The sequence below is a fragment of the Crinia signifera genome, chromosome 8 (genome assembly GCF_055691185.1).
Source record: "Crinia signifera chromosome 8, ASM5569118v1, whole genome shotgun sequence".
Taxonomy (NCBI): domain Eukaryota; kingdom Metazoa; phylum Chordata; class Amphibia; order Anura; family Myobatrachidae; genus Crinia; species Crinia signifera.
Genome location: NC_139224.1, coordinates 179914396 through 180197656, shown reverse-complemented (window position 1 = coordinate 180197656; position 283261 = coordinate 179914396). Strand labels below are relative to the sequence as shown.

The following is a 283261-nucleotide window of genomic DNA, read 5'->3' as shown; positions in this document are numbered from 1 at the left end:
TCTCAACAGCTCCCACCCACCCTTCCCTATTTTTTATAGTTTAGGTAGAATATTTGATAGGATGTCTTTTTGTCACAGTGGCCTGTGCGGAGGGGGGTCCTCGAGGTTGGTGGCATTGAGGCTTAATTATGCGGCGGGGAGGGCCCCATGAGGGGGCTGGACTCCCCTGGGTGAGGTTAATTAATGAGCACTGGGTGTGTACAATTGGTGCCCTCGAGCCAATCGCTATCGGCTGGGGGTAAGAGCTCCTGGAAGTGCTTAGAGGTGTGGATATATATTTATTGAGGGCCTCGGGGACCACCTTCCGTGGGAATGTTTTGGATTATTGTTTAAAAATTGTATTGTTTCAATAAAGATGGCTGCTGTGGCCAATTTTATCCAACAAGAGAGTTATGTCATTTGTGGGGGGTAATTGGGCACAGCGATTAGACAATACCCTGTCATGTGCTTAATGTAATTGTTAATATGAATAGGTCTAGGCCAGAGTGTTATTTACTATAAGTTAAATTTCTTTACATATTTCATAAATCTGAAAATTCCACGGACAACTTTTTTTAAACTCTTTTGTACACACACACACACAGACATTCTAGGGTTAATTTGTTGGGAGCCAATTTAACCTCCCAGTATATTTTTGGATTGTGGGAGGAAACAGGAGTACCCGGAGGAAACCCACGCAAGCACAAGGAGAATATACTGTACAAACTCTGCACAGTTATTGGTGATGTATGGATGAGGTACTGGTGATGTACGGCTGATGTACTGGTGATGTAATGGTGATGCACGGCTGATGTACTGATGAGGTATTGGTGATGTACTGGTGATGTACGGCTGATGAACTGGTGATGTACGGAAGAGGTACTGGTGAGGTAGTGGCGATGTAATGGTAATGTATGGCTGATGTGTTGGTGATGTACTGGTGATGTACGGATGAGGTACTGGTGATGTACGGCTGATGTACTGGTGATGTACGGCTGATGCACGGTTGATGTACTGGTGAGGTATTGGTAATGTAATGGTGATGTACGGATGAGGTACTGGTGAGGTAATGGAGATGTACGGCTGATGTACTGGTGATGTACGGCAGATGAACTGGTGATGCACAGCTGATGTACTGGTGAGGTATTGGTGATGTACGGCTGATGAACTGGTGATGTACGGATGAGGTACTGGTGAGGTAGTGGCGATGTAATGGTAATGTATGGCTGATGTACTGGTGAGGTGTTGGTGATGTACTGGTGATGTACGGATGAGGTACTGGTGATGTACGGCTGATGTACTGGTGATGTACGGCTGATGCACGGTTGATGTACTGGTGAGGTATTGGTAATGTAATGGTGATGTACGGCTGATGTACTGGTGAGCTATTGATGATGTACTGGTGATGTACGGATGAGGTACTGGTGAGGTATTGGTGAGGTAATGGAGATGTACGGCTGATGTACTGGTGATGTACGGCAGATGAACTGCTGATGTACTGGTGAGGTATTGGTGATGTAATGGTCATGTACGGATGAGGTACTGGTGATGTATGGCTGATGTACTGGTGATGTACGGCTGATGTACTGGTGAGGTATTGGTGATGTAATGGTGATGTATGGATGAGGTACTGGTGATGTACGGCTGAGGTACGGCTTGTGTACTGGTGATGTACGGATGAGGTACTGGTGAGGTATTGGGGATGTAATGGTGATGCGCGGCTGATGTACTGGTGAGGTATTGGTGATGTACTGGTGATACATGGCTGAGGTATTGGTGATGTAATGGTGATGCACTGCTGGTGTACTGGTGAGGTATTGGTGATGTACTGGTGATGTACGGATGATGTACTGGTGAGGTATTGGTGATGTAATGCTGATGTATTGGTGATGTACTGGTGATGTACGGCTGATGTACTGGTGATGTACGGCTGATGTACTGGAGATGCACTGCTGATGTACTGGTGAGGCATTGGTGATGTACGGCTGATGTACTGGTGAGGTTTTTTTGATGTACTGGTGATGCACGGCTGATGTACTGGTGAGGTATTTGTGATGTACTGGTGATACATGGCTGAGGTATTGGTGATGTAATGGTGATGCACTGCTGGTGTACTGGTGTGGTATTGGTGATGTACTGGTGATGTACGGATGATGTACTGGTGAGGTATTGGTGATGTAATGCTGGTGTATTGGTGATGTAATGGTGATGTACGGCTGATGTACTGGTGATGTACGGCTGATGTACTGGAGATGCACTGCTGATGTACTGGTGAGGCATTGGTGATGTACGGCTGATGTACTGGTGAGGTTTTTTTGATGTACTGGTGATGCACGGCTGATGTACTGGTGAGGTATTGTTGATGTACTGGTGATGCACGGCTGATGTACTGCTGAAGTATTGGTGATGTAATGGTGATGAACGGCTGATGTACTGCTGAGGTATTGGTGATGTACTGGTGAGGTATTGGGGATGTACTGGTGATGTACTGGGGAGGTATTGGTGATGTACGGCTGATGTACTGGTGAGGTATTGGTGAGTTATTGGTGATGTACGGCTGATGTACTGGTGAGTTATTGGTTATGTAATGGTGATGTATGAATGAGGTACTGGTGATGTAATTCTGATGTACTGGTGAGGTATTGGTGATGTACTGGTGAGGTATTGGTGAGTTATTGGTGATGTACGGCTGATGTACTGGTGAGGTATTGGTTATGTACTGGTGAGGTATTGTTGATGTAATGGTGATGCACGGCTGATGTACTGGTGAGGTATTGGTGATGTAATGGTGATGCATGGCTGAGGTATTGGTGATGTAAAGGTGATGTACGGCTGATGTACTGGTGAGGTATTCGTGATGCACAGCTGATGTACTGGTGAGGTATTGGTGATGTATGGATGAGGTACTTGTGATGTAGGCCTATGTACTGGTGAGGTAATGGTGATGTACGGCCGATGTACTGGTGATTTACGGATGAGGTAACGGTAATGTACAGCTGATGTACTGGTGAGGTATAAGTGATGAAATGGTGAGGTATCGGTGATGTACTGGTGATGTACGGATGAGGTACTGGTGATGTACGGCTGATGTACTGGTGATGTACGGCTGATGAACTGGTGAGGAATTGGTGATGTACGGCTTATGTACTGGTGAGGTATTGGTGATGTACGGATGAGGTACTGGTGAAGTATTGGTGATGTAATGATGATGTTCGGATGAGGTACTGGTGATGTACGGCTGATGAAATGGTGAGGTATTGGTTATGTAATGGTTATGTACAGCTGATGTACTGGCGAGGTATTTGTGATGTACTGTTGATGTATGGATGAGGTACTGGTGTTGTAATGGTGATGTCCGGCTGAGGTACTGGTGATGTACGGCTGATGTACTGGTGAGGTATTGGTAATGTAATGGTGATGTACGGATGAGGTACTGGTGAGGTAATGGAGATGTACGGCTGATGTACTGGTGATGTACGGCAGATGAACTGGTGATGCACAGCTGATGTACTGGTGAGGTATTGGTGATGTACGGCTGATGAACTGGTGATGTACGGATGAGGTACTGGTGAGGTAGTGGCGATGTAATGGTAATGTATGGCTGATGTACTGGTGAGGTGTTGGTGATGTACTGGTGATGTACGGATGAGGTACTGGTGATGTACGGCTGATGTACTGGTGATGTACGGCTGATGCACGGTTGATGTACTGGTGAGGTATTGGTAATGTAATGGTGATGTACGGCTGATGTACTGGTGAGCTATTGATGATGTACTGGTGATGTACGGATGAGGTACTGGTGAGGTATTGGTGAGGTAATGGAGATGTACGGCTGATGTACTGGTGATGTACGGCAGATGAACTGCTGATGTACTGGTGAGGTATTGGTGATGTAATGGTCATGTACGGATGAGGTACTGGTGATGTATGGCTGATGTACTGGTTATGTACGGCTGATGAACTGGTGAGGTATTCGTGATGTAATGTTGATGTACTATTGATAAAATGGTGATGTACGGCTGATGTACTGGTGAGGTATTGGTGATGTACTGGTGATGTACTGGTGATGTACGGCTGATGTACGGCTGATGTACTGGTGAGGTATTGGTGATGTAATGGTGATGTATGGATGAGGTACTGGTGATGTACGGCTGAGGTACGGCTTGTGTACTGGTGATGTACGGATGAGGTACTGGTGAGGTATTGGGGATGTAATGGTGATGCGCGGCTGATGTACTGGTGAGGTATTGGTGATGTACTGGTGATACATGGCTGAGGTATTGGTGATGTAATGGTGATGCACTGCTGGTGTACTGGTGAGGTATTGGTGATGTACGGATGATGTACTGGTGAGGTATTGGTGATGTAATGCTGATGTATTGGTGATGTACTGATGATGTACGGCTGATGTACTGGTGATGTACGGCTGATGTACTGGAGATGCACTGCTGATGTACTGGTGAGGCATTGGTGATGTACGGCTGATGTACTGGTGAGGTTTTTTTGATGTACTGGTGATGCACGGCTGATGTACTGGTGAGGTATTTGTGATGTACTGGTGATACATGGCTGAGGTATTGGTGATGTAATGGTGATGCACTGCTGGTGTACTGGTGTGGTATTGGTGATGTACTGGTGATGTACGGATGATGTACTGGTGAGGTATTGGTGATGTAATGCTGATGTATTGGTGATGTAATGGTGATGTACGGCTGATGTACTGGTGATGTACGGCTGATGTACTGGAGATGCACTGCTGATGTACTGGTGAGGCATTGGTGATGTACGGCTGATGTACTGGTGAGGTTTTTTTGATGTACTGGTGATGCACGGCTGATGTACTGGTGAGGTATTGTTGATGTACTGGTGATGCACGGCTGATGTACTGCTGAAGTATTGGTGATGTAATGGTGATGAACGGCTGATGTACTGCTGAGGTATTGGTGATGTACTGGTGAGGTATTGGGGATGTACTGGTGATGTACTGGGGAGGTATTGGTGATGTACGGCTGATGTACTGGTGAGGTATTGGTGAGTTATTGGTGATGTACGGCTGATGTACTGGTGAGGTATTGGTTTTGTACTGGTGAGGTATTGTTGATGTAATGGTGATGCACGGCTGATGTACTGGTGAGGTATTGGTGATGTAATGGTGATGCATGGCTGAGGTATTGGTGATGTAAAGGTGATGTACGGCTGATGTACTGGTGAGGTATTCGTGATGCACAGCTGATGTACTGGTGAGGTATTGGTGATGTATGGATGAGGTACTTGTGATGTAGGCCTATGTACTGGTGAGGTAATGGTGATGTACGGCCGATGTACTGGTGATTTACGGATGAGGTAACGGTAATGTACAGCTGATGTACTGGTGAGGTATAAGTGATGAAATGGTGAGGTATTGGTGATGTACTGGTGATGTACGGATGAGGTACTGGTGATGTACGGCTGATGTACTGGTGATGTACGGCTGATGAACTGGTGAGGAATTGGTGATGTACGGCTTATGTACTGGTGAGGTATTGGTGATGTACGGATGAGGTACTGGTGAAGTATTGGTGATGTAATGATGATGTTCGGATGAGGTACTGGTGATGTACGGCTGATGAAATGGTGAGGTATTGGTTATGTAATGGTTATGTACAGCTGATGTACTGGCGAGGTATTTGTGATGTACTGTTGATGTATGGATGAGGTACTGGTGTTGTAATGGTGATGTCCGGCTGAGGTACTGGTGATGTACGGCTGATGTACTGGTGATGTACGGCTGATGCACGGTTGATGTACTGGTGAGGTATTGGTAATGTAATGGTGATGTACGGATGAGGTACTGGTGAGGTAATGGAGATGTACGGCTGATGTACTGGTGATGTACGGCAGATGAACTGGTGATGCACAGCTGATGTACTGGTGAGGTATTGGTGATGTACGGCTGATGAACTGGTGATGTACGGATGAGGTACTGGTGAGGTAGTGGCGATGTAATGGTAATGTATGGCTGATGTACTGGTGAGGTGTTGGTGATGTACTGGTGATGTACGGATGAGGTACTGGTGATGTACGGCTGATGTACTGGTGATGTACGGCTGATGCACGGTTGATGTACTGGTGAGGTATTGGTAATGTAATGGTGATGTACGGCTGATGTACTGGTGAGCTATTGATGATGTACTGGTGATGTACGGATGAGGTACTGGTGAGGTATTGGTGAGGTAATGGAGATGTACGGCTGATGTACTGGTGATGTACGGCAGATGAACTGCTGATGTACTGGTGAGGTATTGGTGATGTAATGGTCATGTACGGATGAGGTACTGGTGATGTATGGCTGATGTACTGGTTATGTACGGCTGATGAACTGGTGAGGTATTCGTGATGTAATGTTGATGTACTATTGATAAAATGGTGATGTACGGCTGATGTACTGGTGAGGTATTGGTGATGTACTGGTGATGTACTGGTGATGTACGGCTGATGTACTGGTGAGGTATTGGTGATGTAATGGTGATGTATGGATGAGGTACTGGTGATGTACGGCTGAGGTACGGCTTGTGTACTGGTGATGTACGGATGAGGTACTGGTGAGGTATTGGGGATGTAATGGTGATGCGCGGCTGATGTACTGGTGAGGTATTGGTGATGTACTGGTGATACATGGCTGAGGTATTGGTGATGTAATGGTGATGCACTGCTGGTGTACTGGTGAGGTATTGGTGATGTACTGGTGATGTACGGATGATGTACTGGTGAGGTATTGGTGATGTAATGCTGATGTATTGGTGATGTACTGGTGATGTACGGCTGATGTACTGGTGATGTACGGCTGATGTACTGGAGATGCACTGCTGATGTACTGGTGAGGCATTGGTGATGTACGGCTGATGTACTGGTGAGGTTTTTTTGATGTACTGGTGATGCACGGCTGATGTACTGGTGATACATGGCTGAGGTATTGGTGATGTAATGGTGATGCACTGCTGGTGTACTGGTGTGGTATTGGTGATGTACTGGTGATGTACGGATGATGTACTGGTGAGGTATTGGTGATGTAATGCTGATGTATTGGTGATGTAATGGTGATGTACGGCTGATGTACTGGTGATGTACGGCTGATGTACTGGAGATGCACTGCTGATGTACTGGTGAGGCATTGGTGATGTACGGCTGATGTACTGGTGAGGTTTTTTTGATGTACTGGTGATGCACGGCTGATGTACTGGTGAGGTATTGTTGATGTACTGGTGATGCACGGCTGATGTACTGCTGAAGTATTGGTGATGTAATGGTGATGAACGGCTGATGTACTGCTGAGGTATTGGTGATGTACTGGTGAGGTATTGGGGATGTACTGGTGATGTACTGGGGAGGTATTGGTGATGTACGGCTGATGTACTGGTGAGGTATTGGTGAGGTATTGGTGAGTTATTGGTGATGTACGGCTGATGTACTGGTGAGTTATTGGTTATGTAATGGTGATGTATGAATGAGGTACTGGTGATGTAATTCTGATGTACTGGTGAGGTATTGGTGATGTACGGCTGATGTACTGGTGAGGTATTGGTGAGTTATTGGTGATGTACGGCTGATGTACTGGTGAGGTATTGGTTATGTACTGGTGAGGTATTGTTGATGTAATGGTGATGCACGGCTGATGTACTGGTGAGGTATTGGTGATGTAATGGTGATGCATGGCTGAGGTATTGGTGATGTAAAGGTGATGTACGGCTGATGTACTGGTGAGGTATTCGTGATGCACAGCTGATGTACTGGTGAGGTATTGGTGATGTATGGATGAGGTACTTGTGATGTAGGCCTATGTACTGGTGAGGTAATGGTGATGTACGGCCGATGTACTGGTGATTTACGGATGAGGTAACGGTAATGTACAGCTGATGTACTGGTGAGGTATAAGTGATGAAATGGTGAGGTATTGGTGATGTACTGGTGATGTACGGATGAGGTACTGGTGATGTACGGCTGATGTACTGGTGATGTACGGCTGATGAACTGGTGAGGAATTGGTGATGTACGGCTTATGTACTGGTGAGGTATTGGTGATGTACGGATGAGGTACTGGTGAAGTATTGGTGATGTTCGGATGAGGTACTGGTGATGTACGGCTGATGAAATGGTGAGGTATTGGTTATGTAATGGTTATGTACAGCTGATGTACTGGCGAGGTATTTGTGATGTACTGTTGATGTATGGATGAGGTACTGGTGTTGTAATGGTGATGTCCGGCTGAGGTAATGGTGAGGTATTGGTGATGTACGACTGATGTACTGGTGAGGTAATGGTGATGTACTGGTGAGGTGATGGTGAGATATTGGTGATGTACTGGTGATGTACGACTGATGTAATGGTGAGGTATTGGTGATGCACGGCTTGATGTACTGGTGATGTAAAGGAGATGCAGTGTGCGGGTCCTCCAAATGCTGCCCAGCGCCCGCACGAATGCCTCCCCCCATTGCACGCCAGTTTCCCCACATTCTTAGCATAAACATCAATTCGCAGCTTGCATGCAGGGCCGCAATCATTCGATGGTTGCGACCATCTAATGATTTCTACAGATAGAGCCACTCTCAGCCAGCTCGCCATTTCGCAGTTTCTGGATGAGCTGGCAGATGGCGGGGACGCCTCTCACTCGCATGTGCGTCCCGTTGCTATGTGACAGGGTGGATCTCAGGGCAGGCTTCGGGGGTCAGGTGCAGGTGTGCAGCATAGCTGTGCTGGTAATCGTACCGCAGGAATTCCTACTGAATGGTTGCGGATGGGGCGCGCGGACGGGGTACATGAGGCACGATGATAGTCACGTCAGGTCCCCATCTAAAGAGATTGGCTCCATCTGTTAGACACCTCTCTGGTGTCTTAGATCTGCAGGTCTCTGTAAAGGAAGCGGGCAGCTGATGGTGAATTACCATGGGAACACCCATGACAGGCTGGGCGTTCCCATGGGTGTGCCCACTGCCTGCCGACCGTCCCCACCCCCTTAGGGCTGTGTGTGAATGGCTGGTGAGTAATCAATTGCTGGCGAATAATCAATCAAATGTTTATGTGCATGCGTAGTCGCTAAACATCGCTCACCTGTGCGAACACGCAGGGGAGCGATCAAACTACAATCTGGGCCAATGTACGGGGGATGTACTGGTAATGTACTGCTGATGTACTGGTAATGTACTGGTGAGTGCATGTGCAGCAGTGAGTGTATGTGCAGCAGTGACTGTATGTGCAGCAGTGAGTGTATGTGCAGCAGTGAGTGCATGTGCAACAGTGACTGTATGTCCCGTAGTGACTGTATGTGCAGCAGTGACTGTATGTGCAGCAGTGAGTGTATGTGCAACAGTGAGTGTATGTGCAGCAGTGAGTGTATGTGCAGCAGTGAGTGCATGTGCAGCAGTGAGTGCATGTGCAACAGTGACTGTATGTCCCGTAGTGACTGTATGTGCAGCAGTGACTGTATGTGCAGCAGTGAGTGTATGTGCAACAGTGAGTGTATGTGCAACAGTGAGTGTATGTGCAGCAGTGAGTGCATGTGCAGCAGTGAGTGTAAGTGCGGCAGTGAGTGTATGTGCGGCAGTGAGTGTAAGTGCGGCAGTGAGTGTATGTGCGGCAGTGAGTGTATGTGCGGCAGTGAGTGTAAGTGCAGCAGTGAGTGTAAGTGCAGCAGTGAGTGTATGTGCAGCAGTGAGTGTATGTGCAGCAGTGAGTGCATGTGCAGCAGTGAGTGCATGTGCAGCAGTGAGTGCATGTGCAGCAGTGAGTGTATGTGCAGCAGTGACTGTATGTGCAGCAGTGAGTGTATGTGCAGCAGTGAGTGCATGTGCAACAGTGACTGTATGTCCCGTAGTGACTGTATGTGCAGCAGTGACTGTATGTGCAGCAGTGAGTGTATGTGCAACAGTGAGTGTATGTGCAACAGTGAGTGTATGTGCAGCAGTGAGTGTATGTGCAGCAGTGAGTGCATGTGCAGCAGTGAGTGCATGTGCAGCAGTGAGTGTATGTGCGGCAGTGAGTGTAAGTGCAGCAGTGAGTGTAAGTGCAGCAGTGAGTGTATGTGCGGCAGTGAGTGTATGTGCAGCAGTGAGTGTAAGTGCAGCAGTGAGTGTATGTGCAGCAGTGAGTGTATGTGCAGCAGTGAGTGTATGTGCAGCAGTGAGTGTATGTGCAGCAGTGACTGTATGTCCCGTAGTGAGTGTAAGTGCAGCAGTGAGTGTATGTGCAGCAGTGAGTGTATGTGCAGCAGTGAGTGTATGTGCAGCAGTGAGTGTATGTGCAGCAGTGACTGTATGTCCCGTAGTGAGTGTAAGTGCAGCAGTGAGTGTATGTGCAGCAGTGAGTGCATGTGCAACAGTGAGTGTATGTGCAGCAGTGGGTGCATGTGCAGCAGTGAGTGCATGTGCAGCAGTGAGTGCATGTGCAGCAGTGAGTGTATGTGCAGCAGTGAGTGTATGTGCAGCAGTGAGTGCATGTGCAGCAGTGAGTGTATGTGCAGCAGTGAGTGCATGTGCAGCAGTGAGTGGATGTGCAGCAGTGAGTGTATGTGCAGCAGTGAGTGTATGTGCAGCAGTGAGTGTATGTGCGGCAGTGAGTGTAAGTGCAGCAGTGAGTGTATGTGCAGCAGTGAGTGTATGTGCAGCAGTGACTGTATGTCCCGTAGTGATTGTAAGTGCAGCAGTGAGTGTATGTGCAGCAGTGATTGTATGTGCAGCAGTGAGTGTATGTGCAGCAGTGAGTGTATGTGCAGCAGTGAGTGTATGTGCAGCAGTGAGTGTATGTGCAGCAGAGAAGAGATTTAGAGGCCTGTTTATCAACCAATAATTGTGGAATTTTCCAATTTCTTTCCCCATAACTTAACTGTTTTTGGGTGTTAGCCACAATATCACATAGGTCTCTATGGGGGGCGCAATGCTTCCTGAAAATGCCTCCATGATAAATGGTGCTCATAATGTACAGACATAAATCTCCCTGCCCAGTTATCTCCACATCCGCAGTCAGCGAACACCGGATTACCCGGCTGCGGCCGCATATGGTGACCATTGTGCTTCTAGGCTTGGTGCACACTGTGTGTCCAAGGATGACCTGCGCACAGGCGATGTGACAAAGACCTCATATGCTGCAGACAGGAACATTGGGCCTTATTCTAGTTCACTCTTAGAGGCAAATTCCTTCTTAGCTGGACAAAACCATGTGCACTGCAGGGGGGCAGATGTAACGTGCAGAGAGAATTAGATTTGGGTGGGTTTTTCTTCAAAGTGAGATCTATATTGCAGTGTAAAAATAAAGTAGCCAGTATTTACCCTGCACAGAAAAAATATAACTCACCCAAATCTAATTGTCTCTGCACATGTTACATCTGTCCCCCTGCAGTGCACACGGTTTTGCCCAGCTAAGAAGGATTTTGCCTCTAAGAGTGAACTAGAATAAGGCCCATTGTGCCGAGGGCAGTTTATGGTGGAAAAATGTGTAAAAATAGTTTTGTGTGAATGTGGTGGATGACGGGACCCCACGTCCCCTCTTCCAGCCTCCTCTATTCACTGAAGACCTGCTCGTCCTTATGTCAGTGTTACTTGTGTAATAGTATAACCAGCCCATCACAGGCTAGTGCCCTGAGACTTACTCTGCCTCCAGTCTATATAAAGTCTCTTGTCTATAGAAGTTACACTGACATTGGCACCTGTTCCATGGGGGAGGGTACGGTACCCGCTACTATGGACTGCTTGGTAGACAGTGCCAGGATTGGGGCAGCTGGGTGTATTCTGGGCACATTCTCTGACATTGGAATCCCAACTGTCAAGATCCTGAAGGGAGAGTGCGACATCAAGCCCCTGGCAACCTCGCTGTGCTAGCCACCTCTTCTATTCTCCCTCTATTGGGTCGTGGATCCCCACAAGGGAAAATAGCCCATCCTGAACTTGGCCCTGACTGGCTGAAAGCATCTCCATGAAACTATTGTTCTCTACTTTATTATGATATCAAATATTTTTTTATGGCATAGCCAGACCAGTTTCTCACCCATGATGCGACCGGTACATTAGTCCATGTTAGACAGCAGTGTCTCCTTACTGGGCAAACAGAGTGGGCACTAAGACCAAGGGAGATCTGCCCTCTGATCTGATGCAATGCATGGTGGAGACATGATCCTCCTGCTTGGCATGTGGGAGACCCCAGTGATCACATATTCCACCACTACCTGCAGGCAGCATACCTCCACCGGCTGGTGAAATGTACAGGACTTCACTCAAGCTCTGCCATCACCAGTGTGTATACAACAGTGAGTACAGCTGTTATACTTTAACAAACCAACACAACTAGATAAGTAACTGGCTGCTCATAGCTGGAGTTACCTGCTGTGTGTGTGCGTCTGGTGCATACATCATTCAGCAGTCCAGTCTCTCATCATTTCCCACCTACTGCAAGGTCTGAGCTGCTTTTCCCGCCACCTGCCTCTCCCTGCATTATTCTGCAGCAGCTGTATTCCCCAATCCACATCTGCATCCCCCTCACAGCTCTTATACTAGTCCCCCATAGCCTGAGAAAACTCTGTCCTCACTGCAAAGCCCCCAATAACCCCTATTTCTGCCCAGCACCTGTCCTCTTCTCTGACTGCCACCTTCCATCTCTTGTCTTCCCCGGATGGTGCCTCCCCTCATCCATGCTACCCACCTCCAGCTCCTCTGACATTCACCTCCCACCTCTTCTCCTCTCCAGCAGCTGCCTCCCCTCCTCCCTGGCACCCACCTCCCTCCCCTTCTCCTTCCTTCCAGCAGCCACCTCCCTCCCCTTCCTGAATCCCACCTCTTCTCCTCCCTGACACTCACCTCCCACCCCTTTGCCTCCTCTCCAGCACCCATCTCCCTCGACTTCTCATTCCCTACAGCAGACACCTTGCCTCCTCCCTGACACCCACCTCTTCCCTCTCTGATGTTCACCCCCAAGCCATTCTCCTCCACTCCAGCATCAGCCTCCCTGACACCCTCCTCTTCTCTTCCCCTCCAGCAGCCACCTCCCCTCCTCCCTGACACCCACCTCCATCCCCTTCTCCCCAGCAGCTGCCTCCCTTCCTGACATGCACCTCTTCTCCTCTCTGACACTCACCTCCCACCCCTTTTCCTCCCCTTCAGCACCCATCTCCATACATTCCCTACAGCAGATACCTCCCTGACACTCACCTCTTCCCTCTCTGATACTCACCTTCAATCCCTTCTCCACTCCAGCAGCAGCCTCCCCTCCTCCCTGACACCGACCTCCCATCCCTTCTCCTCCCTGATACCCACCTCCCTCCCCTTTTCTCCAGCAACCACCTCCCTCCCCTTCCTGAAACCTATCTCTTCTATCTGACACTCACCTCCCACCCCTTTTCCTCCCCTGCAGCACCCATCTCCCTCGCCTTCTTATTCCCTACAGCAGCCACCTCCCCTCCTCCCTGACACCAACCACATCCCCTCCTGAACACTCACCTCCCACATCTTCTCCTCCCCTCCAGCAGCCACCACCTCTTCTCCCTGACCCCACCTCCCTTTCTTCTTCCCTCCAGCAGCCGCCTCCCTCCCCTTCTTGACACCCACCCGTCACTATTTCCTCCAACATTTCCTCTAATGCCAATACCCCTCAATGGGACTCCCTAACTATCCGGAGCCCTCTCTCCCTTAGGGCAAGGGTCCATTTATCATTAAATGTTTGCAGCTTATTTTCCCAAAAAAACTATTTTCAGGAGGAAGGGCCCTAACCCTAAAAGTTTTGTATTACCCAAATGCATCACATTGGGAAGTCCATACCCAACTGAGGTTGCAACCAACCACTATAGACTTACTCAGTGCAATAGTCTACTAATACAACTGCTCCTGGCCACTGCACTGCTCCCGCACTCCATACCACTCCACCCAACCGTACTGCTGCTGGTCACCGCACCACTCCAACCACCATACTGCTCGCAGCAAACTGCACTGTTCTTACCCTCCACAGCTCCCACCCTACTGCTCCCGGCCACTGCACAGTTCTTACCCTCCACAGCTCCCACCCACCATACTGCTCCCTGCCACTGCACTGCTCCCACCCTCCATACCGCTCCCACCAACCGTACTGCTCCCGGACACTGCACTGCTTCCACCCACCATACTGCTCCCGGCCACTGCACTGTTCTTACCCTCCACAGCTCCCACCCTACTGCTCCCGGCCACTGCACAGTTCTTACCCTCCACAGCTCCCACCCACCATACTGCTTCCAGACACTGCACCACACCCGCCCTCCATACCGCTCCCACCAACCGTACTGCTTCCAGCCACTGCACTGCCTCCACCCACCATACTGCTCCCGGCCACTGCACTGTTCTTACCCTCCACAGCTCCCACCCTGCTGCTCCCGGCCAGTGCACAGTTCTTACCCTCCATAGCTCCCACTCACCATACTGTTTCCGGCTACTGCACCGCTCCCACCCTCCATACCGCTCCCACTCACCATACTGCTCACGGCCACAGCACCACTCCCGCCCTCCATACCGCTCCCACCAACCCTACTGCTCCCGGCCACTGCAACGGTCCCACCCACCATACTACTCCCGGCCATTGCACCGGTCCCGGCCACTGCACCGCTCCCACCCTCCATACCGCTCCCACTCACCATACTGCTTCGGGCCACTGCACCACTCCCGCCCTCCATACCGCTCCCACCAACCCTACTGCTCCCGGCCACTGCAACGCTCCCACCCACCATACTATTCCCGGCCATTGCATCATTCCCATCCTCCATACCACTCTCACCCACCATACTGCTCCCGGTCATGGCACGGCTCCCACCCAACATACTGCTCATGGCCACTGCACTGCTCCCTCTATACCACTCCCACAAACCGTACTGCTCCTGGCCACTGCAATGCTCCCACCCACCATACTGCTCCTGTCCACTGCATTGTTCCTGCCCTTCATACCGCTCCCACCAACCATACTGCTCACAGACACTGCACCACTCCCTCCATACCACTCCCATCAAACATACTGCTCCCGGCCACTGCACCGCTCCCACCCACCATACTGCTCCCGGCCACTGCACAGTTCCCGCCCTCTGTACCGCTCCCACCCACCACACTGCTCCTGGCCACTGCACTTTTCCTGCCGTCTATATCGCTCCCACCCTTTGCATCGCTACCACCAACCATACTTCTCCCAGCCAATGCACAGCTCCCACCCACCAACTGCTCCCAGCCACTGCACCATTCTTGCACTCCGTACCACTCCCACCCAACGCTCCCATCCACCGTACTGCTCCTGGCCACTGCATCGTTCCCACCCTCCGTACCGCTCCCACTAACCATATTGCTCCCAGCCATGGCACCGCTCCCACCCATTGCACTGCTAAACCCTCTGTACTGCTCATGGCCAGCGCACTGTTCCCACCCTTTGTACTGCTACCACCCACCGTACTGCTACTGGCCACTGCACCGCTCTCTCCATGTTACGCTCACCGTAAGGGAGAGTGGAACCAGGTGTCACAGACGGAAACTGGAGGACTGGTGATAGCAAGAGGACATGAGGAAGGCCTTCCCAAGGCCCGTGGGAACTCGCGGATGAGAGCTTGCGATCTTCCTAGAGTCTTCTGGGTAGTCACCCCAGGCCACCTCTAGCTCAGCCCACAGAGCACACTAGCGAGCCTTCCTGCCAATAACAGCCCTGTTCCCTTAAGACTGACCACAGTTACCGGGTACTAGTATGCCGCCAGGACGTACGTTGACGGGTGGCAGTGTAGGCTGAACCGGGGGAATCGAAGTGACGTACCGGTGGTTGGTATAGAGGGAACTACCCTAACTACAGGACTAGAGAAGTGACAAGGGACAGAGGAATAGGCTAAAGGATAAGTGCAGGCTGAACCACACAAACACACAGGACATACAAGTGAAATAGGAGAGCACACAAATGACAGGCTAAAGCCTGATACGAGGGTGATGGCTAGGGTTGCCACCTCACCCTTCACCAATTCCTGGATATTTCCCTCCCCCAACTGTAATGCGCGCGCCGAAGGCACGAGCACTCCTGGGGGAAAGGGGTGTGGCCTGTTCAGAAAAGAGGGTGTGGCCCCTGTAATAGACATATTCAAGTGCCTAATGTTATATTATAAAGTATATATACACACACATATATATATATATATATATATATATATATATATATATATATATATATATATATATATATATATATATATATATATATATATATATATATATATATATATATATATATATATATATATATATATATATATATGTATAGCTGCGGTTTCCAAGTAAATGAAAACAGGAGCCGGCACTCAAAAAAAAATGGTGAATAACTGTATTAAATCATAACAGTGCAAAAAACGTCAGTATTCATTGTCCACAGTTTCGGAGCTGACGCCCCTTCCTCAGGACAACTCAGTGCCAGATTAAGCCTTCGGGGGGCCCGGGGTACTTTAGACAGGGGGGCCCCCTTGCACTTGTCATTATTGGCTGCAAACTGCATGGGAGAATATTACACTGTCAAAACACAGAGTAAAGGCAGAATAAACTTGGTCAATGGGTAACTGCAGGGGGAGACCTCACCGTCCTAGTGCTGCCTCTGATTAAAAACCCTCCCATGACTAAGCTGCTGCTGCTGTTCTCCATGGGCCTGAGAAGCATGTAATGAGCTCTACAAATCAGAGCTCAGCACAAACCTCTCAGCCTCTACCCTCTGGTGCAAAGTGTCATGGGACTTAGTCAACTCCCAGTAATGCACAGCACACTTCAGTCAGTGTGCATTGGCTCCCGATGCTCAGCAACATTAATCATTGTCTTATTGGCAGATAGGTGAAGCTGCAGCACTACCCCACTCCCATGAACAAAACCATTAGCTGAAATTTTTTTTTTTTTTTTAAATACATGCCAACCACAGGGGGCCCCTAGCTAGAGGGGGGCCCAGGGGTACTGACCCCTTGTGCCTCCATTATAATCTGGCCCTGGGACAACTGACAATTTAACATAACCATACAAAGGTGAAGTGCAGAAAAGGCCCTTTTCTGCACTTCACCTTTGTTTGGTTATGTTGAGTTGTCAGTTGTCCTGAGGAAGGGGCGTCAGCTCCGAAACTGTAGACAATGAATACTGACGTTTTTTGCACTGTTATGATTTAATACAGTTATTCACCGTTTTTTTGAGTGCCGCCTCCTGTTTTCATTTACTTGGAAATCGCAGCTATATACCTTTTTGTGGAAGGCACCTTATCATTTATTTTTACTGGATGTTCTAAGTGCCGGTCCTCAAGACCCATATATATATATACATATACACACACACACACGTGTATATATACGTATGTATACATACGTATGTATACATATACATACATATATACAGGGGCTGGCTGGCAACTTTCAGCCTGGGGGGCAACACAAGCAAGTGGCCCACCACCATCACCATCGTTTCACCACCCTACCCTCTCCCCTCTATGTAGTATGCAGCAATTATTAAACAATCATTCCCCTACACACACACACACACATCTCCGAACCAGGGACAGCGCGCGCCAGAGGCGCGCTGCAAAATTTTACACTGTAATGCCTATTACACCTAATGCCACACACCGTAATGCCCATTCCACATAAAGCCAACACCGCAATGCCCATTAAACATAATGCCAATTAAACAATGCCCATTACACATAATGCCAACACTGATATGCCCATTACACATATTGCTGCACACCGTAATGCCAATTAAACAATGCCCATTACACATAATGCCAACACCACAATGCCCATTACACTTAATGCCAACAACGGAATGCCCATTACACATAATGCCACACACCGTAATGCCCATTCCACATAAAGACAACACCGCAATGCCCATTAAGCATAATGCCAATTAAACAATGCCCATTACACATAATGCCAACACCGATATGCCCATTACACATATTGCCCACATATTGCACACCGTAATGACAATTAAACAATGCCCATTACACATAATGCCAACACCACAATGCCTATTACACATATTGCCACACACCGTAATGCCCATTACACATAATGCCAACAACGTAATGCCCATTACACATAATGACACACAACGTAATGCCCATTCCACATAAAGACAACACCGCAATGCCAATTAAGCATAATGCCAATTAATCAATGCCCATTACACATAATGCCAACACCGCAATGCCCGTTACACAAATTGCCACACACTGTAATGCCCATTACACATAATGCAACACACCATAATGCCCATTACACATAATGCCACACACCGAAATGCCCAATAAACATATTTGCCTGCTTTAACCCATGGAGTGGCACTGTTTGTTCATTACCGATAGATAGACAGACAGACAGACAGACATATATATACACACACATATATACACATACACACCATGTAAAAGTCTAGGCAGAACAATGTACTTACAGTGCAGGCAGTGTTTCCAAGCAGGGTCAGCTTGAGCTCAGCCTCCATGAGCTCCTCCAGGGCCTCCTCACTACATGCAGCATCCATGATCCGGTCCCAGGCAGGAACAGTTCCTGGTACTTCATTCAGTCCTGGTGCAGGGCCACCCGTGCTCCTGCCGGCGGCCTCCGCAGGTAAACTGTACCTGCTCCCCCTCTCAGCAGCCCTGGATGCTCCTCGTCATGGGGTTCCTTTTAAACAGCGCGCCAGTGCTACCAGAAGCCGCACTTCCGGGTAGCGCTGGCCGCGCTGTCAGACAGACACTCTCTGACGGACACTAGAGGTATAGCAGTACCTCTAGTGTCTGTCTCCTCCAAGGCGGCGGCCATTGTTGGAGGGGCCGTCGCCATACAGGGAGGACAGTGTGTGGCAGCAGGACCCGGAGACGGCTGCGGCAGCAGGGCTGTGCAACTTCAAGATGCACACAGCCGGCCCAGGCCCAGCCACTACATACCGGCCCGGGGGGCATGTGGCACCCTGCCCCCCGTACCAACCCGCCTCGGCATATATACATAATTCCATCAGTTTACCTCAAATCACATTGGTGGCCAGGGCCAGGCTGGCTGTGCAGGGTCAGAGGCAGCGGCAGCAGGAGGACTGCGAGGCAGTGAGTTAGTGACTCGCCGGTCACTCCAGGTCTCCAGACACCCCGCCCTGACGCACACACATAAGCGCGCAGTGGATGGGCGGGCGGCACGCACCAAGGATGAGTCGTGGACGGGAGGGAGGGCAGCACACACTCAGGGGTGGGGGAGAGAGGTGGCGGCTGGAGGCTTTTTTAGACACCCGAATTCCGGGAGAATACCGGAATCCGGGGGACTGGAAAAGCCTCCGGTAGGGTTGCCACCCAAAATGGGAGAATCCCGGAATCCGGGAGAGGTGGCAACCCTAGATGGCCCTTTAGCTAAGGCCTCTGCAATAACTTCATAATAGGAGAAAGCTGTAACAGCAAGGTACACAAGCTATGCTACAGCAGGCTTGCCTACCCTCCCGCTGCCCCGCAATACCCCTCAGCCCTCCCGGTTTTGTGACCCCTCCATTGTAATCCAGACTGTGCGTGAAATGGCAGGGGTTGGCGTGTACACGTGAGGTCACAGCCGGCTGTGCTGCTGTGTGTGTGTGTGTGTGGTGTGCACCGCGGCGCGCATTTACAGGAAGTAACTGGCTGCATCACATCAGGACAGAGGAGCTGGGGAGCCGGCAGCCGGGGCTCGGTTTCACTACAGCTGGCCCCGCCTACCACACACACAGAGCAGGCTCTGGGCTGGCCAGCCCTGCTCCTCTCCCTGCTGACATGACTCCCTACCCTCACCATGCTGCCGGGTCCCTGCACCTCCTGAGAGCAAGGTATAGACTGGGGGAGGGAGGGTTATGTTTAATGTGAGGGGGCTGTGTGTAATATACCTTAGTGGTGGGTAAAGGAGTAATATGGGGGGGATTGCTTTATGTACTGTATAATATGGGGAGGGCTGTTATCAAATAGTATATAGTGTTTTTTTTACTGAGTAATATGGGGGGCTATGTTTATTGTAATATTGGGGGTGCTATGTAATATAGTTTTGTGTGTGTAAGAGTAATATGAAAGGCTGTGTGTATTGTAATAGGGGGGTGCTGTGTATAGTACAATATAGTGGTGTGTGCACTGGGTGTAATATTGGGGGCTGTATATAGTGTAATATAGTGGTGTATGTAATGGGTGTAATATTAGGGGGCTGTGTATTGTAATATAATGGTGTGTGTACTGGGTGTAATCTGGGGGTGGGGGGGCGGGCTGTGTCTGATTGTGTGTCAGGGTTGCCTACTCTTCCACATTCAGTGGGGAGGCTAGTGTGAACCCTAAGGCTGGTTTCACACACTCCGGCTCCTGCCGGACGGCTAAAACCCGTACGGCCAGGGAGCCGTGCAGCACACACTAGTTTATCATGGAAGGGATGGCCACAGCCCGGCAGCCGTCCCTTCCAGTGGTGGGATCCGGCTGCACCCGTGCGGCCGGGCCGTGGCCGTCCCGTGTGAATGGACACAATAGTGTCCATTCACAACTACTGTGTGCGGCACGGCTCCCTGGCCGTGCGGGATTTCACCGTCCGGCAGGAGCCGGAGTGTGTGAAACCGCCCTAAAGCCCTGTGCACATGGATCTGCGGCGCCCTGTACGGGAAGCGGACAGGCAGCTGTCATCTGCCGACGTCACCAGGGTTGCCAGATCATCCCTTTAATAAGCCCAACATATAAATGACACATTACTCTTGAACTCTGTCACCGCCCAACCATTACAACTGTCATTACATTTGAAAATTTTGAAAAGTAGTCAAGAACCTGTATAATTTATATATTGGGCTTATTAAAGGGATGATCTGGCAACTGTGCCTGCCACCTGCATCGCCAGCGAATTACCATGGGAAAACCCATGAAACGCTGGGCGCGACCACGGGCCACCACCCCATGTCCCCCACCTGCTGCGGAAAATTCTACCCGCACAAATCGCCCTGAAAAAGTAGGCAAGTATGTGCTACAGAGAAACGCTGGACACTATTTAGCAAGATATAAATGGACTGCATAAATAGGTACTGTTACATGGCTGGTAATCAGGCAGGGAAGAACTCTGGGCAGAGCAAACCAGGAGTAAACTGCAACAGGGACCAGATACACATGCAGGACAGACAGAGAGTTCTCCCCACCAAACTCATAACCGGCATTGGACTGCCCCCATACAATGCTTCCCTGACCAATAACAGAAAGTGCCCTGTTGGAGGTAATTAATGAGAAGGCCGCCTAATCTGTGGACGCAGCGGCTGACTGGTGTGCCAGTTGCCTAGGCAAGCGCTGTGGAAGCGAATCTTCAGCCGAAGGGAGGCGTCCAGGTTGCCTGGCAACGCCGTCCCCCGCTGTAAGTGCACTATGACATCCCAGCCGCCTAGCAACAACCGGGACCACGGCTCCTGACAGTACTCCTGGCAGTACTCCCCCCTTGAGGAGGGGACAATGAACCCCTTGCACCAGGTTTCCAAGGAAATTGCTGAAAAAATGCTGCTTTCAACCTAGGAGCATGCAGGTGTTAGGCGCCGTGGGCGGCGGCCATCTTCTCCCAGCTTCAGCGGGGCATCCAGGACAGAAGCGTCAGGCGTTGCCAGGCAACGGCCCGAACTTCCGCACTGCACGGACAGGGGCAGCGGCTGTCATCACTAGCCGCTGGGCGGCAATCTTGTGTATTTATAAATACTACTACTACTACTATTTAAAGCTCGCTGGGAAAAGATGCCGGTTATAGTTCTGCTTGTGCCCCTCATATCAGAGTGTTCCCGGCTCCCAGCCTTGTCCAGCGCCAGTGTCTTTGTGCCTGTCAGCTGCTCCCAGCCTTCCAGTCAGCTCCTGGCTCCTGCTACAGACTGTATCTGCCAGCCTCTGGACTTCCTGGGTATCTCCATCTCTCAGATAAGTCTGGGGTTGCTGCAGTTGTTTATTCTCTGGTATGACCCTCTGCTATTGTTATTCTCCTTTGGGCATTTCCTTCCTGTGTATTGTTACACCAGTATATTTTATTTAGTGTGTCATCTTTTCAGCATTGTTGCTTTTCCAGAGACTTTGGGGGTACCCCATCCTGTGTGGGTCCTTAGTTAGTCATCCTCTTGCGCTCTACCTGCCTCGGCGGACATGTTGTCTCACATAAGGCAAGGTTGGCACCGCATGTGTCTGTCGACTGCAGGTAGAGGCAATAGAGTTAGGGGTCAGGTTTGACTGTACTTCCCAGAATCCTAACATTAGGAATTTTTCCGGAACCCAAGACCTTTCTTCATCACCAATATTTCTCCAATGCACCAGGAACTTGAGTTGCCCTCGGACCTGTTTAAAATCCAAAATCTTCTCGACCAGAAATTCTTTGTGACCCTGAACTACGATTGGTTTAGTTTCCCTGTTGGCTTGTGCAACCCCAAAATTGGCAGAGAAAATTACAGGTTTAAGAAGTGACCAATGGAAGACATTATTGATTTTTAAGGACTTGGGTAATGCTAACCTAAAAGCTACTCTTTCATGGTTGACTTGTTTGAGGATACTAAAAGGACCAAAAAATCTTGGCCCCAGCTTTGGGGTTGCCTAATGGAGTTTGACATGTTTGGTGGACAGCCAAAACTTCTATACTACTCTTGGATTGGAGACAAGCCTGTTTTAGCGCCTGATGAACCTTCCTCCACGAGCTTCTCAGGCGCGAAACAAGGGTAGAGGTTGAAGCATGGCTCAATGGTACACAGGAACGGTGACTTTTTAGAAGAATTATTATAGGAGAACTCCGCCAGTGGTAACAAATCTATTATTCTGACATTTGGATATCAAGCACCATAAATACTATTCTAGACTCTGGTTAATTCTTTCGGTTTGGCCATTTGACTGTGGGTGATATCCAGACGACAGGCTGATATGAACCCCTAAGCTTGAACAGACGGATCTCCAAAACCTAGCCACGAATTGTGATCCTCTTTCCGACACAATGTCCGATGGGAGACCATGAAGCCTGAAGATATGTAACATACACAGACAAGCTTATTCCGCTGCACTAGGTAGCTTGCGTAAGGGCACAAAATAAGCCATTTTACTGAAACGATCTACTGTTACCCAGATGGTGTTATACTGAGAAGACCTTGGCAACTCCACAATGAAATCCATAGCTATATGGGACCAGGGCCTATCAGTGGAAGAAGTTGTCCAACCGGTGGCTGTCTAAGGGTTATATTCTGAGCACAAGTCACACAGGAAGTTACAAACTGTTGCACATCTTGTCTCATGGTGGGTCACCAGACCGCCTGAGACAACAGATCAAACGTCTGTTTTACCTCTGGATGTCCAGATGCTTTATTAGAATGAAAATCCTCCAGAACTAACCTGCTTAAGCCCTCAGGAACAAAAAGGCATTCCAAAGGAGTACCCTTGGGAGTGGAAGACTGAAAGGCCAGCACAAGGGATGTCAAATCCTGAGTTATTCCTGCCACAATGATGGATGCAGGAACAATGGGCACCTCCACATTTTAGGCTCTTGCATCGGCTGGAAGCAACAAGAAAGGGCATCCGCCTTGATGTTCTTGGGACCATGCCGAAAAGTAATGATGAAGTTGAACCTGGTGAAGAACAATGCCAAGCGAGCTTGTCTTGGATTAAGATGCTTTGCAGATTCAATATAAGCCAAATTCTTGTGATCAGTGATCACTGTAGCCAGTGACGCCATTCTTGGAAGGCCCATTTAATAGCCAACAATTCCCGATTCCCAACGTCATAGTTCCTCTCAGCCAAAGAGAATTTACGAGAAAGGTAAACACAGGGGTGGACTTTGCCACTGATTGGATCCTTTTGGGAGAGAATTGCTCCAGCCCCAATGTCGGAAGCATCAACCACCACAAGGAAGGGAATCTTGGGATAAGGATGCTGTAACACAGGTGCCAAACAGAAGGCTTTCTTCAATTTGTCAAAGGTCGAGAGGGCCTGAGGAGACTAACGCTGGCCACACACCAGATCAACTTTCCTCCAACCATCCAACTAGTTGCATGGATGGAATAAAAATATGGCACTGGATAGGCGCAAAGGACAATCAGAAATGTGCTCACAAACCCAGGAAAATGGACAAAAACATTCAGTCAAATTGTTTAAATCAAACAGGTCAACTACACTACCGTGTCTGAGGGACAGTTTCTGTTGTTTTTCAGATTTTGGGAGCAAATTTCTGAAGTAAATATTACATTTGCTCCCATCCAGTACCATATTTTTATTTCATCCAACCAACTAGTTGGATAGTTGGAGGAAAGTTGGTCTGATGTGTGGCCAGCATTAGACTAAGGATCAGACACCATCTTGGTTAATTCCACTATGGGAGCAACAATGTCAGAGAAAGAGCGAATTAACCTCTGATAGTAGTTTGAGAATCTGAGGAATCTCCGAATGGCCTTTAGACTGGTTGGGCAAGCCCAGGACAGGATTACCTGTACTTTGCTTGGGTCCATAGAGAATCCCCTAGGAGAGATAATGTATCGGAGGAATGCAACCTGATTTACTTAAATTTCACACTTCTCCAATATCACGAACAGGCCATTTTCATGAAGCTTCAGTAGGACTAACCTGACATGTTACTGGTGTTCAAGAAGGGTCTTGGGGGGGGGGGGGGGGAACAATATATCGTCCAGATATACCACAATAAAAAGACCAAGGTAATCCCGAAGGACTTTGTTTATTAAATCCTGAAAAACTTCTGGGGCATTGGATATGCCAAATGCTATTACCAGGTATTCATAATGTCACGTGTGTGCGTATTGAATGCAGTTTTCCACTCGTCTCCTTCGTGAATCCATATCAAAATACAGATGGGTCAGGTCCCATCCTGGCTGGCGGGTCGCCAGAACGTCCGCTCTGGCGACCCGCCAGCAGCCGCGCCAGCGAATACACTGAGACGCGCGTGCGTCTCACACGCACGCGCGTCTCAGTCTCCGTCGCCAGCGCGATGGAAACCCTGTCCGTCTCCGCCTCAGGGAGACGGACAGGGTTAGGGGGGGTTAGGGGGGGATGCGGGCAGGTGGCGGGGACCCCGGGTTACCGCCGGCAAGCCGGCGGGGACCCGGGGGAACGGATGGAAGCGCCGTCGGAAGGGGACGCGCGCGCCTCTCGTGCGCGCGCGTCCCCTTCTCACCATCGCCATGGCGCTGGCGGGGGATGGCGGCTGGCGACGCCAGCGCCATCCCCTGCCAAGATGGGACCTGCCCCATCTGTATAGGCCACCTGAGATCAATCTTGGAAAAAATCACTGCCTCTCAGAGCTGGTCAAATAACACAGAAATTAAGGGAAGCCGGTAAGAGTTTTTAATGGTGACCTTATTCAAGGTCCTGTAGTCGATACATGGCTGCAATGAGCCGTCCTCTGTTCCAGAAAAAAGAACCCGGCTCCCACAGGGGACTTGGAAGGGCGAATGAACCCTTTGGCCAGGTTTTCTTGAATGTACTGATCCATAGCCTGAGTCTCAGGAACTGAAAGGGCGTACAACCTACCCTTAGGAAGCTTGGCGTTTGGAACCAGATCAATGGCACAGTCGAAGGGGCGATGCGGAGGTAAAATATCCAACTCTCTTTGAAAATACATCCAGATAATCCTGGTGTTGAGGAGGTACTGTAAAGAAGACTGACTGGGTTGGGTTACACGAAGGGGAATAGAAAGACAACTCTCTCGACACTTGTTACCCCAATGGACGATTTCTCCTGTCTCATAGTTAATGCCAGGATTGTGTTTTTTCTTTTCATCCAGGGTAAGCACAGGACTATAGGACAATGAAATAAGAAAAAAGAGAGTTCTTCCGAATGAAGAATTCTGACAGCCAGTCGAACAGAAGGGGTTTGAAAAGAAACGGAACTCATAGATAACGGGTTACCATCTAATCCCCAGACTGAAACGGGAGGATCCAAGGTCAACAAAGGAACCCCCAGAGAAGCCGTGAATTCTGTATCCTTGAAGTTACCGGTGGCTCCACTATCCAAAAAGGCATCAGTACAGGCACTACCACCATCAAAGGAGATGCGGACAGATGTCAAGACCGAATTTAGGGGAGAAAAGCTAGAAAGGTCTAAGTGAACTCCCCTGATGTCACTTAAGCCCTGTGTTTTACTGGCTTAAGGGGACATCAAAAGAAGCACCTGACTCCTCTCTCCAACGTTCTCTGAAGCATCGGTGTACTGATAGCGAATTTCATGAGCTCGTCCAGGGACTATGGGGCAGGATACTGTACAAAGCAATCTTTGATTTGTTCGGACAAGCCGATGTGGAACTGGCTACGGAGTGCAGGGTCATTCCAGCCAGAATCTAGAACCGTGCAGTATACTTCAGCCGGCCCTCGTCCTTGCTTAAGAGTGCAAATATTTGCCTCGGCGGAAGCTGCCCCGTCGGTGTCGTCGTATAGGAGACTCATGGAAGAAAAAAAGGCATCCACCGACGCGAGAGCCAACGAGCCGACTGTAAGGCCGAATGCCCAGATTTAGGAGTCCCCTTGAAGAAGGGAGAAGATAAGAATTGAGAACGTTTCCGGATAAATGATCCGGAAGATTAATCTTGGGCTCAGGACAGATCCCGGGATCCGTTCTTCCTGAGAATTCATTCTAAGAGTGAAGATTTTGGGTAAGATGATCGACCTGACCAGCCAAGGCTTCGGCAGCCGACTGCTGACTAGGATCCATGTTGGAATGGAAGGTGACTAATCCAAGCAAAAATAATCCCTAGAAGGCTCCAAAATCCTTTCTTTTTTGTGGCCAGTTATAATGTTACACTCACCATAAGAGAGACTGTAACCAGTTGTCACTGACGGGAACTGGAGGATTGGTGAGAGCCAGAGGACATGAGGAAGGCCTTCCCAAGGCCCGTGGGAACTCGCAGATGAGAGTTTGCAATATTCCTGGAGTCTTCTGGGTAGTCACCCAGCACCCCCTCCAGCTCAGCCCACAGAGCACACCAGCGAGCCTTCTTGCCTATAAAAGCCTTGTTCCTTTAAGACTGACCACATCTACCGGTACTAGTATGCTGCCAGGACTTACGTCGACAGGTAGCAGCAGTGACAGGCAGAGTGACCTACCGGGGGTTTGTATAGAGGGAACTACCCGAACTACAGGACTACCCTAACTACACTCCCACCCTTTGTAACGTTCCCACCCAACATACTGCTCCTGGCCACTGCATCATTCCCACACTCCATACTGCTCCCACTAACCGTACTGCTCCGGGCAACCACACCGCTCCCACCCACCATACTGTTCCCAGCCACTGCACCGTTCCCACTCTCTAAACTGCTCCCACCCTTTGCACCGCTGAAACCAGCCGCACTGCTCCTGGCCACTATACCGCTCCCACCCACCATACTGCTCCTGGCCACTGCACCACTCCCAACCTTCCTACTACTCCCACCAACAGTACTGCTCCTGGAGACCATACTGCTCCCAGACACTGCACCTTTCCCGCCCACCATACTGCTCCCAGCCAGTGCACCATTACCGACCTCCTTACCACTACAACCCACCGCACTGCTCCTGGCCACTGCGCCACTCCCACCCACTATACTGCTCCCAGGCACTGCACTGTTCCCACCCTTTGTACCGCCCCCACCCACCGCACTGCTCCTGGCCACTGCGCCACTCCCACCCACTATACTGCTCCCAGGCACTGCACTGTTCCCACCCTTTGTACCGCCCCCACCCACTGTACTGCTCCTGGCCACTGCACCGCTCCCAACCACCATACTGCTCCTGCCCTCCATACCACTACCACCCATTGCACTGCTCCACCCTCCATACTGCTCTTGGCCATTGCACTGTCCCCACCCTCTGTACTGCTCCCACCCAATGTACTGCTCCTGGCCGCTGCACTGCTCCCTCCCTCCATACCGATCCCACCAACCACCATACTGCTCCAAGCCACTGCACTGTTCCCACCCTCTATACCACTCCCACCCTTTGCACCACTCCCACCAACTGTACTTCTCCTGGCCACTGCACAGCTCCCACCCACCATACTGCTTCTAGTCACTGCACCGTTCCTGCCCACCATACTGCTCTTGGCCATGCATCGTTCCCGCCCTCCATACCACTCACACTAACCATACTGCTCCTGGCCACTGCACCTCTCCCACATACCATACTGCTGCCAGCCACTGCACCGTTCCTGCCGTCAGTACTTCTTCAACCCTTTGCCCTGCTCCCACCAACCGTACTGCTCCCACCCACCATACTGCTCCTGGCCACTGCACTGTTCCTGCCCTCTGTACCACTCCCACCCACAATACTACTACCGGCCACTGCACCGCTCCCACCCACCGTACTACTCGTGGCCACTGCACCACTCCCTCCCTCCATACTGATCCCACTAAGAGTACTACTCCTGGCCACTGCACCGTTCCCACCCTCCATACCACTCCCACCCACCAGACTGCTCCTGGCCACTGCACCGCTCCCACCCACTGTACTGCTCCATGCCACTGCATCATCCTGCCCTCCATACTGCTTCCACCAACTGTATTTCTCCTGGCCACTGTACCGCCCTGCCCTCAATACCGCTCCCACCCACTGTACCGCTTCTGCCATTCACAGGCCCGCCGACAGGGGGGGGGGGGGGGGGTCTGTGGGGTCTGGAGACCTGGGCTCTGACAGAGAAGGGGGCCTGGACCTGGTCCTACAACCATAAATATTAAATAGCTACTTACCCGCTATCTGCCCCGGTGGTGTGTCCATTGGCTCTGCTGCAGCCAGACTATGCTCTGGTCTCGGAGAGCACGGAGAGCTGCTTGGACATGTACAGGTTTTATTTAGGTGTCTGGCAGCCAGGCACTTAAAACCAAACTACATGTCCCAGCAGCTCCTGCTGTCCGGGACCAGAGCAGACCAGACTAATGGATGCCTGAAGCAATTCTCGGTGAGAGCTGCTGCTCAGGAGGTGTCAGAGTGGTGCTTGGAGATGGTGCACTGCCTGTGCGGATGAGGAGGACCCAGCAAGTCACAGGGATCCAAAGCAAACACTGCAGCGAGGATCTCCCTGTCAGCCCCCACCACAGGGAGTACGGGTATTATATATTACTGTCAGGCTGACCTCTCTATTGCTACCCTCTCTCTCTCCCATTTTCCCCTTTCCCTCTCGCTCTCTTCTGTTTCTCACTCTTTGTTACACACTCACCAATTCATTCTCTCTCACCCTCCCTCTTCCATTTCCACCTATTCCCTTCTCTCTCACACACACACACATACATACATACATACATATTGTTTAAACAATGTGGTCACAAGCCATAGGGCACCCCAAAACTAGGAAAGGTGAGTGCCGATGTTTAGTGTATATATTACATACATAAATATATATATATATATATATATATATATATATATATACACAGGGGGGCCCTGCCTTTTTTTTGACAGTCCGGGTCCCATCATTTCTGATGGCAGCCCTGGCCATTCAAACCACTCCCGCACATTGCACTGCTCCACCCACCATACTGCTCATGGCCATTGCACTGTTCCCATCCTTTGTACTGCTCCCACCCACTTGATCGCTCCTGGCAGCACCCCTCCCTCCAATACCGCTCCCACCCACCATACTGCTCCCAGCCACTGTACTGCTCCCAGCTAGTGCATTGTTCCCACCCTCCATACCACTCCCACCTGCCATACTGTTACCGGCTACTGCACAGCTCCCACCCAACCGTCTGCTCCCTTCCTCCATACTGCTCCCACCAATTGTACTGCTCCTGGCCACTGCACTGCTCCCACCCATCGTACTGCTCCTGGGCTAGTGCATCGTTCCCACCCTCCATACCACTCCCACCTGCCATACTGCTCCCAGCTACTGCACAGCTCCCACCCAACAGTCTGCTCCCTTCCTCCATACTGCTCCCACCAATTGTACTGCTCCTGGCCACTGCACCGCTCCCAGCCACTGTACTGCTCCCAGCTAGTGCATTGTTCCCACCCTCCATATCACTTCCACCTGCCATACTGCTCCCGGCTACTGCACAGCTCCCACCCAACAGTCTGCTCCCTTCCTCCATACTGCTCCCACCAATTGTACTGCTCCTGGCCACTGCACCGCTCCCACCCATCGTACTGCTCCTGGGCCAGTGCATCGTTCTCACCCTCAATGCGACTCCCACCCAACATACTGCTCCTAGCCACAAAGTGATGGGAGGAGTCTGATATACCATAACCCATCACATCACACGTGTAGTCAGCAGACAGCACAAACATGGCAGCATTGTGGAGGCACAGAGTGATGGGAGGAGTCTAATATACCATAACCCATTAATTCACATGTGTAGTCAGCAGACAGCACAAACATGGCAGCATTGTAGAGGCACAGAGTGATGGGAGGAGCCTGATATACCATAACCCATCACATCACATGTGTAGTCAGCAGACAGCACATACATGGCTGCATTGTGGGGGCACAGAGGGATGGGAGGAGTCTGATCTACCATAACCCATCACATCACACGTGTAGTCAGCAGACGGCACATACTTGGCAGCATTGTGGAGGCACATAGTGATGGGAGGAGTCTGATATACCACATCACATCACACGTGTAGTCAGCAGGCAGCACATACATGGCAGCATTGTGGAGGCACAGAGTGATGGGAGGAGTCTGATATACCGTAACCCATCACATCACATGTGTAGTCAGCAGACGGCACATACATGGCAGCATTGTGGAGGCACAGACTGATGGGAGGAGTCTAATATACCGTAACCCATCACATCACATGTGTAGTCAGCAGACAGCACATACATGGCAGCATTGTGGAGGCACAGAGTGATGGGAGGAGTCTGATATACCATAACCCATCACATCACATGTGTAGTCAGCAGACGGCACATACATGGCAGCATTGTGGAGGCACAGACTGATGGGAGGAGTCTAATATACCGTAACCCATCACATCACACGTGTAGTCAGCACATACATGGCAGCATTGTGGAGGCACAGAGTGATGGGAGGAGTCTAACATACCATAACCCATCACATCACATGTGTAGTCAGCAGACAGTACATACACGGCAGCATTGTGGAGGCACCGAGTGCTGGGAGGAGTCTGATATACCATAACCCATCACATCACACGTGTAGTCAGCAGACAGCACATACATGGCAGCATTGTGGAGGCATCGAGTGCTGGGAGGAGTCTAATATACCGTAACCCATCACATCACATGTTTAGTCAGCAGACAGCACATACATGGCAGCATTGTGGAGGCACAGAGTGATGGGAGGAGTCTGATATACCATAACCCATCACACGTGTAGTCAGCAGACAGCACATACACAGCAGCATTGTGGGGGCACAGAGTGATGGGAGGAGTCTAATATACCATAACCCATCACATCACATGTGTAGTCAGCAGACAGCACATACATGGCAGTATTGTGAAGGCACCGAGTGATGGGAGGAGTCTAATATACCATAACCCATCACATCACACGTGTAGTCAGCACGTACATGGCAGCATTGTGGAGGCACAGAGTGATGGGAGGAGTCTAACATACCATAACCCATCACATCACATGTGTAGTCAGCAGACAGCACATACATGGCAGCATTGTGGAGGCACCGAGTGCTGGGAGGAGTCTGATATACCATAACCCATTACATCACACGTGTAGTCAGCAGACAGCACATACATGGCAGCATTGTGGAGGCATCGAGTGCTGGGAGGAGTCTAATATACCGTAACCCATCACATCACATGTTTAGTCAGCAGACAGCACATACATGGCAGCATTGTGGAGGCACAGAGTGATGGGAGGAGTCTGATATCCCATAACCCATCACATGTGTAGTCAGCAGACAGCACATACACAGCAGCATTGTGGGGGCACAGAGTGATGGGAGGAGTCTAATATACCATAACCCATCACATCACATGTGTAGTCAGCAGACAGCACATACATGGCAGTATTGTGAAGGCACCGAGTGATGGGAGGAGTCTAATATACCATAACCCATCACATCACACGTGTAGTCAGCACGTACATGGCAGCATTGTGGAGGCACAGAGTGATGGGAGGAGTCTAACATACCATAACCCATCACATCACATGTGTAGTCAGCAGACAGCACATACATGGCAGCATTGTGGAGGCACAGAGTGATTGGAAGAGTCTGATATACCATAACCCATCACATCACATGTGTAGTCAGCAGACAGCACGTACATGGCAGCATTGTGGAGGCACAGAGTGATGGGAGGAGTCTGATATACCATAACACATCACATGTGTAGTCTGCAGACAGCACATACATGGCAGTATTGTGGAGGCACAGAGTGATGGGAGGAGTCTAATATACCAAAACCCATCACATCACATGTGTAGTCAGCAGACAGCACATACATTGCAGCATTGTGGAGGCACAGAGTGATGGGAGGAGTCTAATATACCATAACCCATCACATCACATGTGTAGTCAGCAGACCGCACATACATGGCAGCATTGTGGAGGCACAGAGTGATGGGAGGAGTCTGAAATACCATAACCCATCACATCACACGTGTAGTCAGCAGACAGCACATACATGGCAGCAGTGTGGAGGCACAAAGTGATGGGAGGAGTCTGATATACCATAACCCATCACACCACACGTGTAGTCAGCAGACAGTACATACTGTACATGGCAGCATTGTGGAGGCACAGAGTGATGGGAGGAGTCTGATATACCATAACCCATCACATCACACGTGTAGTCAGCACGTACATGGCAGCATTGTGGAGGCACAGAGTGATGGGAGGAGTCTAACATACCATATCACATCACATGTGTAGTCAGCAGACAGCACATACATGGCAGCATTGTGGAGGCACAGAGTGATGGGAGGAGTCTGATATCCCATAACCCATCACATGTGTAGTCAGCAGACAGCACGTACATGGCAGCATTGTGGGGGCACAGACTGATGGGAGGAGTCTAATATACCATAACACATCACATGTGTAGTCAGCAGACAGCACATACATGGCAGTATTGTGGAGGCACAGAGTGATGGGAGGAGTCTAATATACCATAACCCATAACATCACACGTGTAGTCAGCAGACAGCACATACATTGCAGCATTGTGGAGGCACAGAGTGATGGGAGGAGTCTGATATACCATAACCCATCACATAACACGTGTAGTCAGCAGACAGCACATACATTGCAGCATTGTGGAGGCACAGAGTGATGGGAGGAGTCTAATATACCATAACCCCTCACATCACACGTGTAGTCAGCAGACAGCACATACATGGCAGCATTGTGGAGGCACAGAGCGATGGGAGGAGTCTAATATACCATAACCCATCACATCACACGTGTAGTCAGGAGACAGCACATACATGGCAGCATTGTGGAGGCACAGAGTGATGGGAGGAGTCTGATATCCCATAACCCATCACATGTGTAGTCAGCAGACAGCACGCACATGGCAGCATTGTGGGGGCACAGACTGATGGGAGGAGTCTAATATACCATAACACATCACATGTGTAGTCAGCAGACAGCACATACATGGCAGTATTGTGGAGGCACAGAGTGATGGGAGGAGTCTAATATACCATAACCCATAACATCACACGTGTAGTCAGCAGACAGCACATACATTGCAGCATTGTGGAGGCACAGAGTGATGGGAGGAGTCTGATATACCATAACCCATCACACCACACGTGTAGTCAGCAGACAGCACATACTTGGCAGCATTGTGGGGGCACAGAGTGATGGGAGGAGTCTAATATACCAAAACCCATCACATCACACGTGTAGTCAGCAGACAGCACATACATTGCAGCATTGTGGAGGCACAGAGTGATGGGAGGAGTCTGATATACCATAACCCATCACACCACACGTGTAGTCAGCAGACAGCACATACTTGGCAGCATTGTGGGGGCACAGAGTGATGGGAGGAGTCTAATATACCAAAACCCATCACATCACACGTGTAGTCAGCAGACAGCACATACATTGCAGCATTGTGGAGGCACAGAGCGATGGGAGGAGTCTAATATACCATAACCCATCACATGTGTAGTCAGCAGACAGCACATACATTGCAGCATTGTGGAGGCACAGAGCGATGGGAGGAGTCTAATATACCATAACCCATCACATCACACGTGTAGTCAGCAGACAGCACGTACATGGCAGCATTGTGGAGGCACAGAGTGATGGGAGGAGTCTGATATCCCATAACCCATCACATGTGTAGTCAGCAGACAGCACGCACATGGCAGCATTGTGGGGGCACAGACTGATGGGAGGAGTCTAATATACCATAACACATCACATGTGTAGTCAGCAGACAGCACATACATGGCAGTATTGTGGAGGCACAGAGTGATGGGAGGAGTCTAATATACCATAACCCATAACATCACACGTGTAGTCAGCAGACAGCACATACATTGCAGCATTGTGGAGGCACAGAGTGATGGGAGGAGTCTGATATACCATAACCCATCACACCACACGTGTAGTCAGCAGACAGCACATACTTGGCAGCATTGTGGGGGCACAGAGTGATGGGAGGAGTCTAATATACCAAAACCCATCACATCACACGTGTAGTCAGCAGACAGCACATACATTGCAGCATTGTGGAGGCACAGAGCGATGGGAGGAGTCTAATATACCATAACCCATCACATGTGTAGTCAGCAGACAGCACATACATTGCAGCATTGTGGAGGCACAGAGCGATGGGAGGAGTCTAATATACCATAACCCATCACATCACACGTGTAGTCAGCAGACAGCACATACATGGCAGTATTGTGGAGGCACAGAGTGATGGGAGGAGTCTGATATACCATAACCCATCACACCACATGTGTAGTCAGCAGACAGCACATACATGGCAGCATTGTGGAGGCACAGAGTGATGGGAGGAGTCTAATATAACAGACAGTTCAACAGGTTTTTCAGACTCCTTGAATCACTGACTGAGGTTAGAAAAGTCATCAGCCTGATTGTCAGCAACATGGAGTCGTGATCCAATACTGAGAAGGTCAGGACCCACAGTTTGAGAACCGCTGTATTAGACTACTGTAATTGATGATTATTTGCATATTTGGTCCAAAATGAAGACTCAGAGCAATCTTTGTCCCCAAATTATTTTATTACCTAAAAAAAAAAAATATACAAACAGAACGATAAGAAGCAGATATGTCCCCATTTCATTGTGTCATATTTCACATAGTCCAAGCTACACGGCTGCTGTCAGTATCGGGGGGGGGGGGGGCTGCGGCTTCCTCCAATTGTCCTGGAAATGTGTCCCCAATGTACTTCCGGAATTGTCCACTTTATTAAAATGCTTCTTCTGTAGCTACGGGAGTAATGCTTTGCAGTCTGTGCTGTATAATTATTATCACCTGTTTTACCTGTATAACGTGTTACCTGTATTATATGTGTTACGTGTATCACCTATATTACATCTTACCTGTATTATGTGTTACCTGTATTTCCTACATTTCATCTTACCTGTATCACCTGTATTATGTGTTACCTGTATCACCTTTATTACCTGTATTATGTGTTACCTGTATTACCTGTATTATGTGTTACCTGTATCACCTGTATTAGCTGTATCACCTACATTACATCTTACCTGTATCACCTGTATTACATCTTACCTGTATTATGTGTTACCTGTATTTCCTACATTTCATCTTACCTGTATCACCTGTATTATGTGTTACCTGTATCACCTTTATTACCTGTATTATGTGTTACCTGTATCACCTGTATTATGTGTTACCTGTATCACCTGTATTAGCTGTGTTACCTGTATCACCTACATTACATCTTACCTGTATTATGTGTTACCTGTATCACCTTTATTACCTGTATTATGTGTTACCTGTATTAGCTGTATCACCTATATTACATCTTACCTGTATCACCTGTATTATGTGTTACCTGTATCACCTATATTACATCTTACCTATATCACCTGTATTATGTGTTACCTTTATTACCTGTATTATGTGTTACCTGTATTAGCTGTATCACCTATATTACATCTTACCTGTATCACCTGTATTGTGTTACCTGTATCACCTATATTACATCTTACCTATATCACCTGTATTATGTGTTACCTGTATCACCTTTATTACCTGTATTATGTGTTACCTGTATCACCTATATTACCTTAATTACATGGTACCTTTATCACCTATAATACATGTGTTAACTGTGTCACCTGTATTAAATGTGTTACGTGTATCACCTATATTACCTGTATTACATCTTACCTGTATCACCTGTATCATGTGTTACCTGTATCACCTATAATACATGTGTTAACTGTGTCACCTATATTACATCTTACCTGTATCACCTATATTAGCTGTATCAACTATAATACATGTGTTAACTGTGTCCACCTGTATTAGCTGTATCACCTGTATTACATCTTACCTGTATCACCTGTATTATATGTTACCTGTGTCACCCGTATTAGCTGTATCACCTTAATTACATGGTACCTGTATCACCTATAATACATGTGTTAACTGTGTCACCTGTATTACATGTGTTACCTGTATCACCTATAATACATGTGTTAACTGTGTCACCTGTATTACCTATATTACATCTTACCTGTGTTACCTGTATTATGTGTTACCTGTATTAGCTGTATCACCTTAATTACATGGTACCTGTATCATCTGTATTATGTGTTACCTGTATCACCTGTATTATGAATCACCTGTATTACCTACATTACATCTTACCTGTATCACCTGTATTATGTGTTACCTGTATCACCTTTATTACCTGTATTATGTGTTACCTGTATTACCTGTATTATGTGTTACCTGTATCACCTGTATTAGCTGTGTTACCTGTATCACCTACATTACATCTTACCTGTATCACATGTGTTAATTGTGTCACCTGTATTACATGTGTTACGTGTATCACCTATATTACCTGTATCACATTAATTACATGGTACCTGTATCACCTATAATACATGTGTCACCTGTATTACCTATATTCCATGTTACCTGTATCACCTGTATTACATGGCACCTGTATGACCTGTATAACATCTTACCTGTATTACCTATATTATGTGTTACCTGTATCACCTGTGTTACCTGTATAACATGTTACCTGTATTTTCTGTATGACCTGTATAACATGTGTTACCTGTATTACCTATATTCCATGTTACCTGTATGACCTGTATAACATGTGTTACCTGTATTACTTATAGTCCATGTTACCTGTATTACATGGTACCTGTATGACCTGTATAACATGTGTTACATGGTACCTGTGTTACCTATATTATATGTTACCTGTATCACCTGTATTACATGGTACCTGTATGACCTGTATTACATGTGTTACATGGTACCTGTGTTACATGTTACCTGTATCACCTGTATTACATGGTACCTGTATTACATGTGTTACATGGTACCTGTGTTACCTATATTATATGTTACCTGTATCACCTGTATTACATGGTACCTGTATGACCTGTATTACATGTGTTACATGGTACCTGTGTTACCTATATTATATGTTACCTGTATCACCTGTATTACATGGTACCTGTATGACCTGTATTACATGTGTTACATGGTACCTGTGTTACCTATATTATATGTTACCTGTATCACCTGTATTACATGGTACCTGTATGACCTGTATTACATGTGTTACATGGTACCTGTGTTACCTATATTATATGTTACCTGTATCACCTGTAAAACATGGTACCTGTATTACATTTGTTACATGGTACCTGTGTTACCTATATTATATGTTACCTGTATGACCTGTATTACATGGTACCTGTATGACCTGTATTACATGTGTTACATGGTACCTGTGTTACCTATATTATATGTTACCTGTATCACCTGTATTACATGGTACCTGTATGACCTGTATTACATGTGTTACATGGTACCTGTGTTACCTATATTATATGTTACCTGTATGACCTGTATTACATGGTACCTGTATGACCTGTATTACATGTGTTACATGGTACCTGTGTTACCTATATTATATGTTACCTGTATCACCTGTATTACATGGTACCTGTATGACCTGTATTACATGTGTTACATGGTACCTGTGTTACCTATATTATATGTTACCTGTATCACCTGTATTACATGGTACCTGTATGACCTGTATTACATGTGTTACATGGTACCTGTGTTACCTATATTATATGTTACCTGTATTACATGGTACCTGTATGACCTGTATTACATGTGTTACATGGTACCTGTGTTACCTATATTATATGTTACCTGTATCACATGGTACCTGTATGACCTGTATTACATGTGTTACATGGTACCTGTGTTACCTATATTATATGTTACCTGTATCACCTGTATTACATGGTACCTGTATGACCTGTATTACATGTGTTACATGGTACCTGTGTTACCTATATTATATGTTACCTGTACCACCTGTATTACTAATGATACTTGTATGAAATGTGTTACCTGTATCACCCATATATTACCTGTATAACGTGTTACCTGTATTGGCTGTATTGCCTATATTAAATGTGTTACCTGTTTCACCTGTATTATGTGTGTTACCTGTATAACGTCTTACCTACATCACCTATATTACCTACATCACCTGTATTACCTGTATAACCTATATTACCTCTATTACAGGGGTGATTCAGGTTGGTTTGCAAAAGCAACTCCTTCTTTAATGTACAAAACCATGCTGCACTGCAGGATGGGGCAGATGTAACATGCAGTTAGTTTCGGGTGCCGTGAGGTCAGACTGATATAGTGTGGAAAATTTACTAAGAATACGAATTTGAAAATTCATATTCTAAACATGAACGCATCCAACTGGCATCACCATCATACGGCATTTACGAATTCGTATTTCGGTGGAAAATTTACTAATCAGTCATATTTGACTGATTCGTATTTTCTGATAGCGTACGGATTTGTATTTTATCCGATACGAATTCATATTTTAAATACAAATTTGTATCGGTGATGCAGCACGTGGTATGCACACTGGTTACAGGTGTTAGTGGTGCAGCACATGGCACGTCCATGGGATACAGGTATTAGTGGTGCAGCATGTGATACGTCCACTGATACAGGTATTAGTGGTGCAGCATGTGGTACGTCCACTGATACAGGTATTAATGGAGCAGCATGTGGTACGTCCACTGGATACAGGTATTAGTGGTGCAGCATGTGGTACGCAGACTGGATACAGGTATAAGTTGTACAGCATGTGGTACGTCCACTGGATACAGGTATTAGTGGAGCAGCATGTGGTATGTCCACTGGATACAGATATTAGTGGTTCAGCATGTGGTACATTCAATGGTTACAGGTATTAGTGGTGCAGCACATGGTACGTCCAAGGATGCAGGTATTAGTGGTGCAGCACATGGCACGTCCATGGGATACAGGTATTCGTGGTGCAGCACATGGCACGTCCATGGGATACAGGTATTAGTGGTGCAGCATGTGATACGTCCACTGATACAGGTATTAGTGGTGCAGCATGTGGTACGTCCACTGGTTACAGGTATTAGTGGTGCAGCATGTGATACGTCCACTGATACAGGTATTAGTGGGCAGCACGTGGTACGTCCACTGGTTACAGGTATTAGTGGTGCAGCATGTGGTACGTCCACTGGATACAGGTATTAGTGGTGCAGCATGTGGTATGTCCACCGGTTACACGTATTAGTGGTGCAGCACGTGGTACATCCAATGGTTACAGGTATTAGTGTGCAGCACGTGGTATATTCACTGGATACAGGTATTAGCGGTGCAGCATGTGGTACAGCCACTGGATACAGGTATTAGTGGAGCAGCATGTGGTATGTCCACTGGATACAGATATTAGTGGTTCAGCATGTGGTACATTCAATGGTTACAGGTATTAGTGGTGCAGCACATGGTACGTCCAAGGATGCAGGTATTAGTGGTGCAGCATGTGATACGTCCACTGATACAGGTATTAGTGGTGCAGCATGTGGTACGTCCACTGGTTACAGGTATTAGTGGTGCAGCATGTGATACGTCCACTGATACAGGTATTAGTGGTGCAGCATGTGGTACGTCCACTGGTTACAGGTATTAGTGGTGCAGCATGTGGTACGTCCACTGGATACAGGTATTAGTGGTGCAGCATGTGGTATGTCCACTGGTTACAGGTATTAGTGGTGCAGCATATGGTATGTCCACCGGTTACACGTATTAGTGGTGCAGCACGTGGTACATCCAATGGTTACAGGTATTAGTGTGCAGCACGTGGTATGTCCGATGGTTACAGGTATTAGTGGTACGTCCACTGGTTACAGGTATTAGTGGGCAGCACGTGGTACGTCCACTGGTTACAGGTATTAGTGGTGCAGCATATGGTATGTCCACCGGTTACACGTATTAGTGGTACAGCACGTGGTACATCCAATGGTTACAGGTATTAGTGTGCAGCACGTGGTATGTCCGATGGTTACAGGTATTAGTGGTACGTCCACTGGTTACAGGTATTAGTGGGCAGCACGTGGTACGTCCACTGGTTACAGGTATTAGTGGTGCAGCATATGGTATGTCCACCGGTTACACGTATTAGTGGTACAGCACGTGGTATGTCCAACGGATACAGGTATTAGTGGTGCAGCACCTTGGACATACACTGGATACAGGTATTAGTGGTGCAGCACCTGGTACATCCACTGGATACAGGTATTAGTGATGCAACATGTGGTACGTCCACTGGATACAGGTATTAGTGGTGTGGTACGTCCTCTGGTTATAGGTGTTAGTGGTGCAGCACGTGGTATATTCACTGGATACAGGTATTAGCGGTGCAGCATGTGGTACAGCCACTGGAGACAGGTATTAGTGGTGTGGTACATCCACTGGATACAGGTATTAATGGTGTGGTACGTCCACTGGTTATAGGTGTTAGTGGTGCAGCACGTGGTATATTCACTGGATACAGGTATTAGGGGTGCAGCACGTGATACATCCACTGAATACAGGTATTAGGGGTGCAGCACGTGGTACAGCCACTGGATACAGGTATTAGGGGTGCAGCACGTGATACATCCACTGGATACAGGTATTAATGGTGTGGTACGTCCACTGGTTATAGGTGTTAGTGGTGCAGCACGTGGTATATTCACTGGATACAGATATTAGGGGTGCAGCACGTGATACATCCACTGGATACAGGTATTAGGGGTGCAGCACGTGATACATCCACTGAATACAGGTATTAGGGGTGCAGCACGTGATACATCCACTGGAGACAGGTATTAGTGGTGCAGCATGTGGTACATCCACTGGAGACAGGTATTAGTGGTGTGGTACGTCCACTGGATACAGGTATTAGGGGTGCAGCACGTGATACATCCACTGGAGACAGGTATTAGTGGTGTGGTACGCCCACTGGATACAGGTATTAGTGATGCAACATGTGGTACGTCCACTGGATACAGGTATTAGTGGTGTGGTACGTCCACTGGTTATAGGTATTAGTGGTGCAGCACGTGGTATATCCACTAGATACAGGTATTAGGGGTGCAGCACGTGATACATCCAATGGAGACAGGTATTAGTGGTGTGGTTTGTCCACTGGATACAGGTATTAGTGGTGTGGTACTTCCACTGGTTATAGGTGTTAGTGGTGCAGCACGTGGTATATTCACTGGATACAGGTATTAGCGGTGCAGCATGTGGTACATCCACTGGATACAGGTATTAGGGGTGCAGCACGTGATACATCCACTGAAGATAGGTATTAGTGGTGTGGTACGTTCACTGGTTACAGGTATTAGTGGTACAACCACTGGATACAGGTATTAGTGGTGCAGCACGTGGTACATCCACTGGAGACAGGTATTAGTGGTGCAGCATGTGGTACATACACTGGAGACAGGTATTAGTGGTGTGGTACGTCCACTGGATACAGGTATTAGTGGTGCAGCATGTGGTACATCCACTGGAGACAGGTATTAGTGGTGTGGTACGTCCACTGGATACAGGTATTAGGGGTGCAGCACGTGGTACAACCACTGGATACAGGTATTAGTGGTGCAGCACGTGGTACATCCACTGGATACAGGTATTAGTGGTGCAGCACGTGGTACATCCACTGGAGACATGTATTAGTGGTGCAGCACATGGCACATCCACTGGAGACAGGTATTAGTGGTGCAGCACGTGGTACGTCCACTGGATACAGGTATTAGTGGTGCAGAACGTGGTACGTCCACAGGATACCAGTATTAGTGGTGCAGCACGTGGTATATCCACCGGATACAGGCAATAGTAGTGCAGCACGTGGTGCATCCACTGGAGACAGGTATTAGTGGTGCAGCACATGGCACATCCACTGGATACAGGTATTAGTGGTGCAGAACATGTTACGTCCACTGGATACAGGTATTAGTGGTGCAGCACGTGGAGTAATACCGGGCCCTGCCTCTTACTACTATTAATGACATTGCAGGTGGCTTGGATCCACCAGTTTCCATATTGGCTAATAACCATATGTTGGACAGTAACTCGCTACAGAAAGATTTCAATAAACTGTCAACGAGACTGTAACAATATAACACTCAGCTAGATAACATATATACATAGTGTACACCTGGGGAATACTGCAGGTGCCCGTCACACTCAGCTAGATAACATAGGCCATATAGTATATATACATAGTGTACACCTGGGGAATACTGCAGGTGCCCGTCACACTCAGCTAGATAACAGAGGCCATATAGTATATATACATAGTGTACACCTGGGGAATACTGCAGGTGCCCGTCACACTCAGCTAGATAACATAGGCCATATAGTGTATATACATAGTGTACACCTGGGGAATACTGCAGGTGCCCGTCACACTCAGCTAGATAACATAGGCCATATAGTGTATATACATAGTGTACACCTGGGGAATACTGCAGGTGCCCGTCACACTCAGCTAGATAACATAGGCCATATAGTATATATACATAGTGTACACCTGGGGAATACTGCAGGTGCCCGTCACACTCAGCTAGATAACATAGGCCATATAGTATATATACATAGTGTACACCTGGGGAATACTGCAGGTGCCCGTCACACTCAGCTAGATAACATAGGCCATATAGTGTATATACATAGTGTACACCTGGGGAATACTGCAGGTGCCCGTCACACTCAGCTAGATAACATAGGCCATACAGTGTATATACATAGTGTACACCTGGGGAATACTGCAGGTGCCCGTCACACTCAGCTAGATAACATAGGCCATATAGTGTATATACATAGTGTACACCTGGGGAATACTGCAGGTGCCCGTCACACTCAGCTAGATAACATAGGCCATATAGTATATATACATAGTGTACACCTGGGGAATACTGCAGGTGCCCGTCACACTCAGCTAGATAACATAGGCCATATAGTGTATATACATAGTGTACACCTGGGGAATACTGCAGGTGCCCGTCACACTCAGCTAGATAACATAGGCCATATAGTATATATACATAGTGTACACCTGGTGAATACTGCAGGTGCCCGTCACACTCAGCTAGATAACATAGGCCATATAGTGTATATACATAGTGTACACCTGGGGAATACTGCAGGTGCCCGTCACACTCAGCTAGATAACATAGGCCATATAGTATATATACATAGTGTACACCTGGGGAATACTTCAGGTGCCCATCACACTCAGCTAGATAACAGAGGCCATATAGTGTATATACATAGTGTACACCTGGGGAATACTGCAGGTGCCCGTCACACTCAGCTAGATAACATAGGCCATATAGTATATATACATAGTGTACACCTGGGGAATACTGCAGGTGCCCGTCACACTCAGCTAGATAACATAGGCCATATAGTATATATACATAGTGTACACCTGGGGAATACTGCAGGTGCCCGTCACACTCAGCTAGATAACATAGGCCATATAGTATATATACATAGTGTACACCTGGGGAATACTGCAGGTGCCCGTCACACTCAGCTAGATAACAGAGGCCATATAGTATATATACATAGTGTACACCTGGGGAATACTGCAGGTGCCCGTCACACTCAGCTAGATAACATAGGCCATATAGTGTATATACATAGTGTACACCTGGGGAATACTTCAGGTGCCCATCACACTCAGCTAGATAACAGAGGCCATATAGTGTATATACATAGTGTACACCTGGGGAATACTGCAGGTGCCCGTCACACTCAGCTAGATAACATAGGCCATATAGTGTATATACATAGTGTACACCTGGGGAATACTGCAGGTGCCCGTTACACTCAGCTAGATAACATAGGCCATTTAGTGTATATACATAGTGTACACCTGGGGAATACTGCAGGTGCCCGTCACACTCAGCTAGATAACATAGGCCATATAGTATATATACATAGTGTACACCTGGGGAATACTTCAGGTGCCCATCACACTCAGCTAGATAACAGAGGCCATATAGTGTATATACATAGTGTACACCTGGGGAATACTGCAGGTGCCCGTCACACTCAGCTAGATAACATAGGCCATATAGTGTATATACATAGTGTACACCTGGGGAATACTGCAGGTGCCCGTTACACTCAGCTAGATAACATAGGCCATTTAGTGTATATACATAGTGTACACCTGGGGAATACTGCAGGTGCCCGTCACACTCAGCTAGATAACAGAGGCCATATAGTATATATACATAGTGTACACCTGGGGAATACTGCAGGTGCCCGTCACACTCAGCTAGATAACATAGGCCATATAGTATATATACATAGTGTACACCTGGGGAATACTGCAGGTGCCCGTCACACTCAGCTAGATAACAGAGGCCATATAGTGTATATACATAGTGTACACCTGGGGAATACTGCAGGTGCCCGTCACACTCAGCTAGATAACATAGGCCATATAGTATATATACATAGTGTACACCTGGGGAATACTGCAGGTGCCCGTCACACTCAGCTAGATAACATAGGCCATATAGTATATATACATAGTGTACACCTGGGGAATACTGCAGGTGCCCGTCACACTCAGCTAGATAACATAGGCCATATAGTGTATATACATAGTGTACACCTGGGGAATACTGCAGGTGCCCGTCACACTCAGCTAGATAACATAGGCCATATAGTATATATACATAGTGTACACCTGGGGAATACTGCAGGTGCCCGTCACACTCAGCTAGATAACAGAGGCCATATAGTATATATACATAGTGTACACCTGGGGAATACTGCAGGTGCCCGTCACACTCAGCTAGATAACAGAGGCCATATAGTATATATACATAGTGTACACCTGGGGAATACTGCAGGTGCCCGTCACACTCAGCTAGATAACATAGGCCATATAGTGTATATACATAGTGTACACCTGGGGAATACTGCAGGTGCCCGTTACACTCAGCTAGATAACATAGGCCATATAGTGTATATACATAGTGTACACCTGGGGAATACTGCAGGTGCCCGTCACACTCAGCTAGATAACATAGGCCATATAGTATATATACATAGTGTACACCTGGGGAATACTGCAGGTGCCCGTCACACTCAGCTAGATAACATAGGCCATATAGTGTATATACATAGTGTACACCTGGGGAATACTGCAGGTGCCCGTCACACTCAGCTAGATAACATAGGCCATATAGTATATATACATAGTGTACACCTGGGGAATACTGCAGGTGCCCGTCACACTCAGCTAGATAACATAGGCCATATAGTATATATACATAGTGTACACCTGGGGAATACTGCAGGTGCCCGTCACACTCAGCTAGATAACATAGGCCATATAGTATATATACATAGTGTACACCTGGGGAATACTGCAGGTGCCCGTCACACTCAGCTAGATAACATAGGCCATATAGTGTATATACATAGTGTACACCTGGGGAATACTGCAGGTGCCCGTCACACTCAGCTAGATAACATAGGCCATATAGTGTATATACATAGTGTACACCTGGGGAATACTGCAGGTGCCCGTCACACTCAGCTAGATAACAGAGGCCATATAGTGTATATACATAGTGTACACCTGGGGAATACTGCAGGTGCCCGTCACACTCAGCTAGATAACATAGGCCATATAGTATATATACATAGTGTACACCTGGGGAATACTGCAGGTGCCCGTCACACTCAGCTAGATAACAGAGGCCATATAGTGTATATACATAGTGTACACCTGGGGAATACTGCAGGTGCCCGTCACACTCAGCTAGATAACAGAGGCCATATAGTGTATATACATAGTGTACACCTGGGGAATACTGCAGGTGCCCGTCACACTCAGCTAGATAACATAGGCCATATAGTATATATACATAGTGTACACCTGGGGAATACTGCAGGTGCCCGTCACACTCAGCTAGATAACATAGGCCATATAGTGTATATACATAGTGTACACCTGGGGAATACTGCAGGTGCCCGTCACACTCAGCTAGATAACATAGGTCATATAGTATATATACATAGTGTACACCTGGGGAATACTGCAGGTGCCCGTCACACTCAGCATCAGGCAGTAGCTGCAAAGGCAAATACAATCCACACCGTTCTACAGATCATCACTACGGGGCAGCATCAGGCACCAGACGTAAGACCCAGGGCAGAGTGATAGGGTCTATGGGGTAAAGAGGGGCAGGAACCAGGCGGAGGATGAAGGCCATAGGCTGGTAATAAAGGGATGATCATTTCATTAGGAATACAGGAAGGATTCTCTGCTGTAAGAGCAGCTAAGCTGTGGGATGCTCTGTCCCATGAGGTAGTGGTGACATTGGGCTAAATGCTGCACATGAGTGATCCCACAGCAGTGTCTCAGCGACTGTATGCAAATGGCCTAAATTCCTCCCTTGGTGTCAGAGCCGGCCTTAGGCATAGGCAAACTAGGCAATTGCCTAGGGCATTTGGAATGCCTAGGGGCATCAGCAGATTCTGCTGATTAAAATGATATGCAGCATGCCTATATTTTGTATGTGAGTGAGGCTGTATCTGCATATGAAATAGTGTATTCATGGAAATCACTGTAACATTGCATTCCGTATGCAGGTACAGCCACAGTCGCACACAGAATATATTTATGCCACATATTTTAATCATCGGAAGCTCCTTGTGTGTGCTGGTCATAACAATGCAAATAAGACGAATTTTCAGCAAAAAAGGCACCCAACGTTAGCAGAAGGGCCAGGAGCTGCATGGCGTATTGAGGCAAGATGTATGAGGAAACATCTGTATCCAAGCAGAGGCAGATGTCACAGTGTTAGCGGCTGTGCGAGTGCTGTCTGCGGGTGGGTTGGTTGTGCAATAGTGTTCGGCATATGTGTAATGGGCATTATGTGTGTCATGTGTATAAGGGCATTAATAATGTGCGACATATGTGTAAGCGGCATTATGTGTGTCATTATGTGTATGAAGGCATACCCTCCAACTGTACCGTTTTAGCCGGTACAGTACCGTTTTTTAACGGTCTGTACCGGCTAAAATAAACTGTACCGAATGTACCGGTTTTTATTAACATCAGCTTTAGCTGCCTGAGGGATTCTGGGAGATGTAGTTTATTACACTGCCGACTGCTCCCCAGAGAGCATGGAGAAGCAGCCGGCCAGGACTACATCTCCCAGGGTGCACAGCGGAGGGCTGTGACAGGCTTGCCTCCCCCTGCTGCTCAGGGAGAGACTGTGGTTGTAGGATGTCGGCTGTCCAGAGACCACAAGTCCCGGCCGCAATAGCACAAGCCGACACTTTCGGGGCTGCGTGACGTCACCACAGCATGGACGTGCCGCAGCATGGAGAACCTGACAGCGGGGACAGTCGGCGATTTTATGGCCAGACCCCGCTAAGCTGACGAGGTAGGGACAGCCAGCGCAGTATTTATATTGAAATGGAACTCATAAAGAAATTGGCACATGTAGTCCAAAGTAAAATGGTTAAGACCACGTCCCCTTTTACACATGGCCACGCCCCTCGGTCTATGGCCACAACCCTGTACCGATTTTTTAGATGGAAATGTTGGAGGGTATGTGAAGGGCATTAATAAAGGTTGGCATAATGTGTAAAGGGCATTATGGTTATAAGGACATTAATAATGTGTGTCATGTGTAAGGGGCATTACTGTGTGATATTATCAGGGGTGCCGAGAGAAAGGGGTAAAGTGGTACTACTGTGTGATGTAACGTGAATAAGGGACACCATTGCATGATATAATGTGAATAAAGTTGCACTACTGTGTGGCATAATTTGAATTGGGGGTACTATTGTGTGGCCATGCCCCTTTCCAGCAAGAACACACCCCTGTTTGGGCTGCGCACCGAATGTGTGCACTGTTTCTATTTAAAATATTGCGGATAGGAGCACCAAAATGATGACTGCTATGATGAGGGTTGATGGTGCTGGGAAAGGGGAGCAGGGTCAGAGGCGGAACTAGTGGCGGTGCTAGGGGGCACCAGCCAAAATCTTGCCTAGGGCGTCATTTAGGCTAGGGCCGGCTCTGCTTGGTGTATACCCGTGGGGTACAAGGACTGAAACGCCATAGTCAGTAATACAGATCGGTCCTTAATCGCCATCATCAGTGGCACAGCAGCCCTACCTGGGTGATTCATGCGTCTGTGTACATCATTGCTTGGAGTGACACGCCCCTCGCACTCCAATAACACGCCCAATGTTCGCCACCACCCAATTACTGTGCAGGAATGCCCGCCACACCTCTGATACCATCTGCGCCGCTGTGCATAAATACTGTTTAACATACCACTGAGCAGAGAACATGTGGATACAGGTATGACACGACTCTCCGGTGTTCTATCCTTCCCTTGGATCTGTGGGCGATATCCACGGACTTGTGTCGGACGATAGAATCATGGAAACATTTTAAATCATTATAATTTGTTATGATCCGCTTGATATTTTTTTGGAGTAGAATGTAATCTCTAAGTCTCCATCTTGTGTCCTATATCTGCCCCGTGGAGGATGGGAGCCCACATCGCCTGTGGTAATACAGTCCCCACACATCTACAGGTACAGATATAACAGAGAGAGGAGACCAGACATTGTCAGCATCGTTCTGCATCCGTATAATGTGCAGGATCACTGGGATCTGATGTAACCAGCAGGGACAGGACCGGTCAGTGACATCCACCAGCAGGGACAGGACCGGTCAGTGACAGCAGGGACAGGACCGGTCAGTGACAGCAGGGACAGGGCCGGTCAGAGACAGCAGGGACAGGGCCGGTCAGTGACAGTAGGGACAGGGCCGGTCAGCGACAGCAGGGACAGAACCGGTCAGCGACAACAGGGACAGGACCTGTCAGCGACAGCAGGGACAGGGCCGGTCAGAGACAGCAGGGACAGGGCCGGTCAGAGACAGCAGGGACAGGGCCGGTCAGTGACAGCAGGGACAGGGCCGGTCAGAGACAGCAGGGACAGGACAGGTCAGCGACAGCAGGGACAGGGCCGGTCAGTGACAGCAGGGACAGGGCTGGTCAGCCGGACAGGACCGGTCAGTGACAGCAGGGACAGGGCCAGTCAGTGACAGCAGGGACAGGGCCGGTCAGTGACAGCAAGGACAGGACCGGTCAGCGACAGCAAGGACAGGACCGGTCAGCGATAGCAGGGACAGGGCCGGTCAGCGACAGCAGGGACAGGGCTGGTCAGCCGGACAGGACCGGTCAGTGACAGCAGGGACAGGGCCGGTCAGTGACAGCAGGGACAGGGCCGGTCAGTGACAGCAGGGACAGGGCCGGTCAGTGACAGCAAGGACAGGGACGGTCAGTGACAGCAAGGACAGGGCTGGTCAGTGACAGCAAGGACAGGACCGGTCAGTTACAGGAGGGACAGGACCGGTCAGTGACAGCAGGGACAGGGCCGATCAGTGACAGCAGGGACAGGGCCGGTCAGAGACAGCAGGGACAGGGCCGGTCAGTGACAGCAAGGACAGGGCCGGTCAGTGACAGCAAGGACAGGGCCGGTCAGTGACAGCAAGGACAGGACCGGTCAGTTACAGGAGGGACAGGACCGGTCAGTGACAGCAGGGACAGGGCCGGTCAGTGACAGCAGGGACAGGGCCGATCAGTGACAGCAGGGACAGGGCCGGTCAGATACAGGAGGGAGAGGTCCGGTCAGTGACAGCAGGGACAGGACAGTCATCCGCTAGCTGGGACAGGGCCGGTCAGTGACAGCAGGGACAGGACAGTGACATCAACCAGCAGCGATAGGGCTGGTAAGTGACAGCGCAGGACAGGGCTGGTCAGTTACAGGAGGGACTGGGCCAGTTAGTGACAGCAGGGTTAGGATCGGTCAGTGACAGCAGGGACAGGGCCGGTCAGTTACAGGAGGGACAGGGACAGTCAGTGACATCCACCAGCAGGGACAGGACCGGTCAGTGACAGCAGGGACAGGACCGGTCAGTGACAGCAGGGACAGGGCCGGTCAGTGACAGCAGGGACAGGGCCGGTCAGCGACAGCAAGGACAGGACCGGTCAGCGACAGCAAGGACAGGACCGGTCAGCGACAGCAGGGACAGGGCCGGTCAGTGACAGCAGGGACAGGGCTGGTCAGCCGGACAGGACCGGTCAGTGACAGCAGGGACAGGGCCGGTCAGTGACAGCAGGGACAGGGCCGGTCAGTGAAAGCAGGGACAGGGCCGGTCAGTGACAGCAAGGACAGGGCCGGTCAGTGACAGCAAGGACAGGGCCGGTCAGTGACAGCAAGGACAGGACCGGTCAGTTACAGGAGGGACAGGACCGGTCAGTGACAGCAGGGACAGGGCCGGTCAGTGACAGCAGGGACAGGGCCGATCAGTGACAGCAGGGACAGGGCCGGTCAGATACAGGAGGGAGAGGTCCGGTCAGTGACAGCAGGGACAGGACAGTCATCCGCTAGCTGGGACAGGGCCGGTCAGTGACAGCAGGGACAGGACAGTGACATCAACCAGCAGCGATAGGGCTGGTAAGTGACAGCGCAGGACAGGGCTGGTCAGTTACAGGAGGGACTGGGCCAGTTAGTGACAGCAGGGTTAGGATCGGTCAGTGACAGCAGGGACAGGGCCGGTCAGTTACAGGAGGGACAGGGACAGTCAGTGACATCCACCAGCAGGGACAGGACCGGTCAGTGACAGCAGGGACAGGGCCGGTCAGTGACAGCAGGGACAGGACCGGTCAGTTACAGGAGGGACAGGGACAGTCAGTGACAGCAGGGACAGGACCGGTCAGTGACAGCAGGGACAGGGCCGGTCAGATACAGGAGTGACAGGGCCGGTCAGATACAGGAGGGACAGGTCCGGTCAGTGACAGCAGGGATAGGACAGTCATCCGCTAGCAGCGACAGGGCTGGTAAGTGACAGCGCAGAGCAGTGACATCAGGGACAGGGTCGGTCAGTGACAGCAGGAGCAGGACATGTCAGTGACAACAGGACAGTGACATCCACCAGCAGGGACAGGGCTGGTCAGTGACAGCAGGAACAGAACAGTGACATCTGCCAGCAGGGACAGGGCCGGCCTGTGACAGCAGACAGGACAATGACATCCACCAGCAGGGACAGGACAATGACACCTGTCAGCAGGGACAGGGACAGTCAGTGACAGCAGGGAAAGTCAGGGGCAGAACCTGTCAGTGACATCCGCCAGCAGGAACAGGACCGGTCAGTGACAGCAGGGACAGGGGCGGTCAGTCACAGCAGGGTCAGGGCCGGTCAGTGACAGCAGGGACAGGGCCGGTCAGTCACAGCAGGGACAGGGCCGGTAGGTCACAACAGGGTCAGGGCCGGTAGGTCACAGCAGGGTCAGGGCCGGTCAGTGACAAGGCCAGTCATTACTGCCAGCTGTGTGATGCTACACATGAGTCTCTAGCAGGACTGGTCATCTGCAAGCAGGGACAGGACAGTGACATCCACCAGCAGGACAGGATAATGACCTCTGTCAGCAGGGACAGGGCCAGTCAATGACAGCAGGGGCAGTCAGGGACAGAACCTGTCAGTGACATCCGCCAGCAGGAACAGGGACCGGAAGTGACAGCAGTGACAGGACCAGTCAATGACAGGTGGGACAGGGCCGGCCAGTGACAGCAGGGAAAGGGCCGGTCAGTGACATCCACCAGCAGGACAGGGCCAGTCAGTGACAGCAGAGACAGGGCCGGTCAATGACAGCAGTGACAGGGCTGGTCAGTCACAGGAGGGACAGGGACGGTCAGTGACATCCACCAGCAGGAACAGGGCCAGTCAGTGACATCCACCAGCATGGACAGAGCCGGTCAGTGACAGAAGGGACAGGACCAGTCAATGACAGGTGGGCCAGGGCCAGCCAGTGACAGCAGGGACAGGGCCAGTCAGTGACAGCAGGGACAGGATCAGTCAATGACAGGAGGGACAGGGCCGGTCAGTAACAGCAGTGACAGGGCCGGTCAGTAACAGCAGGGACAGGGCCAGTCAGTGACATCCACCAGCAGGGACAGGGCCGGTCAGTAACAGCAGAGACAGAGGCGGTCAGTGACAGCAGGGACAGGACAGTGACATCCACCAGCAGGGACAGGTCCGGTCAGTGACATCCGCCAGTAGGGACAGGGCCGGTCAGTGACAACCTCCAGCAGGGACAGGGACGGTCAGTGACAACCTCCAGCAGGGACAGGGCCGGTCAGTGACAACCTCCAGCAGGGACAGGGCCGGTCAGTGACAACCTCCAGCAGGGACAGGACAGTGACATCTGCCAGAAGGGACACGGCCGGTCAGTGACAGCAGGGACAAGATAGTGACATCCACCAGCAGGGACAGGGCCAGTCAGTGACAACCTCCAGCAGGGACAGGACAGTGACATCTGCCAGAAGGGACAGGGCCGGTCAGTGACATCCACCAGCAGGGACAGGGCCGGTCAGTAACAGCAGAGACAGAGGCGGTCAGTGACAGCAGGGACAGGACAGTGACATCCACCAGCAGGGACAGGTCCGGTCAGTGACATCCGCCAGCAGGGACAGGGCCGGTCAGTCACAGCAGGGTCAGGGCGGTCAATGACACCAGGGACAGGACAGTGGCACCCACCAGCAGGGACAGGGCCGGTCAGTGACAACCTCTAGCAGGGACAGGACAGTGACATCTGCCAGAAGGGACAGGGCCGGTCAGTGACAGCAGGGACAAGATAGTAACATCCTCCAGCAGGGACAGGGCCGGTCAGTGACAACCTCCAGCAGGGACAGGGCCGGTCAGTGACAACCTCCAGCAGGGACAGGGCCGGTCAGTGACAACCTCCAGCAGGGACAGGGCCGGTCAGTGACAACCTCCAGCAGGGACAGGGCCGGTCAGTGACAACCTCCAGCAGGGACAGGACAGTGACATCTGCCAGAAGGGACACGGCCGGTCAGTGACAGCAGGGACAAGATAGTGACATCCACCAGCAGGGACAGGGCCGGTCATTGACAACCTCCAGCAGGGACAGGGCCGGTCAGTACTGCCAGCTGTGTGATGTTACACATTAGTCTCCAGCTCGCTGATCTCTATCGTACAGTGATCTTTCTCTGAGCATTTATCTGATGGTTCCGAGACTTCGGGCTCGGGGTCCACCTGAACATGATGAAACTCCTGTACTGTATGAGAGAGGTGTGGGGCGCTCCGGGACTTCACGCAGCCATTCCGCTGGTACGCCATGATTTGGTGGATGCTTATTGGCTTGGTCTCGCAGATCAGAGGAACCTGGATCATACAGAGAAGATGCTGTCAGTCACTGCAGTGTCATTGGTACCAATGTTTGGGACCACAGATGACCTAAGCTCACTGGGTCACCTATCACCGCACCGGTGAAAGGGGGGTATGGTGATAGATGACCCGGTGAGCTCACAATTCGTATATGTCCCCTCAGTCACTACGCACACACAGGGAGGGGGAGGAGCAGTACATTTGATAGTGATTGTGAATGGATTTCGCTGCCCACTGTATGCCTCTCACTACCCACTGCATGCTGCCCACTGCACTCCACTCGCTACACACTGCATGCCACCCACTGTACGCCTCCCGCTACACACTGCATGCTGCGCAACCCAAGCTACATGTTGAATACCGCCCACTGCAGCCTCCCGCTACACACTGTATACTGCTTGCCTCCCACTACCCACTGCATGCCGCCCACTGCACACTTCCCATTACACACTGCATGCCACCTACTGCACACTGTCCACTACTCACTGCATGCAGCGCACTTCCTGCATCACGCTGCATGCCACACGCTACACACTGCATGCCGATTTACGGCAGCTTCCCGCTACACACTGCATGCTGCGCAACCCAAGCTACATGTTGAATACCACCCACTGCAGCCTCCCACTACACACTGTATACTGCTTGCCTCCCACTGCACACTTCCCGGTACACACTGCATGCCACCTACTGCACACTGTCCACTACTCACTGCATGCAGCGCACTTCCGGCATCACACTGCACGCCAAGCACTGCAACGTCCCACTAAACACTGCATGCCGATTTACGGCAGCCTCCCGCTATACACTGCATGCTGCACAACCCAAGCTACATGTTGAATACCGCCCACTGCAGCCTCCCACTACACACTGTATACTGCTTGCCTCCCACTACCCACTGCATGCCACCCACTGCACACTTCCCGGTACACACTGCATGCCACCTACTGCACACTGTCCACTTCTCACTGCATGCAGCGCACTTCCGGCATCACGCTGCACGCCACGCACTGCAACGTCCCGCTACACACTGCATGCCGATTACGGCAGCCTCCCGCTACACACTGCATGCCTCCCGCTACACAATGCATGCTGCCCACTGCACGCCTCAGCCTACACACTGCATGCTGCCCATAGCACACCAACCACATGCCTCCCACTACCCACTGTATGCTGCTAACTGCACACCGCCCACTGCACGCCAACCACTGTACATCTCCCTCTACCCGCTGCATGCCACCCACTGCCCACCTCCCACTTGCAGGTCACCCGCTATCCCACCACCACCTTCCCTGTGCTAGTCACCTGCTACCCTCCCCCCACCACCAATACATCCCCTGTGTAGGTCACCTGCTACCCTCCCCCACCACCAATATGTCCCCTGTGTAGGCCACCTGCTACCCTCCCCCCCATCTACAGCACCCCCAACACCACCACCCCACATGTGCAAGTCACCTGCTATCCCACCACCACCTTCCCTGTGCAGGTCTCCCACTACCCCCCCCCCCTCCCAGCACCACCACCTCCCCTGTGCAGGTCTCCCACTACCCCTCCCCCCCCCCCCCCCCCCCCCAGCACCACCACCTCCCCTGTGCAGGTCTCCCACTACCTCAGTGGTATTGCATTTTACCGCATTACCTCTTCACTTTGGCGTGCAAAAATTTCCTGCAGATGTGCGCCATTATCCCGGCAGCCAGAGCGTCTCCCAGCACATTGATCATTGTACGGAATCTGTCTCTGGTAGAAAAGAAGAAACAGAATTGTCAGAAATTGTGCAGCAGTGTGTGCTGGTGATTCATGTTTTGCATTGTGCTTCCTATTCTGACACTCCGGGGGAAATTTACTAAGAATACGAATGCAAAAAGTTGCACTCGTATTCTTAATACGAATGGCTACAACTGCATACGTTGTATGCCAAGTCGTGTCCCGGAGGGGGATTTACAAAGCAGTCATATACAACTGATGTGTAACCCTCCGATGGCGTAGTAATTCGTATTAGCGGCACATATATACGGCTGCTGATACGAATTAGTGGAGGCAGTCTGCACGGATCAGTCAGATCCATCATATCAGTCAGATCCATCATATCAGTCAGATCCATCATATCAGTCAGATCCGTGCAGGCTGCAAGGTGTAAAAAACGGCGTCTGTGTCGGCGGTGTCTGTCGGCGTCCATCCGGGTCCGAAGAAATCCATGGGGGACCTGTGGAAGGAAATCCTACTCACCCAGGTCCTCCATGGAAGCTCTGAAGTCTTGATCTGCCGTAGTCCTGGACTTCTGTCACCTTCTGTGACACGCCGGCAACTCCATCGGCTCCCCGCATCGGACTGTCAGAGGCGCAGAGATGTTTCATCCTCCGCGCCTCTCCATAGAATGATTCTATTGGCCGCTAGGCGGCCAATCAGGAGCTGAGAAAGTCGGCTCCTGATTGGCCGCCTTGCGGCCAATAAAATCGTTCTATAGAGAGGCGCGAAAGATGAAGGATCTCTGCGCCTCTGACAGTCCGATGCGGGGAGCTGATGGAGTCACTGGCATGTCACAGAAGGTGACAGAAGTCCAGGACTACGGCAGATCAAGACTTCAGAGCTTCCATGGAGGACATTGGGTGAGTAGGATTTCCTTCCACAGGTCCCCCATGGATTTCTTCGGACCCGGATGGACGCCGACTGACATCGCCGACACAGACGCCGTTGGCATGGAGCCCACCGCCGACATGGAGCAGGACAAGGCACCGATGGACAGGGTTCCCGTCGCCCCGCCGACGGAGATTGAGACGCGCGTCTCAGTCAGATGGTGAGGCAGGCCGCTGGCGAAACGCCAGCGGTGACGTTCTGGCGATTCGCCAGCAAAGAAGAGGCCTGCCCCATCTGTACACTACACTGTAAAACTACACCGCCACACTACAATACACTGAAACACTACACAACCACACTACACCCTAACCTACCTACACCACTACACTACACTGACACAATACACTATGCTGCAAAACTACACCACCACACTACAATAAAGAATACAATAAAGCTAAACAACCACTATACACTATACTGCAAAACTACACAACCACACTACACTACACTGCCACACTGCACCGCCACACTACAATACACTATAACGCTACACAACCACTATAAACTACACTGCCACACTGCACCGCCACACTACAATACACTATGGGCCTTATTCTAGTTCACTCTTTCTGACAAAATCCTTCTTAGACAAAAGTGCACAAAAACATGTGCACTGCAGGGGTGAAGATGTAATTTGTGCTGAGAGAATTAGATTTGGGTTTCAAAGTGAGATCTATATTGCAGTGTAAAAATAAAGCTGTCAGTATTTTCCCTGCACAGAAACAAAATAACTCATTAGAATCTAATTCTCTCTGCACATTTTACATTTGCACCCCTGCAGTGCACATGGTATTGTCCATCTAAGAAGGAATTTTTTAGAAAGAGTGAACTAGAATAAGGCCCTATAACCCTACAACCACTATACACTACACTGCCACTCTACATTACACTGCCACACTACACCGCCACACTACAATACACTATAATGCTACACAACCACTATACACTACACCGCCACACTACAATACACTATAACACTACTCAACCACTATACACTGCACTGCAAAACTACACTACCATACTACTCTACCGCAACACACTACACCACCACACTACTACACCCTGCTCTACACTACACCGCCACACTACTACACCCTGCTCTGCACTACCCCGCAACACTACTACACCCTGCTCTACACTACACCGCCACACTACTACACCCTGCTCTACACTACACCAACACACTACTACACCCTGCTTTACACTACACCGCCACACTACTACACCCTGCTCTACACTACACCAACACACTACTACACCGCCACACTACTACACCCTGCTCTGCACTACACCGCCACACTACTACACCCTGCTCTGCACTACACCGCCACACTACTACACCCTGCTTTGCACTACACCACCACACTACTACACTCTGCTCTACACTACACCACCACACTACTACACTCTGCTCTACACTACACCACCACACTACTACACTCTGCTCTACACTACACCGCCACATTGCCATTTGCTACTCTGTAACATTTCTTAATACATTTCCCAACAAAACATTTTCCTCTTTAGTCTCTTTGTAGGTTTCCAGGAAAACCACGTACTATGTAAGTGGTCACTCCCAGCGCAGATTACGGCTGTGTGTCTCTGGGCATCACAGTGGCTCTGTATGCCCACCACTGATAGGCACCATAGATGGTGATGGTGGCATAAAGCATCGATGGTAGATAGCTATTCTGTGTATCCCATCATCGGGTCCATGGCTACCATCTAAGATGTATTTGGCATAGACCATCAATGGTTTAGAATCATCAAATGGCCACCCCTACTCTGCAGGATTATATTCCTGGCATCCTGATAAAATAGGCCGTTGGCGTGTTACTGTGTTGTGTCTCCGTGTGTGTGTGTCTCCGTGTGTGTGTCTCCGTGTGTGTGTGTCTCCATGTGTGTGTATGTCTCCGTGTGTGTGTATGTCTCCGTGTGTGTGTATGTCTCCGTGTGTGTGTGTCTCCATGTGTGTGTGTGTCTCCATGTGTGTGTGTGTCTCCATGTGTGTGTGTGTCTCTGTGTGTGTATGTGTCTCCGTGGGCCTTATTCTGGTCGGTGCGGACGGAGCCGAATATACGGGCAGGACCGTGCGTCCTAAACCCCGCCTTTCGTACGGATCTCTCACTCCGTCCGAATGCGTTAAGCCGCTGACCGCACGGAGCACGAGTGAATTTCTCACGGATGCACCTCCTCCATCTCTTGGAACCTCCCCCATCATCCGCAACCTCAGACCACAAGGGCATTTCTCCGTGCAAAAGCAGTGATCTGGGCGGGCAGCTGACATCCGGCGATGTCATATGTCCGCCCCCTACACGTGCGTCACGACTGCATTACCATACGTACGCCCAGCGTTTTCATGGGAACGCCCATGAAACGCGGGGTGTAAACATATGGTAATGAGCCCAGACAGCCCTTCACGCCCCTCTCCACCCCCTGTTCGTTGTGTACACATTTCATGCGGAATTGGGACGTGCGTTCCGTTCGCACATGCGCAGAGTTGCCTCTGCACATGCACAGACACAAAACATCGGCGGCACGAACGCACGCGGATATATCCGCACCAACCAGAATAAGGGCCTGTGTGTGTGTGTCTCCGTGTGTGTGTGTCTCCGTGTGTGTTGTGTCTCCCTGCACGCTCCGGGGACTCATGTGAATGATTACACAGCACTGAGTCATTGTACTGGCAGTACAGCTATGTAAATCACTATTATCTGAGCAGTAAAGTCCAGCTTGTACCTCATACAAGCACAGCCTGTTATAGACTAGAATACAGTGCTGAGGCCAGGGAACGTGGGCTGCAATCTAATGCACAGACCCCCGGGAGCCTCAAATCACACAACAGACAGCCACAGAAAACAAGGCAGATTTATTACAGGATCATTTGCTGTAATGCCAGTCTATCACTCTCAGGAGGTACCGTCACCGTCAGTTATCAGTCTTAGGCGGTACCGTCACCGTCAGTGTATCACTCTCAGGAGGTACCGTCACCATCAGTTATCAGTCTTGGGGGCAGATTTATTAAGCTTGGAGAAGAGATAAACAGGAGATAAAGCGGAGAAAAGGTAAAAGGAGATAAAGCACCAGCCAATCAGCTGTGTTTGAAAAAGACAGTTGGGAGCTGATTGGCTGCTGCTTTGTCTCCTTTTACCTTTTCTCCGCTTTATCTCCTGTTTATCTCTTCTCCAAGCTTAATAAATCTGCCCCCAAGACTGATAACTGATGGTGACGGTACCTCCTGAGAGTGATACACTGACGGTGACGGTACCGCCTAAGACTGATAACTGACGGTGACGGTACCTCCTGAGAGTGATACACTGACGGTGACAGTACAGCCTAAAGGTGGCCATACACACGCAGATTTATCTGCAGATCTGGCTGGTTGGAACAAAAACATGGTTATGGATGAGTGACAGTTTGTCAGTTTTCCAGCATTTCCAAGCAAATGGTCAACAAACATTTGCCTTCATTCATAACCATGTTTTTGTTCCAACCAGCCAGATCTGCAGATAAATCTGCGTGTGTATGGCCACCTTTAGGCTGTACTGTCACCGTCAGTGTATCACTCTCAGGATCACCATCAGTTTATCACTTTCAGAAGGTACCGGCAGCTATCAGTCTCACTTGGTAACATCACTGTCAGTGTATCACTCTCAGGAGGTACCGTCACCACCAGTTATCAGTCTCAGGAGGTACCGTCACCATCAGTTATCAGTCTCAGGAGGTACCGTCACTGTCAGTTATCAGTCTCAGGAGGCACCGTCACCGTCAGTTATCAGTCTCAGGAGGTACCGTCACTGTCAGTTATCAGTCTCAGGAGGTACCGTCACTGTCAGTTATCAGTCTCAGGCGGTACCGTCACCATCAGTTATCACTCTCAGGAGGTACCGTCACCGTCAGTTATCAGTCTCAGGTGGTACCGTCACCATCAGTTATCACTCTCAGGAGGTACCGTCACCATCAGTTATCAGTCTTAGGCGGTACCATCACCGTCAGTGTATCAGTCTAAAGATGCCCATACACTAGTAAGATTTATCTTCAGATCTGGCTGGTTATATCAAAAACATGGTTATGGATGAGTGACAGTTTGTCAGTAATGTCACTATCATTGTATCAGTCTCAGGTGGTAACGTCACAGTCAGTGTATCAGTCTCAGGTGGTCCCATCTGCATATTAGTATCAGGCAGTATTATCAGTGTATCATTCTCAGGCGGCAATGTCATTGTCAGTGTATCAGTCTCAAGCGCTACCCTCTGCGTATGAGTCTCAGGCGGTACCGCCACCACCTGTGTATCAGTCTCAGGCATCACCATCAGTGTATCAGTCTCAGGCGTCACCGTCAGTGTATCAGTTTCAGGCGGTACCATCACCATCAGTGCATCAGTCTCAGCTGTCACCGTCAGTGTCTCAGGTGTCACTCTTAGGCGGTAACGGCACCGTCTGCATATCAGTCTTATGCAGTAACATCACCGTCTGCGTATCAGTCTCAGGCGGTACCGTCTGCGTATCAGTCTCAGGCGGTACCGTCTGCGTATCAGTCTCAGGCGGTACCGTCTGCGTATCAGTCTCAGGCGGTACCGTCTGCGTATCAGTCTCAGGCGGTACCGTCTGCGTATCAGTCTCAGGCGGTACCGTCTGCGTATCAGTCTCAGGCGGTACCGTCTGCGTATCAGTCTCAGGCGGTACCATCTGCGTATCAGTCTCAGGCGGTACCGTCTGCGTATCAGTCTCAGGCGGTACCATCTGCGTATCAGTCTCAGGCAGTACCGTCTGCGTATCAGTCTCAGGCGGTACCGTCTGCGTATCAGTCTCAGGCGGTACCATCTGCGTATCAGTCTCAGGCGGTACCGTCTGCGTATCAGTCTCAGGCGGTACCATCTGCATATCAGTCTCAGGCGGTACCGTCAGTTTATCCATCCCAGGCAGTAATGTCACCGTCAGTATAGTAATATCTCCGAGTCCCATATGATGAGATCCTACAGATTGGAGCCGGTTTGGGCAGGGAGCTGACAGCTGCAAGTACATTTACAGAGAATATCTGGTGATCAGCTCCTTGCCCAGAAGAGCTTACACTCTATGGTACACACTACCATTAGTTTTAGACAGAAATATTTTTGTCAAATCAAACAGTAGACAGACAGACGGACAGTAGACAGACAGACGGACAGTAGACAGACACAGATAACACTCACAGTGCCCAGTCCACTGCGATGATGAGAGTGATGTCATCAGTGGGCAAGCCAACAGAGGTCAATACAATCACCATGGTTACCAATCCAGCTTGGGGTATCCCAGCTGCCCCAATACTGGCTGCTGTAGCTGTAATGCTGCGGAGTAGAAGCAGAAGACAAGCATGTCACATGAGATCACACACAATATACACTGGGGTGTGGGGGATCTGGACGCAGGCACACGTGTGTATTATTCCCCATGTGGGAGCTGATCTATAATCAGAGAAGTGGGCAGGAAAGTTTCCCATATAAGTAGCCATAACACCAGTGACCGACGAGGTGAAGAACTCTTGTTATCTTGTTACAATGATACAAGAGCTAGGGCAGGGGTGGCCAAACCTGTCCTCAAGATCTACCAACGGTGCATGTTTTCCAGGGAACCTGTGGATCTATAGTAGGAATGGAAGCAGCAGCTTTGAAAATGTGACCGTTAGTATTGACTACAGCTGTGCAGCAGATCGGTGATCTGGAAAACATGGAAAGTTGGTAGATCTCGAGGACCGGTGTGGCCAAACCTGAGCTAGGGTAAACGACTGTCTGGGTTTTATACCACACCCATATACACGGCAGGAAAGGAGCAGGATCTCAGCAAGAAATCCACATTCTGATGGGTCAGAACTTCTCCAGAATGGCAGGACTTGGTGTGCTCCTGCTGTACAGAGGCTAATATCAACCAAAAGTGGCTCAAGGAAGGACAACCAGTGTCCACCACCAAAAGTACCACAATGGAGATGTGAGAGTCAGAACCAGACCATTGAGCTCAATAGTGGACAGAGGCCTCGTCTTTTACATCATACTGACGGCCAGGCATGTGTGCGTCATTACCTGGGGATAAGATGTCACCATGGGAAGAAGGCAAGCCAGCGGATGCATTGTTCTGCTGAGAACCTTCAGGTCATGCGAATAACAAGTCTGAGCCATGAAAGCTCCACCTCGTAGCTTTCAGGATGTACAGGATCTGTGGCTAACATCCTGTGCCAGATACCACAAGGCACCCACTGAGGTCTTCTCTAGCCCAGGGTTTGTCACCCGCTGAGGTATTCTGTAGCCCAGGGTTTGTCACCCGCTGAGGTATTCAGTAGCCAAGGGTTTCTCACCCGCTGAGGTATTCTGTAGCCCAGGGTTTGTCACCCTCTGAGGTATTCTGTAGCCCAGGGTTTGTCACCCGCTGAGGTATTCTGTAGCCCAGGGTTTGTCACCCGCTGAGGTATTCAGTAGCCAAGGGTTTCTCACCCGCTGAGGTATTCTGTAGCCCAGGGTTTGTCACCCTCTGAGGTATTCTGTAGCCCAGGGTTTGTCACCCGCTGAGGTCTTCTGTAGCCCATGGTGGGTAAAAACTGAGGTCTTCTGTAGCCCATGGTGGGTCAACCACTGAGGCCTTCTGAAGCCCATGGTGGGTCTGAGCCATCTTGGTGGCACAAGGGGGACTTACCCAGGCAGGTGGTTGTAATGGTATGGATGATCGGTGTACAGTACATACGTCCCATAATATATTCCCTACAATATTATAGTACTGTCCACGCCAGTCCTGGAGAACATTTATATTTATCACATCTCCATGTATAATGGATGTGTCAGCCCATCCTTATTCCCTATGTATATTGTAGAAAAGATATGCAGGTGTTGGGTGAGATGCGGGTGACAGGTGATATACAGGTGCGATGCAGGTTAGATGCAAGTGACAGGTGAGATGCAAGTGACAGATGAGAAGCAGGCGGCAGGTGAGATGCAGGTGACAGGTGAGATATAGGTGACAGTTTAGATGCAGATGACAGGTGAGATATAGGTGACAGTTTAGATGCAGGTGACAGGTGAGATGCAGGTGACAGGTTAGATACAAGTGACAGGTTAGATACAAGTGACAGGTTAGATTCAAGTGACAGGTGAGATACAAGTGACAGGTGAGATACAAGTGACAGGTTAGATACAGGTGACAGGTGAGATACAAGTGACATGTTAGATGCAGGTGACAGGTGAGATGCAGGTGACAGGTGAGATACAAGTGACAGGTGAGATGCAGGTGACAGGTTAGATACAGGTGACAGGTGAGATACAAGTGACATGTTAGATGCAGGTGACAGGTGAGATGCAGGTGACAGGTGAGATACAAGTGACAGGTGAGATGCAGGTGACAGGTTAGATACAGGTGACAGGTGAGATACAAGTGACATGTTAGATGCAGGTGACAGGTGAGATGCAGGTGACAGGTGAGATACAAGTGACAGGTGAGATGCAGGTGACAGGTTAGATACAGGTGACAGGTGAGATGCAGGTGACAGGTGAGATGCAGGTGACAGGTGAGATACAAGTGACATGTTAGATGCAGGTGACAGGTGAGATGCAGGTGACAGGTGAGATACAAGTGACAGGTGAGATGCAGGTGACAGGTTAGATACAAGTGACATGTTAGATGCAGGTGACAGGTGAGATGCAGGTGACAGGTTAGATACAAGTGACAGGTGAGATGCAGGTGACAGGTGAGATGCAGGTGACAGGTTAGATACAAGTGACAGATGAGGTACAGGTTAGATACAAGTGACAGGTGAGATGCAGGTTACAGGTGAGATGCAAGGGACAGGTGAGATACAGGTGACAGGTTAGATGCAGGTGACAGCTGAGATGCAGGTGACAGGTGAGATGCAAGTGACAGGTGAGATACAAGTGACAGGTGAGATGCAGGTGACAGGTTAGATGCAGGTGACAGGTTAGATACAAGTGACAGGTGAGATGCAGGTGACAGGTGAGATGCAGGTGACAGGTGAGATATAGGTGACAGGTGAGATATAGGTGACAGGTGAGATATAAATGACAGGTGATATGCAGGTGACAGGTGAGATGCAGGTGACAGGTTAGATACAAGTGACAGGTGAGATGCAGGTGACAAGTGAGATGCAGGTTAGATACAAGTGACAGGTGAGATGCGGGTGATAGATGAGATGCAGGTGACAGGTGAGATACATGTTAGATGCAGGTGACATGCGGGTGACAGGTGAGATGCAGGTGACAGGTTATATGCGGGTGATAGGTGATATGCGGGTGACAGGTGAGATGCAGGTGACATGCGGGTGACAGGTGAGATGCAGGTTACAGGTGAGATGCAGGTGACAGGTGAGATACAGGTTAGATGCAGGTGACGGGTGATATGCGGGTGACAGGTAATATGCGGGTGACGGGTGATATGCGGTGACAGGTGAGATGCAGGTGACAGGTGAGATGCAGGTGACGGGTGATATGCGGTGACAGGTGAGATGCGGGTGACAGGTGAGATGCGGGTGACAGGTGAGATGCAGGTGACAGGTGAGATGCAGGTGACGGGTGATATGCGGTGACAGGTGAGATGCGGGTGACAGGTGAGATGCGGGTGACAGGTGAGATGCGGGTGACAGGTGAGATGCAGGTTACAGGTGAGATGCAGGTGACAGGTGAGATGCAGGTGAGATGCAGGTACAGGTGATATGCGGGTGACAGGTGAGATGCAGGTTACAGGTGAGATGCAGGTGACAGGTGAGATGCAGGTGACAGGTCAGATACAGGTTAGATGCAGGTGACAGGTGATATGCGGGTGACGGGTGATATGCGGGTGACGGGTGATATGCGGGTGACAAGTGATATGCAGGTGACGGGTGAGATGCAGGTGACGGGTGATATGCGGGTGACGGGTGACAGGTGAGATGCAGGTGACAGGTGATATGCGGGTGACAGGTGAGATGCAGGTGACAGGTGATATGCGGGTGACAGGTGAGATGCAGGTGACGGGTGATATGCGGGTGACGGGTGATATGCGGGTGACAGGTGAGATGCAGGTGACAGGTGATATGCGGGTGACAGGTGAGATGCAGGTGACAGGTGAGATGCAGGTGACGGGTGATATGCGGGTGACAGGTGAGATGCAGGTGACAGGTGATATGCGGGTGACAGGTGATATGCGGGTGACAGGTGAGATGCAGGTGACAGGTGATATGCGGGTGACAGGTGAGATGCAGGTGACAGGTGAGATGCAGGTGACAGGTGAGATGCAGGTTAGATGCAGGTGACGGGTGATATGCGGGTGACAGGTGAGATGCAGGTGACAGGTGATATGCGGGTGACAGGTGAGATGCGGGTGACAGGTGATATGCGGGTGACAGGTGAGATGCAGGTGACAGGTGATATGCGGGTGACAGGTGAGATGCAGGTGACAGGTGAGATGCAGGTGACAGGTGAGATGCAGGTGACAGGTGAGATGCAGGTTAGATGCAGGTGACGGGTGATATGCGGGTGACAGGTGAGATGCAGGTGACAGTGAGATACAGGTTAGATGCAGGTGATGGGTGATATGCGGGTGACAGGTGATATGCAGGTGACAGTGAGATACTGGTTAGATGCAGGTGATGGGTGATATGCGGGTGACAGGTGATATGCAGGTGACAGGTGAGATGCAAGTGACAGGTGAGATGCAGGTGACAGGTGAGATGCGGGTGACAGGTGATATGCAGGTGACAGGTGAGATGCAAGTGACAGGTGAGATGCAGGTGACAGGTGATATGCAGGTTAGATGCAGGTGACGGGTGATATGCGGGTGACGGGTGATATGCGGGTGACAGGTGATATGCAGGTGACAGGTGAGATGCAAGTGACAGGTGATATGCGGGTGACAGGTGAGATGCAGGTGACATGTACATGCGTTTCCTGGTGTGTGGCAGCAGAGACGTGGTCTGTGTCACTGGGGACATGTGCAGTAGTAGTGGCCATACGATGGTGTAGCACAATGTCACAAGCAGGGCCCTCTGTCCTGGTGTTTCTCTATGTAATGTCATTATGTATAGATATTAATGTGTGAGTGTCGCCCTCTTGCTCTGGGCTATGGAATAGCAATATGGGGTATAACAGAGAAGCATTGGCCATATTCAGGGGCCGTCACCGTCTATTATACCTTATGGTAATGAGCTGCCCGAAGTCTAGCTCGTAGTTGTTCACTTGTGCGATAAAGATGGCGGCGACGGCTTCATACAGCGCAGTCCCATCCATGTTGATGGTGGCCCCGACAGGCAGCACAAACCTGGCGATGCGGCGGTCTATGTGATTGTTCTCTAGCAGACACTTGAATGTTATTGGCAGCGTGGCAGAACTAAAAGACACAAAGGAGTCGTGTTACGTGGCATGTGGTGGGGACACAAATGTTCCATGTCACTTAGATATGCGTGCCCCCTCGGAAGGAAGTGGGCGGGCAGCTGGTATACGTCATCACGGGTCGATTACCATGGAAACGCCCATCATTTACATGGGAACGCCCATAAAATGATGGGCGTTCCCATATGCGGGACTATCCTCCGCCGCCCCATGCCCCCCCCCGGCAGCCTTCGATGCGTGCACCCAGGGAACAGTCCGTTCGCAGTGGCTGCAAGCACCGGGCGTATGCACAGAAATGCTGCGGCGCATGCGCCAAAACATCTTTCCCCGTTTGAATGAACGCTGGCTGCAAATGGACCAGAATAAGGTCCATAAACTCAAATAACACAACATTTCTACATAGCTCCCACACACATACACTATGGCCCTTATTCTGGTTTACTCGCAAAGGCAAATTCCTTCTCAAATGGACAAAACCATGTGCACTGCAGGGGGGCAGATGTTACATGTGCACATGGGCCCTTATTCTAGTTGATTCGTATGGATGCGTATTTCGGACGGCCACCGAGTGTTCTTAGCCCGGCCTACCGTACGGATCGCTCACACTGTCGGAATGCGGTAAGACGCCGAATGTACGGACCGCGAGTGGATGTTTCATGTGATCACCTCCCCCATCTGTGGGAACCTCCCCCATCCTCTGATGGTCGCTGACCATCGGATGATGGACCGAGGGGGTCAGACAGCTCCGAGTGCTGCAGACCACTCGGACATGTTTCCGTATGAAAGCAGGGATATGGGCGGGCAGCTGGCATCCGGCTATGTCATATGTTCTCCCCCCACACGTGCGTCACGGCCGGATTACCATACATACGCCCAGTGTTTTCATGGGAACGCCCATGAAATGAGGGGAGTACGCATATGGTAATGAGCCCAACAAGCCCTTCACGCCCCTCTCCACCCCCTGCTCGGATGGGTCCGACCAATCATTTTCTGCACGGAATTCACACCGAGGTGTTCTCACATGCGCAAAACACAAAACATTGGCTGTCCGAACGCACACGCAGCGGTCCAACTCAATCAGAATAAGGGCCATGATTTTGTCCATTTGAGGAGGGACATCAGTGCACTGCCGGCCCCGGGCGGGATGTGGGAACGTCCCGAGGTATGGTTTATTACGGTATGATAATGTGGTGGGTGTGACTGGTCTTGGAGCGGGAACCCAGAGGTAAACAACTGTAACCACATCTCAGGACACCGTTTGAGCCAACCAATGATCACCAGTGTACTGGATATGTACCACCCTGGACCAATGGAAGAAGGGCATACATTCCCTATTGTACTATTGTATAACAGGGTATGGTCCTGGGCAGGTGACACACACCTTTCTCGGAGGTCATCTTGCTAGATGGCCTGGATCCAGGAGAACAAACACATGTATTGGTTGGAGCTGTCTGATGTTATTAATCAGGGCATAAAGTGGTCATGCAGAGGTGGGGAACTCATTTCTTTATGCCACCTAATTACACCCCATCCCCTTCCCCCATTAGCCAGTGGTAGGGTTTTTGTTACCCCCCTGCAAACTAGAATACTTTCCTGTGAGAATTACTGTGCAGAATGTTCCACCTGACCACAAAGCACGGCAGGCAGTGGCACAATTTAGGCTATATAGTGTTGCCTGTCCTCTCTATCTGGCTGCCGACTTGCACTCACACGGGAGCGCGCATCGGCAGCACATCGGGCTCGCAAGCCCTAAAAAAGCATGCGATCTGCATGCGATATGGCTTCCGATGTTCACTATATCGGCAACATCGGAAGCCATTGCGTCTATCTGTGCGATTAGTGTGTATATGCAGGATTGCTGCCTTTATGGCTATAAATATACTGCGCGTTCCTAGCGGACATCTTGGCTTAATACAATTGGGCCCTTATTCAGATCTGATCGCAGTACAAATGTGTTCTCAAAATGGGCAAAACCATGTGCACTGCAGGTGGGGCAGATGTAACATGCGCAGAGAGAGTTAGATTTGGGTGGGGTGTGTTGAAACCGAAATCTAAATTGCACAGGGTTGCCTACCCTCCCAGAATGGCCGGGAGTCTCCCAAAAATCGGGACCCCCTCCCGGTCCCCCGGAAGGGAGGACAACCCTCCCGGATTCAGGGGGGACCCCCGCTGCGCCCTTGATCGCGGCATTTAAATGCTGGCAATCCACGGGTCTCAGAGGAGGGGGCGGAGCAAAAATAGCAAAATCGCGTCATTTTAGCCCCGCCCCCTTTACAGAGATTTGTAAATTCCCTTGTTTACCATCATGGGGGTGGGGCTTAGCGACGTCACGCTCAAGCCCCGCCCCCGAGCAGCTTCTCCCGGAGAGGAGAATATTAAAGTCTGCAACCCTGAAATTGCAGTGTAAAAATAATGCAGCCAGTATTTACCCTGCACAGAAACACAATAACTTGCCCAAATCTAACTCTCTGCAAATTTTACATCTGCCCCACCTGCCGTGCACATGTTTTTTCCCATTTTGAGAACAAATTTGTACTGCGATCAGATCTGAATAAGGGCCTTAATGTGAACTTCACAGCTGGGGGCTCTTCCGGGTCACCTCACACCGTGGACTTGCAGGGCTATAGGTGTTCCCCTGTATTGTTGCCATAGGTTATAAATAGTCATTGTAGATTAGATCTGTCCAGAATCGGATAAGTTTCCTGTTTCCCAAGTGTTTAAAATTGATAAAGTGTTTAAAGTCTTATTGTTAGCGAAAATTCGCAAAATATTTGCATTTCATAAGTGAAGCTTCGTTCCTGCCTAAGAGCTTAGGTAGCACGTAGTGGCAGCATCCAATACTACAATACAATACAAGTACAGTGCTGGGTGCGGCCCGCCATGTGCAAAGGTACGCAGCGATTCACAGTTACACGTGTCATACGTAGTACAATAGTACATGGACGCGTATACAGCCACGCACAGGTGCACACATGGACGCACAAAAGGCGGTACACATGATTGCATATTACGCAGGCGGAAGTTAGCCGCATAATAGAAATTGATTGTTAAGGTGGGACAAAGCATATTGTAAAGGTAACTATCGGATTTGGAAGCAGATACTATAATACTTTGCTCTAGAGGTGACACAACCATTTTTCTGTACAGAAATGATATGTGTGAGTGGATTGATCCCGTCGGTGTAAGCAGAGACTAGCCACCTCACGGAGTTATTGCTATTGAGGCACGCAGTGCGGAATGTGATTTTTGGTGTTAAGTTCCGGCTGTGGAGCGCAGTTAGAGAAATCGACTCCCATTATCGTAGGGTGTATAGATAACATGTATGTATAAGCCGTGCGATTGGACCACACGTGTGTGTGTGACACGCAGTGCAATTTGCGTAATTGCGGCATCATCATGCGCTGTGTTTGCATACACAGACGTGATTTGTGTAAAGAGAAGGAATGTTCCCTAACACTCTCCTGGTGGAATTCCATAGGAAGGCTCAGTGACGTTTCCCAAGCGGAATTCCAGTGCTGAGGGGTCTGGTAGGGTCCTCGCTGGGTAAGCGGGACATCACAATAAGTGTGGGCAGTGGTAGTGTCCAGAGGAGGCGTCAGCCATTTAGTGCTTGTGTTTAAAAAGTCCACAATGGCAGCTAAGAGGCGTTCAGGAGCCAGGGTGCAGGCTGAGTAGTAGGGGCCAAAGGCTCCGCTGGTTTTGTGATGCATAGAAAATATGGTCCATTCGCAGAAGCTTTTTGTAGTTATTACGTATGACTGCTGATTGTAGCACAACATTCCCTGGGTTGGTAGCTGTGATCCTGAGGTGTTCCACACTGTTAGAAATAAGATATGTTTGATCAAATCAAAGAAACTACAATGACTGGTTGAATATGTGGCAAAAAGAGGGGGAACAACTCAGTAGCGCAGCGGTTACACAAAGTAAAAGCGAACTAAATGCGAGCGAACCACTTTTATGTTGTCTTAAATGTGAACTAACTACATTTTTCTTATATTAACTAAACATTTTTTTCTCTACAGAACTTCCTACAAGTCAATCTCCTGAAGAAAATTGGAAATGATAAGAAATACCATGTCACATCTGAGGGGTGACTCTGGACTGCAGCTGGAGTCTTTATACTAACAGTCTGTGGAGGAACCCCTCACTGGGAAGGTAGAGTCTCTGAATGACTGGATGAGCCAGGGAATAACTGGTAAGTATGGATATGCTCAGATAGAGTAGAACAATGACGAGAGCCGCTGTGTAAGGTCACTGCAGGTAAGTATGGATATGCTCAGATAGAGTAGAACAATGACGAGAGCCGCTGTGTAAGGTCAGTGCAGGTAAGTATGGATATGCTCAGATAGAGTAGAACAATGACGAGAGCCGCTGTGTAAGGTCAGTGTAGGTAAGTATGGATATGCTCAGATAGAGTAGAACAATGACGAGAGCTGCTGTGTAAGGTCAGTGCAGGTAAGTATGGATATGCTCAGATAGAGTAGAACAATGACGAGAGCTGCTGTGTAAGGTCCCTGCAGGTAAGTATGGATATGCTCAGATAGAGTAGAACAATGACGAGAGCTGCTGTGTAAGGTCAGTGCAGGTAAGTATGGATATGCTCAGATAGAGTAGAACAATGACGAGAGCCGCTGTGTAAGGTCAGTGCAGGTAAGTATGGATATGCTCAGATAGAGTAGAACAATGACGAGAGCTGCTATGTAAGGTCCCTGCAGGTAAGTATGGATATGCTCAGATAGAGTAGAACAATGACGAGAGCTGCTGTGTTAGGTCAGTGCAGGTAAGTATGGATATGCTCAGATAGAGTAGAACAATGACGAGAGCCGCTGTTTAAGGTCAGTGCAGGTAAGTATGGATATGGTCAGATAGAGTAGAACAATGACGAGAGCTGCTGTGTAAGGTCAGTGCAGGTAAGTATGGATATGCTCAGATAGAGTAGAACAATTACGAGAGCTGCTGTGTAAGGTCACTGCAGGTAAGTATGGATATGCTCAGATAGAGTAGAACAATGACGAGAGCCGCTGTGTAAGGTCAGTGCAGGTAAGTATGGATATGCTCAGATAGAGTAGAACAATGACGAGAGCTGCTGTGTAAGGTCAGTGCAGGTAAGTATGGATATGCTCAGATAGAGTAGAACAATGACGAGAGCTGCTGTGTAAGGTCAGTGCAGGTAAGTATGGATATGCTCAGATAGAGTAGAACAATGACGAGAGCCGCTGTGTAAGGTCAGTGCAGGTAAGTATGGATATGCTCAGATACAGTAGAACAATGACGAGAGCCGCTGTGTAAGGTCAGTGCAGGTAAGTATGGATATGCTCAGATACAGTAGAACAATGACGAGAGCCGCTGTGTAAGGTCAGTGCAGGTAAGTATGGATATGCTCAGATAGAGTAGAACAATGACGAGAGCCGCTGTGTAAGGTCAGTGCAGGTAAGTATGGATATGCTCAGATAGAGTAGAACAATGACGAGAGCTGCTGTGTAAGGTCACTGCCGGTAAGTATGGATATGCTCAGATAGAGTAGAACAATGACGAGAGCCGCTGTGTAAGGTCAGTGCAGGTAAGTATGGATATGCTCAGATAGAGTAGAACAATGACGACAGCCGCTGTGTAAGGTCAGTGCAGGTAAGTATGGATATGCTCAGATAGAGTAGAACAATGACGAGAGCTGCTGTGTAAGGTCAGTGCAGGTAAGTATGGATATGCTCAGATAGGGTAGAACAATGACGAGAGCTGCTGTGTAAGGTCACTGCAGGTAAGTATGGATATGCTCAGATAGAGTAGAACAATGACGAGAGCCGCTGTGTAAGGTCAGTGCAGGTAAGTATGGATATGCTCAGATAGAGTAGAACAATGACGAGAGCCGCTGTGTAAGGTCACTGCAGGTAAGTATGGATATGGTCAGATAGAGTAGAACAATGACGAGAGCTGCTGTGTAAGGTCAGTGCAGGTAAGTATGGATATGCTCAGATAGAGTAGAACAATGACGAGAGCCGCTGTGTAAGGTCAGTGCAGGTAAGTATGGATATGCTCAGATAGAGTAGAACAATGACGAGAGCCGCTGTGTAAGGTCAGTGCAGGTAAGTATGGATATGCTCAGATAGAGTAGAACAATGACGAGAGCCGCTGTGTAAGGTCACTGCAGGTAAGTATGGATATGCTCAGATAGAGTAGAACAATGACGAGATCCGCTGTGTAAGGTCACTGCAGGTAAGTATGGATATGCTCAGATAGAGTAGAACAATGACGAGAGCCGCTGTGTAAGGTCACTGCAGGTAAGTATGGATATGCTCAGATAGAGTAGAACAATGACGAGAGCCGCTGTGTAAGGTCACTGCAGGTAAGTATGGATATGCTCAGATAGAGTAGAACAATGACGAGAGCCGCTGTGTAAGGTCACTGCAGGTAAGTATGGATATGCTCAGATAGAGTAGAACAATGACGAGAGCTGCTGTGTAAGGTCACTGCCGGTAAGTATGGATATGCTCAGATAGAGTAGAACAATGACGAGAGCCGCTGTGTAAGGTCAGTGCAGGTAAGTATGGATATGCTCAGATAGAGTAGAACAATGACGACAGCCGCTGTGTAAGGTCAGTGCAGGTAAGTATGGATATGCTCAGATAGAGTAGAACAATGACGAGAGCTGCTGTGTAAGGTCAGTGCAGGTAAGTATGGATATGCTCAGATAGGGTAGAACAATGACGAGAGCTGCTGTGTAAGGTCACTGCAGGTAAGTATGGATATGCTCAGATAAAGTAGAACAATGACGAGAGCCGCTGTGTAAGGTCAGTGCAGGTAAGTATGGATATGCTCAGATACAGTAGAACAATGACGAGAGCCGCTGTGTAAGGTCACTGCAGGTAAGTATGGAGATGGTCAGATAGAGTAGAACAATGACGAGAGCTGCTGTGTAAGGTCAGTGCAGGTAAGTATGGATATGCTCAGATAGAGTAGAACAATGACGAGAGCTGCTGTGTAAGGTCAGTGCAGGTAAGTATGGATATGCTCAGATAGAGTAGAACAATGACGAGAGCCGCTGTGTAAGGTCAGTGCAGGTAAGTATGGATATGCTCAGATAGAGTAGAACAATGACGAGAGCCGCTGTGTAAGGTCAGTGCAGGTAAGTATGGATATGCTCAGATAGAGTAGAACAATGACGAGAGCCGCTGTGTAAGGTCAGTGCAGGTAAGTATGGATATGCTCAGATAGAGTAGAACAATGACGAGAGCCGCTGTGTAAGGTCAGTGCAGGTAAGTATGGATATGCTCAGATAGAGTAGAACAATAACGACAGCCGCTGTGTAAGGTCAGTGCAGGTAAGTATGGATATGCTCAGATAGAGTAGAACAATGACGACAGCCGCTGTGTAAGGTCACTGCAGGTAAGTATGGATATGCTCAGATAGAGTAGAACAATAACGACAGCCGCTGTGTAAGGTCAGTGCAGGTAAGTATGGATATGCTCAGATAGAGTAGAACAATGACGACAGCCGCTGTGTAAGGTCACTGCAGGTAAGTATGGATATGCTCAGATAGAGTAGAACAATGACGACAGCCGCTGTGTAAGGTCAGTGCAGGTAAGTATGGATATGCTCAGATAGAGTAGAACAATGACGACAGCCGCTGTGTAAGGTCACTGCAGGTAAGTATGGATATGCTCAGATAGAGTAGAACAATGACGAGAGCTGCTGTGTAAGGTCACTGCAGGTAAGTATGGATATGCTCAGATAGAGTAGAACAATGACGAGAGCCGCTGTGTAAGGTCAGTGCAGGTAAGTATGGATATGCTCAGATAGAGTAGAACAATGACGAGAGCCGCTGTGTAAGGTCACTGCAGGTAAGTATGCATATGCTCAGATAGAGTAGAACAATGACGAGAGCCGATGTGTAAGGTCAGTGCAGGTAAGTATGGATATGCTCAGATAGAGTAGAACAATGACGAGAGCCGCTGTGTAAGGTCAGTGCAGGTAAGTATGGATATGCTCAGATAGGGTAGAACAATGACGAGAGCTGCTGTGTAAGGTCACTGCAGGTAAGTATGGATATGCTCAGATAGAGTAGAACAATGACGAGAGCCGCTGTGTAAGGTCAGTGCAGGTAAGTATGGATATGCTCAGATAGAGTAGAACAATGACGAGAGCCGCTGTGTAAGGTCACTGCAGGTAAGTATGGATATGGTCAGATAGAGTAGAACAATGACGAGAGCTGCTGTGTAAGGTCAGTGCAGGTAAGTATGGATATGCTCAGATAGAGTAGAACAATGACGAGAGCCGCTGTGTAAGGTCAGTGCAGGTAAGTATGGATATGCTCAGATAGAGTAGAACAATGACGAGAGCCGCTGTGTAAGGTCAGTGCAGGTAAGTATGGATATGCTCAGATAGAGTAGAACAATGACGAGAGCCGCTGTGTAAGGTCACTGCAGGTAAGTATGGATATGCTCAGATAGAGTAGAACAATGACGAGATCCGCTGTGTAAGGTCACTGCAGGTAAGTATGGATATGCTCAGATAGAGTAGAACAATGACGAGAGCCGCTGTGTAAGGTCACTGCAGGTAAGTATGGATATGCTCAGATAGAGTAGAACAATGACGAGAGCCGCTGTGTAAGGTCACTGCAGGTAAGTATGGATATGCTCAGATAGAGTAGAACAATGACGAGAGCCGCTGTGTAAGGTCACTGCAGGTAAGTATGGATATGCTCAGATAGAGTAGAACAATGACGAGAGCTGCTGTGTAAGGTCACTGCCGGTAAGTATGGATATGCTCAGATAGAGTAGAACAATGACGAGAGCCGCTGTGTAAGGTCAGTGCAGGTAAGTATGGATATGCTCAGATAGAGTAGAACAATGACGACAGCCGCTGTGTAAGGTCAGTGCAGGTAAGTATGGATATGCTCAGATAGAGTAGAACAATGACGAGAGCTGCTGTGTAAGGTCAGTGCAGGTAAGTATGGATATGCTCAGATAGGGTAGAACAATGACGAGAGCTGCTGTGTAAGGTCACTGCAGGTAAGTATGGATATGCTCAGATAAAGTAGAACAATGACGAGAGCCGCTGTGTAAGGTCAGTGCAGGTAAGTATGGATATGCTCAGATACAGTAGAACAATGACGAGAGCCGCTGTGTAAGGTCACTGCAGGTAAGTATGGAGATGGTCAGATAGAGTAGAACAATGACGAGAGCTGCTGTGTAAGGTCAGTGCAGGTAAGTATGGATATGCTCAGATAGAGTAGAACAATGACGAGAGCTGCTGTGTAAGGTCAGTGCAGGTAAGTATGGATATGCTCAGATAGAGTAGAACAATGACGAGAGCCGCTGTGTAAGGTCAGTGCAGGTAAGTATGGATATGCTCAGATAGAGTAGAACAATGACGAGAGCCGCTGTGTAAGGTCAGTGCAGGTAAGTATGGATATGCTCAGATAGAGTAGAACAATGACGAGAGCCGCTGTGTAAGGTCAGTGCAGGTAAGTATGGATATGCTCAGATAGAGTAGAACAATGACGAGAGCCGCTGTGTAAGGTCAGTGCAGGTAAGTATGGATATGCTCAGATAGAGTAGAACAATAACGACAGCCGCTGTGTAAGGTCAGTGCAGGTAAGTATGGATATGCTCAGATAGAGTAGAACAATGACGACAGCCGCTGTGTAAGGTCACTGCAGGTAAGTATGGATATGCTCAGATAGAGTAGAACAATAACGACAGCCGCTGTGTAAGGTCAGTGCAGGTAAGTATGGATATGCTCAGATAGAGTAGAACAATGACGACAGCCGCTGTGTAAGGTCACTGCAGGTAAGTATGGATATGCTCAGATAGAGTAGAACAATGACGACAGCCGCTGTGTAAGGTCAGTGCAGGTAAGTATGGATATGCTCAGATAGAGTAGAACAATGACGACAGCCGCTGTGTAAGGTCACTGCAGGTAAGTATGGATATGCTCAGATAGAGTAGAACAATGACGAGAGCTGCTGTGTAAGGTCACTGCAGGTAAGTATGGATATGCTCAGATAGAGTAGAACAATGACGAGAGCCGCTGTGTAAGGTCAGTGCAGGTAAGTATGGATATGCTCAGATAGAGTAGAACAATGACGAGAGCCGCTGTGTAAGGTCACTGCAGGTAAGTATGCATATGCTCAGATAGAGTAGAACAATGACGAGAGCCGATGTGTAAGGTCAGTGCAGGTAAGTATGGATATGCTCAGATAGAGTAGAACAATGACGAGAGCCGCTGTGTAAGGTCAGTGCAGGTAAGTATGGATATGCTCAGATAGAGTAGAACAATGACGAGAGCTGCTGTGTAAGGTCACTGCAGGTAAGTATGGATATGCTCAGATAGAGTAGAACAATGACGAGAGCCGCTGTGTAAGGTCACTGCAGGTAAGTATGGATATGCTCAGATAGAGTAGAACAATGACGAGAGCCGCTGTGTAAGGTCAGTGCAGGTAAGTATGGATATGCTCAGATAGAGTAGAACAATGACGAGAGCCGCTGTGTAAGGTCAGTGCAGGTAAGTATGGATATGCTCAGATAGAGTAGAACAATGACGAGAGCCGCTGTGTAAGGTCACTGCAGGTAAGTATGCATATGCTCAGATAGAGTAGAACAATGACGAGAGCCGCTGTGTAAGGTCAGTGCAGGTAAGTATGGATATGCTCAGATAGAGTAGAACAATGACGAGAGCCGCTGTGTAAGGTCACTGCAGGTAAGTATGGATATGCTCAGATAGAGTAGAACAATGACGAGAGCCGCTGTGTAAGGTCAGTGCAGGTAAGTATGGATATGCTCAGATAGAGTAGAACAATGACGAGAGCCGCTGTGTAAGGTCAGTGCAGGTAAGTATGGATATGCTCAGATAGAGTAGAACAATGACGAGAGCTGCTGTGTAAGGTCAGTGCAGGTAAGTATGGATATGCTCAGATAGAGTAGAACAATGACGAGAGCTGCTGTGTAAGGTCAGTGCAGGTAAGTATGGATATGCTCAGATAGAGTAGAACAATGACGAGAGCTGCTGTGTAAGGTCACTGCAGGTAAGTATGGATATGCTCAGATAGAGTAGAACAATGACGAGAGCTGCTGTGTAAGGTCAGTGCAGGTAAGTATGGATATGCTCAGATAGAGTAGAACAATGACGAGAGCTGCTGTGTAAGGTCAGTGCAGGTAAGTATGGATATGCTCAGATAGAGTAGAACAATGACGAGAGCTGCTGTGTAAGGTCAGTGCAGGTAAGTATGGATATGCTCAGATAGAGTAGAACAATGACGAGAGCCGCTGTGTAAGGTCAGTGCAGGTAAGTATGGATATGCTCAGATAGAGTAGAACAATAACGACAGCCGCTGTGTAAGGTCAGTGCAGGTAAGTATGGATATGCTCAGATAGAGTAGAACAATGACGACAGCCGCTGTGTAAGGTCACTGCAGGTAAGTATGGATATGCTCAGATAGAGTAGAACAATGACGACAGCCGCTGTGTAAGGTCAGTGCAGGTAAGTATGGATATGCTCAGATAGAGTAGAACAATGACGACAGCCGCTGTGTAAGATCACTGCAGGTAAGTATGGATATGCTCAGATAGAGTAGAACAATGACGAGAGCTGCTGTGTAAGGTCACTGCAGGTAAGTATGGATATGCTCAGATAGAGTAGAACAATGACGAGAGCCGCTGTGTAAGGTCAGTGCAGGTAAGTATGGATATGCTCAGATAGAGTAGAACAATGACGAGAGCCGCTGTGTAAGGTCACTGCAGGTAAGTATGCATATGCTCAGATAGAGTAGAACAATGACGAGAGCCGCTGTGTAAGGTCAGTGCAGGTAAGTATGGATATGCTCAGATAGAGTAGAACAATGACGAGAGCCGCTGTGTAAGGTCAGTGCAGGTAAGTATGGATATGCTCAGATAGAGTAGAACAATGACGAGAGCTGCTGTGTAAGGTCACTGCAGGTAAGTATGGATATGCTCAGATAGAGTAGAACAATGACGAGAGCCGCTGTGTAAGGTCACTGCAGGTAAGTATGGATATGCTCAGATAGAGTAGAACAATGACGAGAGCCGCTGTGTAAGGTCAGTGCAGGTAAGTATGGATATGCTCAGATAGAGTAGAACAATGACGAGAGCCGCTGTGTAAGGTCAGTGCAGGTAAGTATGGATATGCTCAGATAGAGTAGAACAATGACGAGAGCCGCTGTGTAAGGTCACTGCAGGTAAGTATGCATATGCTCAGATAGAGTAGAACAATGACGAGAGCCGCTGTGTAAGGTCAGTGCAGGTAAGTATGGATATGCTCAGATAGAGTAGAACAATGACGAGAGCCGCTGTGTAAGGTCACTGCAGGTAAGTATGGATATGCTCAGATAGAGTAGAACAATGACGAGAGCCGCTGTGTAAGGTCAGTGCAGGTAAGTATGGATATGCTCAGATAGAGTAGAACAATGACGAGAGCCGCTGTGTAAGGTCAGTGCAGGTAAGTATGGATATGCTCAGATAGAGTAGAACAATGACGAGAGCTGCTGTGTAAGGTCAGTGCAGGTAAGTATGGATATGCTCAGATAGAGTAGAACAATGACGAGAGCTGCTGTGTAAGGTCAGTGCAGGTAAGTATGGATATGCTCAGATAGAGTAGAACAATGACGAGAGCTGCTGTGTAAGGTCACTGCAGGTAAGTATGGATATGCTCAGATAGAGTAGAACAATGACGAGAGCTGCTGTGTAAGGTCAGTGCAGGTAAGTATGGATATGCTCATATAGAGTAGAACAATGACGAGAGCTGCTGTGTAAGGTCAGTGCAGGTAAGTATGGATATGCTCAGATAGAGTAGAACAATGACGACAGCCGCTGTGTAAGGTCACTGCAGGTAAGTATGCATATGCTCAGATAGAGTAGAACAATGACGAGAGCCGCTGTGTAAGGTCAGTGCAGGTAAGTATGGATATGCTCAGATAGAATAGAACAATGACGAGAGCCGCTGTGTAAGGTCAGTGCAGGTAAGTATGGATATGCGCAGATACAGTAGAACAATGACGAGAGCCGCTGTGTAAGGTCACTGCAGGTAAGTATGGATATGCTCATATAGAGTAGAACAATGACGAGAGCCGCTGTGTAAGGTCACTGCAGGTAAGTATGGATATGCTCATATAGAGTAGAACAATGACGAGAGCCGCTGTGTAAGGTCACTGCAGGTAAGTATGGATATGCTCAGATAGAGTAGAACAATGACGAGAGCCGCTGTGTAAGGTCACTGCAGGTAAGTATGGATATGCTCATATAGAGTAGAACAATGACGAGAGCCGCTGTGTAAGGTCACTGCAGGTAAGTATGGATATGCTCAGATAGAGTAGAACAATGACGAGAGCCGCTGTGTAAGGTCACTGCAGGTAAGTATGGATATGCTCAGATAGAGTAGAACAATGACGAGAGCCGCTGTGTAAGGTCACTGCAGGTAAGTATGGATATGCTCAGATAGAGTAGAACAATGACGAGAGCCGCTGTGTAAGGTCACTGCAGGTAAGTATGGATATGCTCAGATAGAGTAGAACAATGACGAGAGCCGCTGTGTTAGGTCACTGCAGGTAAGTATGGATATGCTCATATAGAGTAGAACAATGACGAGAGCCGCTGTGTAAGGTCAGTGCAGGTAAGTATGGATATGCTCAGATAGAGTAGAACAATGACGAGAGCCGCTGTGTAAGGGCACTGCAGGTAAGTATGCATATGCTCAGATAGAGTAGAACAATGACGAGAGCCGTTGTGTAAGGTCACTGCAGGTAAGTATGGATATGCTCAGATAGAGTAGAACAATGACGAGAGCCGCTGTGTAAGGTCACTGCAGGTAAGTATGGATATGCTCATATAGAGTAGAACAATGACGAGAGCCGCTGTGTAAGGTCACTGCAGGTAAGTATGGATATGCTCATATAGAGTAGAACAATGACGAGAGCCGCTGTGTAAGGTCACTGCAGGTAAGTATGGATATGCGCAGATACAGTAGAACAATGACGAGAGCCGCTGTGTAAGGTCACTGCAGGTAAGTATGGATATGCTCATATAGAGTAGAACAATGACGAGAGCCGCTGTGTAAGGTCACTGCAGGTAAGTATGCATATGCTCAGATAGAGTAGAACAATGACGAGAGCCGTTGTGTAAGGTCACTGCAGGTAAGTATGGATATGCTCAGATAGAGTAGAACAATGACGAGAGCCGCTGTGTAAGGTCACTGCAGGTAAGTATGGATATGCTCAGATAGAGTAGAACAATGACGAGAGCCGCTGTGTAAGGTCACTGCAGGTAAGTATGGATATGCTCAGATAGAGTAGAACAATGACGAGAGCCGCTGTGTAAGGTCACTGCAGGTAAGTATGGATATGATCAGATAGAGTAGAACAATGACGAGAGCCGCTGTGTAAGGTCACTGCAGGTAAGTATGGATATGCTCAGATAGAGTAGAACAATGACGAGAGCCGCTGTGTAAGGTCACTGCAGGTAAGTATGGATATGCTCAGATAGAGTAGAACAATGACGAGAGCCGCAGTGTTAGGTCACTGCAGGTAAGTATGGATATGCTCATATAGAGTAGAACAATGACGAGAGCTGCTGTGTAAGGTCAGTGCAGGTAAGTATGCATATGCTCAGATAGAGTAGAACAATGACGAGAGCCGTTGTGTAAGGTCACTGCAGGTAAGTATGGATATGCTCAGATAGAGTAGAACAATGACGAGAGCCGCTGTGTAAGGTCACTGCAGGTAAGTATGGATATGCTCATATAGAATAGAACAATGACGAGAGCCGCTGTGTAAGGTCACTGCAGGTAAGTATGGATATGCTCAGATAGAGTAGAACAATGACGAGAGCCGCTGTGTAAGGTCACTGCAGGTAAGTATGGATATGATCAGATAGAGTAGAACAATGACGAGAGCCGCTGTGTAAGGTCACTGCAGGTAAGTATGGATATGCTCAGATAGAGTAGAACAATGACGACAGCTGCTGTGTAAGGTCACTGCAGGTAAGTATGGATATGCTCAGATAGAGTAGAACAATGACGAGAGCTGCTGTGTAAGGTCAGTGCAGGTAAGTATGGATATGCTCAGATAGAGTAGAACAATGACGAGAGCTGCTGTGTAAGGTCACTGCAGGTAAGTATGGATATGCTCAGATAGAGTAGAACAATGACGAGAGCTGCTGTGTAAGGTCACTGCAGGTAAGTATGGATATGCTCAGATAGAGTAGAACAATGACGAGAGCTGCTGTGTAAGGTCACTGCAGGTAAGTATGGATATGCTCAGATAGAGTAGAACAATGACGAGAGCCGCTGTGTAAGGTCACTGCAGGTAAGTATGGATATGCTCAGATAGAGTAGAACAATGACGAGAGCCGCTGTGTAAGGTCACTGCAGGTAAGTATGGATATGCTCAGATAGAGTAGAACAATGACGACAGCTGCTGTGTAAGGTCACTGCAGGTAAGTATGGATATGCTCAGATAGAGTAGAACAATGACGAGAGCCGCTGTGTAAGGTCAGTGCAGGTAAGTATGGATATGCTCAGATAGAGTAGAACAATGACGAGAGCCGCTGTGTAAGGTCACTGCAGGTAAGTATGGATATGCTCAGATAGAGTAGAACAATGACGAGAGCCGCTGTGTAAGGTCAGTGCAGGTAAGTATGGATATGCTCAGATAGAGTAGAACAATGACGAGAGCCGCTGTGTAAGGTCACTGCAGGTAAGTATGGATATGCTCAGATAGAGTAGAACAATGACAAGAGCCGCTGTGTAAGGTCACTGCAGGTAAGTATGGATATGCTCAGATAGAGTAGAACAATGACGAGAGCCGCTGTGTAAGGTCACTGCAGGTAAGTATGGATATGCTCAGATAGAGTAGAACAATGACGACAGCCGCTGTGTAAGGTAAGTGCAGGTAAGTATGGTTATGCTCAGATAGAGTAGAACAATGACGAGAGCCGCTGTGTAAGGTCACTGCAGGTAAGTATGGATATGCTCAGATAGAGTAGAACAATGACGAGAGCCGCTGTGTAAGGTCAGTGCAGGTAAGTATGGATATGCTCAGATAGAGTAGAACAATGACGAGAGCCGCTGTGTAAGGTCACTGCAGGTAAGTATGGATATGCTCAGATAGAGTAGAACAATGACGAGAGCCGCTGTGTAAGGTCAGTGCAGGTAAGTATGGATATGCTCAGATAGAGTAGAACAATGACGAGAGCCGCTGTGTAAGGTCAGTGCAGGTAAGTATGGATATGCTCAGATAGAGTAGAACAATGACGAGAGCCGCTGTGTAAGGTCACTGCAGGTAAGTATGGATATGATTAGATAGAGTAGAACAATGACGAGAGCCGCTGTGTAAGGTCAGTGCAGGTAAGTATGGATATGCTCAGATAGAGTAGAACAATGACGAGAGCCGCTGTGTAAGGTCACTGCAGGTAAGTATGGATATGCTCAGATAGAGTAGAACAATGACGAGAGCCGCTGTGTAAGGTCACTGCAGGTAAGTATGGATATGCTCAAATAGAGTAGAACAATGACGAGAGCTGCTGTGTAAGGTCACTGCAGGTAAGTATGGATATGCTCAGATAGAGTAGAACAATGACGAGAGCTGCTGTGTAAGGTCACTGCAGGTAAGTATGGATATGCTCAGATAGAGTAGAACAATGACGAGAGCTGCTGTGTAAGGTCACTGCAGGTAAGTATGGATATGCTCAGATAGAGTAGAACAATGACGAGAGCCGCTGTGTAAGGTCACTGCAGGTAAGTATGGATATGCTCAGATAGAGTAGAACAATGACGAGAGCCGCTGTGTAAGGTCAGTGCAGGTAAGTATGGATATGCTCAGATAGAGTAGAACAATGACGAGAGCCGCTGTGTAAGGTCACTGCAGGTAAGTATGGATATGCTCAGATAGAGTAGAACAATGACGAGAGCCGCTGTGTAAGGTCACTGCAGGTAAGTATGGATATGCTCAGATAGAGTAGAACAATGACGAGAGCCGCTGTGTAAGGTCACTGCAGGTAAGTATGGATATGCTCAGATAGAGTAGAACAATGACGAGAGCTGCTGTGTAAGGTCAGTGCAGGTAAGTATGGATATGCTCAGATAGAGTAGAACAATGACGAGAGCCGCTGTGTAAGGTCACTGCAGGTAAGTATGGATATGCTCAGATAGAGTAGAACAATGACGAGAGCTGCTGTGTAAGGTCACTGCAGGTAAGTATGGATATGCTCAGATAGAGTAGAACAATGACGAGAGCTGCTGTGTAAGGTCACTGCAGGTAAGTATGGATATGCTCAGATAGAGTAGAACAATGACGAGAGCTGCTGTGTAAGGTCAGTGCAGGTAAGTATGGATATGCTCAGATAGAGTAGAACAATGACGAGAGCCGCTGTGTAAGGTCAGTGCAGGTAAGTATGGATATGCTCAGATAGAGGAGAACAATGACGACAGCTGCTGTGTAAGGTCACTGCAGGTAAGTATGGATATGCTCAGATAGAGTAGAACAATGACGAGAGCTGCTGTGTAAGGTCAGTGCAGGTAAGTATGGATATGATCAGATAGAGTAGAACAATGACGAGAGCTGCTGTGTAAGGTCACTGCAGGTAAGTATGGATATGCTCAGATAGAGTAGAACAATGACGAGAGCCGCTGTGTAAGGTCACTGCAGGTAAGTATGCATATGCTCAGATAGAGTAGAACAATGACGAGAGCCGCTGTGTAAGGTCAGTGCAGGTAAGTATGGATATGCTCAGATAGAGTAGAATAATGACATCTGATCTGATCTGGATGTCGGACGGTCTGCAGATAAGATAAATCATGTGCAGCCGTCTGGGGGAGCAGCAGGAGCAGGCTGGGAGTGGGGACCGGTCCGGGGAACAGCAGGGGTAGGCTGGGAGTGGGGACCGGTCCGGGGGAGCAGCACGAGATGTAGCGGCAGGCAGGGAGTGGGGACCGGTCCGGGGAACAGCAGGAGCAGGCTGGGAGTGGGGACCGGTCTGGGGGAGCAGCACGAGATGTAGCGGCAGGCAGGGAGCGGGGATGCAGAGCAGAGCCCAGTCTTTTGAATAGGATGGTTTCTATGGTCCCGCTGCTCTGCAGTCCCCACGGCGAGCATGAGAATAGAAACCATCCTATTAAAAAGACTGGGCGACCGCTGATTAGCTGAGCTCTCAGCCAATCAGCGGCTGCCCAGTCTATTGAATAGGATTTCTTTCTATCCTCCCGCCACGCCCCCGGACTCTGCTCTGCATCTGATTTTGCGCACCCTGCTCCCTGCCTGCCGCTACATCTCGTGCCGCTACCCCGGACCGGTCCACACTCCCAGCCTGCTCCTGCTGTTCCCCGGACCGGTCCCCACTCCCTGCCTGCTCCTGCCGCTCCCCCGCCCCTCGGAGCGCTCCCCGCTCCCACGGACCGCCAGCTCTCCTGCAGCTCCCCGGGTTTTTACATGTGATAAATCGCATCCGATTTATCACATGTAATAATGGCACATCAAGTGCCAAATCTTATCAAGCTCCCCCGGGGAGCTGCCGGGAAGCTCAGGGGAAATCGGGGCTGACTTGTCCTTAGGACAAGTCTCCCTAGTGTATGGGGGCCTTTATTATTTGCATTCCTCTTATCTACAAGAGGTTCACATCAGGATGATACGGGCGAGAAGGAGGAATAGTGGGAGACAGAGGAAGGACAGAGGAAGAGTGAGGATGATTGGTAGACGGGGACACAGGGTGAGAGGGGAGTGGTGCAGGGTAAGTGAGGGCAGACGAAGGGTGAGAGGGGAGTGGTGCAAGGTGAGAGGATGCAAGGTTACAGATGGGTGGTGCAGGGTGGTCGAGGACGCAGGGTGAGATCTGTCTGCCCCACCTCCCCAACACAGTGTGTCTCACAGCCTTACCACCATCTCTGTGTGCTTCACAACTTGACCCACCATCAGCATGGGGCTCACAGGCTGAACTCTCCACCCATAACTGTGTGCCTCATTAGACTTCCCTACCTTCCCATCGTAGTGTGCCTCATATCCCACCCTACTCCCATCACTGTATGCCTCACTCCCAGTCCCTCCCACCACTTTCCAATGTTCCGCCTGTTGAGAGAAAGCTGCCTCTTTTCCCCAGTGTACTTACACTGATAATGAGAGTGTGCCTGTGGCAGGATGAGGGGAATCCAGAAGGGTGAATATGCGTGGAGGGGCACATTCGGCAGAGTGGCAAGGCACAGTACTGTGCAGTACAGACCAGCACACTACCTGCTATGTGGTTAGTGCTGGATTATGGGTCAGGTTTCTGCAAGTATTCCTGCTCCTTGGTATAGTAGATAAAACTTCAGGGAGGGATGGTAGAAGGCGCAGCCGGCGGGACTTCAGCGCTGGCACATATTTATTTTTATTACCTATAACATTAGGGCCTGACAACCCTGTGCAGGCTGCTGTTGATAGCGCACCACACACTTTCCTCTTTTTAAATCCGGTCAGGTGCTGACGTCACACACCCTCCCCTAATACAGGTATATTTAGCCTGGTGCTGACATCACACACCCTCCCCTAATACAGGTGTATCCGGCCAGGTGCTGACGTCACACACCCTCCCCTAATACAGGTATATCCGGCCTGGTGCTGATGTCACACACCCTCCCCTAATACAGGTGTATCCGGCCAGGTGCTGACGTCACACACCCTCCCCTAATACAGGTATATCCGGCCTGGTGCTGATGTCACACACCCTCCCCTAATACAGGTATATCCGGCCTGGTGCTGGCATCACACACCCTCCCCTAATACAGGTATATCCGGCCTGGTGCTGACGTCACACACCCTCCCCTAATATAGGTATATCCGACCTGGTGCACTATACAAGAACCAGAGATATGGGGGGGGGGGGGGGCTGCACTATACAAGAACCAGAGATATGGGGGGGCTGTGCTGTACAGGAACCAGATATGGGGGGGCTGCACTGTACAGGAAACAGAGATGGGGGGGGAGCACTGCGCTATACTGGAACCAGAGACGGGTGGGGGGCTGCGCTGTACAGGAACCAAAGATGGGGGTCTATGTTTTACAGGAACAGGAGATATGGGGGGGGGGGTGTCTGCACTGTACAGGAACCAGAGATATGGGGAGGAGCTGCACTATACAAAAACCAGAGATATGGGGGGGGGGAGGGCTGTACTGTACAGGAAACAGAGATAAGGAGGGACTGAGCTATACAGGAACCAGAGATGGGGGGGGAGGGGGGGGGGGGCACTGCGTTATACAGGAACCAGAGATGGGGGCTATTTTGTACAGGAACCAGAGATATGGGGGGGGGGGGATGTGGCTGTGCTGTACAGGAACCAGAGATGGGGGGCACTGCGCTATACAGGAACCAGAGATGGGGGGGGAGCGCTGCACTGAACCAATAATGGGGGGCTGTGTTGTGCAGGAACCGGAGATATGGGGTGGTGGCTGCGCTGTACAGGAACCAGAGATATGGGGGGGGGCTGCGCTGTACAGGAACCAGAGATATGGGGGAGGGCTGCGCTGTACAGGAACCAGAGATAAGGGGGGGGGCTGCGCTGTACAGGAACCAGAGATATGGGGGGGGCTGCGCTGTACAGGAACCAGAGATATGGGGTGGGGGCTGTGCTGTACAGGAACCAGAGATATGGGGGGCGGGGGGCTGCGCTGTACAGGAACCAGAGATATGGGGGGGGCTGCGCTGTACAGGAACCAGAGATATGGGGGGGCTGCGCTGTACAGGAAAAAGAGATATGGGGGGGGGCTGCGCTGTACAGGAACCAGAGATTGGGGGCTATGTTGTACAGGAACCAGAGATATGGGGTGGTGGCTGCGCTGTACAGGAACCAGAGATATGGGGGGGAGGGGCTGCGCTGTACAGGAACCAGAGATATGGGGTGGTGGCTGCACTGTACAGGAACCAGAGATATGGGGGGGGGGGGGCTGCGCTGTACAGGAACCAGAGATATGGGGTGGTGGCTGCGCTGTACAGGAACCAGAGATATGGGGGGGGGGGGGGGCTGCACTGTACAGGAACCAGAGATATGGGGGGGGCTGCGCTGTACAGGAACCAGAGATTGGGGGCTATGTTGTACAGGAACCAGAGATATGGGGTGGTGGCTGCGCTATACAGGAACCAGAGATATGGGGGGGGGGGGCTGCGCTGTACAGGAACCAGAGATTGGGGGCTATGTTGTACAGGAACCAGAGATATGGGGTGGTGGCTGCGCTGTACAGGAACCAGAGATATGGGGGGGGGGGCTGCGCTGTACAGGAACCAGAGATATGGGGGGGGCTGCGCTGTACAGGAACCAGAGATTGGGGGCTATGTTGTACAGGAACCAGAGATATGGGGTGGTGGCTGCGCTGTACAGGAACCAGAGATAAGGGGGGGGGGGGGGCTGCGCTGTACAGGAACCAGAGATATGGGGGGGGGGTCTGCGCTGTACAGGAACCAGAGATTGGGAGACTGTAAAATTATTATCCACCCAGTGTAAACGGTACTTATGTAGTATCTGGGCGTCCGATTTAGAAATCGGATCGGATCGCATCGTATCGCATCGCATGCGACCAAATCGTATGCGATGCGATGGTCAAGATTTTTCCATAGGATTTAATGTTAAAATGGTCTGAGTCCATTTTAACATAGAATTCAATGGGAAAAAGGGGTCCTTTCCTTTCCCCACTATCCAAGTGGGCATGGAGTTGGATATAAACCTGTGGCGAGCGTAGCGAGCCACCGAGCCCGAAGCGTGGCGAGCGTAGCGAGCCCCGCGAGGGGACACAGAATACTTTTTAAGAAATATGCGTCCCCTCGCGGGGCTCGCTTCGCTCGCCACGCTTCGGGCTCGGTGGCTCGCTGCGCTCGCCACGCTATATAAAATCAACTCTATGCCCACTTGGATAGTGGGGAAATGAACAGGACCTTCTTAACATTGAATCCTATGCAAAATCGCATCGCATCGCATCGCATCTGATTGTATGCCTTAAGGTAAGGCATACAATCACAAAATCGGCAGCCCAGATACTACATAAGTACCGTGTAAACATATACCATTACCACATTACCAGTATGAACATTAATCGCAGGGTAGAAGATCACCCCAATGTACATATACAGCGCTGAGCTCTGCAGAGCATCTCACCTGGAGGACGTGGCCAGTGCTATGAGCAGAGCCTGCAGCACTCCTCGGATGAAGACAATGGGGTTCTTTTTGGTGATAAATAGGTACATGAGGGGAAGGATGAAGAGTCCGTGCACCACCAGGCCACACACCACGGTGATGGCGTAGAATCCGAGCTTCTTCCCTATAGCCGTGGGGTCATCCATCTCCAGGATCTTGCCCGCGATCAGGAAGACAATCCCGAAAGGGAAGTACCTGCAGGACCACAAGCAGCGTCATTGCAGTGCCACATGCTGTCATTCCTTGCCATCTGTCACACGGAGCCCACGCGCGAGACTTACCACACAGCCACAGCCACAATCTTCATGACGGACTCATTCAGGCACTGGCAGACACTGACCAGAGGGACTCCGCTGGTCCCCATCCGGCCCAACATTATACCTGCAATAAGGACATATACACTGGGCTGTCATGTACTGCTGCACAGATCAAATAGTTAGATAACTAAGAGAAAAGCCACGTCACAGGACATATACAGTTATATTACCTGGAGAAAAGCCACATCATAGGACATATACAGTTATATCACCAGGAGAGAAGCCACGTCACAGGACATATATAGTTATATCACCCGGAGAGAAGCCACGTCACAGGACATATACAGTTATATTACCTGGAGAAAAGCCACATCATAGGACATATACAGTTATATCACCAGGAGAGAAGCCACGTCACAGGACATATATAGTTATATTACCCGGAGAGAAGCCACGTCACAGGACATATACAGTTATATCACCCGGAGAGAAGCCACGTCATAGGACATATACAGTTATATCACCCGGAGAGAAGCCACGTCACCGGACATATACAGTTATATAACCTGAAGAAAAGCCACGTCTCAGGACACATACAGTTATATCGACTTGATAAAAGCCACGTATTAGGACACTTACAGTTATATCACCTGGAGAAAAGCCATGTCACAGGACATATACAGTTATATCACCCGGAGAGAAGCCACGTCACAGGGCATATACAGTAATATAACCTGAAGAAAAGCCACGTCTTAGAACACATACAGTTATATAACCTGGAGAAAATCCATGTCACAGGACATATACAGTTATATCACCTGGAGAGAAGCCACGTCTCAGGACATATAAAGCCACGTCACAGGACATATACAGTTATATCACCAGGAGAAAAGCCACGTCTCAGAATATATACAGTTATATCACCAGGAGAAAAGCCACATCACAGGACATATACAGTTAAATCACCTGGAGAAAAGCCACGTCTCAGGACATATACAGTTATATCACCCGGAGAAAAGCCACGTCTCAATATATATACAGTTACAGTATATCACCAGGAGAAAAGCTACGTCTCAGGATATATACAGTTATATAACACGGAGAAAAGACACGTCACAGGACATACACAGTTACAGTATATCACCAGGAGAAAAGCCATGACTCAGGATATATACAGTTATATCACCCGGAAAAAAGCCACGACTCAGGAAATATAAAGCCATGTCATAGGACATACACAGTTATATCACCTGGAGAAAAGCCAAGTCACAGGACACATAGTTATATAACCTGGAGAAAAGCCACGTCACAGGACACATACACAGTTATATCACTTGGAGAAAAGCCACGTCATGGGACAAATACAGTTATATCACCTGGACAAAAGCCACGTCACAGGACATACACAGTTATATCACCCCTAAAAAAGCCATGTCACAAAACACACAGTTATAGCACCAGGAGAAAAGCCACGTCACAGGACATATACTTATATCACCCGGAAAAAAGCTACGTCACAGGACAAATACAGTTATTTCACTCGGAGAAAAGCCACTACACAGGACAAATACAGTTATATCACCTGGAGAAAAGCCACATCACAGGATATATACTGTTATATCACCAGGAGAGAAGCCACATCACAGGATATATACAGTTATATCACCTGGAGAAAAGCAACTTCACAGGACATATACAGTTATATCACCTGGAGAAAATCCACGTCACAGGACATATACAGTTATATCACCTGGAGAAAAGCCACAACTCAGTATATATAGTTAGATCACCTGGAAAAACGCCACGTCACAGGACATATACAGTTATATCACCAGGAGAGAAGCCACGTCATGGGATTTATACAGTTATATCACCGGGAGAAAAGCCACATCACAGGATATATACAGTTATATAACCTGAAGAAAAGCCACGTCTCAGGACACATACAGTTATATCACCTGGAGAAAATCCACGTCACAGGACATATACAGTTATATCACCTGGAGAAAATCCACGTCACAGGACATATACAGTAATATCACCTGGAGAAAAGCCACGTCACAGGACATATATAGTTATATCACCAGGAGAAAAGCCACGTCACAGGACATATACAGTTATATCACCTGGAGAAAATCCACGTCACAGGACATATACAGTTATATCACCTGGAGAAAATCCACGTCACAGGACATATACAGTTATATCACCTGGAGAAAATCCACGTCACAGGACATATACAGTTATATCACCCGGAGAAAAGCCACGTCACAGGACATATACAGTTATATCACCCGGAGAAAAGCCACGTCACAGGACATATACAGTTATATCACCCGGAGAAAAGCCACGTCACAGGACATATACAGTTATATCACCCGGAGAAAAGACACGACTCAGTATATATAGTTAGATCACCTGGAAAAACGCTACGTCACAGGACATATACAGTTATATCACCCGGAGAAAAGCCACCACTCAGGATATATACAGTTATATCACCAGGAGAAAAGTGACGTCTCAGGATATATACAGTTATATCACCTGGAGAAAATCCATGTTGCAGGACATATACAGTTATATCACCAGGAGAAAAGCCACATCACAGGATATATACAGTTATATAACCTGACGAAAAGCCACGTCACAGGACATATACAGTTATATAACCTGACGAAAAGCCACGTCACAGGACATATACAGTTATATAACCTGGAGAAAAGCCACGTCACAGGACATATACAGTTATATCACCTGGAGAAAAGCCACAACTCAGTATATATAGTTAGATCACCTGGAAAAACGCCACGTCACAGGACATATACAGTTATATCACCAGGAGAGAAGCCACGTCATGGGATTTATACAGTTATATCACCGGGAGAAAAGCCACATCACAGGATATATACAGTTATATAACCTGAAGAAAAGCCACGTCTCAGGACACATACAGTTATATCACCTGGAGAAAATCCACGTCACAGGACATATACAGTTATATCACCTGGAGAAAATCCACGTCACAGGACATATACAGTTATATCACCTGGAGAAAAGCCACGTCACAGGACATATATAGGTTTATCACCAGGAGAAAAGCCATGTCACAGGACATATACAGTTATATCACCCGCAGAAAAGCCACGTCACAGGACATATACAGTTATATCACCCGGAGAAAAGCCACGTCACAGGACATATACAGTTATATCACCCGGAGAAAAGCCACGTCACAGGACATATACAGTTATATCACCCGGAGAAAAGACACGACTCAGGACATATAAAGCCATGTCACAGGACATACACAGTTACAGTATATCACCCGGAGAAAAGCCACCACTCAGGGTATATACAGTGATATCACCCGGAGAAAAGCCACCACTCAGGATATATACAGTTATATCACCAGGAGAAAAGCGACATCTCAGGATATATACAGTTATATCACCTGGAGAAAATCCATGTTGCAGGACATATACAGTTAAATCACCTGAAGAGAAGCCACGTCACAGGACATATACCGTTATATCACCAGGAGAGAAGCCACGTCACAGGACATATATAGTTATATCACCCGGAGAAAAGTCACGACTCAGGATATATACAGTTACATCACTTCGAGAAAAGCCACGACTCAGGATATATACAGTTACATCACTTCGAGAAAAGCCACGACTCCGGATATATACAGTTATATCACCCGAAAAAAAGCCACGTCTCAGGACATATAAAGCCATGTCATAGGACATACACAGTTATATCACCCGGAGAAAAGCCACGTCAAAGGACATACACAGTTATATCACCCCTAGAAAAGCCACGTCACAGGACATACACAGTTATATCACCCCTAGAAAAGCCACATCACAGTACACACAGTTATAGCACCAGGAGAAAAGCCACGTCACAGGACACATAGTTATACCACCTGGAGAAAAGCCACGTCACAGGACACATACACAGTTATATCACCTGGAGAAAATCCACGTCACAGGACATAGACAGTTATATCACCCCTAGAAAAGCCACGTCACAGGACATATAGTTATATAACCTGGAGAAAAGCCACATCACAGGACACATACACAGTTATATCACTTGGAGAAAAGCCACGTCACAGGACATACACAGTTATATCATTTTGAGAAAAGCCACATCACAGGATATATACAGTTATATCACCTGGAGAAAAGCCACGTCACAGGACATATACAGTTATATCACCTGGAGAAAAGCCACGTCACAGGACATATACAGTTATATCACCTTGAGAAAAGCCACATCACAGGATATACACAGTTATATCACCTTGAGAAAAGCCACATCACAGGATATACACAGTTATATCACCTTGAGAAAAGCCACGTCACAGGACATATACAGTTATATCACCTGGAGAAAAGCCACGTCACAGGACATATACAGTTATATCACCTGGAGAAAAGCAACGTCACAGGACATATACAGTTATATCACCTGGAGAAAAGCCACGTCACAGGACATATACAGTTATATAACCTGGAGAAAAGCCACGTCACAGGACATATACAGTTATATAACCTGACGAAAAGCCACGTCACAGGACATATACAGTTATATCACCTGGAGAAAATCCACGTCACAGGACAAATACAGTTATATAACCTGGAGAAAAGCCACGTCACAGGACATATACAGTTATGTAACCTGAAGAAAGCCACGTCTCAGGACACATACATTTATATCAACTGGAGAAAAGCCACGTCTCAGGACACATACAGTTATATCACCCGGAAAAAAGCCACATCTCAGGACATATACAGTTATATCACCAGGAGAAAAGCCTCGTCTCAGGATATATATAGTTATATCACCAGGAGAAAAGCCACGACTCAGGACATATACAGTTATATCACCAGGAGAAAAGCCACGACTCAGGAAATATATACAGTTACAGTATATTACCCGGAGAAAAGCCACCACTCAGGATATATACAGTGATATCACCCGGAGAAAAGCTACGTCTCAGGATATATACAGTTATATTACCAGGAGAAAAGCGACGTCTCAGGATATATAGTTATATCACCCAGAAAAAAGCCACGTCAAAGGACATATACAGTTATATCACAGGAGAAAAGCCACAACTGTTAGGCATTTCTGTATCCCTGTATATCACCACTAGGGGCATCAGGCACCTGTGGACTTGTCTCTCTGTCTCCAGACTCTGGGGAATCAGGTGCCTGATGATTGGAGGCAATCTGCTCAATTGGACACCTGTGAGCGGCCTATTTAGTCCTCCTCAGACCAGCACTCAGGGCTAGTCATTGTTTCTATGTTCCTGTTGTGGAAAGGAGTGTTTCCAGCTCATGTCCTGTGCCTTAGCCTCCCTCAGCCATTGTCTTGTGTCCTGTGCCTCAGCCTAAGCCTCCTTCAGCCATTTCCTCGTGTCCTGTGCCTCGTGTCTTGTGCCTCAGCCTCAGTCTCCTACAGCCATTGCCTGGTGTCTTGTGCCTCGTGCCTCAGTCTCAGCCAACTGCCGGATCATCTGCATCTGTACTCGGTACCTCATCATTTATTCTGTTCCCCAGCCACTTTGTATTTTGTTTCAAGAGCATTCAAGTTTGTTCCTGTTGTCTTCCGCATTAGTTCCTGTGTTCTTTGTTATTTTTTCATTAAACACCCAGCATTCCCCTGCATCGGTTTGTTTGTTCTGTTTTTTCCTGGAGCACCAAGGGTTAACCGTAACATAATGACCAGCCAAAACAGACAAGAGAATACTAAAGGACATGTCAGTCTGGATTCTCTAATTGAAACCTTGTGTGCAGAGCTCCCTGGTGTTTGCAGGTTTGCTGATGACTCCTGTGAAAAAACTACAATTAACCCTTTGCATGCAGACATAATTTTATTGCGTGTTCAATTGGCTCAAGTCTGTGTCTTTTTGCCTGACTTTCTGAAGAAAATGTCTGCATTGCTACAAGTTCATTCTGCTTCTGGTATTCCTGGACATGTGACAGCAAAACAATCCTCCATACCGCAAGAGGGGCCTACCAGTTATTCCTGTCCTCAAGATACCCTTTTACCATCGGTCGCTGTGGCTCCAAATATAGTCCATACAGTAACTGGTGGTCCTCGTGCTCCGCTATCTGCAACAGAGCGTGACTTTCGCAGGAATAACTTTTTGTGCTTGTATTGTGCCAGCCCTGAGCACTTCTTGAACTCCTGTCCCAATCGCAGGCCTAAAATTGGGGAACTTCTGGCCAAGTCCCAGCCAGAGTCTCTACCCAGAGCTGCCCAGCCAGAGTCTCTACCCAGTGCTGCCCAGCCAGAGTCTCTACCCAGAGCTGCCCAGCCAGAGTCTCTACCCAGAGCTGCCCAGCCAGAGTCTCTACCCAGAGCTGCCCAGCCAGAGTCTCTACCCAGAGCTGCCCAGCCAGAGTCTCTACCCAGAGCTGCCCAGCCAGAGTCTCTACCCAGAGCTGCCCAGCCAGAGTCTCTACCCAGAGCTGCCCAGCCAGAGTCCCTACAGTCTGAGGAATTTCTTGGGGGGAGGCCAACGTCCGATGTCCCGGTCTCCGTGAGGGTCCACCCGATGTGCCAGAGGTCCGTGAGGGTCCACCCGATGTGCCAGAGGTCCGTGAGGGTCCACCCGATGTGCCAGAGGTCCGTGAGGGTCCACCCGATGTGCCAGAGGTCCGTGAGGGTCCACCCGATGTGCCAGAGGTCCGTGAGGGTCCACCCAATGCGCCAGTGGTCCGTGAGGGTCCAACCGATGTCTCTGAGGTTCCGCCTGCTGTGTCAGACTTCTGTGTTCCAGAGATGCCAGTCAGGACCCAGGTGCCTTTGGTGTCAGAAGAGGATTTCGAGGAAGTCCAGCCCATCTATTTTGATGGAGATATCACCATGCTTAATTCTTTCTTCTGCCAGCCTTGGGAAGGGACAACTATGGAGGAACTGATTGCCAACATGTTGATTAGGTTTAGAGGGGAGGCATTGACATGGGCTCATTTTCTGGTGAAGACTAAAGACCCAGCATTGTACAATTTGGCTGCTTTCACTGAGGCAATTGCCAAAAGGTTTGGTCCACCCGAGATTTGGGATCTTCTGAAGGACTCTCTCCAAGAGGCTGGTCTCGTTATGGCTCCTTCGTCTGCTTCTATGAAGAACAAGAAGAAGAAGAACAGGAGAAGATGACACTCTAGGCGTCTGGAATCCGCCTTCTTCAGGGGGGCATAATGTTAGGCATTTCTGTATCCCTGTATATCACCACTAGGGGCATCAGGCACCTGTGGACTTGTCTCTCTGTCTCCAGACTCTGGGGAATCAGGTGCCTGATGATTGGAGGCAATCTGCTCAATTGGACACCTGTGAGCGGCCTATTTAGTCCTCCTCAGACCAGCACTCAGGGCTGGTCATTGTTTCTATGTTCCTGTTGTGGAAAGGAGTGTTTCCAGCTCATGTCCTGTGCCTTAGCCTCCTTCAGCCATTGTCTCGTGTCCTGTGCCTCAGCCTAAGCCTCCTTCAGCCATTTCCTCGTGTCCTGTGCCTCGTGTCTTGTGCCTCAGTCTCCTACAGCCATTGCCTGGTGTCTTGTGCCTCGTGCCTCAGTCTCAGCCAACTGCCGGATCATCTGCATCTGTACTCGGTACCTCATCATTTATTCTGTTCCCCAGCCACTTTGTATTTTGTTTCAAGAGCATTCAAGTTTGTTCCTGTTGTCTTCCGCATTAGTTCCTGTGTTCTTTGTTATTTTTTCATTAAAAACCCAGCATTCCCCTGCATCGGTTTGTTTGTTCTGTTTTTCCTGGAGCACCAAGGGTTAACCGTAACAACAACTCAGTATATATAGTTAGATCACCTGGAAAAACGCCACGTCACAGGACATATACAGTTATATCACCAGGAGAGAAGCCACGTCATGGGATTTATACAGTTATATCACCGGGAGAAAAGCCACATCACAGGATATATACAGTTATATCACCCGGAGAATAGCCACGTCACAGGATATATACAGTTATATCACCTGGAGAATAGCCACGTCACAGGACATATACAGTTATATAACCTGAAGAAAAGCCACGTCTCAGGACACATACAGTTATATCACCCGGATAAAAGCCACATCTCAGGACATATAAAGCCACGTCACAGGACATATACAGTTATATCACCAGGAGAAAAGCCACATCTCAGGACATATACAGTTATATCACCAGGAGAAAAGCCACGTCTCAGGATATATAAAGTTATATCACCAGGAGAAAAGCCACGTCACAGGACATATACAGTTATATCACCCGGAGAAAAGACACGACTCAGGACATATAAAGCCACAGCACAGGACATATACAGTTATATCACCCGGAGAAAAGACACGACTCAGGACATATAAAGCCACGTCACAGGACATATACAGTTATATCTCCAGGAGAAAAGACACATCACAGGACATATACAGTTATATCACCAGGAGAAAAGCCACGTCTCAGGATATATACAGTTATATCACCCGGAGAAAAGACACAACTCAGGACATATAAAGCCATGTCACAGGACATATACAGTTATATCACCCGGAGAAAAGACACGACTCAGGACATATAAAGCCACGTCACAGGACATATACAGTTATATCACCCGGATAAAAGCCACATCTCAGGACATATAAAGCCACGTCACAGGACATATACAGTTATATAACCAGGAGAAAAGCCACGTCACAGGACATATACAGTTATATCACCAGGAGAAAAGCCACGTCTCAGGATATATAAAGTTATATCACCAGGAGAAAAGCCACGTCACAGGACATATACAGTTATATCATCCGGAGAAAAGACACGACTCAGGACATATAAAGCCACGTCACAGGACATATACAGTTATATCACCCGGATAAAAGCCACATCTCAGGACATATAAAGCCACGTCACAGGACATATACAGTTATATAACCAGGAGAAAAGCCACGTCACAGGACATATACAGTTATATCACCAGGAGAAAAGCCACGTCTCAGGATATATAAAGTTATATCACCAGGAGAAAAGCCACGTCACAGGACATATACAGTTATATCACCCGGAGAAAAGACACGACTCAGGACATATAAAGCCACGTCACATGACATATACAGTTATATCACCCGGAGAAAAGACACGACTCAGGACATATAAAGCCACGTCACAGAACATATACAGTTACAGTATATCACCCGGAGAAAAGCCACCACTCAGGGTATATACAGTGATATCGCCCGGAGAAAAGCTACGTCACAGGACATATACAGTTATATCACCAGGAGAAAAGCCACGTCACAGGACATATACAGTTATATCACCAGGAGAAAAGCCACGTCTCAGGATATATATAGTCATATCACCAAGAGAAAAGCCACGTCACAGGACATATACAGTTATATCACCCGGAGAAAAGACACGACTCAGGACATATAAAGCCACGTCACATGACATATACAGTTATATCACCCGGAGAAAAGACACGACTCAGGACATATAAAGCCACGTCACAGGACATATACAGTTATATCACCCGGATAAAAGCCACATCTCAGGACATATAAAGCCACGTCACAGGACATATACAGTTATATAACCAGGAGAAAAGCCACGTCACAGGACATATACAGTTATATCACCAGGAGAAAAGCCACGTCTCAGGATATATATAGTCATATCACCAGGAGAAAAGCCACGTCACAGGACATATACAGTTATATCACCCGGAGAAAAGACACGACTCAGGACATATAAAGCCACGTCACAGGACATATACAGTTATATCACCCGGAGAAAAGACACGACTCAGGACATATAAAGCCACGTCACAGGACATATACAGTTATATCACCAGGAGAAAAGCCACGTCTCAGGATATATATAGTTATATCACCAGGAGAAAAGCCACGTCACAGGACATATACAGTTATATCACCCGGAGAAAAGACACGACTCAGGACATATAAAGCCACGTCACAGGACATATACAGTTATATCTCCAGGAGAAAAGACACGTCTCAGGATATATATAGTTATATCACCAGGTGAAAAGCCACGTCACAGGACATATACAGTTATATCACCAGGAGAAAAGCCACGTCACAGGACATATACAGTTATATCACCAGGAGAAAAGCCACGTCTCAGGATATATATAGTTATATCACCAAGAGAAAAGCCACGTCACAGGACATATACAGTTATATCACCCGGAGAAAAGACACGACTCAGGACATATAAAGCCATGTCACAGGACATATACAGTTATATCACCCGGAGAAAAGACACGACTCAGGACATATACAGTTATATCACCCGGAGAAAAGCCACGTCACAGGACATATACAGTTATATCACCCGGAGAAAAGACACGACTCAGGACATATAAAGCCATGTCACAGGACATATACAGTTATATCACCCGGAGAAAAGACACGACTCAGGACATATAAAGCCATGTCACAGGACATATACAGTTATATCTCCAGGAGAAAAGCCACGTCACAGGACATATACAGTTATATCTCCAGGAGAAAAGCCACGTCACAGGACATATACAGTTATATCTCCAGGAGAAAAGACACGTCACAGGACATATACAGTTATATCACCAGGAGAAAAGCCACGTCACAGGACATATACAGTTATATCACCAGGAGAAAAGCCACGTCACAGGACATATACAGTTATATCACCTGGAGAAAAGACACGACTCAGGACATATAAAGCCACGTCACAGGACATATACAGTTATATCACCAGGAGAAAAGCCACGTCTCAGGATATATACAGTTATATCACCCGGAGAAAAGACACGACTCAGGACATATAAAGCCACGTCACAGGACATATACAGTTATATCACCAGGAGAAAAGCCACGTCACAGGACATATACAGTTATATCACCAGGAGAAAAGCCACGTCTCAGGATATATATAGTCATATCACCAAGAGAAAAGCCACGTCACAGGACATATACAGTTATATCACCCGGAGAAAAGACACGACTCAGGACATATAAAGCCACGTCACATGACATATACAGTTATATCACCCGGAGAAAAGACACGACTCAGGACATATAAAGCCACGTCACAGGACATATACAGTTATATCACCCGGATAAAAGCCACATCTCAGGACATATAAAGCCACGTCACAGGACATATACAGTTATATAACCAGGAGAAAAGCCACGTCACAGGACATATACAGTTATATCACCAGGAGAAAAGCCACGTCTCAGGATATATATAGTCATATCACCAAGAGAAAAGCCACGTCACAGGACATATACAGTTATATCACCCGGAGAAAAGACACGACTCAGGACATATAAAGCCACGTCACAGGACATATACAGTTATATCACCCGGAGAAAAGACACGACTCAGGACATATAAAGCCACGTCACAGGACATATACAGTTATATCACCCGGAGAAAAGACACGACTCAGGACATATAAAGCCACGTCACAGGACATATACAGTTATATCACCAGGAGAAAAGCCACGTCACAGGACATATACAGTTATATCACCAGGAGAAAAGCCACGTCTCAGGATATATATAGTTATATCACCAGGAGAAAAGCCACGTCACAGGACATATACAGTTATATCACCCGGAGAAAAGACACGACTCAGGACATATAAAGCCACGTCACAGGACATATACAGTTATATCACCCGGAGAAAAGACACGACTCAGGACATATAAAGCCACGTCACAGGACATATACAGTTATATCACCAGGAGAAAAGCCACGTCTCAGGATATATATAGTTATATCACCAGGAGAAAAGCCACGTCACAGGACATATACAGTTATATCACCCGGAGAAAAGACACGACTCAGGACATATAAAGCCACGTCACAGGACATATACAGTTATATCTCCAGGAGAAAAGACACGTCACAGGACATATACAGTTATATCACCAGGAGAAAAGCCACGTCTCAGGATATATATAGTTATATCACCAGGTGAAAAGCCACGTCACAGGACATATACAGTTATATCACCAGGAGAAAAGCCACGTCACAGGACATATACAGTTATATCACCAGGAGAAAAGCCACGTCTCAGGATATATATAGTTATATCACCAAGAGAAAAGCTACGTCACAGGACATATACAGTTATATCACCCGGAGAAAAGACACGACTCAGGACATATACAGTTATATCACCCGGAGAAAAGCCACGTCACAGGACATATACAGTTATATCACCCGGAGAAAAGACACGACTCAGGACATATAAAGCCATGTCACAGGACATATACAGTTATATCACCCGGAGAAAAGACACGACTCAGGACATATAAAGCCATGTCACAGGACATATACAGTTATATCTCCAGGAGAAAAGCCACGTCACAGGACATATACAGTTATATCTCCAGGAGAAAAGACACGTCACAGGACATATACAGTTATATCTCCAGGAGAAAAGACACGTCACAGGACATATACAGTTATATCACCAGGAGAAAAGCCACGTCACAGGACATATACAGTTATATCTCCAGGAGAAAAGACACGTCACAGGACATATACAGTTATATCACCAGGAGAAAAGCCACGTCACAGGACATATACAGTTATATCACCAGGAGAAAAGCCACGTCACAGGACATATACAGTTATATCACCTGGAGAAAAGACACGACTCAGGACATATAAAGCCACGTCACAGGACATATACAGTTATATCACCAGGAGAAAAGCCACGTCTCAGGATATATATAGTCATATCACCAAGAGAAAAGCCACGTCACAGGACATATACAGTTATATCACCCGGAGAAAAGACACGACTCAGGACATATAAAGCCACGTCACAGGACATATACAGTTATATCACCCGGAGAAAAGACACGACTCAGGACATATAAAGCCACGTCACAGGACATATACAGTTATATCACCCGGAGAAAAGACACGACTCAGGACATATAAAGCCACGTCACAGGACATATACAGTTATATCACCAGGAGAAAAGCCACGTCACAGGACATATACAGTTATATCACCAGGAGAAAAGCCACGTCTCAGGATATATATAGTTATATCACCAGGAGAAAAGCCACGTCACAGGACATATACAGTTATATCACCCGGAGAAAAGACACGACTCAGGACATATAAAGCCACGTCACAGGACATATACAGTTATATCACCCGGAGAAAAGACACGACTCAGGACATATAAAGCCACGTCACAGGACATATACAGTTATATCACCAGGAGAAAAGCCACGTCTCAGGATATATATAGTTATATCACCAGGAGAAAAGCCACGTCACAGGACATATACAGTTATATCACCCGGAGAAAAGACACGACTCAGGACATATAAAGCCACGTCACAGGACATATACAGTTATATCTCCAGGAGAAAAGACACGTCACAGGACATATACAGTTATATCACCAGGAGAAAAGCCACGTCTTAGGATATATATAGTTATATCACCAGGTGAAAAGCCACGTCACAGGACATATACAGTTATATCACCAGGAGAAAAGCCACGTCACAGGACATATACAGTTATATCACCAGGAGAAAAGCCACGTCTCAGGATATATATAGTTATATCACCAAGAGAAAAGCCACGACTCAGGACATATAAAGCCATGTCACAGGACATATACAGTTATATCACCCGGAGAAAAGACACGACTCAGGACATATACAGTTATATCACCCGGAGAAAAGCCACGTCACAGGACATATACAGTTATATCACCCGGAGAAAAGACACGACTCAGGACATATAAAGCCATGTCACAGGACATATACAGTTATATCACCCGGAGAAAAGACACGACTCAGGACATATAAAGCCACGTCACAGGACATATACAGTTATATCTCCAGGAGAAAAGACACGTCACAGGACATATACAGTTATATCACCAGGAGAAAAGCCACGTCACAGGACATATACAGTTATATCACCAGGAGAAAAGCCACGTCACAGGACATATACAGTTATATCACCTGGAGAAAAGACACGACTCAGGACATATAAAGCCACGTCACAGGACATATACAGTTATATCACCAGGAGAAAAGCCACGTCTCAGGATATATACAGTTATATCACCCGGAGAAAAGACACGACTCAGGACATATAAAGCCACGTCACAGGACATATACAGTTATATCACCAGGAGAAAAGCCACGTCACAGGACATATACAGTTATATCACCAGGAGAAAAGCCACGTCTCAGGATATATATAGTCATATCACCAAGAGAAAAGCCACGTCACAGGACATATACAGTTATATCACCCGGAGAAAAGACACGACTCAGGACATATAAAGCCACGTCACATGACATATACAGTTATATCACCCGGAGAAAAGACACGACTCAGGACATATAAAGCCACGTCACAGGACATATACAGTTATATCACCCGGATAAAAGCCACATCTCAGGACATATAAAGCCACGTCACAGGACATATACAGTTATATAACCAGGAGAAAAGCCACGTCACAGGACATATACAGTTATATCACCAGGAGAAAAGCCACGTCTCAGGATATATATAGTCATATCACCAAGAGAAAAGCCACGTCACAGGACATATACAGTTATATCACCCGGAGAAAAGACACGACTCAGGACATATAAAGCCACGTCACAGGACATATACAGTTATATCACCCGGAGAAAAGACACGACTCAGGACATATAAAGCCACGTCACAGGACATATACAGTTATATCACCCGGAGAAAAGACACGACTCAGGACATATAAAGCCACGTCACAGGACATATACAGTTATATCACCAGGAGAAAAGCCACGTCACAGGACATATACAGTTATATCACCAGGAGAAAAGCCACGTCTCAGGATATATATAGTTATATCACCAGGAGAAAAGCCACGTCACAGGACATATACAGTTATATCACCCGGAGAAAAGACACGACTCAGGACATATAAAGCCACGTCACAGGACATATACAGTTATATCACCCGGAGAAAAGACACGACTCAGGACATATAAAGCCACGTCACAGGACATATACAGTTATATCACCAGGAGAAAAGCCACGTCTCAGGATATATATAGTTATATCACCAGGAGAAAAGCCACGTCACAGGACATATACAGTTATATCACCCGGAGAAAAGACACGACTCAGGACATATAAAGCCACGTCACAGGACATATACAGTTATATCTCCAGGAGAAAAGACACGTCACAGGACATATACAGTTATATCACCAGGAGAAAAGCCACGTCTCAGGATATATATAGTTATATCACCAGGTGAAAAGCCACGTCACAGGACATATACAGTTATATCACCAGGAGAAAAGCCACGTCACAGGACATATACAGTTATATCACCAGGAGAAAAGCCACGTCTCAGGATATATATAGTTATATCACCAAGAGAAAAGCTACGTCACAGGACATATACAGTTATATCACCCGGAGAAAAGACACGACTCAGGACATATACAGTTATATCACCCGGAGAAAAGCCACGTCACAGGACATATACAGTTATATCACCCGGAGAAAAGACACGACTCAGGACATATAAAGCCATGTCACAGGACATATACAGTTATATCACCCGGAGAAAAGACACGACTCAGGACATATAAAGCCATGTCACAGGACATATACAGTTATATCTCCAGGAGAAAAGCCACGTCACAGGACATATACAGTTATATCTCCAGGAGAAAAGACACGTCACAGGACATATACAGTTATATCTCCAGGAGAAAAGACACGTCACAGGACATATACAGTTATATCACCAGGAGAAAAGCCACGTCACAGGACATATACAGTTATATCTCCAGGAGAAAAGACACGTCACAGGACATATACAGTTATATCACCAGGAGAAAAGCCACGTCACAGGACATATACAGTTATATCACCAGGAGAAAAGCCACGTCACAGGACATATACAGTTATATCACCTGGAGAAAAGACACGACTCAGGACATATAAAGCCACGTCACAGGACATATACAGTTATATCACCAGGAGAAAAGCCACGTCTCAGGATATATATAGTCATATCACCAAGAGAAAAGCCACGTCACAGGACATATACAGTTATATCACCCGGAGAAAAGACACGACTCAGGACATATAAAGCCACGTCACAGGACATATACAGTTATATCACCCGGAGAAAAGACACGACTCAGGACATATAAAGCCACGTCACAGGACATATACAGTTATATCACCCGGAGAAAAGACACGACTCAGGACATATAAAGCCACGTCACAGGACATATACAGTTATATCACCAGGAGAAAAGCCACGTCACAGGACATATACAGTTATATCACCAGGAGAAAAGCCACGTCTCAGGATATATATAGTTATATCACCAGGAGAAAAGCCACGTCACAGGACATATACAGTTATATCACCCGGAGAAAAGACACGACTCAGGACATATAAAGCCACGTCACAGGACATATACAGTTATATCACCCGGAGAAAAGACACGACTCAGGACATATAAAGCCACGTCACAGGACATATACAGTTATATCACCAGGAGAAAAGCCACGTCTCAGGATATATATAGTTATATCACCAGGAGAAAAGCCACGTCACAGGACATATACAGTTATATCACCCGGAGAAAAGACACGACTCAGGACATATAAAGCCACGTCACAGGACATATACAGTTATATCTCCAGGAGAAAAGACACGTCACAGGACATATACAGTTATATCACCAGGAGAAAAGCCACGTCTCAGGATATATATAGTTATATCACCAGGTGAAAAGCCACGTCACAGGACATATACAGTTATATCACCAGGAGAAAAGCCACGTCACAGGACATATACAGTTATATCACCAGGAGAAAAGCCACGTCTCAGGATATATATAGTTATATCACCAAGAGAAAAGCCACGACTCAGGACATATAAAGCCATGTCACAGGACATATACAGTTATATCACCCGGAGAAAAGACACGACTCAGGACATATACAGTTATATCACCCGGAGAAAAGCCACGTCACAGGACATATACAGTTATATCACCCGGAGAAAAGACACGACTCAGGACATATAAAGCCATGTCACAGGACATATACAGTTATATCACCCGGAGAAAAGACACGACTCAGGACATATAAAGCCACGTCACAGGACATATACAGTTATATCTCCAGGAGAAAAGACACGTCACAGGACATATACAGTTATATCACCAGGAGAAAAGCCACGTCACAGGACATATACAGTTATATCACCAGGAGAAAAGCCACGTCACAGGACATATACAGTTATATCACCTGGAGAAAAGACACGACTCAGGACATATAAAGCCACGTCACAGGACATATACAGTTATATCACCAGGAGAAAAGCCACGTCTCAGGATATATACAGTTATATCACCCGGAGAAAAGACACGACTCAGGACATATAAAGCCACGTCACAGGACATATACAGTTATATCACCAGGAGAAAAGCCACGTCACAGGACATATACAGTTATATCACCAGGAGAAAAGCCACGTCTCAGGATTATAGTAAGTAAGTAAGTTTTATTTATATAGCGCACTTTCTCCAACAGGACTCAAGGCGCTTTACAGACAATAAAAATAACAATGCACATACTGCAATACAAAGGGTTATCAGTACAAGGAACAGGCAACAATGGCAGTACAAATGTACATCACACATACAGATATGCACAAGACGCATTCTAATAAGGGACACGGACATGGGGAACATATTTACCGAGCTGTGCAGTACCCAGGCAGCCATTCAGCGGCGCCACATGGTGATTGCACAGCCAGTAACAGTACTGATATATATAAACTAGATGTACTCTAATGAGGAGCACAGACATGGGGACCATATAATTACTGAGCTGTGCAGCACCCAGTCAGCCAATCAGCGGCGCCACATGGTGATTGCACAGCCAGCTAGGTAGCCAGTAACAGTACTGATATATATACTAGATGTACTCTAATGAGGGTCACAGACATGGGGAACATATCATTACTGAGCTGTGCAGCACCCAGGCAGCCAATCAGCGGCGCCACATGGTGATTGCACCAGCCAGTACTGTACATATAGAACACAAAAGAACAGTACAGGGTACACAGAACTAGTCATAACACAATTAAAGCACAATTCTTAGTACACAATACAGCTGAGATATAAGGAAGTGAATGAGAATAGATGCAGGTATAGATTGTAGATGAGTAAGAGAGCTGTAGTTGAAATACAAGAAGAGTGCAGTGAGAACAGGAGGGAGGAGGGCCCTGCTCTAAGGAGCTTACAATCTAGAGGGAGGGGGAGACAGACAGGTGACATGAGGTGCAGGTAAGGAAACCTGAGGCAAGAAGTGAGCATGGCAGGACACGAGGCAGCAGGTAAAGAGAATGGACAAAGTAGTCCTCTCTCTCCTCCTATCCTCCTCTTCCCCCTCCACCTGCACCCTTGACCCCTAATAGCTTTGCACCGTGGGCCATGCCACAGCACACCCTGCTAGGGGCAGAAAGCATGCAGAGTGAATAGGGAATGCACAGGATTGAGGAACCATGGCTCTGGTACATAGAATGGTTCAGTATGAAGTTCATTGTCCTGGCTGTGCAGACTGTAGGTGATGCTGGGTCAGGTAACTCACTGCAGAATGCTGGATTTTCAGTGGATGATGTTGAATTTTATGTCCTTCTGTGTTCCTCCGGTATTTCTTTATGTAGTTGTTCAATGTTTGTTCAACTGTTTCTTTAACTGTTCAGATGCTACCCTTAGTTAAGAACACCCTTTGCTAAAACAGCCAGCTGCAAAACAGCAAGCTGTCTTGCTTCTAACCTGTCACGGACCCACCGGTCGCCTGCTCCGATACGTCAATCTGAGCAGCGCCGGCCGTGACTGGGGTTCACTCAGGACACTCGGGTCCTTTCCTTGAGGTACACTGCCACCAGCCAAAACCTGATTTTAGCGCCTGAAACCGCGCAAGGGGCGGCTTGGCTCGCCCCTGACCACACAATACAAGATAACAATGGTAACGTTTTTCAGCCGTTCTCTTCCGAGGCTAATGAGTCTTAGGAACACAGAACCAGAACTGGGAATATGTATTATTTATTCCTAGAAATACTACAGAGCTTTAGAAAATAGTTACAAGATTTTACAATGATTTTAAAAGTACACACAAGTTTTAAATGCAAATTTCAGAAATAAAATAAAAGGAAAAAAAGACAGAACCGTATCCTACAATCCTGAAGTGGGGGGGTCCTCCACAAGAAATCTCTCCTCGCCTACAGCCTGCTTGCTTGACCCCCAGGTAGTGACACTGACTATAGGGAGAAGAGTCTTAGTTATACCTTGCAGACTCCCTCATCCCTCCCACCCTTGGGATTCCACTCTTTCCATGCTGAAGGAGTGTGGAAGGTCCCTGGCAATGTATTTTCTACAGTCTGCTGTTTTCAAAGTGATTGATCCTCCTTCCTTGCATAGCAGACCCACTGATAAGAGATGTGAAGGAAGGGGACAAACTCTAACCTCTTCTCCTGGACCATGGTTTATGAGGGGCTCAGATCTTTTCTTACATCCTAACTCCGGAGGAGTCCACAGATGTCACACTGAGGAAATACAGGCCTCAAACTCAAACCAGGGTCACCTACAGTTTACATACAAGACATGTCCTGATTCCAATACTCACAGGAGACATAACTATTACACCAATATCAGACATACATTGACCGGACAGATAATCATAACAGGAGGCATACGTTAATTTGATCGATCACCTGATCTGATCGTTACACCTCCCCCTTTTAAAATGGTGCACAGAGGCGGTGACCCACGTCACCGTCTCATCAGTGCGCTATTAACTACATCACCTGGACAGGTAGCAGTGGTCTCTGTGCTGAGACAGACTGCCACTGATTCTGCGGGATCTGTACTAACACTTCACTATACTTGACGTCTGTCATGGCACCACCGGACGCCATAGCCGTGGCTAGGGTGGGCAATGGGCATAGTCCCTGTCCCTCTCGCAGGAGATGGCAAACTAAAAGCACACAGGTGTCCTCGAACCCATAGTCTGTGAGCACACTGATATAGTGGGAGCTGTGTCCATCCCGGCTGATATTGACACAGCCCACCACAGCTGTGCGTCGTACTCCTGGGCACGGATTCTCCCCTGCAGCTGGCAGTTTGGCCTTACTCACTGAGATCAGTACCAGACCATTCCTCCACACCCCAAACGGCCATCCCCCTGGGACTCGTAACTCGGCACGTTTAACTATACCACAGGTGTGGGGCATTCTCCCAGCACTATATACAGACTTAAAAATGTCTTCCCAGCACCTCTCCTGAGCTGACTGACCCCCCCTCCCCTTCACTGGGGGGAAGGTCCACTCACTCAACACCTCACACCTCATCCTTTTGTGAGGAGATTCTCCCTCTTTGTCTGTGTGTGTGAATTGCGAAGGGGGGCACGTTTCTGCAAGGGGGAATACCAGCAGGTCATTGTCCCCTGTCTTGGGAACATCCCAGCTCAGCTTTTCTGAGGTTAATGGAGCTGAGTTTACCTGTTCTTCACGGGCCCTCCCACCCTTCTGGTTACACACAGCAGCTTCCCTACTAGCCACTGGCTCTATTCCTGAAACAACCCTCTCACTGCACCCAGGTGTATCTTTCCCACTTCCCAGGTATGGGGCAGCCTGTGCAGGGTTGATTCTCAGTTCTGCGTGGAAAGCCAAGCTTTCCATGGCAGTCCAGGACACCTTCCTGAGCCTGACCTTCCCTCCCAGACCCGCAGGTTCTGTGGCTGGGGTGGTGCCACTGAGGTTCTCAGGAGAGGCATCCGTTATCCAGTGATGCTGGAAAAATGCACTCTCTGGAGGGTTCTCAGTGTCTGGAGGGAACCCCTGCTGTGTTCCTGTATCTGTTCTTGTGTGGCTACAGTAAGGAGGGGGGTTTGGGGGGAAAGCTGCAGTAAGGGACACTCTCTCCCTATCTGACAGGTCTACAGTGCACACAGGGCCCACCAGGTCACTTATTATACCTGGTACCACAGTTCCCACAGTAGCGCAAGACATCACATTATCAACAGCAACATCACTATCATAACCTGGGGAGACATCCTGCAATACCTGCAAATTAGCCTGTGCATCTTCCACAACACATGGGGCCCATCCTGCTGGCTTACAATTGCACCATGGCAAAAACGCTATATCTGGGTCCCATTGTCTCTGAGCAGGAATGGGGTTATCTGAGCATGTTGTCACCAGTAACTTATTGGCAGGTACATGCGCTGCCTGCAACCAACTCAGATCGGTCCCATTTGTGCAGTTAGCGTCCCCGGGCACCATGTCACAACCAGACATCACTGGAGGAACAGGGTTAACGTCTGGCACAGCAACCTTAATGACATCACCAGCAGCACTCCTACCACTGGTGAGTGAGGGTGTCTCATTCCCAACTAGATTAGGGCATTCATTTAACCCCACAAACTGGCAAGGATTACCCACTATACCTGTCTCTAACTCACCCTCCACCTCTACCGAAGGTACGGCACTATCACAGATCATCCTAGGGGCTTCACACAAAATAACAACATTGCAATGTTCAGCATGGTTACATACTACCTGAGATGCATCATATGGTTCAGAAGGGTTAGTGACAGATATGTGTGGAGTTAATAAAAGTCCCACATCAGTAGTCCCACACATACTTGTGTGCATACAGTTAGAAAGTCCCATTCCTATTTCCGACATAGTCTCTCCCCTGCATACTTTCACTATGCAGCCAGCCGCTTCCGGCAACAAATCTGGAGCAACGGGAGGGAACATGCTGCTCACATCTTCCAGCAGTTTAAACTGGACCTTGTGATGTGAGGTCTCTGGAACAGGTTCCACACCGATTGTAGCAGGCCCGGGTACCATGTCCATGAGGGAAACCCTGGTAGGCTGTGTCGTTGGTTCCATAGCTGGTGATAGAAGCTGTTCCAGGCGATTCCTTTCAGCATCTGCCCAGCGGCACTGCTCTTTCCACCATGGAGTATCGAGCTTTTTACAATCATACGCATATTGCTGCGCTATTTCAAAACAGTCCGTCAGGTCTCTCAGCAGTAACCAAGGAGTCGCATCGGGACCCCAGGTTAGAAACTCACCGCGATACATGCCGAAAACATTGCGCTCATCATTTCGTGCACGGGTGAGCCGCTTGATCATCTCCCAGCGGGAATTGTTGGGGCAGGAGATACCTTGCAGCTGACATTCTGTAGTGAGTTCTTCTGGGCTCATAAGCCTAAACGGATAATCATCACCATATGGGTCAGAATACTCACTGGGCTCTTCTGGTGCTGTAGGGGATTGGTACTCTGCAGTCTCCCTGACTGCCACACATCCTACAGTCTCCTTGGTGCTAGCAGAGATGTCAGCTCTCTGAGCATCGGTGGTAGTGTCCAGGGCCAGCTCTTTACTCACAACCAAGCTGACACTCCCTTGGCTTCCTCTGTCTGCTTCCAAGACAGGGAACTGTGCATGACGCGGTCCGGTGAAATTCGCGTCAGCGGTGATTTGGGACCTCTGTCCCTTGTTAGGCTCCCCATGATTGATAACAGAGTCCACATCATGATCCAACACATTATTTACTTCCGCAGACAGTAAAAGTTCAGTACGAAGCCCATCTCCTGCTAACTCAGTAGCCACGGCAGATAAAGTCTCACGTAAAGGTTCGCCATCATGATGCCCTGTATCATCCTCCACTGGTTTACCAACAGCGATCAGCCCCCTGAGCCTCACCAGTTCCAACTGGTACTCACGCTGGGCCTGACGCTCTGCAGCCTCACGTACAGCTTTGCGCTCCTCAGCCTCTCGTACGGCTTTGCGCTTCTCAGCCTCTCGTACGGCTTTGCGCTCCTCAGCCTCTCGTCTGGCTTTGCACTCCGCAGCCCCTCTGTCCACAGTGGCTTTGCGCTCCGCAGCCTCTCTGTCGACAATGGCTTGGCAGAACTGCACCAGCTGCAAAGCGAATACGGGGTTCACATTCTCCAATTGCCTGCTAGCAGCTAGAAGGTCGCTCTGCAGTGTAGACTTGCTGGGTCCAGCAGAAGTGTTTGACCCTGGCGCGGAATCGTTTGTACTGTCCAGTGCTGACTGAGCCCCTGGGGTAGGATTGTCCATGGACTGGTTTCCTCCAGCAGCTAGAGTCCGATCGGCATCCACGAGTGCCTGAATCATACGTTTTCTACTCTGGCCAGACCAAGGGATATTCCTCTGCACACACACGACCGCCAGGTCATCTCTCCTCATCTGCTGGTAATCAGCCATCCGGAGTCTCACACTTGTCAAATAAAATGATAGGAAAGAAAAACAAGAGAAGGAAGGGGAACAGAAATTGCACTCACTGTGTGACTTTTAAAACTATAGTAAAGCTCTGAGTTCTGATTCTGGTGATGTGGGTATTTCTCACAAAATTCTACCCACACTCACTTAAGTTCTTAAAGAGAAAAATGAATTCTCCACCCCACCGCTTGCCACCAAATGTCACGGACCCACCGGTCGCCTGCTCCGATACGTCAATCTGAGCAGCGCCGGCCGTGACTGGGGTTCACTCAGGACACTCGGGTCCTTTCCTTGAGGTACACTGCCACCAGCCAAAACCTGATTTTAGCGCCTGAAACCGCGCAAGGGGCGGCTTGGCTCGCCCCTGACCACACAATACAAGATAACAATGGTAACGTTTTTCAGCCGTTCTCTTCCGAGGCTAATGAGTCTTAGGAACACAGAACCAGAACTGGGAATATGTATTATTTATTCCTAGAAATACTACAGAGCTTTAGAAAATAGTTACAAGATTTTACAATGATTTTAAAAGTACACACAAGTTTTAAATGCAAATTTCAGAAATAAAATAAAAGGAAAAAAAGACAGAACCGTATCCTACAATCCTGAAGTGGGGGGGTCCTCCACAAGAAATCTCTCGTCGCCTACAGCCTGCTTGCTTGACCCCCAGGTAGTGACACTGACTATAGGGAGAAGAGTCCTAGTTATACCTTGCAGACTCCCTCATCCCTCCCACCCTTAGGATTCCACTCTTTCCATGCTGAAGGAGTGTGGAAGGTCCCTGGCAATGTATTTTCTACAGTCTGCTGTTTTCAAAGTGATTGATCCTCCTTCCTTGCATAGCAGACCCACTGATAAGAGATGTGAAGGAAGGGGACAAACTCTAACCTCTTCTCCTGGACCATGGTTTATGAGGGGCTCAGATCTTATCTTACATCCTAACTCCAGAGGAGTCCACAGATGTCACACTGAGGAAATACAGGCCTCAAACTCAAACCAGGGTCACCTACAGTTTACATACAAGACATGTCCTGATTCCAATACTCACAGGAGACATAACTATTACACCAATATCAGACATACATTGACCGGACAGATAATCATAACAGGAGGCATACGTTAATTTGATCGATCACCTGATCTGATCGTTACATAACCCTACAGAAATACTATCCCAAATTAAGAGCCAGGCCAGGCCAGACCATTTGCCCACCTGATTGAAATGCTAATTGTACAAAGATCATAAACTAGCCTGATTAGCCAACCAAGAGGTATGCTAATATTGGCTTACTTAGAACCTTCCAATCTATACATACATCTAACAAAATACAATTATCTATTGATATACAATTATCTATTGATATATATAGGATATATATAGTTATATCACCAGGAGAAAAGCCACGTCACAGGACATATAAAGCCATGTCACAGGACATATACAGTTATATCACCCGGAGAAAAGACACGACTCAGGACATATACAGTTATATCTCCAGGAGAAAAGACACATCACAGGACATATACAGTTATATCTCCAGGAGAAAAGACACGTCACAGGACATATACAGTTATATCACCAGGAGAAAAGCCACGTCTCAGGATATATATAGTTATATCACCAGGAGAAAAGCCACGTCACAGGACATATACAGTTATATAACCTGGAGAAAAGACACGACTCAGGACATATAAAGCCATGTCACAGGACATATACAGTTACAGTATATCACCCGGAGAAAAGCCACAACTCAGTATATATAGTTAGATCACCTGGAAAAAAGCCACGTCACAGGACATATACAGTTATATCACCAGGAGAGAATCCACGTCACAAGACACATACAGTTATATCACCAGGAATGAATCCACGTCACAGGACACGTACAGTTATATCACCAGGAATGAAGCCACGTCACAGGACACATACAGTTATAGCACCTGGAGAGAAGCCACGTCACAGGACACGTACAGTTATATCACCAGGAATGAAGCCACGTCACAGGACACGTACAGTTATATGAACAAGAGTGAAGCCACGTCACAGGAAACGTACAGTTATATCACCAGGAATGAAGCCACGTCACAGGACATATACAGTTATATCACCAGGAGAGAAGCCACGTCACAGGACACATTCATTTATATCACCCGGAGAGAAGCCACGTCACAGGACGTATACATTTATATCAACAGGAGGGAAGCCACATCACAGGACACGTACAGTTATATCACCAGGAATGAAGCCACGTCACAGGACACATACAGTTATAGCACCAGGAGAGAAGCCACGTCACAGGACACGTACAGTTATAGCACCAGGAGAGAAGCCACGTCACACAGTTATAGAACCAGGAATGAAGCCATGTCACAGGACACATAGTTATATCACCTGGAATGAATCCACGTCACAGGACACGTACAGTTATATCACCAGGAATGAAGCCACGTCACAGGACACATACAGTTATATCACCAGGAATGAAGCCACGTCACAGGACACATACAGTTATAGCACCCGGAGAGAAGCCACGTCACAGGACACATACAGTTATAGCACCAGGAGAGAAGCCACGTCACAGGACAAATACAGTTATATCACAAGGAGTGAAGCCACGTCACAGGACACATACAGTTACAGCACTGGAAGGGCACTCCAGTATACTCGGGGTGGGGGGGGGAGGCAGATCCTCCAATTCATCAAGTGACAGACCGTGAACACAAGGAGGCATCACGTGCACTACAATGGGGACAAAGGAAGCCGGAGCAGTCCCCTGGATTCCTTCCATGTCAAACTGCTCCTGTTAGTTACTGGCACCAAGCAGAGCCTCACGTAATGAATAATGATAAAAAAGCGGGGGGAGCCCTCACTGGCATTCCTGTGATACAGTAGTATAGGAGGCTGAAGGTACACTACTGTACTTAGCAGACCTGTGCACTGGGAGCCATGGCACGGACTGGTCAGGTTCCTCAGCTGTCCCTGTTCTTCGCTCAGTGACTGTCCATAGCCAGCGACCAAAGGCTGCGGGTATATACGGCAGGCTGGGCTGGGGATACTACCCGCTACTTGTGCTATGCCAGCTCCTCTGCCTGGTACTGACCCGGACTGTCTGATCGCCCCTACACCTGCCGCCTGCGCTGACTACTTGCCTGTTCCTGGACCCCGTTGGGTTGGATAAGTGGTGCATTGTATTTTGCACGTGATGTGTCCCACAACTCGTTGTGGCACAATAAGTGAATGTAATAATGTAACATATGTAGCGTACCCATGGTGGCGGAGAATATGACAATGCCAAGGACGTTCATTCCCTCGCTGGTCCCGGGCTCTGACTTGTACACAACATCTGGGGACGGGGTAATATCCAAGGCAAAGTTCTGTATGTGTGATCCGTTCTCATCCTGGATGCCATAGATGAGGATCCTGTGCGTAATACTCTCCGAGGAAGTCGTCTTCCCGTTCCGTACTATAGGCACGTTCTTGGTGCGGTACTGACAGGGCGAGAAAACAGGTATATTTGCACAGTGGGCGTCCCAGTCCTTGCACACTCATCCATACAGATGTACAGAGGGCATCCCAGTCCTTGTACACTCATCCATACAGATGTACAGTGGGCTTCCAAATCCTTACACACTCATCCATACAGATGTACAGTGGGCGTCCCAGTCCTTGCACACTCATCCATACAATGTACAGTGGGCTACCAAATCCTTACACACTCATCCATACAGATGTACAGTGGGCTTCCAAATCCTTACACATTCATCCATACAGATGTACAGAGGGCATCCCAGTCCTTGCACACTCATCCATACAGATGTACAGTGGGCTTCCAAATCCTTACACACTCATCCATAAAGATGTACAGTGGGCGTCCCAGTCCTTGCACACTCATCCATACAATGTACAGTGGGCTTCCAAATCCTTACACACTCATCCATACAGATGTACAGTGGGCTTCCAAATCCTTACACACTCATCCATACAGATGTACAGAGAGCATCCCAGTCATTGCACACTCATCCATACAGATGTACAGTGGGCTTCCAAACCCTTACACACTCATCCATACTGATGTACAGAGGGCATCCAAGTCCTTGCACACTCATCCATACAGATGTACAGTGGGCTTCCAAACCCTTACACACTCATCCATACAGATGTACAGTGGGCATCCCAGTCCTTGCACACTCATCCATACAGCTGTACAGTGGGCATCCCAGTCCTTGCACGCTCATCCATACTGATGTACAGAGGGCATCCTAGTCCTTGCACACTCATCCATACAGATGTACAAATCCTTACACACTCATACTTTCAGAGGTATGGTGGGAGTTCTGTTTCTTGCACACTCTTTCCTACACCACCCTCTAAGCCACGCATTAAGTTCCATAAGTTCCCTCTGTCTCCCTTGACTAACTCGCGGCACAGGTAATATTTCTGAGAAAATTACCTTGGATCTCCTTGCCTTTAGCTTGCATCCTAGATCCATGAAATAATTTTGAAGGACACCTTCCATTAACTTGGTCATTTGTGCCAATATGCACCATGACTGCTGGGTCTTTCCCAGCCCCACCCAGTAATCTGTCCACCCGGTCCGTGACCTGCCATACCCGAGCATGCGGAAGACAACAGACTGTATGACTGTCGCGGTCCCGATAGCAGACTGTCCTATCTGTCTTACGGATGATAGAATCCCCTACCATACCTGTCTTTTTGACCCGGACTCCCTTGCCCCCACTAAGCCTGATGTGCCAGTTCCCTGGTTGCTAGTGGTGATGGTGACATCGACACGGACTGGGATTCCCCATGTACAGCTGTACGGATAAATGTGCAAGGACTGGGACACCCACTGTACAGTTGTACGGATGAGTGTGCATGGGCTGGGACTCCACTGTACAGTTGTACGGATAAATGTGCAAGGACTGAGACTCCCACTGTACATCTGTATGTATGAATGTGCAAGGACTGAGTAACTCACTGTGTGTAAGTAAATATAAACATACGTGACTAAAATACTGAATTTTAGGAAAGCAAACTTTGATTTATACAGGGAATCTGTAAAACAACTCGAATGGGAAGCGTTATTTGAGGACAAATATGCAGAGGAAATGTGGGAAACCCTAAAACATTTGCTTGAAACACTAATGACTAAATATATACCCAAAGTCAACAAGGTTAAATCAATAGGAAAGGGGGCGTGGCCTGGCCTTGGAGGAAGCAGGACGCTTGTACATGCAGCTCCTGCAGACATTACCCTTAAAACTCTGCTTTTAGCCCCCCTAGTGACCTGCACCCTCCCTCACCACTGGGTCTGGAGTAGGGATGGCCATCGTTGCAATTGCCATCGATAGTTGCAATCGATGGCAATTCTGCTACTGGCCATCGATAGTGCTAAACTATGCAATGGCTGACCATCGATATTTTTAAGTATATCGATGGTCAGCCATTGTGTTTGATTGGCCTGTGGGCCAATCAAAACACAGGGGTGGGGCTTCACGGGTGTCGGGGGCGGAGCTATGCTCCGTGTCACGGCACTTTGAAAAAACATCGATGGCAAAAGTATTCAACATCGGCCATGAACCGTCAATGATTTTGAATCATCAATGGTCGATGGCCATCCCTAGTCTGGAGTGCACGTCCTGCGCAGTCGGGGCTCCGTGTGCTCATTCCCTGCAGGTTGAGGCCTACCACTGGCACCAAGCCGAGGCCTCAATTTTTGTGGGCACCCGGTGGACGAGCTTCGTGGCTGGAACGTGGCCAAAACTGTGCATCTTTTCACCCCACCTCGACGGGCAACGGTTAGCAACCACCTATTGGGGACGATGCTCCACTTACACTGGGGTTGATGAAGCAACTATTGGCCTAGTTTAAAATGGACATGTCAGCAGAATTCAAATCTGCACTTCAATTTTGCCACTTGGATATAGAGGTGGTCGGGCACTACACTGACCACCTTAAAAACAAGATGGATGAAGTGGTCAAATCACACAACAAACTTCTTGTTCTCCACGAGGGGTTCAGGCTGAAGTGAGGGCCTTGCAGTCTAAGATTTGCGATATGGAGGATAGATCGATGCGCAAAAACATTAAAGAGGCATCCCGGAATCCGTTTCTAACTCGGACCTAACAAAATATGTGACTGATCTCTTTACGAATTTGATGCCGACCACACAGATCACAGATTTCCTTATGGACCCTATTCACCGCTTACCAAAGGCTCGGAATGCTCCACAAGACGCTACATGAGACACACTGATATGTCTCCACTACTTCCATGTCAAGGACTCCATACTCAAGGCTGCTAGACCATCCAGCCGCTCCGCATCTATATTGGGAGACCTCCAGATTTTTGCCGATCTATACGCGGCTACCCTTGCTCTCCGCAGGTCGTTTTCCCCAGTTACAAAAGCCCTCCAAGAATCTGATATCCCATACAGATGGGGATTACCTACAAAACTACTCATCCGGAAAAATGGCTCCACATTTGTGGCTTCTACACCTGCTGAGGGCTCACGACTCTTGGCCTCCTGGAAGTTGGAAGTAGCCTCCTTGAGGAGCCCCGATGAGTTGCACCTCGCCCAGGACTGGTCAGTGGCAAGCAAGTCCGACTAATGATGGACCGCTCTCTAGACTTTGGTTCTGCTAATACTCTACTGTTTGCTGACTGCTGTTTTGTTCTTTACCTGGATTTACGTTATGATAACTTAGGGGTTTATTCTAGTTCATTCTTTCTGACAAAATCCTTCTTAGATGGACAAAACCATGTGCACTGCAGGGGGGCAGATGTAACATGTGCAGAGAGAATTAGATTTGGGTGAGTTATTTTGTTTCTGTGCAGGGTAAATACTGACTGCTTGATTTTACACTGCAATATAGATCTCACTTTGAAGAAAAACCCCACCCAAATCTAATTCTCTCTGCACAAGTAACACCTGCCCCACCTGCAGTGCACATGGTTTTGCCCATCTAAGAAGGATTTTGTCAGAAAGAATGAACTAGAATAACCCCCTTAGTTCTGCGACCACGCACAGGGTCTTTATAGCCAGATTGACAGATATAATCTACTATGTTACACATGGATGCCCTGCAGTACTTTGTGTTAAACCCTATGTTTTGTTTTACTTTGCTTATAGAGTAGTACAGGGTAACCTTGCTATAGATGCTCACCACAATCATCTTGTTCTATTAACCGCCGTAATTTCCCCTGATTAATGAGGAATGTGAGGATTACGAAATAGGAAAAAATGATATAAAAAGCAATCCTTTTTTCTCAGCCCTCATAGGAGTGAGGGTGTTGTCAGCTATTCGCCCACACCCTCACTGTGTCACCTAGGTAGGTGGTCCTTGGTAGCCCCTTTAAGCTATATTGTTTTTTCAGTCCCCTACGTTCTCCTGTGTTTTCCATCCTGTTTTTTTGGTTCTGCCTTCCCTTAGCTTCACCTTAGATGTTTCTGATACACACACTTTTGCTATTTTTTCCTGGTTAGTGTTCGCTGTGAAGTAACATGCCTGACTCACTGTAAAAACTACAAATGGTTCAATTGCTGGCATGAATGTCAAAGGCCTCAATTAACCTAACAGGATATGTTTAGCAATGTTAGTAAATTTTAGCAATCTATAAATGTCAGTTTTCTTGGGGTTGTTGTCTGGGTGCGGGGTCCCCTTGAGCTTGTCTGGCTGGACCACTCCAGGGCATCACTACTTTACACATAGTCTCATATAAACATATCATTTTTCTATGTATGTTTTTTTATATGTATTCTTTCACATTTTTTCTTTTTTGACACACCCTTTATCACTATTAGTTGCTTACACATACCCTACATTCTATGACACTTGACACTCCATTACACCTCACAGCTATATTTTATATATGTGATGCCCTGGGGTGGTTTTGCTGGGCTGTCTTGGGGGTGCCCTGCACCCCAGGCATGAACCCCATAGTGCTAGGGACCTGCTCTATTGAGAAGACCTTAACGTGGTGAGCAGGTAGATATACTTGGCCAAATGTATGCCAACATCCTCAGAAATGAATTATAAAAGGAATACATGTTAGCAGTAATGATTGCATAGTGCACATGCAACCCCCCCTCTGTTTAGTTATATAAGGGATGAAGCAAATAGATCGTGCACTTTAAAAACGAAAGTTGAACACTACTAAATCTCTTATCCATGCACTCATTATATCCCGCATTGATTATTGCAATAGTCTCCTAACTGGTCTTCCAAAGAACAGACTCTCCCCACTACAATCCATTCTAAATGCTGCTGCTAGGCTGATCTTCCTTGCAAGACGCTCATCGTCTGCTGATCCGCTCTGCCAGTCCCTCCATTGGTTGCCTGTATCTTACCGTATTCATTATAAAACACTTCTACTCGCATATAAAGCTATTAACCATACTGCACCAGCTTATATCTCTCTACTTATCACAAAATATCTCCCATCTCGACCACTATGCTCTGCACAAGATCTGCGTCTCTCTTCTGCACGGATCACTAGCTCCCAGTCATTATTACAGGACTTTCATCGGGCTGCTCCCATCCTACGGAATGTCCTTCCACGCACAGTAAGACTCTCCACTAGCCTCAAAACGTTCAAGCGCTCCCTGAAAACTCACCTCTTCAGGCAAGCCAATCATATTTATATACCGCACACATAACCCTCTGAGGCACTTATGTATTATATAGCTTCCCTTCTGGACGTGTAACTTGGTGGGACTGCAATGCTATTACTGGTGCCTGTCCTAGTGTTTCCCTCCTATATCCTTATAGATGGTAAGCTTGCAGCAAGGCCCTCCTACCTCCAAGTCTGTCTGCCAGTTTGTTTTATCAAGTCTTTATTCAGCCTTAACTACTATGTAATCCCATTCCTTGCACACTCATCTGTACAGCTGTACAGTGGGAATCCCAGTCCTTGTGTTAGATATCGGGTGTGACCCCGCAGCCGGGACTGCTGTTTAGAACAGCCACGGCAGAACCCTACACTGCCTCTGTTGTACCCCCCAGGCTGGGTGACCGACTCCTGCAGATATTCTAGGCTTCGCCTGTAGCCGCCACGTTTGAATGGGCGAGTTAAGCCCGCCCAAGCTCCGGTGCAGCCAGGAGTTAAGGAAGGACAAGGAGCCAGGGACCCCCCTAGGGTATGGCCAAGAGGAAAGCTGGCTAAGGGTCCTAACTAAAATTAACAAACGGCAGCTTGCCGAACCCTGGCTAACGCAGCTATGCGCCAGCGACCTGGTCGCCACAACCCGCGACACCAGTCGCCCAGGGAACCAAAAGAATAAGATACAATATCGCACAATAGAACAAACGGAACAGGGAATCCCAGATGGGCTGGGAAACGGAGAGGAAGAACCAAGTAGGAGCACAACAGGTACTCCAACCTAAAAGACCTGCCTAACCGGCAGACAAAAAAATGGGGAAAAAAGCAATAAATAACAACTGAAAAAGACCAGGGGAAACTACCCCAAGTGGGGCAACTCACGGTACCCGGAGAGCCCGAAGAAACGGTGTCCACGAGGGTAACACTGGGAACAGCTAGGAACAGACCGGACAGGAGCTGGCAGATAGAACCCAAAGGAAGCTATCACCGGCGAGGACTGCTGGGCTGACTCCCTTGATATGGTAAGCAGGAGCCAATGGAAATGGAGCCCAGTCCCGCCTACACTAATTGCCCCCTCGGACACCTGCGGTCCGTCTCCTATTCAGCCTATTAGAGGCTGTCCTGTCTCTCTGCCCGGCGGCGTCTGCCGTTGCTAAGCAACGGCGCCGCCGCGGGCAGGAAGACCCCCCGGCATCCTGCAGCGTCCCAGGTTGCTGGAAGACGCTGGGTTGGAGGGCAGGCGTTGCGTCCTGACGCCGCGTCCTCCGGCATCCCTGGTTGCCTAGCAACCGGACGTCAGACCCGGAAGGACAGGCGGCTGGACGGACGCGCCGCTCTGTCCTTCCCGGAGTGCTCCTGCAGCGCACAACAGTACCCCCCCCCCCCCCTTGAGGAGGGGTTAGCAAACCCCTATGCCCAGCTTTCTGAGGAAACTCCCGAAAGAAGCTTGCTTTAAGTCTGGGGGCGTGCAGATCACTGTCGGAAACCCAGGACCTCTCTTCAGGCCCATATCCCTTCCAATGGACAAGGAAATACAAGGAACCTCGAGAGACCCTGCAATCCAGGATCTTTTCTACAAGAAATTCTGATTGTCCATGGACATCAACTGGGGGTTTACCTAGATCTGCTCTTCGAGGGAATTTCCTTGAAATAAAAACTGGTTTGAGAAGAGAGGCATGGAACGTATTAGCTATCCTCAAAGCCCTGGGGATCTGTAACCGAAAAGTGACAGGATTGACTCTCTTGACAATGAGAAATGGGCCAATACATTTTGGACCGAATTTAGAAGTTCCTTGTCGCAGTCTAATGTTCTGTGTCGATAACCAGACTTTATCGCCTACTCTAAACTTGCATGGCCGTCTTGTCCGGTCAGCAAAAACCTTCTCCCGAAGAGCAGCCTTTTTTAAAGCGTGATGTACCTCCTTCCAAATGACCCTTAAATGGGCAGTAGTGGAAGAGAGTACCACTGGTCCCTCTGGACCCAGGGCAGTGGCTTTGGGATGAAAGCCATAATTGGCTAAGAAACACAGTGTAAGCGGCGCTTTAAAGACTACAATTCAAATATCAATTAATGATTTATTTTCATATATATAAAAAAACACAATAAATACAATGTGCAATACCACCGGCCAGTAGAGAATATAATTATCACAACATATATATACAAGATATTATTAAAAAAGAAGACATGTTACTGCATGATCAAATAGCTCTTCCACATTTAAAATATTCCAACTAATGGACCCAGCTGGGTTATTTTCCTTTTTTCCGGGGGCTCTTTTTTAGCCTTGAATTAGATTTTGTAAGGAATATTAGTAAAAATAATAATGTCCTGTTTAATTCAGGGAGAATAAGCGATAAACTTTATCCAGCAACAAGCAATTAATAATAGCGGGTTAGTCAGCAATTAATGATAAGCGGGTTAATTAGTCCTTTTAGACCAAGCAAGACAAGCGATTTTAGTGCTCATTCATTCAGCAGATTAAAAATGATTTTGATACTTATGCTCCGTTGAACCCAGGCAGGAGGGTCAGATTTGTACTCCTCTGGGGGCAGGATGTAGTTCACCTGGAGCGGGTCCCCGGCTGCTGGTTTTTCCAATTTGCGCAGCCCTCTCAGGGACTCCCAGCTCTGGTGTTGGTGCCCCTCGTCTCAGTTGGTGGGGGTAAGGTTCGGCTCACCTGGAGCGGGTCCCCGGATGCTGGTCTTCCTGATGAAGCCGCTGAAGTATTGTAGGCGGGGAAACGCGTCATCCATCTCACCGTCACTTCCGACCACCGCTACCTTCCGAGCCGGGGAATTCAACGCCGGAGCTGGGAGTCCTTGAAAAGGCTGCACAACTACGGGAAGACCAGCAGCCGGGGACCTGCTCCAGGTGAGCCGAACCTTACCCCCACCAACTGAGACGAGGGGCACCAACACCAGAGCTGGGAGTCCCTGAGAGGGCTGCGCAAATTGGAAAAACCAGCAGCCGGGGACCCGCTCCAGGTGAACTACATCCTGCCCCCAGAGGAGTACAAATCTGACCCTCCTGCCTGGGTTCAACGGAGCATAAGTATCAAAATCATTTTTAATCTGCTGAATGAATGAGCACTAAAATCGCTTGTCTTGCTTGGTCTAAAAGGACTAATTAACCCGCTTATCATTAATTGCTGACTAACCCGCTATTATTAATTGCTTGTTGCTGGATAAAGTTTATCGCTTATTCTCCCTGAATTAAACAGGACATTATTATTTTTACTAATATTCCTTACAAAATCTAATTCAAGGCTAAAAAAGAGCCCCCGGAAAAAAGGAAAATAACCCAGCTGGGTCCATTAGTTGGAATATTTTAAATGTGGAAGAGCTATTTGATCATGCAGTAACATGTCTTCTTTTTTAATAATATCTTGTATATATATGTTGTGATAATTATATTCTCTACCGGCCGGTGGTATTGCACATTGTATTTATTGTGTTTTTTTTATATATATGAAAATAAATCATTAATTGATATTTGAATTGTAGTCTTTAAAGCGCCGCTTACACTGTGTTTCTTTGACTATTGTTCTTCTTAAGGGTTGAGTATCCCTTATAAGCGGCAGCCTAGGACTACAATTAGTGCCCTGCGCTTGGTTATAACATTTGTCTAATTGGCTAAGAAAGGAGAAGTCTCAGTAGCCGAGTGGTGGGAGTTGTTATATGCGAACTCGGCAATGGGGAGAATGCTGAGATGTAAGGAAGCGAGTGAGAAGAGATGCAGGTATAGATGGTAGATGAGTAAGAGAGCTGAGATATAGGGAAGTGAGTGAGAAGAGATGCGGGTATAGATGGTAGATGAGTAAGAGAGCTGAGATATAGGGAAGTGAGTGAGAAGAGATGCGGGTATAGATGGTAGATGAGTAAGAGAGCTGAGATATAGGGAAGTGAGTGAGAAGAGATGCGGGTATAGATGGTAGGTGAGTAAGAGAGCTGAGATATAGGGAAGTGAGTGAGAAGAGATGCGGGTATAGATTGTAGGTGAGTAAGAGAGCTGAGATATAGGGAAGTGAGTGAGAAGAGATGCGGGTATAGATGGTAGATGAGTAAGAGAGCTGAGATATAGGGAAGTGAGTGAGAAGAGATGCAGGTATAGATTGTAGGTGAGTAAGAGAGCTGAGATGTAGTGAAGTGAGTGAGAAGAGAGGCAGGTATAGATTGTAGGTGAGTAAGAGAGCTGAGATATAGAGAAGTGAGTGAGAAGAGATGCAGGTATAGATGGTAGGTGAGTAAGAGAGCTGAGATGTAGGGAAGCGAGAGAGAAGAGATGCAGGTAAAGATGGTAGGTGGGTAAGAGAGCTGAGATATAGAGAAGTGAGTGAGAAGAGATGCAGGTATAGATGGTAGGTGAGTAAGAGAGCTGAGATATAGGGAAGTGAGTGAGAAGAGATGCGGGTATAGATTGTAGGTGAGTAAGAGAGCTGAGATATAGGGAAGTGAGTGAGAAGAGATGCGGGTATAGATGGTAGATGAGTAAGAGAGCTGAGATATAGGGAAGTGAGTGAGAAGAGATGCAGGTATAGATTGTAGGTGAGTAAGAGAGCTGAGATGTAGTGAAGTGAGTGAGAAGAGAGGCAGGTATAGATTGTAGGTGAGTAAGAGAGCTGAGATATAGAGAAGTGAGTGAGAAGAGATGCAGGTATAGATGGTAGGTGAGTAAGAGAGCTGATATGTAGGGAAGCGAGAGAGAAGAGATGCAGGTATAGATGGTAGGTGGGTAAGAGAGCTGAGATATAGAGAAGTGAGTGAGAAGAGATGCAGGTATAGATGGTAGGTGAGTAAGAGAGCTGAGATGTAGGGAAGTGAGAGAGAAGAGATGCAGGTATAGATGGTAGGTGAGTAAGAGAGCTGAGATGTAGGGAAGCGAGAGAGAAGAGATGCGGGTATAGATGGTAGGTGAGTAAGAGAGCTGAGATGTAGGGAAGCGAGAGAGAAGAGATGCGGGTATAGATGGTAGGTGAGTAAGAGAGCTGAGATGTAGGGAAGTGAGAGAGAAGAGATGCGGGTATAGATGGTAGGTGAGTAAGAGAGCTGAGATGTAGGGAAGTGAGTGAGAAGAGATGCGGGTATAGATGGTAGGTGAGTAACGTAAAATTTTATTATCCCTCAAATGTATTAAATAGCTATCACATTTATTATCGCAAAAAGAAGAGCACGGATATCGCATCAGAGTCTTGTGAAATGTATCAAGTTGTGAAAGCATTTCTCTTTCAGAACTTGATCGCAGATAAACTCGCATTGTGAAAGTCGCGTTAGAACCCTCCCCAGGGTCCCCTCCTTCCTTACCCGTCACTGTGCTGCCCTGCCTCTCAGCATTACTTCCAACTTTACCCACGGAGCGGGGTCCCGACAGGAGGCAGCTTGTGTCCCCAGTACAGCAGCGCTGAGCTGAGCAAAAGTCAGGGGCCGCTCAGGGGACTGGGGAGCGGCACTGGCGGGTGACCGGGTGGAGGGGTGAATGGCCAATCAGTGTGTTAGCGCGAAGATAGTGCTGCCCAGCCCCCAGTCTGCCCGCAGCCTCTGTGGGAAAAGCAAGCCACCCAGCCCCAAGTCTGCCCTTAAACAACCCCCCCCCCCCCGATGCCCCAGATTACAATAATAATATGCAGTTTATGAAGACCACGGAGCTTATTTCTGTGATCTGCGGCAAGTGCCTGTACAGTACACATGCCTCCTTCACAGGCCTTGATTGGCCTGGTGAAAAGGGGGAGTGAGAAACTCTTCTCCTTCGCATCGCTGCTGATCGCCGGGACAGTCCTTTTACGCACCGGCTCTCCCTGCCACTGCTCTTCATACATTCAGGTGATGTAGCTAAACATCGCAATGCGATGTTAATGCGATATTCATCTGTGTTATTATGATGACATCGCAGTTCATTGATAAATGCGGCCCTAAGTGAGCTGTATTTGAAAGGCAAGAAGACTGCTGTGAGAACAGGAGGGAGGAGGTCCCTGCTCTAAGGAGCTTACAATCTAGAGGGAGGGTGGAGACAGACAGGTGACATGAGGTGCAGGTAAGGAGACCTGAGGTGAGAAGTGAGCATGGCAGGGAGGGTCAGGACACGAGGCAGCAGGTAAAGAGAATGGACAAAGCAGTCCTCTCTCTCCTCCTATCCTCCTCTTCCCCCTCCACCTGCACCCTAGACCCCTAACAGCTTGGCACCATGGGCCATGCCCATAGGCGTAACTACCATAGGTGCAAGGGGTGCAGCTGCTATGGGGCCCAGAGCTGAAGGGGGCCCATCTTTTCTGTCTAAGTAATATGTTTTACATACATTTATCACCATCAGTTGCTAAAAAGGGGGCCCTTATAAACTTTTGCTATGGGGCCCACGAATATCTAATTACGCCCCTGGCCATGCCACAACACACCCTGCCAGGGGGCAGAAAGCATGCAGAGTGAATGGGGAATGTACAGTTGTTGTCTCAGGCCTTGCTCACTTACACTCATGTATGCACAGGGGCGAATTTAGGGTTCAGGCCGCCCCTAGGCACAACACTTTGACGCTGCCCCCCCCCCCATTTTGACATATTCATTGCTCAGGCTGAAGTTTGATTTTATATATATATATATATATATATATATATATATATATATATATATATATAATCAAACTTCAGCCACAGCAGTACTCACCTTTTTTTTTTAATCTGTAGTGCAGTGGACTGGACTCGGGAGGGAGAGAGGGAGAGCGGGAGCCTGGAGCTGAGGCACACACACACCCTGCACGCCCATTGACACAGCAGCCAATAGCGGCAGGGGGTCAGTGGCTCAGCTCAGCATCAGCACGCTGAGCTGAATCTCATGTACCGGACCAGATGGGGACCATCGCCGCGGCCGTACAGCACAACAATCACACATGTGCAGCTGCAGCATGCCGTCTCCGAGCAGGCAGTGGTGAGTGACAAACGACGGCGCCGCCGATCATGACGTCACTCGCCGATGCCCAATCCGCTCGGCTATGCTGCTGCACTGCCAGCTCGGCCACCCAATGTTGCCCACTGCCGCTCATAAAATGTGCCGCCCCTAGGCCCGTGCCTCACGGGCCTAGTGGGAAATCCGGGCCTGTGTATGCACAGTAAATAACTCAGTCCTTGCACATTCATGCATTCAGATGTACAGTGGAAGTACCAGTCCTGCACACTCATATGTACAGTGGAAGTACCAGTCCTTACACACTCATATGTACAGTGGAAGTACCAGTCCTTACACACTGCCATGAATGGATGTACAGTTGTTGTCTAAGTCCGTGCTCACTTACACATTCATGCATACAGATGTACAGTGGGAGTCTCAGTACTTGCACATTCATACTCCTGGGTGTACATTGGGAGTTCCAGTCCTTTCACACTCATGCGTACAGATGTACAGTGGAAGTCCCAGTGCTTTCACACTCATGCGAACAGAGAAAGTCCTTTGTTCTTGCACACTCATGCATACAGATGTACAGTGGAAGTCCCAGTCCTTGCACACTCATGTGTACAGATGTACAGTTGGAGCCCCAGTTCTTACACACTCATACAAACCGATACACAGTGGACATGTACTGTATGTGGAATTGGGGTGACATGTATGTGGAATTCCACTGAGAAGTGGGTGACATGTATGTGGAATGACTCTTATCTGTACGTGTATGTGGAGTAACACACTGTGACTAACATGTAACTGACCTGCTTAAAGGTTGCCTCCACCAGATTGGAAGGAAACATGTTCCTAGGTAAAGAGAGAGGGAATAGGTTTTAGTCACAAAGAAAGATCTTGCAGAACAGGCTCATTTCCTCATTTGGTAAAGACAAAATAAATGAATAAATGGTGTATCAGGATATGTACGCAGCCGACACAACAATAGCACATACCCGGTATAACACCTTCCAACTGCTACTAACAATACACCTGCAGGAGGTACATTCATGTAATGCATACAGGCTGGGTTCTACATACAGGGGCAGCTCTGTGCTGCAGGGTATCCAGAAACCTGAGTATTTCTACACACCTGTCACCTGAAGCCATCGCCTATGTATCCTACACACCCGTCACATGAAGCAATCGCCTATGTATCCTACACACCCGCTGCGGAATATGTGTGCACTATATAATAACTGGTAATAATAATCTCTGTACAGCGCTGCGGAATATGTGTGCGCTATATAATAACTGGTAATAATAGTCTCTGTACAGCGCTGCGGAATATGTGTGCGCTATATAATAACTGGTAATAATAATCTCTGTACAGCGCTGCGGAATATGTGTGCGCTATATAATAACTGGTAATAATAGTCTCTGTACAGCGCTGCGGAATATGTGTGCACTATATAATAACTGGTAATAATATTCTCTGTACAGCGCTGCGGAATATGTGTGCGCTATATAATAACTGGTAATAATATTCTCTGTACAGCGCTGCGGAATATGTGTGCTCTATATAATAACTGGTAATAATATTCTCTGTACAGCGCTGCGGAATATGTGTGCTCTATATAATAACTGGTAATAATGTTCTCTGTACAGTGCTGCGGAATATGTGTGCTCTATATAATAACTGGTAATAATATTCTGTGTACAGCGCTGTGGAATATGTGTGCGCTATATAATAACTGGTAATAATATTCTCTGTACAGCGCTGCGGCATATGTGTGTGCTATATAATAACTGGTAATAATAGTCTCTGTGCAGCGCAGCGGAATATGTGTGCGCTATATAATAACTGGTAATAATATTCTCTGTACAGCGCTGTGGAATATGTGTGCGCTATATAATAACTGGTAATAATAGTCTCTTTACAGCGCTGCGGAATATGTGTGCGCTATATAATAACTGGTAAGAATAGTCTCTGTACAGCGCTGCGGAATATGTGTGCGCTATATAATAACTGGTAATAATATTCTCTGTACAGCGCTGCGGAATATGTGTGCTCTATATAATAACTGGTAATAATGTTCTCTGTACAGCGCTGCGGAATATGTGTGCGCTATATAATATAACTGGTAATAATATTCTCTGTACAGCGCTGCGGAATATGTGAGCGCTATATAAATAACTGGTAACAATAATAATAATTAATAAGGTGACCTCAATCAACCCAATAGCCTCCCACAACAAAGGCTAGCAATAAGTCTACAGCAAACAGTGAAAGAGCAGCAAACCATGATCTAACGGGGCCTACACACAGGGAGATTTGCTGAGCATTGTGAGCAATGCTAGATCCCTCAGCACCCAGCGCTACACAGCAATGTGCCACTGAGCGATCGGCCAGGCCAGCGATTAACTAGATTTATCCAGCTATGGACCGGGCCGCACATCGCTATGGACCGGGCCGCACATCGCTATCACTATGGACCGGGCCGCACATCGCTATGGATCGGGCTGCGCATCGATATGGACCGGGCCGCACATCGCTATGGACCGGGCCGCACATCGCTATCACTATGGACCGGGCCGCACATCGCTATGGATCGGGCTGCGCATCGATATGGACCGGGCCGCACATCGCTGTCGCTATGGACCGGTCCGCGCATCGCTATCGCTATGGACCGGCCCGCGCATCGCTATCGCGATGGACCGGCCCGCGCATCGCTATGGACCGGGCCGCGCATCACTATCGCTATGGACCGTGTCGCACATCGCTATCGCTATGGACCGTGTCGCACATCGCTATCGCTATGGACCAGCCCGTGCATCGCTATTGCTATGGACCAGCCCGTGCATCGCTATTGCTATGGACCAGCCCGCGCATCGCTATTGCTATGGACCAGCCCGTGAATCGCTATCGCTATGGACCAGCCCGTGCATCGCTATTGCTATGGACCAGCCCGCGCATCGCTATTGCTATGGACCAGCCCGTGAATCGCTATCGCTATGGACCAGCCCGTGCATCGCTATCGCTATGGACCATCCCGCGCATCGCTATCGCTATGGACCAGACCGCGCATCGCTATCGCTATGGACCAGACCGCGCATCGCTATCGCTATGGACTGGGTCGCACATCGCTATCGCTATGTACCAGCCCGCGCATCGCTATTGCTATGGACCAGCCCGCGCATCGCTATTGCTATGGACCAGCCCGTGAATCGCTATCGCTATGGACCAGCCCGTGCATCGCTATTGCTATGGACCATCCCGCGCATCGCTATCGCTATGGACCAGACCGCGCATCGCTATCGCTATGGACCAGACCGCGCATCGCTATCGCTATGGACTGGGTCGCACATCGCTATCGCTATGTACCAGCCCGCGCATCGCTATTGCTATGGACCAGCCCACGCATCGCTATCGCTATGGACCAGCCCGTGCATCGCTATTGCTATGGACCAGCCCACGCATCGCTATCGCTATGGACCAGACCGCGCATCGCTATCGCTATGGACTGGGTCGCACATTGCTATCGCTATGTACCAGCCCGCGCATCGCTATGGATCGGGCTGCGCATCGCTATCGCTATGGACCGGCCCGTGCATCGCTATCGCTATGGACCGGCCCGTGCATCGCTATCGCGATGGACCGGCACGCGCATCACTATGGATCGGGCCGCGCATCGCTATCGCTATGGACCGGCCCGCGCATCGGTATCGCTATGGACCGGCCCGGGCATCCTTATCGCTATGGACCGGGCTGCGCATCGCTATCGCTATGGACCGGGCCGTGCATCGCTATCGCTATGGACCGGGCTGCGCATCGCTATCGCTATGGACTGGGACGCACATCGCTATCGCTATGGACCGGCCCGCGCATCGCTATCGCTATGGACCGGGCCGCGCATCGCTATCGCTATGGACTGGGTCGCACATTGCTATCGCTATGTACCAGCCCGCGCATCGCTATGGATCGGGCTGCGCATCGCTATCGCTATGGACCGGCCCGTGCATCGCTATCGCTATGGACCGGCCCGTGCATCGCTATCGCGATGGACCGGCACGCGCATCACTATGGATCGGGCCGCGCATCGCTATCGCTATGGACCGGCCCGCGCATCGGTATCGCTATGGACCGGCCCGGGCATCCTTATCGCTATGGACCGGGCTGTGCATCGCTATCGCTATGGACCGGGCCGTGCATCGCTATCGCTATGGACCGGGCTGCGCATCGCTATCGCTATGGACTGGGACGCACATCGCTATCGCTATGGACCGGCCCGCGCATCGCTATCGCTATGGACCGGGCCGCGCATCACTATCGCTATGGACCGTGTCGCACATCGCTATCGCTATGGACCGTGTCGCACACCGCTATCGCTATGGACCAGCCCGTGCATCGCTATTGCTATGGACCAGCCCGTGAATCGCTATCGCTATGGACCAGCCCGTGCATCGCTATTGCTATGGACCAGCCCGCGCATCGCTATCGCTATGGACCAGACCGCGCATCGCTATCGCTATGGACTGGGTCGCACATCGCTATCGCTATGTACCAGCCCGCGCATCGCTATCGCTATGGACCGGGTCGCACATCGCTATCGCTATGGACCAGCCCGTGCATCGCTATCGCTATGGACCAGCCCGTGCATCGCTATTGCTATGGACCAGCCCGCGCATCGCTATCGCTATGGACCAGACCGCGCATCGCTATCGCTATGGACTGGGTCGCACATCGCTATCGCTATGTACCAGCTCGCGCATCGCTATGGACCGGGTCGCACATCGCTATCGCTATGGACCAGGCTGCGCATCGCTACCGCTATGGAGCGGGCAGCTCATCGCTACCGCTATGGACCGGGCCACGCATCGCTATCGCTAGAATCGGGCCGCGCATCGCTATCTCTATGGACTGGGCCTTGTATCGCTATGGACCGGGCCGCGCATCGCTATCGCTATGGACCGGGCCGCGCATCGCTATGGACTGGGCCGCGCATCGATATCGCTATGGACTGGGCCGCGCATCGCTATCGCTATGGACTGGGCCGCACATCGCTATGGACCGGGCCGCGCTTCGCTATGGACCGGGTCGCACATCGCTACCACTATGGACAGGGGCACACATATCGCTATGGACAAGGTGGCCAATCGCTACAGCAATGGACCAGGCCGCACATCACTATGGACCGGGCCGCACATCGCTATCGCTATGGACCGGGCCGCGCATCGCTATGGACCGGGCCACACATCGATATAGCTATCGACCGACCCGCGCATCGCTATTGACCGGGCCACACATCGCTATGAACCGGGCTGCACATTGCTCTCGCTATGGACCGGGCCGCACATCGCTATGGACTGGGCCACACATTGCTCTCGCTATGGACCGGGCTGCACATCGCTATGGACTGGGCCGCACATCACTATCGCTATGGACCGGGCTGCACATCGCTCTCGCTATGGACCAGGCCCCACATCGCTATCGCTATCAAGCGATGTAGGGGCATTTTCTATGCGATCTTACAGCTACAGTGGCCCCACAGGATGAATAATACCTAAATCAGGAGCCATGAGGAACATCCATATCTGCAGTACAGTAAGTAATGAGCGCGAGTACAGGGAGTGACTCATTACTATAGAGTACTCCTCCTTGGACAATCTCTGACAACCCTCTTCCATCTGCTGAGTGTTACACTATCGGTCTGTGCAGTTACCGGATCAGGTCCAGCAGTGCGTCCGCTGAGCTCATGACCGGCTTCCCGCTGTGCTCAGTGTTCTCTTTCTGCGCCGCGCCTCCTGGATGAATGATGGATACCATGATGATTCCCACGATCACGGCCACAAAGGTGGTCCACAGGTAGTAGGCGATGGTGATAATGCCCAAACGACTGGACGTCTTTGCATCAAGGGCGGCCAATCCCGACATCAAGCTGGAAATTCACAGAGAGATTCAGCGTTATTATTTGTTATTCCTATGGAACCAACATATTCCACAGTCTTAACCCTTTGAGTGGCAACATCTCTGTGAGAGATGCTCAAAATGTCAACTAAAAAATGGCGGCGGGGCTCACATTTGTTATGTTAATTCAAATAAAAAATGTGTAAAAAAAAAATATTTCCTATTACATGAATGTGTGTTCTTGGTAACGCTCGCACCTATATTGACAAATTCACTTGGCATTTAAAGGGTTAATATACAGCCAGTGCCCCAGTGAGCTCACAATCTAAGAGGCCGCTCACAGCCCAATCAACAGCGAGGACCTTATTCAGGTCTGTTCACAGCTAACCTGCGTCCGCACAGGGACCGATGTTTTGTTAATGTGCATGCGCCCATGGTCAACATTCTGTTCGCTGGGTTCACGCACTCAACACAGCGGGCGGGACGTAGAGGGGTGGGGGGCAATGGGCAGCTCTATTAGCATATGGGAACGCTCAGCGCTGGCGTTCTCATGCTAATGAGGCCATGACGCGGTTGGGGGGGGCAATAGATCTCCAGGCCACCCTGCATGTATAAGTGTAACAGTGGTGTAACTGCCCAGTGTCCTGTTACTGCAGGGAGAGGCTGATCTGTGAGTCCAGGCCACGCTCCCCCGGCTTTACAGGTGATGCCTCCTAGTATTGGGGCCCAATAGATCTCCAGGCCCCCCTGCATGTATAAGTGTAACAGTGGTGTATCTGCCCAGTGTCCTGTTACTGCAGGGAGAGGCTGATCTGTGACTCCAGGCCACGCTCCCCCGGCTGTACAGGTGATGCCTCCTAGTATTGGGGCCCAATAGATCTCCAGGCCCCCCTGCATGTATAAGTGTAACAGTGGTGTAACTGCCCAGTGTCCTGTTACTGCAGGGAGAGGCTGATCTGTGACTCCAGGCCACGCTCCCCTGGCTGTACAGGTGATGGCTCCTAGTATTGGGGCCCAATAGATCTCCAGGCCCCCCTGCATGTATAAGTGTAACAGTGGGGTATCTGCCCAGTGTCCTGTTAATGCAGGGAGAGGCTGATCTGTGACTCCAGGCCACGCTCCCCCGGCTGTACAGGTGATGGCTCCTAGTATTGGGGCCCAATAGATCTCCAGGCCCCCCTGCATGTATAAGTGTAACAGTGGTGTATCTGCCCAGTGTCCTGTTACTGCAGGGAGAGGCTGATCTGTGACTCCAGGCCACGCTCCCCCGGCTGTACAGGTGATGGCTCTTAGTATTGGGGCCCAATAGATCTCCAGGCCCCCCTGCATGTATAAGTGTAACAGTGGTGTAACTGCCCAGTGTCCTGTTACTGCAGGGAGAGGCTGATCTGTGACTCCAGGCCACGCTCCCCCGGCTGTACAGGTGATGGCTCCTAGTATTGGGGCCCAATAGATCTTCAGGCCCCCCTGCATGTATAAGTGTAACAGTGGTGTAACTGCCCAGTGTCCTGTTACTGCAGGGAGAGGCTGATCTGTGACTCCAGGCCACGCTCCCCCGGCTGTACAGGTGATGGCTCCTAGTATTGGGGCCCAATAGATCTCCAGGCCCCCCTGCATGTATAAGTGTAACAGTGGTGTAACTGCCCAGTGTCCTGTTACTGCAGGGAGAGGCTGATCTGTGACTCCAGGCCACGCTCCCTCGGCTGTACAGGTGATGGCTCCTAGTATTGGGGCCCAATAGATCTCCAGGCCCCCCTGCATGTATAAGTGTAACAGTGGTGTAACTGCCCAGTGTCCTGTTACTGCAGGGAGAGGCTGATCTGTGACTCCAGGCCACGCTCCCCCGGCTGTACAGGTGATGCCTCCTAGTATTGGGGCCCAATAGATCTCCAGGCCCCCCTGCATGTATAAGTGTAACAGTGGTGTATCTGCCCAGTGTCCTGTTACTGCAGGGAGAGGCTGATCTGTGACTCCAGGCCACGCTCCCCCGGCTGTATAGGTGATGGCTCCTAGTATTGGGGCCCAATAGATCTCCAGGCCCCCCTGCATGTATAAGTGTAACAGTGGTGTATCTGCCCAGTGTCCTGTTACTGCAGGGAGAGGCTGATCTGTGACTCCAGGCCACGCTCCCCCGGCTGTACAGGTGATGCCTCCTAGTATTGGGGCCCAATAGATCTCCAGGCCCCCCTGCATGTATAAGTGTAACAGTGGTGTATCTGCCCAGTGTCCTGTTACTGCAGGGAGGGGCTGATCTGTGACTCCAGGCCACGCTCCCCCGGCTGTATAGGTGATGGCTCCTAGTATTGGGGCCCAATAGATCTCCAGGCCCCCCTGCATGTATAAGTGTAACAGTGGTGTATCTGCCCAGTGTCCTGTTACTGCAGGGAGAGGCTGATCTGTGACTCCAGGCCACGCTCCCCCGGCTGTACAGGTGATGCCTCCTAGTATTGGGGCCCAATAGATCTCCAGGCCCCCCTGCATGTATAAGTGTAACAGTGGTGTATCTGCCCAGTGTCCTGTTACTGCAGGGAGGGGCTGATCTGTGACTCCAGGCCACGCTCCCCCGGCTGTATAGGTGATGGCTCCTAGTATTGGGGCCCAATAGATCTCCAGGCCCCCCTGCATGTATAAGTGTAACAGTGGTGTAACTGCCCAGTGTCCTGTTACTGCAGGGAGAGGCTGATCTGTGACTCCAGGCCACGCTCCCCCGGCTGTACAGGTGATGCCTCCTAGTATTGGGGCCCAATAGATCTCCAGGCCCCCCTGCATGTATAAGTGTAACAGTGGTGTATCTGCCCAGTGTCCTGTTACTGCAGGGAGAGGCTGATCTGTGACTCCAGGCCACGCTCCCCCGGCTGTATAGGTGATGGCTCCTAGTATTGGGGCCCAATAGATCTCCAGGCCCCCCTGCATGTATAAGTGTAACAGTGGTGTATCTGCCCAGTGTCCTGTTACTGCAGGGAGAGGCTGATCTGTGACTCCAGGCCACGCTCCCCCGGCTGTACAGGTGATGCCTCCTAGTATTGGGGCCCAATAGATCTCCAGGCCCCCCTGCATGTATAAGTGTAACAGTGGTGTATCTGCCCAGTGTCCTGTTACTGCAGGGAGGGGCTGATCTGTGACTCCAGGCCACGCTCCCCCGGCTGTATAGGTGATGGCTCCTAGTATTGGGGCCCAATAGATCTCCAGGCCCCCCTGCATGTATAAGTGTAACAGTGGTGTATCTGCCCAGTGTCCTGTTACTGCAGGGAGAGGCTGATCTGTGACTCCAGGCCACGCTCCCCCAGCTGTACAGGTGATGCTCACTAATCCAGCTTACACATAGTCTTACCACATGCATCCTGTTTGTGTGGATTTATGCTAATGCTCCTGACACATCACGTAAATCAGCGGCGGTCCCATATTAGCACTTAGGTAATGCTCTGATCTATGCTATTTATCATGTATATACAGGGCCTACTCTACTATAAGGCAGCACCTAATGGCCAATCAGGAACCTCTAGGTCACTAGGCGTCCAATAGCGCTATTTTGGGGGGAGGAGCTGCAGAAAGTAAACAAACTCTCTGCGGCTTCCCTTCAGTGACTGCAAAGCATCCCAGAGGTCACGATCCACGCATAGAAGGTGAGTATGGTTTCCTTCCACAGGTATCCAGCACTTGGATTTCTACAGGACAAGGGCCTAGTGCTGTTTTTTTTTTTTTTAGAAATCCTGGGGATCCTCTGAATTGACCCCTGAATTTCTAAAACCAGGACTGGTTCTTTGAGCCAGTGGCTGGTTATGCTCAGGAGAGGGGGACTCCACGCCATTTTTTTCTCTCAAATTATTATGTTTAAACATGTTTTTGTACAGAACCATGCACAGATCGCACTGATTTTTTTTTTTGCAATTTTTGGTAACGTTTTCCAAAAATCGCATCCTATTAAATTCACATCCAAAGGGAATCCCAGACGACCAACCACAGTGAATCCCAGACGACCATCCACAGGGAATCCCAGACGATCAACCACAGGTAATCCCAGGTGACCATCCACAGGGAATCCCAGACGACCATCCACAGGGAATCCCAGGTGACCATCCACAGGGAATCCCAGATGACCATCCACAGGGAATCCCAGACGACCAACCACAGGGAATCCCAGACGACCAACCACAGTGAATCCCAGACGACCATCCACAGGGAATCCCAGACGATCAACCACAGGTAATCCCAGGTGACCATCCACAGGGAATCCCAGACGACCAACCACAGGGAATCCCAGACGACCATCCACAGGGAATCCCAGACGACCATCCACAGGGAATCCCAGACGACCATCCACAGGGAATCCCAGACGACCATCCACAGGGAATCCCAGGTGACCATCCACAGGGAATCCCAGATGACCATCCACAGGGAATCCCAGACGACCAACCACAGGGAATCCCAGACGACCAACCACAGTGAATCCCAGACGACCATCCACAGGGAATCCCAGACGATCAACCACAGGTAATCCCAGGTGACCATCCACAGGGAATCCCAGACGACCAACCACAGTGAATCCCAGACGACCATCCACAGGGAATCCCAGACGACCATCCACAGGGAATCCCAGACGACCATCCACAGGGAATCCCAGACGACCATCCACAGGGAATCCCAGACGATCAACCACAGGTATTCCCAGGTGACCATCCACAGGGAATCCCAGGTGACCATCCACAGGGAATCCCAGGTGACCATCCACAGGGAATCCCAGGTGACCAACCACAGGGAATCCCAGGTGACCATCCACAGGGAATCCCAGACGACCAACCACATTGAATCCCAGACAACCATCCACAGGGAATCCTAGGTGACCATCCAAAGGGAATCCCAGGTGACCATCCACAGGGAATCCCAGACGACCATCCACAGGTAATCCCAGAGGACCATCCACAGGGAATCCCAGGGGACCATCCACAGGGAATCCCAGGTGACCATCCACAGGGAATCCCAGGTGACCATCCACAGGGAATCCCAGGTGACCATCCACAGGGAATCCCAGATGACCATCCAGCGGGAATCCCAGGTGACCATGCACAGGTAATCTCAGGGGACCATCCACAGGGAATCCCAGGGAACCACCCACCCAATCTACAAAGCATGGATTGCAAGGAGCTATCGGACTAATACTGGAGATAATGGTTAGCATTACTGCCTCACAGCGGTCATAGGTCGCATTCCCACCATGGCCCTAACTGTGCAGAGTTTGTATATTCTCCCCGTGCTTTCGTTGGTTTCCTCCAGGGTACTCCGGTTTCCTCCCACAATCTAAAAATATACTGGTAGGTTAATTGGCTCCCCCCAAAAATAAAAAAATTAACCCTAGACTGTCTGTGTGTGCGTGTACATGTGGTAGGGAATATAGATTGTAAGCTCCACTGGGGCAGGGACTGCTGTGATTGTTCTAGTGTTCTCTGTACAGCGCTGCGGAATATGTGTGCGCTATATAAATAACTGGTAATAATAGTCTTTGTACAGCGCTGCGGAATATGTGTGCGCTATATAATAACTGGTAATAATATTCTCTGTACAGCGCTGCGGAATATGTGTGCGCTATATAATAACTGGTAATAATAATCTCTGTACAGCGCTGCGGAATATGTGTGCGCTATATAATAACTGGTAATAATAGTCTCTGTACAGCGCTGCGGAATAAGTGTGCGCTATACTATAATAACTGGTAATAATATTCTCTGTACAGCGCTGCGGAATATGTGTGCGCTATATAAATAACTGGTAATAATATTCTCTGTACAGCGCTGCGGAATATGTGTGCGCCATATAATAACTGGTAATAATATTCTCTGTACAGCACTGCGGAATATGTGTGCACTATATAATAACTAGTAATAATAATCTCTGTACAGCGCTGCGGAATATGTGTGCTCTATATAATAACTGGTAATAATATTCTCTGTACAGCGCTGCGGAATATGTGTGCGCTATATAATAACTGGTAATAATATTCTGTGTACAGCGCTGCGGAATATGTGTGCGCTATATAAATAACTGGTAATAATAATCTCTGTACAGCGCTGCAGAATATGTGTGCGCTATATAATAACTGGTAATAATATTCTCTGTACAGCGCTGCAGAATATGTGTGCGCTATATAATAACTGGTATTAATAATGAGGATCCAGGAATCAGATGGAAACACGGAATACACTGACTGTTGCACAGGCCAGGAGAGGACACAGGGATTTATATAGGAGCCAGTTACCCTGTCTGACCCCAGGAGGAACGCCAGGGAAGTAATTAGAGCCACAAGACTCAGAGCACAGCAAGGAATGGAGAAGCAGCAGACGTAGATCTATAGACATCTACTCAGAGCTGGGAGCTAACACCTGGTTCTAGAGCCGCCTAGAAATGTATTGCAGTTACACAGTGGGTTATTTCCCAACATTAAGGGGGACAGGACAAGCTACCGGCGTCCCTGCTGTCCTGTCCCTGAGATCACATTATATCAGCAACAATTCGTATTTGAGGTCAACATTATGTGCCACATGCCCTGCCTACCCTACAACAATGCCCCTGGCGCATGTCGCCTGGTGCGCAGCCCATGGGCCCAACCATCTAAAGCCAGACGTGGGGCCATTCACCAAGGATGGACCTCTGCCATGCCATGTGCATCCCTTATTTCCCACCAACAGAGGTACAGAGGGACTTTATTCTCCCCAGTCGTTACCCCCTAGATGCAGCACCACTACGTCGTGACTTTATTCTCCCCAGTTGTTACCCCCTAGATGCATTACCACTACGTCGTGACTTTATTCCCCCCAGTTGTTACCCCCTAGATGCAGCACCACTACATCATTACTTTATTCTCCCCAATATTTACCCCCTAGATGCAGCACCACTACGTCGTGACTTTATTCTCCCCAGTTGTTACCCCCTATATGTAGCACCACTACGTCGTGACTTTATTCTGCCCAGTTGTTACCCCCTAGATGCATTACCACTATGTCGGGACTTTGTTCTCCCCAGTTGTTACCCCCTAGATGCAGCACCACTACGTCGTAACTTTATTCTCCACAGTCGTTACCCCCTAGATGCAGCACCACTACGTCGTGACTTTATTCTCTCCAGTAGTTACCCCCTAGATGCAGCACCACTACGTCGGGACTTTGTTCTCCCCAGTCGTTACCCCCTAGATGCAGCACCACCACGTCGTGACTTTATTCTCCCCAGTTGTTACCCCCTAGATGCAGCACCACTACGTTGTGACTTTATTCTGCCCAGTTATTACCCCCTAGATGCAGCACCACTACGTTGTGACTTTATTCTGCCCAATTGTTACCCCCTAGATGTAGCACCACTACGTCGTGACTTTATTCTGCCCAGTTGTTACCCCCTAGATGCAGCACCACTACGTCGTGGCTTTATTCTGCCCAGTTGTTACCCCGTAGGTGTAGTACCACTACGTCGTGACTTTATTCTGCCCAGTTGTTACCCCCTAGATGCAGCACCACTACGTCGTGACTTTATTCTCCCCAGTTGTTACCCCCTAGATGCAATACCACTATGTCGTGACTTTATTCTGCCCAGTTGTTACCCCCTAGATGCAGCACCACTACGTCGTGACTTTATTCTCCCCAGTTGTTACCCCCTAGATGCAATACCACTATGTCGGGACTTTGTTCTCCCCAGTTGTTACCCCCTAGATGTAGCACCACTGCGACGTAACTTTATTCTCCCCAGTTGTTACCCCCTAGATGCAGCACCACTACGTTGTGACTTTATTCTCTCCAGTTGTTACCCCCTAGATGTAGCACCACTACATCGTGACTTTATTCTCCCCAGTTGTTACCCCCTAGATGCAATACCACTATGTCGGGACTTTGTTCTCCCCAGTTGTTACCCCCTAGATGTAGCACCACTGCGACGTAACTTTATTCTCCCCAGTTGTTACCCCCTAGATGCAGCACCACTACGTCGTGACTTTATTCTCTCCAGTTGTTACCCCTAGATGCAATACCACTATGTTGGGACTTTGTTCTCCCCAGTCGTTACCCCCTAGATGCAGCACCACTACGTTGTGACTTTATTCTGCCCAGTTGTTACCCCCTAGATGCAGCACCACTACGTTGTGACTTTATTCTGCCCAGTTGTTACCCCCTAGATGTAGCACCACTACGTCGTGACTTTATTCTGCCCAGTTGTTACCCCCTAGATGCAGCACCACTACGTCGTGGCTTTATTCTGCCCAGTTGTTACCCCGTAGATGTAGCACCACTACGTCGTGACTTTATTCTGCCCAGTCGTTACCCCTAGATTCAGCACCACTACGTCGTGATTTTATTCTCCCCAGTTGTTACCCCCTAGATGTAGCACCACTACGTCGTGACTTTATTCTGCCCAGTCGTTACCCCTAGATGCAGCACCACTACGTCGTGACTTTATTTTTCCCAGTTGTTACCCCCTAGATGTATCACCACTACGTTGTGGCTTTATTCTGCCCAGTTGTTACCCCCTAGATGCAGCACCACTACGTCATGACTTTATTCTCCCCAGTTGTTACCCCCTAGATGCAGCACCACTTCGTCGTGACTTTATTCTCCCCAGTTGTTACCCCCTAGATGCAGCACCGCTACGTCAGGACTTTATTCTCCCCAGTTGTTACCCCCTAGATGTAGCACCACAACGTTGTGACTTTATTCTCCCCAGTTGTTACCCCCTAGATGCAGCACCACTACGTTTTGGCTTTATTCTGCCCAGTCGTTAACCCCTAGATGCAGCACCACTACGTCGTGACTTTATTCTCCCCAGTTGTTACCCCCTAGATGCAGCACCACTACGTCGTGACTTTATTCTCCCCAGTTGTTACCCCCTAGATGCAGCACCACTACGTTTTGGCTTTATTCTGCCCAATCGTTAACCCCTAGATGCAGCACCACTACGTCGTGACTTTATTCTGCCCAGTTGTTACCCCCTAGATGTAGCACCACTACTTCGTGGCTTTATTCTGCCCAGTTGTTACTCCCTAGATGTAGCACCACTACGTTGTGGCTTTATTCTGCCCAGTTGTTACCCCCTAGAGGCAGCACCACTACGTTGTGACTTTATTCTGCCCAGTCGTTACCCCGTAGATGTAGCACCACTACGTCGTGACTTTATTCTCCCCAGTTGTTACCCCCTAGATGTATCACCACTACGTGGTGACTTTATTCTCCCCAGTTGTTACACCCTAGATGCAGCACCACTACGTCGTGACTTTATTCTCCCCAGTTGTTACCCCCTAGATGCAGCACCACTACGTCAGGACTTTATCCTCCCCAGTTGTTACCACCTAGTTGTAGCACCACTACGTCGTGACTTTATTCTCCCCAGTTGTTACTCCCTAGATGCAGCACCACTACGTTTTGGCTTTATTCTACCCAGTTGTTAACCCCTAGATGCAGCACCACTACGTCGTGACTTTATTTTCCCCAGTTGTTACCCCCTAGATGTAGCACCACTACGTCGTGACTTTATTCTGCCCAGTTGTTACCCCCCTTGATGTAGCACCACTACGTCGTGGCTTTATTCTGCCCAGTTGTTACTTCCTAGATGTAGCACCACTACGTCGTGGCTTTATTCTGCCCAGTTGTTACTTCCTAGATGTAGCACCACTACGTCGTGGCTTTATTCTGCCCAGTTGTTAGCCCCTAGATGCAGCACCACTACGTTGTGACTTTATTCTGCCCAGTTGTTACCCCCTAGATGTAGCACCACTACGTCGTGACTTTATTCTGCCCAGCTGTTACCCCCTAGATGTAGCACCCCTACGTCGTGACTTTATTCTGCCTAGTTGTTACCACCTAGATGTAGCACCACTACGTCGTGACTTTATTCTGCCCAGTTGTTACCACCTAGATGTAGCACCACTACGTTGTGACTTTATTCTGCCCAGTTGTTACCCCCTAGATGCAGCACCACTACGTCGTGACTTTATTCTGCCCAGTTGTTCCCCCCTAGATGCAGCACCACTACGTCGTGACTTTATTCTGCCCAGTTGTTACCCCCTAGATGCAGCACCACTACGCCGTGACTTTATTCTGCCCAGTTGTTACCCCCTAGATGCAATACCACTTTGTCAGGACTTTGTTCTCCCCAGTTGTTACCCCCTAGATGCAGCACCACTACGTTTTGGCTTTATTCTGCCCAATCATTAACCCCTAGATGCAGCACCACTACGTCGTGACTTTATTCTGCCCAGTTGTTACCCCCTAGATGTAGCACCACTACTTCGTGGCTTTATTCTGCCCAGTTGTTACCCCCTAGAGGCAGCACCACTACGTTGTGACTTTATTCTGCCCAGTCGTTACCCCGTAGATGTAGCACCACTACGTCGTGACTTTATTCTCCCCAGTTGTTACCCCCTAGATGTATCACCACTACGTCGTGACCTTATTCTCCCCAGTTGTTACCCCCTAGATGCAGCACCACTACGTCGTGACTTTATTCTCCCCAGTTGTTACCCCCTAGATGCAGCACCACTACGTTGTGACTTTATTCTGCCCAGTCGTTACCCAGTAGATGTAGCACCACTACGTCGTGACTTTATTCTCCCCAGTTGTTACCCCCTAGATGTATCACCACTACGTCGTGACTTTATTCTCCCCAGTCGTTACCCCCTAGATGCAGCACCACTACGTCGTGACTTTATTCTCCCCAGTTGTTACCCCCTAGATGCAGCACCACTACGTTGTGACTTTATTCTGCCCAGTTGTTACCCCCTAGATGTAGCACCACTACGTCGTGACTTTATTCTGCCCAGCTGTTACCCCCTAGATATAGCACCCCTACGTCGTGACTTTATTCTGCCTAGTTGTTACCACCTAGATGTAGCACCACTACGTCGTGACTTTATTCTGCCCAGTTGTTACCACCTAGATGTAGCACCACTACGTTGTGACTTTATTCTGCCCAGTTGTTACCCCCTAGATGCAGCACCACTATGTCGTGACTTTATTCTGCCCAGTTGTTCCCCCCTAGATGCAGCACCACTACGTCGTGACTTTATTCTGCCCAGTTGTTACCCCCTAGATGCAATACCACTATATCAGGACTTTGTTCTCCCCAGTTGTTACCCCCTAGATGTAGCACCACTACGCCGTGACTTTATTCTCCCCAGTTGTTACCCCCTAGATGTAGCACCACTATGTCGTAACTTTATTCTGCCCAGTTGTTACCCCCTAGATGTAGCACCACTACGTCGTGACTTTATTCTGCCCAGTCGTTACTCCGTAGATGCAACACCACTACGTCGTGACTTTATTCTGCCCAGTTTTTACCCCCTAGATGCAATACCACTATGTCGGGACTTTGTTCTCCCGAGTCCTTACCCCCTAGATGCAGCACCACTACGTCGTGACTTTATTCTGCCCAGTCGTTACCCCGTAGATGCAGCACCACTACATTGTGACTTTATTCTGCCCAGTTATTACCCCCTAGATGCAATACCACTATGTCGGGACTTTATTCTCCCCAGTTGTTACCCCCTAGATGCAGCACCACTACGTTGTGACTTTATTCTCCCCAGTTGTTACCCCCTAGATGCAGCACCACTACGTTGTGACTTTATTCTCCCCAGTTGTTACCCCCTAGATGCAGCACCACTACGTCGTGACTTTATTCTCCCCAGTTGTTACCCCCTAGATGTAGCACCACTACGTCGTGACTTTATTCTGCCCAGTCGTTACCCCCTAGATGTAGCACCACTACGTTGTGGCTTTATTCTGCCCAGTTGTTACCCCCTAGATGTAGCACCACTACGTTGTGACTTTATTCTCCCCAGTTATTACCCCCTAGATGCAGCACCACTACGTCGTGACTTTATTCTGCCCAGTTGTTAACCACTAGATGCAGCACCACTACGTCGTGACTTTATTCTGCCCAGTCGTTACCCCCTAGATGTAGCACCACTACGTCGTGGCTTTATTCTGCCCAGTTGTTACCCCCTAGATGTAGCACCACTACGTCGTGACTTTATTCTCCCCAGTTGTTACCCCCTAGATGCAGCACCACTACGTCGTGACTTTATTCTGCCCAGTTGTTACCCACTAGATGCAGCACCACTACGTCGTGACTTTATTCTGCCCAGTTGTTACCCCCTAGATGTAGCACCACTACGTCGTGACTTTATTCTGCCCAGTTGTTACCCCCTAGATGTAGCACCACTACGTCGTGACTTTATTCTGCCCAGTTGTTACCCCCTAGTTGTAGCACCACTACGTCGTGACTTTATTCTGCCCAGTTGTTACCCCCTAGATGCAGCACCACTACGTCGTGACTTTATTCTGCCCAGTCGTTACCCCCTAGATGCAGCACCACTACGTCGTGGCTTTATTCTGCCCAGTCGTTACCCCCTAGATGCAGCACCACTTCGTCGTGGCTTTATTCTCCCCAGTCGTTACCCCCTAGATGCAGCACCACTACGTCGTGACTTTATTCTGCCCAGTCGTTACCCCCTAGATGTAGCACCACTACGTTGTGACTTTATTCTGCCCAGTTGTTACCCCCTAGATGTAGCACCACTACGTCGTGACTTTATTCTGCCCAGTCGTTACCCCGTAGATGTAGCACCACTACGTCGTGACTTTATTCTGCCCACTACGTCGTGGCTTTATTCTCCCCAGTTGTTACCCCCTAGATGCAGCACCACTACGTCGTGACTTTATTCTGCCCAGTTGTTACCCCCTAGATGTAGCACTACTACGTCGTGACTTTATTCTGCCCAGTCGTTACCCCCTAGATGCAGCACCACTACGTCGTGACTTTATTCTGCCCAGTTGTTACCCCCCTTGATGTAGCACCACTACGTCGTGGCTTTATTCTGCCCAGTTGATACCACCTAGATGTAGCACCACTACGTCGTGACTTTATTCTGCCCAGTTGTTACCCCCTAGATGTAGCACCACTACGTCGTGACTTTATTCTGCCCAGTTGTTACCCTCTACATGCAGCACCACTACGTTGTGACTTTATTCTGCCCAGTCATTACCCCCTAGATGTAGCACCACTACGTCGTGACTTTATTCTGCCCAGTTGTTACCCCCCTTGTTGTAGCACCACTACGTCGTGGCTTTATTCTGCCCAGTTGATACCCCCTAGATGTAGCACCACTACGTCGTGACTTTATTCTGCCCAGTTGTTACCCCCTAGATGCAGCACCACTACGTCGTGACTTTATTCTGCCCAGTCGTTACCCCCTAGATGCAGCACCACTACGTCGTGACTTTATTCTGCCCAGTTGTTACCCCCTAGATGTAGCACTACTACGTCGTGACTTTATTCTGCCCAGTCGTTACCCCCTAGATGCAGCACCACTACGTCGTGACTTTATTCTGCCCAGTTGTTACCCCCCTTGATGTAGCACCACTACGTCGTGGCTTTATTCTGCCCAGTTGATACCACCTAGATGTAGCACCACTACGTCGTGACTTTATTCTGCCCAGTTGTTACCCCCTAGATGTAGCACCACTACGTCGTGACTTTATTCTGCCCAGTTGTTACCCTCTACATGCAGCACCACTACGTTGTGACTTTATTCTGCCCAGTCATTACCCCCTAGATGTAGCACCACTACGTCGTGACTTTATTCTGCCCAGTTGTTACCCCCCTTGTTGTAGCACCACTACGTCGTGGCTTTATTCTGCCCAGTTGATACCCCCTAGATGTAGCACCACTACGTCGTGACTTTATTCTGCCCAGTTGTTACCCCCTAGATGCAGCACCACTACGTCGTGACTTTATTCTGCCCAGTCGTTACCCCCTAGATGTAGCACCACTACGTCGTGACTTTATTCTGCCCAGTTGTTACCCCCTAGATGCAGCACCACTACGTTGTGACTTTATTCTGCCCAGTTGTTACCCCCTAGATGTAGCACCACTATGTCGTAACTTTATTCTGCCCAGTTGTTACACCCTAGATGCAGCACCACGATGTCGGGACTTTATTCCCTCCAGTCCAAGGGTGGGCAATAATTTCAGCAGGGGGGCCGCTTAACACTTCCAGTAAATGTTCGAGGGCTGAGCTCAGGAAAAGTGGGTGTGGCCATGCAAAAGAGGGTGTGGTCGCTTAAATGGGGGTCTCCTTTAGTGTAGTGTACCACGCCATATACCCCTTATAAACATTATGCAACACAATAGTAGACCCCTTTATACTTGCCCCTTACACATTACGCCAGGGCTCGACAAATTTCTTTAAAATCTAGGAACCAGGATGAAAATGTAGGAGCCAGATAAACTAAATATTGGGACAGTGCGCGCCGAAGGCACGCACCATAAATTTACACACTATAATGCCCATTACATATACCACATGCCGTCATGTCCATTACCCATTATACCAAACATCGTAATGCTCATGACACATTATGTCACACACTATAATGCCTATTACATACCACATGCCATAACTACTTATTATGTCACTTAAGTTTTGCTTACCTACATGCTTGTTGCTATGGGTTTCATGCTTGATGCCAGGGTTTAACATGCTCATTGCCAATGGGATTACATGCTCTGCCAGGGGTAAAAGCTTGTTTCTATGGGGTTAACCTGCTCTGCCACACCCAGTACTAATTTTATTGAGGAGGGGCAGGGTTCCCTAGCAAACTGCCGCATTGAGGGGGTCGACAGGGGCAGGAGGATTAAAGCAATGCAGGAGGGTGGCTGGAGATTCAGCAGACAAGACTAGAGCCAGGGCTTCCCAATTCTGAGGCCACAGAATTACTGATAGGCATACAGAGCTACAGAGCAGGGGCGGAATAAAAAAAAAAAAAAACGGCCGCCGCACACAGTAATACTCACTGCCGCTCTGGAGGGGGGAATAGGTGCCGATTCTGAGGATGCTTGAGGGCCCGAGCACCTACGGAAATTGATGAGCACCCACCTGCTCAGCATCAGTCCACCCGCCCATGTCCCACTGCACTCGCCCTCCCTCGTCGCTGCCACAGGTACTGTGTGGGCATTTATGTATTTGGCACTGTTGCCATAATTTGAATATTGGAGACAACTGTGCTCTGTAATATAAATCAGTATTATTTTGTGGCCACGCCCCTTTCCCATGAAGCCACTCCCCTATATTTTTGGCTTGAGCTCCCACCAGCAAAAACATAAATCGGCACCTATGGAGGGTTGACAGGCTGCAGGCATAACACAGGTATCACAGCAGGAGGGTGGCTGGAGCCACGCTGACATCCGCGGCTTCCCGGTAACTGAGGCCACGGCATGTGGCAGGCCTCAGAGAGTTGAGCAGTGACGCGGTGTCCGGATCTCCAACATTCTGCATGGGGAGTCACACGGCCGCCAAAACCGAACTGCGCCCACCTCGAACAGCATTACTGTGGGCGGGGATGATGTCATAACCAATGTCGGGGAGGCGGCTGCCGCGTCCCCTCCCATGCCCCCGGTAATGCTGTGTGCGGCAGGCACAGTCGGGCATTGACGGCGGTGGCAGCAGTAGTAATGCAAAAATATAAGTTAAATCACAAGCGGCTATGACATTTAAATGACAAGCGGCTATAGTCGGGCCGCTTGTCATAGTAATAGATGTCAGTACGGCGGGCCAGACCTAAGCGGCCCGCGGGCCGCCTGTTACCCATCTCTGCCCTAGATGCAACACCACTGTGTCGGGACTTTATTCTCCCCTGTCATTACCCCCTAGATGCAACACGACTACATCAGGATTATATTCTTCTCAGATGTTACCCCCTAGATGCAGCCTTACTACGTCGTGACTTTATTCTCCCCAGTCATTACCTCTTAGATGCAACATCATTGTGCCAGAACTTTATTTTCCCCAGTCATTGCCCCCTAGATGCCGCACCACTACGTCGTGACTTTATTCTGCCCAGTTGTTACCCCCTAGATGCCGCACCACTACGTCGTGACTTTATTCTCCCCAGTTGTTACCCCCTAGATGCCGCACCACTACGTCGTGACTTTATTCTCCCCAGTAGTTACCCCCTAGATGCAGCACCACTACGTCGTGACTTTATTTTCCCCAGTCGTTACCAGCTAGATGCCGCACCACTACGTCGTGACTTTATTCTGCCCAGTTGTTACCCGCTAGATGTAGCACCACTACGTCGGAACTTTATTTTCCCAAGTTGTTACCCCCTAGATTTATTTATTTATTAGCAGTTTCTTATATAGCGCAGCATATTCCGTTGCGCTTTACAAAGGAGACAGTGATACAACAAACAGGGTATTTACAGACAGTCAAAATGTAGGAGGGCCCTGCTCGCAAGCTTACACTCTATAGGGAAATAGGCATTGATACATAAGGATAGATACTGTATTCTTTATTGCATCGATTCCACCAGAACGCAAGGTTCTATGACTGGTTCTGGAATTTGATAAGTTTGCCTGAATGAGTTTTTAGGGAACGCTTATAGGTTTGGAGACTGGAGGAGTCTTATTGTGCTTGGGAGGGCATTCCACAGAGTGGGTGCAGCCCGAAGAAAGTGCTGCAGTCGGGAATGGGAGCGAGTAATGAGTGTGGATGACGCAGATTTTGGGAGGAGCATAGAGGTCGTGTTGGGTGATATTTTGAGATAAGAGAAGATATGTATGTTGGTGTAGTTTGGTTGATGGCTTTGTGTGTAAGTAAAAGAATTTTGTATTGAATACGGTAGAATACAGGTAACCAATGAAGTGACTGACAGAGTAGCTTTGCAGACGATGAACGATGAAGATTCATGATGGACTGTAGTGGTGAGAGTCTGTATTGGGGAAGACCAATAAGGAGATTATTGCAATAATCAATGCGTGAGATGATGAGAGCATGGATTACAATTTTTGCAGTGTCTTGTGTAAGGTAAGGGCGAAGTTTGAATATGTTTTTTAGGTGCATGTGGCATGATTTTGAGACAGATTGAATGTGGGGTACAAAGGAAAGTTCTGAGGCAAGGATAACACCTAGGCAGCGAGCTTGAGAGGTAGGAGTGATTGTCATATTCTCAACACCAATAGAGATATCAGGTTGGTAACTACTATTTTTTGACAGAAATATAATTAGTTCTGTTTTTGAGATATTAAGTTTGAGGTGGCGAGATGACATCCAGGATGACACAGCAGAAAAGCATCAGAGACTCGGCTCAATACAGATGGGGACAGGTCTGGTGAGGATAGGTAGAGCTGAGTATCATCCACATACAGATGGGGACAGGTCCGGGGAGGATAGGTAGATCTGAGTATCATCCGCGTACAGATGGGGACAGGTCCGGGGAGGATAGTTAGAGCTGAGTATCATCCGTGTACAGATGGGGACAGGTGCGGGGAGGATAGGTAGAGCTGAGTATCATCCACGTACAGATGGGGACAGGTGCGGGGAGGATAGGTAGAGCTGAGTATCATCCGCATACAGATGGGGACAGGTGCGGGCAGGATAGGTAGAGCTGCGTATCATCCGCGTACAGATGGGGACAGGTCCGGGGAGGATAGGTAGAGCTGAGTATCATCCGCGTACAGATGGGGACAGGTCCGGGGAGGATAGCTAGAGCTGAGTATCATCCGCGTACAGATGGGGACAGGTCCGGGGAGGATAGGTAGAGCTGAGTATCATCTGCGTACAGATGGGGACAGGTCCGGGGAGGATAGGTAGAGCTGAGTATCATCCGCGTACAGATGGGGACAGGTGCGGGGAGGATAGGTAGAGCTGAGTATCATCCGCATACAGATGGGGACAGGTGCAGGGAGGATAGGTAGAGATGAGTATCATCCGCGTACAGATGGGGACAGGTGCGGGGAGGGTAGGTAGAGCGGAGTATCATCTGCGTACAGATGGGGACAGGTCCGGGGAGGATAGGTAGAGCTGAGTATCATCCGCGTACAGATGGGGACAGGTCCGGGGAGGATAGGTAGAGCTGAGTATCATCCGCGTACAGATGGGGATAGGTCCGGGGAGGATAGGTAGAGCTGAGTATCATCTGCGTACAGATGGGGACAGGTCCAGGGAGGATAGGTAGAGCGGAGTATCATCTGCGTACAGATGGGGACAGGTCCGGGGAGGATAGGTAGAGCTGAGTATCATCAGCATACAGATGGGGACAGGTCCGGGGAGGATAGGTAGAGCGGAGTATCATCCGCGTACAGATGGGGACAGGTCCGGGGAGGATAGGTAGAGCTGAATATCATCCGAGTACAGATGGGGACAGGTCCGGGGAGGATAGGTAGAGCTGAGTATCATCCGCGTACAGATGGGGATAGGTCCAGGGAGGATAGGTAGAGCTGAGTACCATCCGCGTACAGATGGGGACAGGTCCGGGGAGGATAGGTAGAGCTGAGTATCATCCGCGTACAGATGGGGACAGGTCCGGGGAGGATAGGTAGAGCTGAGTATCATCCGCGTACAGATGGGGACAGGTCCGGGGAGGATAGGTAGAGCTGAGTATCATCCGTGTACAGATGGGGACAGGTGCGGGTAAGATAGGTAGAGCTGAGTACTACCCGCGTACAGATGGGGACAGGTGCGGGGAGGATAGGTAGAGCTGAGTATCATCCGCGTACAGATGAAGACAGGTGCGAGGAGGATAGGTAGAGCTGCGTATCATCCGCGTACAGATGGGGACAGGTCCGGGGAGGATAGGTAGAGCTGAGTATCATCCGCGTACAGATGGGGACAGGTCCGGGGAGGATAGCTAGAGCTGAGTATCATCCGCGTACAGATGGGGACAGGTCCGGGGAGGATAGGTAGAGCTGAGTATCATCTGCGTACAGATGGGGACAGGTCCGGGGAGGATAGGTAGAGCTGAGTATCATCCGTGTACAGATGGGGACAGGTGCGGGTAAGATAGGTAGAGCTGAGTACCACCCGCGTACAGATGGGGACAGGTGCGGGGAGGATAGGTAGAGCTGAGTATCATCCGCGTACAGATGAAGACAGGTGCGGGCAGGATAGGTAGAGCTGCGTATCATCCGCGTACAGATGGGGACAGGTCCGGGGAGGATAATCCGCGTACAGATGGGGACAGGTGCGGGGAGGATAGGTAGAGCTGAGTATCATTAGCGTACAGATGTGGACAGGTGTGGGGAGGATAGGTAGAGCTGAGTATCATCCGCGTACAGATGGGGACAGGTCCGGGGAGGATAGGTAGAGCTGAGTATCATCCGCGTACAGATGGGGATAGGTCCGGGGAGGATAGGTAGAGCTGAGTATCATCTGCGTACAGATGGGGACAGGTCCAGGGAGGATAGGTAGAGTGGAGTATCATCTGCGTACAGATGGGGACAGGTCCGGGGAGGATAGGTAGAGCTGAGTATCATCAGCATACAGATGGGGACAGGTCCGGGGAGGATAGGTAGAGCGGAGTATCATCCGCGTACAGATGGGGACAGGTCCGGGGAGGATAGGTAGAGCTGAATATCATCCAAGTACAGATGGGGACAGGTCCGGGGAGGATAGGTAGAGCTGAGTATCATCCGCGTACAGATGGGGATAGGTCCGGGGAGGATAGGTAGAGCTGAGTATCATCCGCGTACAGATGGGGACAGGTCCGGGGAGGATAGGTAGAGCTGAGTATCATCCGCGTACAGATGGGGACAGGTCCGGGGAGGATAGGTAGAGCTGAGTATCATCCGCGTACAGATGGGGACAGGTCCGGGGAGGATAGGTAGAGCTGAGTATCATCCGTGTACAGATGGGGACAGGTGCGGGTAAGATAGGTAGAGCTGAGTACCACCCGCGTACAGATGGGGACAGGTGTGGGGAGGATAGGTAGAGCTGAGTATCATCCGCGTACAGATGAAGACAGGTGCGAGGAGGATAGGTAGAGCTGCGTATCATCCGCGTACAGATGGGGACAGGTCCGGGGAGGATAGCTAGAGCTGAGTATCATCCGCGTACAGATGGGGACAGGTCCGGGGAGGATAGGTAGAGCTGAGTATCATCCGCGTACAGATGAAGACAGGTGCGAGGAGGATAGGTAGAGCTGAGTATCATCCGTGTACAGATGGGGACAGGTGCGGGTAAGATAGGTAGAGCTGAGTACCACCCGCGTACAGATGGGGACAGGTGCGGGGAGGATAGGTAGAGCTGAGTATCATCCGCGTACAGATGAAGACAGGTGCGAGGAGGATAGGTAGAGCTGCGTATCATCCGCGTACAGATGGGGACAGGTCCGGGGAGGATAGGTAGAGCTGAGTATCATCCGCGTACAGATGGGGACAGGTCCGGGGAGGATAGCTAGAGCTGAGTATCATCCGCGTACAGATGGGGACAGGTCCGGGGAGGATAGGTAGAGCTGAGTATCATCTGCGTACAGATGGGGACAGGTCCGGGGAGGATAGGTAGAGCTGAGTATCATCCGTGTACAGATGGGGACAGGTGCGGGTAAGATAGGTAGAGCTGAGTACCACCCGCGTACAGATGGGGACAGGTGCGGGGAGGATAGGTAGAGCTGAGTATCATCCGCGTACAGATGAAGACAGGTGCGAGGAGGATAGGTAGAGCTGCGTATCATCCGCGTACAGATGGGGACAGGTCCGGGGAGGATAGCTAGAGCTGAGTATCATCCGCGTACAGATGGGGACAGGTCCGGGGAGGATAGGTAGAGCTGAGTATCATCCGCGTACAGATGAAGACAGGTGCGAGGAGGATAGGTAGAGCTGAGTATCATCCGTGTACAGATGGGGACAGGTGCGGGTAAGATAGGTAGAGCTGAGTACCACCCGCGTACAGATGGGGACAGGTGCGGGGAGGATAGGTAGAGCTGAGTATCATCCGCGTACAGATGAAGACAGGTGCGAGGAGGATAGGTAGAGCTGCGTATCATCCGCGTACAGATGGGGACAGGTCCGGGGAGGATAGGTAGAGCTGAGTATCATCCGCATACAGATGGGGACAGGTCCGGGGAGGATAGCTAGAGCTGAGTATCATCCGCGTACAGATGGGGACAGGTCCGGGGAGGATAGGTAGAGCTGAGTATCATCCGTGTACAGATGGGGACAGGTGCGGGTAAGATAGGTAGAGCTGAGTACCACCCGCGTACAGATGGGGACAGGTGCGGGGAGGATAGGTAGAGCTGAGTATCATCCGCGTACAGATGAAGACAGGTGCGGGCAGGATAGGTAGAGCTGCGTATCATCCGCGTACAGATGGGGACAGGTCCGGGGAGGATAGGTAGAGCTGAGTATCATCCGCGTACAGATGGGGATAGGTCCGGGGAGGATAGGTAGAGCTGAGTATCATCTGCGTACAGATGGGGACAGGTCCAGGGAGGATAGGTAGAGCGGAGTATCATCTGCGTACAGATGGGGACAGGTCCGGGGAGGATAGGTAGAGCTGAGTATCATCAGCATACAGATGGGGACAGGTCCGGGGAGGATAGGTAGAGCGGAGTATCATCCGCGTACAGATGGGGACAGGTCCGGGGAGGATAGGTAGAGCTGAATATCATCCGAGTACAGATGGGGACAGGTCCGGGGAGGATAGGTAGAGCTGAGTATCATCCGCGTACAGATGGGGATAGGTCCAGGGAGGATAGGTAGAGCTGAGTATCATCCGCGTACAGATGGGGACAGGTCCGGGGAGGATAGGTAGAGCGGAGTATCATCCGCGTACAGATGGGGACAGGTCCGGGGAGGATAGGTAGAGCTAAGTATCATCCGCATACAGATGGGGACAGGTCCGGGGAGGATAGGTAGAGCTGAGTATCATCCGTGTACAGATGGGGACAGGTGCGGGTAAGATAGGTAGAGCTGAGTACCACCCGCGTACAGATGGGGACAGGTGCGGGGAGGATAGGTAGAGCTGAGTATCATCCGCGTACAGATGAAGACAGGTGCGAGGAGGATAGGTAGAGCTGCGTATCATCCGCGTACAGATGGGGACAGGTCCGGGGAGGATAGGTAGAGCTGAGTATCATCCGCGTACAGATGGGGACAGGTCCGGGGAGGATAGCTAGAGCTGAGTATCATCCGCGTACAGATGGGGACAGGTCCGGGGAGGATAGGTAGAGCTGAGTATCATCTGCGTACAGATGGGGACAGGTCCGGGGAGGATAGGTAGAGCTGAGTATCATCCGTGTACAGATGGGGACAGGTGCGGGTAAGATAGGTAGAGCTGAGTACCACCCGCGTACAGATGGGGACAGGTGCGGGGAGGATAGGTAGAGCTGAGTATCATCCGCGTACAGATGAAGACAGGTGCGGGCAGGATAGGTAGAGCTGCGTATCATCCGCGTACAGATGGGGACAGGTCCGGGGAGGATAATCCGCGTACAGATGGGGACAGGTGCGGGGAGGATAGGTAGAGCTGAGTATCATTAGCGTACAGATGTGGACAGGTGTGGGGAGGATAGGTAGAGCTGAGTATCATCCGCGTACAGATGGGGACAGGTCCGGGGAGGATAGGTAGAGCTGAGTATTATCCGTGCATGTATTTATGAATGAGAGAGGCAGTGTATGTATGTATGTATGAATGGGAGCGTCAGTGCATGTATGTATGTATGAATAGGAGAGGCAGTGCATGTATGTATGCATGGGAGCGGTAGTGCATGTATGTATGTATGAATGGGAGAGGTAGTGCATGTATGTATGAATGGGAGTGGCAGTGCATGTATGTATGTATGAATGGGAGAGGCAGTGCATGTATGTATGCATGGGAGCGGCAGTGCATGTAAGTATGAATGAGAGAGGCAGTGTATGTATGTATGAATGGGAGTGGCAGTGCATGTATGTATGAATGGGAGACGTAGTGCCTGTATGTATGTATGTATGAATGGGGGAGGCAGTGCATGTATGTATGTATGTATGTATGTATGTATGGGAGCAGCAGTGCATGTATGTATGAATGAATGGAGGGGGCAGTGCATGTATGTATGAATGGAGGAGGCAGTGCATGTATGTATGGATGGGAGCATTAGTGCATGTATGTATGTATGTTTTGGAGAGATAGTGCACGTATGTACGTATGAAAGGAAGAGGCAGTGCATGTATGTATGTATGAATGGGAGAGGCAGTGCATGTATGTATGTATGTATGAATGGGAGCTGCAGTGCATGTATGCATGAATGGGAACGGCAGTGCATGTATGTATGTATGTATGAATGGAGGAGGCAGTGCATGTATGTATGAATGCAAGCGGCAGTGCATGTATGTATGAATGGGAGAGGCAGTGCATTTATGTAAGAATGGGAGCGGCAGTGCATGTATATATGTATGTATGTATGTATGAATGGGGGAGGCAGTGCATGTATGTATGAATGGGAGCAGAAGTGCATGTATGTATGAATGGAGGGGGCAGTGTATGTATGTATGAATGGGAGAGGCAGTGCATGTATGTATGTATGTATGTATGAATGAATGGGAGCGTCAGTGCATGTATGTATGTATGAATGGGAGAGGCAGTGCATGTATGTATGCATGGGAGCGGCAGTGCATGTATGTATGTATGTATGAATGGGAGAGACAGTGCATGTATGTATGAATGGGAGCGGTAGTGCATGTATGTATGAATGGGAGCGGCAGTGCATGTATGTATGAATGGGAAAGGCAGTGCATGTATGTACAGTATGAATGGAAGCGGCAGTGCATGTATGTATGAATGGAAGAGGCAGTACATGTATGTATGAATGGAAGAGGCAGTACATGTATGTGTAAATGAGAGAGGCAGTGTATGTATGTATGAATGGGAGTGGCAGTGCATGTATGTATGAATGGGAGAGGTAGTGCCTGTATGTATGTATGAATGGGGGAGGCAGTGCATGTATGTATGTATGTATGTATGGGAGCAGCAGTGCATGTATGTATGAATGAATGGAGGGGGCAGTGCATGTATGTATGTATGTATGAATGGGAGAGGCAGTGCATATATGTATGTATGTATGTATGTATGAATGGGAGCTGCAGTGCATGTATGCATGAATGGGAACGGCAGTGCATGTATGTATGTATGTATGTATGTATGTATGTATGAATGGGGGAGGCAGTGCATGTATGTATGAATGCAAGCGGCAGTGCATGTATGTATGAATGGGAGAGGCAGTGCATTTATGTAAGAATGGGAGCGGCAGTGCATGTATGTATGTATGTATGTATGTATGGGGGAGGCAGTGCATGTATGTATGAATGGGAGCAGAAGTGCATGTATGTATGTATGTATGTATGTATGAATGGGAGCGTCAGTGTATGTATGTATGAATGGGAGAGGCAGTGCATGTATGTATGCATGGGAGCGGCAGTGCATGTATGTATGTATGTATGTATGAATGGGAGCGGCAGTGCATGTATGTATGTATGTATGAATGGGAGAAGTAGTGTATGTATGTATGTATGTATGTATGAATGGGAGAGGCTGTGCATGCATGCATGTATGTATGAATGAGAGAGGCAGTGTATGTATGTATGAATGGGAGCGGTAGTGCATGTATGTATGAATGGGAGAGGCAGTGCATGCATGTATGAATGGGAGCAGCAGTGCATGTATGTATGAATGGGAGCGGCAGCGCATGTATGTATGAATGGGAAAGGCAGTGCATGTATGTATGAATAGAAGCAGCAGTGCATGTATGTATGAATGGAAGAGGCAGTACATGTATGTATGAATGGAAGAGGCAGTACATGTATGTATGAATGAGAGAGGCAGTGTATGTATGTATGAATGGGAGCATTAGTGCATGTATGTATGTTTTGGTGAGATAGTGCACATATGTATGTATGAAAGGAAGAGGCAGTGCATGTATGTATGTATGTATGAATGGGAGAGGCAGTGCATGTATGTATGTATGTATGTATGAATGGGAGCTGCAGTTCATGTATGTATGAATGGGAGCGGCAGTGCATGTATGTATGTATGTATGTATGTATGAATAGAGGAGGCAGTGGATGTACTGTATGTATGAATGCAAGCGGCAGTGCATGTATGTATGAATGGGAGAGGCAGTGCATTTATGTAAGATTGGGAGCGGCAGTGCATGTATGTATGTATGAATGGGGGAGGCAGTGCATGTATGTATGAATGGGAGCAGAAGTGCATGTATGTATGAATGGAGGGGGCAGTGCATGTATGTATGAATGGGATTGCGTTAGTGCATGTATGTATGAATGGGAGAGGCAGTGCATGTATTTATGAATGAGAGAGGCAGTGTGTGTATGTATGTATGTATGTATGTATGTATGTATGTATGTATGAATGGGAGCTTCAGTGCATGTATGTATGTATGAATGGGAGAGGCAGTGCATGTATGTATGCATGGGAGCGGCAGTGCTGGTATGTATGTATGTATGAATAATTGGGAGAGGCAGTGCATGTATGTATGAATGGGAGCGGCAGTGCATGTATGTAAGTATGAATGGGAGAGGCAGTGCATGCATGTATGAATGGGAGGGGCAGTGCATGTATGTATGTATGTATGTATGTTTGAATCAGAGCGGCAGTGCATGTATGTATGTATGAATGGGAGAAATAGTGTATGTATGTATGTATGTATGAATGGGAGAGGCTGTGCATGTATGTATGTATGAATGAGAGAGGCAGTGTATGTATGTATGAATGGGAGCGGTAGTGCATGTATGTATGAATGGGAGAGGCAGTGCATGCATATATGAATGGGAGCAGCAGTGCATGTATGTATGAATGGGAGCGGCAGCGCATGTATGTATGAATGGGAAAGGCAGTGCATGTATGTATGAATAGAAGCAGCAGCAGTGCATGTATGTATGAATGGAAGAGGCAGTACATGTATGTATGAATGGAAGAGGCAGTACATGTATGTATGAATGAGAGAGGCAGTGTATGTATGTATGAATGGGAGAGGCACTGCATGTATGTATGAATGGGAGAGGTAGTGCATGTATGTATGTATGTATGTATGAATGGGGGAGGCAGTGCATGTATGTATGAATGGGAGCAGCAGTGCATGTATGTATCAATAGAGGGGGCAGAGCATCTATGTATGAATGGAGGAGGCAGTGCATGTATGTATGAATGGGAGCGTTAGTGCATGTATGTATGTATGACTGGGAGCGACAGTGCATGTATGTATAATTTGGAGAGGCAGTGCATGTATGTATGTAAGAATGGGAAAGGCAGTGCATGCATGTATGTATGTATGAATGGGAGCGGCAGTGCCTGTATGTATGAATGGGAGAGACAGTGCCTGTATGTATGTATGCATGTATGTATGAATGAGAGAGGCAGTGCATGTATGTATGTATGTATGTATGAATGGGAGTGTCAGTGCATGTATGTATGTATGTATGTATGTATGAATGGGAGAGGCAGTGCATGTATGTATGAATGGGAGTGGCAGTGCATGTATGTATGAATGGGAGAGGTAGTGCATGTATGTATGTATGTATTTATGTATGAATGGAGGAGGCAGTGCATGTATGTATAAATGGGAGCAGCAGTGCATGTATGTATGTATGTATGAATGAAGGGGGCAGTGCTTGTATGTATGAATGGAGGAGGTAGTGCATGTATGTATGTATGAATGGGAGCGTTAGTGCATGTATGTATGTATGTATGAATGGGAAAGGCAGTGCATGCATGCATGTATGTATGTATAAATGGGAGCGGCAGTGCCTGTATGTATGAATGGGAGAGGCAGTGCCTGTATATATGTATAAATGGGAAAGGCAGTGCATGCATGTATGTATGTATGTATGTATGTATGTATGAATGAATGGGAGCGGCAGTGCCTGTATGTATGAATGGGAGAGGCAGTGCCTGTATATATGTATGAATGGGAAAGGCAGTGCATGCATGTATGTATGTATGTATGTATGTATGTATGAATAGGAGCGGCAGTGCCTGTATGTATAGAATGGGAGAGGCAGTGCCTGTATATATGTATGAATGAGAGAGGCAGTGTATGTATGTATGTATGTATGTATGTATGAATGGGAGTGTCAGTGCATGTATGTATGAATGGGGGAGGCAGTGCATGTATGTATGAATGGGAGTGGCAGTGCATGTATGTATGAATGGGAGTGGCAGTGCATGTATGTATGTATGAATGGGAGAGGCAGTGCATGTATGTATGAATGGGAGCGGCAGTGCATGTATGTATGAATGGGAGCGGCAGTGCATGTATGTATGTATGAATGGGAGCGGCAGTGCATGTGTGTATGTATGTATGAATGGGAGAAGTAGTGTGTGTATGTATGTATGTATGAATGGGAGAGGCAGTGCATGCATGTATGTATGTATAAATGAGAGAGACAGTGTATGTATGTATGTATGTATGTATGTATGTATGTATGTATGTATGAATGGGAGCGGGAGGGCATGTTTGTATGAATGGGAGAGGCAGTGCATGTATGCATGAATGGGAGAGGCAATGAATGCATGCATGTATGTATGTATGTATGTATGTATGTATGAGTGGGAGTGGCAGTGCATGTATGTATGAATGGCAAAGGCAGTGCATGTATGTATCTATGAATGAGAGAGGCAGTGCATGTATGTATAAATGGGAGAGGCAGTGCATGTATTTGAGGCAGTGCATGTATGTATGTATGTATGAATGAGAGAGGCAGTGCATGTATGTATGAATGGGAGAGGCAGTGCATGTATGTATGAATGGGAGTGGCAGTGAATGTATGAATGAATGGGAGAGGTAGTGCATGTATGTATGAATGGGAGAGGCAGTGCATGCATGTATGAATGGGAGCAGCAGTGCATGTATGTATGAATGGGAGCGGCAGCACATGTATGTATGAATGGGAAAGGCAGTGCATGTATGTATGAATAGAAGCAGCAGTGCATGTATGTATGTATGTATGTATGTATGAATGGAAGAGGCAGTACATGTATGTATGAATGAGAGAGGCAGTGTATGTATGTATGTATGTATGAATGGGAGAGGCACTGAATGCATGTATGAATGGGAGTGGCAGTGCATGTATGTATGAATGGGAGATGTAGTGCATGTATGTATGTATGTATGTATGTATGTATGTATGTATGTATGAATGGGGGAGGCAGTGCATGTATGTATGAATGGGAGCAGCAGTGCATGTATGCATGAATGGAGGGGGCAGTGCTTGTATGTATGAATGGAGGAGGCAGTGCATGTATGTATGTATGTATGTATGAATGGGGGCGTTAATGTATGTATGTATGTATGAATGGGAAAGGCAGTGCATGCATGTATGTATGTATGTATGTATGTATGAATGGGAGCGGCAGTGCCTGTATGTATGAATGGGAGAGGCAGTGCCTGTATATATGTATGAATGGGAAAGGCAGTGCATGCATGTATGTATGTATGTATGTATGAATGGGAGCGGCAGTGCCTGTATGTATGAATGTGAGAGGCAGTGCCTGTATATAAGTATGAATGGGAAAGGCAGTGTATGCATGTATGTATGTATGTATGAATGGGAGCGGCAGTGCCTGTATGTATGAATGGGAGAGGCAGTGCCTGTATATATGTATGAATGAGAGAGGCAGTGTATGTATGTATGTATGTATGAATGGGAGTGTCAGTGCATGCATGTATGTATGTATGTATGAATGGGAGAGGCAGTGCATGTATGTATGAATGGGAGTGGCAGTGCATGTATGTATGTATGAATGGGAGAGGCAGTGCTCGTATGTATGAATGGGAGCGGCAGTGCATGTATGTATGTATGTATGTATGAATGGGAGCGGCAGTGCATGTGTGTATGTATGTATGAATGGGAGAAGTAGTGTACAGTATGTATGTATGTATGTATGAATGAATGGGAGAGGCAGTGCATGCATGCATGTATGTTTGTATAAATTAGAGATGTGCGGGCTCGGATTCCTCAGATCCGAGCCAGCACGGACGTCATCAATCCGGGCCCGGATACAATCAGCGCTCGGCGCTTCCCGCCTTACTCGAATCTGGGCGCACGGGCAAAACGTCATCGCCCGGCGTCGGATTCTCGCGAGATCACGGAACCCTTAAATTCCGCAACCTCGCGCCGCCATCTTCACTCCAATCTTGGAGAAGGGTAGGGAAGGGTGTGCTGCTGCTGTGTGTGGTCTGTGCTGGGGCCCGTGCTGCTGTGTACTGTGTCTCTGCTCAGTGATCAAGACATCACCATTGCAAGGATGACTGGTGCTGTGTTCTGTCTCTGTGCTGGGGCCTGCCTCTGCTGAGTCTGCTCCTGTATAGTCAGTCACAGTGTGATAGTCCACTGGTGCTGCTAGTGCCACTGCCTGCCCTGCACTGCCTAGTGTCTGCTGCAGTCTGCTCCTGTATAGTCAGTCACTTTGCCACACAGACCTAACCCCTTTTTGTTTGTACTAATACATCACACATATAGTTAAGATCAATGCACATGAACAGTGTTGGAAACGGGCTTGATAACTTTTCTGGTATCCAACACTTTTAACAGCACATCAGACATACACTCTGACCCCGCCGCGGGTCTTAAATGCTGGACTTTATGTATTTCTATCGTATTAATTCCTCTGCCTAAGCATGCACCGCCGAGTGCTACTGCCAGAATTGCAAGAATTATTTGATTTTGCTCCAGTGTATGGACGTATGTGCTTACCTGGGGTGCCAATATGATCTGATTCTAAGTTATCTGTGCACCAAACCCTGTGTATGCCTTAGCGTTTATTGATGTTGTCAGCCACATAGCCATGACTCTATAATCCATGCCCTTTCGTTTAGCTACGTGTATAATGCACACATTGCCTGTATGCACCAGACGCTATCAGATCCTTACCACCACCCGTCTTTAACTACACAGAGATACGCTGTCCCCGCACGTTAACCCCATTCACTGACACCCCACTGCTCAGTATGCACGCAGTGAAGCCCGCACAGTGTTGACTTGCTGTTTCTGCCCCGACATCAACCAGCCCCGCTGACAGCTAGCAGCAGCTGACGCCGGGATTCCCGAGTGACGCGTCACTCGACCGAACCCCCTCACCCAGTTACTTAGCAACAGGACGCTCTCACACACCCCGTGGTGCTGAGTGACAGCGCCTGTTTGAAATCCTAAGGGCGGACTTGGCGCCTTTATCTAAGGTATAAAACAATGTCTAATGCGCACTGTCAGTACCCCTGAAGAGATCTGGACAGGATCCAGTTCGAAACAGCTGTCAGGTCAGCTGTGATGTCATGTAACTACTAACATGCTGTAACCACGATGTATATGCTGTGAATACACGTTTTTTCTATTTCAAACTGAGTGCTGGTCTATCTCCTACCCGCTGCAAGGCAGGGTAAGTGCTACTTCTAAATTTCTCATACTGGACCCTGCACATAACCTACTGAAAAGTTCATTTGAGTGCCATTTTGAAACCCATCTATATATATATATCTATATATATATATATATATATATATATATATATATATATATATATATATTAATCCAATACTGCCGGCACTCATAGGTAATGTTCCACAGCTTGCTCAGGTGCCAGAATTTTAGTAGCAATAGCATCCAATATCCCAGTCAAGGGACAATAAATGGCACTCAGAGACGTCCATCAAGTGTAAAGGCTTTTAGTGGTAGATAACCCTGTTATCTAACCCTGTTATCTACAGTACCACTAAAAGCCTTTACACTTTTTTTTTTAGATTCAGTAGTTTTTTATTGAGTTTTTGAGTAACAAAAAAAAAAAAAAAAAAACATTAAACACACCCCTCCAAGTATTACATAGCTGTTGCTTATAACAAGTAAAAACACGTAGTTAGGCATAAACATCTTAGTGACAATTATAAGAGGATATTAGAAACAGGATGTCTTATTCAAACACATTTCTTTGGAGTAATACAGGATATGTAGATACCCGAGGGCGCCTACTCGGGTACCGTTTGTAAGAACATAGCGGAGCAAGCAAAGAAATGTTCACATTTAAACATTGACATGAAAGGAGCAAAATCACCATGTACTAATATGATTTACAGTCAAATTAATGCCAGTAGCAACTTCAATAGCTAAATATTACTGTCTAGTATTATTCTAACAAGTCAAAATAAACCTCCCCCCTTCAAATGACCAAATCAAACCTCCCATGAAACCCCCCACCCTGTACTACCTAGCCCCAACTGAGGTGTACCTGGATCCCTAAACTGTTCCCCCCCAACTACTAACTACCCACCTTATACTAACTATCTATTCCCGACCCCTTACCTATGCCCACCCATTGGTAATTAGCACCCCCTCCCCCCCCCCCCCCAAATAATATCAGGATATGAATAACAGGATCTGCTGAGGGCTATGCATATATTTACTGCCCCAAACCCAGCCTTAATAGACTAGCCATTCCCCTGAGTGCATCAATATATTGCATTTAGCATGAAGAACATTTGAAGCCATAAGAAGTAGTGCTACAAATGAAAAGTTGTGTACTGTACCCAAACAATGTAATACCAATCTCGCTCTGAGAAAACATAAGGATTGTCAATACTATATGTGGTATACAGAATCACAGCAGTAAAATTTTCAATATTAGCAGGATAAAGGTACAACATTGAATTGTAGTTCACATAGGAGATCAACAAAATATCAGCGAAGTATGGGAAGACCACGTGTGTACTGATGTTGTACGAGAACTTAGTCTGGCCAGTCCACGGAGCCATAATAAACTAAAAAGGTGATAAGAAACTCGTTTTCAGCATCTCGCAAGGAAAGCATATAGCATCCAGGGTCACTATCCTTAATGTGTGGCAGTCCCGAGCAAAGATCAGCAAACAGGAAATAGCAGGACATGGTTTTAAAGGAGCTACCATTAGCTAGAGTAGAGTCCTGTGTGTACAAGTCCCGGACAAATAAAGAAACATGAGCCATAGGGTTTTCAGTGTCACAGGATGCATGTATAGCGGCCGCAGGCACATCAGCAAGGGCAGCCTTAGTACAGGAGTCAGAGATATTAACACACTGTATATCAGATGGATTAGATATATGTCTGTCCGCCGAGGAGCAGATAAGTAGAGAAGCAGGAGACATGAGACTTTCAGTGTCACAGCATATATTCAGGGTGTCTTCAGACTTGTCGTCCAATGCATCTTCAGTGTAGGAGCTGGAAACAGTGTCCCGCTGTATGCCAGACAGTCTGGCTATAAGCCTATCAGCAGAGGATGTAATAGCCTGCAGGGCACAGTTCAGTAACGCTTCCATCTTGAGGTTAGCAAAGAAGCAACCAGTATTATGGAGACAGTGTCCAATTGTACTTAGCACTGAGGAGATAGGGTAGTCGAATCCAAGAATCAAAGGATCTGCTGGAGATCCAAGATGACGGGGCCAGGAGGATGTACAGAGGCGGCCACAGCCCAGGGAGTATGCGGGCAGGACAAGGCTGGCACCCCCTGCGCGGACAGCGGCAGCGTGTCCCTGACGGGAACGCTTCCCGCATACACCGCTCACCTGTACAGGGAATAACCACCGGCCTCCGCAGCACCCGGGGAGTAGACGGATGCAACCCACAGGAGTCTCAAGCCGCCGAGCAGAGTGGCTAAAATGGCGCCGGGTCTCAGTCTCTCCAGTGACAGGAGGAAATAGGCCAGGAGTCCTCGCGCCGCCAAATCAAGCCGGCCAGCTGGGTACCAAGCGGTCCAGGGGTATCAGGAGGGCACCAGAGGTCGAAGCAGGCAGGGTAGGCAAGCCCAAATCTCCGCAGGTAGGATATAGAAACAGGATTTTTACGGAGCTCGGCTTCCCCACGTCCACCCGCTAGCTCAGTCAGGCCACGCCCCCCAAAAGCCTTTACACTTGATGGACGTCTCTGAGTGCCGTTTATTGTCCCTTGACTGGGATATTGGATGCTATATATATATCTATATATATATATATATATATATATATATATACAAACACAATAGGAAATGCGCAAAGTGATACTTATAATAGTGGAACCTGTCTTCAATAAGTAGTGCAGCTCACTCTTCGAGGCTTTGTCACGGCCTCAGTATGAACACATGCAACAGAAGAAAGAAGAGGAGCGCACAGGTGAGCAAGATTGTAACAGCGTTTACTGGGAAAAGTGCAGGCTCACATACATAGCAGAAAACAGTAGTCAGCATATGCGGGAATCACCGTCAGTTCACCGTCGGATAGCGCGGACCCCAGAGGACATCCAGAAGACCGGCAGAATGGACACAGCGGCGGCGGCGGCGTTCTCGGCACACGGACTCAAGACGGACAGGTGCCACAAGGTGAGAATCTGATACGTCGGGTGACCACGCCCCAACGCGTTTCGTCACTGATGACTTCGTCAGGAGGCGTGTCTAAGGTACGTATGGTAGGGCTTTTTATCTACGCCGGCTCAATCAATAAAAAGCAAACAGCTGATACTAATTGCACATAATATTCATGCAAGAAGGAGAGACAGAGTAAAAGCACATAAATTTAACAGTATCCAAACTGGCAGCAAAAGCAAATATACGCCCCAGTAGGAATTACATACAGCTCATTGTACAGAAATATAATTTAATAATAAATATACGATATGAAAAAAGATATACAAAAATACAAAATACACAATTACACAGACAATTAAAATACTCTTTATAATTAAAATATCTGTATATACATACACAAATAAATGTGTATAATATATCTACATAAAATACAAAAATACATATTAAGAATGACAGGATGATTACTAATAGTGAAGATGAGGTGCAAACTCTAATGGAGAAAAATAAATGGAAAAAATGCATATGTTAGTATAACGTAACTATTTCGATATTATTGGATGTCACATAGCAGCAAATTTCATAACTTCAAAAAGAGAGATACAAACATACAACAAGTAACAATAAAGATTATACTGACAATAAAATAACCATAATTAATGAGGCAGGTGTACACTGAACTGCACAGACCCAGTGTCGGGACCTCAGCACTATAGGTACCGTGAAGGGGCCGCAACCCAACAACAACACGTGACCAGTACAAGAGATCCAAACACATAGCCCTTAGTGCAGAAAGGGCACAATGTCCACCCCCTCATTCAAACCCATCGGGGACATGGTATTTAAGGTGTATATCCAGAATGTCTCCCTTTTACTGAGTTTTATCAAGATATCGCCACCTCTTTCATCTAGGCTGATGTGTTCTAATGCCTTAAAGGAGAAGTGTTGAAGATCTGAAGAACAGCATGTAGCAAAGTGTCTCGGGACACTGTGTGAAAGCACTTTATTGGTAATGCTCCTGGTATGTTCCAATATACGCAATTTTAAAACCCTTTTAGTCTTGCCTATATATTTTTTACCACATCTACACATAAGCATATAAATCACGTGTGTGGTAAGGCATGACATCCTACTTTTAATTTTAAAGGATTTGGTATGTTCAGCATTCCAATACGTGGACCTCTCTTTGTCAGCAAATTTACACACCTTGCATTTGTTGTAGGGAAAAAAGCCATTCGCAGTTTTTAACCAGCCTTCTTTATGATCTTCAACATCTCTCAACATGCTAGGAGCTAATGCATTCTTTAAAGAGGAGGCCTTCTTAAATATAACCTGTGGTTTTGTAGGCAAAAGAGGTTTTAAGATAGGATCTAATAAAAGTACATCCCAATGTTGGGTAAGGATTTGTCTGATCTTACTGTTGTCTGATCTTTGGTCACTAGTTTTTTCCTTATATTTAAGTAAATCCTTTCTATCACGTTTGAGTGCTTTTTCCTTACAACTACGAACGAGTTCGCAAGGATTGCGAACTCGTTCGTAGTTGTAAGGAAAAAGCACTCAAACGTGATAGAAAGGATAGAAAGGATTTACTTAAATATAAGGAAAAAACTAGTGACCAAAGATCTATGGTCCCTTTTGTCACGAAATTTAATAGTGACAACAGTAAGATCAGACAAATCCTTACCCAACATTGGGATGTACTTTTATTAGATCCTATCTTAAAACCTCTTTTGCCTACAAAACCACAGGTTATATTTAAGAAGGCCTCCTCTCTAAAGAATGTATTAGCTCCTAGCATGTTGAGAGATGTTGAAGATCATAAAGAAGGCTGGTTAAAAACTGCGAATGGCTTTTTTCCCTACAACAAATGCAAGGTGTGTAAATTTGCTGACAAAGAGAGGTCCACGTATTGGAATGCTGAACATACCAAATCCTTTAAAATTAAAAGTAGGATGTCATGCCTTACCACACACGTGATTTATATGCTTATGTGTAGATGTGGTAAAAAATATATAGGCAAGACTAAAAGGGTTTTAAAATTGCGTATATTGGAACATACCAGGAGCATTACCAATAAAGTGCTTTCACACAGTGTCCCGAGACACTTTGCTACATGCTGTTCTTCAGATCTTCAACACTTCTCCTTTAAGGCATTAGAACACATCAGCCTAGATGAAAGAGGTGGTGACATCCTGATAAAACTCAGTAAAAGGGAGACATTCTGGATATACACCTTAAATACCATGTCCCCGATGGGTTTGAATGAGGGGGTGGACATTGTGCCCTTTCTGCACTAAGGGCTATGTGTTTGGATCTCTTGTACTGGTCACGTGTTGTTGTTGGGTTGCGGCCCCTTCACGGTACCTATAGTGCTGAGGTCCCGACACTGGGTCTGTGCAGTTCAGTGTACACCTGCCTCATTAATTATGGTTATTTTATTGTCAGTATAATCTTTATTGTTACTTGTTGTATGTTTGTATCTCTCTTTTTGAAGTTATGAAATTTGCTGCTATGTGACATCCAATAATATCGAAATAGTTACGTTATACTAACATATGCATTTTTTCCATTTATTTTTCTCCATTAGAGTTTGCCCCTCATCTTCACTATTAGTAATCATCCTGTCATTCTTAATATGTATTTTTGTATTTTATGTAGATATATTATACACATTTATTTGTGTATGTATATACAGATATTTTAATTATAAAGAGTATTTTAATTGTCTGTGTAATTGTGTATTTTGTATTTTTGTATATCTTTTTTCATATCGTATATTTATTATTAAATTATATTTCTGTACAATGAGCTGTATGTAATTCCTACTGGGGCGTATATTTGCTTTTGCTGCCAGTTTGGATACTGTTAAATTTATGTGCTTTTACTCTGTCTCTCCTTCTTGCATGAATATTATGTGCAATTAGTATCAGCTGTTTGCTTTTTATTGATTGAGCCGGCGTAGATAAAAAGCCCTACCATACGTACCTTAGACACGCCTCCTGACGAAGTCATCAGTGACGAAACGCGTTGGGGCGTGGTCACCCGACGTATCAGATTCTCACCTTGTGGCACCTGTCCGTCTTGAGTCCGTGTGCCGAGAACGCCGCCGCCGCCGCCGCTGTGTCCATTCTGCCGGTCTTCTGGATGTCCTCTGGGGTCCGCGCTATCCGACGGTGAACTGACGGTGATTCCCGCATATGCTGACTACTGTTTTCTGCTATGTATGTGAGCCTGCACTTTTCCCAGTAAACGCTGTTACAATCTTGCTCACCTGTGCGCTCCTCTTCTTTCTTCTGTTATATATATATATATATATATATATCTATATATATATATATATATATATATATATATAGATATATATATCTATATATATATATATATATATAGATATATATATAGATATTGTATTGTGTATTCTACTGGTATCCGGACTATTTGTCTACAACAAGAAGATAGACAGCCATTAGGTCGACACCATTAGTTTGACAAATCAATAGGTCGACATGCTTTTAGGTCGACATACCATTAGGTCGACATGTCATTAGGTCGACATGCCATTAGCTCGACACTGCCATTAGGTCGACAGTGTCTAGGTCGACAGTCAAAATGTCGACATGGTTATTTTCACAGTTTTTTTGAGCCGACATGTGCCGACAGGCGGTATTTCATGCCCTACCATCCACTACGGCGTGGAGTTAGATTATAATAGTGTGCCGAGTGCAGCGAGGCACCGTGCCCGAAGCATTGTGAGCGAAGCGAGCGATGCGAGGGGCTGTGGTTCACTTTAAACTGTGTCCATGTCGACTGTGTCGACATTTGGGTAAAAAAACAGTGAAAAAAACCATGTCGACCTTTAGACTGTCGACCTAGACACTGTCGACCTAATGGCAGTGTCGACCTAATGGCATGTCGACCTAAAAGCATGTCGACCTATTGAGTTCTCGAACTAATGGTGTCGACCTAATGGCTGTCTATCTTCTTGTTGTAGACAAATGGTCCCGCATCCATTCTACTAGCTATCACTAGAGTGCTGCTGAAAAATGCCCATTTTTAGGGATAGGTCCAAAAGGAGTAAAAAATGTAGAACTATATTTTTAGATGATAACGAGATTGGCATACAGATGGAGGGAACAGAGGAGGAATATTATGACCTCTTAAATCAAATGGAAAAATTAGCTTCCAACGAATTGAAAATATGGTATGAATAAATCACTTTGGAGAAATACCTAGAAGTAGGGAGGATCCCTAGGGGTCTATGTATAATAAAAAAACCTACTACAGGCCAAGACAATGAGGAATTTATGAATAATTGGAATAAAATATTAGACGATTGCTCCTTAAAACTCATTTCACTCATAACTAACGAAAGAAAAAAAAGAACTTAGTAAATATGAGGATGAAATTAAAAAACTTGAATCTACTCTAGTCAGGTTTGAGGACAATGAGGATTTCAAGAGAGACGTGGTCGATCTCCAAGAAAAAATTGATGGTTTAGAAACTGAAATCATCTCTAGGAAACAAAAAAAGTTTGCTAGAGACAAACAAGATTATGAAAAAGGAAGGGTACGCAATTGGGCCCAACCCGAGAATGATTATACCAGATATGCGCCACGACCACGAAAGTTCTCTAGAAATTACAGAGAACAAAATGATGAGGTATTTACATATAGAAGGGAATATAATACCCCTTAAAACGTAATTCCTACCAAAAAAGAAAACACTCCTACCAAAGAGCGGATAGAAATAGATTCAGATCACCTGTTTATAGGAAATATCACGATAGGAAGGATCATGGAAGGCAGTATGCCACATCAAAAAGGACCTATTACCCCGAGACTCACAACAGGTATGAATGTTTGAGGTCCCCCTCCCCGGGTCATCGTTTTTTAGGAGAAAGGAGTTCAATCTTTCCTCACACACAAGGAAAGGAAACCTTGTATCAGAGATTAGAATCCCCTATGAGTACCAAAAGAACATTAGGAGAAGGGGAAAGAGGGGCGGCAGAAAGCTTCCTAAAAAAGAAAAGGGTAACCCACTTTCAGGGAGAATCCTCAACACAGGAATCGTCAACCTTTCTCAGAAGACCCTTTCTCAATCCCAAGTCCAGGTATTGAGCAAGGGTCTCAAATTCGCACCCAACCAACATTCTAACAAATTTGAGGTTTTTGTCGATCTTAATAAATACATTAGAACAGTGGTTCCCAAACTTTTTCAGTCCAGGGCACCCTTTGGATCTCAATGACTTTTTCAAGGCACCCCTAAGCCAAAATAATTATCGAACTATCCCTTTTTTTTTTTTAAGTTGTTGGGTCAAAACAATGCTATCAGTCTTTAGCTCAGGAAAAAAAGGACTTATTAATTTGTTTGTAAAAATAATAAACAGAAATCCAAGAAACAATGCCCCCACCTGCTTACCAGCTTGTTCTCTCTTCCCTATAACATTGTATAATACCCCTTTCATACAGTACCTGCAACCTGGCAATTACCCAGCATCATTTTGTCAGGTGCATTCTGACCCCCTTTCACACCAAGCAGCAAATTACCCAGTAATTTGCTGAACAACACAGGTATTTCTTTGGTGTGAAAGGGTCAACCTGGGTCTTAAATTCCGGGTCGCTGACCCTGGAGAAGAGTAGTGTAGGTGACATGGGATTTACAACCCAAATTGACCCTTTCACACCAAAGAAATATCAGTGTTAAGGGGCCTACGCACCTAGTCATGAAGAAGTGTTCTGAACGATGATAGAGCGCTCAGAACGCTTGAGCATGATCGCTTAGCATGAGCGATCTGTCAGAGCCAATGTTCTCACCGGAAAGCATGCTGCATATTAATCGCCAGATGACAACAATGCTATCGTCCCTACACACAGTGCGATGTAGGGGCATTTTCTAAGCGAACTAGTGAGATCACATAGAAAATGCCTGTATATCACTACGTGTGTAGGCCCCAATTATTCAGCAAATTACTTGGTTTAAATTTTTAATTATGGACCATCACTGCACCATCTCCAGCACATCCCACACACCCAGTGCCAGATTAGTTACTCATGGGCATGGAGCTGAAATTTAGTGAAGGCCTATTTTGTGCCGGTAGAGGTAGTGTAATCAGTACCGTACTGGTGACATTCAGTACTACAAATATCACGGTACTACCTTCCCACTCTATATCACATTCCCACACTGCATTCCTTCAGATTTACCTCCCCTCACTACATCACTATGCTACCTGTTCACACTACATCTCCACACAATACCTCCCCAAATACCTACCAACACCACATCCCCACATTATATCATTATATTACATACACACACTATATCACTACACTACCTCCAAATTCTGTGAACTATATCCAGCTAATAAGTCCATGCACAGGGTAAAAGGTAGCAGGGGGAGGGGGGGGGGGTGTCAATAAAACACATGGTAAGGGAGCAGCACAAAGGGGTGAGGACTCGGAGCCAGGCACACAGGGGTGAGGGAAAGGGGGCAGGCACACAGGGATGAGGTTAATAGGCAGCAGAGGGATGAGGTGGCAGGGAAAAAATGGCAAGGGTAAGTGAGACAGGTACAGGTACACAGGGATGATGGTAAGAGGCAACAGAAGGGTGAGGTGGCAAGCACATGGAGATGAAAGTGGTGCAGGCATACAGGGGTCAGGGTAAGGGGGCAGCAGATTGATAAGGTGGCAGACACACAGGGTAAGGGGGCGGGAACACAGGGGTCAGGGTAAAGCTGCCTCGGCACCCCCCCCTACCCCCCAGCGCAGGTGTACACGCTGCCCGGCCTGCTGACTCGGCACAGCCAGCCACTCAGCTCGCTGCATTAACCCCCGCTCCCCCAGCGCCAATGTACATGCTGCCCGGCCTGCTGACTCGGCATGGGCAGCCGATCAGCTCCCTTCATTAACCTCCCATGGCTGGTACCGACATATGTGCTGCCCTGCCTGCTGACTAGCCGCACGGGCAGCCGCTAAGCTCCCTGCACTAATACCCCCTCCCCAGCACCGACAATCACGCTGCCCGTCCTGCTGACTCTGCACGGGCAGCCGCTCAGCTGCTTGTACTCACCCACTCCCCGCGCTAGCTCCGAGTCCTTACACACTGTCCAGCCCAGCTTGCATGAAAAAAAAATAAAAGACATGCGGCTGCCAGGCTGTGGCGGCGGCACCCCTGTGACAGTGCCGCTGCACCCCAGGGAGCCGCGGCGCACAGTTTGGGAACCACTGCATTAGAAGATTGGCGCTTGAGAGACATTTCCTAAAAAATCCATCTGATTCCACCACATCGAAACCCATTGTATCCTTGCCCTCCAAATATTTTCCTATTGAATCAAAAGGAAACCATATGGAGATGTTTTATGAACTAGTAAAGGAAGATCTAAAGAAACTAAATATTAAAGACCAAAAAGTTAGCAATCTGACCCCTCAGGAACAAAAAGCAGTCAAGGACCTAAAAATGATGACAAAATAGTCATAAAGATTGCAGATAAGGGGAGAGCTGTAGTGATCCAAAATCGCACTGACTATATATCAGAAGCAAATAGGTTAATCGATGATCCAACCACTTACGAGAAGTTAGATTCCAACCCTATTGAAATGTATAAGGAGAAGCTGTATGCTCTATTGTATAAAGCCCACAAGGATAATCTAATATGCAAAAAGGAATTCGAGTAACTTCACGTAAAAAACCCAGAACCCCAATCCTATACCATATACCAAAGATACATAAAGATAAAACACCCCCCCCTGGCCACCCCATTGTGGCATAGGTGGAATCTTTAACAGCCAATTTGTCACATTACCTTCATTTAAGACTTCAGTCCTATGTAAAGGCCCAAAAATCTTACTTAAAAGATTCAACTCAAGTATTAAGAGAACTTGAAAGTTTTAATTGGGAATCGACTTATAGATGGGCCACAATTGATGTACAAGCTCTATATACTTGTATACCCCATTCAAAAGGATTGGAAGCAGTTAATAAAATATTATCGGAAGACAAAAACATAACTGATACTGAGAAACTGTTCTTATTAGATAGCATCTCGTTTGTTTTGGACCAAAACCACTTTGAATTTAACAATACCCATTACGTCCAAAGGCAAGGGACGGCAATGGGCACTAAATTTGCCCCCTCCTACGCCAACATTTTTATGGACAACTGGGAACAGGAAGTGCTATATGGTGATGAAAACTATAAAATTAATGAAATTAAATTTTACAGAAGGTATATCGATGACCTCATAATTATATGGGAAGGAGACAAAATAAGTTTAGATTGTTTCATTCAGGACCTGCAAATTAACAACTATAACCTGAAATTTACATACAAAGATAGTGAAGTAGAAATTGATTTCTTGGATATTATACTAACAGCAGATTCAGATAACAAAATCAATACAAAAACTTAAAAAAAAAAAAAAACAGATGCGAATAGCTATATTCCAGCTAATAGCTGCCACCTGGATAGGTGGAAAAACATCGTCCCTTACACACAATTTGTTAGAATTCGGAAGAACTGTAGGTCCCTGCAAATGTACTGGGAACAATCAGATACTTTATTGAATAATTTCATCGAAAAAGGTTATAAAAGTATTGATTTAATAAAAGACCAGAATAAAGCAGCCTTACTTAATCGACAAAATCTACTTGCAACAAAGGACAAAAAAACTCATTACACAATATAGCCAAGAGAATAGATGTATAAAAAAATGTCTGGAAAAACATTGGCACATTTTGAAAATGGACCCCATTTTAGGCCCCCACCTCCCAAACAAACCCGATTTGGTCTTTCGAAGGGCAAAAACTTGAAAAGTATCTTAGCCCCAAGCTAACTAAAACAAATAAAAACTTCAAGTACTAATCAATCCAACAGCTTGTTTATTAGGAAAGGGTTATACCCTTGTAACAAATGTATTTGTTGCAGGCACATAGAAAAACAGGGCCCTACTATACCAGACAATTTAAAAAGGGAATATAGATTAGATGAGGTGGTCACTTGTAATTCCACCTATGTGGTCTACATTGTAAAGTGTGGTTGTAATATGTCATATGTGGGTAAGACAAAAAGAAACCTAAAAATCAGAATACAAGAACACCTACGAAATATAAAAAGAAAAGTGGAGACCCACAGCCTACCTAGGCACTTCAAACAAAAACATAATTTTGACATCAGCACTTTCAGGTTTTCAGTTTTGGAACATATTAAAAATGACCCAAGGGGAGGGGATAGAGAGAGGCAACTAACAATGAGAGAATCTTTTTGGATATTTTCTCTTGACACCCTAGTCCCCAGAGGTCTAAATTAAGCTATAGAAATTACACCTTTTCTATAAGAAAATAAAAAAGGACCACGATATGACATATTGCGACCATGCTAAATAACATCAATGACTGTTTAATATATGTGAATAATTATGGCACTTGTTAAATACTTGCGAATATTCATTAAGGGTTTGTTCATATGAAATCTAATCTTTGTTTATGTAAGATTGCGATATACATTCTATCAAGTTTCACCATGGTTTTGGCTATGTTTTATAGATATCCCATTAATCTATGGACATACAATACGCATTTCTAAGAAATACTACTGCGGATCAAGCCTGAAGAGCTTCCATGGAGGACCTGGGTGAGTTGGATTTCCTTCCACAGGTCCACCATGGATTTCTTCGGACCCGGACGCCGACATGAAGATCGACATGCTGAAGAATGACGACATGGATCCGGAACCAGGACAAGGCACCGGATCAAGACCCTGGGACCTACCTACGGGATCAAGATAGGTAAGTATCAGTGTGTTTGTGTAATGTATGTATTACACTTTTATTTTTCATGTGTCATTGTATTTATTTAACAATTTTTTTACTGTCAAACTACAAGACCCAGCGGGCCCTTTAATGCCCCGCAGGCTGGGACTTGTGGTTCTCCAAGTCCCAGCTTGTGGGGGAGGCTTGCTGGGACTCCTAGTTCCACAGTTTAAAACAATAGTTTTTTCATCTATTTTTATACACCAGTATCAGCTCGATGCCCACCGCCCAGGGGCATCGGGGACAGTACCAGGCTTCAGCCTGGTCAGGTAAGTCCTGGAGGGGGGGACCCCTTTATTGGGGGGGGGTCCCCACTCCCCCAGGGCCCCTGGCCAGGCTGACTGGTCGGTAGGGTTAATGCTTTGGCCGGGGGGACTTGTATAAAAAGTCTCCCCCCGGCTGTGGCATTACCCTGCTGGCTGGTTTGGCCTGGGACTGGTTCTTAAAATACGGGGGACCCTTAGTCATTTTGTCCCCCGTATTTTGGGAACCAGCCCCAGACCTGGAGCCTGGGGCTGGTTGTTAAAAATCGGGGAACCCCTATTTGTCGGGTTCCCTGATTTTTAATTACCGGCCCCGGCTCCTTCAGCCTGGTGCTGGTTACAGCTGTGGGGGGGACCCCATGCTGTTTTTTTATTTATTTATTTTTCCATTTTTTTTTTACACCTTGCAGCCTGCACGGATCTGACTGATCCGTGCAGACTGCCTCCACTAATTCGTATTAGCAGCCGTATATATGGCCAGCTAATACGAATTACTACGACATTGTATGACTGCTTTGTAAATCCCCCTCCGGAACACGACTTTGCATATGACTATAACAGTCGTATGCAGTCGTAGGGAAAATACTAATACGAAAAACTAGGTTTTTCATATTAGTAAATTTCCCCCCTATTCTCTTATAATATGTAAAAATATGTTAAAACCTCTACTTCCTTGTATTATATAAACTTAGGCTATTTGCATTGTATAAATGTAACAGAACAGTTAATTGATTGTATACACTGATTGTATGTACTGTATGAATTTGATTGATAATTCCTGTCTGGAGAATATTGTATTGTTTCGATTCATCTCATAAGTTCGAATATGGAAGTGTCAATGGCTATATGTACTGATTGCATTATACAAAGTGGCATTGTGTGAATGCATTTAATTGTACATTCCCATATTACTTTGGGATGGATCAAATGATTAAGAGACTGTCAAATAGTGAATTTTAGACCATATTAATAGATAAATTAACATCGATTAAAGCCTCCATTTTTGATTGATATTAAATTCATTATTAATCTTTATACTATATAATACAGGTTATTGCTTATATACATAATGCTTAGCCACCTCTAATAGGGCGGATCATACGCCCACTTCAAAATCACTAAATAACACTGAGCGCATTACCGCTATTTAGGAGATCATATACAGCCTTATTAAGAATCCAAAATGGCCGTGCGTTCCACCAGCGGCTGGGTGGAACGCAGACCTAAAATAACTAGTCAGGAACTTCCTGATCAATGGCCTTGCGTTCCACCAGCGGCTGGGTGGAGCACAGACCCAAATAAAGATTCTATTATATCCGGGAAAATGGCTGTGCTTTCCACCAGCGGACAGGTGGAACGCAAGCCTCTATATTATGACTTACCACAAAGTTTAGGGGTGTTTTATACCCCAACATAGATATATTATGTCCTCACCCACTAGATTCAGCTATTAAACTCAGCTATGTGTTCCTCCTGCGGCCGGGGGAGCGCAGGCATTAATAAGGATGTAAGAACTTCCTGGAAAATGGCTGTGCGTTCCACCAGCGGGCAGGTGGAACGCCAGCCATACAATTAAGCCTTATCACGAATTCTAGGGGTGTTTTATACCCTAATATCGATTACACAGGTCCCTGCATATCAGATCCAGTGATTAAGCTGCATAAAATCTAAATGAAACAAAATAAACAGGCACTATCATTATAATGAACACTCCTTTATTATTAATTAATTTTTTTAAAATACTTCAAAAAATACTTCAAAATTATAAAAAAATGTTTAAATTATTTCTATATATTCCAAATAGGATTATTCACTAATACCCCTTTCAGACAGAAAAGTCTGAAAATCCCGGCAAATACACTGCATTTCAAATGCCGTGTCAATTTGCCGGGAGCAGCCTGACCCCCCTTCACACAGAAGAACAAAATTACCGGGTTGAAAATTTCTACCTGGCAATTTGCTGAATAACACGGGTATTTCTTCTGTGTGAAAGGGTCAACACGGGTCATAAATCCTGTGTCCTCGACCCTGGTCAATTCCCGGGTCGGAGACACGGGATTTACGACACGGGTGTGCCCTTTCACACAAAAAAAGGACCCGTGTATTTAATGAAATTCCCGGGTGGAACTGCTTCACCCGGGTATTTCATTTTCTGTGTGAAAGGGGTATAAGACAGGCACACACTATTGATTATTAGTAAATTATAAGACTAATAATAATTCCAATCAAATAAACACACCACAGGAAGTGATGTCACACGCTTTCACTATAAATACCCTCACAGGGCTCACATCCATCACTTGCCCTTTGGACATTGGAGAGTTCACATGCTCAGGCCACACTAAGGTAAGAGGAAATAGAATCTATGTTCCCACTAATAAGTGCCATTTTCTTATTCTAATATTATACACGTTCCTTTTTTCTATCAGGGGATCTTTAAACCTTCGCCCCTAAAAATTAGAGAAGTGATTACATCATTTTTCTGAAGGTATGTACTTATTAGAGTATTCACTAGAAACATTATTATCACTAAATCTAAGTAGTTAAGTAGTATTTATATCCACTTATAGGCTGGAAATTTAAAATATTGCCACCGGCTATTGCACCCTTAACCTGAACCTTAAAAATCAAGTAAGGGACCATCCATTGGAGGTATGTGTTTTTTCATAAAATGATGATTTAATTCATTAACCTAATTAATTAATAAAACCATAGTTAAACTATATATCCATCCATAGGTTAAGAACGAAGGGATTTTGCCATTATTGGCTACCCTTATCCCACTAAGCTTGAGCCACCTGTTCAAGGAGCCATTGGGAGTAGAAATGCTCCTTAGCAAATGAGATCATATATGTTACCTACAAACGGTATGTATATATTTTGGTACACTAGCTAATATAATTCTCTTTCAAAAGAACAAATAATTATTTTACCTCTATATGTATATGTTACAGGTTCAACCGTACAATAAAAAAAGAACCTAATAATCTCTAAAAAATCTCTAATTAAAGATTTACAACAGGTATATCAAACCTTATATTAATTATAAGTTAATTATATTAACTGTTACAAATAATTACACACAAGGTCTAACAATTCATATACTTTATTTACAGTAATTGTACTTATTTGAACAATCCAGTGGAAGGAAACCGCTGAAAATCCTTTACAAGTTTAAAACATCTTTAACCCCTTCCCGACATTTGACGTATATATACGTCATGGCCGGGATGTACTTCCCGACACATGACGTATATATACGTCATGACTTTAAACTGTCCCCGCGTCTATAGACGCGGGGACAGAGGGACGATGTCTGCTGTCCCTGACAGCAGACATGTCCCTGCATGCCCAGGGGGGGCTGCGATGCCGCCCCCCCGTCGGCGATCGCTGTGATTGGCTGTTCAGTGTGAACAGCCATTCACAGCGTTTTCCTGTGTTACCGGCGAATCAGACGCTCGGTAACACAGGTGTCAATCACCGCCGGGCGTCAGGGGGCATGAGGGGGTCATCGGTGACGACGACACCTCACCCCACCTGCCCCCAAGGCTGTGATTGGTCCGTGGGACCCACGGACCAATCACAGCCAAGGCGCGTGATTTAAACTAACGGTGACTGCACTGCAGACGCCATTCCGGTCTGGAATTGCGTGCAGAGCGGTCACCGTGCCAATCTGTCGTGATACATACCTGATCCTTGCCTGAAACTTACCTGATCACCGCTGATCACCGCTGGTAGCGTGCTGCCAGCAGCTGGATACTTCCTGGATCTTGTGACTTCTGTGTGTGCTGCTGCTGCAGTGCAGATCGTGAGAGATAGGGACAGATAGTGACAGAGAGTGATAGAGAGTGATAGAGAGTGATAGAGAGTGCTATATTTTGTGTCTGCTGCACCCCCTTTTGTGCTGATCACTATATCTGAGGTGATCAGCAACTTTTTGGGGGTGCAGAGTTTTTTTTTATATATATATACCTGTCAGTTGCAGCAAAGGTTGTGCTGCCTGTGCAACTGACTGCTGCCCCCCCTTTTGTGCTGATTGTGCTGATTAAACTGATCAGCAACTTTTTGGGGGTCCAGGTTTTTTTTTTATATATATACCCTGTCAGGTTGTGTGTCTGCTGCCCCTCACTGCTAATCAGTTTTGCATCACTGCATCACTGATCTGCGTTTTTTTTTTTTTTTTGGAGAGTGCAGTGGGGTTTTGTTTTTACACCCACGTTGCTTGTGTGGGTGTCCTGTGGCCGCTGAGCGCTGATCAGTGACGTACAATCACTGAACAGCATTTTTGGCACAGGGTTGATATCATTTTTTTTTCTGCAGTTTTTTTAAATTGTTTTTTTTTTTGGAGAGTGCTGTGGAAATTTTTTTTAAATTGTTTTTACACCCACGTTGCTTTTGTGGGTGTCCTGTGGCCGCTGATCAGTGACGTACAATCACTGAACAGCATTTTTGGCACAGGTTGATATCATTTTTTTTCTGCAGTTTTTTTTAATTGTTTTTTTTTTGTTTTTACACCCACGTTGTTTTTGTGGGTGTCCTGTTGCCTTTGAGCGCTGTTCAGTGACGGACGTTACTGACCAACATCTGTGCTCAATTTTTGGCGCAGGACCTTTTTTTTTTTTTTTAACCCCTTCAATTTTTTTTTTTTTATTGGGATCAAATTCCTGTATAAAGTATTTTTTTTTCTGCACTACATACACACTACACACTACATACCCCCCGTGTTGAAATAAAGTTTGTACCCCCCCTACACTATACACGTGTTGAAACATTACACTTACAGAAACACAAAAATAAAAATGGCATCCCAAATGTCATCCCAAATGTCATCCCAGTCATCCAGAAGAATGTATTCAGCGGAGGAGGCATATGCCATGCTTGCCTCTGACTCTGACACAGCCAGTGATGCAAGCGGGGAATTTGAAGGATTCGCCTTAAGCTCCTCTTCCTCCTCTGCTGATGAGGGACCCCCTCAAAGACGCCCCCGTAGAGCAGATGAGACCCCCCCCCAAATGATTGATCCCGTATGGACCCCACCACCAGACAATTTTGAGCCCCAGGTTCCTGAGTTTTTGGCCATCCCAGGAATCCAATTTGATTCAGCAGGTCTCAGAGAAATTGACTTTTTCAAATTATTTTTCTCTGATGATTTTATAAATTTAATGGTGGACCAAAGTAATTTATATGCCCAGCAGTTTATTGCTCAAAACCCCACATCATCATTTGCTAGGTGGACCCCTGTAGATGCAGTAGAGATGATGACGTTTTGGGGTCTGGTGTTTCATATGGGCATAGTAAAAAAGCCAGAAATTAGGCAATATTGGAGTACAGATGTTCTGTACAGCACCCCATTTTACCGTATGGCCATGACTCGGGCTCGTTTTGAGATAATCCTTAAATTTTTACATTACACCGATAATACACTGTGCCCACCCAGAGATGATCCCACCTTTGACCGGCTATTCAAAGTCAGGCCGGTCATTGATCATTTCAGTGCCAAATTTGCAGAGATGTACATCCCTGAAAAATGTATTTGTATTGACGAGTCCCTTATACATTTTAAAGGAAGGGTTAAATTCCGCCAGTACCTTCCCAGTAAGAGGGCAAGGTATGGCATAAAAATGTATAAGATGTGTGAAAGCACCTCAGGGTACACCCACAGGTTTAGGGTATATGAAGGGAAGGATTCAAGAATTGAACCGCCAGAATGCCCCCCCTCCCTCGTAGGTGTTAGTGGAAAAATTGTCTGGGATTTAGTGCACCCCTTCCTGGATAAAGGTTATCACCTCTATGTGGATAACTTTTACACTAGCATCCCCCTGTTTAAGGCCATTGGTTCAAGAGGTACAGCAGCTTGCGGTACTGTGCGTAAGAACCAAAGAGGCCTCCCAAAAACGCACATTGCCCAAGTAATGAGAAGGGGTGAAAGCAGGGGAATATGCACCGAAAATATGTTGTTGGTCAAATATAAGGACAAGAGGCATGTCCTTATACTGACAACAATTCATGGAGACAGTACCACCTCCATCCCTGTACGAGGTACCAGTACCCACACCTCAAAACCTAATTGTATCCTAGATTACAATAGGTACATGGGCGAAGTGGATCTTTCAGATCAGGTACTGAAGCCGTACAGTGCCCTGCGGAAAACAAAAATCTGGTACAAGAAGCTGGCCGTGTATATCATCCAGATGGCACTGTATAACGCTTACGTGCTATTCCGTTTTACCAGCCAGAGGGGGACATTTATGCACTTTCAAGAGGAAGTCATAAAGGGCCTAATATTTGGGAACCAGCAGGCAGAGGGCCCCAGTACTTCTAGTACTGGCCCCCGTATTGTACCAGGGCAGCATTTTCCTAACGAAATCCCCTCCACTGCAAGAAAGGGCAGGACACAAAAAAGGTGCAAAGTTTGCTATAAAAAGGGAATAAGAAAGGATACTATTTTCCACTGTGAAACTTGCCCCGACAAACCCGGCCTATGTATAAAGGAGTGTTTTAAAATATACCACACATCTATGGATTATTAGGTTCATCATTTCACCGTGCTTCGGGGGTCTTGCTAATGCCACATAGCACCCACCATTCATTCCACCAGAATCTGAGCTGCAAAATCCAAAAATCACTCCTTCCCTTCTGAGTCCTGCCATGCACCCAACTGGTATTTTTTGGTCACATATGAGGCATTGCCATACTCGGGAGAAATTGGGGCACAGATTTTGGGGTGCTTTTTCTCCTTCATACCTTCAGAAAATGAAACATTTTGAGCCAGAACTGCATTTTTGTGTAAAAAAATGTAATTTTTCATTTTCACTGCCCAGTTGTATCAAAATTGGTGAAACCCCTGGGGGTTTGAAATGTACACTATACCCCTAGATGAATTCCCTGAGGGGTGTAGTTTGCAAAATGGGGTCACTTGTGGGGGGGTTCCACTGTATTGGTGCTTGGGGGGTCTTGCTAATGCGACATAGCACCCACCAACATTCCACCAGAATCTGTGCTGCAAAATCCAAATATCACTCCTTCCCTTCTGAGTCCTGCCACTTTTTGGTCACACATGAGGCATTGCCGTACTCGGGAGAAATTGGGGCACAGATTTTGGGGTGCTTTGTCTCCTTCATTCCTTGTGAAAATGAAAAATGTTGAGCCAGAACTGCATTTTTGTGTAAAAAAATGTAATTTTTCATTTTCACTGCCCAGTTGTATCAAAATTGGTGAAACTCCTGGGGGTTTGAAATGTACACTATACCCCTAGATGAATTCCCTGAGGGGTGTAGTTTGCAAAATGGGGTCACTTGTGGGGGGGTTCCACTGTATTGGTGCTTGGGGGGTCTTGCTAATGCGACATAGCACCCACCAACATTCCACCAGAATCTGTGCTGCAAAATCCAAAAATCACTCCTTCCCTTCTGAGTCCTGCCATGCACCCAAATGGTATTTTTTGGTCACATGTGAGGCATTGCCGTACTCGGGAGAAATTGGGGCACAGATTTTGGGGTGCTTTGTCTCCTTCATTCCTTGTGAAAATGAAAAATTTTGAGCCAGAACTGCATTTTTGTGTAAAAAAATGTAATTTTTCATTTTCACTGCCCAGTTGTATCAAAATTGGTGAAACCCCTGGGGGTTTGAAATGTACACTATACCCCTAGATGAATTCCCTGAGGGGTGTAGTTTGCAAAATGGGGTCACTTGTGGGGGGGGGGTTCCACTGTATTGGTGCTTGGGGGGTCTTGCTAATGCGACATAGCACCCACCAACATTCCACCAGAATCTGAGCTGCAAAATCCAAAAATCACTCCTTCCCTTCTGAGTCCTGCCATGCACCCAAATGGTATTTTTTGGTCACATGTGAGGCATTGCCGTACTCGGGAGAAATTGGGGCACAGATTTTGGGGTGCTTTTTCTCCTTCATACCTTCTGAAAATGAAAAATTTTGAGCCAGAACTGCATTTTTGTGTAAAAAAATGTAATTTTTCATTTTCACTGCCCAGTTGTATCAAAATTGGTGAAACCCCTGGGGGTTTGAAATGTACACTATACCCCTAGATGAATTCCCTGAGGGGTGTAGTTTGCAAAATGGTGTCACTTGTGGGGGGGTTCCACTGTATTGGTGCTTGGGGGGTCTTGCTAATGCGACATAGCACCCACCAACATTCCACCAGAATCTGAGCTGCAAAATCCCAAAATCACTCCTTCCCTTCTGAGTCCTGCCATGCACCCAAATGGTATTTTTTGGTCACATGTGAGGCATTGCCGTACTCTGGAGAAATTGGGGCACAGATTTTAGGGTGCTTTGTCTCCTTCATTCCTTGTGAAAATGAAAAATTTTGAGCCAGAACTGCATTTTTGTGTAAAAAATTTAATTTTTCATTTTCACTGCCCAGTTGTACCACAATTGGTGAAACCCCTGGGGGTTTGAAATGTACACTATACCCCTAGATGAATTCCCTGAGGGGTGTAGTTTGCAAAATGGTGTCACTTGTGGGGGGGTTCCACTGTATTGGTGCTTGGGGGGTCTTGCTAATGCGACATAGCACCCACCAACATTCCACCAGAATCTGAGCTGCAAAATCCAAAAATCACTCCTTCCCTTCTGAGTCCTGCCATGCACCCAAATGGTATTTTTTGGTCACATGTGAGGCATTGCCATACTCTGGAGAAATTGGGGCACAGATTTTGGGGTGCTTTGTCTCCTTCATTCCTTGTGAAAATGAAAAATGTTGAGCCAGAACTGCATTTTTGTGTAAAAAAATGTAATTTTTCATTTTCACTGCCCAGTTGTATCAAAATTGGTGAAACTCCTGGGGGTTTGAAATGTACACTATACCCCTAGATGAATTCCCTGAGGGGTGTAGTTTGCAAAATGGGGTCACTTGTGGGGGGGTTCCACTGTATTGGTGCTTGGGGGGTCTTGCTAATGCGACATAGCACCCACCAACATTCCACCAGAATCTGTGCTGCAAAATCCAAAAATCACTCCTTCCCTTCTGAGTCCTGCCATGCACCCAAATGGTATTTTTTGGTCACATGTGAGGCATTGCCGTACTCGGGAGAAATTGGGGCACAGATTTTGGGGTGCTTTGTCTCCTTCATTCCTTGTGAAAATGAAAAATTTTGAGCCAGAACTGCATTTTTGTGTAAAAAAATGTAATTTTTCATTTTCACTGCCCAGTTGTATCAAAATTGGTGAAACCCCTGGGGGTTTGAAATGTACACTATACCCCTAGATGAATTCCCTGAGGGGTGTAGTTTGCAAAATGGTGTCACTTGTGGGGGGGGGTTCCACTGTATTGGTGCTTGGGGGGTCTTGCTAATGCGACATAGCACCCACCAACATTCCACCAGAATCTGAGCTGCAAAATCCAAAAATCACTCCTTCCCTTCTGAGTCCTGCCATGCACCCAAATGGTATTTTTTGGTCACATGTGAGGCATTGCCGTACTCGGGAGAAATTGGGGCACAGATTTTGGGGTGCTTTTTCTCCTTCATACCTTCTGAAAATGAAAAATTTTGAGCCAGAACTGCATTTTTGTGTAAAAAAATGTAATTTTTCATTTTCACTGCCCAGTTGTATCAAAATTGGTGAAACCCCTGGGGGTTTGAAATGTACACTATACCCCTAGATGAATTCCCTGAGGGGTGTAGTTTGCAAAATGGTGTCACTTGTGGGGGGGTTCCACTGTATTGGTGCTTGGGGGGTCTTGCTAATGCGACATAGCACCCACCAACATTCCACCAGAATCTGAGCTGCAAAATCCCAAAATCACTCCTTCCCTTCTGAGTCCTGCCATGCACCCAAATGGTATTTTTTGGTCACATGTGAGGCATTGCCGTACTCTGGAGAAATTGGGGCACAGATTTTGGGGTGCTTTGTCTCCTTCATTCCTTGTGAAAATGAAAAATTTTGAGCCAGAACTGCATTTTTGTGTAAAAAATTTAATTTTTCATTTTCACTGCCCAGTTGTACCACAATTGGTGAAACCCCTGGGGGTTTGAAATGTACACTATACCCCTAGATGAATTCCCTGAGGGGTGTAGTTTGCAAAATGGGGTCACTTGTGGGGGGGTTCCTAAATTTTAGCATCTTATGGTGCCTAGAAACCTACATGGTGCCTAAAAAATAATCTCATAAAAAGGAGGCTCCAAAATCAAGTAGGTGCTCCTTCTATTATGAAGCCTGTGGTTTGGTCAACGTGCACACTAGGGCCACATATAGGATATTTATGAAAACAAAAGAATTGGGGGAATCAATTTTTAGTCACATTTCTCTAGTAAAATCTACTGTGTTCCTTAGAAAAATGTATTAAAATTGCAAATCTGCAAAAAAAATGAAATTTTGAAATTTCACCTACACTTTGTTTTAATTCCTGTGAAACACCTAAAGGGTTAACAAACTTCCAAAATGCTGTTTTGATTACTGTGAGGGGTGCAGTTTTTGAAATGGCATCATTTATGGGGGTGTCTCACATACAAGTCCCTCAAAGTCACATCAGAACTGAACTGGTCCCTAAAAAAATCAGTGTTTGAAATTTTCTTGAAAATTTGAGAATTTGCTATTCATATTGTAAGCCTCCTAGTGTCCAAAAAAATTAAAAGGAAGTTGAAATAATGATGGAAACATAAAGTAGACATATGGTCTATGTTAGTTATTAACTATTTTGAGTGGTATGATTATTTGTCTCACAAGCAGAAAATTTAACATTTTGCAAATTGCTAAATTTTCCATTTTTTACGACATTTTGGTATTTTTCACAAAAAAACACAGACTGTATCGACCCAAATTTACCACTAATTTGAAGTACAATGTGTCACGAGAAAACAATCTCAAAATCACTGGGATAAGTAAAAGCAAAAAAAAGTTATCCCCACTTAAGTGATACATGTCAGATTTGAAAAAAAGGGCTCTGTCAGGAAGGCAAAAACTGGCTGTGTCAGGAAGGGGTTAATCTTTTGAGGGTATGCTATTATAGTTACCACTCTCATTATCTTTTACATTTGTTAAAGATTCCATTAATTAATTCATTTAATGGTTATGAAGCTTGACAGACTCTTAGTCATTTCTCCCTTTATCCATCTGTTCCGAATCCCTCGTTTGCCATCTCTTTCTTACCCAATATTTTACTTGTTATGCTGTCAAAGAATAAGTATAAATTGATATTGATGTCTTTCCTAATGTATGCACTTACAACAATGTTCTACTTTTGTAGATACTTATTATATGTGTCAAACCCCTGATGAAGTCTCATAAAAAGACGAAACGCGTCGGGTATCTGGTGTGATCCTAATTCCAAGAAAACACTTCTATTCCAAGAGTATCTAATTTTTATATGTTTTATAATAAATGTTTTTTATTTAAAAGAAGTCTTGGTTGATAATAATTCATTACAAGTGGAAAGACTGAAATCATCATATTGATAAATTTTACATGGGCTCTGTATAACACTATTGGGTTGTGTATTGGATTGTGGATCCCTCTAGATCTAGTGTTAGTAGCGACCACCCTTACTTAGTGCAAATATCTAGTGATATTGTATTGTTGATATATATATATATATATATATATATATATATATATATATACACATACATACATACATACATACATACAGGTTGAGCATCCCTTATCCAAATATCCATTATCCAAATTTTTCCAGACAGTGAAAAATAAAATTCTTGCTAAAAGCTCAACTGGGGACATGATATGTAACTGGCACTACTGGGGACATGATATGTAACTGGCGCTACTGAGGACATGATATGTAACTGGCACTACTGAGGACTTGATATGTAACTGGCACTACTGGGGACTTGATATGTAACTGGCACTACTGGGGACATCTGTAACAGCATTACTGGGGACATGATATGTAACTGGCACTACTGAGGACATGATAAGTAACTGGCACTACTGAGGACATGATAAGTAACTGAACCACTGATGGCATGATATGTAACTGGCACTACTGGGGACATGATATGTAACTGGCACTAATGAGGACATGATATGTAACTGGCACTAATGAGGACATGATATGTAACTGGCACTAATGAGGACATGATATGTAACTGGCACTACTGGGGACATGATATGTAACTGGCACTACTGGGGACATGATATGTAACTGGCACTACTGGGGACATGATATGTAACTGGCACTAATGAGGACATGATATGTAACTGGCACTACTGGGGACATGATATGTAACTGGCAGTACTGGGCACATGATATGAAACTGGCACTACTGGGGACATGATATGTAACTGGCACTACTGGGGACATCTATAACTGGCACTAATGAGGACATGATATATAACTGCACTACTGGGGACATGATATGTAACTGGCACTACTGGGAACATGATATGTAACTGGCACTACTGGGGACATGATATGTAACTGGCACTACTGGGGACATGATATGTAACTGGCACTAACGAGGACATGATATGTAACTGGCACTACTGGGGACATGATATGTAACTGGCACTACTGGGGACATGATATGAAACTGGCAGTACTGGGGACATGATATGTAACTGGCACTACTGGGGACATGATATGTAACTGGCACTACTGGGGCCATGATATGTAACTGGCACTACTGGGGACATGATATGTAACTGGCACTACTGGGTACATGATATGTAACTGGCACTAATGAGGACATGATATATAACTGCACTACTGGGGACATGATATGTAACTGGCACTACTGGGGACATGATATGTAACTGGCACTAATGAGGATGTGATATGTAACTGGCACTACTGGGGACATGATATGTAACTGGCACTACTGGGGACATGATATGTAACTGGCACTAATGTAACTGGCACTACTGGGGACATCTGTAACTGGCACTACTGAGGACATGATATGTAACTGGCAGTACTGGGGACATGATATGTAACTGGCACTACTGGGGACATCTGTAACTGGCAGTACTGAGGACATGATATGTAACTGGCACTACTGGGGACATGATATGTAACTGGCACTAATGAGGACGTGATATGTAACTGGCACTACTGGGGACATCTGTAACTGGCAGTACTGAGGACATGATATGTAACTGGCAGTACTGAGGACATGATATGTAACTGGCACTACTGAGGACATGATATGTAACTGGCACTAATGAGGACATGATATATAACTGCACTACTGGGGACATGATATGTAACTGGCACTAATGAGGACATGATATATAACTGCACTACTGGGGACATGATATGTAACTGGCACTACTGAGGACATGATATGTAACTGGCACTACTGGGGACATGATATATAACTGCACTACTGGGGACATGATATGTAACTGGCAGTACTGGGGACGTGATATGTAACTGGCAGTACTGGGGACATGATATGTAACTGGCAGTACTGGGGACATGATATGTAACTGGCAGTACTGGGGACGTGATATGTAACTGGTACTATATATGTGCAGAACAATTATTGCTTAGCGTTCACATACAGTGCCTGAGATAGGACACAAACACCTCAAGATACATCATTGAAATATAAAAACATTCTGAAATACAGAATAATCCGTTATCCAAACTTCTTCTGGTCCCGAGCATTTTGGATAAGGGATACTCCACCTGTATATACACACACACATTATATATATATATATATCCCGGGTGTGATAACACCGGCTGGGCCATGAGTTGAATGTCTGTGCTGCAGACTCGCTGGAATGGACACTTGTTTCTCATTACACGGGGGGGCGGCATGTTTCCCGTAGTCTGCAGTTTCAGAGCGGAAGAATCCGGAATGTGCACAGCCGCAGCCACATTTCTAGGCTCCCTGCACACTGGAAAATCTCTGTTGTCCTTTTTAGAAGATGTTGTTTTGTTTTATAGATTTTCTCATGTGTTGAACATAATAGGAAAATGTGAGGATGTGGCCAGCGTGAGGCCGTCATTGTATTCTCCAATACAATGCTACAATATAACAGAATACATATGAAATACTGACCGATACTCCTACACCCGGGTGTCACCCATTCAGGGGGGGGGGGTGCCAGAATGCAGACTCCACCCACAGATGACTATACCCTCCAGTATGGTACAAAACAATGAAGTGCCTCGATTCACGTTTCGTGTTTGTCTACAGGTAAATGTCTTTTCTGTAATGGATGGAATGCCGACGGGAGAACCATGGAGAGGAGACTGTCAGCAGCACTTCTGGGAGTGGGGCTGATGGAGACATCATAGACACAATTTGAATATTTAGCCCCACCCACTCAGCCGAAAAGCCACAAATTGCAGCAATTTAAAACTCTGCCACCGGGGAAATGCGGGGGTCCGCCGGTATCCGGGACGGTTGCCCACCTTTCCAGGGGCCGGGAGGGGAGCTGATTTTGAAGACCCTCCCGGCCATTCCAGGAGGGTAGGCAACCCTGATATATATATATGTGCGTGTGTGTGTGTGTCCATCCACATCCCTGGCACTCTGCTCCCACATAATGGGATCACCTGGCTCCTGGTGCCATTCTTACAGGTTAAAGCCGCTCATATCCATTCCATAGCATTATATAAGCACACAGGAGACTTATAGATAAATGCATACTTGCCTACTTTTGAAAACTAGTTTCTGGGAGATTATAGTTGGCAGTAGAATTTTGCACAGTGCCCCATTAAGGGGGTGTGTCGTGCTCCACCCACAGGCAGGGCCGGATTTGTGCCTAGGCCCGTGAGGCACGGGCCTCAGGGCGGCACCAATCGAGGGCGGCACGGCAGGCATGACAGCTATTTAAAGCATTGGCTGTCATGGCAGAGCGGGTGGACAGCGGCAACTGACAAGCGGCGCCGCCGCAGACCTGATTCATCATATGTCGGCGGCAGCACCGCTCGTCACCAACCGCTGCCCACCCGCTCTGCAATGCACAGTAAATCATCAGCTCACCGGCTATCTCCTTAGTACTATGGTCCCCCTGCGCGTCCGGCTGATGCTCTGCTCGGTTCACTGGCTCAAAACCTGGCCTGAGCCACTTCCGCCCTGCCCAGCGCCCATAGAAATACAGTATACAGCTGTTTGACTGGGTGTGCAGGGGGGCCAGGCAATGCGCTTCTGCACTCGAACCTCCATCCTCGGGATAGTCTTCCCCCCACTCCTCTCTTGCCTGCGGCTACAGTCGCCCCCCCCTCCCCCGCTCAAGGCTGCAGTCTAATGTGGGTGAGAGCCACGTGGGCCCCCCCCGTGTGTTTGTGGAAAGCTTCTGCCCGGCTGAATAGATAATGTGGCCTCCTACAGCATACCTCCCAGGTAACTGCTCCTTCTGCTGCTGTATATAATTATATATATATATATATATATATATATATATATATATATATATATATATATATATATAATGAATATGTTAAAATAGGGGGGGGGGGGTGAGGGCATTTTTGTGCCTAGGGGCGGCCTGACCCCTAAATTCGCCCCTGCCCACAGGGAGTGGCTAGTTCAATATATGGGCATAAAGGCTTGTTGCGCGATAGTCCTAGATAACATTAGTAACTATATACTTTGGGAAATGTAAGACGTATTGATAATAACAATTTATACAAGAATAGTTTCCCCGGTCGCACACCGCGCTCACAACCTATTAGAGATATCTCAAATAGTCCTTAATAAGTAGCTTGATCTTGTTCAAAATGGAAAAATTTCTTTATTCTTTTTCTTTATTTTCTATTTTCTTTTTCTCCGTAGCGAAAATATGAAAGAGAAACAGAAATAGGATATAGTGTAGTATGTCCTTACAGGATCATTTGTTTTTATGACCGCCACCTTAAATAGAAGTGGGTTTCTACTAGTTTAGAAGGGTAGCGTACACCAAAACATTGATGTGCTACTCACATAAAGGTTTCTTTTATCTGTAGACAGGACCGCAATTTGTTTCAAAACGATATGTGGCCTCTCCTGCCGATTTTTTCTCTCCCAGAAAATGGAAATACCATCACCCAGTGTGTCTCAAAAAGATAAAGCAGGGGACGTACCCCACTTACACAACAAAGCGTAATTTCAATCCTATCTCGGTTTCTTTAAACGTGCCTTCCTTCTGGTTCTGTTTTTCTATGTTATATCAATATATATATATATATATATATATATATATTTATACCAAAAGAAAAGTAAAAACCGGTATAATACGTATAACAATTTTAGGTACTTATGTAGTATCTGGGCGCCCGATTTTAAAATGAGGTCGGAAAAATCGCATCGAATCGCATCCGATATCGCATGCGATTTTCCATAGGATTCAATGTTATCATAGTCCTGTTCATTTCCCCACTATCCAAGTCGGCATAGAGTTGATTTTATAAAGCGTGGCGAGGGGCCGCGGATTACGTAAAATGTTTTCCGCGTCCACTCACCACGCTTCGGGCTCGGTGGCTCGCCACGCCTTATAAAATCAACTCTATGCCCACTTGGATAGTGGGGAAATGAACAGGACCTTGTTAACATTGAATCCTATGCAAAATCGCATCGCATGCGATGCGATTTTGCCGAAAATCGCGTCGAATCGCATCTGATTGTATGCCTTAAGGTAAGGCATACAATCAGAAAATTGGCAGCCCAGATACTACAGAAGTACCCAATTTTATTCACAATAAAATTGTTATACGTATTATACCGGTTTTTACTTTTCTTTTGGTATATATATATATATATATATATATATATATATATATTGGAAGGGAGATAACCCGGCACTCAGTACAAACAATCCTCAATTGCTCCAGGTGACCCTGCCTAGGGTAATACGTGCATGGATGCTCACAGTGCTCACAGCGGTGGCCGGCACTCACGGAGACTCTTCAATATAAATGAATCAGCAACACCACAGTGTGTTCGGTCAACGTTTCTGAGGTTTTATTGTACCTCTTTCGTCAGGACATCAAACATAATACATATACAAAACATTTAAATAGCTTACCTAACGGCCCACAGGAAGCTCCTGCACGCTGCACCCGACGGGGAGTCGCGATGACGTCACAGGGGCGCACCACGACAGACCGCCCAGGGGGCGTGTGCAAGGAACAACAACATACAATCACCATGGGAACTGTCAGGAGACAACCTAGTACACTTGTTCCAGTACACACGTGGTGTATTACATCAAATGCCCGTGTGGTAAATTGTATGTGGGGAAGACCATCCGCACTTTTAAAGAGCGGATGGCCTTACACCGGTCTAACATTAGAAAAGCCATGGAGGGTAAAAGCAATGAACAGCCTGTTGCCAGGCACTGCATCCTTATGAATCATTCCATGGCCTCTTTAAAATGTAAAATGATAGATTGGGTTCCCCCTTCAGCCAGAGGAGGCGATCGCAGCAAAAAGAGAAGCACGCTGGATAGATAGATTGCAGACGGTAGCACCTTTAGGGCTAAATGAAAAGCAAAGCTTATATTGTTTTTTATAAATGATGAATCAATAGATGATATTGCTCTCTATAACGTGGGATGGGTGGGTGGGTTCCTTGCTGCGATGACTCTGAGTGTGCTGACCCCTATCCTCCCCCCTCCTTAAGAATAGCCTATACCCTGGGGAGGGGCTGCCTATTCCATTGTCTTTTCCCTATCTCCCTCTTGCCCTAATCTGGCCCCTTCCCCCCTGCAGCACCTATGTCTCTATTTTGTGGGACACAGGCTAAGTTTTTATCTTCCTTCGCTGCTATTTGCAGCTCACTCTCTTTTATATTGAAGAGTCTCCGTGAGTGCCGGCCACCGCTCCACTGTGAGCATCCATGCATATATATATCTCTTATATATTTGGCTACATCTGTCACTCAAAGTGTGTCTGAAGCTGTAACGCTGGGTGGAGCCTCTGACTCACATGACTGACTCACATGACAGAGAACCAGCCCAGTGAGCCCACAGACAGTGCCAGACACCCTCTGCCTCCCCATGTTACACAGCAAAGACACAGCTACACACCAGACACACCAGGTGAGCGCCCCACACCTCCATACCTCCCAACATGACCCTCTCCAGGAGGGACAGAATGCTCTGTTTGTGGACTTCCATCTTAATATATGATTGTCATCACCTGTCATTTTAAACAGGGTAATTGATAAGAAAGGTGTTTAAGCACAGGTGATGGTAATCCATAAATTAAGAAGAAAGTCCAGAAACAGAGCAATGTGTCCCTCCTGGAGAGGGTCATATTGGGTATGCACCTCCCTCCCCCCCCCCCCCATTCACGGCATCCCCACGATTAAATGGCACATGCAAAACACTGACATGGCTATGGTCGACAATGAAATAGGTTGACATGAGTTTTTGAAGATTTATTTTTCACTTTTTCAATGTTTTCATATTCATTCTCATGTGTCGACATGGACACCAATGAAGTGCCACACTTATGTCAACATTTACATGTGTTGACCTTTCTATGTTGATTTTTTCTTGTGGCGATTCGCGGCACCCCCCGGCGACCCCCCTCCCGCGATTCGCAGCACACCCCCCGCAATTCGCGGCGACTCCCGCGATTCGCGGCCCCACCAAGTGACACCCCGCGACCCCCCCTCCCACGATTTGCGCCAACCCCCCGGGCCCCCCCTCCCGCGGTTCGCGGTACCCCCCGCGACACCCCCCCCCTGACCCCCCCTCCTGTCATTGCGGCAAACCCCCCGCGACTCACCCTCCCACGATTCGCGGCACCCACACCCCCCGCGACCCCCCCTCCCGCAATTCACGGCATCCACCCACGACCCCTCCTCCCGTGATTCGCGGACACCCCTCACCTCCTCCCTCCCCCCCACCTCCGCTCGCGATTCACGGCAACCCCAGGATTAAATGGCACATGCAAAACACTGACACGGCTATGGTCGACAATGAAAAAGGTTGACATGAGTTTTTGAAGATTTATTTTTCTTTTTTGAATGTTTTCATATTCATTCTCATGTGTTGACATGGACACCAATGAAGTGCCACACTTATGTCAACATTTACATGTGTTGACCTTTCTGTGTTGATTTTTTCTTGTAGCAATTTTTTTCCTGCACGTCAACCTACACATCATCAACCAATTCTTTGTATAATATATAACACCTGTTCTGTTTTACTGTAGGTGTTTTAAGTCAGATCTTTTACTGCTACTATTACTGTTTATGTAAATGCATTCTGAATGACAGCAACATCCTACCATCCTTCTACAAGAATATATAAACCAACTAGGTGATTCATCGCACCCGTGCCCCCCCTCCCGCAATTCACGGACCCCCCGCGCACCCCCCCTCCCACGATTCACGCCCCCTCCCACGATTCATGTCACCCCCGCACACCCCCCCTCCCGCAATTCGCACCCCCCCCCCTCCCGCAATTCACGCCCCCTCCCACGCTTTGCAGACCCCCGCCCTCTCCCGCAATTCGCGGACACCTGCGCCCCCTCCCTCCCTTGATTCACGGCACCCCCCGCGCCCCTCCCACAATTCACGGCACCCCTAAGCCCCTCTTTAGTCCCCCGTATACTCCACACCCCTATCACTACCCAGCTTCCTGCTCTCCTGAACCGTAACTTCCATCACTGGGTAGTCGCTGACACTGTTTTGCCCACATGCCCCTATCATGCCTCATAGCCCAGCCTTCCTGCTCTCATGACACTAACTCCCACCCAGTAGGAGGAGACACTGACTCAGGGCCACCATCCTGTACTCCTGTACTGCCACACTGGACCCTCACCCACTGGCAGAAGCTGCACAGTATCTCCCACCCTCCTCTTTAGTCCCCCTTATGCCCACACACCCCTATCACTACCCAGCCTCCTGTGTTGTGACCTCCGCCAGTGGGGAGCCGCTGACTCAAAAACACCCTACTATACTATTGCACACACACACACACACCTAAACAACATGCACACACAGCCCCCCCCCCCCCCACACCCACAAATGTCACTGTACCATCCACACTATCAATGTACATCTTACTCTGTAACCGCTTTTTAATTAAACAAAACAATACACACCCCTTCCACATCATATGCTCTCTATGTAACACATTTCACCTATAACTCAAGTTGCAATACAGGCATCTGTCATACAATTCTAACCATATTTCTCATATACAAATGTTCACAAATTAAGGGGGCGCAGACCCTTACGACGGTGTGAAGAGCGCCCGTAGGGCGCGATGAATCACCTAGTATATATATATTGATATAACATAGAAAAACAGAACCAGAAGGAAGGCACGTTTAAAGAAACCGAGATAGGATTGAAACTACGCTTTGTTGTGTAAGTGGGGTACGTCCCCTGCTTTATCTTTTTGAGACACACTGGGTGAAGGTTTATCCATTTTCTGGGAGAGGAAAAATCGGCAGGAGAGGCCACATATCGTTTTGAAACAAATTGCGATCCTGTCTACAGATAAAAGAAACCTTTATGTGAGTAGCACATCAATGTTTTGGTGTACGCTACCCTTCTAAACTAGTAGAAACCCACTTCTACTTAAGGTGGCGGTCATAAAAACTAATGATCCTGTAAGGACATACTACACTATATCCTATTTCTGTTTCTCTTTCATATTTTCGCTACGGAGAAAAAGAAAATAGAAAATAAAGAAAAAGAATAAAGAAATTTTTCCATTTTGAACAAGATCAAGCTACTTATTAAGGACTATTTGAGATATCTCTAATAGGTTGTGAGCGCGGTGTGCGACCGGGGAAACTATTCTTGTATAAATTGTCTGTATTGAAGGTTGGGTGACCCTCATTTCCCTGTATTCACTGCCGCTCTTTGTGCGCCAACAGGATACTGTATTCTTTCTTTTGTGTATTGATAATAACATTGCTGCCTGCAATATTGGATTATTTGTTTGCGATTATTTTCTGTGATATTTAGGACCTTATTCTGGTCTGTTCGGAGCCAGCGCTCGTTCGCACTGGGACCTATGTTTGGCGTAGCCGGATTTGTGGGCATGTGCATAAGCTGGGTGCGTGTGGTGACGGCACCCAAGGCTGTGGCAGGGGGGGCATGGGGCGGCGGCAGATAGTCGCGCCCATGGGAATGCCCAGTGGGTCATGGGCTTCCCCATGTAAATGGTGGATGTTTCAGTGGCAATTGGGACGTGACGTTGAGACGGGGGGAGGCAGCTGACATCACCGGATCCATTTGCAGGCCCTGCTAGCAAACACATACTGCGAGGGGGGGTATGTGGTTGCAACAAAGTGGTTCTGGTTGACTCTCAAGGGTGCGAATTTGCATCCAAATGAATCAACCAGAATAACCCCCTTAGTGTCTTCTCTCTGAGCGCAACAAACGTAATAATAAATGTGATTCCTATGTAATATATTCCAAGTGCAAATCCCATCTGATGGTATATATCTCTATATAACAGCTGCATAAGGTGGGTCAGGAGAAATCAGGGAGATTTCTGGGCTAATCAGGGAGGGAGGGAGATTGCTAGTATTTCAGGGAGTCTCCTGCAGAATACACTTACCCCCTCCCATTTCTGTATCCCCGTGTGCGGTTTCTGCTCTGTCCAGCCGTCCATGGACTCTATTTACTTCTGGTCATGTGATCCGTGTCACCAGGAATTAACGGCATCTGGCGGCGGCACCATGAATGGCGTGTAATCGTCAAACTACTCATAAACTCCTCCTCCAGTTCAGATCTCTTATCAGTCTTGGCTGTTGCATTTTACTGGGTAAGGAATGTGTACAAATCACTTCAAAGCCGTGGACCAATCCTTCATGTAAGAGGATCAATTATTTAGGGACATTCATTAGTGTCCAGCAGGGAAGTGGTCAAAATCCCAAAGGTGGGGGACGGAATCTGCAGGTATAACTAAACGCTTCTCCCTATAGCTGATGGTACTTTTTGGGGGAACAGCAAGCTGGCTGGAAGTGACCCGATCCCCCCCTGCAGCGCCGCCGGCCGCATCCCCCTTAGGTTTCTATGGGGGATGCGAAGCTGCCCGATGTATTAATATCGGGCAGCCCGGCTTCGCTCCCCTGGGCTATCGCCATTCTGATATGGCGATAGCCCATTGTAGCCTATGGCAGTGCGGTCAGCGGGGTCGCAGCGCGTAACAGAGCATGCGCAGACCCCCCGGCTTCCAGGTCTGGGCATCGCAGGGACGGGCTCTTTTCGGAGCCCTGTCCCTGCGCCCTGGCAGGTGATACATTCAGGTGAAATGATCGCATTTTACAATGCGATCCTGGGGGGTAATATTCCGCCCAGATTGTAAATGCGATCAATGGTAAATGGGGGCCAAAAGCTCTGAAGTATTTCTTGGAATAAATCATACATAATTCCAGTTCTGAATTTGTGTTCTGAGGACTTAAGCCAAAAGACAACACTAAAGCCTTTTTATATATATTGTATTGTGTGGTCAGGTGCGGCAAGGCGCCCCTTGCGCTATTTGAAACCGCTAAATCAGCCTTTGCTGGTAGAGGAATACCTCATATAGGGGACCCGTGTGTCCAAAGTGAACCCCAGCCACGGCCGGAGCTGCTCAGGTTGACGTATCTGGAGGAGCAACCGGTGGGTCTATGACACTTACCCTCCTGCATTCAGCTTGAGGCTCCCAATTTTTACAGGAGCCTCGCTCTGCCCCACAAACCCCCTCTGTCCTCCCAGTTTCTTGAACACTTCCATAGAATTCCAGACTGCAAAAGGTGGGGGCGGGCCGTCTGTGAATACATCACAGCCAGCCAGCGCGGGGTTGTGGGTAGCAGTGGCCGAACAGCAGTGCGCACTTACAGGAAGTCACCCTGTGTGACTGATCATTGGCAAGAGCAGAGACTCAGGAAGTCATAGAGTTGGGATCGTCAAGACAGACATCATCGCCCTTCCCGCAACCAGCATCAGGCAGGAGTCGCTAAAGCCAGTATCCCCTGAGGTGGCTAGTGACTGTCTCATAGCAGGGTTCTTGCTTGTGTGGTTATTATATTGGTCTAGTCATAGCTGTGTTCCATGTTAATGCTACCTGTGTATATATATATATATATATATGCACGTAGAAATTTAACGCTACAACGACATTTCTTAAAAAACCCCGTACCCACTTCACCAAAAAGGAGTCCTGCCCAGATTTTCCAATCCTTCAAAGTTTTATCCGGTCAAGTCAAAGGGCAGCCATATCGACATCTTCTATAATCTAGTGAAGACTTCAAGAAAATCAAAATTTGGGACAAACAAACAACGAGTAATCTACAACCCCAAGAGATCAAAGCTTTGAAGTCCCTTAAAAAAGATGATGATCTAATTATACGCAACGCCGATAAAGGCGGAACAGTAGTACTCCAATCAGGTGAAATGTACCTAAAGGAAGCCTCTAACATTCTTCTAGATAAAAACACCTACATTGAACTCCCCGAGAATCCTACGGCTGAATACCAAGAGGCACTATACAATCTACTAGTAGACGCCAGAAAGAACTCGTCATTGGAAAGGAAGAATTTGAGTATCTGTTCATACGACACCCCACAGTGCCCATATTCTACCATATACCTAAAGTCCATAAGAACAAAAAACTTCCACCAGGAACACCGATAGTTGCCGGCATAAAACCGTTAAGCTGCAATTTGTCTCATTTTATCGACTTGCTCCTCCAGCCGTATGTACTTAAAAATGCCTCATATTTAAAAGACTCAACCACCTTGTTGAAAAAATTAACCAATTACCAGTGGAAGGAAGATCTGACTTGGCTGACAGTGGATGTCCAAGCCTTATACTCATCTATCCCACATGAGAGAGGCCTAAAAGCAGTGGAAACCATACTTCTAAGACACGACTTGAGCAACCCCAATGAAATTGAGTTCATTCTAAGTAGCATCAAATTTATTCTAACACACAATTTCTTCGAATTCGATAAGAAATACTACCTGCAGACTACTGGAACTGCGATGGGGACTAAATTTGCCCCATCGTACGTGAATCTTTTTATGGGTGTCTGGGAAGAACAATACATATACAATTCCAAATACAATGAGAATATCCAATTCTATCAGCGTAACATCGATGATCTCATTCTGGTGTGGAAAGGGGACCCCTCTACCATCAATGAATTTATGGAGGGTCTGCAAAGAAACGAGTTCAACCTCAAGTTTACTCATAAACTAGATCGAAAAGTATTGACTATCTAGACCATTGGAGTCAAACGCATGGCCCTCCAGTTGTTGTGGATCTACACTTCCCAGCATGTCCTGCCACAGTTTTAGCAATCCATTATATAAAATATGTGGCAGGGCATGCTGGGAAATGTAGTTCCACAACAGCTGGAGGGCCATGAGTTTGACTCCACTGATCTAGACCTTGTTCTGGAAGGTTCCCCTGGAGAAATGGTGACTACTAAAACGTTCTTCAAAGAAGTTGACTGTAATAGCCACATTCCATACGATAGCTGCCACCTACCCCAATGGAAGGACAGCATACCATTCGCACAATTTTGCCGAATTAGAAGAAATTGCAGCTCAAAAACTGATTATAACGACCAATCTTTAATGTTGGCAAACAGGTTCATTGAAAGAGGATATGATCCGTTAAAAATCAATCAATCAAGCAAGGAGTAAAGCATCTGCAAGATCACGTGAGGATTTTCTATCACCAGTAGAGGCCAATACTACTAAGAAATTTGAAAAACGTTCCTTCATTACACAATATAACAAAGAGAACTTTCAAATTAAGAAAATTCTAAATAGACATTAGAACATTCGGTACTCTTTACCTAGAACGGCGCCCACGATTTTGATCTTAGGCATCGCAAGGTAAAAAAATTGCGTCGGTCGCATCGCATGCGACCAAAAAATCGCATGCGATGCGACCGACGCGATTACCGCGATTTTAAATAGGAAACAATGTTAAATGGCCCAATTGACCCGATTTTACATAGGGAACAATGTTAAATGGCCCACAGACCCCAAATAGCCACCCTGAAGTGTGAAATGGCCCCCCAATTGTTAACGCCACCCCACGATCAACGTCAACCCGAAGCGTGGCGAGCGCAGCGAGCCCGCGAGGGGTGGCGGTACGCGTCCTCCGACCTTTTCATACCCCCACTATCCACGTCGGCGTGAAGTTGAGAATAGAAAGTGTGGCGAGCGCAGCGCAGCTCGCCACCGAGCCCGAAGTGGGGGTATGAAAATGTTGGAGGACGCGTACCGCCGCCGCTCGCCACACTTCGGGTTGACGTTGATCGTGGGGTGGCGTTAACAATTGGGGGGGCCATTTCACACTTCAGGGTGGCTATTTGGGGTCTGTGGGCCATTTAACATTGTTCCCTATGTAAAATCGGGTCAATTGGGCCATTTAACATTGTTTCCTATGTAAAATCGCGGTAATCGTGTCGGTCGCATCGCATGCGATTTTTTGGTCGCATGCGATGCGACCGACGCGATTTACATTTTTACATGCATTTCTATGTAAAATCGCGGGCATCGCATCGGTTGCATCGCATGCCATTATAATGGCATGCGATGTACATGCGATGCCCGTGATGGGCGCCGTTCTAGGTAAAGAGTACTGAACATTCTACTAAAGGACAATATTTTGGGTCCACATTGACGTGCAAAAAATCTTAAAAATATCATTGCACCCAGCCAATTGAGAACTGCCTCTAAAAAACCATCAGAGAGCAATTTCTTGACAAAAACGGTCCGTTGCACACCCTGCAACAAATGTCTTTGTTGCAAATTTATGGAAAAGCCCACCTTTAAACATGAGATTGGAAAGAAAAAATATTCCCTAAATCTCCCAACAACTTGCAATTCGAATGACGTGATTTATCGAATCACCTGTTGCTGCGGAGCAATGTATATTGGCAAAACTAAGCGGCAGGTTAAGATCCGGATACAAGAACATATCTCTTATATATTTAGCCAGATCTGTCACTCAACCCCTGTGGAGAACGTTCCTGTGTAGAACAGTTTCACTTTCATGTGTCTGACGTTCCACCCCCTTGACATCACCTCCCCCCGCCCAGCCAGGGCTACAGTACACGCCCACCATCCACCATTACTCCACAGCCACCATCCACCATTACTCCTGCACATCCCTACCCTCTGCCAGGACCCCCGCGACCCCCCTCCCGCGATTCGCGGGACCCCCCGCGACCCCCCCCACCCGCGATTTGCGGGACCCCCCCGCGACCCCCCTACCGCGATTCGCGGGACCCACCGCGCCCCCCCCCTCCCGCAAATCGCGGGACCCCCGCGCCCCCCCCCCTCCCGCGAATCGCGGGACCCCCGCGACCCCCCCTCCCGCGATTCGCGGGCCCCCCGCGACCCCCCCTCCCGCGATTCGCGGGACCCCCGCGATCCCCCCTCCCGCGATTTGCGGGACCCCCGTGACCCCCCCTCCCGCCATTCGCGGGACCCCGCACCCCCCTCCCGCGATTCGCGGGACCCCCGCTTTCCACCCTCCCGCGAGTCGCAGGACCCCCGCGACCCCCCCTCCCGCCATTCGCGGGACCCCCGCGAACCCCCCCTCCCGCGATTCGCGGGACCCCCGCGACCCCCCTCCCGCGATTCGCGGGACCCCCGCGACCACCCCGGTATCCGGACTATTGTTAGACAGCACTTACATCGACAGCCATAACATCGACACCATTAGTTCGACAGCTCAATAGGTCGACATGGTTTTAGGTCGACATACCATTAGGTCGACATACCATTAGGTCGACATGTCATTATGTCGACAGCTCATTAGGTCGACAGCTCATTAGGTCGACACTGCCATTAGGTCGACAGTGTCTATGTCGACAGTCAAAAGGTCGACATGGGTTTTTTCACTGTTTATTGAGCCGACATGTGCCGAAAGGCGGTATTTCATGCCCTACTATCCACTAGGGCGTGGTGGGAGAATAAAATAGTGTGCCGAGCGCAGCGAGGCACCGTGCCCGAAGCATAGCGAGCGGCTGCGGTACACTTCAAACTGTGTCCATGTCGACTGTGTCGCCATTTCGGCCAAAAAAACATTGAAACAACCCATGTCGACCTTTTGACTGGCGACATAGACTCTGTCGACCTAATGGCAGTGTCGACCTAATGAGCTGTCGACCTAATGAGCTGTCGGCCTAATGAGCTGTCGACATAATGACATGTCGACCTAATGGTATGTCGACCTAAAACCATGTCGACCTATTGAGCTGTCGAACTAATGGTGTCGATGTAATGGCTGTCGATGTAAGTGCTGTCTAATATCCGTCCCAGACCCGACCACCCCCTCCCGCGATTCGCTGGACCTCCGCGACCACCCCCTCCGGCCCCCTCGGCACCTCTCGCGATTTGCCACCGCCCCGTAATTCACACATTCGGGGACCCCCCCTCCCGCGAATCATGCCCCCCTCACGCAATTCACGGCACACCCCATACCCCCCTTCCTGCGATTCGGAACCCCCCACGACCCCCCCTCCCGCGATTCATGCCCCCTCCCGCGATTCACGGACCCCCGCACCACCCCCCTGCGCCCACCCTCCCTTGATTCACGCCCCCCTCATGCAATTCACGGCAACCCCCCACACCCCCCCTCCTGCGATTCGCAGCCCCCCCGCGACCACCCCCTCCTGCGATTCATGACCCCTCCCGTGATTCACGGACCCCCGCACCACCCCCCCTTGACTCACGGCACCCCACGCGCCCCTCCCGCAATTCACGGACCTCCGCAACCCCCCCTCCCGCAATTCACTAACCCCGACAACCCCCCTCCTGCAATTTGCGGACCCCCCTTCCCACGATTCAAGCCCCCCCGCGCCCCTGTCCACGATTTGCGGACCCCCGCCCCCTCCCGCTAACCGCGGATCCCCACACACCACCCCCCCTCCCGCAATTTGCAGACCCCCCCAGACCCCCTTCCGGCAATTCCACCCCCCAGTGGACCACCGCGGCCCCCGCTCCCGCATTTCACGTACCCCCGTGACAATGGGGGATCCTGTACCACCACAAGCAGGTACCGCCCCTAGGTGGGAAATCCGGCCCTGGCTGCCGCACTGCAGGTTTCCACACTGCCCTCTGCACCAGCGCCACAACTTTTATCAATGTCTTGCCCACATACCACTATTATACAGCCTCCTGCTCTCATGCACGCTCACTCCCTCCCAGTGGGAGGAGACGCTCACCCACTGCCGGGAGCTGCATACTGTCCCCCACCCTCCTCCAGTTCTAGGGATGCCCATCGACCATCAATGATTTTCAAATAATCGATGGTTTATGGCCGATGTTGAATACTTTTGCCATCAATGTGGGAGGACACTGCCCTGCCTTCTGTTCTCCTGCCCAGTAACTTCCGCCAGTGGAGACCCGCTCACCCTGTGTTGCCCACATTCCCTTATCATGCTTTACCGCCCAGCCTCCTGCTCTCATGCACCCTAACTCCCACCCAGTCGGAGGAGACACTGACTCCTGTATTTCTGTGCTGCCACGCTGGACCCTCACCCACTGGCAGAAGCTGCACAGTGTCCACCACCCTCTTTAGTCCCCCGTATGCCCACACACCCCTATCACTACCCAGCTTCCTGCTCTCCTGAACCGTAACTTCCACCACTGGGTAATCGCTGACGCTGTGTTGCCCACATACCCCTATCATGCCTCATATCCCAGCCTCCTGCTCTCATGCACCCTAACTCCCACCCAGTAGGAGGAGACACTGACTCAGGGCCACCGTCCGGTACTCCTGTGCTGCCACGCTGGACCCTCACCCACTGCCAGAAGCTGCAATACAGGGCATCTTTCATACAATTCTAACCATATTTCTCACAATACAAATGTTCACAAATTAAGGGGCGTAGCCCCTTACGCCGGTGTGAAGAGCGCCCGTAGGGCGCGATGAATCACCTAGTCCGTAATATCAAGCATAAAGTATCCATTCATAGCCCTCTCACTACACCGAGAAACACAATTCCATCGTGGAGGTGAAGAATTTCTCTTTTACAGTCTTAGAACAAGTCACAGCCGACCCCAGAGGTGGAGACCGGGATCTAAAACTCTCTAAACAAGAGACATTTTGGATATATACACTCAACACCTTACACCCTAAAGGGTTAAACGAAAATGTCGACATAGTCTCCTTCCTAGGACCATAAAGATATTTCCGCTTCTTTTTTTACCAAGGGAATCATATTTAGTTCTTTTCTACTTATGTATACCTGAAATAGGTCCCTCTCAGAATTTTTCTTATAGTATATATCTTATAGAATTTTGGGTCTATATGCCCATATATCACATAGAAATAAGAGACTCCTCACCTAGGCCCTTTTCCAACCTTTTGTCACCCTTTATCGATAGTTCACTTAAGTTTGTCTAACATGAAGTCACCTTCAACCTTCTACTAGTTTAGTCACTATGTAATGACACCCTAATCTGGGCACACATATGGACTTTTATGCTCTATCCCTGTGTTTGTATTGTTGCAAAAACTCCTGTATGATAATGTACTCACAATTGATGCAAAAACACCTGTATGATGTCATACCCATTGTAACCTTGCTGTAAAAATCTTGAAAACTTTGCAACCTTGCGAATAGGATATCATACCCTTTGTAACCCTACTGGGTATATTGATCTGTATTACTATTAAATGTTATGAACTTCACCATGTAATGTCAGATCAATCAATTTGGTCAACTGAGACCTCATATGAACATTGTGTCCAATTTACAACACAATGCACTATCACATTCAACACCCCTATTTTTAGTCTTCCTCACATGTCCCATCCCTACTTAGTAAACACTAGCCACCTACTGCATTCACCACATTTACTATTCATTTCATTAAGGATCGGAACTCCTAGGATAGGAGTGTGGAACGCATTGATGCGTCCATGGAACGCACGGCGCGTCACCATACACGCGCAGAAGATTCAGGTGGAACGCACAGATGCGTCTCTGAAACGCACGGCGCGTCATTTCCGGGTACACCTGGCCATCAATCTCAGCCACAGCTTGAGCTGTATGCCGCTTACATTGATATCAGCTGGTTTACTTTACACCTATATAAACCAGCTGACTATACGGCCCATTTTAATATCCCTATTATACGCTGATACTTGTCCTACACATATCGTACTAACCCCTCCCTCCCCTGACCGGATATGACGGTCCTTCCAATGGGTACAAATAAAGTGAATCCTGCTCTAGTCCTTACACTTCGGAAAAGGTGTTGGAGGGCTCACTTGTGTCCACACTATTCTGGTAGGTTACTCTTTGATTGATCTGGCAATTTTAACACTGTGTATACATTCTGGCTGATTTAGCTTTGTGTATTTCAGTAAGATTTATGGAGTATCCAGCTGTTTTTATATATTACTGTTTTTCAGTTGATCTATCACTGACTTTTGACACTATACGGAGGCTCAATGTCAATACCACTAGACCTAGCCTATGGGCAGTATTCAATGAAAAAGTTCTCCGTGCATGGAGAGCGTTTTATTTCGCTCTCCATGCACTCTCCGTGTTCCGGAGGGCTCGCTGCCACTCCTGCTCCCTCTAATCAATGTGGTTAAGACTCGCCGCCACTCGCGGCGAGTCTTAACCCCTGCAGGGAGCAGGAAGCAGCCAGAGAGATTAAAGTCTCCCTGGCTGCTCCAGAGGACTGTGGAGGGGAGGGGGGCTCTCTAGGACCCAGGCTGCACCCCCCTATAGCCAGCGGGGGACCCAGTATTCACTGCACCGTTCGTGCATAGTTACGTTCGGGTGCAGTGAATATATGAATATCTAATGAGCGGCTCGAGCGCTCGGGCCCCCTGCTGGCTGCACTGTGTAAAAAAAAAAATGTAAAAAAATATATTTTTTTAAAATTAAATATATATTCATGTGCTATAAGCACATGAATAAAAATAACATGCCCCTTCACAGGAAAAAAAAACTGATTTTTTTACACCAAAATTTAAAAAAAAAACCTTTACGTTCAAAAGTTCACATTCCAGTGATGGAGAATTGCTACACGGAGAGAGACGGAGAAAATCACTTAAAAAGACGGAGAATATTTCACATTGAATAGGGTTGCTCGCTTTTGGAGAGCAAAATGCTCCGTCCAAGGCGAACAAAGCACAAATTCTCCACAAAACACGGAGAACTTTTCTCATTGAATACTGCCCTATATGTCAGTACCACTAGACCTAGGCTGAGTGTTTATTCTGCCAGCCATTATTGTTTATATTGTCCCACGGTGTCACCCCCTGCTTCAGACACTTGACTATGAGATTAACATTGATATTTAATGATTATGTGATAATATTGATACTGAATTGTAAGACACGTATTTTGATGAATCCAGCAATACAACACGGTTTAACAGCTATTTTAGTAGGATTTATGCTCTTGGATTCTGTTTTGCTCACACACTGGTCTCACAACACCTTATGACTGATACCTGAAGTATGTACGGCCAGAGGCTAGCTTTTTCATTCATTCTATATGATATCTATAATATTATAGGCTAGTAATTGGGTCCATGACCTATCTGAATTCACATATATTCTTATGAGGTGACCCTCTTAAAATAGGTCACTATTGAAATTAATCCTAATCATCCATTTATAGGTTTACTCCTCCTCCCTTTTTCAAGCGCCCAGTCTCTCTCAAGGGCCCTTATCTAAGGTTTACCACTATTGGGTACGTTTTTTTACCTAATATAATGTCTTTCCTTCTCCTCGTCATTCTTCCTCTCGCTCCTTCATTTATTTTAGTATAATTTATTGTATTTTACTTATGAGACACATGCTCTGGTTTACAGATTTCTCTGAGATTTTAAAATAAATTCTAAAGATTCTGTGATTGGTCTAATGCTGCCCATACACGCTGCTTTGTCAGCGTGCGTTCCGTGCTGTACTAGCAGGGATCAAATCGCATTGCATTGTATGTGCACACGTTGTGCATGCAATGCGATGCGATTTGATGAGAACTAGGTACAAAAAGTATGTGCAAGCACATACGTTTTGTACTGTGCGATGAGGTGCGCGGGAGCGCGCACCTCAAAGCACACATCGGGTCAGCCCTTACAGCAGCGTGTATGGGCTGCTTTAGACCTAACATACCGCACATTCCTGGTGTGTACAAAATCATCCTATTTTTTAATTTTTTTTAAATATTCTATTTATCAATGTATATTGTATTATATCAGGGCTCGACAAAACCCGGGGGCCAGGTCGCCATGGCGACCAGATTCTGCTGACTGGCGACCAGATTTGCCAGGAAGCAGAACCCCCGGGAAGAGTGGTGGCTTAATAGCAGCGGGCAGCGCAGTTCACAACTCTCCCGGCTGCCGGGAGATGGACAGGGAAAGGCAGGGAGCTGGCTGCAGCGTCTCTGTAAGCAGCGGGTCCCTGTGGCTTGCTATCCTATCAACACTTACAGCAGCCTTGGGTGCCCGTTTCAGACACGTAAAAAGATGGTGCCGCAGCGGGTTAAATTCAATATAACAGCCAGCACGGCGGCAGCCCGGCAGAGCGGTGCAGAACTCTCCCGGCTGCCGCTGTATCAGAGCAGGTCAGCAGCGCGCCTATTTCAAAGCCCAAGCACGGCTCCCGATTAGCTCGTGTAATAGGCGCGCTGCTGACCTGCTCTGATACAACGGCAGCCGGGAGAGTTCTGCACCGCTCTGCCGGGCTGCCGCCGTGCTGGCTGTTATATTGAATTTAACCCGCTGCAGCACCATCTTTTTACGTGTCTGAAACGGGCACCCAAGTGTTGATAGGATAGCAAGCCACAGGGACCCGCTGCTTACAGAGACGCTGCTGCCAGCTCCCTGTTTTACCGGGCTGCCACAATGCTGGCTGATTACAGAGACGCTGCTGCCAGCTCCCGTGTTTTACCGGGCCGCTCCCTGTTTTACCGGGCTGCCACAATGCTGGCTGCTTACAGAGACGCTGCTGCCAGCTCCCGTGTTTTACCAGGCTGCCACAATGCTGGCTGCTTACAGAGACGCTGCTGCCAGCTCCCGTGTTTTACCGGGCTGCCACAATGCTGGCTGCTTACAGAGACGCTGCTGCCAGCTCCCGTGTTTTACCAGGCTGCCACAATGCTGGCTGCTTACAGAGACGCTGCTGCCAGCTCCCGTGTTTTACCAGGCTGCCACAATGCTGGCTGCTTACAGAGACGCTGCTGCCAGCTCCCGTGTTTTACCAGGCTGCCACAATGCTGGCTGCTTACAGAGACGCTGCTGCCAGCTCCCGTGTTTTACCGGGCTGCCACAATGCTGGCTGTTGTATTGAATATTATAACCCACCATAGGGACCTGCTGCTTATGCAGAGGGAGGCACCAGAGAACAGAGGCTCCCCCCCCCCCCCGTCATTTTTTTCTCAATATGTCCCTGCCTGGCATCAAGCCACAAACCCATAACAATGATCATGTAGGTGAGCAGCACTGTGACATAATATGCCATGGGCATTATGGCATGTGGTAATATATGTACTGGGCACTACGGTGTTTGGTTTACCGTGTAATGGGCATTAAGGTGTGTGGGGTATATGTAATGGGCATTATTGTGTGTGGTATAGTACGCAAAAGGTTTTTCAGTGTGTGGCATAATGTGTAATGGGCATTGTGGTATGTGGGTATGTGTGACATGTGTAATAGGCATAATGGTGTCACTTTCTGGCTCCTACATTTTCATCCTGGCTCCTAGATTTTTAATAAATTTGTCAAGCCCTGTATTATATGTACATTATTCTTATGGCATTCTGTACCACCCACAGTGTACCCCTGAGGAAGTCTCCATGCGGTTTCAAAGAATCTAAACTTGCAAATGTCACATCTATGTGTTTTAAATAAATGTTATTGAAATGTCATTTTGTAGATTTGCTTGAAACTTGAGCACATGACAAGGTGGTGGGAATCTCAATAGCGCCCTCTACATCTCTTCTTATATATATATATATATGTACATAGTGCGGTTACAGTTTACATGTTGGATTTAGTCGTTATGTAATAAAGGTACCGTTGTACCTGGCTATTGCTGTGTGATCCGAGAACCGCGCGACCCCGGGGCACCGCGCACAGCTGGAAGCGAGGTGGAGAAGAGCAAGAGGCGGCAGGAAATTGCACACATGAACCCGGGATCCTCACACCCAATACCTGGACTGGGGGATGCCTTGTGTTTTGGAAACCATTGCCCTAGTCTAACAAAGGGAAAATGTTTTTCATGGTTATTAAAGTTCTGTCCAAACTTTTGTGATTCCCACCAGCCGTCAGGAACCGCGATCAGATTATGTGCATTGTAATACGGTATACAATATTATTATTATTATATACTCTTTGCAGCGAGCGTATACAGTCACATGTAGTAATGTAGTGACTGGACCATGGGGGATTGTGTGGCTCAGCATACAGGGGGTTGTAGTCATATAGTAATGGAGGACGAGGTGGCAATCACTATACAGCATGTGATGTATGGGGTCAGTCTGGCGCTTGTTGTGGTGACCATGTCTCACACACACAGACACACACACAGGACGCAGGTGCACAGGTGTGGGCTATAAGACTGGTGGCTTATTGTGGTACTGACCAATATACAAAGGACAGAACCTGCCAGCCACGTCGGCAGTCACTAAAATATTATTATCAGAACTAACAATTTTAAGTCAGTAATTTGCTTTATATTGTAAGTTGATTATATTTCAGTGACATATAAAATGCTGTGGCCAATGCAGTTCACCAAGTAAGCCACAAAGCAGTCACATTAATGTATCATTCATAGAACTACACCAGCAGCAGGGCTGCCCATTATCCCCACTAATTTTTCCCCTTATGATCGAACCCTTAGCCGTAAAAATCCGAGAAGAGACAGACCTTAGGGGGGTAGAAATAGGTGAGGAAGAATATAAAATCTCATTGTACGCAGATGATATCCTGCTCACCTTAACAAACCCAATAGGTTCCTTGGCCGCCTTGTTCCAGATCCTGCAGGAATTTAGAGCTATTTCGAACTTTAAGATAAATAGATCTAAGACAGAAGTATTGGATATAAACCTGCCGCAAGAAATGAAAAATCAGATAGCCGGATTATACCAATTTGTTTGGAAAAAAAATAATTTGAAATATTTGGGAATATTCTTAACCAAGCATTATAATAATCTTTTTCGAGCAAATTACCCAAGATTGATCAACGACCTACAAAAAGATATAACTAGGTGGTCAGAACTGTACATTTCATGGTCAGGGAGGGCAAATGCATTGAAGATGAATGTACTCCCGAGGTTATTGTATTTGATCCAGGCTCTCCCAATTGCAATTCCTAGTAGTACGATAAAGAATCTACATAAGATGTTTACCCGCTTTTTGTGGGCAGGGAAAAAACCAAGGGTGAGACTGAAAATCTTACAAAAAGCTAATAAAGAGGGTGGATTAGGGGTCCCAAATATTCAAATTTATTATTTAGCGGCTCATCTGGCACAAGCAATATTATGGCATTCTAATCCAGGGTCCAGAAGATGGGTCCAAGTGGAGTCGGAATTGCTGCAAATGCAGTCAGTCTCAACTCTACTATGGATTCCACGGAAACTGAGACCTACCACGATATGTAAATTCCCCACGATTACATTTACATTGAATGTCTGGGATAGAATAACAAAAAAATATGATTTACTTTCCAATCCTCCAAAATTGGTACCCTTAAGGGATAATCCGAATTTCCCAGCGGGAAAGGATAAATCATATTTTAAGGTTTGGGCTGGAAAAGATATCCTATTCATCAATAAAATAGTAGAGTCACAGATGTTCCCTTCTTTTAGAGAAGCAAGTGTCTTCACTGCAGAACATTGCATCCCTTGTGTGTGGGATTGTCTTATAGGTAAATTCAACTTTGTCACAGGCATACGTGCAGACTATCTCTCTCTGCTGTAACATCCACATGCTTTTGAACTCTATTGGGTACATTTGCAAGCAAGTGTCTTCACTGCAGAACATTGCATCCCTTGTGTGTGGGATTGTCTTATAGGTAAATTCAACCAAATATCTGATCTGTGTAAATAACAACAGTACCTTGCCTGTGTGTAGTGAGGCATGTATTTTTTATTCTAAAAGAGATATAGTATCCTGGAATGCCAGAACTGTTTTTGTAAGCCACTTTTATTGCTCTGTATAGCAGGGGGTGGGGACTGAGGGTGTAGATTCCAATTATTGGAAATTGGGAAGAAGGCATTGTTAGAGTATATTAGTTCTCATTGCATACGGCTGTGGACGGATAGGCTGTGGCCATAGTTTAGCTGTGGCCCTGTATTGAAGTGGACCGTTTTAAAGTGGGAAAACAGAGTCATAACTACGAGCGTTATACCTGCGTTACACCGAAGGAAAACTGAAGGCAAACTACTACAAATCAACAAAAACACACATGGACTGCATTGATACCTCAAGAGTATGTAATTCATCTCCAATATGCTCTCTTTATTTCTGTGTTATGCAAGCTCTTGTATGATTTGAAGTTCTGATTTAATGAATTGATTGTAATTGTTATTACTTGTTTGGTGAAGTTGTTCAGTGAAGCATAGTTTAGTGTTGCATTCTGCCTGATGTCTACTCAAACACAGTGCAAATTATCTCCTTTGACCATTTGGCCATTAGTGTTCAGGTGTAGCCTGACCTGAACAGACTCACTATATTCTTAGAATTAGTGACCTGCAGCTTTTCTGAACAGTAAAAAATAAAAACAGACATTGAACAACATCATCAAACAGGTTATTTCAACTTTAGATTTTGATTTTGTACTGTATGAACATGGCTAGGAATAACAGATGCACAGGCAAAATTTTTAAAACTATGTGTGCAAATGCTAGAAGCCTAGGAGACAAAATTCCTGATCTAATTGCAATAATGACAAGGGATGACCTAGACATTGTGGCTATCACAGAGACATGGTGGAATGAGAACCATGGCTGGGACGTAGCTATACAAGGATACAATTTATTTAGGAAGGACAGAATGGGAAGAATCGGAGGAGGGGTAGCAATGTATGTAAAGAAAAACATAAATGCTACTTTAATACAAAACATTGAAGAGAAAACTGAGGCCCTTTGGGTGACCATAGAAATGGGGGAGAAGGACATTATTCGTACTGGGGTCATCTATAGGCCACCAGGCCAGGGGCAGGATTTGGACAGGAGCCTATTGCTTGATGTCACTAAAATGGCTTTAAAGTGAGAAGTCATAATCATGGGAGACTTTAATCTACCTGATGTGAATTGGGAGGAGTCTTTTGCAAGATCATCTACAAGTGGCAAATTTCTAAATTCCCTACAGGGAGCCTCTCTCAAGCAATTGGTGAGGGAGCCTACTCGCAAAGACTCAATATTAGATTTAATACTCACAAATGGTGACAGGATATCAGACATATATGTGGGTGAGAACATGGGATCCAGTGATCATCAAGCAGTATGGTTTAGTATCAAGGCAGGGTCCAACTCCAGTCACACAAAAACTAAGGTGTTGGATTTTAGGAAGGCTGACTTTGCAAAAATGGGGAGATGTTTAAGCGACTCATTAGCGGATTGGAGGAACTTGAAAGGAGTGCAGGAGAGGTGGAGAAAATTAAAAAGTGCAATACTAAAGGCAATGGACCTTTGTATCAAAAGGGTTAAGAAAAGGAAGCCAGTGTGGTTTACAAAAGAGGTATCAACTAGTGTAAAAGCAAAAAAGATGGCCTTTAGGACATACAAGCAGACTCAAAATAATAATGACAAAGAAGTGTATCTTGACAGACGCAAAGAGGCTAAGAAAGTGATCAGGCGTGCCAAGGCACAAGCTGAGGAGAAAATGGCTCAGTCGGTAGATAAAGGAAACAAAACTTTTTTTAAGTATATAAGTGAAAGGAGAAAATCACACTGAGAATTTGGTGGAGGGAGACAAGGCAATTGCAGATCATCTAAATAATTACTTTTGCTCTGTATTCACTATAGAAGGAGAAGGGAAGGGACCACAGTTAAGTTGCAAGGACATTCAAAAAATAAGGTAGATGGAGGTACATTAACTAGGGAGAAAGTCCTAACAGAACTTTCAAGACTGAAAGTGGATAAATCAATGGGGCCAGACGGAGTGCATCCAAGGATACTAAAAGAACTAAAAGATGTGTTGGTAGCGCCATTAACAGATTTATTCAACCAGTCACTAGATACAGGTGCAGTTCCAGAGGACTGGAGAAAAGTAAATGTAGTTCCACTGCACAAAAGCGGAAGCAAAGAAGACGCAGACCAGTGAGCCTTACATCAGTAGTAGGGAAAATAATGGAAACACTATTAAAAGAAAGAATAGTGGAATATCTTAAATTAAACAACTTACAGGATCCAAAACAGCATGGTTTTACTGCAGGGAGATCATGCCAAACAAGTCTCATTGACTTTTTTGACTCCGTGACCAAAATACTAGATGAAGGGGGGGCTGTAGATGTGGCATATCTAGACTTTAGTAAGGCATTTGACACTGTCCCACTTCGCAGGCTGCTAAATAAACTTGAAAGTGTGGGATTGGATTATAAAACAATTAAATGGATAAGAACCTGGTTGCAGGATAGGAAACAGACAGTTGTCGTAAATGGAGTGCATTCTATGGAGGGACATGTTACCAGTGGAGTACCCCAGGGATCTGTACTTGGACCAGTGCTCTTTAATATCTTTGTTAGTGACATTGCAAATGGTATTGAAGGGAAAGTATGCCTTTTTGCAGATGATACAAAGATATGCAACAGAGTAGACACACCAGGAGGGGTAAATCAAATGACTGATGATCTAAGTAAACTTGAGAATTGGTCAAGAGAATGGCAACTACAGTTTAATGCTAAAAAATGCAAAATTATGTACTTGGGACTCAAAAACCCAAAGGCTCAATATAGTATCAAGGGTACTATAATGGAAACTACTGAGGAGGAAAGAGATCTAGGAGTCACTATTTCAAGTGACTTAAAGGCAGGGAGGCAATGTAACAAAGCAATGAGGAAGGCTAGTCAGATGCTTGGTTGCATAGGGAGAGGAATCAGTAGCAGAAAAAAAGACGTAATAATGCCACTTTATAGGTCATTGGTACGACCTCATCTGGAATACTGTGTCCAGTTCTGGAGACCATATCTTCAGAAGGATATAAATACATTGGAGAGTGTACAAAGAAGGGCAACTAAAATGGTTCATGGCCTACATCACAAAACTTACCTGGATAGACTAAAAGATCTTAACATGTATAGTTTGGAGCAGAGAAGGGAAAGGGGGGACATGATAGAAATCTTCAAATATATCAAGGGTTTTAACATAGTACAGGTGGGAAATTTTCTTCAAAGGAAAACAAGTAATAAAACACGAGGACATGCACTGAAACTGGAGGGAGGTAGGTTCAGGGGAAATGTTAGAAAGAATTACTTCACAGAAAGGGGAGTGGATAAGTGGAATAGCCTCCCATCAGAGGTGGTAGAGGCTAAGACAGTAGAACAATTTAAACATGCTTGGGATAGGCATATGAATATCCTTACAAAGAAATAAGGATTAAAAAAGGTTGAGTTTACCTGAAGGGTAAAAAAGAGGCAGACTAGATGGGCCAAATGGTTCTTATCTGCCGTCAAATTCTATGTTTCTATGTTTAACTACAGGAGAAATATAACCTACCCACAAACTGCTTCTTCCAATTTTTACAACTAAGGAGTTTCTATGGCTCCATAACAGGGGGACAGTTACAGGAGAATAAGACGGTAGTGGAAACATTATGCTATAAAAGGGCTCACTCGAAAGGTTTGATCTCAACAATATATAAATTACTACTTAATTAAAACAAGCCAAGACGAGCAGCACATGAAATGGCATGGGAACATGAGCTGGGAATAGAGCTGGAGAAAAAGGATGGGATAAAATTAAACAAAATATAGTTTCGGTTTCGTCTTCAATCAGATATCGAGAAAACGCATATAAAATGTACACACGATGGTATATGACACCAATTAAATTGGCCCAAATGTTCCCGACTATGTCGGATGAATGTTGGAGGGAGTGTGGGCTGAGAGGCTCCATGACCCATATCTTCTGGGGATGTCCTAAAATAAGGGTGATATGGACATTCACACAGGATTTGATCAAAAAGGTATTGGGAATCCAAGTACCAGAGGAACCCAGCTATTTTTTGTTACCACAAAATATCCCGGGGATTTCAAAACACCAGCAAAAACTAATATGGTTCATATGCGGGGCAGTAAAGATAAAGATTGCTCTTCACTGGAAATCGATAAATACCCCATCTAAGCATGCGATTTTAGCATCAATATGGGACATATATCACTTAGAATATTTAGCAAGCATTGTGGAGGATACTCCTGTAATATTTGGCAAGATTTGGGGTCCATGGCTAGAGTATAACGGCCTCCCACCTCCATATACATATGGGCATTGAGGGGGACAGTTTTACTCTGGTTAGGATAAAAGGGGAAAATTAAGGCGGATAGGCCCTATCGCCATGAGACCAGCGGGGCAGTAGAGTTATGGGAATGAGGGGGGAGATATTTTTGACTATGACAATTCTGGTATAGGAAAAAGGGGGGGATAACATATCGATGCAATCCAATATTGTTTTTTTTTTTTTCTTTTTGTGGAGGGGTATTTATTAGTTGGTTTGTCTGTTTTTTGGGATGTATGGGCCGTCATAAATGTATTGAAATATGTATAAGAAAATTACTGGGTAGGTAAAAGATGACGGCATGTAAATCAGCCGTCATAAGCCAATCAGAGCACTGTATCATTCATAGAACTACACCAGCAATCAGCCAATCAGAGCACTGTTTCATTCATAGAACTACTGTACACCAGCAATCAGCCAATCAGAGCACTGTTTCATTCATAGAACTACTGTACACCAGCAATCAGCCAATCGAAGCACTGTGTCATTCGTAGAACTACACCAGCAATAAGCCAATCAGAGCACTGTATCATTCATAGAACTACACCAGCAATCAGCCAATCAGAGCACTGTTTCATTCATAGAACTACTGTACAGCAGCAATCAGCCAATCAGAGCACTGTATCATTCATAGAACTACTGTACAGCAGCAATCAGCCAATCGGAGCACTGTATTCATAGAACTACTGTACAGCAGCAATCAGCCAATCAGAGCACTGTATCATTCATAGAACTACTGTACACCAGCAATCAGCCAATCGGAGCACTGTATCATTCATAAAGCTACACCAGCAATCAGCCAATCAGAGCACTGTATCATTCATAGAACTACTGTACACCAGCAATCAGCCAATCAGAGCACTGTTTCATTCATAGAACTACTGTACAGCAGCAATCAGCCAATCGGAGCACTGTATTCATAGAACTACTGTACACCAGCATCCGCCAATCAGAGCACTGTATCATTCATAGAACTACTGTACACCAGCAATCAGCCAATCAGAGCACTGTATCATTCATAGAACTACTGTACACCAGCATCCGCCAATCAGAGCACTGTATCATTCATAGAACTACTGTACACCAGCAATCAGCCAATCGGAGCACTGTATCATTCATAAAGCTACACCAGCAACCAGCCAATCAGAGCACTGTATCATTCATAGAACTACTGTACACCAGCAATCAGCCAATCGGAGCACTGTATCATTCATAAAGCTACACCAGCAACCAGCCAATCAGAGCACTGTATCATTCATAGAGCTAATGTACACCAGCAACCAGCCAATCAGAGCACTGCATCATTCATAGAGCTACACCAGCAACCAGCCAATCAGAGCACTGTATCATTCATAGAGCTAATGTACACCAGCAACCAGCCAATCAGAGCACTGCATCATTCATAGAGCTACACCAGCAACCAGCCAGTCAGTAACGGAATCTGCTGCGCTATATAAGACGCTGTAACGGAATCTGCTGCGCTATATAAGACACTGTAACGGAATCTGCTGCGCTATATAAGACGCTGTAACGGAATCTGCTGCGTTATATAAGACGCTGTAACGGAATCTGCTGCGCTATATAAGACGCTGTAACGGAATCTGCTGCGTTATATAAGACGCTGTAACGGAATCTGCTGCACTATATAAGACCCTGTAACGGAATCTGCTGCGCTATATAAGACACTGTAACGGAATCTGCTGTGCTATATAAGACACTGTAACGGAACCTGCTGTGCTATATAAGACACTGTAACGGAATCTGCTGCACTATATAAGATACTGTGACGGAATCTGCTGCGCTATATAAGAAACTGTAACGGAATCTGCTGCGCTATATAAGACGCTGTAACGGAATCTGTTGCGCTATATAAGACACTGTAACGGAATCTGCTGCGCTATATAACACACTGTAACGGAATCTGCTGCGCTATATAAGACACTGTAACGGAATCTGCTGTGCTATATAAGACGCTGTAACGGAATCTGCTGCGCTATATAAGACACTGTAACGGAATCTGCTGCGCTATATAAGACGCTGTAACGGAATCTGCTGTGCTATATAAGACACTGTAACGGAATCTGTTGCGCTATATAAGACGCTATAACGGAATCTGCTGCGCTATTTAAGACACTGTAACGGAATCTGCTGCGCTATATAAGACACTGTAACGGAATCTGCTGCGCTATATAAGACACTGTAACGTAAACTGCTGCGCTATATAACACACTGTAATGGAATCTGCTGCTATATAAGACACTGTAACGTAATCTGCAGCGCTATATAAGACGCTGTAACTGAATCTGCTGCGCTATATAAGACACTGTAACGGAATCTGCTGCGCTATATAAGACGCTGTAACGGAATCTTCTGCGCTATATAACACACTGTAACGGAATCTGCTGCGCTATATAAGACACTGTAACGGAATCTGCTGCGCTATATAAGACGCTGTAACGGAATCTGCTGCGCTATATAAGACGCTGTAACGCAGGGCTGGGCAACACCGGCCCTCCAGATGTTAATAAACTACACATCCCAGGATGCTTTGCATTAGTTTTGCTATGTGGCCATGCTGAAACTGATGCAAGGCATGCTGGGATGTGTAGTTCATCAACATCTGGAGGGCCGGTGTTGCCCAGCCCTGCTGTAACGGAATCTGCTGCGCTATATAAGAGAAAGAAGGGGGTGTGAAACCGCGCTTTTATCTATTGACATGCAACAGGTGAAGATAAAAAATTTAATTTATTAAAATACACTTTAAAATAAATCGTATATACATAGAGTGGCTGATAAAGACGTTGATAAAGGCAGAGCCTAGATCAGGGCTGGGCAACACCGACCCTCCAGATGTTAGTGAACTACACATCCCAGGATGCTTTGCATTAGTTTTGCTATGTGGCCATGCTGAAACTGATGAAAGGCATGCTGGGATGTGTAGTTCATCAACATCTGGAGGGCCGGTGTTGCCCAGCCCTGGCCTAGATAGTCACCCAATTTTGGGTGATCACCTTGAAAAAGCTCCAAGAGCGAAACGCGTTGGTGTTGCAGAGCCCAGACACCCACTATTGGATTCCTGATTTAACCCCCCACTGTGACCAGAACAGCTTCCAAAAGCAAATCCCAGCAGCCGTACAAAACTAGGACATTGCATCTACAACAAACCAGGTTGAGCCCAAACACCATCCGGTGCTCCCTGGGTTGGAGGATAACATCACTTCTAACTGTCCTTTCACCATCGGCCGAATTCATTTGGGACAATACCAGGAAGCACCTATAGGAACGGACACTGAGACTTATCCTTGGAAAAATTGGGCGACTATCTAGGCTCTGCCTTTATCAACATCTATCAGCCACTCTATGTATATATGATTTAATTTAAAGTGTATTTTAATAAATGTAATTTTTTATCATACTCATACTTTTGTTTGGGCTTAACTCCCTTACCCACGAAACCGCAGCTCTAGCAAGACAACCCGTTTATAGGCGCCCTCACGGGACACCTAGTGCCCAGTAGCGAACGCAGGGGGGGTTTCCGAGTACCCATAAACCCCCCCAGGAGTCTAAGGGACCAAGACTGAAAGCTGAGGGTCCCCTCTTTCCAAGAGTACAATAATTTTTAAAATCGGACCTTGGGAACCGGAGATATCTGACTTCAAAGCAGTGGTCCCCAAGCCTGTTAATTGCACTTCCCAGTCAAATATGTCAGGCTCTTTCTGACTTAGGCCAGTATTCAATGAGAAAAATTTGCCCTGTTTTATGGTGAGTTTGTGCTATTTTCGCGTTGGAAGGAGCATTTTGCTCTCCAAAAGTGAATCACCCTATTCAATGTGATATTTTCGCCGTCTTTTTAAGTGATTTTCGCCGTGTCTCTCCGTGTAGCAATTCTCCATCTTTTCACGGAGAACTGGAATGTGAACTTTTAAACTAAAAGGTTTTTTTGTTTAATTTTGGTGTCAAAAAATCAGGAATATTATTCTGTGAATGGGCATGCTATTTTTATTCATGTGCTTATAGCACATGAATATATATTTAATTTAAAAATATATAGTTTTTAAATATATATATTTTTTTACACAGAGCAGCCAGCAGGGGGCCGGAGCTCTCGAGCCGCTCATTAGATATTCATATATTCACTGCATCCGATCATTACATATGCACGATCAGGTGCAGTGAATACTGGGTCCCACGCTGGCTATAGGGGGGGGGGGGGGGGGGCAGCTTGTGCTGCCTGGGTCCCGGGGAGCCCACTCCCCTCCACATATGTTCTGGGGCAGCCAGGGAGACTTTAATCTCCCTGGCTGCCACCGTCCCCCGGCTCCCTGCCAGCTCCCTGCAGTGGAAGCTCGTCCGCTGCAGGGGTTAAGACTCGCCGCGAGTGGCGGCGAGTCTTAACCACATTGAATAGAGGGAGCAGGAGTGGCAGCGCGCCCTCCGGAACAGGGCGAGTGCATGGCGAGAGAAAAAATCTCTCGCCATGCACGGAGAATTTTTTTCATTGAATACTGCCCTTAGAGTTTTTCTGAGGGTATATTCCAAAAGCTGGGACTCTCCCCCTTTCATAATAAAAGAACATGTCAGTTAGTGGCTTTTTTATAAATTAGGTGGTGGTGGTGGGGTGAACATTATTGTTGTGCCTAAATCCACCCCTGGTAATTAGTGGAAATTACTGATCCAGGCCCTACATGCTGAGCGGTGGATATAATACCGCCTACCACCAACGGGACATCAAAGCATATACTGGGTCACCTAAGTGTCCATCTCCGTGCTTTGCTCCGCCCCTCTGGAAACCCCCTTCTGAAAATCCTGCGTTTGCCCCTGGTGCCCCACCCATCTTTTTCTGCGCTATATAAGACCCTGTAACGGAATCTGCTGCGATATATAAGACGCTGTAACGGAATCTGCTGCGCTATATAAGACACTGTAAAGGAATCTGCTGCAATATATAAGACGCTGTAACGGAATCTGCTGTGCTATATAAGACACTGTAACGGAATCTGCTGCGCTATATAAGACGCTGTAACGGAATCTGCTGCGCTATATAAGACGCTGTAACGGAATCTGCTGCGCTATATAAGACGCTGTAATGTAATCTGCAGCGCTATATAAGACGCTGTAACGGAATCTGCTGCGTTATATAAGACGCTGTAACGGAATCTGCTGCGCTATATAAGACGCTGTAACGGAATCTGCTGCGCTATATAAGACGCTGTAACGGAATCTGCTGCGTTATATAAGACGCTGTAACGGAATCTGCTGCGCTATATAAGACGCTGTAAAGGAATCTGCTGCAATATATAAGACGCTGTAACGGAATCTGCTGCGCTATATAAGACACTGTAACGGAATCTGCTGCGCTATATAAGACACTAACGGAATCTGCTGCGCTATATAAGACCCTTTAACGGAATCTGCTGCGCTATATAAGACACTGTAACGGAATCTGCTGCGCTATATAAGACGCTGTAACGGAATCTGCTGGTTTATGTAAGACCCTGTAACGGAATCTGCTGCTTTATGTAAGACCCTGTAACGGAATCTGCTGCGCTATATAAGACACTGTAACGGAATCTGCTGCGCTATATAAGACCCAGTAACGGAATCTGCTGCGCTATATAAGACAAAGTAACGGAATCTGCTGCGCTATATAAGACGCTGTAACGGAATCTGCTGCGCTATATAAGACGCTGTAACGGAATCTGCTGCGCTATATAAGACGCTGTAACGGAATCTGCTGCGCTATATAAGACACTGTAACGGAATCTGCTGTGCTATATAAGACACTGTAACGGAATCTGCTGCGCTATATAAGACACTGTAACAGAATCTGCTGCGCTATATAAGACACTGTAACGGAATCTGTTGCACTATATAAGATCTCTGCACATCAGTCTCAGCAGAGTCACCCACAGTCCTCCCGAGTCTCTCTGCACGTCAGTCTCAGCTGAGTCACCCACAGTCATCCCGAGTCTCTCTGCACATCAGTCTCAGCAGAGTCACCTACAGTCCTCCCGAGTCTCTCTGCACATCAGTCTAAGCTGAGTCACCCACAGTCCTCCTGAGTCTTTCTGCACGTCCGTCTCAGCAGAGTCACCCACAGTCCCCCCCGAGTCTCTCTGCATGTCAGTCTCAGCAGAGTCACCCACAGTCCTCCCGAGTCTCTGTGCACATCAGCCTCAGCAGTGTCACCCACAGTCCCCTCGAGTCTCTCTGCACATCAGTCTCAGCAGAGTCACCCACAGTCCTCCCGAGTCTCTCTGCACGTCAGTCTCAGCTGAGTCACCTACAGTCCCCTCGAGTCTCTCTGCACATCAGTCTCAGCAGAGTCACCCACAGTCCTCCCGAGTCTGTCTGCACATCAGCCTCAGCAGTGTCACCCACAGTCCCCTCGAGTCTCTCTGCACATCAGTCTAAGCTGAATCACCCACAGTCCTCCCGAGTCTGTCTGCATGTCAGTCTCAGCAGAGTCACCCACAGTCCCCCCGAGTCTGTCTGCACATCAGTCTCAGCAGAGTCACCCACAGTCCTCCCGAGTCTCTCTGCACATCAGTCTCAGCAGTGTCACCGACAGTCCCCTCGAGTCTCTCTGCACGTCAGTCTCAGCGGAGTCACCTACAGTCCTCCTGAGTCTCTCTGCACATCAGTCTCAGCAGAGTCACCCACAGTCCTCCCGAGTCTCTCTGCACATCAGTCTCAGAGGAGTCACCCACAGTCGCCTCGAGTCTCTCTGCACGTCAGTCTCAGCAGAGTCACCTACAGTCCCCCCGAGTCTCTCTGCACATCAGTCTAAGCTGAGTCACCTACAATCCTCCTGAGTCTCTCTGCACGTCAGTCTCAGCTGAGTCACCCACAGTCCCCTCGAGTCTCTCTGCACGTCAGTCTCAGCAGAGTCACCTACAGTCCTCCCGAGTCTCTCTGCACGTCCGTCTCAGCAGAGTCACCCACAGTCCCCCCCGAGTCTCTCTGCATGTCAGTCTCAGCAGAGTCACCCACAGTCCTCCCGAGTCTCTGTGCACATCAGCCTCAGCAGTGTCACCCACAGTCCCCTCGAGTCTCTCTGCACATCAGTCTCAGCAGAGTCACCCACAGTCCTCCCGAGTCTCTCTGCACGGCAAGTTCTCAGAATGGCGATAGCCCAGGGATGTGAAGCGCTGCTGCCCGATGTATCAAAATCATAGAAACCTAGGGGGGATGCATCAGGCGGCGATGCAGGGGGGTCGTAGCAGGAGTCAGTCCCCCTTTGGTACATTCGGGAGGATACTTAATATTTGTGGCTAACCCCCGAAAATGTGTGTTTGATAAATGCGACCCTAAGTGTGTAGGCTCTACAGCTTAATTAGCAACACTAAAATCACAGTGTATTACCCGTCACATTCATTATAACATAGTGCAGCTCCCCAGCGAAAGGAACACTTTTAGGATTTAGTGGAACATTGCCCCGGTCTAAGGAACAGCACCATTCCGGTCTAAGGGACAGCACCATTCCGGTCTAAGGGACAGCACCATTCCGGTCTAAGGAACAGCACCATTCCGGCCTAAGGGACAGCACCATTCCGGTCTAAGGAACAGCACCATTCCGGCCTAAGGGACAGCACCATTCCGGTCTAAGGAACAGCACCATTCCGGTCTAAGGAACAGCACCATTCCGGCCTAAGGGACAGCACCATTCCGGTCTAAGGAACAGCGCCATTCCGGCCTAAGGGACAGCACCATTCAGGTCTAAGGGACAGCACCATTCCAGCCTAAGGGACAGCACCATTCCGGTCTAAGGAACTGCACCATTCCGGTCTAAGGAACAGCACCATTCCGGCCTAAGGGACAGCACCATTCAGGTCTAAGGGACAGCGCTATACCGGTCTAAGGAACAGCACCATTTCGGTCTAAGGGACAGCACCATTCCGGTCTAAGGAACAGCACCATTCCGGTCTAAGGAACAGCACCATTTCGGTCTAAGGGACAGCACCATTCCGGTCTAAGGGACAGCGCCATTCCGGTCTAAGGGACAGCGCCATTCCGGTCTAAGGGACAGCGCCATTCCGGTCTAAGGGACAGCACCATTCCGGTCTAAGGAACAGCACCATTCCGGTCTAAGGGACAGCGCCATTCCGGTCTAAGGAACAGCACCATTCCGGTCTAAGGAACAGCACCATTTCGGTCTAAGGGACAGCACCATTCCGGTCTAAGGGACAGCGCCATTCCGGTCTAAGGGACAGCGCCATTTCGGTCTAAGGGACAGCACCATTCAGGTCTAAGGGACAGCACCATTCCATTAGGGGGATATTAAGTATCCCCCTAATGTATCACAGGGGATCCCAGCAGGAATCTCTGATCCCTGCTGCGATCCCCCCTGCAGCGCTGCCGGCCGCATCCCCCATAGGTTTTTATGGGGGATGCGAAGCTGCCCGATGTATCAACATCAGGCAGCCCGGCATCGCACCCCTGGGCTATCGCCATTCTGATCTGGCGATAACCCATTGTAGCCTATGGCTACATATCACACTGCCCGAGCGGGAGTGCGGTCAGCAGGGTCGCGGGGGGGGGGGGATGGTGTGTCAGCGCGTAACCGCATATGCGCAGACCCCCCGGCTTCCGGCATCGCAGGGGCGGGCTCCTTTCGGAGCCCTGTTCCTGCGCACAGCAGGTGATACATTGGGGCGAAATGATCGCATTTTACAATGCGATCCTGGGCGGTAATATTCCGCCCAGATCGCATTGTAAATGCGATCAATGATAAATGGGGGCCCTGCACCAACACAAGCACTGGCCAGTGAAGACCAGTTTTGTAACAAGACTTATTTTATTTACCCGTCTAGGACACATGTTATAAGCATAGTTATTGTGCATTTTATTTGCATTATTTTCAGTGAATATTATTTATGATATTTTGTGAATGTATGTGAACTAGCTCACTCTCAGGTATTGTATTCTGGTTGCAGTGTCGCACACCCACAGTGTATATTACTGTTGGATCTTTGGTCACATAAAAGCTCATTAGAGTATTAGGACTACTGTGAAATAACTGTAATAAGTTTCCAATACAGAGAACCCTGTCAATGTGTGCAGGTGCCAATCAGGACCTCAACCTGTGCCAACCAGCTCTATGTACCAGTCTGATGGGCTGGGGAGTAACAGAGACACAACAACAGACGTAAGAATTTGATGAGTTGTCTTCTTACCTTGATACCACGAGGGGCAAAATCAGCATCTTCAGCATCCGCATGAGGAGCTCTCCGGGAAACTGAAAGTAGCTGATCTCCTGTAAGACAAAGAGGATCCATCAGTCATTGCTTTCCTGGGTCTACCAACTCTCCATGACTGTACCTTACCACCAGAGGTTATATAGTAAGTCAGCGATATACAGATCCATGTTCCTACATCTCAATAGCCTCAGTACACCGTGCAGTGGGAGTGGGACATGCCTCATACATCCAGCCTCAGTGCAGCGTGATATACCTCATACATCAGCCTCAGTACACCATGCAGTGTGATATACCTCATACATACAGCCTCAGTACACTGTGCAGCATGATATACCTCATACATCCAGCCTCAGTACACCATGCAGCGTGATATACCTCATACATCCAGCCTCAGTACACCGTGCAGCGTGATATACCTCATACCTCAGCCTCAGTACACCATGCAGTGTGATATACCTCATACATACAGCCTCAGTACACTGTGCAGCGTGATATACCTCATACATACAGCCTCAGTACACCATGCAGTGTGATATACCTCATACATCCAGCCTCAGTACACCATGCAGCGTGATATACCTCATACATCCAGCCTCAGTACACCGTGCAGCGTGATATACCTCATACATCAGCCTCAGTACACCATGCAGCGTGATATACCTCATACATCCAGCCTCAGTACACCGTGCAGCGTGATATACCTCATACATCAGCCTCAGTACACCATGCAGCGTGATATACCTCATACATCCAGCCTCAGTACACCGTGCAGCGTGATATACCTCATACATCCAGCCTCAGTACACCATGCAGTGTGATATGCATCATACATCCAGCCTCAGTACACCATGCAGCGTGATATACCTCATACATCCAGCCTCAGTACACCGTGCAGCCTGATATACCTCATACATCCAGCCTCAGTACACCGTGCAGCGTGATATACCTCATACATCCAGCCTCAGTACACCGTGCAGTGTGATATACCTCATACATCCAGCCTCAGTACACCGTGCAGCGTGATATACCTCATACATCCAGCCTCAGTACACCATGCAGCGTGATATACCTCATACATCCAGCCTCAGTACACCATGCAGCGTGATATACCTCATACATCCAGCCTCAGTACACCATGCAGTGTGATATACCTCATACATCCAGCCTCAGTACACCATGGAGTGTGATATACCTCATACATACAGCCTCAGTACACCATGCAGCGTGATATACCTCATACCTCCAGCCTGAGTACACCATGCAGCGTGATATACCTCATACATCCAGCCTCAGTACACCGTGCCGCGTGATATACCTCATACATCCAGCCTCAGTACACCATGCAGCGTGATATACCTCATACATCCAGCCTCAGTACACCATGCAGTGTGATATACCTCATCATAGGCGTGCGCAGCACATTTTATTAGGGGGTGCACCATCAAAGGAGTGTGCATAGCTCCACCTATTGGGCGTGTCTAACACCGCCAATCAGGCGTGTCTACCATCATCTATTGGCACTCGCTACAATATATCTCAGCCACACCATAATCTTCTGCCTATTTCAGTTTTAATCTTCTAATTACTCTGTGTAACAGTACATGCAAATAATGTCACAAACATATATGGATGACGCAGGTATGTAGGGATATGACAATGGTCTGGTACAATTAACAATGCAAAACACACATTATTGATTGATAGGTGCTTCTTTTAATGGAACACAGTTCTAAAAAGCAAAAGTCTTTTGCTGGTATTGCTAGCGGCAGAGGTGTTCATAAGGGTGGGCACAGCATTAGGGGGTGCCTGTGCACCCCTAACACTCAATGTGCGCACACCTATGTACCTCATACATCCAGCCTCAGTACACCATGCAGCGTGATATACCTCATACATCCAGCCTCAGTACACCGTGCAGCGTGATATAAATCATACCTCCAGCCTGAGTACACCATGCAGCGTGATATGGAAGGGAGTGTATCCCATGTAGCCATTCGCTAGGCCTGTACCCTGGTGTCACGGACCCACCGGTCGCCTGCTCCGATACGTCAATCTGAGCAGCGCCGGCCGTGACTGGGGTTCACTCAGGACACTCGGGTCCTTTCCTTGAGGTACACTGCCACCAGCCAAAACCTGATTTTAGCGCCTGAAACTGCGCAAGGGGCGGCTTGGCTCGCCCCTGACCACACAATACAAGATAACAATGGTAACGTTTTCCAGCCTTTCTCTCCTGAGGCTAATGAGTCTTAGGAACACAGAACCAGAACTGGGAATATGTATTATTTATTCCTAGAAATACTACAGAGCTTTAAACAAAATGGTTACAAGACATTACAATGATTTTAAAAGTACACACAAGTTTTGAATGCAATTTCAGAAATAAAATAAAAAGAGAAAAATGACAGAACCGTATCTTACAATCCTGAAGTGGGGGGGTTCTCCACAAGAAATCTCTCGTCGCCTACAGCCTGATTGCTAGACCCCCAGGTAGTGACACTGACTATAGGGAGAAAGGTCTTAGTTATACCTTGCAGACTCCCTCATCCCTCCCACCCTTGGGATTCCACTCTTTCCATGCTGAAGGAGTGTGGAAGGTCCCTGGCAATGTATCCTTGACAGTCTGCTGTTTTCAAAGTGATTGATCCTCCTTCCTTGCATAGCAGACCCACTGATAAGAGATGTGAAGGAAGGGGACAAACTCTAACCTCTTCTCCTGGACCATGGTTTATGAGGGGCTCAGATCTTATCTTACATCCTAACTCCGGAGGAGTCCACAGATGTCACACTGAGGGAATACAGGCCTCAAACTCAAACCAGGGTCACCTACAGTTTACATACAAGACATGTCCTGATTCCAATACTCACAGGAGACATAACTATTACACCAATATCAGACATACATTGATTAAACAGATAATCATAACAGGAGGCATACGTTAATTTGATCGATCACCTGATCTGATCGTTACACCTCCCCCTTTTAAAATGGCGCACAGAGGCGGTGACCCACGTCACCGTCTCATCAGTGCGCTATTAACTACATCACCTGGACGGGCAGCAGTGGTCTCTGTGCTGAGACAGACTGCCACTGATTCTGCGGGATCTGTACTAACACTTCCCTATACTTGACGTCTGTCATGGCACCACCTGACGCCATAGCCGTGGCTAGGGTGGGCAATGGGCATAGTCCCTGTCCCTCTCGCAGGAGATTGCAAACTAAAAGCACACAGGTGTCCTCGAACCCATAGTCTGTGAGCACACTGATATAGTGGAAGCTGTGTCCCCCTTTTCCATCCTGGCTGGCATTGACACAGCCCACCACAGCTGTGCGTCGAACTCCGGGGCATGGATTCTCCCCTGCAGCTGGCAGTTTGGCCTTACTCACTGAGATCAGTACCAGACCATTCCGCCACACCCCAAATGGCCATCCCCCTGGGACTCGTAACTCGGCACGTTTAACTATACCACAGGTGTGGGGCATTCTCCCAGCACTATATAAAGACTGAAAAATGTCTTCCCAGCACCTCTCCTGAGCTGACTGACCCCCCCTCCCCTTCACTGGGGGGAAGGTCCACTCACTCAACACCTCACACCTCATCCTTTTGTGAGGAGATTCGCCCTCTGTGTCTGTGTGTGTGAATTGTGAAGGGGGGCACGTTTCTGCAAGGGGGAATACCAGCAGGTCATTGTCCCCTGTCTTGGGAACATCCAAGCTCAGCCTTTCTGAGGTTAATGGAGCTGAGTTTACCTGTGCTTCGCGGGCCCTCCCACCCTTCTGGTCACACACAGCAGCTTCCCTACTAGCCACTGGCTCTATTCCTGAAACAACCCTCTCACTGTACCCAGGGGTATCTTTCCCACTTCCCAGGTATGGGGCAGTCTGTGCAGGGTTGATTCTCAGTTCTGCGTGGAAAGCCAAGCTTTCCATGGCAGTCCAGGACACCTTCCTGAGCCTGACCTTCCCTCCCAGACCCGCAGGTTCTGTGGCTGGGGTGGTGCCACTGAGGTTCTCAGGAGAGGCATCCGTTATCCAGTGATGCTGGAAAAATGCACTCTCTGGAGGGTTCTCAGTGTCTGGAGGTAACCCCTGCTGTGTTCCTGTATCTGTGTTTGTGTGGCTACAGTAAGGAGGGGGGTTTGGGGGGAAAGCTGCAGTAAGGGACACTCTCTCCCTATCTGACAGGTCTACAGTGCACACAGGACCCACCGGGTCACTTATTATACCTGGTACCACATTTCCCACAGTAGCGCAAGACATCACATTATCAACAGTAACATCAATATCATAACCTGGGGAGACATCCTGCAATACCTGCAAATTAGCCTGTGCATCTTCCACAACACATGGGGCCCATCCTGCTGGCTTACAATTGCACCGTGGCAAAACATCTATATCTGGATCCCATTGTCTCTGCGCAAGAATGGGGTTATCTGAGCATGTTGTCACCAGTAACTTATTGGCAGGTACATGAGCTGCCTGCAACCAACTCAGATCTGTCCCATTTGTGCAGTTAGCGTCCCCGGGCACCATGTCACAACCAGACATCACTGTAAGAACAGGGTTAACTTCTAGCACAGTAACATGAATGACATCACCAGCAGCACTCCTACCACTGGTGAGTGAGTGTGTTTCATTCCCAACTAGCTTAGGGCATTCATTTAACCCCACAAACTGGCAAGGTTTACCCACTATACCTGTCTCTAACTCATCCTCCACCGAAGGTACGGCACTATCACAGATCATCCCAGGGGCTTCACACAAAATAACAACATTGCAATGTTCAGCATGGTTACATACTACCTGAGATGCATCATATGGTTCAGAAGGGTTAGCGACAGATATGTGTGGAGTTAATAAAAGTCCCACATCAATAGTCCCACACATACTTGTGTGCATACAGTCAGAAAGTCCCATTCCTATTTCCGACATAGTCTCTTCCCTGCATACTTTCACTATGCAGTCAGAATACTCACTGGGCTCTTCTGGTGCTGTAGGGGATTTGTACTCTGCAGTCTCCCTGACTGCCACACATCCTACAGTCTCCCTGGTGCTAGCAGAGATGTCAGCTCTCTGAGCATCGGTGGTAGTGTCCAGGGCCAGCTCTTTACTCACAACCAAGCTGACACTCACTTGGCTTCCTCTGTCTGCTTCCAAGACAGGGAACTGTGCATGACGCGGTCCGGTGAAATTCGAGTCAGCGGTCATTTGGGACCTCTGTCCCTTGTTAGGCTCCCCATGATTGATAACAGAGTCCACATCATGATCCAACACATTATTTACTTCCGCAGACAGTAAAAGTTCAGTACGAAGCCCATCTCCTGCTAACTCAGTAGCCACGGCAGATAAAGTCTCACGTAAAGGTTCGCCATCATGATGCCCTGTATCATCCTCCACTGGTTCACCAACAGCGATCAGGCCTCTGAGCCTCCCCAGCACCAACTGGTGTTCACGCTCAGCCTGACGCTCTGCAGCCTCTCGTACGGCTTTGCGCTCCGCAGCCTCTCTGTCCACAGTGGCTTTGCGCTCCGCAGCCTCTCTGTCCACAGTGGCTTTGCGCTCCGCAGCCTCTCTGTCGACAATGCCTTGGCAGAACTGCACCAGCTGCAAAGCGAATACGGGGTTCACATTCTTAATTTGCCTGATAACAGCTAGAAGGTCGCTCGGCAGTGTAGACTTGCTGGGTCCAGCAGAAGTGTTTGACCCTGGCGCGGAATCGTTTGTACTGTCCAGTGCTGACTGAGCCCCTGGGGTAGGATTGTCCATGGACTGGTTTCCTCCAGCAGCTAGAGTCCGATCGGCATCCACTAGTGCCTGAATCATACGTTTTCTACTCTGGCCAGACCAAGGGATATTCCTCTGCACACACACGACCGCCAGGTCATCTCTCCTCATCTGCTGGTAATCAGCCATCCTGAGTCTCACACTTGTCAAATAAAATAATAGGAAAGAAAACAAGAGACGGGAGGGAACAGAAATTGCATCCACTGTGTGACCTTTAAAACTATAGTAAAGCTCTGAGTTCTGATTCTGGTGATGTGGGTATTTCTCACAAAATTCTACCCACACTCACTTAAGTTCTTAAAGAGAAAAATGAATTCTCCACCCCACCGCTTGCCACCAAATGTCACGGACCCACCGGTCGCCTGCTCCGATACGTCAATCTGAGCAGCGCCGGCCGTGACTGGGGTTCACTCAGGACACTCGGGTCCTTTCCTTGAGGTACACTGCCACCAGCCAAAACCTGATTTTAGCGCCTGAAACTGCGCAAGGGGCGGCTTGGCTCGCCCCTGACCACACAATACAAGATAACAATGGTAACGTTTTCCAGCCTTTCTCTCCTGAGGCTAATGAGTCTTAGGAACACAGAACCAGAACTGGGAATATGTATTATTTATTCCTAGAAATACTACAGAGCTTTAAACAAAATGGTTACAAGACATTACAATGATTTTAAAAGTACACACAAGTTTTGAATGCAATTTCAGAAATAAAATAAAAAGAGAAAAATGACAGAACCGTATCTTACAATCCTGAAGTGGGGGGGTTCTCCACAAGAAATCTCTCGTCGCCTACAGCCTGATTGCTAGACCCCCAGGTAGTGACACTGACTATAGGGAGAAAGGTCTTAGTTATACCTTGCAGACTCCCTCATCCCTCCCACCCTTGGGATTCCACTCTTTCCATGCTGAAGGAGTGTGGAAGGTCCCTGGCAATGTATCCTTGACAGTCTGCTGTTTTCAAAGTGATTGATCCTCCTTCCTTGCATAGCAGACCCACTGATAAGAGATGTGAAGGAAGGGGACAAACTCTAACCTCTTCTCCTGGACCATGGTTTATGAGGGGCTCAGATCTTATCTTACATCCTAACTCCGGAGGAGTCCACAGATGTCACACTGAGGGAATACAGGCCTCAAACTCAAACCAGGGTCACCTACAGTTTACATACAAGACATGTCCTGATTCCAATACTCACAGGAGACATAACTATTACACCAATATCAGACATACATTGATTGAACAGATAATCATAACAGGAGGCATACGTTAATTTGATCGATCACCTGATCTGATCGTTACACCTGGTGTGAGGGAATGTATCTCATGTAGCCGGTCCCTAGGCCTGTACCCTGGTGTGAGGTAGTGTATCCCGTGTAGCCGTTCACTAGACCTGTACCCTGGTGTGAGGAGGTGTATCCCGTGTAGCCAGTCTCTAGTCCTGTACCCTGTGTGAGGGAGTGTATTCCATGTAGCCGGTCCCTAGGCCTGTACCCGGGTGTGAGGGAGTGTATCCCATGTAGACGATCGCTAGGCCTGTACCCGGGTGTGAGGGAGTGTATCCCATGTAGCCGGTCCCTAGGTCTGTACCCTGGTGTGAGGTAGTGTATCCTATGTAGCCGGTCGCTAGGCCTGTACCCTGGTGTGAGGTAGTGTATCCTATGTAGCCGGTCCCTAGGCCTATACCCTGGTGTGAGGGAGTGTATCCCATGTAGCCGGTCAGTAGGCCTGTACCAGTGTGTGAGGGAGTGTATCCCATGTAGCCGGTCGCTAGGCCTGTCCCCGGGTGTGAGGGAGTGTATCCCATGTAGCCGGTCCCTAGGCCTGTACCCTGGTGGGAGGTAGTGTATCCCGTGTAGCCGGTCGCTAGGCCTGTACCCTGGTGTGAGGGAGTGTATCCCATGTAGCCGGTTGCTAGGCCTGTACCCTGGTGTGAGGTAGTGTATCCTATGTAGCTGGTCCCTAGGCCTGTACCCTGGTGTGAGGGAGTGTATCCCGTGTAGCCGGTCGCTAGGCCTGCACCCTGGTGTGAGGGAGTGTATCCCATGTAGCCGGTTACTAGGTCTGTACCCTGGTGTGAGGGAGTGTATCCCATGTAGCCAGTCGCTAGGCCTGTACCCTGGTGTGAGGTAGTGTATCCTATGTAGCCGGTCCCTAGGCCTGTACCCTGGTGTGAGGTAGTGTATCCCGTGTAGCAGTTCACTAGACCTGTACCCTGGTGTGAGGTAGTGTATCCTATGTAGCCGGTCGCTAGGCCTGTACCCTGGTGTGAGGTAGTGTATCCTATGTAGCCGGTCCCTAGGCCTATACCCTGGTGTGAGGGAGTGTATCCCATGTAGCCGGTTACTAGGTCTGTACCCTGGTGTGAGGGAGTGTATCCTATGTAGCCGGTCCCTAGGCCTATACCCTGGTGTGAGGGAGTGTATCCCATGTAGCCGGTTACTAGGTCTGTACCCTGATATGAGGGAGTGTATCCTATGTAGCCGGTCCCTAGGCCTGTACCCAGGTGTGAGGGAGTGTATCCCATGTAGCCGGTCGCTAAGTCTGTACCCTGGTGTGAGGTAGTGTATCCCATGTAGCCGGTCGCTAGGCCTATACCCTGGTGTGAGGTAGTGTATCCCATGTAGCCGGTCGCTAAGTCTGTACCCTGGTGTGAGGTAGTGTATCCCGTGTAGCCGGTCGCTAGGTTTGTACCCTGGTGTAAGGGAGTGTATCCCATGTAGCCAGTCGCTAGGCCTGTACCCTGGTGTGAAGGAGTGTATCCCATGTAGCCAGTCGCTAGGCCTGTACCCTGGTGTGAGGTAGTGTATCCTATGTAGCCGGTCGCTAGGCCTGTACCCTGGTGTGAGGTAGTGTATCCTATGTAGCCGGTCCCTAGGCCTATACCCTGGTGTGAGGGAGTGTATCTCATGTAGCCGGTTACTAGGTCTGTACCCTGGTGTGAGGTAGTGTATCCCATGTAGCCGGTCGCTAGGCCTGTACCCTGGTGTGAGGTAGTGTATCCCGTGTAGCCGGTCGCTAGGCCTGTACCCTGGTGTGAGGGAGTGTATCCTATGTAGCCGGTCCCTAGGCCTGTACCCTGATATGAGGGAGTGTATCCTATGTAGCCAGTCCCTAGGCCTGTACCCAGGTGTGAGGGAGTGTATCCCATGTAGCCGGTCGCTAAGTCTGTACCCTGGTGTGAGGTAGTGTATCCCATTTAGCCGGTCGCTAGGCCTATACCCTGGTGTGAGGTAGTGTATCCCATGTAGCCGGTCGCTAAGTCTGTACCCTGGTGTGAGGTAGTGTATCCCGTGTAGCCGGTCGCTAGGTTTGTACCCTAGTGTGAGGGAGTGAATCCCATGTAGCCGGTCGCTAGGCCTGTACCCTGGTGTGAGGGAGTGTATCCCATGTAGCCGGTCGCTAGGCCTGTACCCTGGCGTGAGAGAGTGTATCCTATGTAGCCGGTTACTAGGTCTGTACCCTGGTGTGAGGTAGTGTATCCCATGTAGCCGGTCGCTAGGCCTGTACCCTGGTGTGAGGTAGTGTATCCCGTGTAGCCGGTCCCTAGGCCTGTACCCTGGCGTGAGAGAATGTATCCCATGTAGCCGGTTACTAGGTCTGTACCCTGGCGTGAGGGAGTGTATCCCATGTAGCCGGTCACTAGGCCTGTACCCTGGTGTGAGGGAGTGTATCCCATGTAGCCGGTCCCTAGGACTGTACCCTGGTGTGAGGGAGTGTATCCCATGTAGCCGGTCACTAGGTCTGTACCCTGGTGTGAGGTAGTGTATCCCATGTAGCCGGTCGCTAGGCCTGAACCCTGGTGTGAGGGAGTGTATCCCATGTAGCCGGTCGCTAGGCCTGTACCCTGGTGTGAGGGAATGTATCCCATGTAGCCGGTCGCTAGGCCTGTACCTTGGTGTGAGGTAGTGTATTCTATGTAGCCTGTACCCTGGTGTGAGGGAGTGTATCCCGTGTAGCCGGTCCCTAGGCCTGTACCCTGGTGTGAGAGAATGTATCCCATGTAGCCGGTTACTAGGTCTGTACCCTGGCGTGAGGGAGTGTATCCCATGTAGCCGGTCACTAGGCCTGTACCCTGGTGTGAGGGAGTGTATCCCATGTAGCCGGTCCCTAGGACTGTACCCTGGTGTGAGGGAGTGTATCCCATGTAGCCGGTCACTAGGTCTGTACCCTGGTGTGAGGTAGTGTATCCCATGTAGCCGGTCGCTAGGCCTGTACCCTGGTGTGAGGGAGTGTATCCCATGTAGCCGGTCGCTAGGCCTGTACCCTGGTGTGAGGGAGTGTATCCCATGTAGCCGGTCGCTAGGCCTGTACCTTGGTGTGAGGTAGTGTATCCTATGTAGCCTGTCCCTAGGCCTGTACCCTGGTGTGAGGGAGTGTATCCCATGTAGCCGGTCGCTAGGCCTGTACCCTGGTGTGAGGGAGTGTATGCCATGTAGCCGGTCGCTAGGCCTGTACTCTGGTGTGAGGTAGTGTATCCCATGTAGCTGGTCCCTAGGCCTGTACCCTGGTGTGAGGGAGTGTATCCCATGTAGCCGGTTACTAGGTCTGTACTCTGGTGTGAAGTAGTGTATCCTATGTAGCCGGTCCCTAGGCCTGTACCCTGGTGTGAGGGAGTGTATCCCATGTAGCCGGTCGCTAGGCCTGTACTCTGGTGTGAGGGAGTGTATCCCATGTAGCCGGTCACTAGGCCTGTACCCTGGTGTGAGGGAGTGTATCCTATGTAGCCGGTCGCTAGGCCTGTACCCTGGTGTGAGGTAGTGTATCCCATGTAGCCGGTCGCTGGGCCTGTACCCTGGTGTGAGGGAGTGTATCCCATGTAGCCGGTCGCTAGGCCTGTACCCTGGTGTGAGGGAGTGTATCCCATGTAGCCGGTCGCTAGGCCTGTACCTTGGTGTGAGGTAGTGTATCCCATGTAGCCTGTCCCTAGGCCTGTACCCTGGTGTGAGGGAGTGTATCCCATGTAGCCGGTCGCTAGGCCTGTACCCTGGTGTGAGGGAGTGTATCCCATGTAGCCGGTCGCTAGGCCTGTACCCTGGTGTGAGGGAGTGTATCCCATGTAGCCGGTCGCTAGGCCTGTACCCTGGTGTGAGGGAGTGTATCCCATGTAGCCGGTCGCTAGGCCTGTACTCTGGTGTGAGGGAGTGTATCCCATGTAGCCGGTCGCTAGGCCTGTACCCTGGTGTGAGGGAGTGTATCCCATGTAGCCGGTCACTAGGCCTGTACTCTGGTGTGAGGGAGTGTATCCCATGTAGCCGGTCGCTAGACCTGTACTCTGGTGTGAGGGAGTGTATCCCATGTAGCCGGTTGCTAGGTCTGTACCCTGGTGTGAGGTAGTGTATTCTATGTAGCCGGTTGCTAGGACTGTACCCTGGTGTGAGGTAGTGTATCCCATGTAGCCGGTCGCTAGGTCTTTACCCTGGTGTGAGGTAGTGTATCCCATGTAGCTGGTCCCTAGGCCTGCACCCTGGTGTGAATGAGTGTATCCCATGTAGCCGGTCGCTAGGCCTGTACCCTGGTGTGAGGTAGTGTATCCTATGTAGCCGGTCCCTAGGCCTGTACCCTGGTGTGAGGTAGTGTATCCTATGTATCCGGTCCCTAGGCCTGTACCCTGGTGTGAGGTAGTGTATCCCATGTAGCCGGTTACTAGGTCTGTACCCTGGTGTGAGGTAGTGTATCCCATGTAGCTGGTCCCTAGGCCTGCACCCTGGTGTGAGGTAGTGTATCCCATGTAGCCGGTCGCTAGGTCTTTACCCTGGTGTGAGGTAGTGTATCCCATGTAGCTGGTCCCTAGGCCTGCACCCTGGTGTGAATGAGTGTATCCCATGTAGCCGGTCGCTAGGCCTGTACCCTGGTGTGAGGTAGTGTATCCTATGTAGCCGGTCCCTAGGCCTGTACCCTGGTGTGAGGTAGTGTATCCTATGTAGCCGGTCCCTAGGCCTGTACCCTGGTGTGAGGGAGTGTATCCTATGTAGCCGGTCACTAGGCCTGTACCCTGGTGTGAGGTAGTGTATCCTATGTAGCCGGTCCCTAGGCCTGTACCCTGGTGTGAGGGAGTGTATCCTATGTAGCCGGTCCCTAGGCCTGTACCCTGGTGTGAGGGAGTGTATCCCATGTAGCCGGTCGCTAGGCCTGTACCCTGGTGTGAGGGAGTGTATCCCATGTAGCTGGTCCCTAGGCCTGTACTCTGGTGTGAGGGAGTGTATCCTATGTAGCCGGTCCCTAGGCCTGTACCCTGGTGTGAGGTAGTGTATCCTATGTAGCCGGTCCCTAGGCCTGTACCCTGGTGTGAGGGAGTGTATCCTATGTAGCCGGTCCCTAGGCCTGTACCCTGGTGTGAGGGAGTGTATCCCATGTAGCCGGTCGCTAGGCCTGTACCCTGGTGTGAGGGAGTGTATCCTATGTAGCCGGTCCCTAGGCCTGTACCCTGGTGTGAGGGAGTGTATCCCATGTAGCCGGTCCCTAGGCCTGTACCCTGGTGTGAGGGAGTGTATCCCATGTAGCCGGTCCCTAGTCCTGTACCCTGGTGTGAGGGAGTGTATCCCATGTAGCTGGTCCCTAGGCCTGTACCCTGGTGTGAGGGAGTGTATCCCATGTAGCCGGTCCCTAGGCCTGCACCCTGGTGTGAGGGAGTATATCCCATGTAGCCGGTCCCTAGGCCTGTATCCTGGTGTGAGGGAGTGTATCCTATGTAGCCGGTCCCTAGGCCTGTACCCTGGTGTGAGGTAGTGTATCCCATGTAGCCGGTCCCTAGGCCTGTACCCTGGTGTGAGGGAGTGTATCCTATGTAGCCGGTCTCTAGGCCTGTACCCTGGTGTGAGGTAGTGTATCCCATGTAGCTGGTCCCTAGGCCTGCACCCTGGTGTGAGGGAGTGTATCCCATGTAGCCGGTCACTAGGCCTGTCCCCGGGTGTGAGGGAGTGTATCCCATGTAGCCGGTCCCTAGGCCTGTACCCTGGTGTGAGGGAGTGTATCCTATGTAGCCGGTCCCTAGGCCTGTACCCTGGTGTGAGGGAGTGTATCCTATGTAGCCGGTCCCTAGGCCTGTACCCTGGTGTGAGGGAGTGTATCCCATGTAGCCGGTCCCTAGGCCTGTCCCCGGGTGTGAGGGAGTGTATCCTATGTAGCCGGTCCCTAGGCCTGTACCCTGGTGTGAGGTAGTGTATCCTATGTAGCCGGTCGCTAGGCCTGTACCCTGGTGTGAGAGAGTGTATCCTATGTAGCCGGTCCCTAGGCCTGTAACCTGGTGTGAGGTAGTGTATCCTATGTAGCCGGTCCCTAGGCCTGTATCCGGGTGTGAGGGAGTGTATCCCATGTAGCTGGTCCCTAGGCCTGTACTCTGGTGTAAGGGAGTGTATCCTATGTAGCCGGTCCCTAGGCCTGTACCCTGGTGTGAGGGAGTGTATCCTATGTAGCCGGTCGCTAGGCCTGTACCCTGGTGTGAGGGAGTGCATCCGGTGTAGCCGGTCCCTAGGCCTGTACCCTGGTGTGAGGGAGTGTATCCCATGTAGCCGGTCCCTAGGCCTGTACCCTGGTGTGAGGGAGTGTATCCTATGTAGCCGGTCCCTAGGCCTGTACCCTGGTGTGAGGGAGTGTATCCCATGTAGCCGGTCCCTAGGCCTGTACCCTGGTGTGAGGTAGTGTATCCCATCTAGCTGGTCCCTAGGCCTGTACCCTGGTGTGAGGTAGTGTATCCCATGTAGCCGGTCGCTAGGCCTGTACCCTGGTGTGAGGGAGTGTATCCCATGTAGCCGGTCGCTAGGCCTGTACCCTGGTGTGAGGTAGTGTATCCCATGTAGCCGGTCGCTAGGCCTGTACCCTGGTGTGAGGGAGTGTATCCTATGTAACCGGTCGCTAGGCCTGTACTCTGGTGTGAGGGAGTGTATCCCATGTAGCCGGTCGCTAGGCCTGTACTCTGGTGTGAGGTAGTGTATCCCATGTAGCTGGTCCCTAGGCCTGTACCCTGGTGTGAGGTAGTGTATCCCATGTAGCCGGTCGCTAGGCCTGTACCCTGGTGTGAGGGAGTGTATCCCATGTAGCCGGTCGCTAGGTCTGTACCCTGGTGTGAGGGAGTGTATCTTATGTAGCCGGTCGCTAGGTCTGTACCCTGGTGTGAGGGAGTGTATCCCATGTAGCCGGTCGCTAGGCCTGTACCCTGGTGTGAGGGAGTGTATCCTATGTAGCCGGTCCCTAGGCCTGTACACTGGTGTGAGGTAGTGTATCCCATGTAGCCGGTCACTAGGCCTGTACCCTGGTGTGAGGGAGTGTATCCTATGTAACCGGTCGCTAGGCCTGTACTCTGGTGTGAGGTAGTGTATCCCATGTAGCCGGTCGCTAGGCCTGTACCCTGGTGTGAGGGAGTGTATCCCATGTAGCCGGTCGCTAGGCCTGTACCCTGGTGTGAGGGAGTGTATCCTATGTAGCCGGTCCCTAGGCCTGTACACTGGTGTGAGGTAGTGTATCCCATGTAGCCGGTCACTAGGCCTGTATCCTGGTGTGAGGAAGTGTATCCTATGTAACCGGTCGCTAGGCCTGTACTCTGGTGTGAGGTAGTGTATCCCATGTAGCCGGTCGCTAGGCCTGTACCCTGGTGTGAGGGAGTGTATCCCATGTAGCCGGTCGCTAGGCCTGTACCCTGGTGTGAGGTAGTGTATCCCATGTAGCCGGTCGCTAGGTCTGTACCCTGGTGTGAGGGAGTGTATCCCATGTAGCCGGTCGCTAGGTCTGTACCCTGGTGTGAGGGAGTGTATCCTATGTAGCCGGTCGCTAGGTCTGTACCCTGGTGTGAGGGAGTGTATCCCATGTAGCCGGTCGCTAGGTCTGTACCCTGGTGTGAGGGAGTGTATCCCATGTAGCCGGTCCCTAGGCCTGTCCCCTGGTGTGAGGGAGTGTATCCCATGTAGCCGGTCGCTAGGCCTGTACCCTGGTGTGAGGGAGTGTATCCCATGTAGCCGGTCGCTAGGTCTGTACCCTGGTGTGAGGGAGTGTATCCCATGTAGCCGGTCGCTAGGTCTGTACCCTGGTGTGAGGGAGTGTATCCTATGTAGCCGGTCGCTAGGTCTGTACCCTGGTGTGAGGGAGTGTATCCCATGTAGCCGGTCGCTAGGTCTGTACCCTGGTGTGAGGGAGTGTATCCCATGTAGCCGGTCCCTAGGCCTGTCCCCTGGTGTGAGGGAGTGTATCCCATGTAGCCGGTCGCTAGGCCTGTACCCTGGTGTGAGGGAGTGTATCCCATGTAGCCGGTCCCTAGGCCTGTACCCTGGTGTGAGGGAGTGTATCCCATGTAGCCGGTCGCTCGGTCTGTACCCTGGTGTGAGGGAGTGTATCCTATGTAGCCGGTCGCTAGGTCTGTACCCTGGTGTGAGGGAGTGTATCCTATGTAGCCGGTCGCTAGGCCTGTACCCTGGTGTGAGGGAGTGTATCCCATGTAGCCGGTCCCTAGGCCTGTACCCTGGTGTGAGGTAGTGTATCCCGTGTAGCCGGTCCCTAGGCCTGTACCCTGGTGTGAGGGAGTATATCCCATGTAGCCGGTCCCTAGGCCTGTACCCTGGTGTGAGGTAGTGTATCCCGTGTAGCCGGTCCCTAGGCCTGTACCCTGGTGTGAGGGAGTATATCCCATGAAGCCGGTCCCTAGGTCTGTACCCTGGTGTAAGGGAGTATATCCTATGTAGCCGGTCGCTAGGCCTGTACCCTGGTGTGAGGGAGTGTATCCCATGTAGCCGGTCGCTAGACCTGTACCCTGGTGTGAGGTAGTGTATCCTATGTAGCCGGTCCCTAGGCCTGTACCCTGGTGTGAGGTAGTGTATCCCATGTAGCCGGTCCCTAGGCCTGTACCCTGGTGTGAGGGAATGTATCCCATGTAGCCGGTCCCTAGGCCTGTACTCTGGTGTGAGGGAGTGTATCCCATGTAGCCGGTCCCTAGGCCTGTACCCTGGTGTGAGGTAGTGTATCCTATGTAGCCGGTCCCTAGGCCTGTACCCTGGTGTGAGGGAATGTATCCCATGTAGCCGGTCCCTAGGCCTGTACTCTGGTGTGAGGGAGTGTATCCCATGTAGCCGGTCGCTAGGCCTGTACCCAGGTGTGAGGGAGTGTATCCTATGTAGCCGGTCCCTAGGCCTGTACCCTGGTGTGAGGTAGTGTATCCCATGTAGCCGGTCACTAGGTCTGTACCCTGGTGTGAGGTAGTGTATCCTATGTAGCCGGTCCCTAGGCCTGTACCCTGGTGTGAGGGAGTGTATCCTATGTAGCCGATCCCTAGGCCTGTACCCTGGTGTGAGGGAGTGTATCCTATGTAGCCGGTCCCTAGGCCTGTACCCTGGTGTGAGGTAGTGTATCCCATGTAGCCGGTCCCTAGGCCTGTACCCTGGTGTGAGGGAGTGTATCCTATGTAGCCGGTCCCTAGGCCTGTACCCTGGTGTGAGGTAGTGTATCCCATGTAGCCGGTCCCTAGGCCTGTACCCTGGTGTGAGGGAGTGTATCCCATGTAGCCGGTCCCTAGGCCTGTACCCTGGTGTGAGGTAGTGTATCCTATGTAGCCGGTCCCTAGGCCTGTACCCTGGTGTGAGGTAGTGTATCCTATGTAGCCGGTCGCTAGGCCTGTACCCTGGTGTGAGGGAGTGTATCCTATGTAGCCGGTCCCTAGGCCTGTACCCTGGTGTGAGGTAGTGTATCCCATGTAGCCGGTCCCTAGGCCTGTACCCTGGTGTGAGGGAGTGTATCCTATGTAGCCGGTCCCTAGGCCTGTACCTGGCTCCCGCTATGCTGAGCTGCAGCCAGGAGGCTTCTTCAACTCAGGTTGCTGGAGATAAATTTAAATGCAGCACCGGCTGGTGAGTCAGTCAGGCCTCGCGTACCGGCAGCCGTTCTGATTGCCTGCTGGTACGCCAGCTCTGATTGGTTGAAAAGCCAGTGCAGCCTTTTAATTGGCCGCTGGCGTCCTGGGTTGAAGAAGCCTGCACTCGAGGACCTGCTGATGCAGAGCTGCAGAGGCAGTTGGGGGGGGGGGCATTTGCTGAATGGCAGTTGGCTTAGCATAAAGCAGCCCATACACATCCCGATGCGGGCGTGCGTTGTGGGCTTCAATAGCACAGATCACATTGCATTGCATTGCATGTGCCTCCGTTGGGCATGCAATGCGATGCAGTTTGATGAAACCTAAGTACAAAAAGTATGTGCAAGCACATAATTTTTGTACTGTGCGATGAGGTGCCGCGGGAGCGCGCACCTCAAAGCACAGAATGGACAGCCCGGCATCGCAGCGTGTATGGGCTGCTTCAGGACTATTGCAGCAGCCGCAGTCCGAGGACTTACTGCGGGATCATGTACTGTGCATTGATAATGGAAGTAACTTTTTTACACAAGGCCTACGCTGCAATTTGTCAAGTAATTCGTATTCGTTTTTATTTTACTTGCATCCGTAACTGGATTGGAAATAATTGGATTGATTGTGTAGGAAATGATTGTGTAGGAAATGATTGGATTGGAAATGATTGTGTAGGAAATGATTGTGTAGGAAATGATTGTGTAGGAAATTATGGTGTAGGAAATTATGGTGTTGGAAATGATTTTGTAGAAAATGATTGTGTAGGAAATGATTGTGTAGGAAATTATTGTGTAGGAAATGATTGGATTGGAAATGATTGGATTGGAAATGATTGTGTAGGAAATGCTTGTGTTGGAAATGATTGGATTGGAAATGATGGTGTAGGAAATTATTGTGTAGGAAATTATGGTGTAGGAAATGATTGTGTTGGAAATGATTTTGTAGAAAATTATTGTGTAGGAAATGATTGTGTTGGAAATGATTGTGTTGGTAATGATTGTGTAGGAAATGATTGTGTTGGAAATGATTGTGTTGGAAATGATGGTGTAGGAAATGATTGTGTTGGAAATGATTGTGTAGGAAATGATTGTGTAGGAAATGATTGTGTAGGAAATGATTGTGTAGGAAATGATTGGATTGGAAATGATTGTGTAGGAAATGATTGTGTAGAAAATGATTGGATTGGAAATGATTGGATTGGAAATGATTGTGTAGGAAATGATTGTGTTGGAAATGATTGGATTGGAAATTATTGTGTTGGAAATGATTGTGTTGGAAATTATTGTGTAGGAAATGATTGTGTAGGAAATGATTGGATTGGAAATGATTGTGTAGGAAATGATGGTGTAGGAAATGATTGTGTAGGAAATGATGGTGTAGGAAATGATTGTGTAGGAAATGATGGTGTAGGAAATTATTGTGTTGGAAATGATTGTGTAGGAAATGATTGTGTAGGAAATGATTGTGTAGGAAATGATTGTGTAGGAAATTATGGCGTAGGAAATGATTGTGTAGGAAATGATTGTGTAGGAAATGATTGTGTAGGAAATGATGGTGTAGGAAATGATTGTGTAGGAAATGATTGTGTAGGAAATTATGGCGTAGGAAATGATTGTGTAGGAAATGATGGTGTAGGAAATGATTGTGTTGGAAATGATTGTGTAGGAAATGATTGTGTAGGAAATGATGGTGTAGGAAATGATTGTGTTGGAAATGATGGTGTAGGAAATGATTGTGTTGGAAATGATTGTGTAGGAAATGATTGTGTAGGAAATGATTGTGTAGGAAATGATGGTGTAGGAAATGATTGTGTTGGAAATGATTGTGTTGGAAATGATTGCGTAGGAAATGATTGTGTTGGAAATGATTGCGTAGGAAATGATTGTGTTGGAAATGATTGTGTTGGAAATGATTGTGTAGGAAATGATTGTGTAGGAAATGATTGTGTTGTAATGTCTGTGCATCAATTGCCTTTGTTGCGACTATAGTTTGGAATCAGAATTGGCATGCGGAAGCTGGGACAGTGAGGGTCCCCTACATGTCACTGACCACGGATAATGCGGACACTGTATCGGTCCTCGTCCTGATAGGGCTCACATCCATACGATGCAGAGAATTACAATGATCTGCCCCATGCAGCTCACTCACAGATACAATGACTATTAACCCTTACTGGCACCACAGGTGAAAGCTGGTCCCGTTATCTCTACAATGTCTTTACCCTCCTCCAACATACACCCCACTGTGACACTGACCTGCTCAGTCAGCCGCCGGGTCCTGAGGAAGAATCCCAAAAGGCATCCCACAATAACGGATAGTACGGACAGGATGAGCAGCCCATTCCTCTTACACACATCCTTCACCCGTGCCAGCACTGCATCCAGCGCCCCGGCCATGGTGCCCTACAGGGGAGGATCACTGCCCCACAGGGACCGCGCTGCTCTGGTAAAAGCCAACTCACGTTCCCCAGAGATCAGATCAAAACCAGCACAGGCTGGCCAGCCTGCAAGGTCGCCCCTCACCCATACGCCACTCAGCCTGCAGCTGGCATTACTGTCCCAAATTAATACCCCCAATCCTATTACTGACTTCATCATTAGGAGCCTGAGAGGAGATTAGGGAGCTCGGGATAATAGAAGCTGCAAGACGAGATACGCAGGGGGAGCGCTGTGAGGTTGCTGCCTGACATCAGGTGAATATTCTGCAGGTAGCGCACTGTGTGCAGCAGGGGGAGCGCTGTGATGCTGCTGCCTGACATCAGGTGAATATTCTGCAGGTAGCGCACTGTGTGCAGCAGGGGGAGCGCTGTGATGCTGCTGCCTGACATCAGGTGAATATTCTGCAGGTAGTGCACTGTGTGCAGCAGGGGGAGCGCTGTGATGCTGCTGCCTGACATCAGGTGAATATTCTGCAAGTAGCGCACTGTGTGCAGCAGGGCAGAGCGCTGTGAGGTTGCTGCCTGACATCAGGTGAATATTCTGCAGGTAGCACGCTGTGTGCAGCAGGGGGGGGGGAGCGCTGTGAGGCTGCTGCCTGACATCAGGTGAATATTCTGCAGGTAGCGCACTGTGTGCAGCAAGGGGAGCGCTGTGATGCTGCTGCTGCCTGACATCAGGTGAATATTCTGCAGGTAGCACACTGTGTGCAGCAGGGGGAGCACTGTGAGGTTGCTGCCTGACATCAGGTGAATATTCTGCAGGTAGCGCACTGTGTGCAGCAGGGAGAGCGCTGTGAGGTTGCTGCCTGACATCAGGTGAATATTCTGCAGGTAGCGCACTGTGTGCAGCAGGGGGAGCACTGTGAGGTTGCTGCCTGACATCAGGTGAATATTCTGCAGGTAGCGCACTGTGTGCAGCAGGGGAGAGTGCTGTGAGGTTGCTGCCTGACATCAGGTGAATATTCTGCAGGTAGCGCACTGTGTGCAGCAGGGGGGAGAGCGCTGTGAGGTTGCTGCCTGACATCAGGTGAATATTCTGCAGGTAGTACGCTGTGTGCAGCAGGGGGAGCGCTGTGAGGTTGCTGCCTGACATCAGGTGAATATTCTGCAAGTAGCGCACTGTGTGCAGCAGGGCAGAGCGCTGTGAGGTTGCTGCCTGACATCAGGTGAATATTCTGCAGGAAGCACGCTGTGTGCAGCAGGGGGGGGGGGAGCGCTGTGAGGCTGCTGCCTGACATCAGGTGAATATTCTGCAAGTAGCGCACTGTGTGCAGCAGGGGAGAGCGCTGTGAGGTTGCTGCCTGACATCAGGTGAATATTCTACACGTAGCGCACTGTGTGCAGCAGGGGAGAGCGCTGTGAGGTTGCTGCCTGACATCAGGTGAATATTCTGCAGGTAGCGCACTGTGTGCAGCAGGGGAGAGCGCTGTGAGGTTGCTGCCTGACATCAGGTGAATATTCTACACGTAGCGCACTGTGTGCAGCAGGGGAGAGCGCTGTGAGGTTGCTGCCTGACATCAGGTGAATATTCTGCAGGTAGCGCACTGTGTGCAGCAGGGGGAGCGCTGTGAGGTTGCTGCCTGACATCAGGTGAATATTCTGCAGGTAGCATGCTGTGTGCAGCAGGGGAGAGTGCTGTGAGGTTGCTACCTGACATCAGGTGAATATTCTACACATAGCGCACTGTGTGCAGCAGGGGAGAGCGCTGTGAGGTTGCTGCCTGACATCAGGTGTATATTCTGCACGTAGAGCACTGTGTGCAGCAGGGGATAGCACTGTGAGGTTGCTGCCTAACTTCAGGTGAATATTCTCCACGTAGGCGCACTATGTGCAGCAGGGGAGAGCGCTGTGAGGTTGCTGCCTGACATAAGGTGAATATTCTCCACATAGAACGCTGCGTGCAGCAGGGGGAGCGCTGTGAGTTTGCTGCCTGACATCAGGTTAATATTGGACATGTAGCACGCTGCATGCAGCAGGGGGAGCGCTGTGAGGTTGCTATCTGACATCAGGTGAATATGCAGGGAGGAGCGATGAGATAATCAGGCTGGAGGTATAAGAAGAAGCACTGAGGTGATGAGGCTGGAGATGCAGGGAGGAGCAGTGCGGTGATGAGGTTAGAGATGTAGGGAGGAGCGAGGAGGAGATGAGGCTGGAGATGTAAGTAGAAGCACTGAGGAGATGAGGTTAGAGATGTAGGGAGGAGATGAGGCTGGAGATGTATGGAGGAGCAGTGAGGTGATGAGGCTGGAGATGTAGGGAGGAGCAGTGATGACATGAGGGTGGAGATGTAGGGAGGAGCAGTGCGGTGATGAGGTTGGAGATGTAGGGAGGAGCGGGCAGGAGATGAGGCTGGAGATGTAAGGAGGAGCAGTGAGGAGATGAGGTTGCAGATGTAGGGAGGAGATGAGGCTGGAGATGTAGGTAGGTGTAGTGAGGAGATGAGGCTGGAGATGTAGGGAGAAGCACTGAGGAGATGAGGTTAGAGATGTAGGGAAGAGATGAGGCTGGAGCAGTAAGGTGATGAGGCTGGAGATGTAGGGAGGAGCAGTGATGACATGAGGGTGGATATGTAGGGAGAAGCAGTGCGGTGATGAGGTTAGAGATGTAGGGAGGTGCGAGGAGGAGATGAGGCTGGAGATGTAGGGAGGAGCGGTGAGGAGATGAGGTTGCAGATGTAGGGAGGAGATGAGGCTGGAGATGTAGGTAGGTGTAGTGAGGAGATGAGGCTGGAGATGTAGGGAGGAGATGAGACTGGAGATGTATGGAGGAGCAGTGAGGTGATGAGGCTGGAGATGTAGGGAGGAGCAGTGATGACATGAGGGTGGAGATGTAGGGAGGAGCAGTGCGGTGATGAGGTTGGAGATGTAGGGAGGAGCGGGCAGGAGATGAGGCTGGAGATGTAGGGAGGAGCGGTGAGGAGATGAGGTTGCAGATGTAGGGAGGAGATGAGGCTGGAGATGTAGGTAGGTGTAGTGAGGAGATGAGGCTGGAGATGTAGGGAGAAGCACTGAGGAGAGGAGGTTAGAGATGTAGGGAAGAGATGAGGCTGGAGCAGTGAGGTGATGAGGCTGAAGATGTAGGGAGGAGCAGTAAGGTGATGAGGCTGGAGATGTAGGGAGGAGCAGTGATGAGATGAGGGTGGAGATGTAGGGAGGAGCAGTGCGGTGATGAGGTTGGAGATGTAGGGAGGAGCGGTCAGGAGATGAGGCTGACATAGGTAGAGCAATGATAGGGAACTGAGGTAGGCAGAAGAGAGACTGGCGAGGGGTGAGGTTGGAGTTAGGAGGACCAGAGAAGAGCAGATGACAGTAAATCAAGGTTGGAGATGACAAGAGCAAAAATGAAAGTATTAGTAGAATCCAGGTGAGGTCAGAGGGACAGAGGTCAGGGAACTTATTATATATTTAGGGGCTCGTTTATCAATGAGTTTTATAAGTACGGGCAGTACGGACGCTGTAATGGTTAGCATTACTGCCTCACAGCACTGAGGTCATGGGTTCTATACCCACCATGGCCCTAACTGTGCAGAGTTTGTATATTCTCCCCGTACTTGCGTGGGTTTCCTCCGGGTACTCCGGTTTCCTCCCACAATCCAAAAATATACTGGTAGGTTAATTGGCTCCCAAAAAATTAACCCTAGAATGTCTGTGTGTGCGTGTACATGTGGTAGGGAATATAGATTGTAAGCTCCACTGGGGCAGGGACTGATGTGAATAGTCAAATATCCTCTGTAAAGCGCTGCGGAATCTGTGTGCGCTATAGAAGAAACTGCTAATAAATAATAAGTAAAATCAGGCCATTAGTATGGATATGTCTTTTCCTGTATATTGTATAGGGAGAAGAAGAGGCTGGAGATGTAGGGGCCCATTTATCAAATCATATTTGCGGCGAAATCCCCCAAAAAATATTAACTATCTCCTAAATGTATCAAAGGGGGACCGCAGCAGGGATCTCCGATCCCTGCTGCGATCCCCCCTGCAGCGCCGCCGGACGCATTCCCCATAGGTTTCTATGGGGGATGCGAAGCTGCCGGATGTATTAACATCGGGCAGCCCGGCATCGCAGCCCTGGGCTATCGCCATTCTGATATGGCGATAGCCCATTGTAGCCTATGGCTACACATCACACTGCCCGAGCAGGGCAGTGCGGTAAGAGGGGTCGGCGGGGGTCAGCACATAACCGCGCATGCGCTGACCTCCCGGCTTCCGGGTTAGGGCTTCGCAGGGACGGGCTCCTATCGGAGCCCTGTCCCTGCGCCCTTAAAAATGATACATTCCCCGATATGATCGTATTTTACAATGCGATCTTGGGCGGTAATATTCCGCCCAGATCGCATTGTAAATGCGATCATGATAAATGGGCCCCGTAGTGAGAACAGGTGACAAAATGTGGCTGGAGATGTAGCGAGGAGTGGCAAAGAGATGCAAATGGAGGTACAGGAAGGAGATGTAAGGCGATGAGGCTGGAGATGAATGGAAAAGCAGAGAGGAGACATAGCTGGAGATGTAGGGAGGAACTATGAGTGTGGAGATGTAGGTAGGAGCAGTGAGGAGATGAGGCTGAAGATGTAGGGAAGACTAGTGAGGTGCTGAGGTTTGAGATAGGGAGGAGTAGTGAGGTGATGAGGTGGGAGATAGGGAGGAGCAGTGAGGAGATAAGGTTGGAGATGTAGGGAAGAGCGGGGAGGAGATGAGGCTGGAGATGTAGGGAGGAGCAGTGAGGTGCTGAGGTTTGAGATAGGGAGGAGCAGTGAGGTGATGAGGTTGGAGATAGGGAGGAGCAGTGAGGAGATGAGGCTAGAGATGTAGGGAGGAGCAGTGAGGTGCTGAGGTTGGAGATAGGAAGGAGCAGTGAGGAGATGAGGTTGGAGATGTAGGGAAGAGCGGGGAGGAGATGAGGCTGGAGATGTAAGGAGGAGCAGTGAGGTGAAGAGGTTGGAGATAGGGAGGAGCAGTGAGGAGATGAGGTTGGAGATGTAGGGAAGAGAGGGGAGGAGATAAGGCTGGAGATGTAGGGAGGAGTAGAGAGGAGACATAGCTGGAGATGTAGGGAGGAACTATGAGTGTGGAGATGTAGGTAGGAGCAGTGAGGAGATGAGGCTGAAGATGTAGGGAAGACTAGTGAGGTGCTGAGGTTTGAGATAGGGAGTAGTAGTGAAGTGATGAGGTGGGAGATAGGGAGGAGCAGTGAGGAGATGAGGTTGGAGATGTAGGGAAGAGCGGGGAGGAGATGAGGCTGGAGATGTAGGGAGGAGCAGTGAGGTGCTGAGGTTTGAGATAGGGAGGAGCAGTGAGGTGATGAGGTTGGAGATGAAGGGAAGAGCGGGGAGGAGATGAGGCTGGAGATGTAGGGAGGAGCAGTGAGGTGCTGAGATTGGAGATAGGAAGGAGCAGTGAGGAGATGAGGTTGGAGATGTAGGGAAGAGCGGGGAGGAGATGAGGCTGGAGATGTAGGGAGGAGCAGTGAGGTGATGAGGTTGGAGATAGGGAGGAGCAGTGAGGAGATGAGGTTGGAGATGTAGGGAAGAGAGGGGAGGAGATAAGGCTGGAGATGTAGGGAGGAGTAGTGAGGTGATATAGGTGGGAGATAGGGAGGAGCAGTGAGGAGATGAGGTTGGAGATGTAGGGAAGAGCGGGGAGGAGATGAGGCTGGAGATGTAGGGAGGAGCAGTGAGGTGTGTTACCATATATAATTTTGTTTGCATAGAAATTGAATATTATTTTGATACTATAAAGTAATGTAGCTATAAATTGAATATGTATATCATTTAAATGTTTACAGAATGTAGCAATATTTGTATTTAGGTAGTCTGTGCTGTAAGGAGTAAGCAATGTATACACTATGGGCCAGATCCCAGCCATCTGGAGAATGTAGCTGCTAGTACATCATCCAAGTTACTTTGCAGGACAGACAGGACACTATTGTGTATTTTGACAACAAGAGTGTAAAATAGATTGATGCACAGGGAGAGACCAGAACAGGAGATCTCGCAAAGGAGATTACCACTAGAGTCCAGACAAGCAGGAGACCCTGTCACCATTAGCATCCATAAATTCAATAACGTCATGAGAACAGGGAACTTCAATTCATGTATTTGTGATATAAGGAGAGAGATAGAGTAGACATTCACTCTCACATTCGCACACAGACACACACGGACAGTCAGCAAGAAACCCATTCAGAGAGTCAGGAGGAGAGATGTGAGAGAGAAGCAAGAGAAAGAATGGAATAAATAAGCAATGGGCAGGAGGTGAGGTGAATCATAGGTAGCTATACCCATGTAACTTGTAAGTATGTCATTTTATGTTAGTTTTGTAGCAATCTAAGTTTGTCAATTGTTTAATGTAATATAAGCAAGGAGGCGTATATAAATATATATATAATAGCATATACATCAATTACTGTGTTAAAATTATTCTGTATGGTTTGTTTTGCCTATAAATAAAATCCTCCAATTGGAGCTAAAATTACAAGTCTCGAACTCTCATATTTGGGGAATCAAATTATGACAAGTACTCTGCATATTGTATTGTAAGGTCTATTAGAATATAATTGCAGATGTTAAATATATGTGTTATATCAATACAAGATATAATAAATATATTTTATATAATATTTTAATCTCAATAACCATTATTGGGATAAGAGAGATATATGATCCCTAAAATAAAACTCTACAATGGCGACCGCAGCAGGACTTGTGAATTTTGGTATCTGATTGTATGATTATAATATTTATAAGGAGTAGCAGATGCGTGAAGCTGGCTACCTAACCTACAGAATCACAGTGAGGATGTATCTAGGAAAACGTAATACTATTGTGTATTTTTATCTTGCATTGTTTGTAGACCTAGAATAACGTATTGGTGAAACAGAACTGATATTCCATTGTTACCATTATCTGGGAGTGCACGCTTAGATATTGATAATATGGCATTATTCAGAAACATTTTTAACTAATACTACATTTACTAGGCTCAGCACAAGGGCATGTTAGCCTGCTGACACATTGCAAGATCACAGTGGGGTATGTTACTAAATAGGCACTTCATAATTGTAAAGGCCTAGAATGAATAAACAGTGGAAATAAGCATTTCCAAATAAATGATAATTAGTACCAGATATTAGAGTTAACTTTGAGAATCCGGACACTCTCATTGGGAGGATATCTTGTGTACAAAAGTATAAATACAGCATTGTAAAATAAGTGCAATGTTGAAAATGAAAAGAGTTGTTGTAGCATTTAGGAAAATGCACAGAGCAGCGACTTTAGAAGTTAAGCAGGAATGTAAAGATAAATCAGGTTCACGTCTTAAGAGCGCATGCCTGAAAATGAATGCAAATGTGAATTCCTTCTTAAAATCCCTAAAGGTTAAGAAGTGTACTCAGAAGAATTCTGAGACAAAAGTAAATTTTCTGGCAGATTGTGTACAAACTGCCCAGATCTCTCATGAAGAGATCACAGAAGCACCCAGCAAAGGTGTTAGGAGCAGGGATGAGACCACAGAGGGGCTCATTCACAAACAGACTACAAAGTCTGAAATGGTCACAGATGCTAATCAGGGCTCTGTAATAGAGAGAGAACGTAATACTGTGCACGATATACCTATCCTCAAAGCGCATATTACTGCAAATAAGGCAGGAGCAATGAAAGATATCCCCTGCACTGTTTGGATTAAGGGGGGAGATCAGTACATTGAGGAGAGAGATTCTGCAGAATCCACTCTCACAGCCCCCATAGTGACAAAGAAACTTGTGTTGTCCTCAGGGAAAGGGGAACAGACAATAACCTTGTATACACACACTCCAATTGTAGGTAAAGTTGGCACAGAATTAAATGAGCAAATGTATTCAGCCACAAATATGTCTGAGCTGAGCAATGGCATGAATTTGAGCATGCATGATCACACAAAAGGTTCCACCATCTCTGTAACCCCCACACAGCAGTTAGAGACATCTAGTGGTAGAGCAAATGTCCACAGTCTCTTAGAGAGACCACATGCAGAGTGTCAATCTGTGAACACCACACAGAAGTACAGGAATGCTAAAAAGCATCACCAGGATGAGAATGTTTATATGTCCTGGAGTCCTAACCATTTTATTTTAGGTTTGGTCAAAAATGAAGCCCAAAATCCTACCAAGCATATATGGCACAGACTAACGAGTTTTTCGCCACACAAGTATATTTTTCAGAAGCTCCAAGTTTCCAGACTGAAGAAACTCGCAGGACCACCAAAAGCAAATCGAGAAAAGATGCATCCTGGCAATGACAACAGGGAGTATTGTTCATTTACTTTATAGATTAAATCTAGTCCTTGGGTGGTGTAAGAAACTGCCACATGTTTAAATGGATACAAGATCCAGATTAAATGTAACCTGCATCATACCTGCAGCAAAGTTTATGTTGTCAGTGACATATACTATTACATAGAGGAGAGAAATGGTACAAACCAGAAAACCTGGCCAGCAATGTTGGACCAGCAGATAGCACAAAAGATATAGCTAGCAAATGTCACACCACTAGCAATGATAGTAATTGTATTTCTTTTTGTTTCAATTTTAGTCCTGCACAGCAGCTTCAATACTGATGGACACAAAGTTTTAAAGAAAGCCCCAAGTCGCAACAACAACCTCTACTAAACCTTTTATTGCTGCAATTATGCAAAGAGCCAGTACCTTGCACAGCTTGTGTTTGTCATCCAAGGAGAATCCACAGTAGCTCTAAAAAAAACTGTCACATGGACAAAAATCAAAGGACTTTTTATTAGTTTATTTTTCTTTCTTCGGTCCTTCAGAGAAGGAAAAGGTTTAAATACAGCAACTATTATTTGTTTTCTGGACACATGGACAAAATCCCCTTTTCTCTTCTTCAGAAGTTCATTAACCCCCTCACTACAGCAATCATTGTTTGTTTGTTTGTCAGGACACTGTGATACATGCACATTCCATTACAGTGTGCATCATTCTAACCACCAAGTATGCAGAATCCTTTTGTACATACATTTTTTTAATCGCCAATCAATTCACACATATGATCTTCATTCTTATGTCATTGTATATACCTTGTAAATATTTTATTTTTTCTTCATATTCTTCATATGAGTATATGCTGATTATATATACGCTTCCTTCTTAAAAAGCTTCAAACTAATTTAAATATCAGACAAAGAATGGTATGCCTTACATCAAATTGTAAAAGAGAAACGTTTTGTTAGTTGTTGAGATGGACCAATCTCTTAATACAGACTTAACCAAGTCTAAGAGAATGAACAATAGCATAGATAGAATATTGTAGTTATTGTATATGCACATGGCTGCATATCACACAACACTGGAAGGAATCAGATATAGTCAAACCCATTCTTAACAGATATCTAATATTTGTTTGAAGCAAAATCGTAGTCATTTATTGTATTGATAGGATGTTTTCATAGATACGTCAAATCAAAATATTATTGTTAGTTATTAGATTTAGCTGGTGTATGGTTATTTTAGTTTAAGATAAGATAGTATATAGGAAGGTAGGTAAGAGATCAGAGACTGAATGGTAAATTATTATTCAGTGAGGAAATTTAGTATAAATGGAGTGGATCCTTTAGAATCTACCCCAGACATTTACCTGCCAATGCCTGAAGATAAATGTTCTTACCAACCAGTAAAGCAAAAATACTTGGTTAAAGTTTCAACTGCTGTATTCAACATCACAAACTGTTTTGTTCAACACAACGAGGTTGGGGTTAAAGAGAGACATGGACACTTATCATGATTGCAGCGCGATAATCTTAAAGGAAGCACAAGGACACTTGTCACGATCACAGCGATAATCTTAAAGGACGCACAAGGACACTTGTCACGATCACAGCGATAATCGTAAAGGATCGTAAAGGACATACAAAGCAAACTCGCTAAGGACTGCATTAATGAGGCTTATCAAAGGCACTGTGTTTTGCAAAACTGTGGTGAAGAAATTTATCAAGACCACAGCACTCCAAGGGCCACACAAGTAAAGCAACATTTCAAGCAAGTCAACAGCCTCTACACAAGTAAAGCAACATTTCAAGCAAGTCAACAGTGTCTATGAAGAATTCTACTTCTACGTCCACCATACTGCAAATGTAAAGTGTCTATGAAGAATTCTACTTCTACGTGCACCATACTGCAAATGTAAAGTGTCTCCAAGAACTGCAACCCACACAGGTGACAGCCCTCAGCCAGGAAATCACTGTGAGCAACAGTTCAAGGAAAGTGTCCTCACTCATCGACCAAACAACATCTACAAGGCAAGCTGTGGCGTGGCATATAACTGTCTGTAGCAATGAAAATATTTTCCTCATGAATACTGAATATAAATAACCTCTGTCCCTGGTCAAATTTAGTTATTATAGGGTAAAATAGGTTAATTAAATGAAGGATATTTCATACCAATGGTTAATGTATGGTTAGGAGAGTTGGGAAAAGAATGTTTGAAAATATATATGAAGCAATTATGGTAATTTACTGTGTGACCAATCAAAATAATTTCTCATGGTCACAAGCGGGGGACTGTTACCATATATAATTTTGTTTGCATAGAAATTGAATATTATTTTGATACTATAAAGTAATGTAGCTATAAATTGAATATGTATATCATTTAAATGTTTACAGAATGTAGCAATATTTGTATTTAGGTAGTCTGTGCTGTAAGGAGTAAGCAATGTATACACTATGGGCCAGATCCCAGCCATCTGGAGAATGTAGCTGCTAGTACATCATCCAAGTTACTTTGCAGGACAGACAGGACACTATTGTGTATTTTGACAACAAGAGTGTAAAATAGATTGATGCACAGGGAGAGACCAGAACAGGAGATCTCGCAAAGGAGATTACCACTAGAGTCCAGACAAGCAGGAGACCCTGTCACCATTAGCATCCATAAATTCAATAACGTCATGAGAACAGGGAACTTCAATTCATGTATTTGTGATATAAGGAGAGAGATAGAGTAGACATTCACTCTCACATTCGCACACAGACACACACGGACAGTCAGCAAGAAACCCATTCAGAGAGTCAGGAGGAGAGATGTGAGAGAGAAGCAAGAGAAAGAATGGAATAAATAAGCAATGGGCAGGAGGTGAGGTGAATCATAGGTAGCTATACCCATGTAACTTGTAAGTATGTCATTTTATGTTAGTTTTGTAGCAATCTAAGTTTGTCAATTGTTTAATGTAATATAAGCAAGGAGGCGTATATAAATATATATATAATAGCATATACATCAATTACTGTGTTAAAATTATTCTGTATGGTTTGTTTTGCCTATAAATAAAATCCTCCAATTGGAGCTAAAATTACAAGTCTCGAACTCTCATATTTGGGGAATCAAATTATGACAAGTACTCTGCATATTGTATTGTAAGGTCTATTAGAATATAATTGCAGATGTTAAATATATGTGTTATATCAATACAAGATATAATAAATATATTTTATATAATATTTTAATCTCAATAACCATTATTGGGATAAGAGAGATATATGATCCCTAAAATAAAACTCTACAGGTGCTGAGGTTTGAGATAGGGAGGAGCAGTGAGCTGATGAGGCTGGAGATGTAGGGAAGAGCGGGGAGGAGATGAGGCTGGAGATGTAGGGAGGAGCAGTGAGGTGCTGAGGTTGGAGATAGGAAGGAGCAGTGAGGAGATGAGGTTGGAGATGTAGGGAAGAGCGGGGAGGAGATGAGGCTGGAGATGTAGGGAGGAGCAGTGAGGTGATGAGGTTGAAGATAGGGAGGAGCAGTGAGAAGATGAGGCTGGAGATGTAGGGAGGAGTAGTGAGGTGATGAGGTGGGAGATAGGGAGGAGCAGTGAGGAGATGAGGTTGGAGATGTAGGGAAGAGCGGGGAGGAGATGAGGCTGGAGATGTAGGGAGGAGCAGTGAGGTGCTGAGGTTTGAGATAGGGAGGAGCAGTGAGATGATGAGGCTGGAGATGTAGGGAAGAGCGGGGAGGAGATGAGGCTGGAGATGTAGGGAAGGAGGGAAGGAGCAGTGAGGTGCTGAGGTTGGAGATTGGAAGGAGCAGTGAGGAGAAGAGGTTGGAGATGTAGGGAAGAGCGGGGAGGAGATGAGGCTGGAGATCTAGGGAGGAGCAGTGAGGTGATGAGGTTGGAGATAGGGAGGAGCAGTGAGGAGATGAGGTTGGAGATGTAGGGAAGAGAGGGGAGGAGATAAGGCTGGAGATCTAGGGAGGAGCAGTGAGGTGATGAGGTTGGAGATAGGGAGGAGCAGTGAGATGAGGTTGGAGATAGGGAGGAGCAGTGAGATGAGGTTGGAGATAGGGAGAAGCAGTGAAGTGATGAGGTTGGAGATGTAGGGTGTCTGTGTGTGGTCCTGAGGACCAATACCCTTATTCAGATCTGATCGCAGTACAAATTTGTTCTCCAAATGGGCAAAACCATATGCACTGCAGGTGGGGCAGATGTAACATGTGCAGAGAGAGTTAGATTTGTTTGCATTATTTTGTTTCTGTGCAGGGTAAATACTGGCTGCATTTGTTTTACACTGCATTTTAGATTTCAGTTTCAACATACTCCACCCAAGTTAAACTCTCTCTGCACATGTTACATCTGCCCCACCTGAAGTTCACATAGTTGTTCCCATTTTGAGAACAAATTTGTTCTGCGGGATCAGATCTGAATAAGGGCCAGATGCAGTAAGCTTCAAAAGTGATAAAATGGAGAGTGGTAAACAGCCAGCCAATCAGCTCCTGTCTGACATCTTTCAAACACAGTCTGTGACATGGCAGACAGGAGCTGATTGGCTGGCTGTTTCACTCTCCATTTGATCACTTTTGAAGCTGAATGCGTCTGGCCTCAAGTCTGTGAACGGTTCCTGAATTTATGCCAGCTCCAGACCCATGTGGACAATAATCTGGCACTGTAAAATGGAGAGAGATAAAGTAATTACAACAAGACATGAGGGACAATGTAGTACAGTAGCATCTAGATGCCCATACTCGCTAGATATCATCTTGGTGTATGTCTGGGCATGTAGGGACCGGGTACATTGCAGAAGTAGCCAGTCAGCTTTCAGGTAACATTTATCAAGTGTAGTATATAAAAAGATAGGTAGCACCTGACTGGTTGCCATGGGCAACCTCCGCACTCTCATCACTGTTCCGTGACTAGACCCCAGTATGTGGTGTGCGGGGCGAATGAGTCAGGGTGATGACACCCGGGATAGTAGAGGGGCTGTGAGCAGCTGAGAAGGAGGGAGCACCAGCTGAGGGTGAGTGAGTGGCGTGGCCCCGCTTCGTGCTGCAGAGTGACGCGGCGGCTGCCGGCCCGGAACCTGTCTCCTGGGTCACGTTTCCGGGGGACTGCACTGCTCGATGCACTCATATTATCAGTGGGTGGAAGAAGCCGGGCGGGAGGGCACTGAGGGCAGGGACACAGGGGGGGAGGGGAATTGGGACAGAGGTGACAGGAGCGTCGGGTGCTGGGCTGGCTGCAGGAGACACCTGGGTATGGGGGCAAACGGTTTCTGACGGGGGTATTACCTGGCAAAGGGGTGGAAGGGTTTATATATGGGGGTTCTGCACCTGGAACTGGGGTATATGGGGGAACTGCACCTGGCACTGGGGTATATATGGGGGAACTGCACCTGGCACTGGGATATATATGGGGGAATTGCACCTGACACTGGGGTATATATGGGGAATTGCACCTGACACTGGGTTATATATGGGGGAATTGCACCTGGCACTGGGGTATATATGGGGGAATTGCCACTGGCACTGGGCTATGTATATGGGGGAACAGCACCTGGCATTGTGGTATATATGGGGGAATTGCATCTGGCACTGGACTATGTATATGGGGGAACAGCACCTGGCATTGGGGTGTATATATATATATATATATATGGGGGAACAGCACCTGGCATTGGGGTATAAATATGGGGGAACTGCACCTGGCAGGGGGGTATATTTGGGGAACCTGCACCTGGCATTGGGGTGTATATGGGGGACTGCACCTGGCAATGTGTACATTGCTTCACAGTTCTTCATATTGCTGCGCAGTGCTCTGCCTGTGTGTTCATTGCTTCGAAGTGCTCTGCCCGTGTGTTCATTGCTGCGCAGTGCTCTGCCCGTGTGTTCATTGCTGCGCAGTGCTCTGCTCGTGTGTATATTGCTGCGCAGTGCTCTGCCTTTGTGAACATTGCTGCGCAGTGCTCTCCCTGTGTGTATATTGCTGCGCAGTGCTCTGCCTGTGTGTACATTGCTGCGCAGTGCTCTGCCTGTGTGTACATTGCTGCGCAGTGCTCTGCCCGTGTGTTCATTGCTGCGCAGTGCTCTGCTCGTGTGTATATTGCTGCGCAGTGCTCTGCCTTTGTGAACATTGCTGCGCAGTGCTCTCCCTGTGTGTACATTGCTGCGCAGTGCTCTGCCTGTGTGTACATTGCTGCGCAGTGCTCTGCCTGTGTGTACATTGCTGCGCAGTGCTCTGCCTGTGTGTACATTGCTGCGCAGTGCTCTGTCTGTGTATACATTGCTGCGCAGTGCTCTGCCTGTGTGTACATTGCTGCGCAGTGCTCTGCCCGTGTGTTCATTGCTGCGCAGTGCTCTGCCCGTGTGTTCATTGCTGCGCAGTGCTCTGCCTGTGTGTATATTGCTGCACAGTGCTCTGCCTGTGTGTATATTGCTGCACAGTGCTCTGCCTGTGTGTATATTGCTGCGCAGTGCTCTGCCTGTGTGTACATTGCTGCGCAGTGCTCTGCTCGTGTGTACATTGCTGCTCAGTGCTCTGCCTGTGTGTACATTGCTGCGCAGTGCTCTGCCTGTGTGTACATTGCTGCGCAGTGCTCTGCCTGTGTGTACATTGCTGCGCAGTGCTCTGCCTGCGTGTACATTGCTGCGCAGTGCTCTGCCTGTGTGTACATTGCTGCGCAGTGCTCTGCCCGTGTGTTCATTGCTGCGCAGTGCTCTGCCTGTGTGTATATTGCTGCACAGTGCTCTGCCTGTGTGTATATTGCTGCACAGTGCTCTGCCTGTGTGTATATTGCTGCGCAGTGCTCTGCCTGTGTGTACATTGCTGCTCAGTGCTCTGCCTGTGTGTACATTGCTGCGCAGTGCTCTGCCTGTGTGTACATTGCTGCGCAGTGCTCTGTCTGTGTATACATTGCTGCGCAGTGCTCTGCCTGTGTGTACATTGCTGCGCAGTGCTCTGCCCGTGTGTTCATTGCTGCGCAGTGCTCTGCCCGTGTGTTCATTGCTGCGCAGTGCTCTGCCTGTGTGTATATTGCTGCACAGTGCTCTGCCTGTGTGTATATTGCTGCACAGTGCTCTGCCTGTGTGTACATTGCTGCGCAGTGCTCTGCCTGTGTGTACATTGCTGCGCAGTGCTCTGCCTGTGTGTACATTGCTGCGCAGTGCTCTGCCTGCGTGTACATTGCTGCGCAGTGCTCTGCCTGTGTGTACATTGCTGCGCAGTGCTCTGCCCGTGTGTTCATTGCTGCGCAGTGCTCTGCCTGTGTGTATATTGCTGCGCAGTGCTCTGCCTGTGTGTATATTGCTGCGCAGTGCTCTGCCTGTGTGTATATTGCTGCGCAGTGCTCTGCCTGTGTGTACATTGCTGCTCAGTGCTCTGCCTGTGTGTACATTGCTGCGCAGTGCTCTGCCTGTGTGTACATTGCTGCGCAGTGCTCTGCCTGCGTGTACATTGCTGCGCAGTGCTCTGCCTGTGTGTACATTGCTGCGCAGTGCTCTGCCTGTGTGTACATTGCTGCGCAGTGCTCTGCCTGTGTGTACATTGCTGCGCAGTGCTCTGCCTGTGTGTACATTGCTGCGCAGTGCTCTGCCTGTGTGTACATTGCTCGCAGTGCTCTGCCTGTGTGTACATTGCTGCGCAGTGCTCTGCCCGTGTGTACATTGCTGCGCAGTGCTCTGCCTGTGTGTACATTGCTGCGCAGTGCTCTGCCTGTGTGTACATTGCTGCGCAGTGCTCTGCCTGTGTGTACATTGCTGCGCAGTGCTCTGCCTGTGTGTACATTGCTGCGCAGTGCTCTGCTCGTGTGTACATTGCTGCGCAGTGCTCTGCCTGTGTGTACATTGCTGCGCAGTGCTCTGCCTGTGTGTACATTGCTGCGCAGTGCTCTGCCTGTGTGTACATTGCTGCGCAGTGCTCTGCCTGTGTGTACATTGCTGCGCAGTGCTCTGCCTGTGTGTACATTGCTGCGCAGTGCTCTGCCTGTGTGTACATTGCTGCGCAGTGCTCTGCCTGTGTGTACATTGCTGCGCAGTGCTCTGCCTGTGTGTACATTGCTGCGCAGTGCTCTGCCTGTGTGTACATTGCTGCGCAGTGCTCTGCCTGTGTGTACATTGCTGCGCAGTGCTCTGCCTGTGTGTACATTGCTGCGCAGTGCTCTGCCTGTGTGTACATTGCTGCGCAGTGCTCTGCTCGTGTGTACATTGCTGCGCAGTGCTCTGCTCCTGCGTACATTTATCTCTGCATTTCTTCCAGGTCTCACTACGTACTCTGCTGACTACACTCCACGATGGCCCGTCTTCTGGCTAATGCTGGTTTCTGGAGAGGAGGCTCATTGCCTGCCCCGACGTGGCATACGCTTCTCAGGGCATACGCTTCTGCAAGCGGTGACACCGAGTACTTACACAGAAGCATCGTTCCTACTATGCACTTCCAGAAGAGTCTACCCAGGTACAGACTGCACATTGTAGTGTGTAATGGGGATCCTCACGTATATCCCGGACCCGCTCTGCATTCATTCTCCTATTGCCATTCCTGGCCTGAGATATGTGTATTCTTCCCGTGTTATTGGGTAGAACGTTATCTGTTATATTGGCATTATTCCCTAGAATAGGCACATTCCTGTCCTCCAGACCATAGTACAATAGTAATTAAGGCTGAAAAAAGATGTTAGTCCATCGAGTTCAACCTATGTAACTTGTAACTACTGACAAATGCACTATGCAATCACTACATGACAGTATAACATATAGGACAGTGGTTCCCAACCCTGGTCCTCAAGTACCCCAACAGTGCACGTTTTCCAGGTCTCCACACAGAATCAGTGAAATAATTAGCTCCACCTGTGATCTTTTAAAATGTGCCTGAATAATGAGTGCACCTGCTGAGTGATCTGGAAAACGTGTACTGTTGGGGGTACTTGAGGAGCAGGGTTGGGAACCACTGATATAGGAGGTTGTTGGTATATCATTAGCCAGTGATATTAGCCCACACACTCTCTGCCTCTGAACACATAGTAGGGACCTTCATCACTTTACTATCACTATTCTCTAGTTTGATGCCTTGTGGGTCCTTGGCTGGATCATGTTTCGGGGTTCCCTGCACCCATAGTGTTAGGTACCTGCTCGAGAAGAAGGGGACCTGGACAATTGGTGGGCAGGCCAATATCACTTGCCAATGATATACCAACAACCTCTTATGATATATTATATTATATTGTCATGTAATGATCGCATAGTGCATTTGCCCCCCCTCAGTCTCTGCGTTGGCCACAAATGTATACAGTTTTAATTTAAATTCAGTAATAGTAGTTGCTGTACCACCCCCACCGGCAATGAGTTCCAAGTACACCCCTTAATGGCGTCAGTGGCCTCTCGGCAGGATAATGCTCCGGATCACACTGCAGACACTGCTGAGGGATATTTCGGGGAACATGGCTGCGTCCGGGGTGTTCCCCAGATCTTAATATGACTGAGCATCTGTGGGATGTACTGGGAACACAGGTCTGACCCGGGATGACGTGCCCTACCACAGGGCACCCTCAGAGGCATTGCCAGGTCTGAGCCAGGATGACGTGCCGTACCACAGGGCACCCTCAGAGGCATTGCCAGGTCTGAGCCAGGATGACGTGCCGTACCACAGGGCACCCTCAGTGGCATTGCCAGGTCTGAGCCAGGATGACGTGCCGTACCACAGGGCACCCTCAGAGGCATTGCCAGGTCAGAGCTGTTGTGTGGCATGAGAGGGACTTGCACAGCAGTAGGCAGGAGGCTTTAATGTGATGTATATTCCATATCACATGTACACTAATGATTATTGCATGTGGGAATCCAATTTACCATCCAGATAGTTTTGGACTCTCTGGGAAAATTGTACCCTGAGGAAACTCGCACACATGTGGGGAATGTACATACTACACACAGATAGTGCCTTGGCAATGCTAGCCATTACTCTACCATGCTGCCGAATACTCATACATACATACATACAGACAGGGCTGTGGAGTCGGTAGATAAATGGTCCGACCCCGACTCCGACCCCTCATACGGCTGACCCCGACTCCTCGACTCCGACTCCTCTGTATTAATATGCGAATGTATCTGATACATTCCTTGAAGGAAAGAAAGGCAACATACATATTATTACTACAGAAACTAGAGGCTGGGAAGCCAACAGTCTACTGTATTGAACAGTTTAAGCAAAGGACAAACACAATGTTTGTTCGCTGGTTTGCTTGCTCGTCACCGTTCAATTCACGGACACAAGGAACGATTTCTTTACCGAATCGTTACTGGCGCCGAAAAATGGTGCCTATACATCAATATGAACCAGCGTAAGGAATGGCTTAGCCACGGTAAACAAACGACCCCGCGCATGAAACAAGATCTTCATCCGCGTAAAAAGATGTTGTGCGTATGGTGGGAGAGCTTGGTTGAATGAATTTTTCGAGTCTACACCAGGTGATTTCTACCAACGAGGTATTGAAAACCTTTATTGAACGTTGGAAATAAGTTGTAAACTACAAGGGAGAATACATTTATAAGTATTGGTGCTCCGAATTGTGCGTTGCGTGCCATATAGTGAAGCACATGAAAAGCATGCTTTTTCATGGTCACTTAACGTGTTCGTTTTGCAGTTACGTGAGGCACTGCATGCATTGGTTTTTATTCTTACAGTAGAGAAGTCATTAATTATAATTGTCGGAGTCGGTGCATTGTTTGCCGACTCCGACCCCAGGTACTCGAAATTTGCTCCGACTCCAACTCCGACTCCACAGCCCTGCATACAGAACCTGCGGTACGGTGAGACCTTGCTGCTGAGCCAGGATGACGTGCCGCCATTACTCTACCATGCTGCCGAATACTCATACATACAGAACCTGCGGTACTGAGAGACCTTGCTGCTGAGCCAGGATGACCTGCCGCCATTACTCTACCATGCTGCCGAATACTCCTACATACAGAACCTGCGGTACTGAGAGACCTTGCTGCTGAGCAAGGATGACGTGCCGCCATTACTCTACCATGCTGCCGAATACTCATACATACAGAACCTGCGGTACGGTGAGACCTTGCTGCTGAGCCAGGATGACGTGCCACCATTACTCTACCATGCTGCCGAATACTCATACATACAGAACCTGCGGTACTGAGAGACCTTGCTGCTGAGCCAGGATGACGTGCCGCCATTACTCTACCATGCTGCCGAATACTCATACATACAGAACCTACGGTACTGCGAGACCTTGCTGCTGAGCCAGGATGACGTGCCGCCATTACTCTACCATGCTGCCGAATACTCATACATACAGAACCTACGGTACTGAGAGACCTTGCTGCTGAGCCAGGATGACGTGCCGTCATTACTCTACCATGCTGCCGAATACTCATACATACAGAACCTGCGGTACTGAGAGACCTTGCTGCTGAGCCAGGATGACCTGCCGCCATTACTCTACCATGCTGCCGAATACTCATACATACAGAACCTGCGGTACTGAGAGACCTTGCTGCTGAGCCAGGATGACGTACCGCCATTACTCTACCATGCTGCCGAATACTCATACACACAGAACCTGCGGTACTGAGAGACCTTGCTGCTGAGCCAGGATGACGTGCCGCCATTACTCTACCATGCTGCCGAATACTCATACATACAGAACCTACGGTACTGAGAGACCTTGCTGCTGAGCCAGAATGACGTGCCGCCATTACTCTACCATGCTGCCGAATACTCCTACATACAGAACCTGCGGTACTGAGAGACCTTGCTGCTGAGCCAGAATGACGTGCCGCCATTACTCTACCATGCTGCCAAATACTCCTACATACAGAACCTGCGGTACTGAGAGACCTTGCTGCTGAGCCAGGATGATGTGCCGCCATTACTCTACCATGCTGCCGAATACTCATACATACAGAACCTGCGCTACTGAGAGACCTTGCTGCTGAGCCAGGATGACGTGCCGCCATTACTCTACCATGCTGCCGAATACTCATACATACAGAACCTACGGTACTGAGAGACCTTGCTGCTGAACCAGGATGACGTGCCGCCATTACTCTACCATGCTGCCGAATACTCATACATACAGAACCTACGGTACTGAGAGACCTTGCTGCTGAGCCAGGATGACGTGCCGCCATTACTCTACCATGCTGCCGAATACTCACACATACAGAACCTACGGTACTGAGAGACCTTGCTGCTGAGCCAGGATGATGTGCCGCCATTACTCTACCATGCTGCCGAATACTCATACATACAGAACCTGCGGTACTGAGAGACCTTGCTGCTGAGCCAGGATGACGTACCGCCATTACTCTACCATGCTGCCGAATACTCATACACACAGAACCTGCGGTACTGAGAGACCTTGCTGCTGAGCCAGGATGACGTACCGCCATTACTCTACCATGCTGCCGAATACTCATACACACAGAACCTGCGGTACTGAGAGACCTTGCTGCTGAGCCAGGATGACGTGCCGCCATTACTCTCTATCCATGGTTGGCCACTGGTGACTTAATTAGTACCTCAGTCAATTTAATTTAACCATCTTGGCTGAGCCAAGGATCTACTGAAAACCTGAACCATTATGGTGCCCTGAGAACAGCGTTTAGGAACCTCTGCTTTAGTGTAAAACTTGGAGGGGGCAGGATTGTTGACATGGGGGGCTCACCGGTCTTCACCATCTGAGATTCTGTGCTGAGGGACCAGTGCTTAGCTATTGGATGATGCACGTCACTGTATAACCTGCGGTGAGCAGAGCGGCACTGCTATGTGTGTGATCTGCTGTGCACATGTTATCCCCTTCCCTTGTGTCTTCCCAGGCTGCCGATTCCTAAGTTAGAAGACAGTATAAGAAGATACTTGAATGCACAAAAGCCTCTGCTGGATGAGGAACAGTTCAGGTAAGGGTCCTTCTTCCGGGAAGTGTTCCTGAGCCTGGTGCTTTAGGAATTGCTTGTGGTGATTGTCTAATCTCTTCCAGGAGGACTGAGCAGCTGGCGAAGGACTTCCAGGACGGGACGGGCAGACTGCTGCATGAGGAGCTGGTGCTGCAGGACAAGCAGAACAAACAGACCAGCTACATCTCTGGTAGGTGTCCAGGATGGGCCGGTAGCTTCCCCAGGACAGAACTGCGCCAGTGTATCAGAACTCGCCATGGGAATGTATTAGCCCACACGGGGTCCATTGCTCTCTACAGAGAAATCTGTGAACATTGCTGCTTGTCAAAGTTCTGCCTAGAGATTTCCAGTTATTTATATAACGCACATAGAAAACTGTGCTGTAAAAGCCTCAATGTAGCGGAAAGAATTCCATTAGGTACAGATACGTCCACTCTCGCATTACGATTATTTGCAGCACACGTGACGTAATGTGTGCCCTGGATGTACCCGCTGTACAGCTGGTCACCGCCTGGCACGCACAGTCCATATAGAGATGCATTAATGATGAGGGGACACATCTGGAATTGGTTTTAAGAGATTTATTATGCAAAGTGCATAAAAATCTACAGGTAGGTCTGGAGGTGTCATTATGTATACAATTAAAGTTCTTATCCCAGTGGTTCCCAAACTGTGTGCCGGGGTGCCTTGGTTTGGTTGTCCATGATAAGATATAAACACAATTTACTTAACTTATTGTTTTTCTAACATTCTCAATGAGAAACTCTTGGTTTAGGGGTGCCGTGGAACAATTTCTGATACTCTAGGGTGCCATGATTCATTTTAATCAGTATGGTCTGCTTGTGCGTCCTATACACACTTCAATGTAAGAGGTTGCACCGAAATCTGTTGGGCGCTACAGAGTCACGCCGCAGCATGATACCACTAGAAGGGCTATTTATGGGGATACATCTGTATTATTATCTTACTCTGTAGGGGCTGCTGTACACCTGCAATATAATGGTTTTCTTCATTGTGCAGGTCCTTGGTTTGATATGTATCTCTCTGCCCGGGAATCTATCGTGCTTAATTGTAACCCCTTCATGTCCTTTACCCCTGACCTGAGGCCAGAGTACAATGAGCAGCTTCTCCGAGCCACCAATATCACCGTCTCTGCTATGCGTCTTCTACAGACCATTCGCGCTGGATATCTGGAGCCAGAGATTTTCCACCTTAATCCGGCAAAAAGCGACACACAGAAGTTTAGGAGGCTCATCCGTCTTGTGCCCTCTTCCCTGTCCTGGTACGGGGCGTACATGGTAAACGCGTACCCCTTAGATATGTCACAGTATTTCCGGCTCTTCAACTCCACGCGGCTGCCAAAGCTAAACAAGGACGAGCTGGTGACAGATGAGAAAGGAAGACATCTGCTGGTCCTCAGGAGGGGGAACTTCTATGTGTTTGATGTGTTGGACAGAGATGGGAACATAGTGAAAGCATCGGAGATTCAGGCCCATCTAAAGCACATCCTGTCGGACCCCAGCCCTGCTTCCGAATTCCCCTTAGGGTATCTGACGAGTGAAGAGAGAAACACTTGGGCCCTTGTGCGACAGAAGCTTGTAGACAATGGGAACCAAGAGGCTGTAAGGAAAGTAGATTCTGCTGTGTTCTGTTTGTGCCTGGACGACTTCCCTGTGCGAGACCGTGTTCACCTCTCCCACAATATGCTTCATGGTTCTGGTCTCAATCGCTGGTTTGATAAGTCATTCAGTATCATCATAACCGAGGACGGAACGGCAGCTGTGAACTTCGAGCACTCGTGGGGAGACGGAGTCGCTGTTCTACGCTTACAGAATGAGGTATACAAGGACAGCACAGAGCAGCCAGCTGTATCACCGCAGAGCATCCCTGCTGCCGCAGACTCCAGTCAGGCTGTGCAGAAGCTAAGCTTCAACCTGGATGACTCTCTAAAAGCTGCGGTAACTGAAGCAAAGAGTAAGTTTGATGCAGCTGTTGCTTTACTGACCATTGCAACCATGGAATTCAAGAGAGGAGGGAAGGAGTTCCTCAAGACCCAGAAGCTCAGCCCTGATGCCATAGCCCAGCTCTCCTTCCAGATGGCTTTCCTGCGGCAGTATGGGCAAACCACAGCCACATATGAGTCTTGCAGCACCGCAGCCTTTAAACATGGGCGCACGGAGACTATCCGCCCGGCTTCTGTGTATACCAAGCAGTGCTCAGAGGCCTTCCTGAGGCCCCTGGCTAATGCAGCTGAACTCCGAGTCATGCTGAACGAATGCTCCAAGTATCATGGGCAGCTGACAAAAGAGGCAGCGATGGGTGAGTACACTGTCCAACACTAGAGATCTGTGCAATGCATAGTCCCCGGAGAACCCACTGTACCCAGCCTGTAATGCTTAATGTGTATCTGACCTAGTCCCCGGAGAACCGTCCGTACCCAGCCTGCGATGCATAGTGCCTATGTGACCAGGTCCCAGGAGAATTGGCCGTACCCAGCCTGCAGTGCTTAGTGTGTATCTGACCTAGTCCCCGGAGAACCGACCGTACCTGGCCTGCAATGCATAGTCCCTGGAGAACCCACTGTACCCAGCCTGCAATGCTTAATGTGTATCTGTGGAGAACCGTCCATGCCCAGCCTGCGATGCATAGTGCCTATGTGACTTAGGCACTATGCGTTGCAGGCTGGGTACGGCCGGTTCACATAGTCACATAGGCACTAGGCATCGCTGCTGGGAATGGCGGGTTCTCCGGGGACCACGTCACATACACACTAGGCATCGCTGGCTGGGTATGGCCAGTTCTCCGGGGACTAAGTTACATAGGCACTAGGCATCGCTGACTGGGAACGGTGGGTTCTCTGGGGACCAGGTCACATAGGAACTATGCATTGCAGGCTGGGTACGGCCGGTTCTGTGGGGACTATGCGACCTGGTCCCCAGAGAACCCACCATTCCCAGTTAGCGATGCGTCGTGCGTATGCAACTTAGTCCCCGGAGAACTGGCCATACCCAGCCAGGGATACCTAGTGCATATGTGACGTATTACCTGGAGAACCAGCCGTACCCAGCCTGCGATGCATAGTGTGTATGTGACATATTGCCCGGAGAACCCACCGTACCCAGTCTGTGATGCCTAGTCCGTACGTGACTTATTCCCTGGGGAACCCGCCGTTTCCAGCCTGCGATATGTAGTGTGTACGTGACCTGTTCCCCGGAGAACCCACCGTACCCAGTCTGTGATGCCTAGTGTGTACGTGACTTAGTCCCCGGAGAACTGGCCATTCCTAGCCTGCAATGCCTAGTGTGTACGTGACATATTGCCCCGAGAACCAGCTGTACCAGCCTGTGATGCCTAGTCCGTACGTGACCTGGTCCCCGGAGAACCCCCTGTTCCCAGCCTGTGATGTGTAGTGTGTATGTGACATATTACCCGGATAACCCGCCGTACCCAGTCTGTGGCGCCTAATCCGTATGTGACTTAGTCCGTGGAGAACCCACCGTACCCAGCCTGCAATGCCTAGTGTGTACGTGACATATTGCCCCGAGAACCAGCTGTACCAGCCTGTGATGCCTAGTCCGTACGTGACCTGGTCCCCGGAGAACCCCCTGTTCCCAGCCTGTGATGTGTAGTGTGTATGTGACATATTACCCGGATAACCCGCCGTACCCAGTCTGTGGCGCCTAATCCGTATGTGACTTAGTCCGTGGAGAACCGGCTGTTCCCAGCCTGCAATGCCTAGTGCGTACGTGACCTGGTACCTGGAGAACCCGCCGTTCCCAGCCTGCGATGCGTAGTGCGTACGTGACCTGGTACCTGGAGAACCCGCCGTTCCCATCCTGTGATGCCTAGTCCGTACGTGACCTGGTCCCCGGAGAACCCGCTGTTCCCAGCCTGTGATGTGTAGTGTGTATGTGACATATTACCCGGATAACCCGCCGTACCCAGTCTGTGGCGCCTAGTCCGTACGTGACTTACTCTGTGGAGAACCCGCCGTTCCCAGCCCCCTATGCCTAGTGCGTACGTGACCTGGTCCCCGGAGACCCCGCCATCCCCAGTCTGCGATGCATAGTGCGTACGTGACCTGGTCCCTGGAGAACCCGCTGTTCCCAGCCCGCTATGCCTAGAACGTACGTGACCTGGTCCCCGGAGACCCCACCATTCCCAGCCTGCGATGCGTAGTGCGTACGTGACCTGGTCCCTGGAGAACCCGCCGTACTATGACCAGCATTGCTGTGGTCTAATATGAAGCATTTATTTCCTGTGCCCAGGACTCTATGGTCCTAAACTTTCTTGCTTTCTCCTATCCAGGTCAGGGGTTTGATCGTCATCTCTTCGCCTTGCGATACCTGGCAGCTGCTAAGGGTGGATCTATACCAGATCTCTTCCAGGATCCAGCCTATGCACGGATTAATCACAATGTCCTGTCTACTAGCACCCTGACAAGTCCAGCTGTACAGCTTGGGGGCTTTGCTCCGGTGGTCTCTGATGGATTTGGGGTGGGCTATGGTGTTCATGATGATTGGATTGGTTGCAATGTGTCGGCATATCCAGCCCGCGACGTGAAGCAGTTTGTGCAAGCTGTGCACCAGTCCTTGGACGACATTTTTAAAGTACTACAGGACAAGACTGTGAACAAGTAGAAGATCCACCGGGACAGTGAGCGATCACATAATCTCTGCCGTCTGAGCTTAGTTTGTGCACTGATTTCATAGTAACGCATAGGTCCCGGGGAGATCTGCACACCGGTAACACATAAGTCCTGGGGAGTTCTGTGCACCGATGCACAGTAACACATGGGTACCGGTGATGTAACCTGCCCTATAAGCCTTAGTGGGAAACCACCCAACTTGCGCTTTTTGGCCTTATATGACTGATGTTATAAGGGCCTAGTGCACGATCAGTACAGCTCAGAGTTATAGAATTAATAAATCTAAAGAATTACTTGAAATAAATAGAAGCTTTAATCCCCCTATTACAGTAACCCTGTGTCCTGCACACAAGGGAGCCAGAGACAAGAGAACGACTGCTATCTCATCATTGTATACAGGCACCATGCCTCAGTGATGTCATCAGTTACTGGTTATTCTTGAGATAGCGGCCACCACCGTACATCAGTGATGTCATCAGTGACTGGTTATTATTGATGAGCTAGCAGACACCGTGCCACCACCGTACCTCAGTGATGTCATCAGTGACTGGTTATTATTGATATAGCGGCCACCCGGCCACCACCGTACATCAGTGATGTCATCAGTGACTGGTTATTATTGATGAGCTAGCACACACCCTGCCACCACCGTACCTCAGTGATGTCATCAGTTACTGGTTATTATTGATGAGCTAGCAGACACCCTGCCAACACCGTGCCTCAGTGATGTCATCAGTGACTGGTTATTATTGATATAGCGGCCACCACCGTACATCAGTGATGTCATCAGTGACTGGTTATTATTGATGAGCTAGCACACACCCTGCCACCACCGTACCTCAGTGATGTCATCAGTTACTGGTTATTATTGATGAGCTAGCAGACACCGTGCCACCACCGTACATCAGTGATGTCATCAGTTACTGGTTATTATTGATGAGCTAGCAGACACCGTGCCACCACCGTACCTCAGTGATATCATCAGTTACTGGTTATTATTGATGAGATAGCAGACGCCCTGCCACCACCGTACCTCAGTGATGTTATCAGTTACTTGTTATTATTGATGAGATAGCAGACACCCTGCCACCACTGTGCCTCAGTGATGTCATCAGTTACTGGTTATTATTGCCACCGTACCTCAGTGATGTCATCAGTTATTGGTTATTATTGATGAGATAGCAGACACCCTGCCACCACTGTGCCTCAGTGATGTCATCAGTTACTGGTTATTATTGCCACCGTACCTCAGTGATGTCATCAGTTACTGATTATTATTGATGAGATAGCAGACACCCTGCCACCACTGTGCCTCAGTGATGTCATCAGTTACTTGCTATTATTGATGAGCTAGCACACACCCTGCCACTACCGTACCTCAGTGATGTCATCAGTTGCTGGTTATTATTGCCACCGTACCTCAGTGATGTCATCAGTTACTGGTTATTATTGCCACCATACCTCAGTGATGTCATCAGTTACTGGTTATTATTGATGAGATAGCAGACGCCCTGCCACCACTGTGCCTCAGTGATGCACACAGTTCTCCAGCCACATAACAAGCACCACCATTTATCAGTTGTGCAACATTGGGGGCATAGGGCTTGTAGGACATATAGAGGCCCAGTCACCTACAGGGAATAAGACCACTAATAGGGTCCTCAGAACGATGATTGTACAGTACCCGGAACAGGGCAAATGTATCCTTGTTTCAGGGGTGGCCAATCTGGTCTTCAAGATCTTCCAACCGTTCATGTTTTCCAGGCCACCTGCGGATCAATAGAATGTTGGTTCGGAATGAATGCAGCATGTTTCAAAATGTGACAGTTAGTAATGACTACACCTCTGCCCCAGCTGGGTGGTCTGAGTAATGTGACAGTTAGTAATGACTACACCTCTGCCCCAGCTGGGTGGTCTGAGTAATGTGACAGTTAGTAATGACTACACCTCTGCCCCAGCTGGATGGTCTGAGTAATGTGACAGTTAGTAAGGACTACATCTCTGCCCCAGCTGGGTGGTCTGAGTAATGTGACAGTAATGACTACACCTGTGCACCAGCTAGGTGGTCTGAGTAATGTGACAGTAATGACTACACCTGTGCACCAGCTAGGTGGTCTGAGAAATGTGACTGTTAGTCACATTTCCCAGATCTAGCTGGGGCAGAAGTGTAGTCAGTACTGTTTGTAATGACTACACCTGTGCTGCAAGTAGGTGGACCGTTGATAGATCTCGAGGACCAGTTTTGCCAGCCCTGCCTTATTTCATGCATACTCTATGGATGTTCTTCATATTGTGCCTTTTTAGTAAGGTGTCCATTAGGAATATCCCTGTGCATGGGAAGCATTACATACTTATTGGTATATAGCGAGAGGACACCACACACTAGATAAATGTAATAACAATACAATTAGCACCCGATACTTCCTGACCCCAGAATACATTGTCTTTAAAATTCATGAACTGTAACTATATAAAAGTTATTTGAAATAAAATGTTTGCACATAATCCTGGCTGGTGGCTGATAGATATCATAGGCCCGTAACCTGTTGTGCAGCCACATGGGTGATAGGGGAACACATACTAACACTGCCCGGCGCGCCTGGTGGGGATGGGGGAGCCCTAATTCTGCCCGCCACACCAGATGCCTTGTGGGGATGAGGGAGCCCGGACTAATAATGCCTGCCACGCCAGGTGCCTTGTGGGGATGAGGGAGCCCGGACTTATACCGCCTGCCGTGCCAGGTGCCTTGTGGGGAGCCCGGACTAATACCGCCTGCCACGCCAGGTGCCTTGTGGGGATTGGGGAGCCCGGACTAATGCTGCCAGGTGCCTTGTGAGGATCGGAGAGCCCGGACTAATACTGCCAGGTGCCTTGTGGAGATTGGGGAGCCCGGGCTACTACTGCTCGGTGCGCCAGGTGCCTTGGGATCGGGGAGCCCGGACTAATACTGCCCAGTGCACCAGGTGCCTGGTGAGGGAGCCTGGACTAATACTGCCCGCCGCGCCAGGTGCCTGGTGAGGGAGCCTGGATTAATACTGCCCGCCACGCCAGGTGCCTTGTGGGGATCGGGGAGCCCGGGCTAATACTGCTCGGTGTGCCAGGTGCCTTGGGATTGGGGAGCCCGGACTAATACTGCCAGGTGCCTGGTGAGGGAGCCTGGACTAATACTGCCCGCCGCGCCAGGTGCCTGGTGAGGGAGCCTGGATTAATACTGCCCACCACGCCAGGTGCCTTGTGGAGGTAGGTTAGCCCAGAATAATCCTGCCCACCACGCCAGGTGCCTTGTGGGGAGCCCGGACTAATAAAGACCACTGCAGCACGCTGGTTATAGCAGTAATTTGCCTATATGGACGATTTCTTCAGGGGCCACAGGGATAACAGTGGGTAGAGAGTGGGTCACGAACCAATTCCAGCACCAGAAAGGTTAGACTTCTGGCTGCTCATAGACAGCCCTGGCTCCTCCCCTCCTCTACCCCGCCTCCTAGGCTAGCTACTCCGTTTTAGTTGTGCTGGTAGGAGCCAACACGCACATTATAGAGGGGCAGCCTTACTTACTTATTTTTAAACTGACACCTTGTCAGTGACAGGGCAGCAGTTCTGGGGGTCTGTTAGACCCATGTGCTGCTGCCGCCCCATCATCCGGGCCCGGCAGCTGCACACCACCCGAGTTGGCCTCCACAGCGGAGATGTATCTGGCTGGTCTGGGAACTGGGGGACCATGGAGCAAGGTAAGACGAGCTCACGCATGCGAATGGCGGCTGAACAGCCTGGCAAGGGGGATCACTGGGCTGCACTAGCAGGTGGCCGGATAGGTCCGCCTTCCATCCCGCTGGACCACCAGGGAGATTTTGAGTGTGGGCAGCGGCACCGGTAAGCTGGGCCACCCAGCGAGCGCAGGATCCCTGCCATTTTACCTGCGCCGTATGAGTCATTTCCCTGGCGGCCATTTGCTAGTAGGGGGAGGGAGCCTCTCCTCACACAGCCCCTCCCCCAGAGACAAGGTCCTGGATATACCCACATGAGTTTCCTGCCCTGTCTCTTCCTACCTGCCTGCTGCATGTGCAAGAGGGACACGGAGAGCACTCAGCCATTCTGGAGTTCCATCTCTTCACAGCCAGGCCATCTGGGCAATTCCCCCCTGTACCTCTCCTACAAGGACATAGGTTACAGTAATTTATGCTCCTGCCGGCCATAGTGCTTTGCGGAGCCCAGTGCCAGATTATTATTTGCATTGTATGTCTCTGTATGTGTGCTATCTCTCTTACTGTTTAACACTATCACTGCCTGTCAGACGTATATTGTGTTAATTGTTACAGCTAGCTGTCTCTTGTACAATGTCAGAGGACAGCGGTGATGACAAGGCTGGCGTCCCCCAGCAAGCTGGGCCCAGCTTACCCAGGTGATGTTGCAGTTAATAGACAAGCTCTCATCTGCACCGCACCTGCAGCCGAGTACATCCGCGTCTCAGGTGTTCCACCCCCCCGTGGAGCCTGCCTGGATGCGTGCGTTGGCAACCTTAGTTCATGGCATCCAAACATCCTTAAAAGGTAAAGGCCGTAAGGCTCGGGTCAGGGGGGCCCCTTCCCTCAAACCCCTCCTCCATCAGGACACTGATATAGATGACACCGATGAGGAGGAGGGACAACTGCTTGATTACAGAGATGATGCTGATGAAGCCCCAAAGGGTGACACCGCAGCATGCATCGATGTAGGGTCACTGGTAACGGCTGTCAGAGACGTCTTAAATTTACACGACACCTCTGATCCCCCTCAGTCCTCGGGCCCATCCTTCAAGCGTCCTAAACGGACATTGACGTTTTTTTCTTTGGCTCTACTGAGCTGGAGGACTTCCTTGATGAGGCCTGGAAATTGCCAAATAGGAGGTTTCTGCTCCTTAAATGGTTTACTTTCTTTTTACTCGCTCCCTCCAGAGGTTAGGGTCCGATGGGAGACAGCTCCCAAGGTTGACACACATGTCGCTAAGCTTGTGCTTTCCTCTACTCCAACTGCAACCTCCCAAGCGTCCACCTCGGCTGTGGCGATGCAGCGTTCCCTGTGGCTCTGCTTCTGCTGTTGAGACCTCCTTGTTTAGAGCCAAGGGCTTTAATTCAAGGGTAATTTCCACTATGGTCAGGCCTTTTTTCGGCTGGTGCTTATCGCATCTGGTGTGCTTACTTTTCCTGGTTACGATCCCGTTAATTTCATCCTAACTCTTACCATTTGTCTTGTATTCTGTCCTTTCTGCAAAAGGGTTTGGAGGCTGGCCTCCAACTGTTTTCCTTGAAGGTGCAGGTGTTGGCCTTATCCTCTTCCACAGGTGGTTGGCGTTGTTGCAGACTGTCTGCACTTTCTTGCATCCAACCTCCCATTTGTTCCACCGGCCGCTCCGTGGAATCCTTCCCTGGTTATCAATGCCCTTCAGGGTCCCTCTTTTGAACCCTGGCGGTCAGTGGATCTTTGCTGGAAAACGGTTTTCCTGTTGACCATTGGAGGGTGTCTGATTTGTCGGCTCTGTCCTGTCAGTCTCCTCTCCTAGGGCCTTATTCTGATCGGTGCGGCCCGATCAGAATATGTGGCCACGACCGTGCAGGCGAATCCCCGCCTTCCATACGGATCGCCACCTGCCGTCCGTACGCGGATATGTGGCGATCCGCATGAAATTGGACGGGGATACGCCTCCTCCGTCTTGGGAGCAGCCCCTGCATTCGATGGTCGCCGAACATCGAATGCAGGGCCGCACGCTCCACCAGGTCCCGCCACACAAGACCACACGGACACTTGTCCGTGTGAAATCATGTATGGGGGCGGGCAGCTGACATCCGGCGATGTCAGATGCCCGCCCCGTACCCACGCGTCACGGCCTCATTACCATGCATACGCCCCGCGTTTGCATGGGAACGCCCATGAAACGCGGGGCGTATGCATAGGGTAATGAGGCTAAGTAGCCCCTCACGCCCCTCTACGCCCCCTGTGCGGCGTATCAAGAATCCGTGCGGAGAAATCGCCTGCACATGCGCAGAGTGACCTCTGCACATGCGCAGACGATAAACATCGGCGGCCCGTACGCAAGCGGGAAGATCCGCACCGATCAGAATAAGGGCCCTAGTTTTTCATCCTGATAGGGCGATTCTTTGAACCGTTCCTTCACACCTCCCCAAGGTGGTGTCCAAGTTTTGTGTCAACAGGAGATCGTGGTCCCGGCTTTTTGTAGGCCGGATGCTTCTCCTGAGCAGCATTCTCTGGATGTGGTCCGAGCTTTGCGCATCTTTGTGCTTCGCACTAAACCCCTTAGGAAATCTGATTCTCTTTGTTCTCTATGGATTTCAGATTTTTATTGCCTGATGGCTGAAGTCTGTTATCAAGCAGGTGTACTTTGGGGACTCCCTCCGGGTTCTTGTGGGGGTCCAGACTAATTCCACAAGGTCTGTGGGTGCATCTTGGGCTGTTAGGGGCGGCGACTTGGTCATTTGCTAATACTTTCTTATGCTTCTATGCATTCCACATGTTTGACTCACACAACTCAGCATTTGGCCAGTGTCTAGGAGCCAGCATGAAAGGATAGGAGCCAGACATACTAAAATACTAAATAACCCCCCCCCCCCAAAAAAAAAAACTTAATTCTAGATATGCAGCATATATAGCTCATCTCTTGCAGCAGCAAATAATGATAATAATTGCTAGTTTGACTACTAGGTCTGAGGAGGATTTAAAATGTCGAGCCGCCACACTCCGCGTACTACCGAGTACTCACATTATAGGAGCCGGCTGTTGTGATTGCACTGGGTTCCACAGACGTGACTTCCACACTGTGGCTGTCGACAGGGGCAGGTGGACTTTTCTTTTAGAGAGGGAATGGGGGGTCCTTTCTGGACACTCCTGCACCCTGATCCCTCTTTCTGTGTTCCCTGCAAACATTGTCCCCAAATGATTGACCCTACTTTTTGGCCATCCTGGTCAGTCTTCCTGTGTTCCTAATGATTGTCCCTAGTTTCTGGGCACCCTTCTGCAACCTGATCCCTACCTCTGCTGAATTCATTGTCCGCTGGTAATTATCTCCACTTTCTGTGCACCCTGCCCCCTGTGGGCTCCTTTCATCTAGTCACCCCTTGCCCCTGGGTCCCATTGGCTGGTGCTCTGCACACAGATAGGGGGACAGGGGCACCATCTGTCACCGCACATGAGCAGATTACAGTCAGGGTTGGGACATTGTGTTTCTCTTCGCTCACCTCCAGTAGGAGTGCAGGGGAGGAGAGCCGCCCGCCGCCAATGCCCAGCCTGCACGCAGCTGCTGCAGCCTGATCTGGTATGTAAAAAAGGGATTTTTGTAAGAACTTACCGTTCGAATCCCTTTCTCTGATATGGTCCTGGTGACACAGCTCAACACTGGGATGTAGGAGGGTCCGAAGGAGCCAGGCACCTATCCTAAAGCTTCTAGAGGGTAGGCTCCTCCCCTACTGCATCCTGGACTCTTCAGTTCAATCTTTCAAAGCCACTGGAATACATTAACTCAGTACAAACGCCTGCACAGATTATATGCACATCTTATAACAGTAACTGTTAACTTTAACCATTTTATCATGAACATCATGAAACTTCTGGCATACTTACTGAGCGTAAGGGAGGGATCGCTGTGTCACCAGGACCATATCAGAGAAAGGGATTCGAACGGTAAGTTCTTACAAAAATCCCTTTTTCTCTTTCAATGGTCCTGGTGACACAGCTCAACACTGGGACGTTCCAGAGCCGGTCCTTTGGGTAGGTACGCTCAGGTCTGCAGCTCTTAGCACTGCTCGCCCGAATGATGCGTCCTCCGACGCGAACTCATGGAACCTATAGAATTTGGCAAACGTATGAACAGATGACCAAGTGGCAGCCCTGCAAACCTGCTCAGCTGTTGCCCCATGTCGAACCGCCCAAGAGGTGGCAACTGACCTGGTGGTCTGCGCATTTATTCTGGCCGGTACAGGCCTTCCCACTTTGGTATATGCAAAAGCTATCACAGATCGCAACCACCTAGCAATAGTCTGCTTAGATGCAGGCCAACCAATTTTGTGTATGTCATACAACACCAACAAGGTGTCAGTCTTTCTGACACTCTTCACTCTGTCCACATATATGCGTAAGGCACGCACAACATCCAAACTCTTCAACTTGTCCCTTTTCTTAGAACCCTCTGGGGGTTGAAACACAGGTAGAATAATCTCCTGATTTAAATGGAAGGCAGAGACTACCTTCGGTAAAAACTGAGGCACTGTCCGAAGGACTGCCCTATCGTCATGAAAAATTAAGAAAGGAGATCTGCATGACAAAGCTCCTAACTCTGACACCCTCTTAGCTGATGCCACTGCCAACAAGAACACCAGCTTCCATGTGAGAAACTTAAGGTCCGCCGACCTCAAAGGTTCAAAGGGTGCCTTCTGAAGGCATTCCAAAACCAGTGACAAGTCCCAAGGCGCTACTGGTTGTTTGTATGGAGGTTTCAACCTAGATACCCCCTGTAAAAACGTCTGAATTTCCGGTAAAATGGCTATCCTTTTCTGGAAATAGATGGACAAGGCCGAAATCTGCACCTTCAATGACTGAAGGCTTAGGCCCGATGAGAAACCATCTTGTAAGAATTCCATCATTTTTGATAATTTAAAATGAGATGTGTGTGACTTCTGTCTCTCACACCATCGAATGTAAGTTTTCCATACTCTATAATAATTTGCCGAGGACACAGATTTCCTGGCTTTAATCATAGTATGAACCACTGCGTCAGAAAAACCTTTTCTTTTCAAAATGGCGGTTTCAATAGCCAGGCCGTCAAAATTAATCGAGCTGAATCCAGGTGATTGAATGGACCTTGTCTTAGAAGGTCTGGCCTCAGAGGTAGACGCCATGAGTCCACAGACAACCTCTGAAGCCTCGAGTACCAGGACCTCCTTGGCCAATCTGGGGCCACTAAGATCACCGGAACCTTCTGCCCTTGTATTTTCTTTAAAAGTCTCGCCAGCATTGGTACTGGTGGAAAGGCATAAAGGAGATTCCCCTCCCAGGGGATAGTCATGGCATCCACTGCCTCCGCTAGTGGATCCCTCGTTCTGGCATAGAACCTGGGTACTTGATGGTTGAACCTGGATGCCATCAGGTCCACATCCGGAGTTCCCCACTTCAAGGTGATCTGCTGAAACACCTGAGGGTGTAAGCTCCATTCCCCTTCCTTGAGCTCCTTCCTGCTCAGGAAGTCGGCTTCTATATTCTCCACTCCTGGTATGAATATAGCTGACACAGCTGGAACATTCTGTTCCGCCCATAGGAAGATTCTAGACACCTCCCACATGGCCAATTTGCTGCGTGTACCTCGCTGGTGATTCAGATACGCCACAGCTGTGGCATTGTCGGTCTGAATCCTTAAAGGGAGGTTCAGTAACCTGTCTCCCGCCAAGGAAATCACTTTCCAGACAGCTCTCAGCTCCAAGATGTTGATCGGTAGAGCTGATTCCTCTGCAGTCCACAAGCCCTGCAGCCTGAGGTCCAAGACTACTGCCCCCCAGCCCCTGAGGCTGGCGTCGGTAGTCACTACCAACCAGTTCCAGGTCTGCAATGACCGACCCCACTGAAGGGAATCCACTTCTGTCCACCATTTCAAGGAGTCTCGAGTGTCCGAAGACAGCACTATCAGCTCCGACTTCATGGTCTGTGTGTTTCCTGACCAAGCCGACAAAATGTTCCATTGGAACACCCGAGAGTGGAACCTGGCAAATTGAAGCGTCTCGAACGACGCCACCATTTTCCCCAGGAGCTTGAGGCACCTCCATACAGAAATGCTCCGAGTAGTGTGGCCAATCCCGGGATCGGGATCGGCGGGATCCCGGGATTTGGCCTAAAAAAGTCCGGGATTTCAATCCCGGGATTGGAGAATCCAATCCCGGGATTAGACTGCGCATGCCTGGCAATGCAATGCAATGCCGGGCAGCGTCTGAGCACTCGCTCAGACACTGCCTGGCTGTTCCCGTAACCTGACCCGGCGTGCGGCCTGCATAGCGTGACAGTAGAGGTCACGCTGCGCAGGCCACACGTCACCAGTGACCGCCTGCCCGCCTCTTCTCCGCCGCCGGCCTGACTCCGCCCGCCTGCCCGCCTCTTCTCCGCCGCCCGCCTGCCTGCCTCCGCCCGCCTGCTGTCTTCTATGGAGGTGCACTTGCCGGGAGGCACCGTGCACCTCCAAACCCACTCCCGGCCGCCCGCCCACACCCTAATGTAAGTAGATGTGCGGGTCGGCCGGGGTGGGTCCTATGCTAAAAATGTTTTTTTTTTTGGTGGGGATGCCAATCCCGGGATCCCGGGATTGAGCATTTTTCAATCCCGGATCCCGGGATTGAAAAAATGCCCCGGGATTGGCATCCCTAGCTCCGAGCCCTGAGAATCTCCTGGACTAAGGCGACCAGATCCCTGGCCTTTACCTCCGGGAGAAATACCCGATGGAGATGAGTATCTAGGATGACTCCCAAGAATTGGAGCCTCTGTGATGGTACCAACTGAGATTTTTGCAAATTTAAAATCCAGCCGTGAGCCTGTAAAAAACTGATGGCTTCTGCCAAGTGACTCTGAAGCATGGCTGCTGACTCTGCTTTGAACAGCAGGTCGTCCAAATAAGGTATCACTGTAATTCCCCTGAGCCTCAGCACAGCCGCCATCACTGACATTATCTTTGTGAATACCCTTGGCGCGGTGGCTAGCCCAAAGGGTAACGCCCGGAATTGAAAATGCAGGTCTCCTATAGCAAACCTCAACAAGGTCTGATGTTCCGGGTGTATAGGGACGTGCAGATATGCGTCCTGGACATCCATGGACGCCAAAAATTCTCCCTGGTCTAGGCTCAGGAGCACTGACCGTAGAGACTCCATTTTGAAATGGTCTACCCATAAATGAACATTTAGAGACTTCAAATTTAGTATCGGTCTGAAAGACCCATCTGGTTTGGGTACCAGAAACAGAGTGGAGTAAAAGCCTTTCTTCCACTCTGCCCTGAGAACCGGAGTTACCACCCCTTTCTCTAATAGGGAGTGAGCTGCTCTCACAAGAGCTGTACGAAGCCGCGCTTCTTTTGGCAAAGATGTGGGGATAAACCTTTTCGGAGGCGGACCTCTGAAAGGAATTTTGTAGCCCTGGGCTATAATGTCTAACACCCAGGCATCCTGGTCTAGAGAAGCCCATGCGTCCCTGAAATGTGAGAGACGCCCCCCCACCTTTATCACTGCCGGGCAAATCCCCTGACAGTCATGCAGAGGGTTTGTCCTCTCCTTTGGTGGCAGGCTTCTTGTGAAAAGAGCCAAACTTGGACTTCGGGGTCTTGCCCCTAGAGGACTGAAACTTTCCCCTGAATGACTGTCCTCGAAAGGACGCACCACCTCTAGGGGAGGGCCGAAAGGACGGCCTGAAGGCAGAAAATCTGGATGCCTGCTTAGCTGTGGGAGCCGGCAGAAATGTACTTTTGCCGCCCGTGGCCTGTTTAATTATTTCCTCTAATTCTGATCCAAATAATAACTTTCCTTTGAAAGCTAAGGTTTCTAGAGCCTTTTTGGACTCATTGTCCGCTTCCCAGGCCTTAAGCCAGAGCACTCTCCTGGCATTAATAGACACTGTGGACACTCTGGTCGCCATTTAAAGTGCTTCCTCCTCTGCTTCCACCACATACTCTGCAGCTGCCTTAAGCTTCTCCGCCAGCAGCAATGCACCAGGGTCAGCCTGCAGCATGGTGCATAATTCACTAGCCCACTCAATCATGGCCTTAGAGACCCAGGCTGAAGCAATAAGAGGACGTAGGGTGAATCCCACCCCTTCAAACATAGCCTTGAGGTTACCCTCCAGCTTTTTATCCACAGGATCTTTAAAAGCTGCACCGCCCTGTACTGGTAATACAGTAGCCTTGGACAAACGTGCCACTGAAGCATCCACAACTGGCACCTTTTCCCAGAGCT

The 283261-nt window shown here is 48.1% G+C and overlaps 2 protein-coding genes and 1 long non-coding RNA gene across 9 annotated transcripts; 1 reads left to right on the top strand and 2 right to left on the bottom strand.

Annotated features, from left to right (window-relative positions):
- Positions 1-35209: 35209 nt before the first annotated feature.
- On the bottom strand, positions 35210-42704 carry LOC146026868 (uncharacterized). Of its 6 annotated transcripts, none has more exons than XR_014454563.1 (4): positions 38328-42704; positions 37406-38177; positions 35449-37339; positions 35210-35407 (listed from the first exon to the last, which is right to left on the bottom strand). It is a non-coding gene; the product is annotated as an uncharacterized LOC146026868 (long non-coding RNA). The 6 variants fall into 6 exon arrangements; XR_014454567.1 differs by having other exon boundaries at positions 35210-37017; positions 37111-37339; positions 38328-42698; XR_014454566.1 differs by having other exon boundaries at positions 35210-37339; positions 37406-37682; positions 37767-38177; positions 38328-42697.
- Positions 42705-46475: 3771 nt separating this feature from the next.
- SLC1A7 (solute carrier family 1 member 7) lies at positions 46476-245868 on the bottom strand. The gene is given in 12 exon segments (XM_083157919.1): positions 46476-53688; positions 55327-55349; positions 55352-55425; positions 61515-61649; positions 66466-66660; positions 88779-89012; positions 89099-89198; positions 115699-115921; positions 128723-128765; positions 133616-133831; positions 226435-226514; positions 245312-245868. Coding segments are annotated over 12 exon segments (1689 nt in total). The 5' UTR covers positions 245453-245868; the 3' UTR covers positions 46476-53463.
- Positions 245869-258740: 12872 nt separating this feature from the next.
- Positions 258741-273803, top strand: CPT2 (carnitine palmitoyltransferase 2). Of its 2 annotated transcripts, none has more exons than XM_083157917.1 (6): positions 258741-258762; positions 261996-262190; positions 266573-266653; positions 266734-266840; positions 267671-268969; positions 270959-273803. In XM_083157917.1, the coding sequence occupies exons 2-6, from the start codon at positions 262030-262032 to the stop codon at positions 271288-271290; spliced, it is 1980 nt and encodes a 659-aa protein (XP_083014043.1). In that variant the 5' UTR covers positions 258741-258762; positions 261996-262029; the 3' UTR covers positions 271291-273803. The 2 variants fall into 2 exon arrangements, with proteins under 2 accessions (XP_083014043.1, XP_083014042.1); XM_083157916.1 differs by lacking the exon at positions 258741-258762 and adding an exon at positions 258859-258998.
- Positions 273804-283261: the final 9458 nt, after the last annotated feature.

Excerpts from the sequence above, each read along its gene's own strand:
- CPT2 (XM_083157917.1), top strand. The coding sequence starts at position 262,030 with ATGGCCCGTCTTCTGGCTAATGCTGGTTTCTGGAGAGGAGGCTCATTG. Across the intron at positions 262,191-266,572 it reads TTCCAGAAGAGTCTACCCAG|GCTGCCGATTCCTAAGTTAG; the intron begins GTACAGACTGCA and ends GTGTCTTCCCAG. Across the intron at positions 266,841-267,670 it reads ACAGACCAGCTACATCTCTG|GTCCTTGGTTTGATATGTAT; the intron begins GTAGGTGTCCAG and ends TTCATTGTGCAG.